Below are 288,358 nucleotides of genomic sequence, written 5' to 3'. Positions count from 1 at the left end.
TCTCGTGTTCGTGGAACTTCTCTTAATGCAGAGAGGAGAACAGCTCTGCTGCTACACTGTCTTGAAACAAAGGTGAAGATGTTTTTGATCATCTTCCTGATGTTCCAGATTATATTGCTGTAGATCTTAATGAATGAGATCTGCATGCATAAATTTGATGTACATTATCTACTCAAAGTCAGCACCATTCTTGAATACTACCACTTTGGTAAAAGGTTACAAAAGGATGGAGAATCTACTGAAAACGACGTCACAGATTTGAGACGTTTGGTCTCTTCCTGCAAATTTGATACTTTAATTGATGAAAGAATCAGAGGCCAGTTTATGCTAGGCTGTAAAATAGAAAAGGTACGTAAGGAACTGTGGCTTAAAGACAAACCCAGTCTGGATTCAAGTTTTATTAGTGGCAAAACGGATTGAACATTCCTTGAAAAAGGATCTTAACAAAGATGTTTCTACTGTAAATTTAAACTTGACCTAAAAAGAGAATGCTACTTACCGAGTAAAAGTTGGCGAGAACGAAAATGTTATAGGTATGAGACAGGGCCATCTAGCAAATGACAAGTCATGTCCAGTTCTTAAGTCTGTCAGTACTTTTTGTAAAAAGAAAAGTCATTTTGCAGTTGTGTGTAGGTTGAAGGGCTCAAAACAAAGGGTGAGTGAGATTGCATGCGATTTGGATGAAGCTTCTTCTGACTTTCAGTGTGGTAAAATTGTATTGCAGGTTGGAGGGGATGGCCATGTAAACTTTATCCTTGTACAAGGTGAAAAAAACAAAGTACTGTTTGATTCCGGTGCAAAAATCACTATTGTGGCCAACACTGTCTTTGAAAACAAATTACATGGAAAAGTCAAACTATCTAAACCAGACATCAAACCCTATACGTATGGGGGTGATCCTATTTAATTGAGGGGATATTTTGTGGGTTTGAATACGTGGGTCACTATACTGCTAGTAAAATCTACGTTTCAAAGAAAGGTGACAGCATTTTGAGTTGGTGGCATCAGAAAGATCTAGGAGTCATGTTAGATCCCAATAGTGACCCCCCCCCTATTATTCTTAAGAATATTCAACTTGTCAAACTAGTGGGTCATGATGTTTCTTTACAAGAAAAATTGCCATGTATTTTTGGTGGAAAGCTAGGTTGTTTAAAAGGTTACCATCACAAAATCAAACTTGCAACAGGTTCTGTTCTAGTCTCCGGTAAAGTATGCAGTGTTCCTTTTTCAGTTAGAGAGATGTGTAATGAATTGGAGAAGCTTAAGTCTCAAGGTATCATAGAGGAAGTTAAAGCGACCTTGTGGTTGGCTCCGGGTGTAACCGCTAGGAAGGGTGATGGCTCACTGAGATTGTGTGTGGATCTCAGACAACTTCACAAATGTGTATTGGTGGACAAATATACTTTACGTAATATTTCTGAGCTTTTGACGATGGTTGGTGGTGCTAAAATTTTTAGCACTATAGATTTGACTTCAGCCTATCAAATTTTACTAGATGAACTGTCTAAAGATATTGCAGCTTTGGTCACGCCTTTTGGCACTTTTAGGTTGGTAAGAATGCCTTTTGGTCTGGTGTCTGCAGCCTCGATCTTTCAGCAAGCCATGGAGAAAGTGTTGCATGGTCTAGCTGTAGAATGTGTATATCAAGAGGATATATCAGTCTATAGGTGTGATGGGCTTGAGCAGGATTCTAGAGTCAGGAATGTTCTGGACAGATTGAAATCTCACCATCAAGCTAGAGAAATGCAAGTTTGGTCTTAAAAAAACAGACTACTTAGGGCACTCTATAACTTGTGATGGTGTAGTACCCAAATCTGAACTTGTTGATACCATCAGGAACTTAATCTCTCCAGCTTCTAAAGAAGAACTTTTATGTTTTTTAGGGGTGGCGGAGTTCTACAACAACATTTTCAAAGACTTTGCTGAGACCACGTAAAACATGAGGAAATGGTTTGAAAAAGGGGCTAAGTTTGACTGGAATGAGGAGTGTGAGAGTGAGTTTCGCCAAATAAAAGATAAGCTTTCTCAGGCACCTAAAATACTTAATTTTGATCTGTCTCAAAGTATTGGGTGATGTTTTGTATCAAGGGGGTTTTGGTCCAGAGAACACCATAATGTTTATTTCCAGAAGTCTGAGGGGGGCGGAAACTAGATACTCAGTCATTGAGAGGGAAGCTCTTGCCGTTCATTTGGCGATTAAAAAGTTGAAGATGTTTTTGTGGGGCACCACCTTCTTGATCAAGACTGATCACAAACTTTTTTGTGAGGTTTTTTCCAGAAAGGGTACTGATTTTATTTCACCAAGGATTTCGAAGCCTATGACTTTTGTGTGAAGCACATTCCTGGTTCTGAAAATGTGGTCGCTGATTCACTTTTTAGGATTTAGGATAGGATAGGATTTAGATTTATAGTGCGCTCGAATGCCGAGGCGTCTTGGCGCTGAAGTGAGAAGGAGGTCTTGTAGCAGTAGTGCCGGTCGACTTGGGAACAGCCCCGTTTTTATTTGCTTCCTAAACAGTAACCTGTTTGTTTGGTGTCTCACTGTGATAAGCAGTTGGTTCCACAGCCTAACTGCACAGTGCGATAGACTCTTTCCACCCCATCTAGCTCTACAGACTTTAGTGGCACAGATGAGACCAGAGTTAGCTGATCTGAAACTTCCAGTGGGAATATACCAGTGAAAGATTTTTCGAAGATCAGCCGCCCCTCCGTCATTTAATATCTTATGTACCAGACATAAGGCCTTGAATTCCAGACGTTGCTGTATTGGAAGCCATGCAACGATTTAATGGCAGCAGATGTGGGTGACTTTTTGGGATGTTCAATAATATCCGTGCAGCAGCATTTTGTATGGACTGCAATTTGGTCTTCTGTACCTTGTCAATGCCTATGAGTAGAGCATTGCAGTAGTCTAGGCGGGATAAGACTAAGGCCACTACCACTGTTTTTTTTAGCTCCTGCGGAATAAAAGGGAACACCTTCCTAAGAAGCTTCAGTATGTAAAAACAGGTGGAGGTTACGCTGTTAATCTGGGCCAAAAAGGCCAGTTCGTCATCAAATATGATTCCCAAGTTCTTAACTTTAGAGGATGGTGTTGGGCATACACCAGCCTCTATCAGCCACCAGGTGTGGTTCCACCAGGACAGACCGCCACCAAACTCCATCACCTCTGTCTTATCCGTATTTAATTTCAGATAGTTGTTGCTCATCCAGCTCATGATGTGAGTCAGACACACATGGAAACCTGCAGCAGCAGGCTCCGACTGTTTTGATACAGAGATGATAATCTGTGTGTCGTCTGTGTAGGCCACAAACGAGAAACCATGCTGTCTAACGAGACTGGCGAGTGGGGTCACATAAATGTTGAACAGTCTGTGACAGTGCCGAACCTTGTGGGACTACGCATGGCAGAGGAAGGTTTCAGATTGTAGACTTTCCCAGTGTAAAGTCTGTTCCCTATCCTCTAGGAATGAGGATAGGAGGGACAGAGCCGCCTCCCCAATCCCCTCCGCCGCCGCACCAACCCTGTGTGATTCACGATGTTGAATGCTGCTGATAGGTTAAGGACGATGAGGATCGCTCTCACCCCTCACCCCCATTCACCTGTCTCCGAATCTCCTCTGTTGCAATGACTAACGCAGTCTCAGTTGAATGGCACGACCGAAAACCATGCTGACTTGAGTGCAGCAGGTTGGTAGCGTCTAAATAAGTTCAGCTACTGAGTTATTGGCCTCTCAAGGATTTTGGCTGCAATCGGCAGACACAAGATGGGTCGATAATTCTTGAACTCCAATGGATGAAGCACCCGCTTTTTCAGAATAGGTCTGATGGAGGTTTTCTTTCAGACCGACGGGTAACTCCCTAATTCTATCACTTGATTTAAGATAGGAGTTAGATGTTTACTAATAGACCCGGACACCACATGCATCACAGTCGGTGGACAAGGATCCCACGGGGATCCTGACTTGGTAGATAGCAAGAATTTTATTTACTTCAATAAGTGTGCTGTACATATTGAAATGACAGTGCGGCGTCTTATCCTCCATTGTGGTAGTTATACCGTTATTATTTCCCCGCCTATTATTCCGCAGTTCATCATAGACCGTTTGGATCTCAGTTTGGAAAAAATTTGCCATTTTGTTACAAAAAGCAGAGTCTGGACTGAAACGCGTGTTCGGACGTGGTTTTGTTAATACTTGAATATTTAAAAAAAGTTCCTTGGTGGAATTGCTGGTCTCCTCTATTTTTAATGAGAAATAAGTGTTTTTTGCTTGCATAATAGCTTCTTTATATTGTTGTAGCGCTATATTCTAAGCTGTCTTATGCTCCCTACTATACTAATTCTCCATGCACGTTCAGTTTTCCTGCATATAACTTTCAGTTTTTTCAACTCCGGGCCATACCATGGAGATGGCACCTCTGCTCTTCTTTGTTTGATGACTTTCTCAGGAGCCACCTTTTTTACGGCAGTGGCTATCCAGTTATCAAACTGGCTGGCCGCCTCATTGTTATCAGGAATCTGTATCGGGGGCAGCTGTTAACCCGTTTACAGCGGAGAACATTCCACCGCGGTGTGGGCGTTCTATTGGGAGGGCGGGGCTGCATCGGCCAACGGTCAAGCACCGCACCCGCGAGGTAGTGCTCGTGTCGGCCGTTGGCCGATGCAAGCACAGAATGGGTTAAGAGCCTGCTCAAATTCAGTACCTTGGATTCCCCCCACCTCTCTGATTTTTATGCCAGCTGGTTTATTTATAGCCAGCTGAGCCGGTGGTGAGAACTGAATGTTAAAATAAATCGCCGTATGGTCAGTCCATGGAAGGGGGACAGAGTTGATCAGTGTAACATCAGAATAAGTGGCAAAAATACCATCAAGTGTATGGCCTCCAGAATGTGTGGGACCCACCACCTTTTGATAAAAACCATAACCTGTCAAGAAGCCGGCTGGTATCGGGGTTGTTGTTAAGTTCCAGGTGGTAATTGAAATCACCCAAAATAATGAGTGAATTGGAATCTATACAAGATTCAAGCAAGGTCTGTAGAGCCTGAGAAAAAGGGGCTCTAGGGCTTGGCGGCCTATAGAGAAGTATTCCATGTAATGTGGAAATAATGTTAATTTTCAATACAAAGCGCATTGCCTCCGCAGGCAACTGTGTTATGGACTCTATATGCACATTCAGGTGGTCGCGGTGGATTATTGCTATCTCCCCTTCCTTCACTACCTATCCTTTTTAAAAATATATATATATTTTTTATTTTTTTAAAATTGATTTTACAGAACAGTGAGCCAAACATCGTAAAGCGATCTAAGGACATAATCACGCGGCATAGTATGACAGGTTTACAAATATCGTAGGATAATATACATTAACAGTATCAGGCATCCATAAGTGTCCTCTAATAGTAACATATAGTGGACCAGCATTCTTAAAATAAGTCTCCAATGCCATGTCAATACAGATCATTCTCGTCTACATCAGAAGTTTAGCGAAGTGATTGGCAATTTGTTAAAGCTAACAGGATTCAATGCAATTAAAACATTTTAACAAAAACAGTTACCCAACCTCCCCGCATGCTATATCCAACAGTAGCATTTGTTAAAATTGACTATATCCATAGGTGTGTGCTACTCGATTCCAAAGTTTATCTTAGTTGAACTGCACCGTTCAGTTAACTTATCTGGCATAGCACACAGATAATGTGAGGTGCCCAAGTGTCCTGTACCCTCGGATCAGACCCCCACGTGACAAACCCAACATACCCTAGTAGGACAAAATATCTATCACAGAGTATTCTTCAAGCACTACATACCAGCTCAGCGAGATCTGTGTTTTCCTTAGGCTTCTATATTCTTACCTCTTCAATTCCGCCCCTTCTGCCTTACCCAATCTCAGCATTTCTGTGTGCTGTTCCTGTAAGGACGGGGCTCTAGTGGCCTTCCATCACGTGGTTATGGCTCTCTTGGCTAGAAGGAGTGCAAGGTTAGCAAATCGTGAGGTAAAGCTACCCTTCTTTTCACGGGGTCCTTGACCTAGTATGCATAATTCCAAGGTGTCAATCTGGCGTATCGGGGTCACCGCCGTCAATATTTTGCATACAATCGCCCAGTAATGTCCCATTCTAGGGCAAGCCCATACCATGTGTACCAACCCTACGTTGGTGTGTGGCAGCGCGGGCATTCATCATTCGCTCCCTGAAACATAGTGCTTAGCCTGTGTGGGGTTAAGTATGCCCTGTGTAACAACTCGAAATGGATACATTTTAATTTGGGATTACGAGACCTTTTGGGGAACCCCAATATAGTGTCCCATTCCTTGACGGTAAATGCACGGCCCACGTCCCCTTCCCACTTGTTGTGTAGTGGCTGTAACGAGATCACTCTCTCAGCTCGAAACAAGTGAGTTAGCCATTTTGTCAGTCGAGACCCATTAGGTATTGGATGGTAAACAATGTGTTCGTGGGTGGATCAGTATCTTCGGGCGACCATGTGGTGCGTATATATATATAAGGTAATATGTGTGCGTAGTAGGAACAATGTGTCGGGGGCACCATGTACGCGTGCGAACGTTTCATGTGACATTAGTACACCCTCTGTGCAAAAAGTCTCCTAGTGTAGTGATGCCCGCCTCAGTCCACGCCTGTAGGGCCCAGTTAGAGGTTAGTCCTGAACGTGTGGGGATACCCAGCAGCAGAATGGTGGAGGCATATGGTGTCATCAATCCAGTGTACCTCAGCTCACTCCGCCAATAGGTAATGGCTAATTTCAATAAGTGCGTTTGTCGACGTCAGCATGGGGGCTTGTGGTAGTAAGAGTCTGTGGATGATCCCCTTATCCCTATCTCGTGATGTCATATCCTGCTCGTGCAAATTGCATCCTGCAAGCCAGTACGCCAGCCACTGCAACTGGCTAGCATAGCAATATGCACGCAGATCCGGCACCACCATCTCTCCTTATTTCTCGTGAAGTTGCAATTTCACCAGACTAATACGTCTACGCCCTGACCCCATATTAGGTCCGTCACCAGAGAGTTCAATACTTACACCTGCAATGTAGTAACGGGGAGCCCACCTCCCTCCAATGATTCATGATAAAGACATTACAAATGAGGAGTTAGCAAGTCGGCATACATTGCCTAAAATTCGTCAGGTAGGCCATCGTACCCTGGAATCTTATTACGTGGTAAGGCCTTAATCGCCTGCCGTATTTCCGCCCGTTATTGGTCTTAGCAGGTCATCACGTTGGTGTTGTGTAAGTTGGGGTACGCATAGACCATCAAAGAATGACTCTAAATCAGTGTCAATAAGTCCGGGCAGTGGACCGTAAAGATGTTCATAATTGTCCTTAAATGTGGTATTGATATCCAATTGCCTGTTCACCACCACATCTACGTTCTTCCGAATTTCTGATATGGGTGTGGGCAAGGGGGCGTTTCGGACCAACCGTGCCAGCAGTGGCCCTGACCGGTCAGCTTGTGTGTGTTGCTTTTGCGTGCATAACCAGTAATCCACAACACGTAGTTCCTCAAGGAGCTCCGCGTATTGAATGTTAGCCTCTCACAATTGTTCCTTCGTCCCTGCAGCATCCCCCTCCAGCGCGGCTAATCTACCCTCTATCTCCGCAAGTCGTTCTATAAGATTGAGTCGCACTCTTGTCTTAGTGCCGATTGCCACTCCCCTGATGACCGTTTTGTATTCTGTACCCTGTAACTTGTTTTGTCCCCGTGCTGCCCTCTGTACCTACATCCCCCCCTGGGCTGCTTTCCCCTGCACCCGCTCCCCGCTGCCGATTCCCGCCGCCGGGGAGTGTAGTCACGCCCCCTTCCTCCCCGCTCCCGCCTCCCAGCTGCCCCTCCCTCCCTGCACTTGGCCATAAATGGCGACCGTGCAGCACAGGTAAGTGTGATCTACTCGTAGGACACCCCCGCGCCGCACGGCCACCAGCTGCTGCGTGTGCCCCCGCCTGCCGATACTTCTGCCTCGCTGTAGCCTTCCCACCCTCGGGTCCGCCCTCAGACCACGCCCCCCGCCTGTCGGTTTACCGCGTTGTGTGCCACTGTCTAGCTGTACTCGTTTCTACTGTATTTTAATTTTGTATTCTGTACCCTGTAACTTGTTTTGTCCCCGTGCTGCCCTCTGTACCTACATCCCCCCCCCTGGGCTGCTTTACCCTGCACCCGCTCCCCGCTGCCGATTTCCGCCGCCGGGGAGTGTAGTCACGCCCCTTTCCTCCCCGCTCCCGCCTCCCTGCTGCCCCTCCCTCCCTGCACTTCGCCATAAATGGCGAGCCGAATGTGCGCCGAAGGCGCGCCAAAGGTAAGCCCGTCTGCGCCCGTCCGCGCCCAGTGCCAGGACCCCTGGCCCCCGCAGAAACCAGCCCACCCGCCGGACCTACGGCGCCGCCGAACTCTACGCACTCAACGCCGGCCGACTCCCGGGTTGCTACCGAGCCACCCCGAGACGCACCCACGGACCCTTCTGCTGCAACTCCTGCAAGTTCACCTGCATCCGGACCTGCACCACTCCAGCAGTGCCCAAGACCCCGACGAGCAACAACAGCAGCCACCTGAAGTGCATCCTGCTCAACACCCGCTCCGTCCACAGACACGCCGTCGAGCTCTGGAACCTACTCGACACCACAGCCCCAGACGTCGCCTTCCTCACGGAAACCTGGATGAACGCCTCTTCAGCGCCCGACATCGCCATCGCCATCCCGGACCGCTTCAAAATCATCCGGAGGGACCGCGTCAACCAGACAGGAGGAGGCATCGCCATCATCCACAGGAACTCCATCCGCATCACGACCAACACCGACGACACCCTCGCCGCCGCTGAGCACCTGCACTTCCAGATCCACATCGACCCCAAGACCACCCTCAGAGGCACCCTCATCTACAGACCCCCGGGACCACGCACATAATTCAGCGAGGACATCGCCGACTTCATCACCCCGCACGCCCTCCCCTCCGCTGACTACATCCTCCTCGGGGACCTCAACTTCCACCTGGAGAACAACAACGACCGCAACACCACCACCCTGCTGGACAACCTCGCCAACCTCGGTCTCAAGCAACTGGTGACCACCCCCACCCACTACGCCGGACACACACTTGACCCCGTCTTCTCATCCAGCAAGGACATCGCCTTCAGCCACGCCACCGGACTCCACTGGATGGACCACAGCTGCGTCCACTTCAGCTTCAGAAGGACCACGATCCACCACCACCAGCAACAGGTTGCACGCAAAAGCTGGAACAAGATCACAGCCGAACAGCTCGCAACTTCCCTGAACGAGAACCCACCCACCAGCGCAACGAACCCCAGCCAAGCAACCACCAACCTCACGAAGTGGATCAGCGACTGCGCAGACGACCTCGCCCCTCTGAGGACCCCGCCTAGCAGACCCGGCAGCAACAAAGCCCCTTGGTTCACCGACGAACTCAAGTGCTCCAAGAAGAACTGCAGAGCCCTTGAGAACGCCTGGCGCAGAGACCCCACCACGGACAACATGGCTGCCCTCAAGCTCGCCACCCGAAAACACCACCAACTGATTCGCACCACCAAGAAGACTGCATTCAAGGAACGACTGGACAACAACGCACACAACAGCAAGGAACTCTTCAACATCGTTAAAGAGCTCTCCAACCCCAACGCCGGAAACAACGACATCACCCCTTCGCAAGACCTCTGCAACTCCCTCGCCTCCTACTTCCACAACAAGATCGCGGACATACACAACAGCTTCAGCACTCAACCGACGCACGCCACGACCGAACCACCGCCGCCCACCACCACCCTCCGCGCCTGGACCACGATCAGCACCGAAGACACCATCCGCACGATGAACTCCATCCACTCCGGATCCCCGACCGACCCCTGCCCCCACCACATCTTCAACAAAGCTGACGCTATCATCGCACCCCACCTGCGGGACATCATCAACACCTCCTTCAACACCGCTACCTTCCCGGAGAGCTGGAAGCACGCCGAACTCAGAGCCCTACTGAAGAAGCCATCAGCCGACCCCACCGACCTCAAGAACTACCGACCCATCTCGCTGCTCCCGTTTCCCGCAAAAGTCATCGAGAAGACCGTCAACAAACAGCTGGCCGCCTTCCTCGAGACGAACGGATCCCTCGACCTCTCGCAGTCTGGCTTCCGGGCCAACCACAGCACTGAGACCGCCCTGATCGCAGCAACCGATGACATCCGAGCCCTGCTCGACAACGGAGAAACAGCGGCCCTCATTCTCCTAGACCTCTCCGCGGCCTTCGACACAGTTTGCCACCGCACCCTAGTACAGCGCCTCAGCAACGTCGGAATCCAGGAGAAGGCACTGGAGTGGATCATCTCGTTCCTCGCCGGAAGGACACAGAGAGTCCGCCTCCCCCCCGTTCAGATCAGAAGCCACCGAAGTCATCTGCGGCGTCCCTCAAGGCTCCTCGCTCAGCCCAACCCTCTTCAACGTCTACATGAGTCCCCTCGCAGCCATCGCACGCCAGCACAACCTCAACATCATCTCCTACGCCGACGACACCCAGCTGATCCTCTCCCTCACCAACGACCCCGCCACCGCCAGAGCCAACTTACACGAAGGGATGAAAGAGGTAGCCGAATGGATGAAGAACAACCGCCTGAAACTGAACTCTGACAAGACGGAAGTCCTCATCTTGGGATCCTCACCCTCCGCCTGGGACGACTCCTGGTGGCCCCCCGCCCTAGGCAGCGCACCCAAACCAACAGACCACGCACGCAACCTAGGCTTCATCCTGGACTCCTCCCTCTCCATGACCAGACAAGTCAACGCCGTCTCCTCATCGTGCTTCAATATCCTACGCATGCTACGCAAGATCTTCCGGTGGATCCCCACCGAGACCAGGAAGACGGTCACCCAGGCCCTCGTCACCAGCCGCCTGGACTACGGCAACGCCCTCTACGCCGGAACCACCGCCAAACTCCAGAAGAGACTCCAGCGGATCCAGAACGCCTCAGCACGACTCATCCTGGACATCCCCCGCCGCAGCCACATCTCCGGACACCTGAGAGACCTGCACTGGCTCCCGGTCAACAAGCGAATCACCTTCCGTCTCCTCACCCACGCACACAAAGCCCTGCACAACCAAGGCCCAGGATACCTCAACAGCCGCCTCAACTTCTACGCTCCCAAAAGCCAGCTTCGATCGACCAGCCACGCCGCCGTCCCCCGCATCCGAAGAGCCACCACAGGGGGAAGGTCCTTCTCCTACCTCGCCGCCAAGACCTGGAACTCCCTCCCGACCCACATCCGCCTGACCCGGGACCACCTCGCCTTCAGGAAGCAGCTCAAGACCTGGCTGTTCGAGCAGTAGCGGACCCCCTCTCCCCCAGCGCCTTGAGACCCTCCGGGTGAGTAGTGCGCTATACAAATGCTTGGATTGATTGATTGATTTTGAAAGCATCCCATTCTATTTGTCAGGAGCTAGCAGACCTTGTATTCTCAGGGAAATAATGGACGATCGCTTCTGAGAGAGCATTGCGAAAGACCTGATCCTCCCAACATCTCAGGTTGTAGTTTCCAAGTCGGTATCGGAGTTGGAACCCGGCCCCATTGCAAATTTAATTTCACTGTGTTATGATCTGACAGGGTTGTCCCCATATGGAGCACCGAAGCAATGGACCCTAACAGGGCGCCGCAACATAGGAATCGATCAATCCGAATGTGTAGTCTGTGTGGTGGCGAATAAAAGGAGTATTCTCTAAGCCCGGTATGTTTTGCCCGCCATGCGTCATGCAGTTCCCAGCCGTCTGCCCAGCCTTCTAAGCGCCTCCACTTGTTTCTTGCTTTCAGTAGCACGCAGCAGGGAATGAGACCTATCTAAGTCAACATCTAACACAGTGTTGAAGTCGCCCCCATCACTCAGGGATATGCTGCCCAGTCTGTCAAGGCTGCGCCTAGTGTAGACAGGTATTTATCCTGGTCAATGTTTGGTGCATACATACAGCCCATAACCACGTCTCCCATCCAATAAGCCATGAAGCAGCACATATCTACCGTTGACGTCTTTCTTCTGCTCTAGGTGCTTGAAAGGGACAGTATTCCGCATCCACACTGCCGCACCCCTGGAGAAAGCGGAATATGTTGTAGCGAATAGTTGCTCTCTCCATTTTCTCTGCAATTTGGCTGCCTCACCAACATTAAGATGAGTTTCTTGGAAATAGGCTATAGCAACCTTCCTTCTACTAAGTTGTGCCAGAACCCGGTGTCTTTTATGAATTGAGCCTAATCTCCTCACGTTCCATGTGCAGTAGGTGTATGTATTATGTAATGCCATCAAGGTGCAGAAAGCGTAATTGCAGTGTGACCTGTGGAGACCGAAAACCCTGTACATAAAAACTGCTGAAAAGCCGAGCACGCAACTACATAAAAACTCCCCAATACTAGGTTCCCTCATAAAACAGAGGACAAAACAAAAAAACAAAAGTCCAACATGGACTTCAAACAAGAGATGCGTCATCGCAGTCGCCTCGTGTGTAGAGGCCTGAACTGTGTCAGTTCGTGAAAACAATGTAATGTACATTCGAGTATATCTTGATTACATTAACACACTTCTCTATAAAGCATATGTACCCTGGACCCACAAAGCAGACATCAGCATCAATAGACACAGTGCATATCCCTTGTATACATTACCACTCCCAGGAATCCCGGATCACAATATCAGAAGTCTCTTGCAACCTGGGCTGTAATCGAGGGAAACAGCGTTATGCTAGTGTCAGATTCAGAGCGCACCGTGTCGGCATCAGATGAGTGTTCTGAAGACGCCACAGCCTGGGCATCACGAGCCGCGATTGTAAGGAGTGCATCCTTCTGGCTGGTCGTGATCTGTTCCGAGGTTGGGCCAGAGTCCATAGTAACCATGGTATTGCCATGACCCGATCGGGGTTGTTCAGTCATTCGTATTGGGGAGGCTCGACGCAGTTGTCTCGATGGCAGCGAACTCTGAGAAGTCTCCCGTGTAAACGTTATGTCAAACCAGTCCACCACTTCCTCAGGGTTTTCAAAAAAATACTTCTGACCATAGACAACTTTCAGTCTAGCTGGGAAGAGCAGTGCGTATTTCAAATTGCGGTCGCGCAGGCTTTTCTTCACCCCCAAAAACGTAGCTCTAGCTTTCTGGACTGCTGGGGTAAAATCCGGGTAAAGTGAAATTGTCCTGTTCTCGAAACGCACAGGAGCATTCTCTCTGGCAGCCCGCAGGATAGTGTTGCGGTCCTTGTAGCGCAAAATGCGCGCTATCAACGGGCGAGGTGGCGCACCCGGCTGGGGAGGTCTGGAAGGCACCCAGTGCGCTCTCTCCACACTGTACAGGGGTGTTAGGCCCTCTGTCGCTACATGGTCTCTCAGCCAGTCCTCCACAAACTGTAGGGTTGGATCCCTCGCTGCGTTCCGGTATTCCAAGTATGTGAACGTTATTGCGGCGGGACTTCCCTTCCGCCCTGTCCTGCAAGCCCTTCAATTATTGTTGCAATTGATCAAGCTGAGTGGAGTGCATAGTCTGCTGGAGTATAAGATCATCCAGTGCCAGTTTATTCGATTTGACCTTGTCGGCCAGCTTTTTGTGGTCCACCTGTAGTAAGCGTGCCCATGCGTGTCTCCAGCGCCGTTTGTGAGTCTCGGATTTCTTTCAAGATTAAGTCCAGCTTGGCATCGTGGGGGTCTGTACCAGTAGGAGGTATCACGTCATTGTCTGAAGCGTTAGAGGGATCACTGCCAATTGTGGGCTGCGTAGCGCCATCTTTAGTGGGTTCTGCTTTCTTGTTTCTGTTGCGACCCATCGCTCCTCGGCGTCCTCCTGTCCGTCGCTGCTCCAGGATGGCCTCTTGGGGGGGTCACGGGGGCACTACCCCACACTACTTACTCAGCCAGTGAAGCACAGGTCTTTGGCGAGCCCAAATTGCCCATAGGGGTACAAGTGCCGCAGGCCGCAAGTATTCGGCCTCTTCTGGTCTGTGGCTGCACACTCCCGGTGGACACTATCAGGGATGTCAGGCTCTGTAACACAAGTAACCATCAGGGCAGTCCCAGCGGTGAAGCTATACCGCACTTCCCACTTCTCGTGTGCCCCTCTCCACACCCAGGCCAGGTTGCAGACGGAGAGCGTCACCGCGCTCAGTTCGTGTGGTCACTGAACAGGGCAGATAGGGGCGCAGATGCTCGCAGGCCAACCATGCAGCAGCGCTTCATCTAGTGCAATAAGGACTAAGTATATACCTCCAAAGCGGGGGCAGCGTGTGTAGATCTCCACCATACAATGCTCCGCAGATGGCCAGCTTTCATATGTGGCAGGGAGCAGCAATGTACAGCAGTGTCTGGACCGCTCCCCCTTTGGTTCCAATGTCGGGCCGCACAGCGCGCATTCAGTCCAGTGTTCAGCCACGTCTCCAAGGGGGGTGGGGGGATTTTGGGCGAAGTGCCCGCAGTCCCCACTCACCACAGCGCCACTAGTTCCTGCCCACGCTCGTTCCCCTACCGGAGCGCCACCAGTCCTCCTCCTGTCTCGCGTTGATTCCGGGCACAGTCGGCCGCCATCTTGCCCTCAGTGTCTGTTGTTGTGGCAAAGTAAAGAAACCAGTGCTCGCCTCAGCCACCGCTCCCAGCACTTCCGAACAGGAGCCGCTACCTTGTCTTCACGTCGGCTTCATTTCCGCAGCGTCGGAAACATCGTACAAGCTGCTAGGACCACCGAGGCAGCCATGGAACATATGCGGCTCCGCCCACCACCTCCTCCTGTCACGGTCGTCCAGAATAAGCACCGAATCCGGCAGCTCTCGGCAGATATTGAGTACATAAATTATAGCTGTAGGATCCAGAGGTGTTCGGCAGCGCTAGGGCAGATGATCCAGCGTCGCAGGTCCGGTAAGGAACAGGATATTCAGCTATGTGTCAGGGTAGGAGAAGGATGTCTTTCAGCCCACGTCCTCCATGCCCGGCAGTTCGCCACGTCCCCCCCCCCCCTTACTACCTATCCTGTCTTGACTAACCACAGAGTATCCTGCCGGAAGAGCACTATTCCAATCTTGGTCAGAGGCCTGGCTGGTCCATGTCTCGGTCAGGAAAACTAAGTCTGGCGCAGAGACCTGGAGCAGTGTTGGAAATGGCCCTTTTAGCAGGGTTATCCCCAAACATTTTGCTTTTTCCTCCTATTTTTCCCTGACCTGTGTGTGTTAATTTTAGGAATCTGGGCACTTTACCACTGCTAATCAGTGCTAAAGTGCACATGCTCCCTGTGTAAATTGTGTTATGGATTGGTGTTGCCATGAATGGAGATTTGATTTACCTGTAGGCCCCTAGTAAAGTGCTCTGCGTGTGCCAGGTCCAGTAAATCAAGTGCTACCCGGGGGCCTGCAGCACTGGTTGTTCCACCCCTGTGAGTAGCCCTGAAAACAGCAACTCAGACCTGCCATTGTAGAGTCTGCGTGCAGTTTGTAACTGCCATGTCGACTAGGCCAGTGCACACACTAGCCGGTCTCTAACATTCCCTTTTCTTACATGTTTGACATCCCTCAGGTAGGCCCAAGGTACCCCTGTGGGCAGGGTGCAATGTATGTGAAAGGTAGGACATGCCCTGGTGTGTGTGGCATGTCCTAATAGTGAATTACAGCAAATTTTGTTTTTCACTATTGTAAGGCTACCAGTTCCCCCGTAGGATAGAATGGGAGGTTTGTTTATAACATCTTATAAACATGACTGGCCCAGGGAATTCAGTAAGAAAATACAATTTAGCATGCCTGAACTCAGAATCTAAAGACACATCTTTTAGTGACGGTGATAATTACATTCTGCGTTTGAAAACACCACTTTTAGAAAGTGGATATTTTCTTGCTCAGTAATCCTGTGTGCTTCTGCTGGAATGTGGATTGCCTGGCTGGGTTGTGGATGACAGAATGCTTGGGGCCTGAAGGGGCTCCAGAAGGACTAGGAAGGTCAGGAAAGAGCTGAATAGACCTGGGCTACGATGGAGATTTCCTTGCACCTCAACGGTCTGCCTCTGACAAATGCCGTCTCCACCTCCTGCCAGGAATTCACACCAGAGAAGGCCCAACTGGTTCTGACTGGGCACAGACACCCTCTGCCTGAAAGATGAAAGAATTTTTGGACATAAATACTGGGTCCCAGACCCCTGAACTCTAGAACTCATCTGGATAAAGAAGACTGCCAAGAAGGAGAGCAGGAGAAACTGCGAAAAGGAACGACTGCTTTGCTGGGCTGACCTGCAGTGGCTGCTTCTGTCTTGGGCAGTGAAAGGCCTGGACTGGACTTTCTGCAACCTAATTTGTGAGTCTCTCCAAGGGCTGGAGGTAGAGCTTGCCCCCTGTTCTAGAAAGTCTCAGGAACAGCAAAGACTTCAAGTTCTTCGACCAGCAGCACTGGGCACTGTGTGTTTTGTGCTGCAACTCGAAGAAAACCAACTCAGCGACGTCTACACCTCTGCCGACTCAGTGTCCTGAAGGCACTGCAGAGGGCAGCGCTGCAATGCCGCACTGCCACCCTGGTATCACCTACGACGCCTGTTGACGCCGCCACCGAGCTGCTGCTCGCAACGCGACCTGTGGGCACTGCACTCTGCACCGCCTTGCTCCACGAGGACGCCTTGGCTGGCCTGATGCCGCCACTTCCCGCCGTTATCAATGCCGCTGCTTGCACCATAGTTCGAGGACACTGCTCGTAAGTTACACGACGCACCGCCCTTATCCAGCACCGCAACCTTGGCCTACTGATGCCGGCACCATCGACTCCAGATCGTCTGCCAACTACAGCGCTTCAGCAACAACGCCGCTGCTTGCACCATGACCTGCTAGCACCGCGACGAGCACCGCCTCCCTCTTGCACCGCGACCCTGGTCTCAACGACGACGCCATCTAACGCAGCGACCGAGCCGCTGCTCGCAAGGCGACCTGGGGACACAGCACGCTGCACTTCACACTGCAGCACCCGACGCCTGTTGGCGCCAGCGCTCCAGATCCCATCAGGAAGGAGCTCTACCTGCAACACGACTGACTTCAAGGGCCCCATCTCCCTGCATCTCTGAAAGGTACTGTTTGCGGGTCTTCCCGACACCGTAGTTGGCCTGCGACCCCACGGTCAGCCAGAACTGTTTTTGGATTTTTTGCTCATGACGCCATGATAGCCCCGGACGGAGCTATCTAGATCAAGGAAAAAATTTTAAAAGCCTATTTTGATAAGTGAAGATTTTGAAGTATAGTATTGTGGATTTTTATCGTATGTGGTCTTGCCTTAAGTATATAAAAATTGGATATTTTTCTAAACTGGTGTGGTGTCCTTCTGTAGTGCGTACACTATTTTACTGTTGGTTATGTGCAAATGCTTTACACACTGCCTCTAAGATAAGCCTGGCTCCTCTTGTAGCGCTATATTGTAAGATGTCTTATGCTCCCTACTATACTCAGTTCTCCATGCACGTTCGGCTTTCCTGCATATAACTTTCCGTTTTTTCAACTCCGGGCCATACCATGGAGATGGCGCCTGTGCTCTTTGTTTGATAACTTTCTCAGGAGCCGCCTTATTTACGGCTGTGGCTATCCAGTTTTCAAACTGTCTGGCCGCCTCATTGTTATCAAGAACCTGTATCGGGGGCAGCTGTTAAGAGCCTGCTCTAATTCAGTTCCTTGGATTTTATTCCACCATCTGATTTTTATGCTAGCAGGTTTATTTATAGCCGGCTGAGCCGGTGGTGAGAACTGAATGCTGCGACTGCTCGAAGAGCCAGGTCTTGAGGAGTTTTCTGAAGGTCAGCAGGTCTTGGGTCTGCCGTAGGTGGTTGGGGAGGGTGTTCCTGGTCTTGGCAGCGAGGTGGGAGAACGATCTTCCGCCGGAGGATGATCCTCAGATGAAGGGGACTGTGGCGAGGGCGAGGTCGGCGGAGCGGAGCTGGCGGGTGGGGGTGTAGAAGCTGAGTCGTCTGTTGAGGTACACTTGTCTGGTGTTGTGGAGTGCCTTGTGGGTGAGGAGCTTGAAGGTTACCATTTGTTTACGGGGAGCCAGTGCAGGTGTGATGTGGCTCCGGCGAGGAATGTCGAGGATCAGGCGTGCAAAGGCGTTCTGGATGCGTTGAAGCCGTTTCAGGAGTTTGGCCGAGGCTCCTGCGTAGAAGGCGTTTCTGTAGTCCAACCTGCTGCTGATGAGGGCCTGGGTGACCATTCTTCTCGTCTCGGTGGGGATCCACTTTTAGATCTTGCGGAGTATGCGGAGGGTGTTGAAGCAGGAGGAAGAGAAGGCGTTGACCTGCTTAGTCATGGAAAGGGCGGAGTCGAGGATGACCCCTAGGTTGCGTGCGTGGTCTGTGGGTGTTGGAGCTGTTCCCAGTGCGGTCGGCCACCAGGAGTCTTCCCGGGCCGAGGGGGTGGATCCAAGGATGAGGACCTCCATCTTGTCTGAGTTCAGCTTCAGCCGTCTGCTCCTCATCCATTTGGTGACGGCCTTCTTTCCTTCATGGAGGTTGGTTTTTGGCGGTGAAGGGGTTCTTGGTGAGGGAGAGGATCAGCTGGGTGTCGTCGGCGTAAGAGATAAGGTTGAGGTCATGAAGTCGGGCGACGTGGGCAAGCAGTGCCAGTGTCGGGCGACGTGGGCAAGCAGTGCCAGTGCCATGTATTATGTTAAACAGTGTTGGGCTGAGGGATGAGCCCTGAGGTATGCCGCAGATCTCGGTGGTTTCGGAGCAGAAGGGGGGGGGGGGAGGCAGACGCTCTGTGCTCTGCCGGAGAGCAAGGAGGTGGTCCAGTCCAGGGCCTTCTCTTGGATCCCAGCGTCAATCAATCAATCATTTGTAAAGCGCGTACCCGCGGGGGTCTCAAGGCGTCGCGGAGGCGTGTGCGTAGTGTGTGGTGGCTGACAGGTCCAGGAGGATGAAGGCCGCGGTTTCTCCGTTGTCTAGCAGGGACCCGATGTCATCAGTGGCGGCGATGAGGCCCGTTTCTGTGCTGTGGTTGCTGCGGAAGCCGAACTGGGACGGGTCCAGGATGCTGTTTTCCTCGAGGTAGCGGGTCAGTTGTTTGTTGGCGGCCTTCTAGCTGACCTTCGCCGGGAACAGGAGCAGGGAGATGGGCCGGAAGTTCTTGAGATCTTTGGGGTCCACCTTGGGTTTCTTGTGTAGGGCGTTGATCTCGGCGTGCTTCCAGCTCTCCGGAAAGGTGGCTGTCTCGAAGTAAATGTTGATGGCCTTCCGCAGATGGGTTGTGATGGCGGTGCTGGCCTTGTTGAAGATGTGGTGCGGGCAGGGGTCTGACAGAGAACCGGAATGGACGGTATTCATGATCTTGATGGTATTGTCGTCGTTTATGTTGGTATGTTGGTCCAGGAGAGCAGGCGTTGGTGTGAATGGTAGTTGTGGGGGCGGAGGTCTCAATGGTTGTAGGGTGGTTGTGAAGTTAAAGCTGTTGTGGATGTCTGCGATCTTGCAATGGAAGAAGGAGGCAAGTGAGTCGCACAGGTCTTGCGAAGGTGGGATGTTGTTGGTGTTGGAGCAAGGGTTGGAGAGTTCTTTCACGATGTTGAACAGCTCTTTGCTGTTGTGTGCGTTGTTGTCTAGGCGGTTTTGAAGGAGGCGTTTTTTGGCAGATCTGATGAGTGACTGCGGTTGACATCCTTGTGGGCTGCTTAGCTGTCCGGTGTTCATTCACGTAGCCAGTTCTTCTCTAGCTTTCACCAGGTTTGCTTGGAGGTCTTCAGTGAACCAGCTGGCTTTCTTGCTGGTGTGACTGTTGGAGGGTTTTATGAGCGGGCGATGGTATTGGCGCAGTCGTCGATCCACTGTCTGAGGTTGCGGGCGGCGGAGTCGAGGTCGGTGGGTGGGCTCTGGGCGAGGATGGTGAATAGCTGGTCTTCGGTGACTTTGCTCCAGCAGCGGCGAGGCATCCGTTGGGTGAGGTGGTGTGTGGTTGGTTTCCGAAAGGTGAAGTGGATGCAGAGATGGTCGGTCCAGTGGAGTTCGGTGGTGTGGTTGAAGGCGACATGGGGGCTTGCGGAGAAGATGGGGTCAAGCGTGTGACCGGCAGAGTGGGTGGGAGTTGTGACGAGTAGTCTGAGTCAGAGGTTATCGATCAGGGTGGTGGTGGTGTTCTCGAGGTGGAAGTTCAGGTCCCAGAGGAGGATGTAGTCCGTGGAGGCAAGGGTGTGCGTGCTGACGATGTCTGCGATGGAGTCGCTGAACTGAAGTCAGGGTCTGGGGTCTCTAGACGAGAGTTCCTCTGAGGGTGGTGTTGGGGCCAGTGTGGACCTGGAAGTGTAGGTGTTCGGCGCTGCTGAGGGTGACGTCCGTGTTGGTCGAGACTCAGAGTTTTCCTGTGAATGATGGCAATTCCCCCACCTACTCCGTTGGTGCGGTCCCTGCAGGTGATCTTGTAGCCTTCCGGGATGGCTATGGCGATGTCAGGTGCCGGGGAGGGGTTCAGCCAGGTCTCCATCAGGACGGCGACGCCTGGGGAGGTTGCTTCGAGTAGGTCCCAGAGTTCAACGGCGTGTTTGCGGGCGGAGCGGGTTTTCAGAAGAATGCATCTGAGGTAGTTGGGTTCTATCCTGGTCAGTGGTTTGGCGGGCCGGATGCTGGTGAAGCTGCAGTTCTGGCAGGTGAAGGGTCCTTGTGTGCGTTTCGGGGCAGCCAGGAAGCAGGAGTGCCATTGGTCGGTGTTGAGATCATAGCGGAGACAGGCGTGGTGGTGGTTGTGGGTGGCAGGGGTTCTGGCGCTCGGCGCGGATGGGCCTGTCTTTGGTGCGGATGCCATATGTGGGGAGGTAGGAGGGAGGAGCAGCTGGGAGGCGGTAGCGGGGCCGCAAATGGGCGCACGGGGGGGGGGGGGGGGGGGGGGGGAGCGGGCCGCAATGGACGCAGCAGCGGGAACCTAAGCGGGATACTGAAGGCAAAGAAAGGAAAAAAACTGAATAATGGTGCAACAACAGAGGCGGGGGGAAAAACGATGCAGAGGTGCTAAAACAATACAGGACCAGGCACAAGAAAAGGCAATGAGGCTGACAGGCAGAAGGGGACCAAACAAACGAAGGACACTTACGCCTACCACTGGCCTCGAGCTACGAGCAGCAGCGGTCAAGTGGACACAGACGCAGAGGTGTTACTGCGCGGTGTGGGGGGCGGCCTCATCTGAGAACAAGGTCAGGGGTCAAAATAAGCATTTTAACTGTGGTTCCTGCCTCATTCCAACATTACAGCCTGGATGGTTATAGCCATCGGTTGCATTGCACCTATCTGAACAGGAAGAGTCTGCCCTAGCCTTCTCATTCTTCCTTTTCCCCTCTGTGTTACCGCCCTCCTAGATTCTAGATTAGTTCCCTTAACTAATGGTGATCCTCATTCTGTTACTGAAAAGAATTATTTGTTTCTCAACAGGTCGTCTGATTTAGTTTGTGAAATTGTGTATGAAACTATCTCACACGGGCGTTGGCTTGAAGCTTGTTGGGAGGTTCAAGTTCTTCAGAATGTTATGAATCTCATTTGCTCTGGTTGGTCCAATAGAGATCAAGGCGGAGCATCTTGTAACGAGTTTTGGTGTGTGAGGGATCAACTTTCCTCTAGTTAAGGGTTACTGTTGAGAGGTCATAGACTTGTACCTCCTGTCACCTTACGTGGAGAATTAATGGAACTGGCGCATAAATCTCATTTGGGCATTTCGAAAACCAAGGAGAGGTTACAATCTAATTATTGGTGGCCTGGTAAGGACTTACAGATTGAACGTCTTGTGAGAGAATGTGTACAATGTTCTCTCAGCGAGAAAAGCATGAAGACTAGAGCACAACCCATGTTAACTTGCACACACCCAAGACATTGCCTTGGACATTCTAGGCTCCATTCAGGGTGATGGCCTCGACACTTAAGTCATAGTTGTCATGGATCTTTACTCCAGGTGGCCAGAGCTTTGTTTCTCTAGAGTGGTAGACACCAAAACTGTAATTAATTTTCTTAAACATTTGTTCAAAAGGGAAGGGTTACCGGAGTCACTGCTTACTGATAATGGAGTACAGCTTGTCTCAAAAGAAATGGAGGAATTTCTTTTGGGGTGTGGTGTTACCCATAAGAAATGTGCTCCTTACCATCCGAGTCTAATGGAACTGTTGAAAGGTTTAATCGTGTCTTGAAGGAGGGGGGCGTGGCCAGCAGCATGGCCGAATGAGACGTGCTTTTGCCGAGCTCCAGCTGAAAGCCTGATCCGATGTTGATTCCGGTGACCCGCGGACCCGGAGAATATTGCACACACCTGTAGTCGTGCCTGGTTGACACCTGAAGTTGGTGGCTGTGAAATAAATCTCCTGGGTGAGCTGCATTGGCTGATATTCTCACCTGCTCCGCCGCCGAGAGTGAGTCCCAAGATGGCGCTGCGGAGGAGTTGAGGGGGCAGAGAGTGGACCCGAATGATCGAGACTGCACCTGTGGAGCTGTGGGGGACAAGAGCCGCCGAGGTGAGCTACCCCCCTCGTGCCCCATCAGAGTCTACCTACATGGAGTGAGGTCCCTGAGGGCGCTGCCGGTGTATGCGGGGCACCGCGAGAAGAAAAGGGCTCCCCTCCCCCTCCGGGACTGGAAGGAGCTGCTGCGGGGTTCCGACGCCCTAGGAGAGAGCTCGTCGCAGAGTTGATGTGCAGGGCGCCTTGGAGAGGGATTGCTCGCAAGCGGTGAGGTCGGATCCGTATTGCGGCGGAGCAGCATGAAGCAGCCTGGCTTTGGAGCTGGGGAGCGGCCAGTGAGGCACTAAGCGGGAGGAATGCTGCTCGGTGAGGAGGGAGAACCACAGGGAAGCGGTGAGGAGCAGCGCCTGGTGACCAAGTGTCTGGGGCGGTGTGGTGAGACCCGGTGGTGGACTGGTGCAGCGGGTCTACCCGCCCTGCTCCCAGCCTGTTCTCTATTACCCCCTGGAGGCAACGGGAGGAGACAGCTAGGGAGGCACAGGGCCCCCAGGCCTGTGTACAATGGAGGCCTGTCGAGGGGGACCACAGAGGAGCAGATGGTTCTGGCCGTTGTTGAGGGCTGAAGAGGGTCGCATCTAAACTGCTGGTGGGGCGTGGGTCAGCCGGGGTGTCAATTCAAGACGGGCCTTGAGGTCTCCCAGGGGGGAGTTGCCCGCCACACGCTATCCTGGGGAGGACGACCACCTGTGTACGGACCTCCATGGTGGGCCATCTGTGCATCAGACGCTGACCGGGCTGCAAGGGCTAGACTCCAACCACCGTTTTTGGGATTACACTGCTAGCCCAAGCCTAATGCCTATGGGTAAAGACAGAGAACCAAACCCGCGACTACAGGGCAAGATGGATCACTATGCGAAGGTCATCGCCCCCCCCGGAGGAACGCCCGACCCCCCCGCTCGGATACAGACACCCTCCTCCAGGCGATCCAGGACAGCATTGGAGGGTAAGATCGGTGCAGTGGGAACAGAGGTATCACTCCTAAGTCAAGCCCTCAGGAATCTGGCGGACAGGGTCACAGACGTAGACTCAGCTGGGCGAGGCGGAGGATTCAGTACGAGACCTACAGAAAGGTATGAAGGAACTCCAATCCTCTCACAAGGACCTGCTATGGTGGGAGGACGACGTGCAAAATAGAGCATGATGCAACAACTCCACTTTGTGGGCTTTAGAGAGGGAATTGAGAGGACGAACATGCCAGAGTTCCTGCACTCATGGGTACGGCACACCTTTCCGACGGACAAATTCTCTACCTGCTTCGTCATAGAGAAGGCCCACTGGGCGTTGATGGCCACGACCCGTGATAGCTCGCTTCCTGAATTTCCTGGACAGGGATATGATACTTAGGGAAGCCAGCAAGCTTCGGGAGATCCGTCATGAGAATACGTGCATAATGATTTTTCCGGACTAAAGTAGGGAAGTGCAGAAACGGAGACGTACTTTTGATTCCGTAAAAGCCAAACTGCGAGAGCATAAAATTCAGTATATGTTACCTTTTCCCGCAAAATTGAAAGTGCTATTTCTGGGCAAATCCCACTACTTTCAGACGCCGTAGGAGGCCTGACTCTGGTTGGAGGAACGCCCCACCCTGGGAAGATTGGAAACACAGGCGCGCAACGCAGTGCCCTCGGGAGGGGTGGGCGGACGGCCATGGGACTTGCAAAGATCACTGAGACCCCGGCAGCCTCATAAGGGTTGCATCCTGGAAGCCACTCCGTATGCCCCAAAAGATACAGGAAGATTTAGAAGACGAAGCGGTGGTTCACTCGACTCTCGGCGGGCACATGCACGCTCCATCACCCTGGAAGGCCCCAACCAGACACCCAAAAGGAAAATGAGGACAGAAACACTTCATCTGGGGAAGAGGCGGCGATGGGCCCCTCAATGCATCCCCTGGCTGCTGAAATACTGGCGATGGAACAAGAAACGTCGACAGAGGCCGGGGCTTCTCAGAACAAACCCCCGGATTCCCACTCGTGAACATGGGCCGGCGAGATTGGCCGTGAACTGGACTGATATTCCGGAGCACGCACGTTGGACACGTATTCCCCCTTTTTTCTTCTTCTTCTCTACTACTCTCTCTCTCTTCCTTTCTCTGGTTTGGCTGTCAACATCTACGGAGAAGGAGTAGTTTCTGTCCTGTAACTCCAGTTCTGTAGTAGGGGTATCTCTGTTATAGTCATAATCTAGTGAATAGTCCCGCCCATGTGCGTGGACCCCGGAGCAATCAAAAATAATCTCTTACAGTGTCAAAAAATGCAGAAAATGCATAGACACTTAAGAGAGAATTTAAAGACAGATAATGCAGCCAAAAAGGCTACACTGTCCAGTACTTCAACTAGAAATTCCACCATAAAATCCACAAAACAGCAAAGCCTGTACAGATTTCCCTTGCTTAACAGCAAAATCCCTCAGGAATGATAGAGAGAAGAACCTGGACAGACAAGCCCCATAGGCTGCCATTATGTGGCTTAATTAGGATACTGTGCCTTTAAGGAACCTTCCAGAACCTTCTCTCAGTATCCCAGAATGCATAGCAGGTCCAACTTAGCCTCAGTTCTTTTTGAAGGCGCAGAAAACGCCAGACCTGTAGCATTATGATCATGAACAACACTCCACCGGGGAGGCGGGAGGGCGCTTATGACTATAACAGAGATACCCCTACTACAGAACTGGAGTTACACGACAGAAACTACTCCTTCTGTAGTAGGGGATCTCTGTGTATAGTCATAATCTAGTGAATAGAATGGCAAGCCCATCCCCACACCAAGCAGCGGTGGAGAATAAAATAACGCCACTACTGTGCGAACAGATTCCGCAGCGAAGCCTGCCCAACCTGAGCGTCTGCCCTGGCATCAGTGTCCAGGCAGTAATGCTTAGCAAAGGTATGGACCGACTTCCAAGTGGCCGCCTTGCAGATCTCTGCAATGGGAACATTACGGAGCATAGCTGTCGTAGCAGCCTTGCCCCTGGTGGAATGAGCCTTAGGTTTGCCCCCTAAGGTCTTATTAGCTTTGCAGTAACACAACTGAATGCAGGACACAATCCACCTAGAGATGGACTGTTTAGAGGTAGCAAGACCCGTCCTGACTGAGCCATAATTGACGAACAATTGGTCTGACCTACGAATATCTTTAGTCTTATCAAGATAAAACTTCAGCACCCTCCGCACATCCAGGGAATGTAAAGACCTTTCCGCCGGAGATGAAGGGTTCTGAAAGAACGTAGGCAAAGTGATAGTCTGATTGATATGAAAATCAGAAACAACCTTGGGAAGAAACTTAGGGTGAGTACGCATAACAACTTTAGCATTATGAAATACAGTATAAGGTTCTTGGCAACACAATGCCTGAATCTCACTCACCCTGCGGGCCGATGTAATGGCCACGAGGAACGCCGCCTTCCAGGACAGGTGCTGCAACGAAGCCTTATGAATGGGTTCAAAAGGCTCCTTCATCAATCTGGACAGCACCACATTCAGGTCCCATGAAGGCGAAGGAAGCCTGACAGGAGGGAACACTTTCTTCAAGCCTTCCAAAAAATCTTTGATCACAGGGATCTGGAAAAAGGAAGTCTGTGAAGGGCCTTTCCTGTAGGCAGTCAAAGCAGCCAGATGAACCTTAATGGAATGGACATTAAGGCCCGACTGCGCCAGATGTAGCAGATATGGAAGGATGACATCTTCCTTGCATGTCGTAGGGTCATAGTTCTTAGACTTGCACCAGATGCAAAACCTCTTCCACTTGTAAGCATAAGAAGTCCTAGTGGAAGGTCGCTTAGCCTCCTTCAGTATGTCCATACAATCCTCTGGGAGATTCAGATGGCCATATTGCACTATTTCAGGAGCCATGCCGCCAAACTCAAAGACAAGAGGTTGGGGTGAACCATCCGCCCCCCGAACTTCGTGAGAAGGTCCGGCCTGCACGGCAGCTTCATGTGAGGAAGGAGAGATCGGTGAAGCAGGTCCGTGAACCACCACTGTCTGGGCCATTCCGGGGCAATCAGAATCATTCTCGCCCTGGATTGAGACAGCTTGATGAGAACCGCCGGAATCAGGGGAATTGGTGGAAAAGCGTACAGAAAGCTGTTCGACCAGTTGATCCATAACGCGTTCCCCAGCGTCCCCGGCTGGTAGTACCTGGAGGCGAAGCCTCGGCATTTGCTGTTTTCGGCGGTGGCGAACAGATCCACGTCTGGAGTTCCCCACCTTGCGAAGACTTCTCCTAGTACTTCGTCGTTTATGACCCATTCGTGGTTTTCCTGCACGATTCTGCTCAGTTCGTCTGCCTGAACATTCTGCACACCTGGCAGATGGGTGGCCGTTATCGACAGTCCTCGAGCCAGAAGCCAGTGCCAGATCGCCTGCGCCTCCTGCGACAGAGTGCGCGATCTCGAGCCCCCCTGCTTGTTGAGGTAATACATCGTTGTCGTGTTGTCCGTCTGAACAAGCAGAGAGTTGGTCTGAAAGGACGGATGAAAGGCCTTCAGTGCCAAGTGAACAGCTCTCAGTTCCAGGAAATTGATGTGGTACGTGGACTCCGTCGGGGACCACGTCCCTTGAATTTGCAGGTCTCCGGAGTGCGCCCCCCAACCTTGGAGAGACGCATCCGTCACGATGGTCTGTGTGGGAATGTCCTTGTGGAAGGGAACGCCTCTGAGGAGATTCTCCTTCGAGCACCACCACTTTAGAGACTGAAGAGCATGTAGAGACAGTCGTATCCTGTCGTCCCAAGAACCTCTCCTCTGGTCCCACTGATCCTCCAAGCACTCCTGCAGAGGTCTCATCTGTAGCCGTGCGTGAGGAGTGAGAAAGATGCAAGAGGCCATCGATCCCAGTAGAGAAGACACCGTCCTCACAGTCGTAGACGGAGTTTTCATGAGAGCCTGAGCCTTCCGAACGAGTGATAAACGTCGCTCTTCCGAAGGAGACACGCTTGCTGACAGCGTATTGATGGAGGCCCCCAAGTACTGGATGCACTGTACCGGGATCGGGACCGACTTGGACATGTTGATGTGCAACCCCAGCTTGTTCAAGAGAACGCACGTCTTCTGGAAGTGTGCTTGAGCTTCCGAGAAGGAGGAGGCTTTGATCAACCAATCGTCCAGGTACGGGTAGACAAACACCTTGTTCTTCCTCAGGTGTGCTGCTACCACTGCCATACATTTTGAGAATGTCCTGGGTGCAGACTTCAGTCCGAAGGGTAGCACCGTGTATTGATAGTGATTGGTGCCGACTTGAAAGCGCAGAAATTTCCTGTGTTTGCATGCAATGGGCACGTGGAAGTATGCGTCCTGTAGATCTATGGCACACATCCAGTCTCCTCGTTGCAGCTGAGGGTAGATCTGATGCAACGACAGCATGCGAAACTTTTCTCTGCGAATCCACTTGTTTGCCTGCCGCAAATCCAGAATGGGCCTGAACTCGTTTCTGTCCTTCTTGCGGACAAGAAAGAACCGAGAGTACAGACCTCTTCCTCTTTGAGACAGAGGTACGTCTTCTATCGCCCTTTTCCTTAGCAGAACGTCCGCCTCCGCCTGAAGCTCGCGCAGTTGATACTGCGAGCTGACGGGAGGAATCGATGGAGGAGGGCTGGTGAAACGTAGACTGTATCCATTGCAAACAATATTCAGCACCCACTTGTCCTGAGTAATTTTTCTCCACTCTGCCAGAAAAAATTGAACGCTTCCCCCCACCGGAGCGGGTAACGGACGAGGGGGAAGTAACAGCTCAGGGACGGGAGCCGGCCGGGCCCTTGGTCGCGGTAGAGGACTGTTGACGACCTCTACCACCTTGGCGCTTCTGGAAGGGCCGCCTGTACTGCTGCTGCTGCTGCTGCTGTTGATGTTGTCCAGCAGACTGACCCCTTCCACGACCCTGCGACCCAAACCGACGTTGATACTGTCGGAAGGGTTTCTTTTCCTTGGGCTTCTCCAAGCCCACTGCCGTCAGGGTCTCCGCCTCGGCCTTCATCCTGGCCATCTCGTCATCTGCGTGTTTCCCGAAGAGGGTATCTCCGGAAAACGGGAGATTCGCCACGCGTTGCTGTGCTTCCGGTTTCAATGACGTCAACCTGAGCCAAGCATGGCGTCTCTGGTGAATCCCGTGGCAATATCCGTGCGCGGACAGCAATGATATGTCCGCTGCGGCGCCGATGGCCTGGTTAGAGACCAGCATCCCCTCCTGGACGATCTCCATAAAGTCCTCCTTGCGGTCTCGAGGGACAAGGTCTGCGAACTGCTCCATCGAGTCCCACAGGGACCGGTCGTAACGTCCCAGCAAAGCCGAGTCACTGGCGGCCTTCATTGACGAGGCGGATGTCCCACACGCCTTACGACCAGCAGAATCGATCCAGCGGCTCTCCTTGTCCGGAGGCACCGTGGACGCAGGGGAGGTGGCATGAAGCTTTCGTGCAGCAGTCACGATGACCGAATCCGGTACCGGGTCCTTCCTCAAGAAGGCTGGGTCGGAGTCCGGAGCCCTGTACTTTTTTAGGATCCTGGAAGGTGCAGACTTCACCGTTGCCGGCGTCAGGAATAGCTGTTCGGCGGGCTCAAGGAGCCCCGGCACCAGAGGTAACAGGGGGCGAGACAAGTGCCTTTTGTGTAATGTCTCAAATATCACCGAGGTAGAAGTCGTAGGCGCTTCCACCTTGATGCCCAACTTCGCCGCTCCACGCAGGAGAACCTCCTGAAATGTGCTTATATCGTCTATCGGAGACACCCTAGTCTCCGGCGAATCGGACAGCGTGGGCGAGTAGGAACGGGTCCCAGAGGGAGAACGTGACCTGGACCGACGTCTCTTGTGGTGACGCCTGGATCGTGAGGAAGATCCATGCCCACTCCTCGATCTGTCCCGTCTCCCCGAGCGAGACCTCGACCGTTTGGGCCTCGGACGCTCCTTCGGCCTCCCAGGGTCAGGAGTCCCAGGCTTCTTAGGTGTCTTCTTCGGAGGCGTCGGAAACTTAGGTATCGACACCGCCCTCGGCGGAACCGGGGGTGGAGGAGTAACCGCACGCGGGGTCTGCGGACCCGGCTTCGGAGGTGGGGTCGGGGCCTTCGGAGGCGGACCCTTCGGCACAGCCGGCCGCGAAGGAGGTGTAGCGGGCTTCATCGGAGTATCCACCCCGGAATGCGCCGGTCCCGGCGAGCCACCATCTCCTGCGGAGTGTGGGGAGCCCCCCACAGTCCTGGGCCTGTCCTTAGGACCTCCAGACGCTGAAGATCGGTGCCCAGACGACGACTGATGGCCCCTCGACGTCGAACGGTCCTTCGGCATCGACCGATTCACACTTCTCGACGTCGAACCGTGTCTCCGTCTCGACGTCGACCCCGACCAGATCGACGAACCACGAAACCTCGACGACGGGCGATGGTGCCTCGACGGCGACCTCGACCTCTTCGCCGGCCTCGACGTCGACTTCTTGGATCGCTTCGACGTCGACCCTTTGGACCTTCTCGACGTCGACCTCTCTGACCTTCTCGACGTCGATCTCCTTGACCGTCTCGACGTCGGTCTTTTAGAATGCTTCGACGTCGACCTCTTCGGCGCCGGAGACGCCTTCCGTCTCGACGGCGACCTCGACGACGAGGATCCCCTCGACGGCGAACGGCGGTGTCGCCTCGACGGCGAGCGCCGACGCCGGGCCCTCCGATGTCGACCACTCGACGCCGACATCGACGACGAGGAGATCGACACCGGCTTCGACGGCAGCCGGAACACGTTCCTCGACGTCGACGGGCGACGTTTTCTCGACCCAGAGCCCTGGGGAGACCTGGAACTGGCCGTTGACCGCCCCCTCGACGTCGTGGTCAGCGCAACTGACCCAGACGGAGATCTTGGGCGAGGGCTGGTCTTCCTGCCCCTGGGGAGCCCCCCAGAGGCCTCAGCATGGGTAGAAGGAGCCCCTCCTGACCCACCTCGTGCCTTCAACCTTCTCTCTTCAAGTCCCTGAAGCCTGATCTTCTTCCTCTCCTTCAGGGTCCTTCCAGAGAAGCTTCTGCAGATCACACAATCCTCAGGAATGTGGGAAGAGGGAAGGCAGAGAATACAGACCTCATGGGAGTCTGACTTGGCCTTCTTCCTTGAGCACTCAGGGCATTTGTCAAATAATGCAGGCATTATGGACAAAAAAGAGTGCAGAAACACAGAAAGAAAGTCACCAAAGTACTTTAAAAGTACCAAAAATCGAAATTAGTGTAAAACACTAACAAAAACCCTTGAAAAGGGAGAGCTCAATGCTCCAGGGTCCTGCTTGCAGGAGCCGGAAAAAAGAACTGAGGCTAAGTTGGACCTGCTATGCATTCTGGGATACTGAGAGAAGGTTCTGGAAGGTTCCTTAAAGGCACAGTATCCTAATTAAGCCACATAATGGCAGCCTATGGGGCTTGTCTGTCCAGGTTCTTCTCTCTATCATTCCTGAGGGATTTTGCTGTTAAGCAAGGGAAATCTGTACAGGCTTTGCTGTTTTGTGGATTTTATGGTGGAATTTCTAGTTGAAGTACTGGACAGTGTAGCCTTTTTGGCTGCATTATCTGTCTTTAAATTCTCTCTTAAGTGTCTATGCATTTTCTGCATTTTTTGACACTGTAAGAGATTATTTTTGATTGCTCCGGGGTCCACGCACATGGGCGGGACTATTCACTAGATTATGACTATACACAGAGATCCCCTACTACAGAACTAGAGGTCGCCTGCAGAGCCATAGGAGATAGCCCCACAGGGGCAGGAGTCTTGGACGCTTGGCAGCTCTCCCAATCTGATAGCTGTGCTTTTTGTGGACTTTCTAGATTTTCTCCTTCAATCACCATCTTCATCTTTTACTATCTTTTTCCCAAAAACTTTGGGACTGCTGCAGGAGTTGGAACTTGTGGCGTGAGTTGGGTAAGGGAGGGCAACAGACCTCCACAACCCTGAGGTTTACTCCCCAGCGCCTTGCTGGGGATGAGTCAAAGGGGGAGGGAGGTGGGGTGGTTGCAATAGTTCTACGGTTGGGGGGGGGTTTCTTCATGTTTGGTTGGCATAATGGTCACATGGACGCACAGGTCTACACGTTCACCTGTTGCCCCCCTCCTGGGATACACTCTGAACACACCACCCGATGGCTCCATTAAATGAATATAGACCCCACACAGTGGGGCAGGAAACGGACTCCTATAGGATTCTCACATGAAATGTAAATGGCCTAGGGGATAAAATTGAGAGGGCTGGTGTTGGCATATATTAAACGGGTACACCCTGACGTCATCCTGTTGCAGGAGACCCACCTCATGGGAACGAAATGTGGGTTTTTGGCGAGAGCTGCATATACGGTACTGGCTCATGCGGGATACACGGCGGGTGGCTATCTTGATTAAAAAATCCCCCCCCCATTTACGGCGACACGGACCCTCAGGGGACATATGTGGGAGTATCGGGGACATGGGGAAGGCAGAGGGTCACAGTAGTATCAGTTTATGCCCCCCCCTCCCCCCCGAAGCTCCAGGCCAAGATCCTCTCTGGCCTGGCTGATATCCTGTTATAAACACATCAGACATATTACCCATTATAGGGGGAGACTTCAACGACGTCATGTCTGTCCACATGGACTGATCAGGGAACCGAACAGACGGTCCCCCGACTACAAATTTGGCCAGGGTGTTGACCACATTGGGCCTGATAGACGTGTGGCAGCATCTCCACCCGGACACCAGAAGCTTTTCATATTACTCTGGTGCACATAAGGTGCACTCACGACTGGACTACGTCTTTCTCTCGCGCAGTGTAATGGGGACTGACGGCGAGGCGGAATACCTGGCAAGGGGGATCTCGGACCACTCTCCCCTTCTAGTTAGGTCAGGTTGGAGGCCTAGGGCTACCGTTGGAAACTGGAGGCTGACTGCATGGGATCTACAGAATCCCAAAGATAGTGCAGGGTCTCAGGGCTGACAAGAAAGTGTATTTTGTAGAAAATGTTGGATCGGTGCAGTCGGGCGTGGTGGTGTGGGAGGCTTACAAGACAGTGCTCCGTGATAGGGCCAAAATCGAATATCGTGGGAGAAGCGGAAACCACAAGAGGAGCTTACTACCCTGGAAACCCAAATTTTAGAACTGGAACAACGCTATCTGACGTGACGTGACCCACAGGTCCTCCGATGTCTGACTGACACACAACAGCGATATGGAGCCCTAGCAACGGACGAGGCAAAGACACAGGAGCAGGCGACCCTACATAGATTATACAACGTTGGGGATAAATCTGGTAAACTTTTAGCATGGCTAAGCCGTAAGGAGATGGACGCCCGATGGATAGGAAGCATAGTGGACCGCCGGAGGCAGCCACAAAGGGGAGATGCCCAGATAGTCCAGACATTTGCCTCCTATTTCAAGGAATTCTACGGAGCCACAGATTTGGTTGAACCGGAAGAGATCATAGCTTACTTGGCCACTATACAAAGCCCGATTTTAACAGACGAGGACAAGGAGATCCTTGAAGCCGACATATCGGTCACTGAAATTAAAGAGGCAATAACTAGACTGCGCCCTGGGAAGTCCCCAGGACCGAATGGACTCCCAGACGAATTTTTTAATAAGGGGGCAGACCTACTGACGATCCACTTGCTGGCGCTGTTTAGGGACGCGGCCTAAGAGGGTATCCTCCCGCTCGATCTTCGGCTGGGCCACGATCATGTGATGTATTCCTATAGGTTCTGTATCGATCCCCCTATTCCTGACCCTATTCTGGTTAACAAGTTAACTAGCAGCCAGCCCATGATGCTGAAAACCCCCATGATGCAGGAACCGTTATCTGATAAAGCCACACTACGGCACAGGAACGTGTTATCTGATTAGGTCATAACGCTTGCCATCTAATTAGACAAGCGATATTCCTCCAGCCCCTGATAAGGCATACGGAGTTCTCAAAACAAATCAAACCTATGTCAACCTGGGAAAAACCCTGCGGCCATTGTTTTGATTTCATCGAGAACTTCAGCAAAAGAATGTGCTAACGACCAAGTCGTATGACATCCTTATTGACGTATCTATGTCCATCCTTACGTCAATCTCGGCACCTTAAAGGTATAAATATTACCGATATTGCCCTATGCAAACACACGCGGTGGTGACGAGATCGGAGCAGCCAGACTTGCCGAAGCCCAGAGCAGACCCCGCTGGCGCAGCCCCGCCTTCCTGACGCGCTGAGAACGACACGCTGCCTTTTCTCCTGCCGAGAAATCCAGCTCCGGCGCTTCCGGGTAGCCCTCGCAGGCAGCCTGGAATATCGAGACCAGAGACGAGAGATACCATCCCTCATCCATCCTAGATTCCAGGTACAGAACTGAATAACCCCTCGCAGAGAATTCTTTAGTCAGTCACTTGGCAAAACAAACTTAACTTAAACTGCTACTTTCTATTCCCGCCCACGTATTAGGCTTAGGTCAAGTACACGGGGTAGGCGTAGTTAGAAACACCAGTTGAGTACGATTAGTCAAATGTATATATGTATGTATCTATTTTATTAATTTTAAACCTTCATATGGCTTAGAAACCATATCAATGTTTTTACAGTATTATTTTATACTTCTGCTTTTAATGTATGCACTTTACTTAACCATAAGTATTGCAATAATATCGATCCATTTCTCTTGTATGAGAAAAGAGACTGATCAATAAATAACATCTTTTTATTGAACACGCCCGTCTCTTCCTTTTCTCTACAATCTGGTGAGACTAAGAATGCACGTACTGACTGAGTAAAATAAGTCGTCTTTTGTTTTCACACGACTCTAGAGATACACTCTTGATTAGGGGAGAGCAAAGTTGTCATGTTCTATGGTTGTCAGAAACTAAATCCCTTCTTGTCTATCCAGGGAGGTTCAACTCCTCCTTGCCTATTCGAGAAAGTTTCTAGTGAACTCTGAGCTAGCTGGCAAACCCAAAACTTTAAGTCTAATATCGACAGTAGTAGACCTAGTTAACGTCTGGTCTAGGCCTATACTATTGAAGGTATTATTCCAATGCGCAGAGCCTATTGGGATAATAGGAACTACACTACATGGCGCCCAACGTGTTTGGAAGGGCGATAAAAGTAACGTAAGACATTTAGAGTAACTCAGTCGTGCTTTTTCACTCAGACCCCTTTTCCCATAATACTCCAAAGACGTCTGGAGTGGGTGAAAGGTAATATCCGCCAGACCTCGCAGGAGGAAACTCCTATGTATGGTTCTTGGTTTAGTCAACGTTGAAGGATACACTGTTCCAAAATATTGTGCATCTAATCTTTGTTTCCATAAGAAACCTGATCTGCAAACAAAAGAAATAACCATCCTGTCGGTAAAATGGCAGACAGTGATGAGGAAAGAGAGACAGTTAGAATAGCAACTGAACTCGCAGCAGCTGATACTGCTATGCAAGACGCAGACCAGGATATAATACTCATCCCGGTCATTAAAAGGAAATCTATAACCTTAAAACTTATAGAAAACGGACTGACACCTAGAGGTGGCACAGTCATATTCGTAATTGAGGCACACGAATATCGGCAGACAGAGGTATACTATTCATGGATACATTTTCCAGCAGCAAATGCTGTAACAAAGTACTTTCACTATTACAAAACAGAGGAACCTCCTGATACGTACACTCCTTTCGAGGAGGTGGAAGTACCACTTAAATTTCAAGAGCATCTGCTCTTATTTAATGGCGCCCTAAAACATAACAATCACATCACCAGGCTCGGTCCCTTAGGTAGATCAGGAGCAACGTGGCCGGTCCTAGCCGGATACACACCACATCCAGACATCGAAAGAATGCCTGCACCAGAGCTTTTAACACAGCTAAAACAATTAATAAAAGTACATAGACAATTAGTCCAATATGTGATGCGGACTTCAACAATACAACCAGCAATTAAAATTCCACAGCTGACCCCTCACCAGGGGAACACAAATAAAATTACACCACAAAACATACAGTCCTGCCTAGGTAAAGTACCGGCTAAACGGGAACAAATACCATTCTGGCTAGCACAAAAAAATCACCCAAATAGAGGCGGTGTTTCCAGACACCACCCGTTAGAAAAACACAGGATTCTGACTATCTGTCTTCCAATGGGAATCGCACCACACGTGGAGGACTGTGACACTTGGGGTACAGTCTTTGCTTCCATTTACACAAAAACGCACGGTGTTCCATCCATTTCGGTAATACCAGATGTGCTAAAACAAACTCAAGACGAATACGGTCCAGAACCCGCTTTAACTCTTGGTATGAAATTACTAAAAGACTTCAAGCAGGTCTCGGCTATATTATTAGCCAACATCAAGGGAGAAGCAGCAAACGTGGCGATCCGCCAGAGGTTAAAAGACAGATATAGCAGACCAACCAGCTGAAATTGCCAGAATCATAGAAAAATCCTATGAGGAACTAGGTAGAGATAGTTTAGGTGAAATACCAGTAAAACCACAACTGATTGAAAGTCCGGAAAAAATATTTTTTAATAACAATTCAACATCACAAAAAAGAGCTGGGATGGAAACAAACAATCCAATCCTAAAGAAAAGAAATTCCAGTCCAGAGGAAGGTCTCCTAGGCGGAGAGAAAAATCTCCTAACCAAAGACACAGGTCACCCCAAAGTGACCCCTCTGGGAAAAGATATAACCTTAGAAATAGGGATAATATAAAAAAGCCTGATAGATATCAAGACATTGATACACGTCCCTCTCAATCTTTTCAGACTTCCTCGCAGAAATCGGAAAGAAGAGGACGATCAGAACAAAGAGAAGAGCACGCCAAGTCCAAAGACAAGGAACCTGCTCATCTGAAAAAGAAATTACAATTTCCAAAAAAGAAGGTAGCCAGCATTAAAATAGTTAACAATGCCGAGAATACTGAGGACACAACTGAAAAATGGAGAATGGGCTCAGACAGTGCTAGACAGCGCAGCAGAAGTGAGCATAGCTCGCAAAGTCCTTATGAATCATCTGGAGACAGTGGACACGAATGAATACCTTCAAGTGGAAACTGCAGACACCAGAGTTAGCAAACCTCACAAAATATATGAAATAACATTACGTATAGAGGGGGATAAGACTAGAAAAATAAGGGGACTATTTTGGGATAATCTCTCCAAGGGCTATGACATCCTTCTAGCTGAAAAAGACTGGCCACCAGAGTTTGTCAGGGATTGCCCTCATGGCGAAGAAATAATTATGCCGGCCTTCTCAAATCATATCCCAATTCATAAAAAATACACACTTGCCAGAAAGTGGGCAGTAGCTCAAGCTCCTGCTTTATATAAAAATCATGTAGCATGGGATGAGGACTCTCCTCACAAAATCCAGTTAAAATCACAACCTACTGCACAAAGGCAGTACCCAAATAAGCAAGAAGCTAAAAAACAGGTAAAAGAAATCCTAGATCAGCTAGAATACCAGGGGGTGATTGAAACTTGCACCTCACAAATGAACAACCCTTTGTTTCCGGTCTCCAAACCAGACAATTCATACCGTCTAGTTTTGGATTACCGACACCTTAACTCATGTTGCAAAACTTTTGCAGTGCAAAACACGCATAGTGCTGCACTAATGAATAACATAGTGCGCAAAAAATACAAAACAACATTAGACATCTCTAATGGATTCTTTTGTCAAAACATAGCACCAGAGAGCAGATATTTGTCTGCGTTCTCAATAAATGGCACTCAAAAACAATTCTGTCGGTTAGCCCAGGGGTACAAGAACAGCCCGGGAGTATTCTCAGCAGAGTAACAGAATTACTACAAACATATGATGACGAAGCATTATCTTATGTCGATGACATTTATTTAACAGATGATGACTTGGATACTCACTTGAAAAGAGTGAACACCATAATACTTGGGTTCGCAGCAGAGGGTTACAAATTCAACTTTAAAAAATCCAGAATTGCCCATCTGACAGTCCTGTTCTTAGGATATGAATTATCAAGTGAAGGCAAAAGCCTGGCTGACAATTTCCTAGAGAAATGTGCCGTACTCCAAGCACCTAGAACACTAAAAAACCTACAGTCAATTCTAGGCTTCCTAAATTTCGGAAGAACATACATTGCAAATTACGCAGAAAGGGTCAAACCCCTTTATGATCTAATAAAACCAGATTTTAAAAGAACCAATTGGACTCAAATACACACAGAAATTCTGAGATCCTTACAAACAGACATGTTAATTAAAACAAAATTAGAAACACGTGATAACACACGCAATCTTGTGATTCGAGTCATCCCAGGAAGATGCGGATTCACATACCTGACCTCTAACGAGGGAGAAAAGGTACCAATTGCATTCAAATCACACTTGTACACTAAGGCTGAAATGAAATTTAGCCCAACGGAAAAAATTCTAACTGCAACACAGACAGCTATAGCAAAAGAACGAGCCCTGGCACAAGGTAAACGAATAATAATCGTGACACCGATACCAGCCCTAGAGGCTGTAACAAAAGCAAGCATTCCGAATGCTAAAGCGCTCCATCCGAGATGGATACAATGGGCTAATTCTCTTGCTGCAACAGACGTGGCATACGAATTTGATCCTAACTTAAAAACACAAGAATTTCTCCAATATGAATTTGAATGTCCTCCGCCGACCGAAATTCTGCCTCTAGACCATTACGGCTGTATAATATATACAGACGGATCAGCACAACCCGCAGTAGGGGGTAAACAAGCTTACAGTGCTGCGTGCGCGATTGTTAAAGGTCGCTGGCTATAAAACCAGCTATCACTAAGACACAATCTCTAGGAGATTGTACAGCTCAGCGAGCTGAACTACTGGCGTTCAAGATGGCGCTTGAAAATACCGATCGAGAATTCCCCACACTCATAGTGTGCGATTCGTATTATTGCGTTCAATCTTACAATGAATACTTGCAGATCTGGCTTCAGAATGGTTTTAAGGATGCAAAAGGAAGCACAATCAAGCATAAGACGCTCTGGGAAATAGTTCTATTACAAAAAGAACTACCAAAGACTCACGTGATACATACGCTGAGTCATCAACGTGATGGCGTTCACGTTGCAGGGAATTCATTGGCTGACGAGGCCGCGAAGGCAGCTGTGCAAACGGCTTCCGTAGCTGCCATCACACGGTCAAAAACAAAAATAGACAGCGAAATATTACAGGCTGTCAGCGCTACAGAAAAGGATTCGATAGAAACACTCCCGAAAGGCTTTCCCGTGAAATACTCATACATAACTGATGCAAACAATGTTCCATTTGCTCGAATCCCTGGAGTGGGGGATAGAGTAATTCCAAACATGGACAGGAGAAACTTGTTAATAGCAGACGCACATATGGGCGAGGGTCTCAGACACCTCAAACTAAAAGATTCTCTGGAAGAACTACAATCAGTGTACTGGTGGCCAGGCATGAGCCTGCAGCATGACATTTTTGTAAAAAAATGCCCGGACTGCAACAGAGATCGCAGTGGCGAGAGAAACAGTATACTACCTTGGCGTTTCACTCCAGAAAGAATCGACAGTAAAAAGCAAAGCGTCCGATTAACATATACAGGCTAGTTTCCACTTATAATGTAGATCCCCAGCACTCGGCTGACGTCTGGACTGTTATACAAAGATTTGCGAGTCTAAATGGCATATACGCTAGGAGCATGCTACGTTTGACCAATGTTTTCACTTTAGCCCTCAAGCTTGTGGGAAAGCTCGGCCAAATGAGCATAGCATAGCGGGATTCTTCTCACTTCCTTCCTGAGGGATACGGGATGGTGTAAAGAAAAAACCAAGGCATAAAGCTATCTATAACGGAAAGGGTATTAGGTTCGGGAGCTGGGTGGGTCAAACATCTAATAAGTGTCCAACGTAGTCTAAATAACTTGCCAAGAAATTCTCTGAAGGGATTCAGTCCGTACGAATTATTATTTGGAACTAGGATGTTAATCTCTGACCTTGACAGTCAGACTTCAGTGGTGAAGGAAAAAAGCTTTGATATCAAAGATTGTTTGGCTATTCTACAGGACTTAAACGAAACAAGAAAAGACCTGAGCAACATAAAGTTGAAACAACAGCCAACAACCACTGAAGAACCACCACCTGTCCCAGCAAGACCTGTCTGGATTCCAAAAGTCGGGGATCTAGTCAGAGAAAAGATCGCGGTAAAGAAGGAATTTGGGCCTTCTTACAGAAAAGCAGTTCCTGTCTTGTCTATCAACGGGACAAGATCAGTTGTACTACCGCCGCTTGCTGGTAAAAAGGAGAACCGAGTTGTATCAATCGACCTGGTAAAACCACAATCATGTGGCCGATAACAAATAGTAGGCCAAGTGGACTCCCAATAAGTAGCAGAACACCAAGGTTTGCTACCAGTACAGAGGTCCTAACTAATAGGCTAATCACATTCGAAACGCCTACACAAGAACAACAAGGACTATGCAACAATGCAATGGAACTTAAACCTCTGAAAACCCAAATAAAAACATTTAGCAGAGACACACCAACCTACAATGAAGTAACAGACGAACATGCAAGAAACAATAATCCTGAAGCAATTGGAACAATTGACAGAACTGCATCCCGCTACTTCATAAACTTCGATGATTCCTCTGAAGACCTCAGTGAATCAAAGACACAGCCATCAACAAAAACCTTTAAAGATAAAGCTAAAGAACTTTTGAAACAACTGAAAGAAACATATCTAATTTCTCCATGGATTGAATTCTGGGTGGGTTTTGGTGCATTTATCCTCATACTTTGGCTCATCATGGTATTAACTTTGGGACGCTTCATTGAGGGAAAATATGCTAAAATGGACACAGCAAGTCAGAAAATCAACTTGATCCTCAAACCACACACATCTTCACACGTCGAGAAAAGAGAACTTTCTTCAGTCAACTTCACAGCCAATCCTATACCGGGTGGGGTAGCATGGGACAACACTGACTACGAAATCTATGGTCCGGTTGAAATCCTGAAATATCCACACCAAATTAAGATCTCATTGAGTGACTTTGTAAAACCAAGCTCATTTGCTGATGATTGGGACTTCGAAAGTATAAATAATATGATGTCTGACCTAGTAATGTCTGCTAAATTTACCAAACATGATTATTTGCAGGGTTCAACTAATTATGATAGTATGTACTGTTATAACCACTATGGTAACCATTTTCTACATAGATCTGCACAACCTAGAAATGTTTTAAATTATAATCAACGGGAACATTGTGCAACCCCTCCAAAAGGAAGCTCAAGAACCTTTTATGACAAATATGCATATTTTTCAGGTTTTAACACAAGTAATGCTGAAACATTTTATTTCAAATTGTCAAATAAGACAGGGACAAAGACCATGATAACAAACACGAAATTGATATATTCAGACTCATTCTTTGAAAAAATGAATACTTTTGGTTTTGATTATTGGGACAAAAATGTTGAAGTAAAAAGTGTTTGGGGTACAAAAGAATGGCAAGTACAAGGTATAGAATCTTTGTTTAGAGCCTGCATGATCCCAGAACAAATTATATTTTTAAATGACACTGTTCAACAAACCACCTGTCTTGGCCTAGCCAAAATCAAAGACTTAAATAAACCGTCTATTCCATAACCAACAATGTACAGCAATAACTCTACAGATGAGGAAATAGACGTAAACTATGTATTAAACCAAAACAGAACACATCCAGATTGGAAACAGTGGTTGATCTGGCCCACAGATACTAATAACTGTCAAGACAGATTCCTGAACAAAACACAGGGGTTCAAATTGACCAGGCCAGACCCTAGATATCCCCAAAGACAACACCCAGGGATAATAACCACCTACAGTGTGGGCAAATTATGCCTTCAATGGTTACAAACTTCCACACTGGCAGAAATTAAGCAACACCTAACTTTACTTACTGATGGTGCTGACTTGCGTGATTTCATTATGGGACCACGCAAACAGCGTCAAAAACGTTTCATAGCAGCCTCTGTATATGCAGCATACAACGAGGCCTGGAAGGTGACTCAAATTGAGACAGCAGAAAGGATACGGGAAATTGACCGTATTAATTTGGAAAAATCACTTTCTGTAGTGGACAATGGGTTAATGACTCTGTCCTCCAGAATTTTTTCTTTGGACAGCATTGTGTCTTCAGCAATCGACATAATATCGCAAGACTTACTGTTGTTACAACACGGTCAGTCTCAATTGCGTTCTATTGTACAGCTTGGCTGGACGTTACAAAATCTGTGTTCAGGCTATGTGCCTTGGCGTTTAATCAACACAACGTCACTATTCAATATCTTTAACCTTACTGATAAACAAATCAGTATGGCACAAAAGGGAGCTGATTATACAATCCTGAGCATTGAGAAACTCGAAAGATTACCAGTGACAATGTCAGAGCGACCTGTCAGTGAATGGATAATACATGGGATAATTAATATTCCAATATCTACCTTCAGGTTTCAATACTGCCAAAAATATATACAGGCTGGCATGTACGAAAAATTAGGAAAAGGGTACATTAAAACAACATGGAACTTGCCCTATTCACATGCATGTGTCAGTAATAAAGGCCAGAAAGTGTTTCTTAGTGGCAATAATTGTGCAATGTCACTAAGCGGTACACTTCTGTGTAATGGAATTAGTTTGCACGGAGCCTGTGAAGGGAACTCAAATAACCTTTCATGTCACCAGCAAGGCGCACCTGCAACAGAGATAGAACCATTCTTTCAAAGACTCTACAATGGGAGTTACATTCTAATTGTAGATCGCAGATGTTGTAGTCTTATGCCCGGGACTCCTTATCTCGTAACTACGACTGCGAAGGTCAAGTGCTGTGGACATTCATTGTTCCCCAGCTCCTTTCCAGACAGGGAGGCAAGGGCATGGCCCAACTTAAAAATTACTTCTATTCGAATAGATACTTTAAGCAGAATGAAAACAGTGCTTCTTCAGACGCCGACCAGGCTCACGTTATCAAAAGAAACGTAGGATCTCCTAGTCGCAAGGACGACTGCAGAGATTCACTCATTGTTATCAACTAATTCCCCCATACATTTCGCAGAAATCCTGAATGAAATCTTATATATTTCTGATACCAGTGGAGTCTCACAAGTATTTAAGACAGTATTTTCGATGGCATTAACACCATTCAAAGCCATACTGGGTATTTTTCCAGATTTCGTCCATTCGATTTTTGGCGGACTTCCCCTCATTTTGGGACTAATTGCAGGAATCCTATTCTTGGTCCTAATATTTTGTTATGGCAAACCATGTCACAGACAAAAACACCTGCGACAAGGGAAGAAACAATCCGAGCCATTGGATACCGGGACCGGATATCAAAAATCCTGGGACTATCCCGGCTTAGAGACCTGAACATGACTTGGTTTCTATCATTTCGACCAATGTGGCATCGATGTGTTTTACCTGTATTAAGGTGCCTGCTATGCGGAGAAGAATGCGTGTTAGACACCTGTCTGACGCTACAATCGGATGCGCCAATGGATGCAGAAACATTGTTGAGTCCAATAAAGGCTCATGCTTTGTGCTGCCCTCAACGGCTACCAATCCTGATGACGGCATTCGTGGAAGCTTCACCATCACGATTAAGGGCTAGTGAAGTTCAAGATGAAAGCAGCATCGATCAGGTACGACCTTCTGTCAGCAATCCAAATCGAAACGCCAGTGGAGACAATCATGCGAACGAATGCATGGTTACCCCTTTTTCCGAGTTAGTGGAACTCTCCCAGGAAGCTGTTGACAGCTTTTTCGACAGTCTAAATGATATGATGTTCTCTCCAGAGCAGAAATAGAGACTTTTGAGCAAGCTCGCACACAGCGTTCCCTGAATTTGGCCTTCAACTTTAATAACAGAATACCATGAACAATTTTCCCTCCAGTTCACGGACAGCAATTTTTTCAGCAGCCCCAAAAATATTTTTACGATTTTTTCGGGACAATTATCTTCTGCTTAAAGTAAGAACTATTCTTAGAGAACTAAAATTTCTATTTTTAGATACTTTATAGACACTAGCTGCCCGCTGGTATGTTCATTATTGTTTTATTCTGTGATGGAATGGTCTCGAACCTTTTTTCTGTATTAAGAGCCATTTCATGTGTAAATTCTCATATACCAATTAGCAATAACGTATACATATGCGTGATTACTTTAGCATTATTCTACTGCTTGAGTGCATATATTACATGTGGCTGTTTGTTCCGTATATTTGATAAATTCAAAATGCATTATGTATTTTGGGGTGGTAAGGTATACACTATACTCTACAGTATGTTTTATTTACTATGCCTAGATTAGTAAATATGTCCATAGTTAGCGTGGAGTGGGTGTGATGTATTCCTATAGGTTCTGTATCGATCCCCCTATTCCTGACCCTATTCTGGTTAACAAGTTAACTAGCAGCCAGCCCATGATGCTGAAAATCCCCATGATGCAGGAACCGTTATCTGAAAAAAGCCACACTACGGCACAGGAACGTGTTATCTGATTAGGTCATAACGCTTGCCATCTAATTAGACAAGAGATATTCCTCCAGCCCCTGATAAGGCATACGGAGTTCTCAAAACAAATCAAACCTATGACAACCTGGGAAAAACCCTGCGGCCATTGTTTTGATTTCATCGAGAACTTCAGCAAAAGAATGTGCTAACGACCAAGTCGTATGACATCCTTATTGACGTATCTATGTCCATCCTTACGTCAATCTCGGCACCTTAAAGGTATAAATATTACCGATATTGCCCTATGCAAACACACGCGGTGGTGACGAGATCGGAGCAGCCAGACTTGCCGAAGCCCAGAGCAGAGCAGACCCCGCTGGCGCAGCCCCGCCTTCCTGACGCGCTGAGAACGACACGCTGCCTTTTCTCCTGCCGAGAAATCCAGCTCCGGCGCTTCCGGGTAGCCCTCGCAGGCAGCCTGGAATATCGAGACCAGAGACGAGAGATACCATCCCTCATCCATCCTAGATTCCAGGTACAGAACTGAATAACCCCTCGCAGAGAATTCTTTAGTCAGTCACTTGGCAAAACAAACTTAACTTAAACTGCTACTTTCTATTCCCGCCCACGTATTAGGCTTAGGTCAGGTACACGGGGTAGGCGTAGTTAGAAACACCAGTTGAGTACGATTAGTCAAATGTATATATGTATGTATCTATTTTATTCATTTTAAACCTTCATATGGCTTAGAAACCATATCAATGTTTTTACAGTATTATTTTATACTTCTGCTTTTAATGTATGCACTTTACTTAACCATAAGTATTGCAATAATATCGATCCATTTCTCTTGTATGAGAAAAGAGACTGATCAATAAATCTTTTTATTGAACACGCCCGTCTCTTCCTTTTCTCTACAATCTGGTGAGACTAAGAATGCACGTACTGACTGAGTAAAATAAGTCGTCTTTTGTTTTCACACGACTCTAGAGATACACTCTTGATTAGGGGAGAGCAAAGTTGTCATGTTCTATGGTTGTCAGAAACTAAATCCCTTCTTGTCTATCCAGGGAGGTTCAACTCCTCCTTGCCTATTCGAGAAAGTTTCTAGTGAACTCTGAGCTAGCTGGCAAACCCAAAACTTTAAGTCTAATATCGACAGTAGTAGACCTAGTTAACGTCTGGTCTAGGCCTATACTATTGAAGGTATTATTCCAATGCGCAGAGCCTATTGGGATAATAGGAACTACACTACAATCATACCTATATATAAACAAGGAAAATCCCCCCAGGACTGCATGTCCTATCGTCCAATCTCTCTCCTCAACGTAAGCTATTAGCGACGATCTTGGCCCTCCGCTTGCGCCAAGTAATCTCAGGCCTGGTACATCAGGACCACACAGGATTCTTACCAGACAGGGCGACTAGACAGAATCTACGAAGTACAGGGACGGGAAGATCCACACATGTTTCTAACCCTCGATGCTGAAAAAGCGTTGAACGCTGTACACTGGCCCTTCCTGGAGGCGGTTCTGATCAAATTTGGCATTGGCCCCAAATTCAGCAAATGGGTGGGACTTCTAAATGTAGACCCCAAAGCCTGGGTTAAGGTAAACAGGATGTTATCTCACGACTTTCCTATCAGAAGGGGGACCCGACAGGGCTGCCCTCTATCCCCACTATTATTCGGCCTTACCATTCAAATAGTGGCCCGTGAGGTCAGACAGACAGGGTAGATACAGGGATTCCAAATATCGCAGACTGACACAAAGGAAGAAAAAATGTTGCTCTATGCAGATGATATTCTGCTGTACGTCGCTCAGCCGGCTATTACGGTCCCCGCACTGTTCAGGCTCCTCGGCAGATATGGCTCCTTCTTGGGGTACACGATAAATTGGCATAAATCGATCCTGTACAGCCCAAGACTGGAGGAGACGTAGCCCCCTCTCCCTGGGGCCCTCCAGGTAACACAGACGGGATTCACGTACTTGGGGATCTATCTGACTACAGATAGAAACCTCTCCTGTCAAAGAAACATCCAGCGAGTGGTTACGAACTTTGCGGACGATGCTCACTGATGGAAAGCCCTCCCCCTCACGATATTTGGACGGGCTGCAATGTTCAAAATGATCTCACTGTCCAGTTTCCTGTATGCCCTACAAAATAAATACTTCCCTCTCCCGAGACAGACGTTTAGAGTGATATATGCGGAAGTGCGCTCCCTGTTGTGGTTGGGAAAGCAACCGAGGATAGCCATGGGCTCGCTACAGAGAAACCAATATAATGGAGGGATCTCTTTGCCAGACATTGAGGCATATTATTGGGCTGAGCATCTGTCGGCGGCACACGACTGGCTCCATGTTTCAGCAGGTCACCCCACCTACAGGTTAGAAAGGGACACCATGGCACGCCGTACCTGTTTGTACTACTCATATGGGGGCACAGGAAGGAGGCGATTACTCCCGGACACGCAGATAACCATAGATGTCTGGGATAGGGCGAAAAAGATAATGGGGTGGACTCATAAACCGACAAAGCAGACGCCGATATGGAACTGTTCCTGGTTGAAGGAGCTCCACAAACTCAGGGGCTTTAGAGGGTGGGACGACATTGGTAGCTCTACGTTGGGGGATCTGGTGGCAAAGGGGGATCTTAAATCCTTTAGGACCCTGGCAACGGAGTATGGGTTGCACCCCACTCAGTTTTTTAAATACGCGCAGTTGCGACATGCATGGAAGGCCGAGAGCTCGCTCTCTTCTCCCCTACCAGAATGTGCCCCGCTGGAGGGTCGCCTATTGCAAGAACAGATATCCAATAAGATAGTATCTTTTACGTACAAGACCCTGAATAATAACATGCCAGATAGACTGGGGAAACTGAGGGAAACCAGGGAACAGAACCTGAGTATGATGGACACAATAGATTGGGAGGCTGCCCTGATGCATCATAGAGAAGTTGAGATTAAATCCCGCCTCCGCCTCATCCAATTCAAGATACTACACAGGGTAGACAATGACAGGGTTAGGCTACAACGTATGGGCTGAGCCAGACGCGTGGATGTCTACTTGTGACATGCCTATTTTTGTATTGGTTAAAATGCAAATAAAAATATATTTTTTTTTAAATTACGCCTTGAAGGAGACGATTTTGTTGGCAAAGAATAAATAATTGTCTCAATTGGAAAGAGGTGATGTTAAAAAGGGTTGGAACCTACAGATTTACTCCTCACACGACCACGGGTAAAACTCCTTTTCTTCTTTTTCGTGGGAGGCAGCCTTCTTAGAACCTCTATGGATGAATACATTTCTTTCCTGCAAGAGAGTTGACTCGCAATTGCAGAATTAGAAAATAAGTGAAGATAAGAAATGTTTGAAAAGCAAGGTACAATATGATTCAAGGCATGCTGTCAAAAACACTAAGGTTGCTGTGGGTGATTTTGTTGTAATAAAAAAAACCTGGTTGGAGTGCTACTGGTTTCAAGTTTACAAAACCCGTGAACGTTATTAAATTGGTTCGCAATGCTGTCAAAACTTTTGATCACAGAGTGTGGAATCTTAGCAGAGTTGTTGTGTGCAAGGGAAGGAGGATGGGTTGTGACAATGATTCTGAAGATGTTGGTGGTGAGGCTGGTAGCAAACCAGACGTTTTGAGGAGAAGGTCTGAGAGATCAACTCGTCCTCCTTCATACTTACAAGACTATGTGTAGTAGAAATTTTCATGTTTGCTTTGTGCTTAATCTGTACCTTGATGTTATGCTCCATAGTAACTTATTCTGTTTGTTTTTTTATTAGTAAGGGAGATGTGAGGTAATGTGCCTCCACCTCTCCTTCTATTGACATCATCGGTTTTGGTTCCAGAATCTTTATCAGCCTGTGCTGGTAAAGGAATGTATATTTTCAAACAGTCCCAGAGGCGCACTCTCTTGGGTGGCTGGGCTGTTCTTCCTGGCATTTACTTAATAAATTCTTTATTCTCAACTACGCCTGCTGCCCACGTTATTGAAGAGCGTACATTTTAACACCACCACATTGAACTGTTTGTTAAATTACATCCAATAAACATACCAGAACTGAAATATTAAAACAACATTCAACAAATGTTTTACACTATTGCACTGTACCTATACTGCAATATGTGTGAAAAGAAAATGATACTGGCAAAAACAAGTAACTGATGACAATGTGTGCTTAAAAACATCACTATAACAACACCAAATAATAGGAAGCTTGCCTTTACTAGTCCGAAAAATAGATTACCATAGTAGGAAGAAAGGGGCTGAGTAATGCCTACCAAACAAATTATGGGGATCTTAACAGAAAGTATAGTTTAACATCTGTAAATCACAAAAATTACCATTGACAATGTACACAAAGAAGCTGCACCTTAAAATGGTCTCAAAGCTGAATACTAGAATTTACAAATTACTTCAATAAAACACCAATTGTATTCTCCGGTCTAGACTCGCACATTAAAGTATTCAACCCAATGCACCTTATTTTCACCTCTTTATAGCCTAGAACCATGAATAGTTCTATTGTCAGTTAACTGTAACCAGCATCAACTAAAATATCTGGTGCAGCCTAGCAAACATTTCTTTCAAGCAACGGAAGCTGTGTGGCTGCATTCTTTCCCTTACTGACACATGCCACCATTTTCGGATATTATGTTAGGATTAAGGTTTTGTTTTATCTTTCCTTCTCCAGAGCAGCATTGAAAAAAGCATTATGATGAACTACAATACCCAGGAGGTTTGATAAGAACAAACTACAAGCCATATGTTTGGAAGAACCAGTAACATCCAAGTGGAATTAATGACACCTTAATAGCATCTTTTGTTGCTGTTCGACAGCCTGAGAGGAGTGTGTCCCCTTTTTTTTTCTTACCCTGTTAATGTCTTGAATACACGTTTAGTTGTACTGTATCATTACGGACTGGAGATTGTAATTTTTACTGTACTGTTCTCTGTTACAGGATTTAGCTGGGGAATTATTGCGTGTTGATGGCTGTATGGATCTCTAGGTCAAACATGGAGCTGCTGAATGTTGACAGTCCCTTTCTACAGGGGGCAAGTCTTGGATTGTTTCTCTTTTGAGTACAGTCTTCAACAGCACTTAGTCACCTTTGTAGGTCATTGATAGCCACCATTTTATACAGTGGCACACTCGGCAAGAGATAAGGCCACTCTTTGCACTTTCTCTTCTGCCTCCTGTCCGGACAGAGTGATAACGTCAGTAAGACCCTAGATGAAAGGTGAATACCAGGGCTGCAACAAGTTGCTACGCTGGGACAGACCACGGGAGTGCATATTCCCTGGCATGTCTAATGTGGAGAGTGCCTTCACCCGGGCTAAGCCCCCATTTCATTGTGACTCATTAAGTTCCATTGTTGGGCGGAGTTATACCTCAAATCTTGGAGGTGTTGAATTTCATACCATTCAACTCTACTTCTATCTTACAATAGTGTCCATTTTTAAAACGGTCAATAGAGATAATCCCCAGTGTTACCACCCAATCTCCCATATAGATGTTACTGCTAAAGTCTTGGGACGCGTAGTCCTAAACCGCCTGATGACTTGGGCTGAGGAAGAACATATTATCACTGACGTCCAGTATGGGTTCAGGGCTAACAGATCAACCACAGATCAATCCTTAAACCTCTATCTATTGGTGGCTAAATACACCATTGCTGGTACTGAAGCGGTCTATTTAGCCTTCATGGACCTTACCGCAGCATTTGACTGCGTTAATAGGGAGAAGCTGGGGGATCAAATGAGTAGTCTAGGGGCAGATCAGGACCTCAAAGATTTTAAAAGCTCTACATTGGAATACGACGGCCAATGTAAGATATAACTTGGAGGACGGATGCACAGATCCTTTTACTTGCACGAGTGGTGTGAGACAAGGATGCATCCTGGCACCATTTCTCTTTTCGTCGTATATAAACAGACTAGAGCAAGCCCTATTAAGCCTTAATGTGGATTCGCCGAGAGTAGGCAGAAGAGCAATCCCAGTCTTACTCTACGCGGACGACGCGGTATTGTTGGCACGTACACCGCGGGGACTTCAAACATGAATAGATGGCTTTGTGGGCTTTATGAATAAGGAGTAGTTTCTGTCCTGTAACTCCAGTTCTGTAGTAGGGGTATCTCTGTTATAGTCATAATCTAGTGAATAGTCCCGCCCATGTGCGTGGACCCCGGAGCAATCAAAAATAATCTCTTACAGTGTCAAAAAATGCAGAAAATGCATAGACACTTAAGAGAGAATTTAAAGACAGATAATGCAGCCAAAAAGGCTACACTGTCCAGTACTTCAACTAGAAATTCCACCATAAAATCCACAAAACAGCAAAGCCTGTACAGATTTCCCTTGCTTAACAGCAAAATCCCTCAGGAATGATAGAGAGAAGAACCTGGACAGACAAGCCCCATAGGCTGCCATTATGTGGCTTAATTAGGATACTGTGCCTTTAAGGAACCTTCCAGAACCTTCTCTCAGTATCCCAGAATGCATAGCAGGTCCAACTTAGCCTCAGTTCTTTTTGAAGGCGCAGAAAACGCCAGACCTGTAGCATTATGATCATGAACAACACTCCACCGGGGAGGCGGGAGGGCGCTTATGACTATAACAGAGATACCCCTACTACAGAACTGGAGTTACAGGACAGAAACTACTCCTTCTGTAGTAGGGGATCTCTGTGTATAGTCATAATCTAGTGAATAGAATGGCAAGCCCATCCCCACACCAAGCAGCGGTGGAGAATAAAATAACGCCACTACTGTGCGAACAGATTCCGCAGCGAAGCCTGCCCAACCTGAGCGTCTGCCCTGGCATCAGTGTCCAGGCAGTAATGCTTAGCAAAGGTATGGACCGACTTCCAAGTGGCCGCCTTGCAGATCTCTGCAATGGGAACATTACGGAGCATAGCTGTCGTAGCAGCCTTGCCCCTGGTGGAATGAGCCTTAGGTTTGCCCCCTAAGGTCTTATTAGCTTTGCAGTAACACAACTGAATGCAGGACACAATCCACCTAGAGATGGACTGTTTAGAGGTAGCAAGACCCGTCCTGACTGAGCCATAATTGACGAACAATTGGTCTGACCTACGAATATCTTTAGTCTTATCAAGATAAAACTTCAGCACCCTCCGCACATCCAGGGAATGTAAAGACCTTTCCGCCGGAGATGAAGGGTTCTGAAAGAACGTAGGCAAAGTGATAGTCTGATTGATATGAAAATCAGAAACAACCTTGGGAAGAAACTTAGGGTGAGTACGCATAACAACTTTAGCATTATGAAATACAGTATAAGGTTCTTGGCAACACAATGCCTGAATCTCACTCACCCTGCGGGCCGATGTAATGGCCACGAGGAACGCCGCCTTCCAGGACAGGTGCTGCAACGAAGCCTTATGAATGGGTTCAAAAGGCTCCTTCATCAATCTGGACAGCACCACATTCAGGTCCCATGAAGGCGAAGGAAGCCTGACAGGAGGGAACACTTTCTTCAAGCCTTCCAAAAAATCTTTGATCACAGGGATCTGGAAAAAGGAAGTCTGAAGGGCCTTTCCTGTAGGCAGTCAAAGCAGCCAGATGAACCTTAATGGAATGGACATTAAGGCCCGACTGCGCCAGATGTAGCAGATATGGAAGGATGACATCTTCCTTGCATGTCGTAGGGTCATAGTTCTTAGACTTGCACCAGATGCAAAACCTCTTCCACTTGTAAGCATAAGAAGTCCTAGTGGAAGGTCGCTTAGCCTCCTTCAGTATGTCCATACAATCCTCTGGGAGATTCAGATGGCCATATTGCACTATTTCAGGAGCCATGCCGCCAAACTCAAAGACGAGAGGTTGGGGTGAACCATCCGCCCCCCGAACTTCGTGAGAAGGTCCGGCCTGCACGGCAGCTTCATGTGAGGAAGGAGAGATCGGTGAAGCAGGTCCGTGAACCACCACTGTCTGGGCCATTCCGGGGCAATCAGAATCATTCTCGCCCTGGATTGAGACAGCTTGATGAGAACCGCCGGAATCAGGGGAATTGGTGGAAAAGCGTACAGAAAGCTGTTCGACCAGTTGATCCATAACGCGTTCCCCAGCGTCCCCGGCTGGTAGTACCTGGAGGCGAAGCCTCGGCATTTGCTGTTTTCGGCGGTGGCGAACAGATCCACGTCTGGAGTTCCCCACCTTGCGAAGACTTCTCCTAGTACTTCGTCGTTTATGACCCATTCGTGGTTTTCCTGCACGATTCTGCTCAGTTCGTCTGCCTGAACATTCTGCACACCTGGCAGATGGGTGGCCGTTATCGACAGTCCTCGAGCCAGAAGCCAGTGCCAGATCGCCTGCGCCTCCTGCGACAGAGTGCGCGATCTCGAGCCCCCCTGCTTGTTGAGGTAATACATCGTTGTCGTGTTGTCCGTCTGAACAAGCAGAGAGTTGGTCTGAAAGGACGGATGAAAGGCCTTCAGTGCCAAGTGAACAGCTCTCAGTTCCAGGAAATTGATGTGGTACGTGGACTCCGTCGGGGACCACGTCCCTTGAATTTGCAGGTCTCCGGAGTGCGCCCCCCAACCTTGGAGAGACGCATCCGTCACGATGGTCTGTGTGGGAATGTCCTTGTGGAAGGGAACGCCTCTGAGGAGATTCTCCTTCGAGCACCACCACTTTAGAGACTGAAGAGCATGTAGAGACAGTCGTATCCTGTCGTCCCAAGAACCTCTCCTCTGGTCCCACTGATCCTCCAAGCACTCCTGCAGAGGTCTCATCTGTAGCCGTGCGTGAGGAGTGAGAAAGATGCAAGAGGCCATCGATCCCAGTAGAGAAGACACCGTCCTCACAGTCGTAGACGGAGTTTTCATGAGAGCCTGAGCCTTCCGAACGAGTGATAAACGTCGCTCTTCCGAAGGAGACACGCTTGCTGACAGCGTATTGATGGAGGCCCCCAAGTACTGGATGCACTGTACCGGGATCGGGACCGACTTGGACATGTTGATGTGCAACCCCAGCTTGTTCAAGAGAACGCACGTCTTCTGGAAGTGTGCTTGAGCTTCCGAGAAGGAGGAGGCTTTGATCAACCAATCGTCCAGGTACGGGTAGACAAACACCTTGTTCTTCCTCAGGTGTGCTGCTACCACTGCCATACATTTTGAGAATGTCCTGGGTGCAGACTTCAGTCCGAAGGGTAGCACCGTGTATTGATAGTGATTGGTGCCGACTTGAAAGCGCAGAAATTTCCTGTGTTTGCATGCAATGGGCACGTGGAAGTATGCGTCCTGTAGATCTATGGCACACATCCAGTCTCCTCGTTGCAGCTGAGGGTAGATCTGATGCAACGACAGCATGCGAAACTTTTCTCTGCGAATCCACTTGTTTGCCTGCCGCAAATCCAGAATGGGCCTGAACTCGTTTCTGTCCTTCTTGCGGACAAGAAAGAACCGAGAGTACAGACCTCTTCCTCTTTGAGACAGAGGTACGTCTTCGATCGCCCTTTTCCTTAGCAGAACGTCCGCCTCCGCCTGAAGCTCGCGCAGTTGATACTGCGAGCTGACGGGAGGAATCGATGGAGGAGGGCTGGTGAAACGTAGACTGTATCCATTGCAAACAATATTCAGCACCCACTTGTCCTGAGTAATTTTTCTCCACTCTGCCAGAAAAAATTGAACGCTTCCCCCCACCGGAGCGGGTAACGGACGAGGGGGAAGTAACAGCTCAGGGACGGGACCCGGCCGGGCCCTTGGTCGCGGTAGAGGACTGTTGACGACCTCTACCACCTTGGCGCTTCTGGAAGGGCCGCCTGTACTGCTGCTGCTGCTGCTGTTGATGTTGTCCAGCAGACTGACCCCTTCCACGACCCTGCGACCCAAACCGACGTTGATACTGTCGGAAGGGTTTCTTTTCCTTGGGCTTCTCCAAGCCCACTGCCGTCAGGGTCTCCGCCTCGGCCTTCATCCTGGCCATCTCGTCATCTGCGTGTTTCCCGAAGAGGGTATCTCCGGAAAACGGGAGATTCGCCACGCGTTGCTGTGCTTCCGGTTTCAATGACGTCAACCTGAGCCAAGCATGGCGTCTCTGGTGAATCCCGTGGCAATATCCGTGCGCGGACAGCAATGATATGTCCGCTGCGGCGCCGATGGCCTGGTTAGAGACCAGCATTCCCTCCTGGACGATCTCCATAAAGTCCTCCTTGCGGTCTCGAGGGACAAGGTCTGCGAACTGCTCCATCGAGTCCCACAGGGACCGGTCGTAACGTCCCAGCAAAGCCGAGTCACTGGCGGCCTTCATTGACGAGGCGGATGTCCCACACGCCTTACGACCAGCAGAATCGATCCAGCGGCTCTCCTTGTCCGGAGGCACCGTGGACGCAGGGGAGGTGGCATGAAGCTTTCGTGCAGCAGTCACGATGACCGAATCCGGTACCGGGTCCTTCCTCAAGAAGGCTGGGTCTGAGTCCGGAGCCCTGTACTTTTTTAGGATCCTGGAAGGTGCAGACTTCACCGTTGCCGGCGTCAGGAATAGCTGTTCGGCGGGCTCAAGGAGCCCCGGCACCAGAGGTAACAGGGGGCGAGACAAGTGCCTTTTGTGTAATGTCTCAAATATCACCGAGGTAGAAGTCGTAGGCGCTTCCACCTTGATGCCCAACTTCGCCGCTCCACGCAGGAGAACCTCCTGAAATGTGCTTATATCGTCTATCGGAGACACCCTAGTCTCCGGCGAATCGGACAGCGTGGGCGAGTAGGAACGGGTCCCAGAGGGAGAACGTGACCTGGACCGACGTCTCTTGTGGTGACGCCTGGATCGTGAGGAAGATCCATGCCCACTCCTCGATCTGTCCCGTCTCCCCGAGCGAGACCTCGACCGTTTGGGCCTCGGACGCTCCTTCGGCCTCCCAGGGTCAGGAGTCCCAGGCTTCTTAGGTGTCTTCTTCGGAGGCGTCGGAAACTTAGGTATCAACACCGCCCTCGGCGGAACCGGGGGTGGAGGAGTAACCGCACACGGGGTCTGCGGACCCGGCTTCGGAGGTGGGGTCGGGGCCTTCGGAGGCGGACCCTTCGGCACAGCCGGCCGCGAAGGAGGTGTAGCGGGCTTCATCGGAGTATCCACCCCGGAATGCGCCGGTCCCGGCGAGCCACCATCTCCTGCGGAGTGTGGGGAGCCCCCCACAGTCCTGGGCCTGTCCTTAGGACCTCCAGACGCTGAAGATCGGTGCCCAGACGACGACCGATGGCCCCTCGACGTCGAACGGTCCTTCGGCGTCGACCGATTCACACTTCTCGACGTCGAACCGTGTCTCCGTCTCGACGTCGACCCCGACCAGATCGACGAACCACGAAACCTCGACGACGGGCGATGGTGCCTCGACGGCGACCTCGACCTCTTCGCCGGCCTCGACGTCGACTTCTTGGATCGCTTCGACGTCGACCCTTTGGACCTTCTCGACGTCGACCTCTCTGACCTTCTCGACGTCGATCTCCTTGACCGTCTCGACGTCGGTCTTTTAGAATGCTTCGACGTCGACCTCTTCGGCGCCGGAGACGCCTTCCGTCTCGACGGCGACCTCGACGACGAGGATCCCCTCGACGACGATGTCCTCGACGGCGAACGGCGGTGTCGCCTCGACGGCGAGCGCCGACGCCGGGCCCTCCGATGTCGACCACTCGACGCCGACAAGGAGATCGACACCGGCTTCGACGGCGGCCGAAACACGTTCCTCGACGTCGACGGGCGACGTTTTCTCGACCCAGAGCCCTGGGGAGACCTGGAACTGGCCGTTGACCGCCCCCTCGACGTCGTGGTCAGCGCAACTGACCCAGACGGAGATCTTGGGCGAGGGCTGGTCTTCCTGCCCCTGGGGAGCCCCCCAGAGGCCTCAGCATGGGTAGAAGGAGCCCCTCCTGACCCACCTCGTGCCTTCAACCTTCTCTCTTCAAGTCCCTGAAGCCTGATCTTCTTCCTCTCCTTCAGGGTCCTTCCAGAGAAGCTTCTGCAGATCACACAATCCTCAGGAATGTGGGAAGAGGGAAGGCAGAGAATACAGACCTCATGGGAGTCTGACTTGGCCTTCTTCCTTGAGCACTCAGGGCATTTGTCGAATAATGCAGGCATTATGGACAAAAAAGAGTGCAGAAACACAGAAAGAAAGTCACCAAAGTACTTTAAAAGTACCAAAAATCGAAATTAGTGTAAAACACTAACAAAAACCCTTGAAAAGGGAGAGCTCAATGCTCCAGGGTCCTGCTTGCAGGAGCCGGAAAAAAGAACTGAGGCTAAGTTGGACCTGCTATGCATTCTGGGATACTGAGAGAAGGTTCTGGAAGGTTCCTTAAAGGCACAGTATCCTAATTAAGCCACATAATGGCAGCCTATGGGGCTTGTCTGTCCAGGTTCTTCTCTCTATCATTCCTGAGGGATTTTGCTGTTAAGCAAGGGAAATCTGTACAGGCTTTGCTGTTTTGTGGATTTTATGGTGGAATTTCTAGTTGAAGTACTGGACAGTGTAGCCTTTTTGGCTGCATTATCTGTCTTTAAATTCTCTCTTAAGTGTCTATGCATTTTCTGCATTTTTTGACACTGTAAGAGAATATTTTTGATTGCTCCGGGGTCCACGCACATGGGCGGGACTATTCACTAGATTATGACTATACACAGAGATCCCCTACTACAGAACTTAGACTTATCCGCCAACTTAACCAAGTTATATGTCATGGAAGCAGGGTTAAAATCAAGAAAAAGTTTCGATTACAGAATAGGAGAACACAACTTGGAGAATGTGCAATCCTTCTCCTACCTAGGCATTTTAATGGATGGGCATTTGAATTTTAAAGCTTTACTTGAGGAGCGCTGTAACAGGATATTGTCTAGTACAGGGGCAATAATGAATTTCGGCCGCGGATTGGGAAGTTGGTCCCCGGAGCAAATAATGAATTTATAAAACTCTATCTGCTACTCCAAGGTGGCACATGGAGCGGAACTCTGGGGATTTGCCAATTTAGACAAAGTACAGGTAGAGGAGAACAAATATATGAGAAGGCTCCTCAGTGTCCCAAAGGGTGTCCCCGCTTATATTGTTCATGAAGAACTGGGGGGGGACTTTATAGAGGATAGGATCCAAGTCAGACCCTTGTTAGCATGGCTAAAGATTTGGGACAATTCGGAGGCTGAATTAACCAGGCAAATAATTATTGACTGCCTTGGCAGGGATAAGGGAATGGACATCCCATGGTTAAAGTCTATCAAGGCTGTTTGCGAAAAAATTGGCTGTAAGGACCTCTTCCCAAACCCGACTGGAGGAGTAGTCTGGGATAAGGCTAGTGTGAAGAAGAGGTTCACCATTTATAAAACAGCCTCCAGAGAGGAGAAGGAAAGTGGCAAACAGTCAATCAGAGCCTATAACTCAGTGAGGACTAGCGAAGGAATGGAACCATACCTTGCCCTTACATACAATGCTCAGGATAGATTTTTAATCACACGTTTTAGGCTCAACATTTTACATTATTTATTAGCTGAACCGGCAGGTTTTATCAATTATGCAAAGCCAAAGGGTACCTGCGGCTGCGATCACCGATCTCCGCAGGATACCCTTCATTTTGTACTACTTTGCCCTTTTTATTCGCCCTTACAAATGGCGCAAGATCCCCTTACCCTGCTTTCCATTAGAAGTTTTTTAAGGCTAGCATTGAAGCTGAGAGACAAGAGGTTCTGTGTAAAGAAGTGGGGGACAGATAGGGGACCAATGAATTGTAATGAATATTGCTATGCCCTTTTTTTTTTTAAAGAAACAAGTACTTGTACAGATAATAAGAATGTGTGTATTATTAGTATTTTTTATCTGAACTTTTATGGTGTTTTGTATAATGCCGAATAAAGGAATTTATCTATCTATCTATATCTTTAGTATTTCTGCCATTTCTTCTAAACCAATAAATGGCAATACATGTTTTCGATTATTGTTCTTACAAGTATGTATATTAAAATGAAATGTATTTATTTATTTATACAGGATTTATAATGTGCATGGCTGCCTCAGCGACGAGGCGTCCCAGCGCAACCAGAAACCAAATGAAAGACAGAGAAACTCACAAGCGTCAAATATCAGATAGTGGGGGAACAGCCATGTTTTAGGGACTTCCGAAACATAAAAAGATTAGGGATGACTCGGATGCTTGCTGGGAGGGAAATCCAAAGTTTGGCCGCCAAGAGGCCAAACGAACGACCCCCTGCCCTCGCTTTCCTTACTCGAGGGACACAGACCAGACCATAATTGGCAGAACGCATAGCGCGCCTGGGCAAATAGGGCTTCAGTAAACCCGATAGCTCCATAGGGGCTTGATGCCTCTGAATTTTGTGCGCTGTGCAGAGCACCTTAAACTGAATGCGGGCTTCAATTGGCAGCCAGTGCAACTTCAAGAGCACCCGGGCCACTGATTGAGATCTTGGAAGTACCACTAGCATACGTGATGCCGCATTCTGGACCCTCTGCAGGGGGAAATAACATTTAATTAAATTAATCTATAATTAGTCATAGCTTCTAAAGCTTTTTTATCATGTCATAAAATGCATTCTATCGAAAGACTTACACCGTCAGCACCCTGGTTCTCAGACTCTCTAAAGCTTCTTAAATCCAGCTGTAAGAGGGCGGAGAACTAAATATGACGCAGAAACCAAAGCTATTTATCAGAAGGGAAGGCTATTAGGACATATCACAAAGCCATTTATAGGGGCTGGAAAGCACCTATAAATGGCTATCAATAGCTGAAGCCGATAAACTCCCCCAAAGAGCTGTTTAAAGTTGCTAATGCCCTTCTTTCTCCGGGCGGTGGGAAAACATTGACTTACTCCATCTATGAAACTGTGCGGAAATCTGATTTTTTCCATAATAAAATCCAAGTAGTTTACAACGCTTGTCCCAATCCCTTCTTAACTACATCAGGTCCTATTGCTCCCCCATTGGCACCCCTCCTGTCCTGTTTCTCTACCATTTCCCTTGAAACATCAGCAACTGATCTTGCCAACTGTAGATCTGGATTCCCTCTAGATCCATGCCACCGTACCATTCTTAAACCGGTTACACCGTAATTAATCGCTGGGTGAATTACCTGCTCAATGAGTCTCTGGCTCAGGTATAGGTCCTCTCAGGATGGAAGCAGGCTATGCTTTATTTATTTATTTATTTAGCAATTTGTATAGCGCCTGGTGACCCGAGGGCATCCCCGCGCTGTTAATATTGAGTCCTGCTGAGGGGGTGAGAGGTGGAGGGTTTATTTAGGGAACAGAAGGGTTTTAAGTTTTTTCCTGAATGTCAGGTGGTTGAGTTCCAGTCTGAGGGAACGTGGGAGAGAGTTCCAACCGGTGGACGCATTGACAGAGAAGCGTCGGCCTCCAGTACGTGTTCTTTTGAATTTAGGGATGTTGGCCAGGTGCTCGTTCTCCGACCGTAGGGCCCTTGGTGCAGTGTAGGGGGTGACCAGACCCCTAAGGATCGCAGGTCCCGATCCGTTGATTAGTTTATGGGCCGTGCACATGGCCTTAAACTCCACCCTTTGGCGGACTGGCAGCCAGTGCAGCGCCTTGATGGCGGGTTTGGCGGATACTCTAGGAGGTACGCTCATAATTAGGCGGGCTGCAGCATTCTGGGTTCTTTGCAGTCTCGCTAAGGTGGCTTCCGGCGCACCTAGGTAGACCAAGTTGCTGTAGTCCAGCCGTGACAGTATGAGGCCCTGTACTATTAGTTTCCTAGACACGGGCGGTAGGAGGGGGAGAATTTTGCGAACAGTTCGAATGTTACTTCATTTACTTAAAAAGCCATCGGTTGCCCCTAAAATCCGTAGCAATTTCCAGCCTATTTCACTGCTACCTGCCACGCCAAACCGGTTGAAAAAAATTTCAACAGACAGCTCACTTTCCTTCCTGGAGGAAAACCTTTAACTACATGAATGGTAATCTGGTTTCTGACGCAGGTACAGTACTTAGACCACTCGCCTAGAGATCTCAGAGCATATTAAATTGAATCTGGACTAAAATTCCCCAGTTATGCTAATGCTGCTAGATCTTTCAGCTGCTTTAGATACAGCCTCCACATCGTTCAGCTGGAGGGCTTTGGCATTACTGGGTGTGCCTTATCTTGGTTCATTCAAATCCTTCATCAGTAATCGCACACAATCGATCTTCCTCCCTCCTTTTACTTCTGCAGCTAAGCTGCTATAATGGGTCTTCCTCCCTCCTATTAGTTCTGCAGTTAAGCTGCTATAATGCAGCATTCTTCAGGGCTCTGCACTAAGCCCTACCCTTTTTAATATAAATATATATGTCACACCTGGCAGATATTATGGAGTCCTTCGGGATTAGGGTGGTATCAAACGTAGATGATACACAGCTGTTCTGGTCTTTCCAAGAAATAATTCCTTTAACTTCCCCCAAATTATGCCTGAACTCTTTTCTACAGTGGATGAGTGCTAACTTTCTGAAGTTAAATTCAGAGAAGACCCAAGTCATTTTCTTTGGCTCTAAAATCATACCAGATTGCAGCCTCTTGTGGCTATCTAAGATGGGGAATGCGTCCTGTCCTGTCCTGCCCCGGTGGCCAGAAACCGTTGGGTGCCGTTTCAACAATTCTGAAAATTATACATTTACGTTTTTGTAATTTTAACATCTAATGTGCAACTATATTTACAACAGCAATTGCTCAAATGAAGATCAATGTAGCTTACTGCAACTGCGAAAGCCCCACTCCCTCTGAAGAAACTGGGATACAACACAAAAGTAATAGATGAAAGTAGTCCGACTTCAGGAGAAACTACTTAAACTGTGGATCACTAAAGCAAAGATCAAACAACATTTTAGTGTTCTAATGCCTTGTTCTTTAGTTGATGTGCTATGATGCACGACCAGCTGCCTTTAGAATGTGAACAGCATCATCCATGTACTAACAGGAACAGAGCAAAGAATGAAGTTGCAGTTGCTCCTGTGGTAGTCCCTGGCAATAAACTGCTTTATTCCTGAAAATCGCTTTGCTTGTTCTCACAGATATTCAGTATGAGTCTGATCTACTACAAGGGTTCATTTTAATTATTTGTGCATAACCAGTAAATGAATTCTGTTCTTGCCAAGATTGGTATTTTCATTATTCAACTTATGTTATTAAGCTGTTTTACTTGCAGGCCACTACTTGAGTTCGTAGTTTATATGTAATGTCTCTTTTGAAGCGTATGTGGTAATGTAAAGCTAAACAACCAATAAATGAATGAACTGCTTCTAAATTGATTTACTGGAGATGAACGATTGGAAGGCCAAATATATAGTAAAAAGCAAGGAATTTCTTCCCCATTAGAACTCTCGGAACAATGGTGATTTTCTTTCTCAGACAAGAAAAGGTCAGCAGATTCAGGAATTGCTGTGTGCCTATAAAAAAGCATCCCGACTTAGGTGGACACAATCTCTTGGTGCAATGGGCTGAGGGCGCCGATGTGATCTATGGTGGAGATATGTCAGAGATTCATTTAATGCACAGAAACCATTTGAGGCCAGGTAACTACAAATCAAACTAAAGCAAACGTGAAACCACAGAACTGTTGAAAATGCCTGAACACGAAACCCGATCTAAAGGGCTTGTATCTCTGCGAATCCATATAAATAATAATTTAAAAAAATATATATTGGGGAAGATATGCATGAATGGAAGGCAGAGTAAGTTACTGATGGAAAAAACAGAAAACCACACCAGCCTATAACCCTGTCTTGTCGTGGGCGGTCGTGCTGGGGATGGTTTGAGTACTCAAAGCAGTAACCTAAACGTTCACATTTTCAATGGAGGCCAGTAGTCCTGCAATGGGAGACATCAAAACGGTTAAAGACGTATTACAACCTGCTTTGGTTAACAATGCCTATGACGTTAGCATGCTTTATTTAGAACACAATGTTTCCCATAATATTTAAGAATCACAAACGCTCTTACATATTGCAGTAATAAAGTGCACATATGTTATGCACTTTTATTAGGCGCACAGATGCTCCAGCGAAGGAGCGTCCTGGCGCCGCTATCACATCTTATCTGCTCAATCTTCTTGTTGCCTGGCACAGGCCTCCTTTTCAGACAGCACAATATCTTTATGAGTTTATATCCTCCACTATACCCCCCTCCTTTATTCCCACCATTGCTCTCGCTAACTTATTTTAATACTTTCTGCAATTACATTCTGGGGTAAAAATTAAAATGCAATTTCCATGCTCCTGTGTGAAATACATTTGGTTCGTTTACTCTACCTTGAAAGTGTACAAGTAGTTTATACCACATGAAACTATACATAGACGTGTTACATCTCATTGTTGACATCCTAAGCGCATGCAAATAATTTGATGTTTTTCAGTTGCACTCCCTGCCCTTCCACTTGCATAAACCCTCCCAACCCATCGTTAAAGGCCTTTAAACTGAAAGAAAAAAATCAATTTGAATGAGAGATAAAACACCACACGTTAGCGAACATGTTTATTGTGTTTGGGATGATATATTGGGGGCTCTTTGAGCTACAAAGGGAAATTAAATCCTTTCAGTACAAACTGACAGATAAAACAGTTTTTGCAACAGCATGTATCACATAATTGAAACAAGATCTGGGTTTAATACAAATGACAATATCCTAATCATCTACATCTACATTGTATAACTTCATACAGATAATGAATTAGGCTAAAATGCACCATAATATTTGGTTGACTTCAGGAACAGTATCCTTTACATCACAAAATACATTTTGATATCCCAAAGAAGCAAGACTTGCAAGTAGGCATTTTAACGTAACTATTCTACATCTACAAAATTCTACTCTCGATAGCATTTACCTTTTATGGGCAGTATCCCAGTCTTCACAGGTTAAAAGCAGAGTAGAATCAGTATAACATGTACACAGAAGTCCGTTTTTATAGGCTATAAAGATCTGTTGCACACTGTAAAGGTGCCTCCTGCCCCTTCACACTGCACGAGGCGTCCAATTTATGTAGCATATCTTTTGGTCCACTGTCTTGCTATCCTGTCATGTTCTGCTCTGTTTGTCAAATACTGAGTCGCTATGCTTCCAACAAGAGGATCAGCTAGAAAAATGAAAACAGAAAATCAGGAAATATTTCATAAACAAATATGTTACAGCGCTTCGAGTAGCAAATATGCAGCATTACAGCAGGGCTGGCAATTAATGTCAATGACAGAACAAAGAATTTAAATACGAAAAGGTACCTTTATGGGGACTCAGATAATTACATTTCTATTTTTTACCAATTAAATGGACCATGGCACCATCGTGTAGTGGGTGGAAAACCTCCATAGACTTCATCGGAAAGAACGTTGTGTAAAGATACCATTCTGCCCACGTGAGTCCCTCCACTTCACTACCCTACCTGCTCACATTTTTATGACGCAAACTAGACACTACAATGTTCTGCAGGGGTACAATCCGCGTCCTTCACCGACCCGCTTTTTACGGATCCAAAAAAGTGCATCTCACTCATGCACACGTTTTATAGGGAGCTTCACCAGTCTGATAACTGAATAGGAGCTAATGTCAAGAGATGCAGAGAATTAGAACAAGCAATAGATAGGTTGAGTTTTAATGTACCAACAAATGTAAACATAGGCATTCACAAATGCTATTTGCAAGCACTGAAAGCACGGATGTTGTTTCCCACATTAAAGTCAGTCCTACAAGCTTTGCTAATGCAGGGAAAGGCAAAAATATTGCATTCCGTGTATAATGCATATAGGAGAAAAGGAATTGAATGTGACGAACAACTTAGTTGAGTTTATTTTTCAGATTTAGAATAATCCCGAGTGCATTCTAATGGAAGCACTACCTGGAAAGCAGAATGAGGTATCGCCAGCTGATGCAATGAGAACACTACTCTGGGAGGGCCAACAAAAGTCCACTCTATGCATATTTTAAAGAATTGCTAAATATGAACAATCCAGAGAGCTGTGCAGTCCAGCCAGGCCTTAAATTGGAAGTTCACCTTACTCTGATATGCAGTTATTTAGAACAATTTAGAAGTCCTACACTAATATTTGGTTATTTCATCACTCACATACTTACTATATTGGTGGTAATTTAGAATATGTGGGAAGCAGTAAAAATGATGTGAAATGCTTAGAAAGTGGTATTCTACCTCTGACAAGGCGTCAAGGTGCTTTTTTCTGCAAATAGCACGCTACTCCGGACCCATAGTGGATTAGTGTTGAATTAGAATAGTCTAACATGCGAGTACATTTTAAGTGGTGGACAGGTTAGTCAGGGTTTTGGATTCGGAAGGATAGAAGAGGAAAAAAGGTTTGTATTTATATAGCACTTGTTACCACTGATAGAGTGCTGAGGCACGCTACTCCGGGAACCCATAAAGGATTAGAGGTGAATTAGTATGGTGAAATATGAAAGTAATTAGAGTGGTGGATATTAGTCAGTTATTTGGAGTCAGAAGGATAGCGGAGGGATAAAAGGGAAAGAACGGTTTGCATTCATATAGCACCTGTTACCCCTGATGGGTGTTGAAGCGCTTTTCTGGCGAGTAGCACCCATAAAGAATTAGTGTTGAAAATTAGTATAGTGAAATATGAAGTAATTTGAGTGGTGGATATATCATTCAGTTATTTGGATAGAGAAGGGTAGGTGGCGGGATAGAAAAGGGAAAAAGGTTTGTATTTATTTAGCGCTTGCTATCCCTGATGGGGTTTTTAAGCGCTTTTGTGGCGAGTAGCACGCTACTCTGGAACCCATAAGGATTAGTGTGGAATTAGTATAGTGAAACATGAAATAAATTCGAGTGGTGGATATGTTAGTCAGTTATTTGGTTTGAGAAGGGTTGGGAAGGGGTAGAAAAGGGAAAAAAGGTTTGCATTTATATAGCGTTTGTAACCCTGCTGGGGTGTTGAAACGCTTAATTGGCGAGTAGCACGCTACTCTGAAACCCATAAAGGATTAGTGGTGAGTTAGTATAGTGGAATATGGAATTTGAGAAGTGAACATGCTAGTCTGTTATTTTGATTGAAAAGGATAGTGGAGGGATAGAGGAGTCAAGGATTTAAAAAAAGAAATTTTAGGTCATAGCAGTAGGAGGAGGCTTTTGGATGAGTAAAAAGGGTTTTTGGAGGGGAAGTGTCAGAGAGAAGAGTTTAGAGAGGTTTGTTTTGGGGGATCGGTATAGTAAAAGGTTTCAGATGATGCAAGGAGGGGTAGAGTAGGAGAGTCTGGAAAGGGTTATTTTGGAGGATCATAGTAGTGATATGGGGTTTGGGATAAATGACAGAGTGGATTGATAGATGTATAGGGTGAGAGATAGGGTAGTGAATTGGTAAGAGTAGTAGAAAGTAGTTTGAGATGAGTCAGAAAGTTGGGCTAGAAGATATAATGAGAGAAGTATAGGCTGAGAAATGAGGTAGTGCATTGGAAATGCCAAATTAAAAGAAAGTGATAAATATATAGATCCATAAGTACATTGAAAGTATATAGATGCATAAAGGAGGTAAGTATAGGTAGATTAAAAATATTGATAGAGGTACAGGATGAGAAATAGGCTAGTGCATTGGATATGCTTTTTCAAGAGAAACGTAACAGACACACAGATCCAAGTACGTGGAGGTACATAGATGCACAATGGAAGAAATTACAAGTAGACCAAAGATGATTTTTTTTTAGCAACATAATTATTCTGCAAGTTTATACAAAGCAATACAAAAAGATAGGTACATATCGATAGTAAAAATAAATTGTGGGTCGGTATTACTGAATGGGAAATAGACAGCATTTCTGGCCCTGGTCCCGACCAGTCTTGAACAGGCTTAAACAGGCAACTGCCCTTGTCCTCTACGCCCTTAACAGGCTTAAACAGGCAACTGCCATTATCCTCTCAGTTCTTAACAGGCTCAAACATACAATTGCCCTTGTCCTCTCTACCCTTAACAGGCTTAAAAAAGCAACTGCCCTTGTCCTCGACGCCCGGGCTGAGACGCCCTGAGCCTTTGCCTTTTATGGCCCTATTAATCAGGTGACCCCCTTCAGCCAATGGGAATCCTAGCACTAACACTATCCAATCACAACACTACCCCTAAAATCTGAAACCAGTAGGAGACCAGGGCCTTGCAGCCAATCTTAGCCCTAGTCCAAGCAAACACTCAGTTTAAAAAAAAACCTGATCTTTACGGCCAATAGAGGCCCTAGCCCTACCAGTAGTCCCAACCCAAGTCCAAGAGGGCTCAGATTTGCTGTGAGCTGGGGAAACCAATCAGTAGTCCTAGGTCTGCTGGCCTGGGGGTGGAACTGGGGTGCTGCTCTATTCAGAAATCTCTTAGGAGTCAGACAGGTTCAATCCACACTTTGCACTTCTGCAGGTAAGGGCCTAACAAATTTGTGCTCTAACAATACTGTTTGAATAAAACTTTACTATCTCTTCTGGTAAAAAACCGAAGGGCACAGTCCCTATTAAATACAATTTGAACAGCACATTACTGCTGTCTCAGAGCACCCTCTGAGAGGGGGGGGGGGCTGGTTTCACTGACTTGTTAACACAAAATGGTGGCTGGGGGTGCACTGCTTAAAATACAGGACTTAGCACAGGAGGCATTTGGAGGGAACAACTGGTAGTCATGGGGAATGAGAGGGAACAACTAGAGTATGGACTGCAAATCCCACAATTCAACAGGTTAAATGGAAGCAGTCACGGGCAGGAAAAACCTCAAGTTTAAACACAAAACAGGTGATAAATTATGCAATCACAGGCAGGTTAAAACTACAATTTCAAACTGTAACAGCCAAAGACAGTAACATTTAAAAAAAGAAAATAGATGATGCAATCACAGGTAGGGAAAATCGTTATTTTTTAGGGAAGAGACAGCACTAGTCTGCCTCCTTACCACTTCTTGGACGCTGCTCACTGCAATCTAGGGCACAGATAGGCTGTAGCTCGCAAGATGGAATTACTGGAGGAATCTGCGATTTGAGTCCCAATTCTTCACACTATTTAACCCTTACACCCCCTGCTTTAAGCAAGCTGAGCTCCTCAGTGAGCGGTAAGGGGAAGTAAGGAGTTTATATGGCTAGGGGATGGGAAACGTTAAGGTGTAGGAATGGACTTTAGGATTCAAGGAAGCGTAGCGCTAAGGGGAGTTAAGGCTTTCGGGGATAGTTGAAGCCTTAAGGTATAGTTGGAAGTTTGTAGGGGTCAGCGAGGGGTATCGTTAAGGAATTTGTTAGGATTAAAGGATGGGTAGCATTTAGTGGTACTAAGGGAGGGGGGAGGCAGTAGAGGTTTTTTATGGTTCAGGGATTGATAGTGTTAAGGGTTAGTAAGGGCCTTTAAGGTTGAAGGAACAGTAGCAAAGGGTACATCTTTCAGGGTTCAGAGATGAGAAGAATTACGGCTTAGTGATAAGTTTGTAGGGTTCAAGTAAGGGTAGTATTTAGGGATTTGTAGGGTTCAGGAAAGGGAATCAATAAGTAGTAGTAAAGTATTTTTTAGGATTCTTGAAAGGTTAGCATTAAGGTGTGGCAAACTATTTTTAGGGTTTGGGAATGGGAATCATTAAGGGGTTTTCAAGGTTCAGGGAAAGGTAGTTTTAAGGAGTGGCATGGGTGTGTATGCTGCTATGGAAAGCTATTGTTAAGGGGAAGTAAGATGTTTCTAGAGTACTGGAAAGAGTAGTTTAAAATGACAGTGTATTCAATAAGTAAAGTATTTTAATGTAATATATAAAAACATCAAGTTTTAAGTAAACTAGGTAACATTAGTAACGTAATATTTATCAATAACTTAATAAATGAAAAATCTATATTTAAATTACCTTTTTGGAGCCGATGAGCACTGAAAAAAAGTCTCTTGTCTATAAATCCTATAACTAGGAGTTAGAAAGAAAAAACCTCTCTCTGAAGGAATGCCACATTAAGTTATCCCTAAAGAAGATTATGGGAAACGGGAGGTGGCTGGGACTGCATTACAGTAGTCTATTCTTAATGACTGTTCTTCTCCGGTGTGTGCTGTCGCCAGAGAAGAACAAATATCAGTTATCTTATTATCTAGCATTAAAAGAGCATTGCAGTGGCGTGTTTTTTTTTTTTACCTCAAGTTAAAACTCTCTGGTAGCACAACAGCTAAGCTTGATAAAGAGCTCTGCCTCACGCTACTTGATACACAAATAATTACAGCTCTTGGAGGGTAAACACTTTTTCTGTGGAAGCACACAACATCTGTCCAATCAAAACATGTATTCCTGTCCACCGACATGTGGGAGGAGCTAAACCCTCTTTCTGTAGTAGTCCTGAAAGCTCTTTAGTTTGATACCACAAGGTCAAGTGACGCTGTTCTGTCAAATCAGAACTACTAAAAAATACAGACTTTAAATAAGGCTGAAGAACTATGACAGACTTTAAAAATAAATAAATAACCAACACATGCATTTTGATACCTTTAAGTCTACATCAATTGTTTTAACACTGCACTAATTGTTCCCATAGAATTTTATTTTATTTCAATTGAAACACAGTGACTTGTTTAAGTATATACCCTGTTGTTTGTAGTACTGAGTTTGCCAATATGAATATAGGTCTGTCCGCATTCATATTGGTGTGCATGTCAAGTGTGTCATGGACGATATTAAGCTGTTTTTAGTTTATTCAGTCCCAAATACCTCAAAATGTTCAAATAGGAAAACATTACTTACCTGCAGAAACAATCTTTCGGGTAGATACTCTATCTACCTGCAGATGCCTCATCTGCAGAACAATCCCAAGAGTCATACTGACACCAGAAACTGCAAACCTCTCATGTCGCTGGTAGGAGAACCTGGCTTCATTACGACGCCAAAGCGTTGTCAGGTGACATCACCAAAGCTATATAGCACCCATCCGGCCGTAACCACATTATACCGGCCCCCTGATATACCTCTGTGACCAGAGATTTTCATTTTTGATTTGTGTTTTTGGATCATTAGAGAAGTATTCTAGCTCTGGTAGACATTGCTGAACCAGGCCGAATTTTTCTGGACAACATTTTTTAAAATGGCGGATGCGTTGCTGTGAGGATGTAATATTTCAGGAACCATGAGACCTATATACTTCATTTTGATGCAAAAAGAACAAGTAACTTATCTTCGGTAACGCTTTTTCCGGTAGATACAATATCTGCCTGTGGATTCCTCACCTTGTGAATATCCCCCTGCGTCAGCAACGTTCGGAAAACTCTTTTGTAGCACGCCGGCGTGGACGACGTCACAGGAGCACGGCATCGCGCGCGACTCCGGCTGACGTCACCGACTCCTTATTAGGCCTACGTCGGCGTGATATCAGTTCCGCCCTTTTTTCCGTGCCTTCGAGGCACCCGGACGGACCAATGACAGTAGATATACATACATACATACATACATACAGTGTACATAGTACATACAACTCAAAACCTGCACACATAGTGCGTAGCAAAGGTATGAAAATCCCAAAATATATACAAATATAAATATATATATATATACATAAAAATACATAAACTCAGGTATAGCAGAGTGGACAACGGGGAGGCGGGTGGGTCAGTGAGGAATCCACAGGCAGATATTGTATCTACCAGAAAAAGCGTTACCGAAGGTAAGTAACTTGTTCTTCTGATAGATACATCTGCCAGTGGATTCCTCACCTTGTGAATAGAGTCCCACAGCAGTCCCCACTCCCGGAGGAGGGTGTCCACTCTCCTATACCAGAAAATCCTGGAGGACAGAGCGCGCAAAGTGGCCGTCCCTCCACCTCAGTATCCAAGCAGTAATGCTTTGCGAACATGTGGAGGGAGGCCCAAGTCGCGGCCCTGCAAATATCCTCTACAGGTACACTCCTAGACAAAGCAGAAGTAGCAGACTTTGCTCTAGTAGAGTGAGCTCTTATACCCTCAGGAGGGTCCTTACCCGCCAGGGAGTAGCAGATCTTGATTAATAATATTATCCATCTTGAAAGAGTGCGCTTGTGCACGGACCTTCCTTTCTTGCAACCAGCAAATCCAACGAACAGCTGGTCATCCAACCAGAACTCCTTTGTTTTGTCCAGGTAGAAGCTCACCGCCCTCTTAGGGTCCAAGCAGTGAAGTTTCTCCTCCTCCTTGGAAGGGTGAGGGGGAGGATAGAAGGTAGGGAGGGTAACGGACTGCCCCAGATGGAAAGGAGTTACCACCTTAGGCAGAAATGCAGCCCTGGTCCTGAGAACCATTCTATCAGCATGAATGGTCAAGAACGTGGGCTTGGAGCTAAGACCTTGAAGCTCGCTTACCCTCCTTTCTGAGGTAATTGCGACCAGGAAGACCGTTTTGAAAGACAAAAGTCTCAAGGGACATGAATGTAGAGGTTCAAAATGAGAACCCATCAAGAACGTAAGAACAAGGTTCAAGTCCCATTGAGGCACAATAAAAGGCGTAGGAGGAAATTTATTGGTAAGGCCCTTAATGAAAAGTAAAACAATCGGAGATTTAAACAAAGAGGGCTGGTCCGGCAAACAAAGGAAAGCCGATAAGGCCGACAAATAACCTTTGATAGTTGCCACTGCAAAACCCTGCTGGGCCAAGGAAAGTGCAAATTGAAGAATATTGGACAAACGAGCCCTTAAAGGGTCAATGGACTTCTCCCCACACCAAACAACAAATTTAGACCACCTATAGGAATAGATGGACTTGGTGGAATCCCGCCTGGCTGATAAGATGACATCCACCACATCGTGAGGGAGAGAAAAAGAACTCAGGTTGCCCCGTTCAATCTCCAGGCATGGAGGTGTAAGGTCTGGAGGTGGGGGTGTAGAACCTGCCCCTCCATCTGGGAGAGGAGGTCTTCCCTGTGAGGGAGACGGAGCGGCGAGCACAAGGAGAGGTGGAGAAGATCTGTGTACCACAACCTTCTTGGCCAATCCGGGGCGATCAATATAACTTGGGCCCGGTCTTGGCGAATCTTCCTCAGAACCCGAGGAATCAAGGGTATGGGAGGAAATGCGTAAAGGAGTTGTGAGTCCCAACTCAACTGAAACGCGTCTCCCAGAGCTCCTTGCATCGGAAACTGGAGACTGCAGAACGACGGGCAGTGAGCATTCTCGCGAGTGGCAAACAGGTCCACCTGAGGAGTTCCCCACGTCCGGAAGACGTGACGAACCACCTCCGGGTGAAGCATCCACTCGTGGTCGGCCGAGAACTGCCGACTGAGACTGTCTGCACATACGTTCAGAACCCCGGCCAGGTGATTTGCCATTAGACAAATCTGATGGTCCTGAACCCAGGACCAGAGACGCAGAGCCTCTCTGCAGAGACACCGCGACCCCACTCCTCCCTGCTTGTTGACATACCACATCGCGGTGGTGTTGTCTGTCAGGACCTGAACCGACCGACGGCGAAGGGAAGGGAGGAAGGCCTTGAGTGCCAAACGTATGGCCCGCAATTCCAGAAGGTTGATGTGAAGCAACCTTTCCTCTGGAGACCAAAGACCCTTGATCTCCTGGTCCCCCAGATGAGCACCCCACCCTAGAGTGGATGCATCCGTTATCACTGTGGCCACCGATGGAGGCAGTTGGAAAGGCTTTCCTTGTGACAGATTGCCTTTCACGCCCCACCAAGACAGATCCGCTGCAGTTTCTCTGGAGATCCTCACTGACTCCCTGAGATCTCCGTTGTGCTGATACCACTGCCTGCGGAGGTACCACTGAAGTGCCCTCATGTGCCAGCGTGCATGGTCGACCAACAGAATGCAAGAAGCCATCAGACCGAGCAGACGAAGGACCTTCAGGACTGGAACAACCGCTCCATTGTGAAATAATGGTATCATTTCCAGTATGTCGCGAATCCTTTGAGGAGGAGGGAATGCACGACACACAGTAGTGTCCACTACCGCACCTATGAACAGGTTGCGCTGGGAGGGCACCAGGTGAGATTTGGGTACATTTATTGAAAAACCCAACCTGTGCAACAACTGAGTTGTCTCTTGCAAATGATGGAGCACCTTCTCCGGCGACTCTGCTTTGATCAGCCAGTCGTCCAGGTAGGGGAACACTGGTATCCCTGATCTTCTGAGATGTGCTGCCACCACAGCCATCACCTTGGTGAAGACTCGAGGCGCAGTAGTAAGTCCAAACGGAAGGACCGCAAACTGGTAGTGTTGCGAACCCACCGTAAAACGGAGATACTTCCTGTGAGACTTCAGGATCGGAATGTGAAAATATGCATCCAGCAAGTCGATTGACACCATCCAGTCTTCTTCCAGCAGCGCTTGAAGAACCTGCGCAAGGGTGAGCATCTTGAACCTCTCCTGTTTGAGATAGAGGTTCAAAACCCTGAGGTCCAGGATTGGACGAAGTCTGCCATCCTTCTTGGGATTTAGGAAATACCGGGAGTAGCACCCCTGACCCCTCTCCTGCTCCGGAACCACCTCTATCGCACCCTTTCTGAAAAGAGCCAGGACTTCTTCCTGCAAGAGAAGCAGGTGGTCCTCCGAACAATAACCTTGGCAAGGAGGGTAATTGGGGGGAAATTCCCGAAAGGGAAGAGCATACCCATTCTCTACGAGATTGAGAACCCAAAGATCTGATGTAAAAGATTCCCAATCTCGTAGAAAATAGGTAAGCCGGCCCCCTACAGGACCCGCATGATCCAGAATGGTGGATCTAGGGCTGCTTTGCCGTTGTAGGTTGGGGGTGGGTATTAGAGGAGGAAGTTGAGGAGGAGGAAGCTTGACGACCTCGGCACGACCCCTTTGTTTACCTCTGTAGGACTTGTACAAAGGATTCTGCTGTTGTTGCTGCTGTTGGTTCTGCCTATAGGCACGAAAAGTAGACCTTCCAAAACCCCTGAATTTCCTGTCGGAAGAGCCTCTTGCCTGTAAGCCCAAAGACCTTGCAGTCGCCCCGCTATCTTTAAACCTTTCTAGGGCAGCATCCGCCTTCTTCCCAAAAAGGCCAGTGCCATCAAAAGGCAAATCCATCAGAGCATCCTGGACATCAGATGAAAATTCAGAGGATTTTAACCATGCGGCCCTGCTAGTGGCGACTGATGATCCCATTATTCTAGCCACAGAGTCCGTCGTGTCCATACCACTCTGAATCACCGAATGAGGGGTGGGGTGGGTGGGGGTCGTATGGGAATCTATGAACGTTTCCAATACTGGAGAACCAAAGTTACAGGTAAGTAACTTGTTTTCTTACTCCAGTATTGGAACTTTCATAGATTCCCATGCTTGTATCAGAGGAGCTAGCAGTTATGAGAACATTTTTAGAGCCATGATTATAAAACCAAGAACAAAGCAACAGCCAATTCACCATAATGACAACTTAAATGGTCAATAAACATTCTTAGACACATTAGTAATTATGAAAACATTAGGTTAAAAAATGTGCAAGAGCTGAAAAACAGTAAAATGGAAGGAGGGATGAAAGGGAAAGCTCACCACTACTGAAAGAGGTTCCCGAGGACTGCCTGTCCAACTGCTGTCACTCTGTACTGAAAAATCCAGGCTTGTAAATATAGGAGTACTGCTCCTCGTCGCTGCTCTGCAGATCTCCCGGAATGGAACTCCGGCAAAGAGGGGTGTCGAAGAAGAAATCACCCTAGTGGAGTGAGCACGGACCCAACCTTCCAGGGGCTTACCCGCTGCTCTGTGACAATACTGGATAGTGCTGGCAATCCAACAAGCAATCCCCTGCTTGGAATGGGGAAACCCCTTACGAGGGGCGCTAAAAGATATAAACAGTTGAGGAGACTTCCTGAAGTCTTTAGTACGTTGAAGTTAGAATTATAAGCACCTATGAATGTCCATTGAGTGGAGTACCTTTTCTGCCAGAGTCGTAGGTTGAGAGAAAAAAGTTTTGAGTATGGCCGGCTCATTCAAATGAAAGTCTGAAGGCACTTTCGGTGTGAACTTTGGGTTGGTATGGAGTATAACTGTACCCTTTTTTAAACTGGAGAAAAGGTTCCTGAATGGTGCGAGCCTGCAATTCACCCACTCTCCTAGCCGAAGTCAAGGCAAGCAGAAGAGCCACTTTCCAGGAAACAAATTTCAAATCCGCCCGGTGAATAAGTTCGAAGGGATGCTTCATGAGCTGGGTAAGAACCAAGTTAAGGTGCCAAAGAGGAAGCTGGGGCTAGACTGGAGGGAAGACTATGAAAAGGCCTTGATAAACTGTTTAATTATTCTTGCTGACCAGAGGGAAGGAACAGAAAATGTGCGTCTGAAGCGAGAGCAAGATATACTTTGATGGATGAGTGAGCCAGCCCCGATTTTGCTAATGAAAGAATGTAAGGAAGAACTTCATGCGGTTCAGAAGAAAGAGGATGGATACCCTCTTGTTGGCACCAAATGCAGAAACGCCTCCACTTCAACTTGTATGTCTCGTTGGTACTTGGGGCTCATGCCTGAGAAAAAACATCTACATTCTGTTGAAAGGGTCAAACGGAAAAATTCTCGAGGCTCAGGAGCCATGCCAACAACTGCAGCAATTGAGGATCCGAGTACCAGACTCGGCCCTGTGACATTGTCAGCAGTGAAGGAATCGGCAGCAACGGAAGCGGAAGGTCCAGGGAGAGGAGATGCAGCTCTGTGAATCAAAACTGTTGGGGCCACGCAGGAGCTATCGAAATCATCTTGCAAGGTTCTGCAGTGAGCTTCCTGAGAAGCCTGGGAATCAGCGGAATTGGGGGAAAAGCGTAAACAAATGCGCCTGACCAGGCCATCGAAAGCGCATTACCCAACGATCCCGGATGGTAAAGCCTGCTTGCGTAAAATCGGCATTTCTTGTTCTCTGGCGTGGCAAAGCGGTTTATGGCAGGCCTGCCTAATAGGCTAAAAACCTTTTCCAGAGGAAACTGGTCCAGTTCCCATTCGAGGCTGACCGATTTCAGTCTGCTCAGTGTTTCTGCTGTCTTGTTGAGAATGCCTGGAAGGTGCTCTGCTTTGAGCGATATCCCCTGCTGGATAGCCCATTCCCAAACTGCCTGGGCTACTTGTGACAAAAGACGAGATCTGGTGCAGCCTTCCTTGTTTATATATTGCATGGCCGTCCTATTGTCTGTACGTACTAGAACTACTGACTGCTGTATTAGCAGAAAAAAAGCCTGCAAGGCCAGGCGAATCGCTCTGAGCTCGGGCAGATTGAAATGTAGAAGACTATGTTGGGGTGAAATCAGCCGCTTACATGAAGGTCTTGCAAGACTGCTCCCCAGCCCTCCAGCGGGCGTCTGTAGTTATTATCTGTGGAGCTGGGGTAATCCTGAAGGAGAGGCGCAGAGAAATGTTTTCCTTGTATGTCCAACATGATGCGGCGTCCCACATGGACACGGTTACGAAGATCTTGTCTTCAAAGGATCCGTCGACTTGGCACCACTGGAAGTCCAACTCCTCCTGGAGAGGACGCATCCGCAACCTGTAGCACAAGTCAATAACCTTCGGTAACGATATATCTGTAAGAAACAGTCGTTAGTGTTAGATTCCTTACCGTAGAAATATCCCCAGGCGTCAGACTGGATCCGGAAAGTTTTGCATAGCAGTACCCCTGCGCGCCGGCAGGCATCGTCTGCGGCGACGCATCCGTCGTCGGCGAGGTGGTCGCCGGGATGACGTCGGAGTACTTAGACGCCGCCCTCGCGCACTGACGTCAGTTCTTGTACATAGCTTTCCGCGCCAGGAACGCAGAGCCATGCCAGAGACCGACACTGGTGCCATAAAACTAGGGCCCTCAAAGGGAAATACCTTAACCCTAGATATCGGTCCGCAGAACAGGGAGGATGGGTGGGCGGTAAGGAATCTAACACTAACTACTGTTTCTTACAGATATATCGTTACCGAAGGTAAGTAACTTGTGCATCTGAAAGAAACAGGTTAGTGTTAGATTCCTTACCTTAGAATAGATACCCCAGCAATACCAACCCCGGTGGTGGGTCTGCGGACCAAGATCACACCAGAAAGTCCTGGAGAACGGAACGGCCAAAAAAGCCATCTCTCCGGACTTGGCTGTCCAGGCAGTAGTGTCTAGCAAACGTGTGCAGCGAGGCCCGCGTAGCTGCCTGACAGATGTCCTGCAAGGGGACTCCCCGACCCAGGGCAGTAGTAGCCGCTGTGGCCAGAGTGGAATGGGCCCTGAGCCCAACCGGAGGCTCCTTCCTAGCCAAGGAGTAACAGACCTTGATTCACAACAGGACCCATCGAGAGATGATCCGTTTGTGCACCGCCCGCCCCTTCTTCGCGCCCACGTAACCAACAAAGAGCTGGTCGTCCGCCCGGAACTGGCATGTGCGATCTAGGTAGAAGGAGATCGCACGTTTTGGGTCCAGATGGTGGAGCCTCTCTTCCTCCTTAGAAGGATGGGGAGGCGGATAGAAGGTAGGCAAGGTGATGGACTACCCGATGTGAAAGGCCGTAACCACTTTGGGCAGGAAAGAGGACGAGTTTTTAAAACAACCTTGTCCGGATGGACAGAAAGGAAAGGAGACTTAGAAGAAAGAGCCTGGAAATCACTCACTCTCCTGGCAGAGGTGACGGCAACCAGGAATGCAGTCTTAAGAGTAAGGAAACAAAGAGGACAATTGTGAAGTGGCTCGAAAGGAGCGCACATCAGAAATGTAAGAACAAGGTTCAAGTCCCATTGAGGCATCACAAAAGGAACAGGAGGGAACAAGTGTGTGATGCCCTTCAAGAACCTATTAACAACAGGGGACTTGAAAAGAGAAGGCTGATCAGGAAGCCTCAAGAAGGAAGAAATGGCAGAGAGGTAGCCCTTAAGGGTGCCCAGAGCAGAGCCCTGCTGGGCAAGAGAAAGAAGGAAGAGGAGAACCTCTGAAAAGGGGGCATAGAGAATCCACAGCCTTTGCTGTGCACCATGCCACAAATCTGTTCCACCTGCAGGCGTATACCGATTTTATGGAGGGACGCCTGGCTGCCAGAATCACATCACATACTTCAGGAGGCAAGTCAAAAGGCCTCAACTTCCGCCGCTCAATCTCCACGCATGGAGGTGGAGGCTCGACAGGTTCGGGTGGAGGATCGTCCCCTGCTGCTGTGACAGAAGGTCCTCCTGAAGATGCAGACGAATCAGAGGATCGACTGACATGCTGAGTAGCTCAGGATACCAATATCTTCGTGCCCAGTCCTGAGCCACAAGGATGACTTGGGCCCGGTCGCGCCTGATCTTCAGCACTGTGGGCAGAAGTGGTATAGGCGGAAAGGCATACAACAGAACGCAGCTCCACTCGCGACGAAAAGCGTCTCTGAGCGAGTGCCGCCTTGGAAATCCCAACGCGCAGAACTGATGACATTGCGCGTTCTCTTCGGTGGCGATTAGATCTAACCAAGGCTCTCCCCACTGCCGAAAGAGGCCTTGTGCCACGTCCAAGTTCAGACGCCATTCGTGATCCATCATGCACCGGCGGCTGAGTTCTTCCGCCCTGGCGTTCAGGGAACCTGCCAGGTGTTGAACCACCAGGGTGACGCCCTGGTGTTCTAGTCATGTCCAGAGGCCCAGAGCCTCCTGACAAAGGGCCCACGACCCCACCCGCCCTGTTTGTTGCAGTACCACATGGCGGTGGTGTTGTCCGTGAACACCTCCACTACACTTCCTCGGACAGAGGGAAGGAATGCTTTCGGTGCAAGCCGGATCACCCGCAGCTCCAGAAGGTTGATGTGGAGCCGGGACTCCGCCGGAGACCAGAGGCCTCTGATCTCCCTCTCTCCCATGTGCCCCCCAACCCAGGAGGGACGCATCTGTCACCACTACGTGCTACGGGTGGGGATGGGAGAGAGATCTGCCTCAATCACGGTTTGTGAGCCACCACTGCAACTGCTCCGCAGTGCCCTCCGAGATCCGGACATAGTCGGATAGGTTGCCCTGATGCTGTGCCCACTGAAACTTCAGGTCCCACTGCTGAGCCCGCATCCGCCACCGGGCTTGATGCACCAGAAGGATGCAGGAGGCCATCAGCCCCAGGAGCCGCAGCGTCAACCTGACCGAGACTCGGGATAAAGGCTGAAAGACCAGAATCAGAGCCTGAATATCCCGAACCCGCTGTTCGGGAGGATAAACCCGGAACTGCGCAGAGTCCAGAACCGCTCCGATGAAGAGGAGCTTCTGAGAAGGACACAGGTGTGACTTTGGCACGTTGATGGAGAACCCCAGCGAGTGCAGGAGGTCGGCCATAGTCTGGAGGTGGGAGACGACTGTTTGGAGCGAGCCCGCCTTCAACAACCAATCGTCGAGATAGGGGAAGATTGAAACCCCTAATCTGCGCAGATGAGCTGCGACAACTGCCATCACTTTCGTGAACACCCGTGGGGCGCTGGTAAGACCGAAGGGGAGCACGGTAAACTGAAAGTGCTCGTGGCCTACCGTGAACCGCAGGTATCGCCAGTGGGACTGTAGGACGGGGAAGTGGAAATACGCGTCCTGCAAGTCCAACGCTACCATCCAGTCTTCTGGGTCCAGGGCAGCTAGGACCTGAGCCAAAGTCAGCATCTTGAACTTCTCCTTCCGGAGGGAGCCGTTAACGCTCCTTAGATCCAAGATAGGGCGTATGACCCCATTGCCCTTCTTGGGTACCAGAATGTAGTGGGAATAGCAACCACGTCCTACTTCTGGCCCAGGAACGCGCTCAACGGTCCCCTTGGCCAAGAGGGCTGTAACTTCGTCCTGCAGAAGTTGCAAGTGATCCCCCGACATGCGGTGTTACTGCGGTGGCATGGCTGGAGGGGTCGCCTCAAAGGGGAGGGAGTAGCCCCTTCGGACAATTTGCAGCACCCACCTGTCCAATGTGATGGAGCGCCAGTGGAGGAGGTGATGGCGAACCCTGCCCCTCACTGGCATCGAATGGGCCTGAAAACTCGGAGGATTTTGAGGCAGATGCTGCTGGGGCGGGTGTGGACTGGCCTTGCACGTCCGCGTTGAGGTTGATTCTGCAGCCTGTGGCTAGCTGGACATGAGGGGGCGCCCCTTTCTTGGCCACGAAAGGGACGAAAGGCGGAAGTCTGCCGGCGTTGGCCGAGGCCCAAGGACTTGGCAGTAGCCCTGGAGTCCTTAAAACGTTCCAGCTCGATGTTCGCCTTGTCGCCAAAAAGGCGACGGCCATCAAAGGGCATGTCCATAAGGGATGCTTGGACATCCCCCGAAAAGTTGGCCTACCTCAGCCAGGCGTGGCGGCGAACTGCCACCGTCGTTGCAATCACCCTGCCTAGCGAGTCCGTGGTATCCAGCCCACACCGAATGGAATATCGTGTTGCGTTCCTTCACTCCGCGAGGGCCTGGGTTAGCTTTGCCTGGACCTCCGCCGGGCGCTGCGGCAGCACTTCCGCAACCGTATCCCACAAAGAGTGGTAGTAACGGCTCAAATGGCAGGCAGTGTTGACCGACCGCAACCCCAAATTCAGTAAGGAGAACAGCTTCTTACCGAACTGGTCGTACCTTTTGGATTCCCGATCCGGAGGGGCGGTCGGGAATGCTGTCTGGGAAGTTGAGGCCTGGATCTCGGGTGGGGTGAATGGACAGAAAACTGGGGTCGCCCGGAGCCGGGCGGTGGAGTCGGGCGACCTTCCGATCCACAGGGAGGCCTGTTGAGCGCTTGGACCAGGTGCCCAACAGAATGTCAGTGAGGGCCTCGTTTAACTGCAGGAGAGGCTCAGAGGAGCTTGCCTGCGGTTTGAGTACCTCAGTGAGGAGGTTAGTCCTCACGGCCGCAACTGGGAGCTCAAGAGTCAAGGCCTTGGCTGCCCGAGTCAACACCACGCTGTATTCAGCCCCCTCCTCCGTAGCCACGGAAGGAGGGGAGACAAAACCAGTGTCGGGCGAGCTGTCCAGACCACTGGCCTCCCCAAATTCATCCGTCCCGTCCTGACTCAACTGGCACTGCAGTGCCAGAGGGTCCTCAGACCCTTCCCAATCCCCCTCGTCCTCCATCTCCTGAAAGTCAGGAAGAAATGATGGAGCCGGATCGTCGGTGAAGGGCTCACCTATCGGCGTCGAAGATGGCGCCAGGCGGCGCCAGTCCGACGCCGGATCCGGACTGGGGTGGGGATCAGGGCCGCCGCCGCCCGAGGACGGCGCCGGGGGCGACACCCTTGGTGACGACGCAGGTGGAGGGGTTGTAAGGTCTACCGGCGTCGACACGGATCCAGGCCTGGATCCTGAGGAGCCCTGCGGCGTCGGGACCGAAGTCGCCGGGGCCGAAGCACCTGACGGCACCGGGGCCGAAGTCGCCGGCCTGCTTGGGCTCCCAGACGGGTCAGCGGGGCCCGAAGGCACCTTGACAGGACCTGACGGAGGGAAGCGCGACCTAATGGCCATAGGGAAGGTGCTGATCTCCTTCGGCGTCGCGTTCAGCCCAGGGACTGGTGGGTGTGGAGCTGGACGCGGCGCATGCGGCTCCGGCGGAGCGACGTGGGCGATGTCACCCGAACTCCCGGCCGCGTCGGGGGGTAGTCAGAAGAGCGATGCCGCTTCTTCTACTTCTTGTGCCTCGACTTACCTGAGGACTTTGAACCCGACGAGTGGTGTTGACTCGCCGAGCTGTGATGACTGTGGCCTCGCGACCAGTCACTCGACCTCCTCCGGGACCTCGAGCGGCACAGGGCTGACTGCCGGATCGCGAGTCGCTTACGGGACCGCTCCCGCCTCGACGCCGACGACGGACGCGGAGCCGCAGACGCCTGCCGACGTGCAGGGGTACTGCTACGCAAAACTTTCCGGATCCAGTCTGACACCTGGGGATATTTCTAAGGTAAAGAATCTAACACTAACCCATATCTTTCAGATATGAGGAATTAGAGGAATGCAGGAGGAAATGGACCCTGGGAGGGACTTGTAGAGCTATACTGAAAGAGACTGTCAGTAGAAGGGCCATGGCCATCAGCTTTTCTTGCCTCACCAGGGTCGGAAAAGCTTTGCTGATGGACGTGTCCAGAATGGCTCCCAGGAAAAAGGCTGTTCTGGATGGACAGTCTCGACTATTCTGTGTTGAGAGTCAGCCCGAGATTGTCGAAAAGGCGTGTGCATGACGCAACTGATTCTTCTGCTGCGTGCTTGGCAGAAGCCTTAAGCAACCAGTCGTCCAGGTAAGGGAAGACCTGATGCTGTTTTTGTAGAAAAGCTGCCACAGGAGCTAATACTTTTGTAAAGATCCGCGGAGCAGATCGGAGGCCAAAAGGTAGGACCTTGAACTGAAAGTGGCTCTTGGCTACTGTGAAGCGAAGGAACCTCCTGTGGGCTGGATGGATGGGTACGTGAAAGTATGCGTCCTCTAGATCCAATGTGGCCATGTAATCCCCTGAGTTGAGAAGACGAAGGATGTCCTGCAGGGAAACCATTCGAAATGATTGTTTGATGAGATAGGTGTTGAGCTCCATCAGATCTAGAATAGGGCGCCACTTTTCTAAAGTCTTCCAGGCTAGGGAGAACCGGGAATAGAAACCCTTTTCCCGCTCTATCACCCCATTCAGGAGCATTTGCTGGACTTCCAAACGTAGGAGACAGATGTTTTGACACAGTAGAGCAAGAGGGCAAATTCCAGTGTATGGCCGCATTGAATGATGTTTAGAACCCAACGATCCGATGTTATTTGCTGCCAGTTGTGGAAGTAATTTGAAATTCTGCCTCCTACTGGTGTTACAGGAGGAGAAGGGACAGTAGTAAGAGCCAGCAAGCCGCTATTGACACTAAGAGGAGTCCCTCCACTGGTGTCCTGGTCTTCCCTCTATAGAAAGAGGATGATTGATTTTGCCGCTGGTTATAATTCGGCCTGTAAGATTCAGAGTTTGATCCATATGAAGAATACCGTTGTTGCTGGTATCCTCCTCTATACGTGGCATTACCTCTACCTCCATGTAAGGGGACCTTGCGGTACTGTAGAGTCCCTAAGGATTTTGCGGTTTCCGTGTCTTTCTGAATGTCCTGGAGCGCATCATCAATATGTTTTCCAAAGAGCGTCTCCCCATCAAAGGGAAGATCCCAGATATTGTTTTGGACCTCAGGACGAAACCATGTAGCCTGCAGCCAGCCTTGGCGACGAAGGACAGCAGCGCCCGCAGGGAGCGAAACGCCGTTGTTGCAATGTCCATTGGACAATCAATTACTTCAGAAGATGTTTTCTCTCCCTCTTGAAGAATCCTCCTCGCTTCCACCTTCGCATCCTCCGGCAATTGATCCAGACGGGAGGGGGAAAGGTCACACAACATCTGGCGATCGTAGCGACCAAGTATCGCTAAGGCGTTCGCCGCCCTGACTAGCAAGCTGGACATAGTGGAAAACGAATAGTTTACCTGTCTGTGTAGTTTTGCAGCTTGAAGATCTTTCTGGATTCACTATGCTGTGCATTATTCCGCGATCTAGTGGTTGGGTCCGGAATCGTAGTCTTTTCTTTCTTATTTTTTTTTCGTAGCCCAGGTGGGCCTCGACGTTCCACCTTTTGGTGTACTTCCTGTGACGTCAGCACGCTTCCTGCGGAAGCTCCCACATTTGGGTGCCATCTTCAGATTCTTTTTTTCTTGTTTTTGTGTTCTGTTTGTGAATCCTTTGGCAATGTTCTATTTCTTTTTCAAGTAAGTGATTTTTCCGCTTTGTCCTTTAAGGTGTCGGTGTAGGAGAGTACAGTCTGCTTCCTATGGTCACCCCCACTTTTTGCTGTGATTCTCTGGTTTTTCGACTTTAGTGTGGCTTTGGGCCTGCTAATCAGACCCACAGCCCAGCTGTTCTCTCTCTAAATTGATACCATGTACTTTAGGTACATACCAAATTGGGTCACCTTTGTGAGCCCATGAATAGTGTACCATCCCCTGTATAGTGTACCATAGGTACCCAGGGCTTAGGCCTACCAGGGGCTGCAAACACAACATTGTTGTGTTTGCAGTTACCGCTCTAAGTGTACTGGGGATGCTCAGACGTGAGTCCCAGGCACTCCACATCACTGGAATCAAGCTAGCCGGGCTGAAGAGAGGTGTTACCTCGAAACCGGGCCGGTCCTCGGATGCTTGTTTCCGTTCTGGGAAGGACATGGCTTTTGTAGTTCGGACTGGACTGTTCCCATGGGGCACAGGGTCAGCGCTGATTTGCATATCGCCATTGTCTAACCCAGGGTGGTGTGGAGTGGAAAAACGATGGATTTGGGCCCAGATCTTTGGACTGGGGTGAATGTGTGACATTGATCCACATTCTGTCCATCATTGTTGTGTTTGCAGTTACCAGGGGCTGCAGCATGTATTATGCCACCCCTGGCTGGCCCTCCAAACTGACACCACAGGTCTGTTCACACAGCCTGGGTAAGGTGGTGTAATCAACCCTTACTTAGATATAGTATACCTATATCTACCTTATATATATAGACACATATGCACCTATAAGTCACTCCTACGGTAAGCCTCGACAATCCTGAAGGCACAGTGCTTGGTTTTATGTGAGAGGGTGCTCTGGCATGAGCTGAGCCCCTCTGCAGCTTTCGGAACCATCTCCTTATAGCTGATCTATGATATAGCCATACCATATACTCTTAAGTGCATTATAATCCTTGCAGTTAATGCTAACTTTGGTTTGGCTTTATCAAAACATGTTGTGTAAGGTGTCAATACTACCCCCCCTGCCAATTCTGTTGGCGGGGGTAGCATTCCACCCTTCTAGAGGGAAAAGACATGTATGTTACTGCTTTACCCGGTTAAAGTTAAACAGAGCCTCAGCATCACAAAATGGATCCTGCTGCCACAGACATGAGTCTGACCTCCTGTTGCTGGGGGAAACTCCGGCAAGAGCAGCCTGGACAATAGGTTTCCTGTCCAGGGAGGTGCCAGCACCTCCCCAGACAGGGTTTTGTGTATTGGGGCAGGGAGGGCTGCATTCAGTGAATGCATCTAGACACTGCCTGGGGCACACAAGGTGCTCCATGCATAGCCCGGTTCAAACCAGTTGCTGGGGCACTCCAGCACCAGCTCTGGCGCGAAACTGGACAAAGGGAAAGGGGTGTAACCACCCCCTTCTAAGGTCCACCCATAGGAGGGACCTAGGCAGGTAATCCAGCCCCCATCCTTAGTATAAGTATAGGAGCTATGTATCCTGGAACAAAACTTTGATACAGAACTCTTAGACCTTCGTCATTCTATTCTGACTAGAAGACGGAAGACATCTCCCTTGTGGTCAAGGAGTGACCACCATGTGCAAACAGGCACCATCAGCAACTTTGCCGGTCTGCAGTTTCAAGGCTCCCGCCGCAACCCGAAGACTCTGCGACTCAAGAACTGGATTTCCAGACTTCTCTGACCCCGACCCACATCCACAGCAAAGCTGAGACCGGTGGCGGACACGAGAGACGTGGGACCGGACATCTTGGACATCCTGCATTTTGCTACCTGCACTCCTTTTCTGAAGCCTCAGTAAGTTGTGCATCGGGGTACGAGAAGCCCCAGGCCGAGCATCATTTGACCCGAAGCTCAGGCCCCCACACTCCGCGAGTGGCCCGTGGGCCCCGCCTTTACATTTGTGCTGGTCGCATCTTCCCGGTTCCTTGCACGTTGGCTAGTGAGCCCCCTGAAGACGCCATCTTGAATCTAACTTGCGATCCTGGTTGCTCCAGGCTTGCTCCAGCTTCCCTAAAAAGGAGAAGCGCCACAGACCTTGCTGGTCTGCAACAGAGCCAATCTCGACATCCTGCGTGGGTTGCAGTTGCAAAGGCTTGTTGGGTCCAATTTGGATACCGACACCTCAGTCAACTAGGTCCTTCGTGGGACAGCTCGAATCCAGCGCCTGGTCATCGTCGATGCCTCCTGGACCTCGTGGCTGAAGAGACAAACTCACCTTCTTCACCTTCAATCACGCGACATCGCCTGGTTCCTTCCTGGCCACTGGCTAGCGACCCAGACTCTGTCCCCTCTGCTTTTAGGTTCTTCACATCACCGATCCACCGGGACACTTTTCCTCTGGTCGCCTGCAGCACTTCTTGGCAGATCTGCATAGAAAACGACGACGAAACCCGACACGAAAAGACACCTATGCACCCGGCTTCCCTGGGTGAGGTAACACGAGTACTCCGGTGCTCCCGTGGTTCTTGACTATCTAAGAGTCCTAGTTTAAAAGGGTTCCATCCTAGTCCATCCGGAAGTGTCCTTAAACAGTAACTTTGTAACTTCTTTCTTTCCCATTATAAGTCTATAGTAACTCGCGACTGTGTTTAGACACTGCACGCGTCTCCCACGGGCCTCCTACTTCCTAACCCTTGGTTGTTCAGTGTAGCTCCAGCGATTCTACAAGCCCATGTTGCTGCCAGGCATATGTCTTGAATGGCTGTGTTAGCCAGGAAGGCTATTGTTGCTCCTTTTTTCCTGGTAGAGTGGGCTCATGCCCCTTCTGTTAGTTCTTGTCCTGCCTGTCTGTGGCAGAATTGTATAGTTTGTGCGATCCATCGTGCGATGGTTCCCTTTGTTACTGGTCTACCCAGGAAACTGCTTGCGAAGGACACAAAGAACCGCTTTGTTTCCCTGTGCTCTTTAGTTCTTTCTATGTAGTGCATTACTGCCCTTCTAGCGCCCAGAGTGTGCAGTGACCTCTCTGCGCTTGTGGACGGTTTCTATAAGAAGCTTGGCATTTGTACTGTCTGGTTGATGTGGAACCTTGACACCACCTTTGGCATAAAGTGTGGGTCAGTTCTCATCACCACCCTATCATTGTGTATTTGGATGTAGGGTTCTTGTAGCGTTAGCGCCTGTAGTTCGCTTACCCTGCGCAGCAAGGTGATTGCCACCAGGAAGGCTGTTTTCATTTCAGCATTTGTAGGGAGTCTTTATGAATAGGTTCAAAGGGCGCTTTCATGAGCTCTGTTAGGATTAAATTAAGGTTTCATGCCGGTGGCGGCATCCTCTTTGGTGGTGCGATCCTCTTTGCCCCTTCCAGGAATCTCTTTACTATCTGTGATGTAAAGAAGCTCTTCCCTGTTTCTCCTCTTGTGTAGGCTACTTTCGCTGCTAGGTGTACTCTTAGCGAGGATTAACTTAGTTTTGCTTTCAGCAGGTGCGTGAGATATCTTAGCACCGTTGATTCTCTTTTCTTCTTGTGTAGCTTCTTCTTGCTGCACCATTGTGTGAACCTCTTCCATTTTGCCACATAGCACCTTCGTGTGCTAGGTCTCCTTGCCTCTCGTAGCACCCGCAGGGTGCTCTCAGGTAACTTTAGGTGTGCAAACTATGTCTTCAGGAGCCATGCTGCTAGGCTGAGGCTCTCTGGCTCTGGGTGTAGTACTTCTCCGTTTTGCATGGAGAGTAAGTCTTTCTTTTTCCCGAACTTGTGGGGTGCACCCTGTGCCATTTCCATTATCTGTGAGTACCTGGTCTGCCTGGCCCATTGGGGTGCCACCAGGATCAGTGTCATGTTTCTGGTTCTGCACTTGTTGAATACTCTGTGTATCAGTGGTATTGGGGGAAAAGCGTAGACAAATGTTTTCGACCACCTTATCCATAGGGCATTCCCCTGGGATCGCTTCTCTGGTTGCCTGGATGCGAAGTGTCGGCATTTTGCATTCTAGTGTGTTGCAAATAAGTCTATTGTCAGTGTTCCCCACCTCCTGAATAGCCTTTGCGTTTCCTGTGCATTGAGCTCCCACTCATGGGATGCCGATGTCTGTCTGCTGAGCCAGTCTGCTTCCACATTGTCCTTCCCTGGTAGGTGTATGGCTAGCAGGTCTATTTTGAGTGGGATGGCCCATCTCCATATTTCCTACGCTAGGTTGGACAGTGCGAAAGATTGTGTTCCTCCCTGTTTGTTGATGTAGAACATCGTTGTCGTGCTGTCTGTTTGTATCAACACTCTCTGGTTGTGCAGTTTTTTCTGGAATGCCTACAGGGCAAAGAACACGGTCTTCAGTTCCAGGTAATTGATGTGTCTGACCGCGTCCACAGACCCCTCACTTGAGTTTGTTCATGTGTGCTCCCCATCCCATCTGGGATGAGTCTGTGGTGATGGTCACCGTTGGGCTTGGTGGTGTTACGGGCTACCCCCTTCTTATGTTCTCCATGTTCCACCATGTAATCTCCTCCTGCACTTCATGCGTTACAACCACTAGATCTTCCCATCTTCCTGTAGCCTGTGACCAATGCTGTTGCAGTCATTCCTGGAATGGTCTTATGTGGAGCCGTATATTGGGGACCAGGTGTATGCAGGACGCCATCATCCCCATGATGTTGCTCGCTGTCCACACTGTCAGAGCTCGCCCCTTCTGGTAGCGGTGTGTCTTCTTCAGCAGGGCCAGTTATCTTGTCGCTGGGGAACACCTTGCTTTTTATGGTGTTGATCTGTGCTCCTAGAAGACCTTCACTTGCTCTGGTTCCAATGAGGATTTTCCCCAGTGTATGGAGAATCCTAGGTCTGTCAGGGTATTTGTGACCCACAGTGCGTGTTCCTTGCATGTCCTGTGTGAACTTGCTTTTATTAGCCAGTCGTCGAGGTAAGGGTTCCTTTCTCTGAATGGAACTGGTTTCGATGGCCTCCTTCCGGAGGAGTTCTTGGGATTCCTCTAGGAGTACCGCTAGTTCTTTTCCTGAATGCGCCTTCCTTTTCGGTTTTCTGCTTGGTGGTTTCTTTTCCAGCTCAATGCAGTATCTGAACTGTATGATGTTGAGTATCCATTTGTCTGTAGTTATCTTCTTCCACTCCTGGAAGAAGTGTCTTAGTCTGCCTCCTACTGGTGTTACATGTTCGTCGATGTTTGATCCGTGACTCTCCCTTGTTGGTCTTGGGTCTTGTTGTGCTCCACCCTCGGAGGGGTCGTGTGGGTGGGCACGCTTTGCGTGACTAAGTCACTTAGAGGTGGGCTGCTGGCCCCCTCTTTTTGGTGAGCCCTCGTCCTTTCGCCCTCCCGCGAAAGGACTGGCCCCAAGGCTGGTACTGCCAGGTTTGCTTTTGCTGCCCCTGCTGGGATTGGTTGTCGCCCTGGTGCGCCTGCTGGAATGTCTGGTGTGACGTTCCCCGCTGGTTTCCTCCCCTTCCGTTTGGTCTCCGTGTCGGGGTATCCCTTCTTATCCCTCTAAATTGTAAGGCCCCCATGGACCTTGCCGTTTCATTTTCTTTCTTGAGCTGGGTGAGTTTCTCATCCACCGGTGCCCCGAACAGTGTCTCTCCATTGAAGGGAGTGCTTAGAATGTTGTTTTGCACTTCTGGCTTGAAGCCTGAGATCCTAAGCCAGGCCTCCTTCTTTCTGTGATTCCCATCATCATAAGTCTGCTGGATGTGTTAGCCCCATCCAAGGCTGTTTTAAGGCAAGCATTTGCTATATTTTTCCCCTCTTCCACCAGGTGTGATGCCCTTTGCTGGTATTCCTCTGGGAGGTGCTTGAGCAGTTGCCCCATCTCGTCCCAATGCTGGTACTGGTGTCTGTTCAGTAGAGCACTTGAGTTTGCCATGAGCCAGTGTACTGCTGCATTTCTCTGTTTTTCTCAAAGTCAGGTCCATTCTCCTACTTTCTTTGTCTGGTGGTGGGCCTGATGTCGTTGGGACGTTAGCCCTCTTTCTGGCTGTTGCCGCAATAATGGAGTCCGCTGTGACGGATCCCTGGATGGAGGAAGGATCCTGAGAAGAGAGTGTATTTTTTCTCAGTCCTCGGCGTCACAGACCTGCAGGTTGCCGGGTCCTTGAATGCCTCCCTCCCTTGGTCCAAGACACTCGGAAGCATGGGGAGGAACTGACTCTTTGTTTGAGTGGGGAGCAGTGTCTCCAAAAGGAAACATGCCTTTGGCTTTTCCTCCTCCAATTTGACTCCATAGGCCGCTGCCGTGTTCTTGATGACCATGTTATAGGCCCCAATGTCATCTGGTGGCGAAGGCCTCGAAGGATAAGTCTCCACGGGCTCTTCCGGATTTTCGGAGTCGATGTCCTGCCATTCCAGACCATAGACTGCCACGGCTGTGAGGCATTTGGTGAACACCTTGGTGCGGACTTTAGTCCAAAGGCTAGGGCTGTGAACTGGTAGTGTCATCAAGGATGCCGAGCCGAAAGTCGTTCGCAGGTCATCGTCGCCTTCTTCCTCATAGTATAGGCCCTCTTCATCGAGGTGTTCCTGGGGCTCGGGAGTTTTCGGCAGCCCATCGGCATCGAACTCCTCTTCCTCTTCTATTTCGACGATCGTTGTCGGCGCCTTCGACGGAATCGTGAACCTTTTCATTTTCTCGTCGAACTCTTTCTTCCTTTGCAGGATGTTCTCTATTTCGGCCGCGAGCCTTCTCTTTTTTCTCTCCATCTCGGCGTCGAGCATTTCGGCCGATCTCTTCGACTTGGTCGTCGAGGCGACCTTCGGGCCCTTCTCCTTCGAAGTCGAGCAGTCCTTTTCGGGGACGTGCTTCAACGACCTTGGCTTTTCGCCGGTCTTTGCCGCCAGGGAGTCCTTCTTGAAGGATCCGCTGGGCTGTTTGTCATTGGATGCAGCTGAGGCCGTACAGGTTTTCGGCGCCAATGCTCCCTTCGAGGACTTGGACTCTTTTTCGAGATTCCTGATCGGGCTTTCGAGAGTCTGTCGGGGGTTATGGGGTCAACGTCACTCCTACCTCTTTAGATGCCTTCTTATCGGTCACTACGACCGTGTAGTCATCTGGGTCCTCGGCGATGTTGTCCTCTTCGTTGCTGGAGGCCCAGGTCCCAAAGCGACAGAGGTTGGCCTTTGCCTTGCATGTTGTAGTTGGCTCTCCTCGGTCTCTAACCCCGAGTGTCTTCGGGGTGAAGGCAGAGCAGGCGTTGCAATCCTTGCTCTCGTTGTGGACCAGTAAGCAGAGGTTGCAGACCGGGTGCAGGTCCTACTGCGCGTATTTGTGGTGGCAGTTACAGCAGAATTTAAAGGGTGTTTTGTCCATTCCTGCGCTCAGGGGGCCCCCTGTGTGCGCATTCTCCGTTGGACGTCGAAGGTCTCGAAGTTCTCCTCCTTCTGGACAGAGGGGAGACATGGCAGGAGATAGTACATCTCGGTTCTTTAGTTTCCTCTGATTCCTCTTGCTGTAAGAGGAAAATTGGCTGTCCTGAACACTGGTGGAGTCAGGCCTCTTACCTATTCTTGTAATACAGCTTTTCACTCACTGAGTGTTCTGCTGCAGCAAATAATAGGCAGTGAGTAGTAATGGAGTCCCCAGCTCTATGGGCAGCTGGAATGAGGGCTGATGCATGGGGTGGGGTTGCTCACACTTGGGAGGGAAAAGATCTGCTCCTAAGACACCAGGAGTTGCACAAATCCCCTAGAGGTTGAAGGAGATAGGAGGAGAAGAGTCCCATTTCCTCAACTTTACATTTATGGACATCAAGGAGCACGAGTTGAGAATGGTACAGAATCCATGGCTTGATCAACATAAGGGTTGAGATAGACCGGCAACCAAGAATGTGATTGAGTCCTGGCTCCTGCAGAAATTGACAAAGGGCCTTGTGCATTGGGCAGCACCCAGTGGTCTGGAAGGCACCCTGCCCTTCCAAGATTTGGAGTAGGAAAACAGGTGCAGATTTAACAGAAATACTGCTCTCGCACAAAACATTGCAGCATAAACGAACCGAAGAAGGGGAGGATTAGGGAAAAATTATAAAAAAATCTGGGAGACAAGTGGTGCACTGAATTGGACGCATGTCCACATGCATGGCACCAGGTGTGCAAAGCTGTATTGACCAGCAGCAGAAGCAGTTTACCTTCTTGCCACTAATTGGCTGGTCCCACAAGTTGAGAAGGGTAACGAGTCAGTTGAAAGCACAACTAAAACGTTGTCTCTTTTCTTGCCCTAAGAAAGTAAACGTTTGTGATCCGAGAAATCAGACCGCCTTGGTTGTGCTGCAGAAATGCTCCCCATCTTCAAATGTAAATCTTATTCCTTAAAAATTATTAGCTCCATGTTTTGACATAAGCAAAGACGCATAATATTTCCACTTATCATCTTGCCTTTTATATGCTTCTGATCGAATAGTGGGGTTCACAGACTGAGACCTTTTATCTTCCTCGTTGTTTATTGGCAAGTGAGACATTTTTGCTTAGTAACTTAAGCTCCATGAATCATACAACTGTATAAATTGCAGCACAATCTCCTTCAGGGAGATTGGTCCTTTGCCAGTGAGCTGTGGAATACTCCTACTACACATTAAGGAGAGCTTAGCAGAAAAAAATCTGAAAACCTTACTGTTCCCTCAATAAAGCAGCCTACTTATAAAGGTACCAAATCTAGGCTTTAGTACTCAGCATCAAGAAGTCATTTACCGTAATATGGGCCATTACTAGCGAACATCACATATATTTAACAAGAAGTACGAGAAGGAAAAGATAGGAACCACATGGAGGGTGGCATCGAGCACGCCGTCAGACCATAAACTCCTAGCCCAATACTCGATGCAGACACTGGGAACAGCACGGATTCCAGAAGCCTTTTATGCCAGATGGATCTAAAGCACATTTTCTTAAAGAAATAACCATAAAGTCCACAGAAATAATCGACAAATGGAAAAAAAGTCCTTAAGGTGTGTCCATCCCTTTCCCACCACCACAGACTAAAATCCAACCAATGGCCCAACACCTATTTTATTAGGAACTTTGCAACATTCCCTCCTTCATTTTTCCAATCACTCATCTCCCATTAAACACAATTTATTCAGTTTCTTTGAACATTCAGATTTCGATATTCTTTTTCAATTGGGATTCGATATGCACGTTTCAACATTTCTTATACAACTATCAACATGTTCAAGACCATTTCCCACCTCCCTTTCTTTTACGAAACTAAGCATATAAAGGGTTTAGCATGTGAACCCAAAATGGCAAGATCCTTGTTCACTGCCACCCTCTTTGTCTAGACAAAGATGTATTCATGAAAGATGCATCGTGCTCCAATGCCAACAAGCATTGCGCTTTGATAAGTGAATCAATAAAATACAGACATATTAATGTCTAAATAAAGCTAAAAACACGGGCCCATGTACACAGTAATGTTTTTGTTACCATTAGCCAACCATTTGCACATACAATACAGGTTAGAACTTTACTACACATCAAGACTTTAAAAAAACACCTTTAACAAAGCTGTATTTATTGCATTTTAACTTTCTTACCAGGGTTGCAGTCTGTCAAAAGGGAACAAATCGACAGCAAAACCTTTGAAATAGTCAAGGCAGGACTCCAATTGTCTTTCAGAATGTCTAAACAGATGACTCCCTGGCTGTTAATATTACAGTGATATATCCTTGTTCGAAAGGTAACCTATTGAAAAGGGAAAATTAATAATGTAAACTATTGCCAGCAGCAAACAAAATTACAAGACTGTACTCTCAGCAAGGGCACATACACGGAGATTGCAGCCCACAAAATGAACATATTTGTAAATGAGCCACACATTTGTAATCTGTTTTTAAGTACAACATTTAAGTGGAACATTATTTAAATACCACTAAGGAAACTCATTCCAGTGAGTCCTTTATAAAACCAGTTTTTCAGAAACTTGAACATTGCTTTTGGATCAGAACCTTTTATATAGCACAAATAGAAAACAGACGTTCTTAAGCTCTGTGGCAGCAGCGAGGTGCAATCCAATAATGTATGGCAAGATGCTGTGAAAAATAGACTAACTATGCAATTGCTTGGAGCCTCCAGTTAGACGTAAGGAGCAATGGCAAAATTGCCCTTCCAAGCAAGACCTCAAGTAGGAGAGAATGTGCAATACCTGGCCTACAGAAGAATGGAAGAAGACGTCTCCTTTTGCAAAATCCCTAAGATGTACCTTAAGGCGCTAGAGGCACTGCTCATTTATACTACACTCCACCGAAACACTGTTAAGGAAATTAGACAGGGAGCTTCGGGAGGACTACGGGTGTGATCTTCACACGGCAGACGGGGAGAGCAGATCGAGGCATGAGAGCGAGCCTGCGTGGATAAAGGTAGGGGCACCATAACCCCTCCGAGTGTCCCCCCCCCCCCCCGCTCCCCCTCCTCTGGATCATCCGAGGACAGGTGGCGGGAGACAGGAAAGTCGGAGCCGATCCGTCCCGCCTGATCTAGCAATGGCGGCGAGAACGGACAAGGGAAGTGTATACTGACTGCAACCTAGGAATGGTAGTGGAGGACTGGACGCTCCCAGCCACTAGCATGCAGCACATGCCTAGATGACATAAATAGAAAAGACTCACCAGTTGCACAAACGGAGGAAATAAGGTCCGGCTTGCCTGACCTTAAAATGGCGGCCGTTTCTGACATCGTCAGGCATGAAACAAAAAATGCACCAAAATAAACACAGCAGGCAGAAGAGGAGAAAGTGAAAAGGGACTTTTATCGCAGCAACTACAAAGAAAGGCAATTGAGAGTGGACTACAAGTAAGGGAAAGAGAGAAAAGACTTCAGCTCTCACTGTGTAAGAGAGAAGAGAGAAGAGACTTCTCAGCACTCACTCAGATAAAGTAACAAACGGCCATCTTGGAATGGGGAGCAACCCCACCAATAACTAAACATCCTCACACAAGATCCACATGCAAACAAGGAAAGATAAAGAGGAAAAGTGTGGTAATAAAGAAAAAGGGCTAAGATAGTAGCAGCTTACAAAGAGACATGAAAGAGATCAAGTAAAACAGTGGAAAGATTAATGAGATCATAGCTATAATTCAAAAGATAACAAGGTGGTCTCTAGGAAACCTGGAAGGACAGAAACTAGAAATCACTTAAAGATCTTCACGAACTAAAGAACAATTATGTCGGTCAGGTACACAGAACGTGAAGACATGAACGCACAAGTAATAACATACCCACCCAAGATTTCTAAGAACGCGGCAAAAAAGGTCAAACACAACTTACTGAAGAAACACCCAGAACAACTGTTCTTGGACCCCTCGTTTAACACAGATAGGGGCATTATCATAAATGACCTGATATTCTTCACTAGAAGAACGGCGACCTGGCGTAATGTCGTGACAAAAAGTCTAAATATTGAAAATATAACCAACATCCCACACGGCACAAAAATTAGGAGCAAACCTTCAGCATGGTGCAGAGCTGTCCTAAACATAACTATATACAAAAATGGAATTGTACTCATCCAAGCAGCAGACAGAGAGCTAGTAAAATTTGACAAAATATTCTCAACGTTAAAAATAGAAGCAGAAAACTTAAGATCCCAGACACAACGAGTAGTCAATATAATCAAGAACACTTCTTCCAATACTGATGGAAGACCAAACATAAACCTTCAAGATCCACCACAACCAACACGCCATGGAGAAAGACCTAATCATCAACAAAACTTGACGCCACCAGATATCACAAATGACTTAAACAACTCGGTCTCCAGAGTAGCCTACAAAACGGGCTGCCGGAACGATCTAATCACCAACACTGGAGATTTACCTGGAACTACGATGGCCATACCGGAGAAAGAGATTAAAAGGATAGGGTTAGCTCCTAACCCTCGAAATAAAGAGAAGAGCCAGGCACAAATAGAAATGCCGGTGCCGATACCACATGACGCCACAACACTTGAAGAGGGTGGCTCAGCGCCAAGTGAGATCTCCTATGAAGATAACCACAAAAAGAACAGGGCAGAGGATACCAACATTCCCCAATCTCCCTCGAATGCGAATCCGGAGTCCATTACAGCTCTATCCACTAAAACACCCTCTACACCTAATATCATAGGAAGCAATGGAGACACCTCTAATAAAGTCAAGAATCATATCAAAAATAAGGGTACAGCGACTAGACCGGTAGCAATGAGAAAAGACCTGTCACGGAGGAGGGAAAATTGTAGAACGAACACAGCCAGGTCTATGTCACATAAGAAATTTGTCCGAACATTGAAAGAAGTCAATGAGCTCAAAAAACTAATAAGCAACCTAGCACAAGACTCGATGAATGTCGCAAAGACAATTGAGAAAATCTGGGAGATGACGATGAATACACACACGAAGGTCGCACAAATCCAGAATCTTGTACTCCGACCCAACAGACCAAACAGGACCAACCCCTTAACAAATAAAGAAACCCTGGCCCTACTGCAATCTTATGAACAACCGGCTCAGGGAAAGGAGGAGTATATCGAAATTGTACCGATTGACTCGAATAGAACGTCCAGAAAGAATGACAGGAAAGCAATCCACCACAACTTACAACATATACAGGCAACTACAATCGACACGGAAAATGAAAACCCCGTTAACTCACAGAAAGCCCTGAAATGCCTACTTCTTAATTGTCGCTCGGCAGCTAAACATGCATCGGACATAGCCGCCCTCATCATCAACAATGAAATCGACTTGGCCATCCTCACGGAAACATGGCTCAGTGAATCATCATCTCCTACCATTGATCTCCTAGTACCACCTCAATATAACATTGTCAGGCTAGACAGACCAAGGAAAGTGGGAGGAGGTATAGCGTGCATTCACCGGTCCGAGATTAAGGTCAACCAATTCCAATCTGACCCCACGGAATCATGTGAATACCTTGGTCTTAACATAAGATCACTAAACAATCAAAGCTATAACCTGCATGCGTTCTACCACCCACCGGGAGAGAACACTAAGTTCACAGAGCAACTAATAGAGATTATAACTGCCAACTCGAACTCGGATGCCAACAACATATTCCTAGGTGACTTTAACCTCCACTGGGACGACGGCAACGACAAAATGGTGAACTCGATTAAAGACTTCCTCAATGAGCTAAACCTTACGCAAGCATGCACCCAACCCACTCACTCACAAGGAGCGACCCTCGACTGGATTATTTCAAGAAACAAAGAGACTTCAATCCTTGCTATAGACCCGTGCGATTGGTCGGACCATCACGCCATAACATTCACGATACCCACAATGAAAAAAGGTAAGACCGTGCAACCTCGCAAGTGCAAAAAACTAATTCGAGACACAAAAGAAGCCAATATTGAATTACTAGTGGAAAGATGTGAGAAAGACCTGAAGCCTCGTAACAACAGGCAGAATGACAATGTCAACGAGCTGACAGATCATTACATAACCTCGATCGGTAATATAGTCAACGACACCCTGCCTCAAAAACTGAAAAATGTCTCAGAAAAACCAAAAACCCCCTGGTTCAATGAATCATTGAACGAAGACAGGCGAAAACTGAGAATGGCTGAAAGGAAATGGAGACAACATCCCTCCTCCCCTGAGCTGAAAGACCTCAGAAAAACGAGAAAACAATATAACAAAAAGATAATCAACACCAAAAAAGAATTTATAAGGGCTGAACTTGACAATGCCGCAAACAGACCAAGAAAACTCTTCGAGATCTTAAAACAACAATCTAATAAACTAGCTAAAACCTCTCAAGAGAGCTCAAAAACTCCCATAAGCTGCGAGGAGTTCTCTTCATTTATCATGGAAAAAAACAAACAACTAGAAGATGAGCTCACAAGTGCAGCAGCTAACCTCACGACACTTCCCTCACCTATAAATGAAGCCAAGGCGACAACTGAAGACCCGCATACAAAAAATCAGGCAAATTGGGACACATTTGAACTATACGACCAGGGAAAGATCGCCAAAACGCTAGCAGAACTCAGACCGAACAACCACTATCAGGACCCTCTACCGGCAAAGTGTGTAAGAGAAATCAGCCACACCCTAATTCCTATCTGGACTGAGATAATAAATGCTTCACTTGCACAAGGGTCCCTCCCTGACTGCCTAAAAACTGGGCAAGTAGTTCCCATCATCAAAAAACCGACAGCGGATGCATCAGACCCGAAGAACTATCGACCAGTGACCAACATCCCTCTACTTGCCAAACTTATTGAGAAATGCGTGCAGGGCCAACTGAGTCAGCACATCGCTAAGTTCTCATTACTAGATGACTGCCAATCAGGCTTCAGAACTGGGCATAGTACTGAAACGGCGATCCTGCATATTGTTGATGATGCCTTACAGGCCCTAGACCAAAATCATGCATGCCTACTGATCCTATTAGACCTATCATCAGCATTTGACACTGTAAATCACGAATTATTGATGACCAGGCTACGTGACAGGATGGGCTTATCTGGAAACGTACTGAATTGGTTTAACTCCTTCCTACAGAACAGGACACAACTATTCCTAGTCAACCAAGTTATCTCCTCCCCGTGCCCGAACACAATAGGGGTCCCACAAGGCTCAACGTTATCCCCAGATCTATTCAACTTGTATGTTGAACCTCTCACGGAGATTCTCCGTAAATCAAAGATCTCCTATCACATGTACGCAGACGACACGCAAATATATATGAAGATCGCCTGCCGAGATGACATTGACCTAATGAATGAAACATTAAAGCGAGCGTTACAATGGCTAACAGCTAATCATCTAAAACTTAATGCCGACAAAACAGAATTCCTACTAATATCACCTGGAAGAAGTCAACCAGAAGTAAAAGATTGGACTAAATTGGTAACTGCTCTGAACTGTACTCCGATCCTAATCAACTCAGCTAAATCTCTAGGAATCACATTAGACCAGAACCTTGACATGAAAGACCACATCAACACAATGGCCAAGAGCGCCCGTTTCCACCTGAATTATCTAAGAAAATTGAAACCCTTTATCTCAGAAGCAGATCTAAAATTGGCTATCCAATCTCTGGTGATCTCGAGAATTGAATATGGCTGCACCACGTTAGCTGGCCTACCAAAAACATCTACTGCACCACTGAAAGCCTGCCTCAACACCGCGGCAAGACTCATCACGGGAACGAGGAAATTCGATCACATATCTCCCCATCTAAAGGCACTAAACTGGCTACCCTACGAAGCGAGAATTAAAATGAAGATGGCCTGTATTACCCACAAAGCGGTTCACTACAGCACGCCTAGATATCTAGCCAAGAAAATTAAGCTATCGGGAGGCAACAGACCAACGAGAAGCGCCAAGGAGCTGCTACTACGACCGGCCTTCTTCCGGAAGAAAAAGACCTATGACCGAGCATTCTCCGGAGCCGCCCCCAGAATCTGGAATTCACTCCCTCCTAACATCAGGGTGATTCAAAACACTGTAAAATTCAAATGGGAACTCAAGAACCACTTGATGAGTAAATACCCTACATAGAGACACATACCAACCATTAGTATGAACACTCTAGACAAATAAGATCGGACTCATCATATTGCTGATTATTCATGTAACTGCACTGATAATACTATGTAACCCTACCTCAGCCAAACCTGACGATATGACTACGACACAAGCCAAGCCTATGCACCTCATAAGGCTAATGTCACAGGCATTTAGAATATATATATATTTAGTTAATCACCCTGATATCATATCGCCTACTACCTCATATATGTGTGTTATCATAATCTGCTACTATAATGTCAATCTGTAATTTGTAATCTTTTTATGTTTTTATGTTTCTATGTTTTTATGTTAAGCGCTCTGATACCCACGGGTCTTGTCCGCGCTATACAAAACTCTACAAATAAATAAATAAAATAAACTGGCAAAAGGGAAAGTATGGAGCGCATCACAAGACATCTCCCGGAATGAGTGGCTCCGTAATAACAAGACTGATCAATTGACAAGAGGAACTAATCGAGGTCCATCAACCTCATCCTTTTCACTTTTCTTAGAGTAAATGATTGAAGCTTACCCTGATGTAGAAGGAGCTCAGCTCAGCATCTAGTAAGACCATAAGTACATGGCACTACCATGATGAGTAACCAGGAATACTCCCTCCACAGTAGGCAATCGGAACTCCCATTAGAGCTCACGTGAGGGATTTCCAGTGTACAATACTGGCTCTGTGGTCCCTCAGTATGCATCGAAGAGAGAAAAAGGTGCCAATCTTGTTTCCAAGACTAGTGTGTCAGTTGAACAAATTGATATTGTCTGTCGTTCTGATCTGCGCACGATGTAAAGTTTACTGAGGGTGCCCATACTGCCCAAATGGCCAGAAATGTGTGGCACTCCTGGTGACAGAGATCGATTTCCATACCCATGACCAGACCGATCTGTGCCCTAGATGTTAAAGCGTTGTGACTTTGGGAGTAGATTATCACATGGGTTCTACCACCACAATGGCTCCAAAAATGCCTGGCACCTACAGCTTCTTAGTAGCCTTGTTTTGCAAAGGAAGGGTGTTAAGGGGGATAAAGGGACCTGGTTCCTCTAGAGATAGAAAACCCCAGGTGAAAGGACAGGCAGTGCAGTGAAGATGTAGGCTTAAGGGGAGGGGCATGGCTTATGGTCTCACCCTAGAGCTCCCCGCCGGCTGCCAAGACATTACCCACAGAGTGGGCATCAGAGGGGCGGGCGCATGGAGGGCTGCAGAGGCCCCAGGCCTTTTAGTCCTGGTAATGAGCCCCTATCGGAGGTGCAGAGGGCTCCTGATGATGACTATGGAGATTTTTACTACAGCGGCACAAGATGGCGGCCACGGCGCAGACTGCTTTTGGCCATGAGGTGGCAAAGGAGGTGGGACCATGGCAGGTCGCCAGCAGTACCTGGAGGAGTGGCCCCAAAGCATAAGGTACCGCTGCAAGTGGTGTGTCACATTAACAAGGGAAGCAGCAGATGAGCTTTCCCCTTCTTAAGTGTGACGCCACAATGGCACTCCCAGGGGGAGAGTGGATTTTGGCAGGATTGTTGGGCCCTGCCTAGGAAATTGTAAGTGGCAGCCTGACGGGCTGGAGGGCTCGGGATGCAGACACTGAGTGGGGAGAGCTTCTAGGTAATGTACTGGACCTGGGGGACATTCAAGTTGATTTCCCAAGTGGGGCAGCTGGTTCATTAACACATGGGAACTGCTGTGAGGAGCTGGCTGGGACTCCAGCAATTTTGGAGAGCATGCTCATTGCCTGTGAGAGTTCGACTGATGATGGAACAGTGAGCGACTGTTACTGTGGCAGGGGTGACCCTCCGTGCACTTGGGTTTGTGTTGCACTCCTGACTGGATTGCGGATGTGGGGAGCAACTGTGGTTCCCGCACCCTTCTTCTGAGACCGCCTGGATTAGACCCCACCTGTGCGCCCTTCATTTGTGGGACACTTTCTTGGAGTGATCCCTGCCCGAGTGCAACCTTACATTTGCACCCGGATGGATGATCCCCTCCCACCCCCTGAGAGTGATCTAATTCAAAATGTGGTGCACTGCAAGTGTCCACAGTGAGCTTTATATCGGGTTCTGATTCCACCAGGTGCAGATTAACCCACCAGAAGGGGAACAGCAGACATCACTCTGGTGCAAACTCTGAAGCCGATCAACAAATTCAGATACTTCCTGGAGGAAAAGATTTAACTGCTTGTGGTGGGCCCGGGAATCCTCTGCAACGATCACCGTAAGCTGAGCGCTAGTATGGCAGAGACTAATGCGGCCACAGTAGCGGTCTCGCTGCGCCTGGATGCCCTGGAGACAAAAGTGCGAGACCTCACTAGGAGGGTGGGCACTCTTGGGAGACGAGCGGAGGACGCTGAAGGCTGCAGTTAGCAAAATAATGGGAGGATTTTTGAACTTCTAGAAAGGGCAGAGGGCCAGGACATGATTTGCTATCTTGAGCACTGGTTTGTGTTGACCGTGGCTCGGCAGGGGTTGTCCAAATTCTTCACCCTGGAAAGGACTCACCGAGTCCCAGCTTGGCCTTCTCCCCCAAGGGCCAACCACACCTGATGGTAGTGCATATGTTGCACTTTCGATAGCGATCACATCTTGCAGCGCTTCCGGGAGGCGTGCTGGTTTCAAGTGGACAATGTACCAGTAGGTATTTTCCCAGATTGCACCATGGAAGTGCAGTGGCGTAAGGCCTCCTTCACTGAAGTAAAAAGGGCACTCTGGCATGCGAATGTACGCTATATGGTACTGTTTCTGGCCTGGCTCAAACTAAATATGGACGACAATATGCTATTCTTTGACACCCCTGCGGCTACTTGGGAGTCTCTTGAAATGCATAGGGCAGGCCCAGACAGCGCTCGCTGGCATAGATCCACGCAGCATGGAGGAAGAGGCGCAGATGTTGTAGTCTCCCGTGGGTGGTCTAACCCTCAGAAACTCAGGCCTCACAGGGCCACCAGGAGGTGCTTGAGACAGAAACTGCCTCTGCTGCATTGAGACAATGTGACACCAGTGGCAGCTCATTTGGGTCAAGCCCGATTGGTACAAACTCAGAGGGTGAGTGAGATGTTGGTCCAACCCCATCGGCGATCACTCCTCACATGGGGGATGATCTTTAGGTTGCTGTACTCTTGTGTGGGCGTATATGTTTGCTGTATTTACTTGCAGAGAGATGCCCTGGGCTTGCCCACAGGGACGACACGCCGATGGGCAGTGTTTGGCACTCCGGAGTACTTCTAGAATGCATGCAGCTGCACTCTGTTGAAGACTCCTCAAGTATTTGTGGTGATTTATATTGTGACCGGGGAGGGACGAGCCGCGGGAGTGGGACTGATGAGGAAGCTGCCTGTTACCCCTCACCAACTCTTCCAGAACGGTGGGATTCAATGTGCATGGTTACATAATTGGCAATTGCTTTTGGTTAGTGGTTTGGCTTTTGGACAGGGTGTCGTTACTGCACTGTCCTGGGGATTGGGAGCTGGGAATGTTTGACTCAGGTGGCAGAAGACAAAATCCTAATCTCTGGGCTTGTCATTTGAAGGGTGGCACTTCTGTGGCACGGGGGGGCTTGAGTGGGTACTGGGGTCACAAACTTAATATGCGGGGTATGGGTTCAGCTGTGAAGTGTTACAAAATCATCCCGTACTTGCGGCGCAGGAGGGATGTTGCTCTCCTACAGAAGATGCACTTGACTGGCGAGGTTGAAGCGCCGAAATGGAGATGGAGGGTACGGGTGTATGCCATGAACTTTTTGTCTTATGTTTGCACTGCACTGGTGTAAATTCGACCAGGGATGCCCCTGAATGTCATGTCGGACCAAATCTAGAGAGGGGAGCCATTTCACCCCACCCCTTCTGGACTGTCCGACCATTAGAGTTACCGCTGAATACTGGGGTTGGTGTTCCCACTGGGGATTTGTGGGCACATGGCGCTCGCAGCACCCACACTTGCGAGAATACAGATACTACTCCCCAGTTTATAACCTGAATGATCGACTAGATCGTTGATTGTGTAGCCTGGCCATAAATCGGGTTATCACCAGGGTAGAAACCTAGCACACAATCTTTTTGACCACAATCCGGTGCGGGGAGACGCATCTCAGCGATACCTACATGGAAACTGGTGGCCTCGTCCCCATTAGAGCCTACCTTCAGACAACCCCTCGAAACCATGATCAGTAACTACTTTGCAGACAATGTGGGGATAGCAAGGAGTGTAGCCACTGAATTAGAGGCATTCAAAATGGTGGTTAGAGGAATCTGCATTGGCCAGTCAGTAGGACTGCGTAGGTCACTGTCAAACAGGCTGACAACACTTGAAAATGAGCTGATGGACATTACGCGTTCCCTTCCTACCGACCAGGTGTAACGTCTCAGAACGCAACACCGGGAAGAGAACATTGTAGTTACTAAGATACTGCGCGCTCTTAATTGGAGAGATTACGTGGACAACTCGCATGCGGAGGGGAGGTCGGGCTGATCCAAGAGGACGAGCGCGGTCACGCCATCACCCACATAAGACCTAGTCAGGATCATCTTGTGTACTCCTAGAACTAGATCCTAGATGTTTTTGCTTCCTAATATTGGGACCTATATATTGCTTGACAGGAGCCTTCGGTCGCGGTTCTGGATCGGTTCCTGTGTAGAGAGCAGTTCCCGTGCTTGGAGGTGGATATTCAGGAGGCTCTAGGTGGGCCATATTGGGGGGGTGGGGGCAGCGTGTGGAGGGGCGGGGGGGGGGATTAACAACCCGGTCTCTCACGGCCTGTCTGCAGTGTTTTATCGAACTTATGTTGAGGACATGTCCCCCAGACTTGCTGCGCTATATGCCAATTCGTTGGAAGTGGGATGCCTACCGGCTACCTCTCGGGAGGACCCAATGCTTTCAGTGTCTAAGCCTTTGGGGAGGTGGGGGCATCTCGGCCATCATCGAAGTTAAACATCGATAATAAGATACGGAGCACTGGCGGGTCGTTACATGATCATCTGCTCATTTTCGTTCATGCGAACAGAACGGTTTCATCTTGCAGCACAACACCTCTTAAAACATTTGTAGATTGTTTGTGTTTTGCCGTCGGGGTGAGACGCCAGAGGAATATGCCCGGCGTGCCCTGGCCATTTCGGTAGATTTGCACAAGGCTATCAACACGTTGGGCTGGTCCTATTTACAGTGTTAATGAGGAGAGTAAACCTGGGTCCATGATGGTGCCCGGTGGGTTGTCTTGTATGCAGATGACAAGGAAGGTGAGGTGGCATCTCTGAGTCTTTTGAGGTGTTCCGGGGAATGAGACACGAATGCCCCCTTTCCACAATGCTTTTGCGCTGGCAGTGGAACATTCTGTTAGTACAATGAGGATAGAGGGCATCCCCTGGGGGATGCCACTGCATAATGAAGTAAGCATAGTATGCAGACATTCTGATTTATCTGCTACACCCTGACTTGGGTAAAGAGTGATGCATGTCCGTGTTGGAGGACTAGGTTTAAGCATCGGGTCCCTTGTTCCCGGGCTGGAATGATGCGCCCCATTCTGTAACAGACCGACACATCGAATGGGCACCAACCCAGTTGAAGTACTTTGGGGGCGCACGTGGTTCATAGAGAGAAGAAAACAAGGAAAGCTAATCTGGGGGCTGTGCTGTGGTCACTCAGAGGCAATATAAAATTCTAGCGGTCTCTTAAACTCAGTGATTCCATCATCTGGTGCTTTATGCCCTAGCGATCTAGCTGGTGGGACTTCCTATCTGTAGTCTGTGGGGAGCACAGACTGGTACAGTCGCTTGTGGTGGGCATAGAAACTGTAAGTGACTGTTTTGCGGATGGCCCATGCGTGCGCTGGACTCCTTAATGGAGCCTTAGTTGCCTCCCTCATGCTTAGTTCCCTAGGTGGGAGCGGCCATGCACAGTTTGTGGTCTGAAGGTCAAAAGGAACCCTGGACTCATGAATTCCTGCAGGTCCAACTGACATTTGGACATGGGTGCAAGCTGGTTTCGTGGCTCGACATATCAGCACTGGAAATGGCCATGGATGACCTCCCTCATAGTTGTGGTGGCTCTGGAGTGGGTCCACAAGGCTTCGTGCAGCAGCTGCTTTAAATACCCACTACTTAATTACATGCATACCACCTATCTGAAGACTGAATGCATGCCGGGCTCAAGATGTGCCCTGAGAGATGGTTTGAGAATGCTGTGGAGCGCAGTGATTACCGATGTGGAGAGCACGCTGGGTAGAAGGGGTGCTGGCGCCATGGCATTTTGCCCATTGGGCGTTTATCCGCTGAAAAGTCTGTGGAGAGTGGGGGACGGGTTCCTTGACTTAGCCATGGTCTTGGCAAAATGACAAAGTGCCCTACAATGGAGGTCACAGGAGGGCCTCCCACAAGCTCGCTTGTGCTCATCTCTGGAGCTGTGGGCTAGGCAGAGTCTTTACTGAGTGAAGAGAGACAGGGTGCAGAGACAACCTCTTGCAGTGTGCTGGGTGAAAGTGCTATGGCACTCCTAGCTAATGACTAGGAGGATGACCTAGCCCGTGATCATGATGGCATGTTATGGCCTAGGCAGAAGAGTTCTTGGAGTGGGGACCCACTAGCCTTACCTGCACTGATTAGATGGCCACTAGGTATGCGTCACCATTAGACGGCACAGAGTGGACAACCCCTCCCCCATACACACAACCCCTGGCTTCCCTGATAGGTCTTCTTTTCTTTGTCCACTCTCTCTGCCCCATCTATATATATATATTATCCTCCTGCGCGAATGGAGAAGGGATGATGGTTATGCATGTCAAGTGTTGAGTCAAAGTTTTGTGTTCTTTTTTCCATTTCTTTACTTTCCTTTGTTGTCCATATGTGAGTTTTCTACTCTGTGGGGTCGGGCCCGGGGTGAGGTTGAACTAGTGCAGATTGTTTGTGATGTAATTTGTAACTCTTGACGGGAAGCAAGCAACGCCACGACTACCTTGTAACTGTCAATTTAAGTCTACCTTCGATGGGGCGTGCCTGCCCCGACCTGCTTTTGAGTTTGAAGAAATGCCAGTAGAGAAATATTTAAATAAAGTTGTAGGCTGATTGGGAGTGGCAGGAGATTAGGAAATCCTTCACTGTTGGAAAGATTTATTTTTTAATGGCCTATACAGGTATCAAGCAAGGGTCATCACAGTCCTTATTTTTAATAAATAAACAACATAATAAAGAGTGTAAAGTAGAGTAATGTAACATCATCCATGTACTCAGCAAAACAACCACAACCTCAACACAGGCTTCTGAATCTTCAACTGCCAGACACGAGGAAGAAGTACTTTGTGATGAGGGACAAGGAGATTCTGCATGCCTTTTATAATCTGCCTGTGAATCCATTATTACTAGTGTTAATGCCTGGAAAAGACTGCAGTTTACCTTCATACTGGGTAAGTGGCAAGGTAGTCGCACCGGCATGCACTAAGTACATTAAATAGATCAGGGGAAAATGTTGGTCTTACTAATGTCCATTTACAAAGCCTCATAAATTAGAAAATACATTTGTTGAGTGCTTAGATTTTGCAGAAAATGAAGGATTGTTTTTTAGTACTGCGAGAGCTCATGTTTGATGTGAATGTGAAATCCGATTGGTTACTCAAACAGGGTTCAGCATGTCTAACACTACAAATGTTTAACCAACTTGTTAAGGAGCAATAGCACAATTTGAATGAAACAGCTTGTGAAAGAAAATATTTGGAGTCTACAAGCAACGGACCAAATATGAGACTACAAGGAACTGACCAATGCTGTATAATTGTTCTTCATACAATGGATGCATCTCACTTCTGCATACTTACTGTTACAAGTGACCATCACTGGCAACTTTAAGCACACCCATAGCCAGGTCTCGCCTATGCAAGAACAGCTTTGCCAAAGTGTCTTAGCCATGTTGCACCCCAGAGTGCGGTGACAGAGTGGTGCAGAGTGCAGTGGCGCAGAGTGGTGCAGAGTGCAGTGGCGCAGAGTGGTGCAGAGTGCAGTGGTGCAGAGTGCAGTGGTGCAGAGTGGTGCAGAGTGCAGCGGCGCAGAGTGGTGCAGAGTGCAGCGGCGCAGAGTGGTGCAGAGTGCAGCGGCGCAGAGTGGTGCAGAGTGCAGCGGCGCAGAGTGGTGCAGAGTGCAGCGGCGCAGAGTGCAGCGGCGCAGAGTGGTGCAGAGTGCAGCAGCGCAGAGTGGTGCAGAGGCGCAGAGTGGTGCAGAGTCCAGTGGCATAGAGTTCAGCTGTGGAGAGTGAAGTGTTGCAGAACAGTGTCGTAGAGTGCAGTAGGGTAGAGTAGAATGGCAGAGTAAATAGAGGGGTGTACAATGCAGTCACGTAGAGTGTCATAGTGTAGAGGGGCGTGGAGTGGCATAAAGCAGAGTGCTCTATAGTGGTACAGAGTGCAGTGGTGTAAGGTAGACTGGCAAAAGTGCAGTGGGATAGAGTAGAGAGGTGTAGAGTAGAGTGGCATAGAGTGCAATGCGTAAAATGGAGTGGCACAGCGTAGAGTGCAGAGGGGTGCAGGGTGGAGTGGTGTAGAGCAGATTAGTGGTGTAAAGGGGACTAGCATAGAGTGCAGTGGCCTAGAGTGGAGTTGTACAGAGCAGAGTGCAGTGGCATAGAGTGCAGTGTTGCAGAGTAGTGTGGTGTGCCTAGAGTGGTTTGTATGGTGCAGAGTAGAGTGCAGAGGCCTAAACTGGACTGGTGTAGAGGCAAAGAGTGCAGTGGTGCAGAATGGCATGAGTGGCGTGGAGTGGCAAAGAGTGGAGTGGTGCAGTGCATTGTGCAGTGACATGGAGTGATGAAGAGTGGAGTGATGAAGAGTGGAGTGATGTAAAGTGGAGCATGCATGGAGTAGTAGCACACTGCCATAGCAGACAAAACATTTTCAATTGAAATGACCATTACAGCTGCACATACATACACTTTTACTGATAAAAGTAAGAGCACACATTTGATGCGTGGAAATGTCATCACCTAGTGTATTGATTGGGTTTGATACTATCAAAGCATAGGTTTCCACTACACTTCAGAATTACAGAAAATGTGCTTTATTTGTGCTTTCCTAATTCTGATATATTCTAGAATGTCTCCACAGTTCATTAAAGACATTTAAACGTTGCTGTGTACTAGAAAAATACCTTTCACAGCAAGATTGTCATAAAAATCCTCACAATTTGAAGTCCGAGAAACAAAAGTAGATGCGTGGACCTTGCGTTTATTATATCAAAATCTAAGAAGGGATCCAGTTGACATCACCTAGAGCAGAACTTACAATGTATAAAGGTGTTTTGATTTCTCTGTTCCATGATGGATTAGTAATGACTCTTGCACAAAGAAAATCCCTTAAAATTGCTATTGACTATTTGAGAAACAAATTCCTTACTATAGGGATTATAGTTTTTCTTCTACTTCTTGCAAAAACTAACAAACACAGTGTATCCACCAGGGATAAAATTATTACAATGTTGAAAATAGAATCCGTCCAAGACAACCAAAAGGATTAATTGGAGATAAAATGTCCTGAATTTCAATAGTCAAACAGGACAAAGAAATAAACAAACAAGAGGGCACTATAAAGACTGATGTGAACACCCGACGGAGTGCTGGGGAGTGCCCAAAACGCTGCAACTCGTAATGTCACTTTTACCACTGATGTACTGCTTGCTTAATGCGGAGGCTCTAAATCAGCCTAGGTCCGGCACCACCTTTACTCGATACATTTCACACAGTTTACAGATCTGAGTGTAATGTTTCATTCCTATCAACTAGGTGTGAATTTGTACCATCTGTTACTTTGAGAGGAAAGAGCTTTGATGGACAGCCTGGAGCTACAGATCTGGTATAGAGACAATATTGGGTCAAATAAGCTACTTATACTTTGCTTTGCTCTGGGAGCTAAGACTCCCAAGCAAAGCTGGGCTGCCTGTAGAGTGTGCGCCTAAAATGCTATGGGGGTTGCATTTCTTATCATCATATGGACACTACTGTTTTATTTTTGGATGCCTCAGCAGGACGTTTCCTTGTCAGGAGAGCTATTTGATGTTTTTGCTGAGTTTTTTCCTCACATTTTGGTGATTGATTATTTCTCAGATTTACTTCCATTTGTTTTGGTTTCTGGTGAGTAGCTTGAGTTCATTCCCCCCCCACTTTCTTTTCGGTTTCAGCGCTCCATTATTTTGGCCCATGCCCCCCACCCAACTGCTCCATTGTGGCAAGCACCACTCAGAAGGTAAGCATGCCTCTGCCCGGATCATGCAGAGTCCACATGCTCTGCCCCTACTTTCACATCCATCATGGTCATTATTGGTCTTACACATCATTGAAAGCAAGAGGTAAGTCACAAACTTGCCATTCTCTAGGATTTCTCATTTTCCTATGGGCTTCTTTCCATGCTTTTTGATCAGCCTGTCCTCTCAATGATCCTACTCCACATGGTACTGATCAATATACTTTCACATCTGTTAAGTAGTCGAATGCTAACCTTACATCATCTGGCATGAACGATTACTCCATCATTGTTTGCTCTTTCTCAGGCACCAGTTAGATACCTATGATTCTATTACAATGCACTAACCCTGATGTAGCTTTCCTCATTCAGACATGGATAATTTAATCGCCTGTTCCCGATGTCGCATCAGCCACTACAACAGGGTATTCTATGGTTCTCTGTGACTGAACCAATATACCAGATGGAGGACTGGCGTTCATTTATCGAGCCAGATTTCTTTGTGTGGCTAGTAACAAACCTACTTTTCCCTGCGTGGAATGTCTAATTTTTTATCTTCAAGTTAATCCAACAGCATCTTTTTCAGGTGCTTTTATATGTGCAGATCTCCTTGCTCAGTGCTAGACTACCAGACCTTCTTGTGCATTAAATTATGAAGACTTTAAACTTTACAATTTCCGGGGGCTTACATTTTCTCTTGGAGGATGTGAAAGACCCTGACTCTTTAGTCCTCTCATGGAGGAACCTCTGTCCTTGGACCTTTGTTGAGGCTCAGTCTTTCTTTACATATAGTAATATGTCTGGATTGTGGAAGTCATGACAGTCATACATATAGTGAAGAGGTTTGGCACTGATATGTACCAGGATAATAAGTTTGCTGCATTTCGAGGAGGATCACAAGTGCCTCACTCATAGTACTTGCTATCTGAGTGGCCTCACTGAAATCTCTACCATGTGTCAGGATGATCACCTCTTGTAAACCAGTTTGGCCTGCCCACAGGACTACTGTGTCCTTTTAGTCCTGGAGGTGTCAGTTGGAAGTGCGGCATGGTCTAGGGCGTGAGGGAGCATCCAACTTTAGGCATAAGACATGAATCAGAGAGGGAAAAAAGGAACAGACAGTAAGAGGGGTTAAAATAAATGTACTGTAAATTTAAAAAATAAATAAATTCTAGATGAATTTGGGGATTCTCCCCTGCCAGCCACATAATGAATGGTGGCATACCAAGGTATTTTTCAAAGAAGACACCATCTAGTTTCTATTATAGTATACATCAATCCTACTTTGGTTAAATGTGTTTAATTGAAATAGAGAAACAAGTAATGTACTCCTCTTGATGATTACGGCTTATGCAATAAATAACTTGGCTGTTGGAAGGAAAGCAACCTGCAATGGAAATACCATAAACGCTAATGAAATGGAGCTAAACAAAGGCTCCACCTCGGCAATGGACAACCCTCAGGCAAAAACTACCCGTCCACCCTTAGCGGAATTCATTCGTAATTTTGTTAACAAGCACTTTTAAACACACCTTTAGTCATTTGTAGGAGAGAAAAATGTATACAGGGATTAGAAGGTCTGCAATGCTTGTTTTGGGGGTAGTGTACAAATTAATAATGCTAATGCAAACAACAATGTAATTAATGATCAAGAACTGGTAATAAATCGCTTTAATGGATTTCTATCATCTTTGAAACAAAAGGGACCCCGTCTGTCCCCTTCTCATTGTTTTGATGTGCCACACCACGTCTCAGAATCACAAGCAATCCATGTAGGGACAGACCAGTCCTCAAGCTATTTCCTAGCGTCAGTTTGGGGGTTTAAAACACAGAGCAGGAAGTAAACTGGTTAAAGGATCAACATCACTCCTTGTCTTCATCTAATATGGATTTAGGATCCTCCGCCTCAATCATCACTTCTCTAGCTCCTTTTAAAGCAGGGAATATTCCAGGGGATATTAGAAGACCTAGTTTTGGTTGATAAGAATCAACAAAATCAGTCAGGTCTCTTGAAAGACATATCAGAACTGCAAAACGTTAATCAATTCCTGCCAACTCTAATACTGCCAGTTGCCACCCCGTTTTGAGTGGAGTTGAAGGAGGATGAAAAAAGCGCAAATACATCAGAAGTGTTCCATTTAAGAGAAGCAACTTATTAGACTAGATCAAAAGCTCTACCAGATATAAGCAATGCAAATATTGTTACGTCTATGAATATTTTAAGGCAGCAAAGCTGATAAGGAGACTGGTTAATCCTAGATTAATAACGTTATCATCGAATCAATGTCTCTCTTTATAGAACTCAAAACCAGGAACAAATTGAGAATCTTGCAAAAGGAGCATGAAAGACAAATCACTTGTATATAGAAGGAAGTCTTCAGTTTTTAAACCAGCCCAGTGGCCAAGGCAATTAAATGATGAGTTACAACTCTCAATCTGGTAAGCAAATGTCCTTAAAAAGTATCTGAAAAACAAGAATTACAGAATTAATACTGGGAAAAATAATGACAACTAGGGAAGAAACTTAGACCAACATGTACAAAGCCTTTTTATGGTTGCAAACAGGATGATTTGCAGAATCGGACTGTTTGCGAAAGCAAAAAGGCATTTTTGTATGTATCAAGCCCAAACTGACATTCGGCAATATGGAATTGCGATTAGGTATTTGGAAGGGGTGGGTTTAAGGCGTCCCTTCCTAGCATTGGAACGAACAAATATTTTGCGACAGAAATGTGCTCACAAAACATTTGCATTTTACCACCAACTCAAAGTTGGTGGTAACTCATTCGCAAATAAGGATTTTTTTTTTTTAATGCATCCTATTGTCCTTTAAGGAAAATGGGCTGCTTTGCAACAAAATGACTGCTTCATCTAAAAGCAATCAGACATGGTGGTCTGCTGACCCCAGCAGGCCACCATCACTGTGATTTTTACAATTCCCAATGGGTACCAAACTGAGATCTACTTTATTAATATTCATGAGGTAGGTCTATTTGCGACCCACTGGGAATCGCAAATAGCGTTAAACACACTTTAGAAAATTAGTATTTGCTATTGCCAAATAACAAATCGCAAAAAAACGCATGTGATAATCGCAAACACTAATGTTCGTACCTGTGGCCCATAGTGGTTAGAGTGGATAACGAACACAAAAATTCAAAAAATACATCAATCAGGTCAAGTAAGACTCCTCACAAGGATGATCTTGGGGTCCTTGAAGCCAGCAGATTAATCTATACTCGCAGCACTACTGATGCCGGTTCTTACACGGTTTTCTAGTTCCTTGATGCAGGTTGGAGCAGGGGATGTGCAAAGTGCCTTTGCGTTATCTATTGTGCATGCCCCCTAGAATCCACAAATCCAGGATGACTGTATTGCTCTACATTAGGATCATGTTGACGGATTGAAATAAATCAGTTATGACATACCAAGTAGAATGTTATCTAATTCTTCTGGTCCCATAGAAGGGAGTATAAAGACTTTTTCAATAGTCTGAATGACAGAAAGTACTCTGGTAGGCTCAAGGACTGCCCTCTTTGTTAGGCTCTTTGTTCAACAATGTTACATAGAGCACAATGCTCAACTATTTCTCAACTGGGACCAAAAGACATTCACAGATTTACTCCACTCCTTCACTGGGAATGCCAAAAGGAATTAAAATAAGGCTAAAATCCCCTTGCAGCGGCCCCCATTACTTAAGACCGCATTACAATGTTGAAGAAAGGCGATGCTTTATACTTCAGGAACAACCCCCTATGAGACTAATATCCCATTACTGGGCATTCCCATCCCTGGGGGTGTGCTAACAAAGGCCAGACTAAATGCCTGGACGGAGACTGGCGTGGAGGAAATCTGGTTGTTCTTTTGTGACGGCAACATTCTTGATCACAACACATACAGACCACTAGGGCACCAGACCGCTTATATCTGACACACACAACAGTATCGCACTATGTCAAGAAGACATGGGCGCCACAACGCAGGGAACCTCCACAACACAAACTGGTCCATTTACTATACTACATGGGGAAGGAGGCCATCTAGACAAATGACTATACACAGGAATTAGAGCCAAGCATCCATCGCACTTACTGATCTTAGAACAAAATGGGAGGCAGATGCAAACACAGAACTCACCGACGAAGCTTGGGCAAGCATGTTAGAGCATCCCAAACGGTATCCCGTAACGCTAAACTTAAATTTATTCAAACAATGATACTACATAGAACTTACTTAACCCCAAAGAGAATACACGGTATGTTCCCAGAGGCCCAGCATTGCTACCCCCGATGCAAGGGAGACGAGGCAGATTTTGTCCATATGTTATGGGCATGCCCAAGTCTACATGAATATTGGGACGGAATACGGCAGTCACTGCGAGAGGTTACGCACCTAACTGTCCAGGGAAATATCCTGGAGTGCCTTATGGGTCTCCGCAAAGGCACTGCAGTGTAGAAGGTACAGTTAAGGTTCCTAGACCTTGCCCTCATACTGGCCGTAAGAACAATCACCATGAGATGGAAATCACCTAGAAGTCCATTATTGACTATATGGCAGGAAGATGTGATACAATGGGGCAGTGCCGAAAGTACGGCAATTAGAAGAGAAGAGTAAAGGGGTATGCGGAAACACCCTATTTCTATGGATTGGGATATCTTGATGGAAGACTTTCAACAGCTGGACTTTATACCCACACATAACCCCTCACAATAGCAGATCTAAATATTTTAGGACCGAACGCCAGAGATCTTCACAGGCCCTAGTCACAACACCATTGTACTCGAGCAGCAAAGAGCAAATAATGATATATAGATAATACTAATAGGCAACTGAACATACTAGTAATGGCAGACCAGAAGGGAGGATGGATGTTATATACCTTATAAATGTTACGTTTTTAATGTTGAAGCATACTATGTGAAACTACTCTAAGAAAAATATTGCATTTCCAGAGTACACAAAACCACCTTATAACCGCAGTGTCGGATATATAACCAGGTACACCTGCAATTGAATTACGTGTTCAACGTACCACTTTGTACTATGTACGATGGAGAGAACATCAAAAAGATAAAATGCCATTTGTATTACATGTATCACATTGCAATGCTATCTTGGCAATTAATAAAGTATGTTTTTTTAAAAAAAAGGAATTAAAAGAAGAAGGGACTAAAGACATCATGAAGGTGCAAAATCTTTCTTCTGAAGCAGGCACAGCATGAGTAATATGAACAATAGTTACTTACCTGTAATCTGTGGTTCTCCAGTATTTGTGTCTTTCATAGATTCACATGCCTGAATCATTCTCCGTCGTCGGAGTGGAAGTCCCACGGTATATAAAAAAGCAATAAATTTGCCTATGATAACCAAAAACCTTGGTAACATGAAACCAGGAAGTAAAATAGCCCAAAAGCTATCAAGAAAAAAGGTGCACATCTATGACTATCATAATCATTATACATAGCCCAAACTGCAGCCAATCAGGCAACAGCACCCACCAGAATGTTTTCCTCAGAAGCTCAGGCATTCAGATTTTCTCACACAAGAGGGTAACCAGGAGATAAGAGCATAAACAAGCCTCTGAGGGGAGCGGGGCGGGTTGCATGTGAATCTATGAAAGACACCAATACTGGAGAACCACAGATTACAGGTAAGTAACTATTGTTCTTCTCCAGTATTGGGGTGTCTTTCATAGATTCACATGCCTGAATCAGAGTAGATAGCAGTACCCAAATAATGCTTGGAACATAATCTGCTTATAGACAGCATTTTTAATCCCATAATAGAAATGCTAACATGCATAACTACATGACAATTTGCAATCAAATGAGCATGTACTCAATATAGGCAAGATAATAAGCGTCTGAGAAGCAGTACAGAGGAGGAGGGAAACAGAGGCTCACCTGATTGGAAAAGATTGCGAAGAACCACCTGTCCCACTGATGTATCAGCATTGCTGGTAGCTCCCAAACATTAATGTTTGGTGAAAGTATGTCTGCTGGACCAAGTTGTTGCTCTGAAGATTTGCTGAAGAGGAACACCAACGAAAAGAGCAGTCGAAGAAGAGACCGCCCTAATAGAGTGCGCACTTGGAGTTGTCTGCAGAGGCCTTCCAGCTTGTTGATTGTAAAAGTCAATAGCGGCCGAAATCCATCTAGCTATGGTCTGTTTAGACACCGCTTGCCCTTGCCGTATCTTTCCGTAGGCAACAAACAATTGATCGGATTTGCGAATGGTAGAGGTCCTTTGTAAATAGAACTTTAGGCATCTTCTGATGTCAAGGGTATGCAATGCCCTCTCCGCAAGAGATTGCGGGTTAGGAAAAAATGTTTTCAAGATGACTGGTTTGTTCAGATGAAAATTTGAAGGCACCTTAGGCATAAATTTAGGATTTGTGCGCAGCACCACAGAATTGGATGTGAATTGCAAGAAAGGTGAATTGATGGTGAAAGCTTGGATGTCACTGACTCTTCTTGTTGAAGTCAATGCTAGCAACAGAGAAACCTTCCAAAATAGAAATTTAAAATCCACTCTATGAATTGGTTCAAATGGGTGGCGCATGAGCTGCGCTAATACCACATTAAGATGCCAGGATGGAGGACGACGACGTACATGAAGAAACATCCGGAACAGTCCTTTAAAAAAACTGTTGCATTATTCTTGATGAATAGAGAGAATTGGACCCATCCTGTCTGAACATTGAAATGGCCGCCAGAAAAACTTTTAAAGTTGAATGAGAGAGGCCCGACCTTGCCAAGTGCAAGAAAAAAGGTAATATATGCTCAGGTGTTGCATGAACCGGGTGAACCTCAGCAGACTGACACCACATGCAGAATCTTTTCCATTTAAGTCTGTATGTCTTTATTGTGGTAGGCGCTCGTGCGTTAGCCAGAACTTCCTTGCAATCCGCAGGGATATTCAAATGAGCGAATTCAAGGTGCTCAGGCACCAGGCAGCTAATTTCAGAGATGGCGGATTCGGATGGCAAATCTCACCGTCCTGAATGGACAGTAGATTCGGTACTGGTCGAAACTGAATTGGTTCACACACCGATAGGAGGAGAAGTTTGGTGAACCAGAATTGGCAAGGCCACCTGGGAGCGATGAGAATTAGACGACAAGGTTCTCTCTTCATCTTCTGGAGAACTCTGGGAACCAACTGTATCGGAGGAAAGGCGTAAGCATATATTTGAGACCAGTTCATCAAAAAACGCATTCCCCAGAGAATCTTTGTGGGGAATGAACGATATGTACCAATCTAGGCAACAAAAACAAACATAGGAAGGGACTGAGCTACAACATTAGTTTTTGGTAAAAAATTTACAGTTTTATTCAGAGTTATCAACACACATATAATTTCATGTTACACAATCAATATCAATAGTGGCAAATATAACACAATAAAAGTAAGAATTCAGAGCATCATTAAGAAAAAATCACATTCAATTTAATATATGAATATACATAAAATAGCAACAGTGTAAAAAAGGAAATGTGGCAAATTATATCTCTGAGATATAATTTGCCACATTTCCTTTTTTACACTGTTATATGTGTGTTGATAACTCTGAATAAAACTGTACATTTTTTACCAAAAACTAATGTTGTAGCTCAGTCCCTTCCTATGTTTATTGTTTTTGTTGCCTAGATTGGTACATATCGTTCATTTGTTTTTCCCTGGTCTAGGAACTACATTTCTGTGTATTCAGGGGGTCCTTGTTAAATATATGCAATCTTTGTGGGGAAGCCAGCTTGCAAAGAGGCATTTGCTATTCTTCTTGGTCGCAAAGAGGTCCCGATCGGGATGACCCCACTGTTGGAAGACTCTTTTCACCGTCTGCTGTTGCAGTTCCCATTCGTGGGTGGACACTGTGGACCTGCTGAGGGAATCCGCCACAAAATTTGAAACTCCTGGCACGTGAACTGCTAAGAGATTGATCCTGTGCCTTATCGCCAGATTTCTTGGGCTTCTTGAGAAAGAAGAGCCGATTTCGTTCCTCCCTGTTGTTCAAGTAATGCATACTTGTAGTATTATCCGTGCGAATCAATACTGTGGCTCCTAGAATGATTGTACGAAATGACTTCATGGCTAAGAAAATGGCTCTTAGTTCTAGTAGATTGATATGCCACTTTCGTTGTTGAGGGTTCAATTTTCCGCTGACCTTTAGCCCTTGAAGATGTGCTCCCCATCCCTCGAGGGACACGTCTGTGGTGATAGTAAAATTCGGTGCTTCTTGAAGGAATGCACATCCCTTCTCTACATTTCTTTCTTGAGCCCACCAGAGAAAAGCCTCCCGCATTCGAGGAGTGATTTGAATGAGATCTTCGAATGATCCTGAGACTTGTAACCATTGCAGGTTGAGCTCTTCTTGAAGGACCCTCATTCTGAGGTGGCAATTGGGAATCAACGGGATGCAAGAAGAGACCATTCCCAGAAAGGACTTGATCTGTCTGACTGAAACGGACCTTTTTGAGCCAGCTTGAGGATCTTTTGTTGCCTCTCGTTTGATACGAAGGCTTTAACTAGTTGCGTGTCCAAAGTCGCTCCTAAGAACGTTTGCCTTTGCGAAGGAACAAGATGCGATTTGTCGAGGTTGATAGAGAGGCCCAGCGATTTAAACAGAGACAGACATCTTTGGACATGGGCGTTTGTGTCTAAGAAAGACTTCGCCTTGATAAGGCAGCCGTCCAAGTAAGGAAATATTTGAATCCCTTCCAGATGGAGGTGCGCTGCTACTGGAGCTAGGACCTTCGTAAATACTCTGTGTGCCAATCGTAGTCCAAAGGGAAGGACTTTGAACTGGAAGTCCCTGCCAGCCACCCTGAAACGCAGGAACTTTCTGTGCCTGGGTAGAATGGGAACGTGGAAGTACGCATCTTGAAGGACTAGGGTGGCCATGTGATTCCCTGCCGACAAAAGATGAAGTATTTCTTGAAGCGTTAACATCCGAAATAACAATTTCTTTAGGTACTTGTTGAGGGATCGGAGATCTAGAATGGGACTCCATTCTCCGGATTTTTCTTTATTAGGAAAAACTGTGAATAGAATCCTGTTCCTCTCTGCAATTGAGGGACTTTTTCGATCGCCCCTTTTTGTAACATCAAATTTATCTGGGAAAACAACTCTTTGAGATGAGCTGGAGGTGGGCCCTTTAGAGGGAAATTTGCAGGAAACTTTTCGAATTCTAGAGCATGGCCCTTGGCTACAATGTCTAGGACCCACTTGTCCGATGTTATTGAGGACCAGTTTGTATACATTTTTTTGATTCTCCCTCCAAGTTTTACATTGGGCTGCGGCAGCAGCGGTGGCAGGTGGCAATACTCATTGTTTTTTGTTGGAATCCTTTCCGCAGTAGGAAGGCTTCCTTTTCTTCTGAGAATAGGAAGTGTTGCGCTGGCCATATGAATGGTATCTTTGTGATTGGTAGCGCTGATTTCCTTGATATGACTTGTAGAAAGATTGTTGATTATAGTTTCCTCGATTAGAGAATGATCCACGTCCTTTCGCACCCCGAAAGGGAGGCTTACGAAACTGCAAGGTGCCAAGAGATCGGTCTGTTTGTGTCCTTTTAGATGGTTTGCAAGGCTTCCTCTACATGTGGGCCGAATAAGGCCTCTTCGACGAACCGCATGTCTAGTATCTTTGCCCGTACCTCCTGGCGAAACGAAGTAGCTTTCAACCAGCCTTGCCGACGTAAAACAGCAGCCCCCGCTAGCTGCCTGAAACCTGTGGAAGCAACATCCACTGCCGAATCAATAATCTCCGCCAAGATACGTTCCCCCTCTTGTAGTATCTTCAGAGCTTCAGACTTTGACGGCTCTGGTAGCATGTCTATATATGGTGAAATGTCTGACAACATTTGTCGGTCGTACCGACCCTGAATGGCTAATGAATTGGCTGCACGGACTGTTGTTGCTGTCATAGTGGAGACTCATTTTCCAATCGAGTCCAGCCGCCTGCCGTCCCTGTCAGGTGGGGTTGTGATTGGAGAAGATGGATTTCCAGCCCGTCTTTGAGCAGTCTGCACGATCACGGAGTCAGCCTTTGGGTGTCCTATGAGGCATGCTGGAGACTGGTCGCGTGCTTTATATTTCTTGTCCAGTTGTGGCAAGACTGGAGGAATAGAAGCAGGATTTGACATCACCTTCAATCCCTCCTTCCATAGAAAATCTATAATGGGAATCGCCTGCACTTGTTTCCTTGGCTGATCCTTAAAATCATAGAGGAAGTATTCTTACTTCCTTTTTTCCATAGGGATGAGGAATCGTTGGGTTGCTCTTTCCATGAGGAGGTGGAAGCCTCCAATATCTACTGGAGGTGAATCAGCAGGAGCCAGAGGTGAGGGAGAAGGTGTTTGGATCTGATATTCATCCCACTCCGATAATTGAGATCTCTCGTCTACTTCACCTTCCTCCCCATATTCATCATCCGATGAGTGCGCTTCCGGAGAATGATGCAAAGCCACTGGCGAAGGAGGTCTAGGAGACCGGAATTCTGATGTGGAAGCTTGAGCCACTGGTGTAGGTGGCACGGAATCTGCAGATTCAGATGGCGGGAAACGGCGGTAATAATCGTCTAGCATATGTTGAAGATTTTTCAATAAAGCTATAGGCATCTGAGCTGTAGGGATACTATCAGTAGGTGAAGCCACAGGTTCAGGAGAAGGTTGGTCATCCTGATCATCCTACTGGAACTTTATGTACAACTCCGAAGGGCTTGTAGCTGTCCGAAACCGGTCATCCACATCAGAATCCTCCTCACTTTCTTCTGAATCCAGTAATTTCTCAGGAACCTATAGAGGTACCTTATGTGGAGAAAGACGCACTGGAGATAAGGGTTCAAGAGCGGAACCACGTCTCTGTAACAAAGGAGGTTTTGTCGTAGACGGCGCAGATGTTAAAGCCGTAGACGGTGACCAGACTTGTAGTTCCGTACAAGATGACAATTTTTGCGCCAACGGGAGAGTCGTCGACAGGCCCATCGACTATGGAATCATCACTGAAGGTGATAACGTCAACGAGGAAGTGTCCGTCGACAAAGTTGCCTTCGACGACGAGGAGGGCTTCATCGACAATTTGATCTTCGTCGACGACTATGTAGTTCTTGACGACGATGTAGTTCTCGACGACGAGCCCGTCGTCTACGATGAAGTGGCCGTCGACGAGGCCGCCGTCGACGAGATCTTCTTAGTCTTGGTCGTCAACGGTGCGCCAACGATAGGTACAGTCTCTTTCGTCGACGAGATGGGTTTCACAGAGACGTAGACCAGCGTTGACGGGGATGACGCCGATGACATAATCATCAGGCTTAGGTGAGGAAAAAAGTCGCCGTCGATGTAGACGTTGCGTCAATGGGAATCTTCCCCTTCGTCGACGACAGGGTCTTCTTCTGAGGGAGAATCCTCTCAGAAGTTGGCTTAGGAGGTAACATTTTTACTGGTCTTCTCGGGGCGTGGAAGGCAAAGATTTGCCCTTGACAGGTGGAGTAGCCTTTTTAGAAATGGTAGGCCTTTCTGAACCCTTAGAGGGTTGTTGTTTCCTCACAACCTTGGCCCCAGGAGAAGATAAAACCTCCTCAGCAGCCCACTTCCTATAGGACAGATGACCCAGAGGCAATACTTCCTACCTCAAAAACTGGATTGTCCTGATCCTTAAGCTTCTGTAGCCACAGAAGTAGGCAGCCCTCTCTATCCAGGAGGGTTTTTTGAGGGAAGGTCCTGCATATCTTGCAGTCCTTCACTTGATGATCCGGATATAGGCAATAGATGCATTTCTTGTGGGGATCTTCGGAGAAAAGCCGGAGATTACCTCAAGAGTCACAAGGCCTGAATAATGATTTCTTAGAAGAAGACATCCTGAAAGTAAGAATTCCTGAAGAATTGAGAAGAATTTGAGAAGAACTGAGCAGAGTTCAGAGAGACTCCCTTCACACGACGTGCAGTAGAAAATCTGAGAGCCTGAGCCTCTGAGGAGAACATTCAACATTCTGGTGGGTGCTGTTGCCGGATTGGCTGCAGTTTGGGCAACGTATAATGGACTATGATAGTCATAGATGTGCAACTTTTTTCTTGGTAGCTTTTGGGCTACTTTACTTCCTGGCTTCATGTTACCAAGGTTTTTGGTTATCATAGGTATATTTATTGCTTTTTTATATACCGTGGGACTCCCACTTCGACGACGGGGAATGATTCAGGCATGTGAATCTATGAAAGACACCCCAATACTGGAAAACTCATATATACACAGCGTTCTAGTTACCTTCAGAAGGATTTGCCTGAGGTATCCCAAGTTATATGGCTGAGGAAAGCCAACTATTAAATCTGCACTCAATAACCGTAGCTTACACAATAACTCTTGAGGTGGTATCTGACACTTAAATGAGATAGAGAGTGATGTCTGGAAGTTCAGAGTTTTGCTGGAGATGGTGCAATGAGATAGGCTCTTATGTGATCTTAATTTCTTAAGCGCAACGGTTACCCGAGGGTGTCCTGGCGCTAGCTACTGCCTGCCGATATGCAAGGTATGTGATGACCTATGTAGCAAAAAGCCAGATTTTCAGTCCTTTCCTAAATATCACCTAGTGGGCATGCAAATGCATCAAAAACCTTTGAAACGAGGTCCTATCTCACATTTACAAAAGGAACACTTCAATTACGTATGGTAATTCTCTTTCTGGGGGCTACTCTTGCGGAAGATTCCTCACCTTTCATTCCCTCAATCATGAAGCACTATGAAAAAATATAAGTGACAGTGTGCCACAACTTGGAGCCTTATTACAATGTTCAGGAATCCACTCCATAGAATGGGCAGGTGGGATGGCAGTGAGGATTCTGTGGTAAGTGTATACATCAGAAACAGCGTTAGGTAAGTAACATGTTCTTCCGGTGAATACTTCTGTACACATATTCCTCACCTTAAGAATAGATACCAAAGCAATAAATCTGAAATGTGGAGAGTATAGGGAGGGAGAGCAGATCAGAGTGCCTAGCAGGATGGAGCTGTCAAAATGGCCACCCTGCTGGTCCGGCTGTCAAGGCAGTAGTATTTCATGAACATGTGCAGAGACACCTGCGTCGCAGCCTTGCAGATGTACAGTACTGGCACCCAGTTGTCAATGCCATCAGAGTGACTACAGTGGACTGAGCAATTGGCCTTGAGGGGGTTGAGTTTTTGCTAGCAGATAGCACATTTTAATAAGGTAATTTTCTGTACCGCCTTTCCTTTCTTTCGCTTTAGAAAATCCTACAAAGTGCTGGTCATCTGCACGGTTGTCTTTGGAGCACTCAATGTAAAAGAGCAAAAACATTTTACAGCTGAGGCAATGAAGCCTATCCTCTTCCTTCAGAGGATTCGGTTGAGAGAAAAAAACATTGGCAAAGTGACAGAATGGCCGATGTGGAAAGGCTCCACAAGTTTGGGCCGTCAGGTTTTCAACCAACAGCATTAACTTGTACAGAAAGAAGGTAATGTATGGCAGTTGCATCAAGAGTGCGAAAGAGAGGTGATGGCAAACAGGAAGAGTATTTGAGCCTCAATGTCAATACAAAGTTCAAGTTCCACTAAGGCACGACAAACGGATTCAGGGGAAATGTGTCTCAGAGCTTCAATACAATGAATCCCAACAGGATATTTAAATAGAGATGGCTGATCAGGTAAATGCGAAAGGCTGAAGGAGCCAACAGATCACCCTTAATTGTACCCACTGGAAAGCATTGATGGGCAAATGATAAAACATCACATCCAAAAGTTTGACCTTCAGAGGGTCGATATTATGAGCACCACACCAGATATCAAACCTCTACTCTGAACAATGCGAGATTGCCTCAGAAGAGCACTGGGCTCCAAATTTAACATCCACTACTGCCGCCAATACATCAAGCACGTTTAACTATTACCACTCAATACCCATACATGGAGGAGTAGGTTGCAGAAACTCTGGTGCAGGAGACTGCCCTGTTGCTGAGAGAAGAGATCCTCCTGAAGTGTTAGCCAGAAATGCTCATGCTCAGGAGATCTAGTTACTCAAATCTCCTGGCCTAGTCTGGGGCTAATAATATGATTTAGGCCAGAGTCTGGCTTTCTTCAGAGCATGAGGCTAGAGAGGCAATGGCAGCAAAGCATACAGGAGAACTGTTTTCATCGTAGTCCGAATGCATTTTTTTGTAACTTTCCTGGAGGAAACCACAGTGCGCAGTAGAGTGGACACTGCACATTCTTGCAACTGGCAAACAGATCTAAGCAAGGTCATACCCCACTCCTCGAAGATACCTCCTGCCACCTTACGGTGGAGGCGCCAATTGTGATCTACCAGTTAACATATGCTCAGCTTGTATGCTCTGGCATTCAGAGACCTTGCCAGATAGTTGGCTACCACTAAGATGTTCTTCTAGGAGAGCAACTTCATAGGCGTTGGGATCTCTTGGCACAGGACCAACAACTTCCCTTTGCCCTGCTTATTACAGGATGAGTACGGTGCAAGAAGTGGGGAATGGTGGTGAGGAGTTGCCAAAAGTTTCTCTACAAATAGGGAAATCTGAAGAGGTATATAAGGACGATGTGAATAAGACAGATTGTGAAATAGCTTTAGATGTGAAAAAAAAGTGTTGTATTGACTGACTCAGGACCCCCACGTACTCAAATAGTTCAGTTCAATGCAAGTTGTAAATGCAACACTTTTCCCACTAAATTTCTTAGATGCATCACGCAAAGCAAACAAAAGGGTCGCAGGGAAGGCAATGTGTCAGTTCCTTACTTTGGAGGAGGCAGCACACCTGTTCCTTACTGCAGCGCAGGGGAGGCGATGCATCTGTTCCTTACCGGAGAGGAGGGGATGCGTCTGTTTCTTACTGCGTTCCGGTTACGATGCGACAAGATGGTGCCTCGATGCGTGGCGACGATCCAGTCGATGCGTGAACATTTGCAGACGCACAGCAGGTGCTGCAACTGTTTTCTCAGCGTTGCGTCGGAACCCGGTGTGGATGCGGCACACTTCTTGTCCGTGGCTCTGCGATGCGTCGGGAATCGGTGCGGATGTGACACACTTCTTCGTTGTTGCGTAGATCTTCCAGCTCCCAACAACAAACAGTCCCTAGAGGTCCTAAACAGCAGCAGGCACCTCTTTGCAGGTTGGAAATCCCAGCAAGGAAATTCAGGGGAGCTGGTGGTGTAGTCTTTGTGTCCCTGAGACTTCAGACAGGAGGAAAGCTCAGTTTCAAGCCCTTGGAGATCTCTTCTTCAAGCAGAAGACAAAGCCAACAGCAACCACTGCAGGCCAATCTCAAACAGCAAACAGTACAGGGGCAGTAATCTTCCTTCAGCTTCTCCGGTTCTTCTCCTTGGCAAAGGTTTCTCTTGATTTCCCATAAGTGATCTAAGGTTTTGGGGCATGGGTCCCCCTTTATATACACACAAAGTCTTTGTTCTCTGAATGCAGAGAGTGTCTGTACCCAGCCATAACCAGTTCTGTCCTTCCTGGTGCAGCTTCCTGGCAGGAGGTGGAGACAGCATTGTTGAAAGCAGACCTGGTCCAGGCAGGTGAAAGGAAATCTCCTCCCCCTACTCTAAATTCAACCCAGGCCCCATGCAGCCTAGCCCCAACTCATCAGACTGCCGGAGCCACTGCCCTCTCCCAGCTCCTGCCAGACATGCAATACACAATCCTAGCAGAGGCACATCGGATGGTTAGGCAAGAAAATACCTACTTTCTAAAAGTGGTATTTTCAAACACAGAATGTAAAAATCACCCACATTAAAAGATACACTTTAACATTCTGAGTTCAGGCATACTAAAAGTTAATTTCCTATCTTGTTCCTTGGGTCAGTTATGTTTATAAGATGTTATAATCAAACTGTCCATTCTGACCTATGGGAACAGATAACCTTGCAATAGTGAAATACTGCCAATTTAGTTTTTCACTATCAGGACAGGCCACACACATCAGGGCATGTCGTGCCTTTCACATATAATGCACCCTGCCCACAGGGATACCTTGGGCCTACCTTAGGGGTGACTAGCATGTAGAAAAGGGAAGGTTTAGGTACTGGCAAGTGTGTGCACTTGCCAAGTCGACATGGCAGTCCAAGACAGCACACAGGCTCTGCAATGGCAGGCCTGAGCCCCATTTTACATGCTGCTTCTGTGGGTAGCACAATCAGTGCAGCAAGCCCACCAGCAACATTTGATTTACAGTCCATGGGCCCACATGGTGCGCTGTACTAGGGTCTGACAAGTAAATCAAATCAGCCAATCATGGAATCACTAATCCATCACCACAATTTACAAAAGGGAGCACTTGCACTTTGGCACTGAACAGCAGTGGCAAAATGGCCAAATCATCTAGACCAGCAAAAACAGATGAGGCAACAGAAAAAACTGGAAGGGAGACTCACACCAATGGTGCCAAGTTTAACAGGAAGCTATTGTACAAAGCGCCAATTTGTCGGAGTAGATGTTCAAATAAAGAGCGTTGGATGACCAGGTCTGAAGCACACTGACCCTCTGGGCAGGTGTTATTGCCACCAGGAAGGCCCTTTTGATAGCAAGGAGCCTCAGTGGACAATTGTGCAGAGGCTCAAAGCGAGCGCACATAAGTAAAGTGAGGATGAGATAGAGATCCCACTGGGGTATAATAAAGTGAGATGGTAGAAACAAATGAAACAAGCATTTACAATGCAATAGGTCTCGCAATTACATTATTGTGAGCTATTGACATTCTAAATGGCAATGCCTTCAAAAAAATTAAATGTCATTGTTATTTAAAATACCAAAAGCAACATCTAGTGCATTGCCTAGGAGGAAGGGCTCAAAATCTGGCAACACTTCACAACAGGTACACAGCTTCACCCTGCACCCCCCTGCTGCCCAGAATGACCCATCCGAGCCCTCCTTCGTCCACACCTCTTTCCGGGGTACTAACCGAGGCACATCAGATGCCCTGTTGCTCCAAAGGATGGTCGAGCAACGCAGCAAGGCAGTGCGGGCTCCACGGAGCAGCTCACTCGGCCAGGGTTTGGCCGCAAGTCTGAAGCCCTCACGAACTGGACCAGGGCTCAGTGGATGTGGGTTCAAACAGCCGTAAAAAACACACGAATAGCAGCTGAGGAGCCTCGTGCATGATTGACCAAACTCCACGAATCAGCGTCCGTGTCCTTGGATCAATTTTGTCCCAGCTGTACAGACAGCTGAAAAGGCTTATGCACATATTGTTGTGATCTGTGTGTAACACCGTTGAACCCCAAGAAGGACTTGCTTATTTGCTGTTCCTATATAGTACGACACAATGGTCACCATTCTCCTTGGCAGCAGTAGTCCAGTTCATGTTTGTTGGTCGAGGCAGTAGTTCGCAGTCACTGCTCGGACAGACCCTGCTGTAGTTTTGTGAAGGGTGGGGGGCACGGTGCTAACACCTCTTATCTCTTCCCTCGCCTCTCCCAACCCCCTGCCCACACTCATGCATCCTAAAGTCTGTTCTAAACTTTTATGAGGGAATGGCCGGCTACCTGTATTCTAAACTTTTGTAAAAACAAAACCGAAACTGTAAAAGCAGTCAAAGGCTCCTATCCCCAGACAGCCCCAATGTTTTCTTTATGAAGCGGCTTATAATGGGCAGGCCTGGGCAGACTTTACAGAACTCGCCAGCACTTCACAGCTGCGAACACGAGGGCACATCTCCAGGCTGCAAGCCATGCCCGCTGCATGCGTGCCCGTCAGTCGACACGTTACAGATCAAGTGGACACATTAGGGCACCTTTAAAAACAACAAGTAGTACTCGAACCTTGAAATAAACATATTATGACTGCTCATGGGCGGAGGGGGAGGGATTGCTGGAGGGACACATGAGTTTGTTACACTTTCATTCTCCGATGTAAATGACCGGATCCTTATTTCAACATGCAGGAAACCGCTTCCACGAAGTGAGGTGCTCTGCAGTTCACACTATGATACAGCTCGCCCTCAAGCTGCGCAGAGAACTCCCGAAACCGCTTAGTGGACTAGATGTGAGTGGCGGACGGGCGGGTGCAGAACTGCGCGACGGGGGCAGCGTACACCATCAACGCAGAGTCTGAGCAATTCACTGTGGCGGCAAAGTTAAACACAGGCACACACTTTCAAATCCACAACAAACAAAAAAACTAGAGCAGACTCTTGGGTCGCCCTGTGCATTTGTCGACTCGCCAACCTTGCGATATGTGCGCACTTAAACTGTACGAAAACAAAGTTATTGGCTGTTATTGGGCCTAAAGTCTCGTGGCCATTTACCAACTGTTGTAAATTAATGGAATCCTAATTAGTCGTTTTTTTAGTCAAAGGTATCCTCTCCATGCTCAGGGGATTAGTATACGCTTACATCGCCTACCCTCACAATTCACCGGACTCCCCTAACTGCGTAACCACCGGTGCTCAGCAACATACCCCACCGTTTAATACTTTCCCTCATTCCTCACCAGCACTTCCTGCTCATCCACGTAACTACTGTACGCGTGAGTCACGCACATGCTGGGACGTGCGTGTCACGTGATGACGCATTGCCGCCAGGGGTCATTCTCTATAGAGGACTACTCATAGCTAGCTGCAGGCTGAACCTAAGAAACTTCTGCCTGGAGACCATCAACTGCGAAAGATGGGCGGAACCCCTATGTCCGAGGTGGACTGACCTCGCGCAGGTAATAAGTACCGGCACAGAAAACAAGGGTGTGTGTGTGTGTGAGAGCGCGCGGCGGGTGTCTTTGTGTGTGTGTGTGCGCGTGTGCGCGCGTGTGTGTATGCGCGGCGCCAGTTCTCTGTGTGTGCGCGCGCGCGGCGGGGGGGGGGGTGTTCTCTGTGTGTGCGTGTGCACGGCGGGGGTGGGGGGTTCTCTGTGTGTGTGTGTGTGCGCGGCAGCGACGGGGGGGGTTCTGTATGTGTGTGTACGTGTGTGTCTGCTTACAAGGAGCCATGGGAGACAGGAAGCGGGCGCGACCTGATCGGTTTACGCGCGCGCGCACATCTCTTGTCTCCTGTCTCCCTTGGCTCGTTGTAAGCAGAAATGATTGCAATAGAGTCTCGCAGTGACGATCGCTTCGCGATCGGTTTGCATGTGCAAGACCTAAAAAGCTTTCAGGAACCTACTTACAATAGGGGATTTGAAGAGGGATGGCTGCTAAGATAATATTACATACTTCGGGAGGAAAGTCAAAAGCGGTCAACTGTCGAGTTCAATCTCCAAGCTAGAAGGTGGAGCATTGACATGTTCAGGTGGGAAACCCTTCCCTGGTGCAACAGAAGATCCTCCGGAAGGGGCAGCCTGATCGGAGGACCGATGGCCATGCTCAAGAGCTTGGGATACTAGACTCTCCGCACCCAATCCGGAGCCACAAGGAAGACTTGGGCCCAATCGTGCCTGTTCTTGAGAACTTTGCACAGAAGTGGTATGGGTGGAAAGGCGCACAGGATGCCTGAGCTCTGCTCAAAACAAGAAGTGTCTCCTAGAGACAGCTGCCTTGGAAACTCCAGCACTCCCAGCTGCAGACATCGCACATTCTCGTAGGTGGCGAACAGATCTAACCAAGGCTGTACCCACTGCTGAAAGAGGCCTTGCGCCACCTCCGGATGGAGATGACATTTGTTATCCGTAAGGCATTTGTGGCCGAGTTCAGAGTGCCCACCAGATGTTGAGCCGCCAGGGATACGCCCAGCTGTTTCAGCCATGTCTGTGTCAGAGTCGGGGATGTAAATGGGGGCGCACAGCTAGTGGACGCCAGGAGCGTGAGCCTCGCGTTTGGCGCTGTGGAAAGTCGATATGGCACAACCAGCACCAATTTGGATCCATATATAGATCCCTGGGGACTGACTGTCGCCGGAGCCGCCAGCGTGGTCCGAACCCAAGGGGACGAAGGCGTGCCGGAGGGAACGGGAACGGGCCACTCAAATATGAGGTGCATAGCATCATAAAACTCCAAGTGGGAGGGGGTTACTCCGGCTCCACAAAACTCAGGGAGGCGCAGAGCCGACCCAGGCGCTGGCTCAACTGCGGAGCCAGGCTCTCAGTGACACTCCCTCAACATCTAACGGACTGTAGTGTAGTTCCTATATTCCCAATAGGCTCTGCGCATTGGAATATTATATCCTATAGATATGACTTAGGACAGTAGGTCTCTATTGAATATACTAACCTTAATTGTGAGTGCCAGCTAGCTCAGGGGTCACAAGAAACTTTCTCAAATTCACAGGAAGGGATTAGTTTCTGACAACAGCATAAACATGACAACTTTGTTTCCCTAGGACTGGAATAACTATCTTCAGAGTCGTGGAAACAATAGATAAGTATTTCACTCAGTCAATGGTGCATGCTTTGTTTCTACAGAGTTTGCAGAGAAATAGTGAGACGGGCGTTTTCAATAAAAGGTTTATTGAACAGTCTTCTTTCTCATCTAAGAGAGGTGAACTGCTTCAATCGTTAGACAGAATGCAAAGTATAATGCGTACAGCGAGAATAGTATTATAAAATAATACTGTAATAGCATTGTATGGTTTCTAAGCCATATAAAAATACATACATAAATAACACAGACTAAAATACTCAGCTGGTGCTTCTAAAATATGCCTACCCCAATGTACCTAACCTAGGTCTAGTACGAGGGAAGAAGTATGGTCTTTAGCATAGGTTTAGTTTCTGCCAAGAATCTACCAAAGGTTTCTCTAGGTTCTAATCAGCTCCATACCTTAGAATGAAGGAGGTCTGGTATCTCTGACTTGGGACTCGATTTCCCAACACCCCGCAAGGGGAGTCAGAAACACTGGAGCTGAATTTCTCAGCAGAGGAAGGCCGCTTCCTGATCAGTACGTCAGCTGGAGAGTCGGCTTCCTTCGGCACTTGCTGTAGCGAGCTGCATAGGGCATGTAGGTCGTAGATGTGCTCCGAACCACCGTGCTTCGTAAAGCAAGTGAAGGTATATCTATACCTTGAATGTGTTTAGGAATGCCATGTTTGACGTAAAGTTGGGCATATGAAGGTCATGAATGAACCCCTAAGGAATAGATATTCTTTGTAAAATTGAGTTCGTGGAGAAATCAATATTCAAGCAAGAGGAAGTCCCTAAACTGGTTTTTCAAGAAATCGTTGTGACGTTTGGTGAACGGATGGAAGTAGCCATGCCTGTATTTGGGTTGCATGGGCTATGCCTAAATAAGGGCTTGATTGCTATGCCTATATAAGGGCAATGTGAATTGTACCTATATAAGGGCATGAATCGGGAAAATCCATTCGGAATCTAAAACGCCATACAACAGGACGAGAAGTCGAAGCACACTTCCACTTCTTTTTCTTGTGGTGGGACTTAACCGAATGATCCGTCGACTTAAGAGTTTGACGAAGTCTGCGACCGCCACCGGGAAAACTTCCTCTCGACCGGCTTCTTGAACGTCGCAGAGTTACACTGCCAGGAGCTTAAGGGATCACAACCTCACAGCCTTTGAGTGCATGGCAATCGGAGCAGAAATTCGGTCGTGGTCGAGGCACCAGAGGCATACAAGATGCAGGTCCGTCACTGAGCGGTAACTGGTGCCACAGGGCTTGAAGCCACGCTTCTTAGATGACCTCGTATTCCACATCAGGAGGAAAAACTTCAAGAGACTTTGACAAAATGTCAAAAAAGGCTAATCAAAAATTCACTAGAGGTAGCTCTTTTCAGATCTGTGAGGGAAGAAAAGAACTGACAACGCCCTGGGGTGGCACCTATACAGGCACCGCGCATGTCTCTTCCAGCGCAGATAATGCCAACAAAGCCACGCAGAGCAGAATGATGCCACTTATAAGCACTAGGTTACTGTTAACGATAACATTTCTGGGTCCAGTCAGACACCTGGGGATAACTTTAAAGCAAGGAATCTGTGGCTAGAACTCTCTATCAGAATTTTAAATTACTCCCTTATGGGCATTTACATGTGTGAGAATGCGGCTTGGGTCAGTGTCTGAGTTGTTCTTAAAGGGGAGTGTTTTTTTGATGAGTTCATATTCTTTCACGTTACATTTTACGCATTTTGACCTACAGCATGAAAAACTAAGATGTGTTGTTGGCGAAGGTTTTGGAGGTGGTAGAGAGCTGAGTCACAGCAAACAAGATAAAATTCACAGAAGCTGTAATTAGGATGCCTGCTTAGGGAAGTAAAAAAGACGTCTGTTAGCTTTAGAGTTTTGTGAGGAATGTAAGTCAGTTAAGTGACATAATGAGGAAGGGTGCTTTGCTACATTGGGCGTTTGCAGGCTTTTGAGACAGTTGAGGAACACCAGCACTATTTTGACCACTGATGCCATTCTGACTAGGCTAGAGGTCACGCAATCACAGGAAGAAAATGGATATGAAGTTGTGATTGCTTTTACTTCATGAGTTCTAGGAGGAGAACTATCTATTACTCTGTTATTGAGCACAAGGATTAAGGATACAGTTGGGCACTTCATCATTTCAAGTTTTTCTTGTAAAGTTTACCTTTTACCATCAGATCATAATACTTTAGTTAAAATATTTTCTTGCAAAGGTTCAGACAGAACTACTCTCAGTTTTTCACAATAGTTAGAGGGGGAGTGGGAGTATGATTTTCATGTTGCATATGCTCCTGGACCTAAGAATAGAGGTTATCGTGGTTACCCCTAACTTAGAAGGAAGGTGTGGACATGGATGTAAGCGAATGCAAATAGATCAATCAATCAAGGGGTTTTTAAAGAGCAGGGGAGCGTCTCTGTATGTAAAGTGGTTGAGATAAATGGCATCTACAACATTTTATTTTCATTATATCATGCCCTCTCTATCCCCACCATCCACCCCCCCAGCAAACGTTTTTTGCAGAAAAAATTAACCACATGAATACGGCTTACAGACACATGGCTTTGGTGGATGGAGCAGCTCTGAAGGTGGCATTACAGCTGTGTTGTGGGCCCGCTGCCCTGTACTGTTATAGGGAAACCAACTTGTCAGAGTTTGACTGGAAACTTACCAGGTTAAAAAACAGCACTGGTGTAGTTGAATGCTTACAAACGGGGAGCAGTTAGGGAAATCTAAAGATATATTGGAGAGTAACAGAGAACGTGAAATATCATGAAGAGAAATGCACTAAATCTAGAACACGGCAAGATCAGGAGATGGGTGTGTAAGGAGTCGCAGGGGCGGAACAAAAAGGTTGTCTTGTTACACTAAACCCATTGCAAATTGTCACGTGTTAACGGATACTAGAAAATGGTGAGCTGAAGGGTTGTGCAAGTTGTTTAAGGGTACTAATGTTGTAAAAGGTGATGTAGTTGAGTGCAGTGACGAGTTGGAAACAACAGAAAGAAGGAGTAGTTTCTGTCCTGTAACTCCAGTTCTGTAGTAGGGGTATCTCTGTTATAGTCATAATCTAGTGAATAGTCCCGCCCATGTGCGTGGACCCCGGAGCAATCAAAAATAATCTCTTACAGTGTCAAAAAATGCAGAAAATGCATAGACACTTAAGAGAGAATTTAAAGACAGATAATGCAGCCAAAAAGGCTACACTGTCCAGTACTTCAACTAGAAATTCCACCATAAAATCCACAAAACAGCAAAGCCTGTACAGATTTCTCTTGCTGAACAGCAAAATCCCTCAGGAATGATAGAGAGAAGAACCTGGACAGACAAGCCCCATAGGCTGCCATTATGTGGCTTAATTAGGATACTGTGCCTTTAAGGAACCTTCCAGAACCTTCTCTCAGTATCCCAGAATGCATAGCAGGTCCAACTTAGCCTCAGTTCTTTTCGAAGGCGTAGAAAACGCCAGACCTGTAGCATTATGATCATGAACAACACTCCACCGGGGAGGCGGGAGGGCGCTTATGACTATAACAGAGATACCCCTACTACAGAACTGGAGTTACAGGACAGAAACTACTCCTTCTGTAGTAGGGGATCTCTGTGTATAGTCATAATCTAGTGAATAGAATGGCAAGCCCATCCCCACACCAAGCGGCGGTGGAGAATAAATAACGCCACTACTGTGCGAACAGATTCCGCAGCGAAGCCTGCCCAACCTGAGCGTCTGCCCTGGCATCAGTGTCCAGGCAGTAATGCTTAGCAAAGGTATGGACCGACTTCCAAGTGGCCGCCTTGCAGATCTCTGCAATGGGAACATTACGGAGCATAGCTGTCGTAGCAGCCTTGCCCCTGGTGGAATGAGCCTTAGGTTTGCCCCCTAAGGTTTTATTAGCTTTGCAGTAACACAACTGAATGCAGGACACAATCCACCTAGAGATGGACTGTTTAGAGGTAGCAAGACCCGTCCTGACTGAGCCATAATTGATGAACAATTGGTCTGACCTACGAATATCTTTAGTCTTATCAAGATAAAACTTCAGCACCCTCCGCACATCCAGGGAATGTAAAGACCTTTCCGCCGGAGATGAAGGATTCTGAAAGAACGTAGGCAAAGTGATAGTCTGATTGATATGAAAATCAGAAACAACCTTGGGAAGAAACTTAGGGTGAGTACGCATAACAACTTTAGCATTATGAAATACAGTATAAGGTTCTTGGCAACACAATGCCTGAATCTCACTCACCCTGCGGGCCGATGTAATGGCCACGAGGAACGCCGCCTTCCAGGACAGGTGCTGCAACGAAGCCTTATGAATGGGTTCAAAAGGCTCCTTCATCAATCTGGACAGCACCACATTCAAGTCCCATGAAGGCGAAGGAAGCCTGACAGGAGGGAACACTTTCTTCAAGCCTTCCAAAAAATCTTTGATCACAGGGATCTGGAAAAAGGAAGTCTGTGAAGGTCCTTTCCTGTAGGCAGTCAAAGCAGCCAGATGAACCTTAATGGAATGGACATTAAGGCCCGACTGCGCCAGATGAAGCAGATATGGAAGGATGACATCTTCCTTGCATGACGTAGGGTCATAGTTCTTAGACTTGCACCAGATGCAAAACCTCTTCCACTTGTAAGCATAGGAAGTCCTAGTGGAAGGTCGCTTAGCCTCCTTCAGTATGCCCATACAATCCTCTGGGAGATTCAGATGGCCATATTGCACTATTTCAGGAGCCATGCCGCCAAACTCAAAGACGAGAAGTTGGGGTGCACCATCCGCCCCCCGAACTTCGTGAGAAGGTCCGGCCTGCACGGCAGCTTCATGTGAGGAAGGAGAGATCGGTGAAGTAGGTCCGTGAACCACCACTGTCTGGGCCATTCCGGGGCAATCAGAATCATCCTCGCCCTGGATTGAGACAGCTTGATGAGAACCGCCGGAATCAGGGGAATTGGTGGAAAAGCGTACAGAAAGCTGTTCGACCAGTTGATCCATAACGCGTTCCCCAGCGTCCCTGGCTGGTAGTACCTGGAGGCGAAGCCTCGGCATTTGCTGTTTTCGGCGGTGGCAAACAGATCTACGTCTGGAGTTCCCCACCTTGCGAAGACTTCTCCTAGTACTTCGTCGTTTATGACCCATTCGTGGTTTTCCTGCACGATTCTGCTCAGTTCGTCTGCCTGAACATTCTGCACACCTGGCAGATGGGTGGCCGTTATCGACAGTCCTCGAGCCAGAAGCCAGTGCCAGATCGCCTGCGCCTCCTGCGACAGAGTGCGCGATCTCGAGCCCCCCTGCTTGTTGAGGTAATACATCGTTGTCGTGTTGTCCGTCTGAACAAGCAGAGAGTTGGTCTGAAAGGACGGATGAAAGGCCTTCAGTGCCAAGTGAACAGCTCTCAGTTCCAGGAAATTGATGTGGTACGTGGACTCCGTCGGGGACCACGTCCCTTGAATTTGCAGGTCTCCGGAATGCGCCCCCCAACCTTGGAGAGACGCATCCGTCACGATGGTCTGTGTGGGAATGTCCTTGTGGAAGGGAACGCCTCTGAGGAGATTCTCCTTCGAGCACCACCACTTCAGAGACTGAAGAGCATGTAGAGACAGTCGTATCCTGTCGTCCCAAGAACCTCTCCTCTGGTCCCACTGATCCTCCAAGCACTCCTGCAGAGGTCTCATCTGTAGCCGTGCGTGAGGAGTGAGAAAGATGCAAGAGGCCATCGATCCCAGTAGAGAAGACACCGTCCTCACAGTCGTAGACGGAGTTTTCATGAGAGCCTGAGCCTTCCGAACGAGTGATAAACGTCGCTCTTCCGAAGGAGACACGCTTGCTGACAGCGTATTGATGGAGGCCCCCAAGTACTGGATGCACTGTACCGGAATCGGGACCGACTTGGACATGTTGATGTGCAACCCCAGCTTGTTCAAGAGAACGCACGTCTTCTGGAAGTGTGCTTGAGCTTCCGAGAAGGAGGAGGCTTTGATCAACCAATCGTCCAGGTACGGGTAGACAAACACCTTGTTCTTCCTCAGGTGTGCCGCTACCACTGCCATACATTTTGAGAATGTCCTGGGTGCAGACTTCAGTCCGAAGGGTAGCACCGTGTATTGATAATGATTGGTGCCGACTTGAAAGCGCAGAAATTTCCTGTGTTTGCATGCAATGGGCACGTGGAAGTATGCGTCCTGTAGATCTATGGCACACATCCAGTCTCCTCGTTGCAGCTGAGGGTAGATCTGATGCAACGACAGCATGCAAAACTTTTCTCTGCAAATCCACTTGTTTGCCTGCCGCAAATCCAGAATGGGCCTGAACTCGTTTCTGTCCTTCTTGCGGACAAGAAAGAACCGAGAGTACAGACCTCTTCCTCTTTGAGACAGAGGTACGTCTTCGATCGCCCTTTTCCTTAGCAGAATGTCCGCCTCCGTCTGAAGCTCGCGCAGTTGATACTGCGAGCTGACGGGAGGAATCGATGGAGGAGGGCTGGTGAAACGTAGACTGTATCCATTGCAAACAATATTCAGCACCCACTTGTCCTGAGTAATTTTTCTCCACTCTGCCAGAAAAAATTGAACGCTTCCCCCCACCGGAGCGGGTAACGGACGAGGGGGAAGTAACAGCTCAGGGACGGGACCCGGCCGGGCCCTTGGTCGCGGTAGAGGACTGTTGACGACCTCTACCACCCTGTCGCTTCTGGAAGGGCCGCCTGTACTGCTGCTGCTACTGCTGCTGTTGATGTTGTCCAGCAGACTGCCCCCTTCCACGACCCTGCGACCCAAACCGACGTTGGTACTGTCGGAAGGGTTTCTTTTCCTTGGGCTTCTCCAAGCCCACTGCCGTCAGGGTCTCCGCTTCGGCCTTCATCCTGGCCATCTCATCATCCGCGTGTTTCCCGAAGAGGGTATCTCCGGAAAACGGGAGATTCGCCACGCGTTGCTGTGCTTCCGGTTTCAATGACGTCAACCTGAGCCAAGCGTGGCGTCTCTGGTGAATCCCGTGGCAATATCCGTGCGCGGACAGCAATGATATGTCCGCTGCGGCGCCGATGGCCTGATTAGAGACCAGCATCCCCTCCTTGACGATCTCCACAAAGTCCTCCTTGCGGTCTCGAGGGACAAGGTCTGCGAACTGCTCCATCGAGTCCCACAGGGACCGGTCGTAGCGTCCCAGCAGAGCCGAGTCACTGGCAGCCTTCATGGACGAGGCGGATGTCCCACACGCCTTGCGACCAGCAGAATCGATCCAACGGCTCTCCTTGTCCGGAGGCACCGTGGACGCAGGGGAGGTGGCATGAAGCTTCCGTGCAGCAGTCACGATGACCGAATCCGGTACCGGGTCCTTCCTCAAGAAGGCTGGGTCTGAGTCCGGAGCCCTGTACTTTTTTAGGATCCTGGAAGGTACAGACTTCACCGTTGCCGGCGTCAGGAATAGCTGTTCGGCGGGCTAAAGGAGCCCCGGCACCAGAGGTAACAGGGGGCGAGACAAGTGCCTTTTGTGTAATGTCTCAAATATCACCGAGGTAGAAGCCGTAGGTGCTTCAACCTCAATGCCCAACTTCGCCGCTCCACGCAGGAGAACCTCCTGAAATGTGCTTATATCGTCTATCGGAGACACCCTAGTCTCCGGCGAATCGGACAGCGTGGGCGAGTAGGAACGGGTCCCAGATGGAGAACGTGACCTGGACCGACGTCTCTTGTGATGACGCCTGGATCGTGAGGAAGATCCACGGCCACTCCTTGATCTGTCCCGTCTCCCCGAGCGAGACCTCGACCTCTTGGGCCTCGGACGCTCCTTCGGCCTCCCAGGGTCAGGAGTCCTAGGCTTCTTAGGAGTCTTCTTCGGAGGCGTCGGAAACTTAGGCATCGACACCGCCCTCGGTGGGACCGGGGGTGGAGGAGCAACCGGCCGCGGGTTCTGCGGAGCCGGCTTCGGAGGTGGGGTAGGGGCCTTCGGAGGCGGACCCTTCGGCACAGCAGGCCGCGAAGGAGGTGTAGAAGGCTTCATCGGAGTATCCACCCCGGAATGCGCCGTTCCCGGCGAGCCACCATCTCTTCCGGAGCGTGGGGAGCCCCCCACAGTCCTGGGCCTGTCCTTAGGACCTCCAGACGTTGAAGACCGGTGTCCAGACGACGACCGATGTCCCCTCGACGTCGAACGGTCCTTCGGCGTCGACCGAATCACACTTCTCGACGTCGAACCGTGTCTCCGTCTCGACGTCGACCCCGACCAGATCGACGAGCCACGAAACCTCGACGACGGGCGATGGTGCCTCGACGGCGACCTCGACCTCTTCGCCGGCCTCGACGTCGACTTCTTGGATCGCTTCGACGTCGACCCTTTGGACCTTCTCGACGTCGACCTCTCTGACCTTCTCGACGTCGATCTCCTTGACCGTCTCGATGTCGGTCTTTTGGAATGCTTCGACGTCGACCTCTTCGGCGCCGGAGACGCCTTCCGTCTCGACGGCGACCTCGACGACGAGGATCCCCTCGACGACGATGTCCTTGACGGCGAACGGCGGTGTCGCCTCGACGGCGAGCGCCGACGCCGGGCTCTCCGATGTCGACCACTCGACGCCGACAGCGAGGATATCGACACCGGCTTCGACGGCGGCCGGAACACGTTCCTCGACGTCGACGGGCGACGTTTTCTCGACCCAGAGCCCTGGGGAGACCTGGAACTGGCCGTTGACCGTCCCCTCGACGTCGTGGTCAGCGCAACTGACCCAGACGGAGACCTTGGGCGAGGGCTGGTCTTCCTGCCCCTGGGGAGCCCCCCAGAGGCCTCAGCATGGGTAGAAGGAGCCCCTCCTGACCCACCTCGTGCCTTCAACTTTCTCTCCTCAAGTCCCTGAAGCCTGATCTTCTTCCTCTCCTTCAGGGTCCTTCCAGAGAAGCTTCTGCAGATCACACACTCCTCAGGAATGTGGGAAGAGGGAAGGCAGAGAATACAGACCTCATGGGAGTCTGACCTGGCCTTCTTTCTTGAGCACTCAGGGCATTTGTCGAATAATGCAGGCATTATGGACAAAAAAGAGTGCAGAAACACAGAAAGAAAGTCACCAAAGTACTTTAAAAGTACCAAAAATCGAAATCAGTGTAAAACACTAACAAAAACCCTTGAAAAGGGAGAGCTCAATGCTCCAGGGTCCTGCTTGCAGGAGCCGGAAAAAAGAACTGAGGCTAAGTTGGACCTGCTATGCATTCTGGGATACTGAGAGAAGGTTCTGGAAGGTTCCTTAAAGGCACAGTATCCTAATTAAGCCACATAATGGCAGCCTATGGGGCTTGTCTGTCCAGGTTCTTCTCTCTATCATTCCTGAGGGATTTTGCTGTTCAGCAAGGGAAATCTGTACAGGCTTTGCTGTTTTGTGGATTTTATGGTGGAATTTCTAGTTGAAGTACTGGACAGTGTAGCCTTTTTGGCTGCATTATCTGTCTTTAAATTCTCTCTTAAGTGTCTATGCATTTTCTGCATTTTTTGACACTGTAAGAGATTATTTTTGATTGCTCCGGGGTCCACGCACATGGGCGGGACTATTCACTAGATTATGACTATACACAGAGATCCCCTACTACAGAACTAATTATCAACAACTTTCAAACCAAGAATTAGACCAAAATGGTGAATAGATTGGTCTTAAATGAGTGCACTCTAAATTTTCTTTAAATAAATTTCATGTCTTTAACATTGTTTTAGTATCAAATGTTCACTGTTCTCCTCAAAACTGTATTCAATCCATTGTTTATGGTGCTAGTAATTTCATTCAGGTGGTTAGATGTGAGTTGTAAAAATGCTGGGATGCAGTGTATTCTATTTGAATTTGAGGTTTTTGCATTATTACTAATTCCAGTGCTTTCTCTAGGTCACCAAAAATACTAGTATGTCTCAACAGGTAATATTTGTTAGGCTATTAAATAAACATGCACATATTGTTGCAAAAAAAAAAGAGCAGGGAGACATCAGATGTGCCACGGGTACTGTATACTCATAACATGTAAAGGGAAACAACAGTATCAGCACTGTTTACACTGCATGTGGGAGTAAACCGAAAAATGTATGTGCAATAAGTGCTTGTGACACACAAGGTGGACGACGCAAGGGACACAGCTATGAGCAGAGCACAGTGAGCAAGGTGATAATATTTGCAAGGTACTTTATGTTCACAAATAATTATTTTCAACAGTTACAAAGGATTGACAATATGTGAACCAGAGCGCAGCGCCAAACGTTACCCTGGGAAGTCAAGACTTCCCAGCGCAACTTTTGGCGCTATGCTCGGGATCACAAATTATCAAACCTTTGTAACTCTTGTAAATAATTATTCATGAACCTAAAGTACCTTGTAAATATTATCACTTTGTTCACTCTGCGCCGCTCATTGCTGTCACTTGTGCCGTCCACTTGTGTGTCACGAGCACTTATGTGCACAAAGTTTTTCCAGGTTACTCCCACATTCAGTGTAAATAGTGCTGATACTAATGTTTACCTTTACATGTTCAAAATATACATTGCCCCTGGCACATCCCTTAACCTTAGAGTCTCCCTGCTTTTTCTTTTGCAACTATATGTGCATGTTTATTTAATAGCCTACAAAATATAATCTGTTGAGACATTATTTTTTGTTACATACATTCATCACCCAAGTCTCAAATGGGTATACCGGTGTACTCCAGTCGTTTGATCTCTCTACCAATAACATTAGAACAGGAGGGCTGAGATTGCTATTGGTCTACTATCATGGTGGCAGCACTTTGTGGTGTTGCTCCAGACATATTTTTTAACCAGTACTTTAACCTACACTATGTTTGGATGGTCTATAGCTTAACAGAAGACTTGTGGTAATACGTCTGAATGTTAAAGACATAGATCCAACACATGCAAGCGTCTACTATCTGCATAAAGACTCAACTACATTACCTAAGAAACTATGCCAACTAATGTGTTACTGTGGGCAGGTTACTAATCTGACCGGATGCTTCAATTCGGAATTGAACCCCTGCTGTCAATGTATATTTTTTTTTTAAGTTAAAGACTATGGATAACCTGCAAGTCATGATGGGTGACATGGGTTTGTTAAAAGTCTGGAGCATGGCAAATTCTATTGAACATTACAATTCTCAAAATGGAATTATGTACCGTTAGGTACAAAGAAGAATTAAAATATGACAAAAATTAGATATAAATGTTTCCTTATGTCTCATCCTATTGCTATATTCCATTTACATGGCTCCTCCTCCTCTAATGAGATTCCAGCTAAGGAGCTAAACCAAACTAAAGTCACAATGTTCAATTAATTACTCAAGCACCAAACTCGATCAGAAACCAAAGCCAAAGAAAATAAGAAATCAAACATTAATGAAGCGTCAGCTCAAGATTTAAATTTCTATCAATCCATTAAATTCTACTTGAGAGGGTATTCAACTGCTTATTCATTGCAAAGAAATATTATAGACGGTATACACAGAACTTTGGAAATTTGAACCTAAGAAGTTAAAGTACACATAAATAGGAGCATCTGCCCTACTTTGTACAAGACAAAAATATTGGGACTCAGGAAGTGTGGAAGACTTTTGGGTTTCAGGTTGAAATAGGAGCAATCTTTGAAGGCAAGACAAAGGAACAAATTAAGCATACAGAGGGATTACAAAAACTCCATATTGACGCTTACCTTTGGTGGCTTGAATGGATAATCTGATGAAAAAGTGATATCCAAAAAGAAGACCCCTCCCTCATATACAGAACCTGGTGGCCCAAGAATAGTAGATCGCCATTCATAAATGTTGTCTCCCTTTGGACCAGCGCTATTTAAATGACAAAACAGAGAAACATTAAAGTCCTTCAACTTTGATAGCAAGAGTGTCAGTGTGTTTTTTCATAAGATAATCAAAAAGTATTACAATAGATAAGGTTTATCAGTACTATTCAATATGGCCACTTCTTGGCTACTCCATACGCATTCACCAGTTGTATCAAAACAAAGTGTCTAGGGGAAGGTGGAATCATTTCCCCATACTAACAGTACAGTAACAAAAAAGTGCTAATCCTCGAAACCTTTGCATACATTGACATTTGTAGAATCCTCATTAATCAGTAGATTTACATGTATAATTTTACTAAAGGTACTCTTACCAAATCTGCCACTAAGATAATCACTGTGGTGAAGTCACACTAGTAGGATTTGGCCCACCTGCACTGAATGACCCACTAGTGCAGAATGAGGGCTGACCTGGCTGTGTTGGTCTTGCTGTCTGCCCAACGTTGTTGTTTATCTACCCTACGCTGTGTGCTGCAGAGAGGCAGGCTTGATACACACCTCTGGGGAATCCTCCACCTCTGCTTGTCTCGAATATGGTGGCTCTCAAGGTGCCAGAGTGTCAACTAAAAAACCACCACCCTCCAGGTCTGTAATATACCCATGGAAGATTGCCACATATTTGATAGGGTGGTACAAAAGTATCATCCAGAAATTTATGTTGGAAGAATGAAGATCAAGGAACATGCATGAGGCGACTAAGGGTTTAAAAGATAGTATATAAAAGGGATAAGTACAATGGGTGACAGCTGCAGTTTTGGAGGAATATTATTCTTCAAATCAAATGGCACTTGTTAGCGCACAGCTACTTTATAAAGCGCACCTGGGCTACAGGTATATCGACCACTGATCTCACGATAGGAACAAAATTAAAAGGCACAGTTAAATAACCAAGTTTTAGGCCATGTTTAAAAGAACCAGCATCCTTAGTAGCACGAAGGTGCAAGAGAAGAGCATGCAAGCCTACTGCTGACAACGCAGAGAAAGAGGTGCCTCTCCATCTTTTCCTCATCTTAGGTACCACAGCCAGTAATGCATCAGCAGAACGTACATTTTTAGAAGGATGATAAAGAGTTGGGACAAAGGTCATAGAAAGTTCTATGTGCTAACACAAGCCCCTTGAACTTCACTCTCTACTAAATGGGCAACCAGTGAAACAGCCTGAGATGAGCCCGGACAGAGATGTTCCTCGGGATGTTATGCAAGAGCCGGGCGGCACCATTCTGCACCAACTGAAGTCTCTTGAGTTGGTACAGAGGGAGACCCCAGTATAATGCATTAGCATAGTCCAGCCGAGATGTTAGAAGAGCATGGACTAGCATCTTCCGACAATAAGCCGGGAGCAGGAACAAAAACGTCCTTAGGAATCGAAGGAGGCCAAAGCAAGTCTTAACTACACTCTCCACTTGAGGTTTAAAGGACAGGTTATCACCAAACTTCCCTATTTGAGCAGCACATGACTGAATATGGACTACAGATGATTGTATTCTTTAAGCACCTTAACATACAGGCTTTATCGCAATTTCAGCCGTGAACTACTCTTGTAGTTCGTGACTACAGATTCAGTAAACATGTTGGCATACATGCACTTCAAGAAAGTGAACAATGTCTTTTTCCAGCCTTCCCAGATTTCCCCCCCCAAAGTTTTATATAGGGCGAACTTGACCCGAAGGTATCAGAGCACTTTAAATAAGCACCAGTTGCGTTACACAAGAACAATTCATTTTTGCTAGGCACGGAGAGATTAAGTGATTTGCCCAGAATCACAGTATGTTAAACGTCATTGCCAAGAATCGAACCAGGTTCCCCAGATTTGAGGTCAACCGTCCTAGCCGTTAGGCTATATATGAGTGGGATCTATGGATGCTGGTTTGCGACCATCAACAAGACATGCAACAGAATAATACCAAATCAGAAATGTTGTCAATTTTATATCACTGCACTTTTGCAAACACTTCTTTACAAACCAGTTTATTAACTCATGCGGGTTTGGAACAATAATTTAACTCTCTCCATGCACGTTGGCTATTAAGTTCTATGCATGACTTACATATATGCTGTAAGGGAAGAAAGGGCTTAAATAAGACTGTGCAATAATAATATATATATTCATTAGCAAAATATAAAACTGTCTTAAAAGAAAGTGCTACAGGTTTTCAATTGTAATTATCAACTGGTTTGAATATTTCATAAAACCATTGCATCTGCATTTATCTGCAAGGGAATACAAATCTTTCTCCGCCAAGCTCTGCAGCGTACAGATGCGGATAACTCAACAGGACTAAAGCAGGACTTGTCAATTCCACTTCACTAGTGACCTAGTAGAGAATAGCACTATTGATTGCTGAAGTCTTTACCCTAAAATGATACTTAGCAGGAAGAAAATCTTCTGTTGATGATGGCTTTCCTGTGTATGGCGCTTTCACACCAGTTTAAGAATGGGGTTGTTTCCTGTGACCATTTTCCCACTCTTGATGGAAGGAGGGGCGGGCAAGACTGAGAAATGTCAAACCCCTTGTTAGGTCTGGCAATATAGTGTAGCTATTGCCAGACGTTATGTGATCAACAGAAAAATAACTTTAAAAAACACTATTAAGAAACAGGCTTTGGCTCCACCAAAATGTGCGTTCTCTTGCGTACAGAAATTGATTGGGCAGAAGAAGGTGTGTTCTTCCACTAAAAAAAAACAGAACTCTTGTATTGCACTTTTTGCAATGTGGGAAAACCTAGGCTCAATATAACATTAGTGAGCATGGATCATGGCTATAAGCATGGACGTTTTATTATGAAAAGTAACAACAAAGGCAGGAGGCCTGATTTAGTTATTGTGAGAAGCATGTTAAAGTCCATAGGTGTTCAAGATTGGATTCCAGCCAGGTATTTTATTACAGGCAATCTCACGTGTTATTATTCTAGGCATGAGTTTTGGTATTGGTTATCCCCTTGCGACACACCGTCAGGGTAGAATACGTGCACTTTAAGAATCACCGTTATGCCATTTTAGGAAGGTTTGTAATTTGTTTGGCCAATCTGTTTAGTTTGAACATTTACAAACAGCAAAAGGCTTAATATACATATTGTGAAAAGCACATGTTAAAGCCATCAGGAGTTTGAGAGTGGATTATCTATGCACTCTACTCTGTTAACGTTTGTAGGCAGGTATTTTAGTACAGGGAATCTCACAGATTGCCATAGACGGAAAATGTTTTGATGTTGACTACCACCTTTGCCAAACACTCATTGTAGAAGATTTGAACTTTGAGAATTCTTGTTATGCCGCTTTAGGAAGCATTGCATATTGTTTTTGCCAAATGTCATTTAGTACATAGTTGTCATTTTAGGACAAATGAGAGAAGGTCTTTTATTGTACTCAAATTGTGACTCTCGAGGCTAGATTTCGATTGGGAAGAAGTTGTGTGTGTCAACTGAGAAAGAATACTTGTATAGCATGTGTTGCCTATTAAGAAAGTTTATGTTTAATATGGTAGGTCCACATTGGTTATGGTGACAAGCCACTGAACAAGGCTGCTGGGCTGATCTGTTTATTATGAAAAGTTGAGAGAAACCGCAGTAGGCCCAATGCATTTAACTGCAAAAATCATATGAAAAAAGGCATTCAAGGGTGATTTCTCATTACATTGGTTTTAAAGGCTGTAGACCGATATCTTATTACAAGAAATCTAACAGATTACCATGCCATGCAAGGATTGTTTGTTGCTTTCACCCTGTGACAAAGCATACAGGTTGTATATTTGCACTTTGATAACTTGTTAACCCCGTTACAAAGGGTTGAATATTGTTTTGCCAATTGCAATTTTGTCTATACTTAATTAATGCCTACGGACTCAATTCAGGTGCAAGACTCCCAATTTTTAAAGCCAAAAATGGCTTTCATTTAGCTTTCTCACGTCTGACATTCCCCATTTCAATACAAGTCAACTGGGAAAATAAATTCCCCTAATTATAGTCTACCTGTCTTTCATGTAAGAAATGTATAATTTTCTCACTGTATGCCTGAGGGTTGTTCTCGTGGGAAAGTTTATGCAGAATACTGTAGGTCTAACTTCGTTATGATGACAAGCCAGAGTTAAAGGCTAAAGACCAGACATGTGCTTTGGGAAAATGTATGTTGGGTGCCATAGGTTTGATAAGTTAATTATGAAAAGTTGTGACAAAGGCACTAAGCACATTGTGAAATAGATATATTAAAGTAAATAGGCCTTTTAAGTGTGTATTTAAATTGTTTTCCTTCTTCACTTTTTATTAGGTCGAGCCTATAGCGGCAGCGCGCGTGCGTTGCTCGCTTAGCAAGGCATGCAGTATTCAGTATGGCGTGGAAGCTCCGCCCACTCTCCGCCCATCTTTTTTATTGGCTAAGGTCCTAAATGCTGCCTTCCGATTGGTTTTAGGCTTGCTAGTCCCTACTCATGACGGCCATGTCGTCATTTGTTTCCTTCCATGGCTACTGGCCCCTTTACTTCAAAAACTATTTTCTTCCCGTGCCCCCCTCCCCTCCCGCAGTCCGTGACTTCTGGACCCATGCGGCCCACCACCGCACTCCCGTTCGTGCCTTCTTGCCAGCCCGCACACCTGTTTCCAATGAAATAGGTCTTGCGTAAATGCGAGTCCTATTGCATTGCAAATGCTTGTTTTTTTCAGTGTCTCCTCTAGCTCCTTAGACAGTCCTACTGGCGTGCTCGCTTGCCGCTCATTTCATATGCAGAGTGTGCGGCTGCTGTTTCTAAACTCATCTAGGAAATGTATTGTCCATAATGTTTCATTTTACAGTTCAGTGTATAGTAATTTGTGAAGGTAACAACAATGTTTAGAAGAAATATGCTGGCCATCTCGGATTAGTGAAACTGTGATACACTATACGTTTTAGCATTGAAAGATGGCTGCCCAGAGTGATGTTTAGTGCATGGTCATCTTGGAATGGTAATGTGCACTGTTTATCATTGCTTTAACTGCTCCAAGATGGCCAACACGGTTTTACTAAACCTGGCAGCTATGTTGGAACTTTAGTGCAGTGATGCACTAGGTACAATACTACTGCAAGATATCCACCAACTGCTATTTCATTTTATTTTTGTTTCACAAGCATATGTCCGCCAATTTTAGGTGGCGTCATATTTTCTCTTTCCTATTTTTATTCTTTTAATGTATTATCCATGTGCTTTTTGGGTTTATGTCTATTTTTATAGCAGATGGGTAAGAGAGTGAATGCAAGTATAAGTTTAAGGATGAATAAGAGTGCACATAAGATGACTTGCTGAGTGCCAAATTGCATCCATGACTGAAGAGGCCCTTTCATTTGTAAGAGAGACCCATTGATATTGCCAACGTGTGTTACTTTATGAAAAATGCAAGTACAACAAAGGTGCTTATGTATTTGTTTAATGAGTAAAGAAAATGAAACCATTCCAAAAACACTTTTTGGCTCAGTTTCCTAATCATCATGAATTATCTGTAACTTGATTCAATCTGAAATTACATAAAATCTCCTACAGATACATCTACACTGGCAAGAGGGACCCCAACGATAGAGAATGCATTATCACATTAATAAATGAAGGAAAGACGTCATAAACATGCACATATCATCCACATGAAGTTTTCTGAAGCTTTGGACTTGTGTATGAATATGAAGTACGGATTGAAATTAACACTAACCAAGACCTGGTAGGTAGTGAACAAAATATGACTCAAAATGGAAAAGTGTAGGTAAAAAAATGAAAAAATAAATAGTACCAAAATAGTGCACCCGCTAATGCTCATCTTTTTGTTTGTCCCAAACTGTGGCTGTAACTCAAACTGGCAGCAGGCAGACAATGAATTGTGCAACTGCTTAAAATCCATGCAGTGCAGTCCAGGTTCACAGCCCGATGAACGCTGCATGTGCTCCCTCAATATACTAACTCAGGTATTGAACTGTGCTACTCAAAAGGTCACACCCTGGATGCTATACTTTGCAACAGTACCACATTGTACTGTTGAATGCAACACATGGTAGTATAGTAATACTGTTGCACAAGTTACTTATTCAGAGTAACAAGTGCAATACAATTTCTAAGCATATGATGCTAATAATGACAATTGTTTGGCATCTTTAAAAAATAATAATAATAACAATGCTTTACAATTATTGTGAGGGATACATGTTCTCCCTTTAGCCATTATACCCCGACCCCACCAACACCTCCAATGTTTTGCCTTGAATATTCAACTTTGCTAGAACGTGAAATTCTAAGACTAAAGAGGTAGTGCTGAGAGCTTGCAGTAGGTTCTGGTTCCTTTGTTTCAAAGGACAGTGGCAATACTTGTGATAAGGACAGCCTAAGTGCCTTTCAGAGACTGGGATTCTGAGAACAGACCTCATGCCAAATTACTTCTTTTGTGCACCTGACTCTCCGGAGTTAGCACAGTCATGATTTACTACAGATGGGGATAGAAACTGAAACACACTATGGCACAATACATGAAATACACAATGCATGAAATTTAAAGGCAAGATCTGGCTAGGGCTTTTTAATTTTTTTTGTTTAAATTATTTTGCAGATAAAAATTTCAAAGTAATTAGCATGCTAGAGATAGTATCAAAGTGGGAGAAACGGGGGAGAGGTATTTAGAGTGGGATATTGCAGGGAGATATAAGACCATGCATCCAGCCTTTTAAATCTGAGTAGATATCCAGTCAGAACATTTAATTTCATGTAAGTAAAAGGAACAATTACAGAAAGAAAACCTAAAGGCACCATCCGGGGCCTATAATAAACAAACACTTTTCAGGCCTTTTCGCAATAAGTGCTTCATTTCCACTTACATTACTCTTTTGTCTAATGTTATCCAATTGGGCTTCATTCAAGTGTTCTCAAAGGACATCAGCACATCTTGGCACCCTCGACCTTTACTACAATGTTTACTAACATCTCAGTTAATTAGTCAAAGGCACCAGACAAAAATAATACGATGGGGGCAAATTTGCTGTGCTTCTTCTAGCCATCCATCTTTCATCTATGGCTTAACAATGTACAACTCAGTGGGCTGATGTCCCAATGGCTGTTTCTCACTAAACAAGCCCACCACACTAACAACAAAAGTTAACTTTTTAGGGTGTCAAAGGTATCGCTGTTCAGTTTGATAGCTACCAGGCATTCAGTACCCAGTTCCATTTTTAAGACCAGTTTAGGAACCGACTGATATTACAGTTTTTCATTTGGGGCAGATATTGTAGTGATTCAGCAACTGGTATGACAACCCTTAGTGTAAAGAAGTGGAGGCCCCCTGCTGGTAGGGTAAACGTTCCTTAAGGCAGGGATCAATAAATCAATGTAAAGACTTAAGGAAACAATAGAATGTAACCATTTTGCATGAAAAGTAATTAGAACAAAAAGGAAATAGAAAGAACCAATTGATATACTGTTTTTATCCAAAAGTACAAAACATGCTTTTATTAATAATATTTCATACAGTAACCTAGCGCTTTCATACTATCTCAATCGTATCATCATGCACACCATACCACAAAATAACTCAATTAAAAACATTGTCACAATAGTGATATGTTGATACAGAGGTTCTTCATACATACAATTGTAAATTAATTTTTCTCATATGTATTTAGGGCAAAACATTGTGGCACAAATTCAATTGATAGTAGTTGAATGACAACCCTTAGCCATCGTCAACTTGCATTAAAACATGTTTTTGTAATGGCATTCAAGGTACTCTTGCATCAATTGAATCCCAAGGCTTCTGTCTAAAATGGGAACTGAACTTGACGGTTGACAGAAGCTGGCAACTTAATGGGGGAAAAAATATGGATAGCTTGAAAGCTCTCCAGTTCAATGCAGACAAGCAGCTTCATGAACCAGGCAAGACTTGTCACTCCTAGATCTTGCTTTCAGCCCAGGAAAGGTGCAGGCATCTACTTGCTCCTGTGATGACTGGCTTAAGTCGCCCTCACAGGGATCATTAGACATCTGTAACATGTGCAGCATTTCCCAGAGAATTGTGGCTCCTCTCCCTAAGGGAACGTCTGGCGCTTCATCTCGTAATTCTTTGATAAAACCTATAATGTTTTATCAGAATCAGATGGCACAAAAAAGTAGTTGAAATCTAATTTCTCTTTCATATTATGTATTAACTTAACTATTTTGACTGGAACTCTATTTTTTTCATTGCATTATTTGTTGAATTTATTATCTATATTAATTAATTTCAATGCATAGTGTGGCGAATAATGGGATTTTAGATTTTGTATTTTGAGTCCTGCATCCATTAATAATTGTTGGTAGTTATGATTCGTGGTTCTATTCTTAACTGCATTAAGTTCTGACATTTCCTCTTCTCCCACAGGGGCAAGCCGTTCCAAGAATAGAGGGTTGGCTCAAACTACAGGAAAGCAGACACCAGTAAATGTTCGGTTCTGAGCAAAGCCCAACAGGGGTGTGCATAGTCTCCTCGATTGCAAGACAATCCACACCTTTTGGGACATGTATTTTTAGCACATTAGTTGGCACAGGCTTCCTGCCTGCCTCTAACAAGATTCAAGGCCTTCTCTTCTGATGCTCTGTTTTCTGTTTTTGCAGGCTTCTGGAACAAGAGGCCATTGTTAACCCAGTTACAACTGGTCAAGATACTAATGTGGATCTATATACAGACATGCAGCTCAAGAAAAAGCTACCAGTGCTAAGTAACAAGAAAAGTCAGTGGAATGAGTGTGACCAACACTATGCAACGGATGAGGAGGACCATCATCTCTCCACACCACCCAAGAATGGCGTTGGAGAGTCGTCATGAGTAAAATCTTAAGTAGCCAATGAAACCAAAAGGACACCACCATTCACTCAAATAAGTAAAACATGCATTACCAACACACACTACCCACATGAACAAAGTGTAAATTGAACACGACAGACACATTTCTTTACGTTTGCAATGATCAATAAAAAAAAAGAACTTTAAACATTTTATTAAACTATTTACAATGAATAATGGGAATCAATTCATGACATTGCCTTTTAACCACTTGAGATTCTTCCTCTACCAAATTACATTATTAGATACATTGATGTCTCTTCTTACTTCATTGGACGCTGATGAACAGAAAGGCTAGGAAGTGACATTACATGACCATTGAACTGAATCTTCCCAAGAAGTAATGTTACATGACTTTAACCCTGATGGCATCTAAATAATTGACAAAGGTTTCACCTTTATTTGGGTGCTGGCATGATATGCAAAGGAACATTACTTATTCTCTTTGCAGTACATACAAAAATTAAATATTCTTCTGAAGAGGATGTAGTCCCACTACACACAGGGCAGCGCTGGATACAGATATTTGTATCGCAAACTGGCATGATTTAGTAGTTCCCCTGGTATAAACTGCCATAGGAAATATATTGATATATCAAATTGCGATGTGGTGTTTGGAAAAATAAATAGCAGTTATGTCCACATCTAAATTTATATAGACCATATACGGAATATAAATTATTGGCTTAAATTATTCCTTACTACCATTATTTTTGGATATATGATCATTTGCAAGGCACTATCCCTCATGTGAAACAGAGGTAAAGTTTATATAACAAAATTTACATTTTTAGGTACTCGCATTAAAAAAACTAAATTTCAACATCTTGTTTAAAAATGTGCTTCTAATATTTAGTCATTTTTTGTTTGTATTTGATTAGAAGAGTGTGCCTTGCACTGCTGAGCGTAATATCCGTGCCCCAGGAGACGCTGAAGAAAGTAACGAATAGACATAAAAACATTTGTTCTTGCAGTGGTGGCAGGTGATCTCTGAGAGTGGTTGGGTGCAATACTTGCCCTGAATTACAGACAGTGAACTAAGTGAGGCCAATCTATTCTAGCCCAAGGAAATTTGGAAAAAAATGGGGTATATATATTAACATATATTTGCTTAAACGTCCTAGGCTCTTTTAGGGCACTCATTAAATATGAAGCCCTTTCATGGAGTGCCAAGCCTTGTACCCAAATCCCATTTGTTGGGCAAAACGAGCTATGGGTGCCCCTATATATCAAAAATGACCTATTTTGTCAGTCAGCATTTTGTCCTGTGCTCCAGTAGGTGTTCGGGAGTGCTGTGATGTCTATCTTGCGGTCTCTTATCAAGAGTTTGCAGACCAATTGCAAAGGTTGGTTTCCTGAGATGCACTAATAAGACACAAAAAGAAAAGACAATGTGGTAATACTCACTGGAACGGCCCTTTGATAGTGGAGTCTTGTCAGCCACTTTGGATGGGTGGTACAAATACCTTTCCTCCACTTGTTATTGAAGTTGTGGATAATGAGTGTTCTGGTTCTCAAGTACAACATACTGTGTTGTGAAGCTTTCAAGGACTATTTGGTGGGTTAGTAGTTAGCAGTCGACAAAGCGTATTTCAAAGCAGAGACTCTTCCAGATACCAGAAGTTTAAATTAGAATTTTGTATTAGGGGAGGGGACTCGGTTACATGGCTGTATCAGGAGAGGCCATGAGAGCTGGCAAAGCGTGATGAGTACAGTTACACTCAAGTATATTAACATGGAAGGAATTTCTGGGCGATTTATGCGGAAACAAAGGATTTTCATAGAGGGGAAGTCGTGTTTTAAAAAGAACTGAAAACGTAGAAATGACAGCTAAATTCAACATTATATTATTAATTCATCGAGGTTTAGAAGTCATGTACAAATGAGGAAAAGAACTGCTGACTCGTGGAGAGGGATAGAACCCATTTACAAGAAAGGAGGTGAGCCTGGCCCCAAAAGGTATTGATTGAAATAGCTGATTAATATTAAAGGAATACTATGCTAAAAAGCTTTTTTTTTAAATAAATTTTATTGTCATTGCAAGAGGAAGTCACAGAATCAACATTGTGAAAACATAGCAAATACTGGATGTAGTTTTCCAAAACAAACTTGGAACAGAGGAATGCAATACAGTTTCAAAACATTTGAAAATAAATACAAATTAATACAAATTAAGCTGGTCTCATCGGAAAGCATTGCCCAATATTCCCTATATCAAATAAACGTTCCCCACATTTTTTCCCTTCTTTTCAGTGCCCTGGGTCCTCTTACTTTAGCTAATGCTAGTTCCATTGTATAAATGTCATTAATCAAGCCCCACCACTCCATAATGTGTGGAGGATCCTTAGAGATCCAGGACCTGGCTATTACTAGCCTTGCACAAGCATATACTATAGATATCAAATCTTTATGAATACTGTTAGTGTCCTGGATGTCGAGTAGATTCAGATGAGCAGAGAGAGGCAGGGATAGTATTTGTTTCTTACTTAAGACATCACTTATTCCCTTCCAGAACAAAGCAAGCGCAGGACAAGAGAAAAGCATATGTTCAATGCCTGTCGCTTCAAGATTGTATTTAGGACACTTAGTGCGATCATTAGACTGGTTCCCTAATGACCAGCTAGTGATTCTTTGGGGGGTATAATATAGTTGACAAATAGTTCTGTACAATTGTAGCCTTAAATTAGAAAATTGGACTACCTGGTTGATTTGGCAAAGTGAAGCTGAGATCTGATTAGGCCTGATGTTAATTCCTAATCTATTCGACCATTTAGCTGCCATTTTTCCACAGTCCTCAATCTTTCCTAGAGTTAAATATCCATAACTCTCGCTTATGAGTGACTTAGTTCGGTCCGAATACAGACATCTTAGAGTATCTGAGTGATCAACTTCCTCAATTTTCATTTTTCGAACTAAGAAATCCTGCATCTGAATATATTTAAAGTACATGCCATCATTTAGTTTAAATAGAAGCTTTAAGGTAGTGAAACTTAGAAACCCGTCCAACCCATACAAATCCCCCAACGTGTTAATGCCATGCCCTGCCCATAGAGTCCCTGCCCCGTCAGAAAAAATATCAGGCAATCCTGGATTCCCCCATAATGGAAGTTCAGAGATAAAGAAATCTTATCTATAATCATGATCTGGTCCCATATTTTTTTAATATGTCTAGCGGTCTTAAATTTTACTTGTTTAAAGTAATTTGGATCATGGACACAAATCAAGAATTGATTGCAATCCGGTCCCAACATAAATTCATGAAAAAGTAACGAGCTTTCATTTTTCAGGAGACTACGTACACAACGAAAAAAAAGTTGCAAGTAAGTATAGTCTAAAATCCGGAAATGTTAAACCTCCTTTTTTTCGATTGGCAGTTTCAAGAACTTGATTGATCTACGCGCTTTTTTGTAGCCCCATACAAAGCTGCTGCAAATACCGTCTAGTTTAAAAAAAAAAGATTATTAGGTTGAAGTGGAATAGATCTGAATAAATAGAGGAATTTAGGCAGAATCTTCATTTTTATAAAATTTATGCGTCCCACCATACTAAGTGGTATCTTATGCCAGTTTCTTAAAGAAAGGGTTACTTCCTTCAACAGCACTTCGTAATTCAATGTTATTATTTCCGCGACATTAGCCGCTACCTTTATTCCTAAGTAAGTAGCATTTGGACACAAACTCAAAATCGGTTCGGTAGGTTTATAGTTGGCAATAACTTGAGTTTTATTCACATTCAATTTATATCCTGACACTTCCCCGAATTTTGTCGCACCCTCAATTATCTCGGGAATAGCCTTTACTAGATCTGTGGTAAATACTGCTATATCATCTGCAAAAGCAGTTATTTTTAAGTTAATCCCACCATGTTGTACAGGGATGATGTTATCTTGGGCAACCAATGAGTTTAAAAATGGCTCCAAAGAGTGCGAACAGCAGGGGTGACAAAGGGCAACCCTGCTTTGTTCCCCTCTCTATCGAAAAATTTGAGGAATCTGTACCTGCATAACTTATCTTAGCCGTTGGCTGATCGTATAACGAGCTAACCCATCCAAGATATTGCCCGGATATACCATAAGCCCTCAACACCGCCCACAAGTACTCCCACCCCACTCGATCAAATGCTTTTTCCGCGTCCAACATAACCATTCCGAGTAAGGTGAGAGTAGTCGACGCGACATCAAACGCTGTAATAGCCATGTTAACATGGGCAGTGGTGTCTCTCCCCATCACAAACCCATGCTGTTGGCTATTAACTAATTCAACATAATATGAGCTAAGCGATTCGCCAAAATTTTTGCAAAGGCTTTAGCGTCCGCATTGATCAGCGAAATCGGCCGGTATGACCCACATTCATCTGGTGGCTTGTTTTTCTTAAGAAAAAACACGATCTTAGCAGTTTTCCATGATAGAGGGGCTTTTCCTGTTTCTCCAATAGAATCTATTACTGATTCCAATAGAGGAAAAAGTTCCTGAATGCATATTTTGTAGAGTTCTATAGGTAAAGAATCATCACCAGCTGCCTTGCCCGAAGGTAAAGCCAGGATAGCAGTTTTTATTTCAATAGCTGTTATTTTTAAGCTCAGATTTCTAATAGCTTCATTATCTCGTTAAATAGGCATATGATTATTGAGATATTGAGAGATATCATCTTTAGTAGGACATTTTTCAGGAGTATATAAATTACGATAGTATTTGGCGAATTGATCTAATATCTGATCGGGCAGGTTGTAGCCGAGAAAGAGTCTGAACCCGTAATTGCTTTAATAGTTGTTCTAGTTTTCTTGTCTACCACTTTATAAGCTAACACTTTGCCAATTCTATCACCCCCTTCGTATTGTGAAAGCTGATATTTATGTATTTTAGCACTGTGTTTCTCCCTTAGCACCTTTTTAACTGCTGATTGTAGTTTCACTAGCTCAATTCTTAGCTCCTCGACATTGGATTTCCCTTGTGCAAGAGCCTCTACTAATTGTTGTTCCACTGATAGGATATTAGAAGTAGTTAGTTTTGTGTCCCTCCGACTCTCAGCATTCCTTTTTAGGTCGCGCCTGCGATTGCAGGGGCAAAAGCCCCTGCTGTCGCAAAGCGATCTATTGCAATCATTTCAGCCATTTTCCCGTTCAAGGACTAGGCAGAGACAACAGACTGTCACGAGCACGCAGCCGGCCGGGATCGGATCAGGTCACGCGCTCCGATCCCGGCCGGCTGTTCACAACACATGCACACATGCACACGCAGGCACAGGCAGGGACACACACACACAGGCAGGCACACACGCAGGCACAGGCAGGCACACACGCAGGCACACACAACACACACACACACACACAGACAGACGCACGCACACACATCCCCCTCCCCCCAACTCACCGGGCTCTTTTAGTGCATTCTCGATCCTCGATCTCCCTCTGCAGGCCAGCGCTGGTCTTCACCCGGGCCCCCTCCTGGGACCCGGGACTTCAGATGCCACACTCCGCCCTCTCACGCTCAGCCCGGGCTGCGTGCGGTGGCGCAGCAGCTGTTTGAGTTCCAGTCTTCGGGCTCGCCCTGCCCCGAGCGGCGGAGGCAGCTCCGCGAGAGGAAGGAGCACGCGCCGCCCCGCCCCCGGCTGCCAGCAGCAGCTGCACGCGCTGCGCCTCGCTCTGCACAGGCTCCCTCAGCCCCAGCCGCTGCGCGGCTTCCCCGGCCGCCCCCATGTACGGATCGGACAAGCCCGTCCTGAACATGATGGACTATGGATTCAGGGTTCCGGCGCCCAGCGGAGACTTTAGCCCCTTCAGCGCTAGCATTCCGGTGTTCCGTCGTTTTGATCTTCCCTTCGGTATGATCTCCCCCTTCGCATCTGCGCATGCGGATGCACATTTGAAACAGTAGCCAAACAGTAACACTTTTGCATGTATTTTTGATCTCCCCCAGCACAGCCGCAAAATACCAAATCTATTTCTCTTCCTCTGTGCTACCCTCCCACCCCGCTCTAAAGTTTTCAATCCAGCAGTCACACCCTCGTTGATATTAATCACTCACACTTTTATTTGTATTAATGTTAACATTTATTGCCTTTATGTTGCCAAAATTGCTAAAATACATCATACAGATATAATATACACCATTGTAATTACCTAAATGCATGTAAGAACCATGACATGAAGGAATAATTTTACATTTTTCTGAGCTACTATGGGGATTAAGCATCCTTTGAGATTTTATTAAGTGTGGACAGTAGCGTGACTTTATTTTGTTGGTTAAACATGTTCAACTGGCCAAGGTTTCTGTTGCATATCTTCTCACTTTATGAATTTATATTTTTTTCACTGTCAATTAATGTGCTTACACATCCTTTTAAGAAACTCTTCCAGGGAAACTAGTTGGTCTCTGCTGGAATCAATGGGCCTTATTTATTAAGGCCTTGCGCCGCCGGTGCGTCACTTTTTCCCATTTTAAAAGTGACGCACCGGCGGCGCAAGGCCTTCATAAATACGGCCCAATGTGTTTTGTGAACACAAGTGTATTTTTTTTAAATCATGCAAACAAACAGCGCAGAGAGTGTCTCACTGGTTAGCTCTTGTGTTCCACGCACAGATACCCAAGTGAGATGTCAAAAGAGTTACACATGTGGAGTGTTTACAGTGTCCAGCTTCACAACTGAAATACGTAATATCGACTCGTAAGGCACAAATGGGAGCTTCGCACAACGCTATCCCCAAAATTCCAATCAATCAGGTTGTAGATGAGAGAATCCCCCCACCCATCTCCTGTAACTATACAAACTCTGACCGGAACAATCAGGCGTCATAATTAAATCACATTTTTATTAGCCCTCTGCCAATTAGAGTTTATTAAATTTTGAACATACCATAAAAGCACAGCAGTTTATATTTGGAAAAAAAAATCATTGTTATTATAAACCTCTCTTTTATTCTACCCTTAATCCCGTCAGGTGGATTAGCAACGGGAGGCCTCCGGATCTCCCTCCCTCCCTCCCCACACACACACTATCTGACATACCTTACAGCACCTTTGCGCTTTTAAGGTGATAAAACTTCAGGTGTTCTCACACTAACACAGGATAAATACAATAATTCACTCATGCTCAAAAGGTCACCTTTCCCCCATAAGCAGTTCTTGGCAAAAGGCAAGTGAGACCCAAACTGGACACCAGATAGCGACAGCAATACAAAAGTTGTAGTTAAAAATCTGTCGAAAGCTGCTTCATATTTATAAAAACACAGCGAACCTTTCTGTCTGTTCCATGTTAAAAAAAGCATCGGCATAGCCAATAGGTCTCGCTTTTGGGACCTTATAAGTATTTCGTTATGCAGCACAATATCCTTGGTGCAACAGCATCAACTGTTGCATGGCTAAACACTTCTAAGGTCCCAAAGGCGAGACCTATTGGCTATGCCAATGCTTGTTAAAATATACTCTTGGACAAAGCCTCTTATACTACATTTACAGGCGTCCCAAACGGAGTTTATCATTGCAGAATTGATATTAAATTCTATAAATTCTTTGATATGTTCTTTTAATCGCGATATAAATTCAACATCTATAAACAAGTATCTAGGAAAAGTAAAATGCCGGACCATTCGCTTCCTATCCGAGATTATAATGTCTAACAATATAGGATTATGGTCAGATGTAACCCTCAGGCAAAGTTCTATATTAGAATTTCCCCAAAATTTGATCTGCTACCCACACCATATCTATCCGGGAACATAATTTGTGATGCCGAGTAATATGTATATCCAGCTATGTTAGGATGTTTGGTACGCCAGACATCCTTCAAGTTATGCAGGCTACTTAGTTCTATAATTGCAGCCCTAACTTTACGCATCCTTAGGGAGGTGCCTTGTCTCGTAGAATCAATCTCGTAGAATCAATCTTATAGTCCATCACACAGTTAAAATCGCCCATGATCAGCAGTTCCCCCTCCCAGTCCAAAAGTTCTATGTTTAGCTGATCATACAACTTAGATTTGCAAATATTTGGCCCGTATTAAAGTTACCCATCGTCTCCTCTTGCAATAAACTGTTCCCCCTTTTTAACCCACCCCGAACCAGAACTCCCCCCACCCTGAAGTCCCTGAAGGGAGAACACCCCTCTATACCCTGCTGCCGCTGGAGTGGCAGCATCACAAAGTAGCAAGCAGAGAGGCTTCTATTAACCCTCTCCGAGAAAAACCTGAAAATTCATTTATCTTTATGAGGAAAGAGTAGGCAAACAAAAAGCATTATCCTATCATAAATCATATAATTATTTTGCAAGTCATATTTTACTAAATAGTATTCACTGTGCCCTAGGCCCCAAAGTTAAAAAAAACAAAAAAAACTTTTGTATCTTAACGACAGATAATCAGATGATCAGCACTCACCTTTTTTCCCCCAGCCTTTTCAGGTGCTGAGTTTATCTAATGCTTGCTCAGCTTCTTTTATATCCATAAAGAAGTAAACTTGGCCATTTTTGATCACCTTGAGACGAGCTGGCTCCTGTAGATATACCGTACATCCAATAGATTTGAAAGAGTCAATCATCTGACTTAATTGCCAGCGCCTGTCCATAGATTCTTTGCTCAGGTCTGAGCGCACAAAAAAGGTAAGATTGTCAACAGTTACAGGATTATTAGGCCTAGCTTTTAGAGACACCGCTTGCCTCAACAAAAAATTCCCAAAGTTTATCAGAAGAGGCCGCGGGTATTTGCTGTCTTTGTTTCTTTGAAAAAGAGGCAATCGATGGACTCGTTGCAGTTGAGAGTCCCAGTCCCAATCTGACAACTCTGAAAAAGCTCTCTGAAATAATTTCACTACGTATGACCGGGGAACTGCCCCTTCTGTCCCCTCGGGAATCCCGAAGAGTCTGAGATTATGTCTTCTCGCCCGATTTTCCATATCCTCCACTTTTGCTTCTAGCTTGGCTATTCATGCAGTATGAGAATGTGTTAGAGATTCGGATCTAGTGGCCCCTTCTTCCACCTCGACTACTCTTTGTTTTAGTTCTTCTATTTCCTGCGATACCCCCCCTAGTTTTCTGGATACTTCCAGCATAAATGTCTGTAGTTTACTATTGTCCTCACGTAGCTGCAGGAAGTGTTGTTGCCCTTCTTGTAGTTGAGCCATGAGAGTCTGCATAATCAAGTCAATGGGAAAGGCATTCGAGTGATCTATCGCCTTTGTTTCTTCTACAACCGTTCGTTCATTAGTCAGCCTGGATGATGCATTAAGAGCTATATTAGGATCTGCAACTAAGTCAGAAGTAGACGAGGAATTAACACCAGAGGCAATGTTGGCAGTGTTGAGACTACCAATGGTGTTAGCTGCGGGGATATCAGACAATCTGGTATCTGTGGCCATGTGCAACACCGTCAAGCTTGGGGGCAAACTGGTAAGAATATTAGCAGCAGATTCAGTAGCTTTAAGATTAGAGCTGGTAGAATCTGGAGTATTGGTAGTAGTAGTCAATGTGGCTATATTTGTAGTCCCAGCAGCTGCAGTAGTCATTGATATATCAGGGTGAGCTGTAGGAGGTTCCAGCGTGGGAGAGCTTGAGTTCCAAGATCTCAAAGATGGATTCACTTTGCCCCTTGAGTTCGAGTCTTCCTCGGGGCCTGTGCCAGATAATCTTAGGGCCATATTTTTACTCCCCCCCCTTCGCTTGGATCCATTTCCTTAAAGGGCTCTCGTCCCTATTCATTTTTTTCCCCAACATTGCTTATAGATGGATCTTTAGCCGTGAAGTTGCTGGTGATTTTCTTTAGTTTAGCCTTGGCTTTCATTTTCCCCTTTTTTAGACCAGGCGGCTTGATAGTATTTTTCCTTATACGTGTAGTTCCCGTTTCCTCCTCATCCGAGATCTCTTCGTACTCCATGTTTAGACTCTCCTCTGCTACCTCTAGCTCTTTGGTGAGGACACCATCAGTGTCTGAAGCATCAATTGTTTCGCAGGCTGGTTTCTCTGTCCCAGACGTGGCTGAGTTTGGTAATATAATTTTTTTTTCTTTTAGCGCGTCTAGAGAGACATCTTTCTTGCCATCAGCGTATACAGAGCCATGACCTTCTAAATTTGGTGCCAAATCAGAGCCTTCGTCGCCTCTGGCGTTTCCTTTTTTTTTATTTTTTATTTATTACCAACGTTGGTTCATTTGACAAAAATAATACATTCACAACCTAAAAATGTAGACCTTCATCATCTTCTTTTACAATAATATTTGAACATAACGGGTAGGGCAGGTTAACAATTCCGAATACTAACTACACGAATCCATAAGATTATTCCTCTAAATACTCTTTCAGTGCTCCCCAAATCGATATGCCTAATTTTCTTTTCCTGACACCCTTTAATGCGTACAAGTTCCATTCTAATTCATATATATTAAACAGTTTCCTTCTCCAGAATTCAAACATCGGTGCTTCAGGTTGTAGCCATTCCGTAGCTATACATAATCGAGCTATAGTCATTGCCACAAATAAAAAGTTCTGAAATTTACGCAAATTCTCATTTTCATTAACACATTGCCCACCCCCTACTAACATGAGTGCAGGGGATATTTTAATCGGATAGTGAATGAACAAAGATATAAACCTTCCTATACTGGAGATGAAAGACGTTAATTTAATACAATCGTAAAAGACATGAACAATATCTGCATCTTCCCCTCCACACCGAAAGCATTTTCCGTCATACATAGGCCCCCATGTTGCCATACGTTTGGGAGTATAATATAATCTAAATATTGTCTTGTATACCAGAGCTTTCAAATTGGCTGACAAACAGATATCCTTAGCCATCAAAATAAAATCAGCAATATTTAGATTGGTTTCCTCCAACTGATTCTGCCAATATACATTATATTTGTTCAAGTCATCAGGCTTACATTCCATCAGCAACCGATATATCATACCTATCCTTTTTTTCGATTGAATTGCCTCTATTAATTTATTCGGGCTGGGTCTATTCAGTTTCTTTAAACAAAAATCTCTGATTTGAAGATATTTAAAAAAAGAAGACTGAGGTAGCTGGAATTTACTAACCATACTAGAAAAAGAATTAAATATTCCGTCCGTATCGTATAGATCTCCGATTCTACCCACCTCTTTCCTGCTCCATTCCTTCGCTACATTGTCCCAGAATATTGATGGAAGTATTTTTTCCGCAGAAAGGGGAGTATAATACAAAATTCTCTCTAACTTCAATATCCTCGCAACCTTTCTCCAAACTTTATATGCGGACTCGACCACCTTAAAACGGGTGTGTTTGTAGTAATTCCCCTCCAGCTCTTTTAACAAACATCCTTTCGCATGTTCCCCTAATAATAGATAGAATATCGACGGGGATTCTGCCGGGTCGTCAATTTGTTCTCCCGTCAACAAAATTCTCATTCTTTGTAAAAAACAAACATAATAGTAAAACACAAAATCCGGGATCCCACGCCCACCTCTCTCTATAGGCAGAGTTAACCATTTCATTGCACGTCTAGTTTTTCCAGGTGCCCCAAAAAATTTTGTACATAAAATTTGCAGTTGATAAATGTGGTTTAAGGGTATCTCTAAGGGAATACTGCGATATACATATAATATCTTAGCTAGTACATTCATCTTGATGATGTTACCTCTCCCTATTATAGACAGCTGAAGTCTCCCCCATCTGTCTAAGGATTGCTTGATTTGTTGCATTATCATACCCCAATTAGCGTCCACTATCTCTTGTGTGTGGGATTTAATTATAATTCCTAGATATATCACCTCGTGGGTAACCCTGTTATCATTAAATTGAACAGTATCTGTACAAAGCACCTGTGTTTTTGCGGCATTTAACTTATAGCCGGAGCTGCTTCCAAAATCTATAGCCAAGCGTTCAATCTCTGTCAATGCCTGTCCAGGATCCGTGGTAATAATAGCGATATCATCCACGTATGCAAATATTGAATGGGGTATGCTTGAAACAATAAATGGTTTAATATGTGGTGACTCTAATAATTTTAATAAAAAAGGATTTATAAATAGCGCAAAGAGAAGTGGGGAGCAGGGGCACCCTTGGCGTGTACCTCTAGTAATGGTTATCCTTTCCGAGTTTCTGCCCATAACTACAACTCTCGCATTAGGTGCGCGATAAAATACTTTAATAGCTCTCAGAAATTTTTTGCCAAATCCCATTCTATTCATTACTGCCCACAGATATGCCCACTCTACGCGATCGAACGCTTTCTCAGCGTCGAGTAAGATCAGCGCCAAATCTCTTCTCTCGGTTTCTGCTATGTCTATCAAGGTAATCACTTTATTAATATGTGCTATAGTCCCTCTATTTGGGATAAACCCATGCTGACTCAGTGATACTAATGGTGTTATAACCTTAGACATACGATTTGCAAGCATCTTTGAATATATCTTGCTATCACATTTTAGTAAAGATATGGGTCGATATGAGGCAGGTAACTCCGGTGGTTTCCCTTTTTTAGCAAATACTACAATTGAGGCGTCATCCCATGACTGTGGAGCTCTCCCTAATTGTGCCATTCTGAAGGTCTCAAGCATAAGGTTTTTTAAAGGTTCAAAAAAACATTTATAGACCTCACCTGGAATAAAGTCAGGGCCAGCTGCTTTCCCATTCGGGATATTTTTTATGGCTGTTTCCAGTTCTTCCATTGTAAAAGGCTGATCTAGCACCTCTTTCTCAAAATCTGTTAATTTACTAAATATAACCTCATGCAAAAAGGCGTCAGGAGACAGATTAGATTGACAAGTATATAATTCATTATAAAACTGATATAATATTTCCAATATTTTCTCTGGATCTTCAAACATAACCCCATTTTTATCTTGTAGTTTCACAATTTGACGGGCAGATTCCTTCATTTTTAATTTTAGGGCCAGTGCCCTTCCTATAGCCTCTCCATACTCATGGATATATCTTCTATATATTAAATATTTCCTAGCTATCTCCTCAGACCAAACTCCTGTGATATTAGCACGACATTTAGCAATTATCCCCTCATACTCCTGGATTTTAGTCATGTTATCCCTCTTCTCTATTTCTTTTGTTAGATATTCTTCCGCCTTACTTAGCTGGCCATACAGATCTCGCATTTTCCCCTGTTGCTGATTTTGGTTATAGAGTCCATAACTCACTGCTTCCCCTCTAAAACAGGCTTTCCAAGTGTCCCATATTATCTCAATATTGGCAGAGTTATTATTCTGTATAAATTCTGCGATCCATTTACCCATGTATTCTCTGTAATGTACATCCAAACACAATTTCCTATCGAACGAAAAGCTCCTGCTTTGTTTCGTTTCTCCAATATGGGTAATCTTAATTATCAGTGGGGAATGGTCCGATGTTACCCTAGGATATAAATAAATCTTGATATTGGATTGAATGCTAGTTGAAGTAAAAAAATAGTCCAGACGGACAAATTTCCTATGTGGTGAGGAATAATAAGTGTACCCGGGTAGTGTTGGGAAATTTTTGCTCCAAATATCCACCAGCGCATGGTCCTTAACTAGGTTGTTTAGAGCTTTAAATATCCGAGGTTTTCGCCCCTTATAATTCTCCGGACCAGCATCTAACTCCCCCACTGCCAAATTAATATTTAAATCACCACACACAACCAGGGGAGAGCTCCAGTTAGCTAGCTCAGAGTTTAAATATTCAAATACTTCCCCCTCATCCAAATTAGATCCATAGATAGAACATATCGTTATATAAGTAACTCCTATATTTAATGTCACTATCACCCATCTACCCCATTTGTCCGTTAGGCTGCGCACAAGCGTGCCTAAACGCGGTCTAATCAAGATCATTACTCCTCTTATCAAGCTTGTTTGTTGGGATGCTGCCAAAACTGTATACCCTAACTCAGCAGCTAGGCCCCTTTTCTCCCAAGGAAGATGGGTCTCTTGTAAACACAAAATGTCCGGCTTCAAAAAACGAACTTCAGATGTGATCCTTTTCCTTTTATTTATATTGTTGAGACCCGAAACATTGAAAGAACAAATTTTAATGTTATTAACCATTACAGTAATTTCCCGCCCTCTTTACCTTCTGCATTTGTGTGATTTATTATTACCTTGGTATACCTCATCCTACCCTCGGCTAATAGTCTCTTACTAAGTTTTTGGCTTTTTGTCAATTCTATAATGTCGTTTGACCCCAACGTGGATTTTTTCTCCTTTAACCCCAGTGCCCCCCTCCACCAACAGCCCCCTGACCCCCCAGTCCCCTTCCCCCTCTCCCCCCCCTCCATTACCAGGGCTTTCGGACTCCTGGTCCTGGTGATGGTAATGAGCAGCACCCCCCCCGTCACCCCCCCACAGGCTTCTTTTCATTCATATTTTAGCTATAAAGAAACTGTTGATGTCGTCATATCCAAATCTTCCTATTCTTGCTCCCAGTCTAACTCTCAAAGCACAAAAGATAGACTATACGTCTCTTAAATACATAGCCATTCTCTTTTAGAAAAGAAAAAAAAATTATATCAACCAATCTGTGTTGTACATCACTCAAAATGTTTGCCTGTTAACTAAATCATGAACTGATACCTAAAAGTCATTCATGAATAGAATCTAAAGATTCTTTATACCATGCAAATATTCCTTTGCGGCTGTTACATTAGTGTTCTCCTTATATATCACTTTAAGTTTAGCCGGATTCATAATGTAGGCTTGTGCACCCTTTGTTTGAAATTGATTCACCAACTGACGAAGCTGCCAGCGAGTATCCATAGTGTATTTACTATAGTCTGCTGTTGCGAAAAAAGTATACCCTTCACCCATGCCTTTACTGTTCGGTCGAGTGTGCATATATATATCTTCTCTGGCACGGAAGCTGTTGAAGGCCACAAGAAAAGGTCTAGGTTTAGTTACATTCTGCCCAGTTCGAAGTTGGATATTGAAAGGATATCTGTGAGCACTCTCAATCTCTCGCTCCCAATCCCATTTTTTCAAATCCGGAAATGCCTTCTGAAACAATTCCACAATAAACTTGTGTGGATCCTGCCCTTCGTTACCTGCAGGGATTTGCATCATTCTTAGATTATTGCGCCGTGCGCGATTTTCAAAGTCGGCCATTTTCCATAGTAAGTCCTCTTTATTAGCACTTAGCGTTTCAGTGGCCATTTTCTGTTTTTGCAGTTCATCCTCAATGTTAGATATTCTAGTTTCAACCTCAGTAAACCTTTCCCCAAAATCTGACTGTGATTTTGCTAGTCTCCGAATAGAACTTTGGAGTTTCCGGCAAGAGTTTTGAATTTTATGACTTTCTTGCTCAGTTTTGTCCATGTGGCTCAGTATTGTTTGATATATTGTAGCTAGAGTGATATTGCCTGTTGAGTCTTCTTGATATCCTCCGACAGCCCCTTGCATAGATGCATCCCCTCCACCCCTCACAGTGATAGGGCTTTCTTCTGTATATTCATCAGCTTCGTCATCATCAGCCTCCTCATCAACCTCGCTTTCTACTTCTTCCATACACATTTGCTTAGAGTACTGTGTGGCCAAATCTTCACATGAAGAGGCTGAATTTTCTGACACTGAATAAAAATCCACAGATTCTGCCTCATTAGATACAGCTGTATCCACCCTTACAGCCAAGCCTTTCTCTACCATAACTGAGTCTTCAGGAGGTTCTATAGCATTTCCTTCCTGTGATTCAGAGCTAGGCACTCCATCTGAAATAATACCATCAGTGCTTTCATTCACAGATGCAAAATCGATTGGTGTATTAACATTTTGCGACATCACTGTTAATACTAGTTCTGACGATTTATCGTTCTGCATCACTTTTTTTGAAGTAGTGAGTTCTCCTGTATTATTCTTTGATTGTGGTATTAACTGTGGGCTGCGCGCTGCTTCTTTTCGTTTTTTCTCCTCTGCTGCCAGAAACAGGGTAGAAATCGTTTGCCTAGCTACACCAGGAGTTTCAGAAACTACCCCTGCCCCGGTTTTCTTTACCGCAGCCGCAGCCCCACTTACAGCCTTCTCACCTCCACATGCAGTCACTGTGGTATTACTTTCAGGGTCTCGTTTTTTCCTTGTGCCTTTCGGGGCCATCACGATAGAAACTCTCGCAGCTCCTCTCTCCTTCCGACCTCCAACAAGGCGGTGTTCACCGTGTTCGCAGCGGAGCCAAGCAGCAGCACCTGTGAAAGTTGCCGCCCACCAGGCTCGGCGGAGTCTCGTCAGCGCTGTAACCGCCTTCCCTATCAGCATCGGCGTCAGCGTTTTCTTCACCGTCACGATTGCAATATTCTCCACGAGGTGAAAAATAAAAAGGGCTGCACACGTTATTTTTTCGTTTCTATTCCATTTCTTTCCCGTAGCCGGTCCGTTTTCATTGCACCAACGTTTCTTTCACGATCTATCTCTAATCACCTGTGGGTCAGGGAGAGAGATCGGCTCACACGTCCAGCACGTCCATCCGTGCGGGCGCCATCTTGCCCCCTAAATAGCTGCAGTAGTCATTGATATATCAGGGTGAGCTGTAGGAGGTTCCAGCGTGGGAGAGCTTGAGTTCCAAGATCTCAAAGATGGATTCACTTTGCCCCTTGAGTTCGAGTCTTCCTCTGGGCCTGTGCCAGATAATCTTAGGGCCATATTTTTACCCCACCCCCCCCCCCCCCTTCGCTTGGATCAATTTCCTTAAAGGGCTCTCGTCCCTATTCATTTTTTTCCCCAACATTGCTTATAGATGGATCTTTAGCCGTGAAGTTGCTGGTGATTTTCTTTAGTTTAGCCTTGGCTTTCATTTTCCCCTTTTTTAGACCAGGCGGCTTGATAGTATTTTTCCTTATACGTGTAGTTCCCGTTTCCTCCTCATTCGAGATCTCTTCGTACTCCATGTTTAGACTCTCCTCTGCTACCTCTAGCTCTTTGGTGAGGACACCATCAGTGTCTGAAGCATCAATTGTTTCGCAGGCTGGTTTCTCTGTCCCAGACGTGGCTGAGTTTGGTAATATCAAATTTTTTTCTTTTAGCGCGTCTAGAGAGACATCTTTCTTGCCATCAGCGTATACAGAGCCATGACCTTCTAAATTTGGTGCCAAATCAGAGCCTTCGTCGCCTCTGGCGTTTCCTTTGTTATTTAGAATACTATCACCATCGTCACTATCTGCACCTTTTCCACTTAAAATTTCCATAGTCACATCCGTTTGATTCATCAATAATGTGCATAGAGTTAAGTAACTCAGACCCTTCTTCGGTCAACACATGAGATACGAGTATGCTCTGATCTTTTTCCTTGCTATTAAGGCTCACGGGCAAAGTTGAAACAGACTTAGCTTGCGCACTAGTTTGTACATTAATTGGCACTATTGAGCAGAGCCAGTATTCGCCGTATTTTCCAAGTAAGACCCAACAGATACATTGTTGCTACCTTGTATGTTATTATTTTTCGGGTCTGCCATAAATGTAGGAGGTCGAATTAATTGCTTGTTTACTGCCTGAGCTGATGCCACAGTCGATGCTGGAGGCCCAGCCGCTTTATCCCCATCAGCGGTACCAGAGGTATCCCCAATCATTACCTTAGTTACTGTGATTGCCGTTGGGGAGTCTATTTTAACCATCTTGCCGGCGCGGGTCGACCGGGTATTCAGCTTTAGGGCCATGTTATCCTGCCGGACTGCCTATTTCTCACTCTGTGATGCCGTCTCCCGCAAACAAACGCCAGATTGCCCCGGTAGTAAAGCCAGGCATGCCCACCAGGCCCAACGACCTACGAGCGGCCGAGTCAGTAGGCGTCTCCACACCAGCTGCGTCTGCCACCCCCAGCGGCAATGGATCTGAAGCATCCGCGTCGGCGTTTCAACGTGTCTCGCCCTTTCACCGGCCCGGCAGTTTTCAAGCAAAAAAGAAGTGGCTCTCGCAATTAAGGTATTTCAGTTTTCTGTCTCGTTGGCTTAGTTTCACATCAGTTTATCGTTCAGAAAATCCCCCTTTCCTCGTTTACATCACCGGAGAGTCGGGAGCCTCTCAGCACTGCTTCCTCGCTTGGCGGCGTCAATCCGCCATCTTGGCTCTCCACAATAGCGACCTCTAAAAAGCTTCTCAAGCCTCTGAAAAAAATAATTGGAAGATATGCCAATTTGCTAAATTGGCAAACTGTTTTTTTTTAGAAAACATCACTTCACTGCTGAAATTAGCTGAGAAATAAGTACAAATCAAACGAAAACTTACTACAGTGTTCAACAGGTTATGGAAGAAGCTTGTGCACTGTGAAATTCCAACAGGTCTTTTGTAGTTAATAAGCGAACTACACAAAGGAATATGGACACAGAAACAAACTGGGGAAAACAGGGCATTAAAACAGAAAATAGAAACTGCTAATCAGTTAAGGCAATGGTGTTTTCTCATCGTAGGAATATTCAATATATATTGCTGATGTACCAGAAGCTCCCCATTACCTTTGCTATTTCCCCCAAAAACTACATCATGAACATGATCTTACCCTGTTCTACACAGATGATATAATTATTTTGGCTCTTACACCAAAAGGGCTAATAGCGCATGATGCTTTCGCAGAATACTGTAAAGACAATTGTCTAAAGGTTACAAGTGCATATCCTGCATCAGGCATATCTCACTCCTGAAAACCTCCAGAAGTATTTCCCCGATGGCTCCTTCGCCTGCCCTAGATATCAGGTGCCCGCTGCCTCATTTTCCCACATGCTATGGGACTGCCCATCCCTCCAGAGGTACTGGCATACAGTCCATGCTACACTTAGAACGATCACGGGGCTACGGGATCTTAACACATGGGAGGCTAGCGCCCTAGGTATCTGTAAGTGTCATAAGCACATGAAAGTAGAGATGCGCTTTGCTTCCCTAGTGCTACTCCTGGCAAAACGGTGTATAACTATGCACTGAAAGGCGCCTGAGGGCCCTCCTCTGGCGGCCTGGGTGGGTGCGGTCAAGAAATGGGGCACAGCAGAAGAGGGAATAATACGGGGTGAGGAAGTCCAGGGACTTCCGAAACATCCTATCTCCATGCCTTGGGCAATGCTACTTCACTCCTTCACACAAGAAATGGCGACAGAGATGGTGGCGGGGAGGTTCTCCATTGACTCTTACAGACCCGGAGGATGCTCAGGAGAGTGAGCAACGGGCCCACACACCTGACAGGCCAGACCCAATGGCTGCCAACGACCCATCACTTCACCCCCACGCAGACCGCTCTTAGCGCTGTCCCTCCCCCTTATCCTATCAGCTTCGATGCAAATACACCATGATATCCCACAATAATGCAGCTCTCAGGCACTTACGTACTTGTAAACATACAGGCGGAGTAAGGAGAAGGACTTACCCCGTCAATGCGTTTACTCCGCAAACATCGGTCGGAGATCACGGAACTGCAATGGTTCACCGGACAGGCAGTGGTGTCTAGTTCTCCTTACTCCGCCTGAGTGCGATCACGCTGACGAATATGAAATAAGGGCGTACTGCCGTATTGCTCTCATAATTATACAAATTAGTCCCATTTCAGACTTAGTGTCTGCATTCTTTTTCAGACACATCGAAAGGCTTCCTCCAGTCATAACAACTCCTGAACAGACACCATCAAGGTAATGATAGATAACCCTTTGCAAACCTTGTTGGGAATCTCCTGCCATTTGTACCACCGCGTGGCTGGTCAGCGGCTGCATCCGCTCTTCTCCCAAATTACCCATGTGTATTTACTTACGATGACTTTGGTGCTGATTAGTTCTATCCCCAAAACAACGATGTCATTAAACGTCTAATATACTGAATGCCATTTTTGATTACAATTGTATTCCCTTATTTCCGATCCATGTACGGGTCAGTGTGCTGGTTCTTTGTTAAAATAGTGAAAATAATGAAATATTTTCCCTAACTCTTAGCTCTAAAGTAACACTCCCATCTTTTATATACTAAATAGGTGGTTTGCCCCGTTCTCCTGTCCTGAAGAAGACCCCGTTGCAAGGATAGTAATAATACCTGCGCACCTCAGAGGGTCGAAACGTCGACAATTGCCTGTTTTTAAACATCAACTCCACGTCCCAACTTTTCATTTATTGTACTATGTGGAGTATGACATACTTTGATGTATAATTTGAACCTTTTGTCTTTGTCCTGTACATAGGTACATAGTATGTAACGATTATAACCAGTTGGTTTTGATTTATTGATTATTCTGTCACCTGAATTCCCTCCCTATCACATTATCCTCACAAGATCACGCACACCCTTCCCCCCCAGGGGCACTGCTCCACCACCTGTTGAATGTTTAAATATCTAATATATTGAATACACATCCCCATTGTGATTAAAACAATGTGGTTGGATTTATTGTCTATGTGATTTTATTTATTAATTTCTATTTTGTGTTCCTATTCACACTGGGACCCCTTCCTCTGAGTACTTAGCTAGCCCAGGTCCCAGTGACTATATTTGGGTAAACCCCCCCATCCGTACACTAACTAAGACATATGCAGACTGCCATAGATAATCAGGTCCAGTGTCTCAATGTGAAATTTTAGTATAGCTTTCAATTATAAATTATACTTTCAAAGATTAAAGTTTCATCCAAAGTTTAGAGAACCATTTAATATTGATCAAGCCATCAACTCAGCGAGATATCATCGCATTTTTTCCATGACCATGAGAAAACATCGAGGATTCCACATTACTTTACCTAAACCAGTGACAAAAAAGGCATGGCCAAGACCTTTACCTTTATTTATTGAAAGTTAATCAGAATATCCAGATCAGTGCAATAAAGATTCCAGATGGAGCTCATGCTGCGCATTAGAACAAAAATGGCACACTTTGCATCCTAATAGGTCAAGCACAAGCATAAAAGATAGGCAGAGAGGGGAGTTACGTCAGACAGTCCTCTTATACCCTTTTTGCATTTTAGGCAGTTGTATCAAGGGCTTGCACACCAGCAGCAGCTGTGCTGCAGAAATAAGTTACGCGCAAAAAGGGACAAAATGTCATAATGCTCACTAGACCTCGCAATGGTGACGGTGTCAGGTTCAGCATAGGAGAGCTTGAACATGCTCATGTTAAATTTCATTTACAGTTCGCAGATTTTAACCAAGTTCTTGCCATACTATGGGGGGCTTCTCGTCCTTCATTTTGGAGTGCCAGTATAAACAGAAGCCCGGCCTGCTCTGCCATTCCTTGGTTCATGATGAAAGACGTCATGTTATGCAAAATTTCTAGATAAGTAAATTTTAAAGTACATGATCTTCCAATTCTGGTAAGGTGAATATATAATTTCACAGTACTCTGATAATTTAGTTCCAGGGCAGTATCGGGCAGCAGGTAAGGTCCCACTAACAACAGGCAAAGTAAAGTAATGAATATGCTACTTACCAGTATGCATCTGTTCTTGGCATGTAGGGCTGCTAACATTCATATCTTAGCATTAGATCGCCGCCTAGTGTTGGGCTCGGATGATTGCACATTGTTGTCCTGGAAGAGTCTTCGAAGTATCCTGAGATAGGTGGCTCCTCCCCTGGACTACAGTGCGCATGGGCATCGGCTCCATCCCCAGATTGTTTTTCGCCATTGTGGCAGGAGATGGAGTGAAAGTGTAAAGGATGTCCATGCTAATGAATAAATACAATAGTATATCTGCAGCTGCGACAGGCACCGGGGAGGAGGGCGGGCGATATGAATGTTAGCAGCCCTACATGCCAAGAACAGATGCATACTGGTAAGTAGCATATTCAGTTCGAGGCATGTGGGCTGCTAAATTCATATCTTAGCATAGAATACATAGCAGTCCCTCCATCAGCGGCGGTTGCCCGTGCCAGCTGCAGAAACCTGAAAAAGTGTCTTGAGAACAGCCTGTCCTACAGCTGCTTGCTGCTTGGAATGCACATCAACACAGTAGTGTTTTGTGAAGGTATGTGGTGTGACCCACGTGGCTGCTCTGCAAATATCCTCTAAAGGAATGTTCCCTAGGAAAGCCATGGATGCTCCCAGTTTGCGTGTGGAGTGCGCTCTGGGGGGTATTGTTAAAGTGCGCTTGGCTTTCTGATAACATATCTGGATGCACTTAACAATCCACCTGGCTATCCCTGCTTTAGAAATTGGGTTGCCTTTGTGTTGTGGTGCGAAGGCAACAAAGAGTTGTTTTGTCTTTCTAAAGGGTTGTGTTCTGTCTATGTAGTACATCAACGCCCTCCGTACATCTAAGGTATGAAGCATTCTTTCCGCCACCGTTTGCGGGTTTTGAAAGAATGCTGGTAAGTCGATAGTCTGGTTAAGATGAAACTGTGACACCACCTTAGGAAGGAATTTAGGGTTAGTGCGTAGCACTACCCTATTTGGGTGAATTTGAATGAACGGCTCTTGTATGGTGAGCGCTTGCAGCTCACTGACACGCCTCAGAGACGTAATAGCTATCAGAAAGGCCACTTTCCACGTAAGGAACTGGAGCTCACACGAGTGCAGTGGCTCAAATGGTGGCCCCATCAGTCTGGTGAGAACGACGTTGAGGTTCCACACCGGAGCTGGTGGCGTTCTTGGGGGAATGACTCTCTTCAGACCTTCAAGGAAGGCTTTAATGGCGGGCACTCTGAAGACAGAGAGGTGCTGCCTGTTCTGAAGATAAGCCGCTATGGCTGAGAGATGTATCCTAATGGAAGTGTACGCCAGATTGCACTTGTAGAGATGTAACAGATAGCAGATGATGTTGGGAATAGATGCATCTAGTGGGTTGATGTCATTGGACGTACAGTAGATGACAAAACGCTTCCACTTAGCAGCATAGCATGCTCTAGTAGTTGGTTTCCTCGCCTCCTTGATGATACTCATGCATTCTGGAGGTAGGTTAAGGTATCCAAACTCTAGGACTTCAGGAGCCAGATCGCCAGGTTGAGCTGTCGTGGATCTGGATGCTGAATGTCTCCATGGTTCTGCGTCAAAAGGCTGGGCGTGAGGCGCAGTCTTTGATGCGGCACCACTGAGAGTTCGAGGAACGTGGTGTACCAAGCTTGTCGTGCCCACGTTGGAGCAACCAGGACGAGAGTCATGGAGTGCTGCCTTAGCTTTCTTGCGACCAGCGGTATTAGAGGGGCTGGCGGAAAAGCGTATGCAAATTTGCCTGACCAGTTCATCCATATCGCATTCCCCTGCGACTGTGGGTGAGGGAACCTGGCGGCAAAGAGTCGGCATTTTGCGTTCTCCTTTGTTGCGAACAGGTCTATCTCCGGATGACCCCACTGCTGGAAGAACGGGTGGAGAACCGAAGGGTGTATCTCCCACTCGTGCATCTGATGGCTGTATCTGCTGAGCAGATCCGCCATCTGATTGTCCTTGCCCGGGAGGTGTTCTGCCATGAGGAAAATGTTCCTCTGAATGGCCCACTTCCACATGCTCTGAGCCAGATGAGACAGCTGTGGCGAGTGGGTGCCCCCCTGTTTCTGAATGTAGTACATCGCGGTCATGTTGTCCGTCCGGACTAGCACGACCTTGTTGCTCAGATGTACAATGAAGGACTTGAGCGCCATGAAGATTGCCATCAGTTCCAGATAGTTGATGTGCATCTTCTGTTGCTGCGTCGTCCATAGTCCCTGCACTGTGTAAGTGAGCACATGTGCTCCCCAGCCCTGGAGAGATGCGTCCGTCGTCAGGACAATCTGCGGCACGGGCTCGTGGAACAGTCGGCCCTTGCAAAGGTTGTGTGGAGTCCACCAATGCAGAGAGTCGTATGCCCGACTGGTAACCAACACTAGGTCTGTCAATTGCCCACGAGCCTGTGTCCACTGAGTCGCTAAGCACTCCTGGAGCGGGCGCATATGTAACCGTGCGTGAGGGACTATGAAGATGCAGGAGGCCATCATGCCGATCAACTGCATGAACACTCTCGCTGGCAGGGAGTGTCTTGGTCGGAATCGTTGGATCAGTGACTGAATGCTGTCGATTCTGACTTGGTTTGGCTGAGCCATGGCTGTCAGGGTGTTGATCGTAGCACCCAGGAACTGCCGGACATGTGCCGGCTGAAGATGCGATTTTGGGTAATTTAGGGAGAAACCCAGATCGTGAAGAAGGTGAATTGTAGTCGACATGTCTGCGGCGCACTGTTGCTCTGACTTGGCTTGTACGAGCCAGTCGTCTAGGTAGGGGTAGACATGGATATTCTGCCTCCTGAGGTGCGCCGCCACTGTCGCTAGACACTTGGTGAACACCCTCGGGGCCGTAGTGACTCCGAAGGGTAGGACTTTGAACTGGTAGTGCCTGCCTTGAATAGTGAACCTGAGGTATTTCCTGTGTGACGGGTGTAGTGGAATGTGGAAATAAGCATCCTTGAGATCTAAGGTCGCTAAGAAGTCTCCCTGGTTTAGCAAGGGAAGAATCTGCTGTAGTGTAAGCATATGGAAATGCTCTGACAGTATGTACAGGTTGAGGGGACGTAGATCGAGAATGGGCCTGAGAGAACCGTCCTTCTTTGGAATAAGGAAGTACAGGGAATATACCCCTGTGCCTTCCTCCCCCACCGGCACGAGCTCGATTGCGCCTTTTTGCAGCATCGCCACCACTTCCTGCTGCAATAAGTGCAAGTGCTCTGCGGACATAGGCCTTTGCCTCGGTGGGATGTTGGGTGGAGTGGATGTCAGCTCTAGGCAATAACCATACTGGATTAGTTGTCGCACCCACCTGTCTGTGGTGATGTTTCTCCAGACGGGCAGGAACTGCTGCAGTCTCCCCCCGACCGGTGTTATGTGGTCGGGGGGCAGTGACAGAAAGTCACTGTTTGCTTGGAGTAGAGGTGCGGGAGCTGTTGTTTCCTCTGCCGCGACCTCTGTTGCTGTTATTCCTATAACCTCCCTTGTTCTGTTTAGTGAACGAGGATTGCGTTCCACCTTTGGAGAACTGGGATTGTTGCCCCATCTGTCCTCTGGTGACTCCACGTGCACCTGAGCGACGAAAATTGCTGCCACGAAACTGTTGGGACTGCAGGGCCCCCATAGACTTAGCAGTTTCCGTGTCCTTCTTTATTTTCTCTAGGGTGGTGTCAACATCCGGACCAAACAGACTATCAGGATTGACTGGCTGATTCAGAATTGTTGTTTGAATATCCTGCTTAAACCCTGAGATGCGTAGCCAGGCTTGTCTTCTCAGCATAACGCTAGTGTTGATAGCCCTAGCAGCTGTGTCCGCAGCGTCAAGTGCACACTTGATGGCTGCGTTTGATATTAGCTTTCCTTCCTCAATAAGCATTTTGGTGCCTTCTTGGAACTGTGGGGGCAGGTGTTGTATAACCTGTTCTAGGGTGTCGTAGTGCGCCCTATCATAACGCGCCAGGAGCGCCTGTGTATTTGCGATGCGCCAAAAGTTTGCCGCCTGTGCAGCCACTCTTTTGCCTCCTGCCTCAAGCACTTTGGACTCCTTATCCGGGGGAGGAGCTTCACCCGTTGTCTGGGAGTTGGCACGTTTCCTGGCATTGGCAACCACAAGAGAGTCCAGTGGCAATTGTCCCCGGATGTAGACGGGGTCCGCAGGCGCAGGCCTGTACTTCTTTTCAATGCGAGGGTTGACCACTCTCGCCCTTGTAGGCTCCTTAAAAATGTCCCCAGCATGTTTGAGAACACCTTTCAGCATAGGAAGTGTCTTTACTGTCCTTTCAGATATGGCAAAGGTGTCAAAAAGGAAGTCTTCCTCAACCGGGTCGGCATGCATGTCCACATCATGATTGGCTGCCGCCCGTTCAATTAGTGCATGAAATCCTGCTGAGTCCTCAGTCGGGGATGCACGTGCATTAAAGGTCTGCGGGTCTTGGCCCACACCTTGGGTGTTCTGGTCACCAGTGTCGTCGTAAGAATCTGGTTGTACATCAGGTTCATCGACAGGGAAATTGTACTGTTCATCCTCATCATATTCCTCACCCACAGAGTGTTCTGGGGAGGGAGTAGGGCTCCGTCTTGGAGGAGGCTGAATCGGTTCCGTGAGGCCTGAGGCGTCAAGGGGCACCCTCTTCTTCTTCAACGGGATGACGTAGGGGTCCACCGGCTCCGAAGTGATCTTCCGTTTATAGAGTGTCAGCTTGCCGGTGGCAGCATCGATGAAATGCTCTGAATCGTCTTCCGATTCGAGTACACGACGTGGAAGAGGGTCAGGCAGCGAGGAACCCTGTTTCGGAGCCGATTTCGTCGAAAACGCTTTCGGCGCCTCCTTAGGTGGCAAGAAAAAAAGGAGTTTCCCAGAAGGCTTAGCCGGAGCGTCCTTTTGCGGCTGCGGTGATGGCATCGGAGCCGATGGAGCAAAGGCTTTCTCCCTGATTCTCTGCAGTGACTCCGCAATGGGGGACGGTACACTGCCAGTGGGTTTCGTCGCCGACAAGGATGTTTTGAGCGGTCCCTCGGATCCGACGTCCTCGCGGGCCTTGTGCGGTTTGGGCGCGGAAACCGTCTTCGGCACCTCCGAATCTTGAGGCCGGGGCGCAGACTTCTTGGGCGTAGCCTCTTTGGAGCCGACCTTGGCGGGCTTGGACGGCGCCGGAGCCGCTGATCCGTGCCGACCATCTTTCTTGGGGGCCCCTTCCTCGGGCGTCGGCTTCGATTTCGGAGCATCGGAATCGACAGACTTCCTCGGCTTCTGCGGACCGGAGGTCGACGGAGCCGACGGGGTGACGGGCACCGACTTCTTCACAGGCACGGCAGCCATCTTAGGGACACTCGAGTCCTTTGGTTTCAGTTTCGATTTCGGGTCGGCCATTTTAGGTGTTGACGACCCCGACGGTTTCAGTTTCGGTTTCGAAACATCGTGCCCAGCAAGTGAGTCCGTAGCCGGGCCCGAAGGCGGGGCTGTGGCTTGCGGCAACGGGTCCTGGGTAAGGCCGACAGGCGATCCCGTGTCCCGGTCGGTATCCTCGAAACCTTCGGGGCAGAGCTCGTCCGCAGAGCTATCCGCCGCGGCCCCATAGATCTCATCGTCGTCTCCTACCTCTTCGACGTATTCGAGGACCTGACCCGCGACTCCGTCGTCGTCTCCCGGATCCGCCTCGACCTCCGTCTGTGATGGGGAGATTTGTAGAAGGTGACCCTGGACCTCTTCTTCCGGGTCGCCGAAGATGTTCTCCGGATCTGGGGCCGCTTGCCTAGCTTCCAAGCGCACCGCGCGCCGAAGCTTGAGAGTTTTCTTGGAGCGGAACTGTGCACAGGCCTTGCACTTGCCGTCGTCGTGGTCCGGTGAAAGGCACTTGTTACACACAGGGTGTAGATCGATGTGTGGGTACTTGGACCCACAGAGCGGGCAGTACTTGAACGGGCTCCGCTCCATGTCCGTAAAGGCTCGCTGTCGTGTCGCGATGAGAAGGCCTCAAAGTTTAGAAAGCGAAGAAAACTCCGCTTATTCCGGCTTCAAGAGACGGAAGACTCGAGACCGAGCGCAGACAATACCGACGCAAGAAAATCGAGGCCTTTTGGCCGGTAAAAGATAGTTTTACTTGGTTCCGACAGTAAGACGTCGAGACCACATCCGAACCCAATGGCGGAAAAAAACAATCTGGGGATGGAGCCGATGCCCATGCGCACTGTAGTCCAGGGGAGGAGCCACCTATCTCAGGATACTTCGAAGACTCTTCCAGGACAACAATGTGCAATCATCCGAGCCCAACACTAGGCGGCGATCTAATGCTAAGATATGAATTTAGCAGCCCACATGCCTCGAACTTACAGCTATGCTCATGTAAATAAACCCGAAAAAAATGAAGACATTTCTGGGAAACATCTATTAAGAAAAACTATTTCCATAGAGAGGAGGTCACATTTTAAAAGCACCAACTAAAAAAGTAGTAGTGACACCTAATTTCAATGTTAGTGTGTCGAGTAAGTATTCAGAGAAGGTCATCAGCACTTCGGAAAGAGAACTTGTGCACAAAACAAGGATATCTTTTTCTGATGATGTTTGAAAATAAAACTACTTTAATATTTTCCAAGACGATTGAGTGAGATGTAAAGGATGGTTGTTTTCTTTACATGTGAATATTGAGATGTGTTCGTTTTTATTTCGAAAAATATTGTATTTTTTTTTTTTCTTCCGGTGTGACTCGTGTTATCATCTTGGTCCAGGTCTCCTTCCCCACCTTCCCTTGGGAGGTCAAGGCCATCAGCAGACTCGGAAGCGGCATGCCCCCTCCCTATTACAAAGTTTAGCAGGGTCTACTGCGCCTTTAGATGCTCAATGAGGGGGGCCATGCGGCCCACCACCCCATAAACAAGCCTTTACAATGCAATGGTCCGGCATTATTAAAGGTAGAGCTATTGGCATTGCTCTTTTTTTTATCATAAATAAATAGCATTGTCATTTACATTGCCAATAGCTTAATCGGTAAATAAATGGCATTGTCATTTACAATGCCAATAGCTTAATCGCTCGCATATGCATGACCTATTGCATTTACACCCACACAGAGCCACCCACACACACACACACACACACACACACACATACAGAGCCACCCACGCAGTCATTCACATAGAGCCACCCACACACATAGAGCCACCTACACAGAGCCACCCTCACACAGACAGAGCCACCCACACATAGAGCCACCTACAAAAAAAGCTATCCACACAGAGCCCCACACACACAGACTGGCTTGTTAGTAGTAAAGTAGGGACGCCCTTTCATCAAACGAAAAAAGGGCGTGAGAGGAGTCTCATTTGCGATTAATCAATGTGAGGGGGCCCATGCGAACTTTTGTCCCAAATTGGGGCCGCTCACCACCAACCAGATGTCTCTCACACACCACTGAATTCCAACAGTGCTCTTTGTGATTTACAATGCACCTTATAAACTTGTTGGGTAAAATATTCCTGTAAGTACCACCCTCAAAATTAAACACAGGTCAGAAGTGCAGACCGGGCTACTGACGTATGCAGGAATAGGTGCTCGTATACTCAAAAAAAGAAATAGACGCCCACAAATAAAAATGCACTTAGTGCCAGACCGTCTGACGACATGTTTGAAAGTTCGATTTAAAAATAAATGAATAAAAAAATGGTTTGTGCAGGCAGGAGTGCATACAAAATGTTCCATCTCGCCAAGCACAAAGAAAACAGAGCAGACATTTGTCAGAAATCTGAAACACACTAGAGCATGGGTGAAGTGCTCAGAAACGGTAACGGAGCTCGGAGCGACATCGGGCACAGAAAAATGTAATGATAAAACAGGAAGGGAGCATACTGAAAATCATGGTGCAACCTCAGTGTCCAAGGGGAATACTACTTGTCGTAGCATGCACCTTTTAATTGACACAACGTACCACACACAGAAACACAAGCGCATGGGTTATGCGAGTTTGATTTGATTTGTTTGATTTTATCTTTAAATATAGAGGTAATGAGCTGCGATCTCAGAGCGGAAGGGGCGAGCAAAAAAGGCACAGGGAGACAATCCGAACATAATTGAAGAACAGCATCCTGACCGCAATTTTAGAGGGGTGTTGGGGGTAAGAAAACAAGGCACCGGAAAAACTACTAACAAATTAAAGAACAGCTTTCCACGAACTGCGAGTAGCAGCGCTGCGCTGAAGCAAGCAGCGCCAATCTCTCACTGCGACAGTTCACCTCCTCGTGCATCTCGGGCCTGCTTGCGCTCTTTTCCCTTTCAGTGTGGCTAAATTTGGAGAGCCAGAAACGTCATGTTGCCACCTGTGCTTCCCCTACCTCCTGCTTCGGAGCCTCGCTGCGGCCTGCGGGTGGAGAGAAAAAAGCAACGATCCTGGAAGCGGAGGGGGGCGGGCAAACAAGGCAGAGGAAAACAATCAAATAAATTAAAGAACAGTGTGGGGCTTGAGCACGTCCGCTGCTGTTCACCACAATGTGCCGGCTGCAGCAGGATAACGTGTGCAGCCAGGATAGGGGCTTTGTCAATGGCGGCATGGCGCAATGCAAAACAAGTTGACCGGCTCTACCGAAATAGGGTGATGGTGTGACAAGCGGGCACTATTTTAGTAGCAGAGTGCGAGGAGACCGGTCTCTCAATAGACTGGTGTATATGAATTCAAGCTGCAAGTGCCAATTGTTACCGGGAACAGGCCAAACATTAGTAAAGTCTGAGTTCCAAAAGGAGAGTGCGTGGGGACCGTCTCTGCTTAAATGTTAAAGTGCACTCTAGTGGGTGGTTAAAAAACGGAGCAGGCATTACGGTGTAAAAATCGACGTGCATGAATTATTGCGTGTGGCAAATGTCAGGAATATAGCAATGATGCACAACTGCCGATTGAAAGCAACAACGGTACTTGCTCATTAAACCGGTTGTGTTAACTTAAAGAAAACGGGTCCGTAGTGAGACTGGTGCATCGCAAGCATAAGTCGAAGTGGTGCTGGTGATGTCGAGGGAACATGGATCAGGCAAGCGCATAGCAGGGAAATAAAGGCGTGTGGTACAAGGTGGTGATGTTGAACTAAACACGGATCAAGCAAGTAATTGTGCCGGGTGTATGTAGTCACATCAAGAGACGGCGTGTACTAAATTGGCATTAAAGACACTCACCAATAGCCGTTCCATTGTTCTCCAGGTAGTGAGATCAACTGCAATGCCTGGGCAAAGTCACTTAACGAGCAGCAAAATGGCAGCCGCAAACGTCCGAAAATTTCGGAATCGGGGGCGTGTTTTTGGCGTTCTGAGTGACAGATGATGTCACAGGGCGAAAGAACGCCAAAAACACGCCCCCGAATCCGGAAGAGACGGGGCTTTAATGGAGTGATGCCCCTCTCCTCCAATGGCTGGCCTCCGTTTAGGAAGCCAGCCAATGGGGGAGAGAGGCGGGTTCAAGCCCCCATTCTACAAAACATTAGATCTCTCCCAAAGACTGCGCAACCGCAGCCTACGGTCCTCGACCTAAAAATAAGAAAGGCCCAATAAATGTGATCACCGGGCCCGGAAGCAGCAAGGGGAGGTTGGGCCACCAACCCCCTAAAAAGTCAGGCCCAAAGGATGAAGTCCCTGGGGCCGAAAACAACCAGGGGAGGGAGGGATGGCCATGTGTGACCCACCACCACAAAAAGATCGCCTCCAGGTCCTGGCCTACCCTGGGTGGGGGGTGTTAGTGTTTAGAAAAGAAGTTAGAAGAGGTTTGAAAATAAAACTACTTTAAGATTTTCCAAGACTACTGAGTGAGCTGTAAAGGATGCTTGTTTTCTTTACATGCGAATATTGAGAAGTGTTCGTTTTTATTCAGAAAAATATCGTAATCTTTTTTGTTCTTACGGTGTGACTCATTGCGTCATCATCTTGATCCAGGTCTCCTTCCCCACCTTCCCTTGGTAGGTCAAGGCCATCAGCAGAATCGAAAGCATAACACCACATTCTCATTCGATTTTACTCACAGTTACACTCACTCATTCATATTCACACTCATTACTCATTCCATTCCAGTCACACTTACGTTCACTCACTGATTCACTCAAAAGCATTTTCTTTTCACTCACCGCAGTTGCCCTTCCAGCTCCTGGTGCTCTAGTTTGAATTAGGCTAATGGAGCATAATAGAATTCTATGTCGGAACTTGAAGAGAGGATTATGCTTTTACTTTCTTCACCTAGTTTGCAGCTGCCAACTTGAACCATAAAACTCTCTTTCCCGTGAACATTATTAAAAAGAGACAGTCTCAAACAATCATATTGCAGGCTCCCCTCTAAAGCCTTCTGTCAGTTATCAGTCTCCCTCTTTCTCAACTCCCTCAGCAGCCTTCCGCAAAGTGGACCCTGCGCACCTCCTTGACTGCATTATAAAGAAAAGGATGCCTCCTCCATCCACAGTTTTCTCATCAATGAATTCACAGAAAATTTTGCACTGATATTATCAATGATGTCATAGAAGAGGTCATGAATGAAATAATATGTGGGGTAATTAGCACTGTGTGGTGATGGCGCTAGTTCTAGTTACTTGAGATAACTATAACTGGTGAATTTCAGTGGTTTTTAGAGTTTAAAATGTTAGTCTGTTACTCATCTAACTAGAATGTTACTTTAACCCGTTGCGTGCTCATGACGAGCTCAGCTCGTCATGAGGCACGGTTGAGCTGCACTCATGATGAGCTGAGCTGGTCATGACCGTTGGAACGTTCACACGCGGGGATAATTTCCCCGCTGTGCTGAACGTTCCAAAACGGGTGTGGTCGTGACGAGCTCAGCTCGTCATGAGTGCAGCCCCACTGTGCCTCATGACGAGCTGAGCTCGTCACAAGCATGGCGGCGCCGCGCGCGGCCCCCCTCCCCAGCACAGCAGGTGAAAGCGCCGCGCAGTCAAGGGGTTAAGCTTTGTTTTGTTCAGTAAATATCTATGATTTTCTTCTTTAAAGTAAAGTAACATTTAATTACCATATGCAAATCCCACCCCAGCCGGCCAGGCCCTGTGGCGAGCTCCCCGCTACATATGGTCGTGCGTGGTGAGGGTCTGGCCACAAGGCCAGCTAGGGGATGGCCACAGGGCCTGGTCCTGGGGACCCAATCCTGCAGGGAGCTGGGGAGGGGGGCCACATAGGGCCAAATGGCCCCCCTTCCCGAGCCTAATATGGCCTAGAGGACTCTACCCCCCGGGACCATATATTTTTTTAATGGATGGGGAGCCTATGTGGCCACCCCCTCCCCGAGCCTTATTAGGCCCTGGGTACCTCAACCACTAGGGCTATTTATCTTACTTAAAGGGAAGGGGGTCGATACAAGCCTTTTCCAACACCAAGGACCCCATCCCCTGGAACCTGCATCATTAAAGGTAGGTGTCTTTAATGATACAGCGGGCGGGAGCAATAGTTTGATCTGTTTCCCTGCCTGCATCAGTCCAGGCACGGAAACTGATGAAACGTCTGCTCCCAGCTGGCAGGAGCACTTTCGGAGCTTTCACCTGCTGGGAGCAGACTTTGTGTTTGCTCCCGCAAGGCGAAAGCAAACACACATTTCCCTGCCCACACCGGTGCAGGCAGGGAAACTACTGTATCCCAGCGTTGGACACCTAGGGATATAGCATTTGAGCCGGCCCCAGGAGATGGGGTCCCGATGCCTTTAATGACTCATGTAAGGAAGCTGCATTCCCCCCTCCCTATTCCAAAGTTTAGCAGGGTCTCCTGCGCCTTTAGGTGCTCAATGAGGGCGGGCCATACGGCCCACCACCCCATAAAAAATAAGAAGGGGCCAAGGAGTGTGATCCCCGGGCACGAAAGCAGCAAGGTGGCGGGGGAGGGCACCTGCCCCCTAAAAGGTCAGGCCCAAGGGATGGAGCTCCTGGGGCCGAAAATGGCCTGGGGAGGGATGGCCATTCGTAAACCCCCCCCCCCCCCCCAAAACAAAATTGCCTATCGGGCCCTGGCCTACCCTAGGTATTTGGGGGGTGGTAGCGTTTAGAAAAGAAACATAGGAGACCAAGCTTATTTGCAGCTCCTTTGCAAATTGGTGCCATTTTTTTTAAACCAAAAAAAATGTTGGGCCTTAGGTGAGGGTCCCTCACCAGATTTAGGGGTCAGGGTATTTCTACTCTGCTCCCTCAGGTCTGTTTTTTTGTGTTTTTTTCTTTGACTCATCCCGAGTCCTAAGGCAGTTGCCAGCTCTTCCTGCTTGAGCAGCCAATCAGATTTCACTGTGAGATTGGTCGGCCTGAGGATCCTCCGCAGCGTAAAACATTCAATTTTTTTAAATCTTAATTTCTCCAAATTACTGAACATATTTATACCAAAACGTAAAAAGCAATCATTCTGGACCAAAATCTAGCTTTCTGCCAAATTTGGAATAAATCCTTTCAGCAGTTTAAGTTGTAGCGGTGTCTAGATTTCCTATGAAAAAAAAGAATGGGGAATACGTGGTTTGGGACCCCCCATTTTTCCAGCCCCCGCTTAACAGATCAGCCCGAAACGTTCCATCTGCAAAATAGTAAAAAAGTTGCTTTTTTTGGACAGTTTTCTGGAGATTCATCAAACGTGGCCAAAGTTATTAACAACACAAAACAAGCATTGGCATAGCCAATAGGTCTCGCCTTTGGGATCTTATAAGTATTTAGTTATCCAGCACAATATCCTTGATGCAACAACATCAACTGTTGCACGGCTAAACACTTATAAGGTCCCAAAGGCGATGCATCTGGTTGGATTGTGCAGCGCCAAGTTACCTTACAAAACAGTTAAATATATGGTGTTCATTAACAATATTTCTTCTATCACAAGCTCAAATATATCTTAAAGGGCAATCTCTCAAACAAGGTCACACAGTTGCGGGAATTCAATTGAGATTTAAATGTGAACACTTATGTGGGAAAATGTTAGGTTTTAAACTCGATTGCATTAATTTGGGCACGTGACTATTTTGAAGAAAGACTAATGTCTGCTCAAGCTTGACACCGAAATTCAATGCAATCTTCTTGAACTTGGGCAACCCATATTGTCAATTATGCACCAAGATTATGCTGGGCATAAATCTGAAAGTCAGCATATTTGATAAGTGATTCCCAAAGCCAGTTTTACATGCTATAATGCCACCGACACCTCCAGGAACTGTTCCAAGGCTGGACTTTACTAATTCATAAGATGTATCTAGAAGAGCAGCATCTATGGACACTCCCAAGACAATTTTAGAAGCACGGAGTAATACAATGCAAATCAGGTAAACAGCAATACTCCCACTATTTTGTGGGCCTTTCCAAATATTTACAATACGTCTTGCCACACTTCTCTGCATTTCCAAATATGTATCTCCCCAAAATGCAGTGCAAAGTTGAGCATGTACACATATACACACACACAGCTGACACACAGAAGACACGCCACGCGAGCACACAAATACACTGCAGACAGCCACTGCACACAGACACACACCGCAGACAGGCACTGCATACACACACTGCATACACACACACACCGCAGATAGGCACCGCATAGAGACACACACACCGCAGACAAGACACCGCACACACACATACAAATGATAGGCGTTTTACCGTCGTCCTGCCGAGGGCGCTTGGGTTATGGCGGCATGTGGAGAGCGGGGAAGTATGGAAGCAGAGATCCTGTGACTGTGAGCGCCCAAAATGTCGAGCAGTGATAAAACATGAGGGCCATCAGCCCAAACAAGCATGCGAGTGGTGCGTGCACGCGCGCTACAGCAAGACATCTGTTTTGAATTATCGTGCACACATCTGGGTGCGATAATTCGAAACAGATGGTGCCTGTGCGGGTAAACGCGAGCAATAGGCCGTAGGCGGAGCAAAGGCGGGACATGCACCCGCCTTTGCCCAATTGCTTCTCGCCCTTCTTAGAAAGACGCACGCAAAGGCCAATAGGCTGTCAGCCAAAAAAAAAACACACACACGCAAGCGTGTGAAAAGTTGTGGCGAGCTCCAAGAGGTCGTTTTCCTTGCGCGATGCTATAGGCTCGACCTAAAAACGTATTCCTTATGGAAACACGATCCCAACTATAATTACCCAGTGGCGACCGCCAATGGGCAAAACACACACACACTAGCGGCGGACCATGTTTCCATAGGATATTGATTTTTTGGTTTGCTAATAACGCTGGCCCCTGTCTGAAGTATCTTCACAAAACCTTCAGAAAAAAAGTTTCAGTCAGCTAAGTTCCTTTCTGGAAAATTTCGAGGGGACTCCATCAAGTAGAGACTAAGAAGAAAGGGACAGGGTCCCAAACGAGTTTTCCCCATGCAATTTTCAATAGGAATCCATAGAAATCACAGCTACAGCCAAAACAGCCAAATTAGACAAAAAGTTAGACCTTGATCCAGAAAGCATTATTCTTGTGATTGGGTGTACATCTATTCAATAGTTTTAGAGGAATTAAGGTTCAAAGTGTATGTATACTGCATGCTACAGATGATCTGATCAGAAAAGATCTAATTGCAGGCCACCACATCAACAAAGATGTAGCAGCAGCCATTTTGGGACAGGAGGACTCAGTCCCTGTCCTGCAAAAGACATAAAGGCAGGCAGGGTAGGGAGCCAAAGATAAATAAATATATGTGTAATCTTATTTTTAAACACCTTGGCTGCGGCTGGAATTCCGCGCCGGTGCTGAACATTCCGATCTCAGGCGTGGTCATGACAGATCCCGGCCGTCATGAGCACACGCCCACCGTGACTCATGATGGCCGGGAGCCGTCATGAGCACCGAAGGAGTTAATGGGACCACCCTTCTCAAAAATATACATCCCCTCTGACCCCTGGGTTGGGTCAGGGCCCAACAAAATTATTGTGGGACAATATTCATAATTAGGGGATTAGGGCATACAGCCCTCTACGAACCCGAGGCCAACATTGACATTTTGGGGAGGGGTGGCCCCCCTCAATCTGTTCACCAGCCCCATGGACCCCATGTCCCAGGGCCCGATGAGAGCAGTGTCCCAGGGACACCACACCTGAACAACTATTTCCTGCCTGGGCGAGTGCAGGAAATTCAATGCTCGCACTCTCCAGGGCAAGGAACAAATCTTTGCTTCCGTTTAGCCAGAGCACTGAAGAAAAATCTGCTCCCGACAGGGCAGAAACAAAGCAGCAGGCAGCTCCCGCCAGCACAGAGGATGAGTGGTTGCTGGGGTGCTGGCAGAGAATGAAGGGACATTGGGGTTCTCCTCAGGGCCCCCAATTATTTGGGCAGCTGTGGGTGCCCTGGGTGGGCACCACCCCAGCACTAAATACATTAATAATATATGAGTGGGAGGAGCTGCTCATTTATTATTCACTGCTCTTTTCAGGGAATATCTCATACTGTCATGTGAGGGCTTTTCTAATAATATCTTTGGATCCTGGTGGTGCCCCTAAAAGGGACAGGGGCAACATAGCACATTTTTGTAAAGTAGTGGAAGGCTGCAGGGAGTGCCCTTCAAAAGGTTACATTTTCTTTTTTAAACACAGTAAGTCTGCTGGTCACTGAATTCATGACCAAATGTTTTAAAGTACTCTGAGCTGAAGCTGTATGCTCTCCAGCTGGATTGCAAGGAGCTGGGGCGGTCCTATGGCTGCACTTTGTGGCCTGAAAAATGTTTAAAAAGAAACTGCTCGGTGCGTGGCTATGCAGCGTAGCGCGATGGTCGATGCCTAGTGAAGCTCCGTGAATCCTGACTCTCCCCGGTATATCCGGCACACTTATCCGTCATCCCAAGCGGGGAAATAGTGACTGGAAGGCACCCGGTCCATAATCCCGCAAAAACGGACTTAGCCGACCACCTGTGAGCTCAGATAGAGCTCGCCTTGATCAGGGCCTGCAACGGACGTGCACGCCGGGACCTCAAGTGCGAGCTGATGCGGCGTGCATGCTTACGCAACCAGGCTGGTTGTGCAGCGGATCCTGGGTCTGCCGCACTGCTCCGCCCCCGGAGACAACCACGCGGTGGAAATCAACAGCCGCACAAGACCGGAGGGACCAAGGCTGCGAAATGACACAGCAGGGGTGGGAGAGCCCAATACAACGAACATCAGACGGCGCCGCGAAGGGGGAAATAGCAGATGACGCAGCAAGTTTGCATCCTGGGCCTGCCATAAACCCAAAGGTAGTGAGAGCGCTGGAGACCCGTAACAAGGGGTGCCCCCCTTTTCCCACCCCCAGAGGGGACAGCGGAGCCTGCTCGGAGAACTGTACCCGCACGTGTCACACCCACTGACTGTAAGGTGGGGGCAGACCGGACCTGTACGAGTCTACGGGGGTCTAGAAATCTCAGATACTGGAGGGAGAAAGAGCACATCCTCCCTTGGTGCGGCACGCTGTCACGACAGTCTACATCTCCTTGCTAAAGAACCGGAGCAATCCACGCTAAAGACCAAGAGAGTGAGCCAGTGGCAGAACAAAGGTGAAGCACTCCTTGATGCCTCAATCGGGAACTCATAGCGACAACAGTCCCTCGTCTACCCTGAAGGCCAGGCTGGCCCTTACAGAAGAAGTTGAAATCAGGACCAGTAGAGTGCTTCGTGGCCAGCGCCCGGGGTGGGTGCGGGGCCTGGCCCTGTCACATACTCCCACCTCCCGAAGAGACCGATGCGGTCTGCAAGAGGCATAATGTCATCCACAAGAGGCCCCAAAACTGTACAACTAAACAAACTAGACAGCTATAAACTCCCTGAGGAGTCCCTGCAAGACCCTCCGCCAAAGGCAAACGCTCTGGAACACAGGGAAGTGTAGACCCAGAACCCACCCTTAAGGACCTCATGGAGGCAATAGCGGGGATCAAGACCTCGCTGGAACAAAAGATGGACTATCACTGCAGAAGTCAACCTGATACGAGCAGACCTCAACAAAAATAATTAACAAGTCAAACAGGTGGAACTCACAACCGCGAGCCTAGTAAAAGATACCTCACAGCTGCAATCTGACGTGAAAGGCTTACAAACCTTTCGGAAGTTTGCAGAAGCCAAACTGGATGATTATGAAGGGAGTCTGTGGCGAAACAACGTGCGCATACTAGGTGTTCCGGAGAAATCAGAGGACCAGGCAACGGATCTTTTCATGGAGGACCTTCTCCTTAAGCACCTGCAACCCTAGGAAAAAATTTTTGTTACAGAGAGACCCCACAGAGTCCCCGGGGGTTGTCCGAAACCAGGGGCCCCACCTCGTTCAATACTGGCTAGAGTTCTCAACTTCCGTGATCAGGACGGTATACTTCAGCATACCAGAGAGAGGCCCTCGCTCCGCTATGAAAATGCGGACACAACCTTTTTCCCCCGATTTCACCCAAATGGTTCAGAAGCAACGACGGTCCTTTCTGGGAATCAAAAAGACACTGAGAGACAGGGGCTTCAAATATGCTATGTTGTTCCCGGTCCAGCTCCGAGTGGAGGCAGATGGCAGGGCCTGGTTTTTCAATCATCCAGTGTCGGCGGCAGAATGGTTGGAGAGCAGCTTAACAAAAGAACATGCAGTAAGTGAGGTGAACTATAATTGACTGGGTGGATAATGGCCAAATGACGCCTATGATATACCGGACCAAAGTATGAAGTGCGTCTGGCCGTGGTGGGGACTGGAAACAGATGCCGGGGAGCACCGCTGGACTTACATGCAGGGCATGGGCCTTACAAACACAAGAGACATGAATAGATTTTGGTTTTCTCATAGGGAAACTGTATGGTGGTAGCACATGGGGAGGGGAGGGAGGGACGGAGCACCACGCACCCCATTTTCTACATCTAGTTAACTAGTTGGGCGACAGGCACTCTGCAAGTTTAATCCTGGGCAGTTTGGAGCCAGAATGCAGGGACGCAGGGAGGAGGCGGTTGGGAAGGGGCCTTAGCATTGTTAAAATTTATGTTTAATGTAGTAAATGTTAGATCCACAATACAAGAATGCATCGTAACACAAGAGCAGTACACAAACGTAGATACAGTGGCACACAGGGATTAAGATCCTCAGTTGGAACGTCAATGGGCTTGGCGATGAAGTAAAACGTAGCGTGGTCCCATCAGTACATAGAGAGACAAGCCCGGACGTTATCCTTCCTCAAGAAATACACCTGGTGGGAAATACCTGCAAGACAATAAATAGGGGGGGATAGAAATTGTCGGCCCATGATGGCTTCATGACCGGCTCGTGAGAGGTAGCAATAATGGTGAAAAACACATTTCCTTTCACCGTTCAGTCCACATGGTCGGATGACCAGGGTAGATACATAGGAATCTCAGGGCTTTGAAAGGGAAAGTCGTGAGGTTTATTTCGGTCTACATGCCCCCGGGCGCGATCCTCTTATCACTTCCGGAGGGTCTACTTGTAGTAGGGGGTGATTTTAATGCAGTGGTCTCAGGGATGTTAGATCGGCACCCCCCGACACCCCACTCCCCCCATGGTGAAATAAACTTTCTCGAGGCGATGGGGTTTGGGGAGGGATGGAGAACACACAACCCAGATAGGATCCAACACACCTTCTTGTCAGAGGCCCATCACAGCCTTTCCCGAATCGACTATATTCTCGACCTAGCGTCCCAGGTACTCAATATCCGAGAGGTCTGTCATTTCGCCAGGGGAATCTCCGACCTCTCACCGCTATGGGCGCATGTGGTCGTAGGCCAAGCAAGAGTTGGGAGAATCGCTCCCATCAGTCTCTGGCACCTCCGGGACCCAGGAACCCGGAAAGAACTAAATCAGGCTACGGACCATTACTTTCAGGAGAATGTGGGTACGGTGGATTCTGCCCAAACGTTGTGGGAGGCTTATAAATCAGTAATCTGTGGGCAAGCCCTGTCCCTGATAGCTGGTAAGAAGACAGACAGACGGGCATAGGGCAGGCAGAGGACGAGCTCCATAGGTTGGAGGAAGAGCTAGACCTGGAAGTAACCCTGGAGAATATTGCATTTATTACATCTCAAACAAGATGAGTTCAAAGCATTAGCCACAGACAGAGCCAGGGCCCTGGGGAGAGAAACACAAAGCAGAATATATGAGCATGGGTATAAGGTGAGGAAATTGATCACATGACTAGACAAGAATGATTGGGCCACTCGTCTGGTACCCGAGTTGAGGGGGGAGAACAACACCCCTATCACTGACCCACAAGAAATAGTAAACCAGTTCGCCAAACATTATCAAACGGTATATCACACGAGAGGACAGTACACTGAAGAAGATATCATGCTTTAATCCATTACATTAATCTCCCCGCCCTGACTGAAGAAAATCGTAACTATTTAGAAGCTGAATTCGACGATGACGAAACTGCCCAAGCAATCAGGGGAAGGCCTTGGGCCCCAATGGAATACCCATCGAGCTCTACAAGCTCAGACCCGACAAGATAGCCCCGTACCTCCGCTCAACGTTTATAGATAGCAGTGAAAAGGGAATGCTCCTAGATGATCAGAGAGTAGCCACAATTGATTGTAGTTATTCACAAAGAAGGAAAACCAAAGACCAGCTGTGCCTCTTATAGGCCGATATCCCTCCTCAACGCGGAACCCAAGATCCTCGCAAAACTTCTCACAAATCGGTTAGTGAAAGTAATAGACAGTCTAGTACATCCTGATCAGTCAAGATTTATGCCACATCGGAACACTGCATTAAATCTGCGTAGGGTTCACGGGGTGTTGGGAAGAGCAGTCACTATCCAAGAGCCAGCGATACTGGTCTCCTTGGACGCCACCATGTCGTTCAACATGGTGGAATGTCCGTATCTATTTGCAGTGCTCGACAAAATGGGATTTGGGCCCAATTTTACAGGTTGGGTCTGGCTACTATATTCAAAACCAATGGCACAGGTGGTGGTAAACAATAAGAAGTCGGCAGTATTTCAACTGAGCCGAGGGACACACCAGGGGTGTCGATTGTCCCCGCTCCAGTTCACTCTGGCCCTGGAGCCTCTGGCTGGATGGTCTGCAAAGACCAGGTCATCCATGGTCTGCACTGGTCCCCTGACTGGGAGGATAGGATTTCCCTGTATGCGGACGACATTCAGTTATATCTGGCCTCCCCGAATGCTTCTTTGGTGTGCGCACTAGATATCCTGGCAGCATTTGGCAGGTACTCAGGGCTCACGATAAATTGGAACAAGTTCATTATTTATGTCCTTAAAGGGGAGCCACCTTTTCCGCCGCGGAATTGTACAATACAGACAGCAGCAGAAGGCTTTAAATACCTTGGTATTTTCATCTCGCTGAATCAGTCACTCCGTTTTAACCGGAATCTCCTGCCACCAATACAAAGATTGAAACGCGACATAGGGAGCTGGAAGTCTTTGCCACTCTCATTCCTGGGCAAAGCAGCCCTCTTTAAAATGATGGCGCTACCCGGCTTCCTGTACGCCCTTCAGAATTGGATCTAGTTCCTAAGTCATACTTTCAGGAAATTGAGAGCCTCCAGAGAGACCTATTGTGGGATCGGAGGCCCAGGATCGCCTTGACTAAACTCACCCTAAATTGGTACGACGGGGGCATTATCCGCCCAGATATCAAAAAATACTATTGGGCGACCCAGCTAGCAGCCATAAACCAGGGGACCTATGGTCGTCCCGATTACCCGGGACACGCCATGGATAGATGGCTTTTGCCGTGAGGGAACTACAGTAGAGCACTCTACTCCCGACCTCAAATACTCCTTAACAGGACCAACCAACCATTCAGTACAAATATGGCATGTGTAAACAAGCATCTGGGCTGGGACCGCAGGCTCACACTGGCAACCCCCTTGTGGAATTCCCAAAAACTTTGGAACTTGTGGAGAACGCAGGGATTTGATAAGTGGGATTTTGTTGGGATCTTACAGATCAAGGAGATCCCAGCCTTGAACTTACCCCACTTTGAGAAAATACCAAATTCAGAAACTTATTTTTTAACCTGTATAACACTTCAAACAGCTGCAATGTCCAATTTTAGTTTGACCACTGTCTATTAGGCACACTCATCTGTGATAAAGTAGCTTTGTTTGTCGCCATCCTGTTTTCAGTTGATGCTCAATGCCCACAATCGTTCACAAGGACATCCACCTGATAGTATATTCTCAGCCAATGATACCCTTCTCTAATTATAGCTTCAGTTAGCTTCCCAATCATGAGCTAAGTTTTATATCTTCTCTTACCTCGTCTGTGGAATTCCTCTAGCTCCTCCCTGTAATTTGTTACCAACAATAATTAATTCCTTGTGAATGCCAAACTCTACCATCCTCTGTTAATCACTTTCTTGTCTAGCCACTATACCACTATTAGGTTCATGACAACTCCTACAGCCTTACCATTCTTAGCTGCACACCCCACTCTTCTCTGCTTAAAGTCCCCCGCCATCATACTCTGCTCAAAACTGTACAGTTTATCTGCCTATTTTTATCGCTTTAAAACATACCTGTTTAGAAAGTTGACTTCCCGGTTTGCCCTTCTGTGCGGAGGAAGTCACAGTAAGTATCCTCACTTCTGCCCTTAACACAAAGAGGGCAGAAATGTGTGCCTTCAAAATAGAATTCTAAGCAATATCACACTGGAAAGGAGCCTTGCTCTACCGCTCCCCAGGGCCACAAATAAAGACTTCAGTCATCATCTCACCGAAAACATTGCCACCCATATTATTTCTACTCAAAATTTCATACCATTAGGTGACCTTAATCATCATATTGATGAACCTTTGGATAAAGACACATCCAAGCTGGTAGCAGACTTAGAGGCCTTTACCAAAAAAACTCAGTCCCCACTCACTCAGCCGGCCACTCCCTAGACTCGATTTTAGCAAACTCGAATGATATTATTGGTAAACCACCTATCCCACTCACGTGGACCGATCATGCCCTGATCGTTTCTAGATTGCCAACTCTGGAAAATTATTTGAGAGTCAACATGGTAAAGGTGCTACTAGACACTGGCATCAATTCTATCCTAACTCCTTCTTGCCTTCTTGGAGGCTTTCATATCAGGCAAGTTCCTGAAGTCAACCAAAAGTTGGCATACATTCAGTCTGCTATGTATCTAGCTTTGGACAAAATTGCGCCACTAAGAAATCGGCCTCACACCTCACTCTGACCATTAGCACCCTGGTACACTGCAGAGTTGAAAGCCGGGAAGTCAGTACATAAATGTTTGGAGAAATGCTGGCGACACAACTATGATTTAAATTACAAAAATGCCTTTAAGGATGCACTCTCTGAATATCACCGCAACATTAAATAGGCCCGCAAAAAATACATCTACAACCAAATCGATCAAGCGGATAACTCCTAAAAAAGTGTTTACAATCCTCAGAGAATTTACTCACCCTTCTTTCTGCACACACCCACTCCAGGCAACACAGGAATTATGTGACTCCACTGTGTACTAATTTGACAACAAAATAAAACTGATCTCTCAAAACTTTACCAAGTTGTCACTCCAATACACTGAAGAACTAATCAGCACACTCTCTTCGAGCACCAGGGGTGTTTCAGGTTGGACAATTACAAACCTTTACTCTGGAACAAGTTCAACAGTGCTCGAAAGGGAGAAATCCGGTTTGTCCATCCCTGCCCTACCAGGATTATCAATGAGTAAATATGCCTAGAAGGGATTTTGTTTAATAAAATTAACACACTTGAAATGATTATTTGACAGTAAAGCCCCACCTGGTAGCTTACATGAGATTAATCTGAATGTCAATTGAAAATTTATAATAAAATTAATCAAAACGTATTCAACACACGGGTATCAATTTTCTCAGAGTATAAACACATTTATTATGAACAAAGAGGGGGTACAGTAATTTATATCAAAACACCATGATAGAGGCAAAATGATATACACACGTGACTGTGCCTTCTAATCATAGATGTAATCATCTACTTTAAAATGATAACAAATGCAAAGAAAAAGTCAAGACAAAGCAATGTACAATTCTTTGGGGGCAAACAAAAGCTGTGGAAATAGATGGATTTGTCTATGATTATAGCATCATTGGCGAGACAAATTGCCACTGCAGTTAGGTCATTATTCAATTTTGTCATTAAGTCAGGAACAATGCCCTTAGCCTAGAAATGGGCACAGTTTACACTGATGCAAAAAAAAGAGCAACTTGCACACAAACTACAGACCCATATCACTTCCTACATGTTTGGACAAGCTGCTGGAAAGTCGAATCAACACACATCTGACTGATTATCTTGAAGTGAATAAAATCTTTAATCCTTCACAATCAGGTTTTGGAGCAGAGCATAGCACCAAATCGGAACTAGTGGTCTAATGGCGGACATCAGGTGCAGGCTAGATGCTGGTTTGACTAACTATCGTCCTGCTCTTAGACCTATCCGCTGTATTTGACATTGTGCCCCATGTTAAGTTACTCCAAAGACTCCAAGATGTTGGGATTGAAGGGCCTGCCCTGGCCTTGTTCCAGGATTTCCTGAAAGATAGAATGCAGTGTGTCTAGCTGGAAACCTTCTAAGCACGTTCATAAAGGGGCGCCTCAAGGGTCATGTCTGAGCCCCACGTTGTTCAGCATTTATGTGGCTTACCCCGCAAACAATATCAGAGCCTATGGGTTTGAGATCCTTGCAAAAGCAGATACTCAGCTGGTTTTGTCCTTTGACAAGTATTTTGACAAAGTAAGGGGTCACTTCTTGGAGGGCAAGAAGGCGCTTATTAAGTGGATGTCAGACAATTTCCTACAGCTGAATCCAGGGAAAACTGAGATTACTCCGTTTGGGAAAGCTCAAACCCTTTGCACCCCAGATTGGTGGCCACCAGAGTTAGGGAAGGCCCCTAGCAAGTTACTAAAAAAGGAGTAGTTTCTGTCCTGTAACTCCAGTTCTGTAGTAGGGGTATCTCTGTTATAGTCATAATCTAGTGAATAGTCCCGCCCATGTGCGCGGACCCCGGAGCAATCAAAAATAATCTCTTAAGTTGTCCAAACATGCAGAACTGCACAGACACTTAAGAGAGAATTTAAAGACAGATAATGCAGCCTATATCCACAGGCTACACTGTCCAGTACTTCGACCAGAAATTCCACCAAAAGTCCACAAACAGCACAGCCTGTCCAGGGTTTTCTTACAGAGAAAACCTTGCCTGTAACAGCAAAACCCTCTGGAATGATAGAGAGGAAGAAGTGGACAGACAAGCCCCATAGGCTGCCATTATGTGGCTCAAAACAGGATACTGTGCCTTTAAGAGAACTTCCCAGAAGCCTCACAGTATCCCAGAATGCACTGCAGGTCCCTTCCACCTTCAGTTCTTTTTGAAGGCGTAACACGCCAGACCTGTAGTATTTCTTACATGAATATCTCTCTCCACCGGGGAGGAGGGCGGGCGCTTATGACTATAACAGAGATACCCCTACTACAGAACTGGAGTTACAGGACAGAAACTACTCCTTCTGTAGTAGGGGATCTCTGTGTATAGTCATAATCTAGTGAATAGAATGGCAAGCCCATCCCCACACCAAAGCGGCGGTGGAGAAAAGAGAAATAACACCACTACTGTGCGAACAGATTTCGCAGCGAAGCCTGCCCAACCCGAGCATCTGCCCTGGCAACAGTGTCCAGACAGTAATGCTTAACAAAGGTATGGACCGACTTCCAAGTGCCTGCCCTGCAGATATCTGCAAGCGGAACACTACGGAGCAAAGCAGTCGTGGCAGCTTTGCCCCTGGTGGAATGAGCCTTAGGTTTACCCCCCAAGGTCTTATCAGCCTTTTGGTAACACAATTGTATACAGGACACAATCCACCTCGAGATGGACTGTTTAGAGATAACAAGACCGGTCCTGACTGATCCATAATTGATAAACAATTATTCTGACCTACGAATATCCTTGGTTTTATTCAGATAAAATTTCAACACCCTCCTAACATCCAGGGAACGCAGAGACCGTTCCGCTGGAGATGAAGGACCCTGAAAACTCGTAGGCAAAGTTATAGTCTGGTTAACATGGAAGTCAGATATAACCTTCGGAAGAACTTTTAGGGTGAGTACGCAGAACAACCTTAGCAGCATGAAATACAGTATAAGGTTCCTGGCCACACAACGCCTGAATTTCCCTCACCCTGCGGGCCGATGTAATGGCCACGAGGAACGCCGCCTTCCAGTACAGGTGCTGCAATGAAGCCTTATGAATAGGTTCAAAAAGCCCCTTCATCCATCAGGACAGCACCACCTTCAATTCCCATGAAGGCGAAGGAAGCCGGACAGCAGGGAACACCGTCTTCGAGCCTTCCCAAAAAACACTTTGATCACAGGGACCTGAAAGAAGGAAGTCTGTAAAGGCCATGTCCTGTAGGCAGTCAGCGCAGCAAGATGAACCTCAATGCAATGGACATTAAGGCCAGATTGCGCCAGGTGTAGAAGATATGGAAGGATGACATCTTCCTTCTACGTCCATAGGTCATAGTCCTTGAACTTGCACCAGATGCAAAAACCTCTTCCACTTGTAAGCATAAGAAGTCCTAGTGGAAGGTCGCCTAGCCTCCTTCAGTATGTCCATACAAACTTCTGGTAGATTCAAATGGACATAACGCACTACTCAGGAGCCATGCCGCCAAACTCAAAGACGAGAGGTTGGGGTGCAACATCTGCCCCCCCCGAACTTCGTGAGAAGATCCGGCCTGCACGGCAGCCGTATGTGAGGAAGGAGAGACCGGTGAAGCAGGTCTGTGAACCACCACTGCCTGGGCCATTCCAGGGCAATCAGGATCATCCGCGCCCTGGACTGGGACAGTTTGACGAGTACCGCCGGAATCAGGGGAATGGGCGGAAAAGCGTACAGAAAGCTGTTCGACCAGTTAATCCATAACGCATACCCCAGCTGGTGGTACCCGGAGGCGAAGTCTCAGCATTTGCTGCTTTCGGCGGTGGAGAACAGATCTACGTCTGGAGTCCCCCACCATGCGAAGACTTCTCCTAGTACTTCGTCGTTTATGACCCATTAGTGGTCTTCCTGAATCAGTCTGCACAGTGCGACTGTCCGAACCTTCTGCACACCTAGCAGATGGGTAACCATGATCGTCAGTCCTCCGGCTAGAAGCCAGCGCCAGATCGCCTGCGCCTCCTGCGACAGAGTGCGCAATCTCGAACCCCCCTACTTGGTGAGGCAATACATCGTGGGCGTATTGTCAGTCTGTACAAGCAGAGAGTTGGTCTGGAAGGACGTAAGAAACGCAGTCAGTGCCAAGTGAACAGTTCTGAGTTCCAGGAGATAGATATGATACGTGGACTCCAACGGGGACCACGTTCCCTGTATCCGTAAGTCTCCGGAATGTGCCCCCCCCAGCCGTGGCGAGACGCATCCGTCACGATAGTGTGTGCGGGAATGTCCCTGTGAAAGGGAACCCCTCTGAGGAGATTCTCCGCCGAACACCACCACTTCAGAGACTGAAGCTCATGCAGAGACAGCCGTATCCTGTCGTCCAAAGATCCATTCCTCTGATCCCACTGATCCTCCAAGCACTCCTGCAGCGGTCTCATGTGCAGCCGTGCGTGTGGCGTGAGGAAGATACCAGAGGCCATCGACCCCAGTAGAGAAGACACCGTCCCCACTGTTGTAGATGGAGCGGTCATAAGAGCCTAAGCCTTCCGAAGGAGCGATAATCGTCTCTCCTCCGAAGGAGACACGCTTGCTGACAGCGTATCGATGGAGGCTCCCAAGTACTATATGCACTGGACCGAAATCGGGACAGCCTTGGACATGTCGATGATCAACCCCAGCTTGTTCAAAAGAACGCACGTCTTCTGGAAGTGTGCTAGAGCTTCCGAGAAAGAGGAGGCCTTGATCAACCAATCGTCCAGGTCCGGGTAGACAAACACCTCGTTTATCCTCAGGTGTGCAGCTACCACCGTCATGCACTTCGAGAATGTTCTGGGCGCAGAGGGCAGCCCGACTGGCAGTACTGGGTACTGATAATGATTGGCGCCGACTCGGAATCGCCGGAAGTACGCATCCTGTAGACCTATGACAGAGCCAATCTCCCTGTTGCAGCTGAGGAGAAAACCTGATGCAACGATAGCATGCGAAATTCCTCTCTCTCTGAATCCACTTGTTTGCTTGTCGCAAATCCAGAATGGACCTGAACTCTCTCGTCCTTCTTGCGAACCAGAGAGAACCGGGAGTACAGATCTCTTCCCCTTGAGACAGAGGCACGTCTCCTATTGCCCTTTTCCTGAACATGATATCGGCCTCCGCCTGTAGCTCGCGCAGTTGAAACTGCGGGCTGACCGGAGGAATAGCTGGAGAAGGGTTGATGAACCGAAGACTGACTTAGACCCGGCCGGCCTTTGTTCGCCGAGGAGCAACAAGCTCTCCAACGTATGCGCACAATATACTTGTGAAGTATTAAAGGCGGCCCGGGATCACAGACAAACCCTGGGAGGAAAAACGCCGCTAGAAAGGGAAGGAGGCCTCAAGCCGGTCTCCACGCCCCAAACCTACAGCCTTCCAAAAGTCTCGAGTCAGACTTATGCGGGCCACTCACTACCCCCATGGCAGCCCAAGGGTTGCCCAAAGAACGGGAGAGTAGAAGCACCCTGCTGAGCCGCAGGCTGCAGAGACGTCCGACGAAAACAAGTATGGCAAAGTAGGACAAACCCACAATACTTGGGGGTCGGCCGGAGAGAAAACTCTGCTCCGACACCGATGCTTAGAACTGAAACCATCAGGTTTCTTGTAAGGCTTCCCTTCTGTCTCTTGGCAGGGGAACCATAAATCGGTAAAGAAAACACCCCCACACAGGGATCCTACCACAACCGCCCAGCAACAGCGGGCCACAGCATGACGTCTACGTGCCGCCACCCCTGCGACCAAGTCAGAAGTACATTCGAAGCCAGAACCTCCTGGCAGGTGGTAGCGGACCAAAGCGAAGTACCGCCAACCAGTCAAGAGTCGGAGAGGGACTCCCCGTACTCGAGGAAGACGCATCCCCGGCATCAAGGCACGGGGATTCGCGGACTGAGGGGCCAAAGGCCCCCGCCTAGCCGAAGAGTAGGCATGCGAATACTCAAAACTAAGCAAAAGGACCAACGTCCCTCGCTTACACGTGGTGAGTAGCCACAGACTCCCCATCAGAAGGGTTCCTCAATGCCGATCAACTGCTCGGTGTCGTGAGTGGACGGTGCCGGGAACACAAAGTCCCCTCCTACGAAGAGGAGCTCAACACGGAGCGAGGCCTGGAACAAGACCCAGGCCGCAAGCACCGGTAAGTGTTCCGCGGCTGCAACCCATGACGTCGACTTCACTACGACGTCACCATCACTAAGACAGTGACTGTCTCTACGATAACCAACACTCTGACGTCAAAATGTCACCACGGTGTCAAACACCGAGACGCCGAGACATCCATAACCGTGACGTCTGGACCCAACGGAAGATAGCGGAGCCCAAGCGACCAACGCCCCAAAAGGAGCATCGCTGTCCCATGACGTCGAGCATCACTGCTCCATGACGCCGAGCCTCACTGCTCCATGACGCCGAGCCTCACTGCTCCATGACGTCGAGCATCACTGCTCCATGACGTCGAGCATCACCGCTCCATGACGTCGAGCATCACCGCTCCATGACGTCGAGCATCACCGCTCCATGACGTCGAGCCGCACCGCTCCATGACGTCGAGCCGCACCGCTCCATGACGCCGAGCCTCACCGCTGCATGACGCCGAGCCTCACCGCTGCATGACGTCGAGCCTCACCGCTGCATGACGTCGAGCCTCACCGCTCCATCACGTCGAGCATATCTGCTCCATCACGTCGAGCATCCCTGCTCCGTGACGTCGAGCATCCCTGCTCCGTGACGTCGAGCATCCCTGCTCCGTGACGTCGAGCATCACTGCCCCGTGACGTCGAGCATCACTGCCCCGTGACGTCGAGCATCACTGCCCCGTGACGTCGAGCATCACTGCTCCGTGACGTCGAGCATCACTGCTCCGTGACGTCGAGCATCACTGCTCCGTGACGTCGAGCATCACTGCTCCGTGACGTCGAGCATCACTGCTCCGTGACGTGGAGCATCACTGCTCCGTGACGTGGAGCATCACTGCTCCGTGACGTCGAGCATCACTGCTCCGTGACGTCGAGCATCACTGCTCCGTGACGTGGAGCATCACTGCTCCGTGACGTCGAGCATCACTGCTCCGTGACGTCGAGCATCACTGCTCCGTGACGTCGAGCATCACTGCTCCGTGACGTCGAGCATCACTGCCCCATCGACGTCGAGGCACTCCATCGACGTCGAGGCACTCCATCGACGTCGAGGCACTCCATCGACGTCGAGGCACTCCATCGACGTCGAGGCACTCCATCGACGTCGAGGCACTCCATCGACGTCGAGGCACTCCATCGACGTCGAGGCACTCCATCGACGTCGAGGCACTCCATCGACGTCGAGGCACTCCATCGACGTCGAGGCACTCCATCGACGTCGAGGCACTCCATCGACGTCGAGGCACTCCATCGACGTCGAGGCACTCCATCGACGTCGAGGCACTCCATCGACGTCGAGGCACTCCATCGACTTCGAGGTACTCTATCGACGTCGAGGCATCGAGACATCTCCATGACGCCGAGGCATCTCCATGACGCTCCACGTCCCTCAGACGTGCCTTTACCGGGGAGAACCCCAGAGGTTACAGCATGGGACTCGGTAGAGGGCCCACCCTCTCCTTACCCAGAGGCTGAAGATGCCGTCAAACTCCTCTGTTCTAAACCTGGGAGCCAAAGCTTCCCAGGAAAGAAGTCACAGAGAAGACAGGTGTCAAAAGACACCGGCAAACACAGAATACAACCCTGTGAGCTTCAGCTTTGGCCTTCAGTACAGCAGCAGACAAAGCACTTGTCAGACTAGAAGTAGTATAAGACAAGAATACTGCAGAAATTCTGCCAAAAAAACACAGCAGAATGTAGATAAAGGCCAAAGACGTCGAGTGAAGCTGTAAAAATCCAAATTTTATCACAAAAAAATATAGAAAAAGCTCAAAAAAGAAGAGCCAATGCTCCAGGGTCCTGCTAGCAGGAGCCGGAAAAAAGAACTGAAGGTGGAAGGGACCTGCAGTGCATTCTGGGATACTGTGAGGCTTCTGGGAAGTTCTCTTAAAGGCACAGTATCCTGTTTTGAGCCACATAATGTCAGCCTATGGGGCTTGTCTGTCCACTTCTTCCTCTCTATCATTCCAGAGGGTTTTGCTGTTACAGGCAAGGTTTTCTCTGTAAGAAAACCCTGGACAGGCTGTGCTGTTTGTGGACTTTTGGTGGAATTTCTGGTTGAAGTACTGGACAGTGTAGCCTGTGGATATAGGCTGCATTATCTGTCTTTAAATTCTCTCTTAAGTGTCTGTGCAGTTCTGCATGTTTGGACAACTTAAGAGATTATTTTTGATTGCTCCGGGGTCCACGCACATGGGCGGGACTATTCACTAGATTATGACTATACACAGAGATCCCCTACTACAGAAAACTAGGATTCAAGACAAATCAGGAACATAACATGAAAGATCAAGTCCTATTTACAACGGGCACTTGTTTCTACATGCTCCGTCTACTGATGAAAGTCTTTCCATTTCTTCCATTATTTGCTAGGAAGACCTTGGTACAGGCTCTTGTCGTGAATCGGCTGGACTACGGCAATGCATTACTTTCCCCTACAAATGAATCTCTATTGTCGAAACTACAGGTTGTGCAAAATGCAGCAGCTTGGATTTATAATCAACCACATAGATCAGCTTCTGCTTCCCTCCTAAAACCCCTTCATTGGCTGCCAGTAAAGAACAGGGTAATATTCAAAATGTGCTGCCTAACCTATAAAGCCAGGCTGGGCAGGGGCCCAGAGTAGCTTTGTCAGAGGCTCCAACAATATCACCCTGCTAGGAACTTACGTTCCAGTGAGAAGGAACTACTTGTAGTCCCCCGCTGTCAATGATCCAGGTGGGGTGGTAGATCTTTTTCCTATCTGGCGCCTACCCTTTGGAACAAACTGCCGATCATGTCAGCTCCAGCACCGACTACAATACATTTGGGAAAGCACTGAAAACGGCTCCACTTTAACCCAGTTTCAACTTGTTGAACTTACCATGCGCCGAAATACCCCTGTGGGGGTGATTTGAGTGCGTTATCAAATAAATTCTTGTATTCATTCATTCATTCATTCATTCACTATCAGCAAGCAAGATAAACAGGCTGCTGCTTAATATCAGAGTCTAGGAAGGTACACTATTTGAAAGTTATATTCTCTTAACTCAGAAATTCATTCTGGAAGGGAAACCTGTTGAACATAAAGAGGAGAAAACAAATACAAGTTTTTTTCCTGCAAATGGCATGAGGCACAAAATGAATTTATTGCCTTGATTTGCTCAGAAACACATGCAAGCATCTCTATTGTGAAATATGTTTCATCTGCTCTTTTCAATGCTCTTAAGGATAAGACAATAACTACTTCATTACAGTCATCAACTTGTGAGACCCTATGGGTGAGTAGTGCGCTCTATAAATGTACTGATTGATTGATTGATTGATAAGATCACCTCAAGGCTCTCCAAGCTCACTTCATTTGTCAGATCGTTTTACGCTTAACATTAAAGTACCTCAGCAAATGTTTCTCCGATTTAATCAGTTTGATTGTCACCACAAAAGATTCTGGAGAGAAAAATTCTCTTTTTTCGTGAAAGTCAACACAAAAGATTCTGGAGAGTAAAATTATTTTTCTTGAACAGTCCCCATGAAAGATCAACTATTTTGGCTGAAAACCCAGAAACTACCTGACATCACCTTAATGTTACCACATCAGCATTTTCTCCACTACTTACATCAACTAAAGCTTCAGTTTCATACCTTTAACATGGAAGGATAAGGCCCAAGTAATTTACCAAGCTCACTCTAAATTGTCATTTTGATTTATTAGTCTTAAGAATCAACTCCTCCAACACCTCCCCTTAGATTCTGTAGGGTTCATCTGTATTCCTCCCATGTACCAGAAAGTCACCAAGACAAAAGCATCAAGTTAGAAAACCATGTGCAACAAAATTGTCTCAGGTCTCTGTAGAACAATTGCAGCCACAGTCAAAGAAAAATATTCGAAATGTATGTACAAATTCCTTAGGACAACGTCCATGCCCCTCCACTCTCTGAACCGATATTAACACTACCAGTACATGTTCCTCAGCACTGGGATTTTATTTTTTGCCCAGATCACACGAATGTCTATGCCCCAGTACATTATCACATCTCTTGGTACAATTCACTTGACCTACTGTGTATCTTTAAAAACAGTCTGCATCGGGGGGCGTGGCCAAGATGGCGGGCTGAGAGGTCGCACTTGCCGAGAGCTCCCGGACCCCTGAGTTCCTGCACCGCTGGTAACTGCTGATTCCCCCCCGGATTGCGCGGCGACTGAGCCTGGTGCCCACGGTGAAGGTGTGGAGCGACTGCTGAGCCCGGTTTGCGCCGGAGGTGAGATTCTGCCCGGGGAGGCCCGGGTTGATGCCCGCTGCATGGCCCGTGTGCGCACCGGACGCCGCGAGTCTCCCGACCCTCGGAGCATGACGGAGCACCCGACCTCCCGTGTGTGAAGCCCGCAGAGGTGCATGAGCTGTCGGAGTGGGAGTTAGCAGCGGCTTCGTGAACGGCTGGGAGTTGTCCGACGGCGGTTGTGCGGAGTGGAGCAGAGCGGGGGTGTAGAGCGGGGGCGGAGTCGGCATTGCCTCGCTACGCCAGCCCGTGGACTGAGGAGGCCCGCTGGGAGAGGCCGCTCCGGCCAGTTGTCTGTGTGGAGCGGGGGAGCGGGACTCACGGGGCGGATTTCCCCCTGAAGCTGCGGGTCCCGGTGACCACCGCACCGTGGCTCCGCCCACTGGCCGGATTTCTGGTCCTCGGATCAGACGCGGTGAGGGGATCTCCATCTTGGGCGTTGGCCCCTCGACATTACAGAGCGGCCATTTTGTGATCCCCGGCTGGGCAGCTCGGCTTCCCTGGTGCTCTTTGTGTGGCGCTTTGCTGGACAGTAGGCCTCACCGTCCTCTACTCAGCTGAAATGTCGAATGCTAGAGGACAGAGACGGGGCGAACGAACCTTGCCGGACATGCTGGGCCGTGGAACCCTGCGCAGCGGAGGAGCCCAGACCGCCACGACCTCCCCGGCCCCGACCAGGGGAGCAGATGGTGGAGAACCCCCGGTGACGAGATAATTTCTCGAGTCGCTCTTTAGCTCCCTTCGGGAGGACTTTCAAACGCTCAAGCGTGAGGTGGCCGGGGAGGTCCGTGAAGTAAGGAGGGAGATGGACTCCCTGGGGGACCGTGTGAACGCAGTGGAGGAAGCGGGTCACTCCAGGGATGAGGAGATCTCCCATCTGCAGCAGGAGGTCCTGCTACTGCGGGAGCAACAGATTGAGTTACGGGCCCACGCCGAGGACCTTGAAAATCGATCCAGGCGGAACAACATACGGGTCCGCGGCGTGCCGTCCGGAGAGGAGGGTGAGGACGTGACTGCATACCTGGTGGCCCTCTTTCGTGCGATCCTGGGAGAGTCAGAGGACTTTCGGATCCGCATAGACCGAGCACATCGGGTGGGTCGCCCCCGCAGGGCTACGGCGCCCGCCCCGGACATTCTGGCCTTCCTCCCGGACTTTCCCCTGAAGGAGCGGATCCTCCGAGAAGCGCGAGGGCAGCAATCTTTCCGATTTCGGGACCACCCTGTGACCCTGTTTCAGGACTTATCCACAGTCACGCTGCAGAAGAGAAAATCGTTCAGGATCGCCACTGACTTCCTTCGGGAGCACGGGACACAGTACTCTTGGGGGCACCCTTTCAGTCTGATATTTCGATGGAACGGTGTTTTGCATCGGCTCCGGTCCCTCCAGGATGTCTGCGCGGTGTTGGGCCTCACAGCATCGGATACGGATACCCCGGCTCCGCGGCGGAGGCGAAGCACTCGTGACGGATGGCAGCGAGCTGGAGGGGGGACCTCTCCTCCGTCGGAGCGTCCGGGCTCGCCCACGATCCGGGCGGACATGGCGGCCGCCGTTCAGGAGGCCTCCAGAGTGGCGGCGACCGACGAAGTGGCCCTGACGGCCTGAACTCACTCCGGGGGGAGTCTACTCTAGCTTCTTCCTTTTACAGGTGCGGGGATCCGGGGGGTGGGCTGGGAGGCATGGCGAGTGCTGGAGGTGGTGGCTGGACGTCCACTAAACTGATTTACCACGGCCTTGCCCGTTTCGGGCCGGACTGGGACAATGTTTTTTCTGGGAAGTTTGAGAAGTGGGGAATGGGGTTGGGGCGGGCGGGCAGAGGTTTTGATTCTGGGGCCTAGAGGGGGGACCAGTTGCGGGGGGTGGTGTGGATCTGGTTGGGGGGGGGGCAGGGGGGGGGTTTCTAGTTGTGGGGTGTTGGGGTTCGGGGACTGTACTGTGCCAGCGGATGGTTCAAAGTTGTTCTGTTTTGAGGCCTCGTATGTGCCTTCTGTGTTTGCCAGCGGGGCTTTGCTTCTTGATATGTGCTTCATTGCTCCCCTCCCTTGATGGCTCTTAAAGTGCTTACTCTCAATGTAAAGGGGCTGAATAATCCGGTTAAGAGGCGGGCAGTGTTATCCCTGTTGGAAAGCTCTCAGGCGGATATCTGCTTGTTGCAGGAGACCCATTTGCTGGCTAAGGACTGCACGAGGATGCGTACCCCTAAGTTCCCCACGCAGCTGTTCTCCTCTAGCGCCTCCAAGACGGCAGGGGTGGCGATCTTGTTTTCTAGGGGGTTCAGGGGAGAGGTCGTGTGCAAGGTAGCAGAACAGAAAGGGAGACTTCTGGTATACCAGATCAAGGTGGGGGGCTTAGCGCTGACTGTTGGCACCATCTACTGTCCCAATGATCATCAGGACCAATTCTTGCACAGGGCTTTGGAGGACGTGGCATCCACCTCTGATAGGCACATAGTGTTGGGGGGTGATTTGAACCTGGTTTTTGACGCGGCAGTGGACAGGTCTGTGCAGCGGCGCCACCAGTTGGGTGAGCTTTCGGGCTCGATTCGTACTCGACTCGAGGAGCTAGACCTGCGTGACATGTGGCGCCACCTCCACCCCAACACCCGCGCGTATTCTTACTTCTCACATGCCCATAGATCTTATGCGCGATTAGATCATCTCCTTGTGTCGGGCCCAATGCTCCTTTTGGCTTCGAGTGTGGACATGGGGGTCCTCTCTCTTTCTGACCACGCTCCGGTGGAGGGCGCTTTCACTCTGCCACCGGTGGTCCGGCCGAGAGGGGTCTGGCGGCTCCGGGACACGCTCTTGCACAGGCGGTCGGTGGTGGATCAGATCAGGGCGGCCATTTTGGATTTTCAAACCGTGAATGATAACGGGGATACTTCTCGTGCGACACAGTGGGCGGCACTGAAGGCGGTGCTCCGAGGCGAATTTATCGCGATTTCCTCGGCCGAGAATAGGGACCGGCAGCTCAAGAGAGATGAGCTCACCCGGCAGGTGAGGGAGCTGGAGCTGGTTCATCATAGGACGGGGGCCCCCAGGGTGTGGAGGCAGCTGAAGGCGGCACGGAAACTCCTGGCGGCCCTTGACACGGACCGGGCGGAGTATGCGATGCTTCGCCTGAAACACAAATATTACACTGGGGGCGATCGGTGTGGGCGGCTCCTGGCTAACAAACTTAGGGTGCAACACCAGCAGCACCGGGTGAAGGAACTGGTGGACCCAACCGGAGGTATCGTCACGGCTGATGAGCAAATAGCAGACGTTTTTCGCGGCTTTTATACTGACCTCTACACCGGGGAGGCCCCTTCGGCCCAGGCAGAGGTGGACTATCTGGACTCGGTCCCGCTCCCGTCGGTGACACCGGATCAGGCTCGGTATCTGGAGCGGGACATCCGTATCGAGGAGGTGATCACGGCGATATCCCGGCTCAAATTGGGCAAGGCCCCGGGCCCGGATGGCTTTATCCCGCTGTTTTATAAAACCTTCTGTCAGGAACTGGCGCCTCTACTGACCCGCCTCTTCAATTCCTTCGCAGAGCCGGGGGCCATCCCCTCCGAGTTTCTCCAGGCCACGGTTTCCGTGATTCCGAAGCCGGGTAAGGACAGGACCGCCTGTGGGTCCTACCGTCCCATTTCACTGCTGAACACAGATTTGAAAGTGTTCATTAGCATATTAGCTGCACGTCTGGCGCTGCACCTCCCGGGCATGGTTGACTCGGACCAAGCGGGCTTCGTGCCCGGTCGGCAGACAGTAGATAACACAAAGAGGGTGACACACATCATCGAGAAGGCTTCCAGAGTCCCTGGGGAGCGGATGCTCCTGTCCATAGACGCGGAGAAGGCTTTCGACAGGGTGCACTGGCCCTACCTAGAGAAGGTCCTGAGCAAATTCGGGATTGGAGAGAAGTTCCGTAGTCTGATCTTCAATTGTTACCGGTTCCCCTCTGCGGTTGTCCGGGTGAACGGCGGCAGCTCTCGACCCTTCCCCATTGAGCGGGGTACGAGACAGGGGTGCCCACTTTCCCCTTTGCTCTTTGCCCTGTACATGGAGCCATTTGCCCAGAGGGTCAGGCAGAACCCCGACATTGTCGGTGTCCGGATGGGTGGATTTCATCATGCGATTAGCCTGTACGCGGATGATGTCATTTTAACGCTGGATGACCCGCGGAGATCGCTGCCGGCCTGTGTGGAGGAACTGAACTTATTCGCCGTCGTGGCGGGCTTCAAGGTGAACCTAGGGAAGTCGGCTGCCCTTGACATCTCGCTTACTAACGCTACTAGAGCGGACCTACAGAGGTTTTACCCTCTGAGTTGGTCAAGGGACCGGATCCCGTACTTGGGGATCCTGTTGGCGCCCTCCCTCCCGGAGATGGTCACGGCCAATTACGCGGCTCTGGGCGCGAAGATCAGGGAGGAATTGTGTCGGTGGGATAAGGGCACGCTGTCGTTACTGGGTAGGGTGGCCGCGGTGAAGATGACCCTCTTGCCTCAGGTGCTTTACCTCTTCAGAGCGTTGCCGCTCCAGCCCCCCACGGGGTGGCTTGCGGAGATGCAGACTGCCATTGCGCGGTTTGTATGGCAGGGCCGCAGGCCGAGGATCAAGAGAAGCATCGCTATGCTGTCACCGGAATCCGGGGGGTTGGGGATACCGGACTTGCGGAAATATTTCCAGGCTGCTCAGCTCCGCTATCTAGTGGAATGGAGCCGGTGGGAGTCTGATAAACATTGGCTGTTCCAGGATCAGGCAGTGGCGGGTCGGACGCTGCAGGAAGTACCTTTCTTGAGGCGGGCCCATCGACCCCCCAATCTCTATGCGTCTCTGGTGACGCGGGTCCCGCTCCGGACGTGGGACTCGGTGGCTGCCAGATGCGAGCTTACCACCTTTCCCTCTCCCTTTACGCCGTTCATTGGCAACCCGGACTTCGGTCCCGGGATGGAGCAGGGTGCTTATGAGCGCTGGCGGGTGGCCCGCTGCTGCGCTTTGCATCACTTGTACTGCCCTGAGGGAGTTGTCCCCTTCCCGGACCTGAGGAGGGATTATGGCCTCCCGGAAACGGAGCGCATGCGATACATGCAGGTGCGCCACTGGGCATTACAGCCCCAAGTGCGCGACGCGGCACACCGGGAAATCACGGCGTATGAGCGCTGGTTAACTACTCGCACGTCGGACGCTAAACTGATCTCAGACCTGTATAAAATGCTGCAGCCCCCCTCCTTTCATGTTCACAGCCCTGGTCGGGAGCGTTGGGAGCGGGAGCTCGGGCGCGTGTTGAGCCATAGAGATTGGGATCACATCTCCTACCGCGCACGTCACTCGGCCTATCACACGGGTCTCACGGAGACCTTCACTAAAATCTCGACCTACTGGTACCGTACTCCGGAGAAACTGCACGAGATGGATAGGGCAATACCAGGGACGTGCTGGCGCAACTGTGGCAATACTGGTACACTAACACACATACTATGGGAATGTCCCCTGCTGGCTCCTTATTGGGAAGAGGTTTTGGGCGAGGTAGACACTTGCTTTGGGATAGAACTGCCTAGATTCCCTGCCTATGTTCTGCTAGGGTTGCCGAACGGGCTGATGTATCCCCTTAGATCTAGGAGAGGCAGACAGATCGCGATTGCACTGGGGTCAGCGGTGCAGAATATCCTCATACACTGGCGCACTACCACTCTTCCCTCTATGGTTGGCTGGCTGCACAGGTTATGGTATGTCCTTGGAATGGAGAAGATGTCCTTAGTAGCCCTGGGAGATACTGATACCTTTGAGGAACTGTGGGAGCCCTTTCATAGCCTGTTATGTTCTGAGTTTCGGGAGATCACTTGCCCTAGATATCTTAGGTTGTTAAGGCTGCCGCCGGACCCGCCTGCTTGATTGGGTGGGGCCGGTACTGTATAGCGGGGATTTTTGGAGAGCTGCAAACAGCAGGAGACTGTAGCTAATGGCACAGTACAGGGGGTGGGCTGGGGTTAAGTAGTTGGGGGTTCTGTTTGGTTGGGTGGATTTTTGGAGCGGGGTCGCTTCTCCTTCCTTCGCCCCTCCGTTTTTCTTTCCCCCTTTCCCCTCCCATCCTTTCTTTTCCTTTTCTCTTTCATTCTCTCTTTGTCCCCCCCCCCTGATTTTCTTTCCTCCCTCCCTTCCCGTCCCTCCCTCCCTTTCTCGCCCCCCCCCCCCCCCTGTTCTTTGTACGTGACCACAGGCGCAAGAGCTATGCTTCCGAGTAGGATGGAACCTCTTGCGAAATTGTGATTGCATTGTTGTACTTGCTGTATGATGCGCATTGCTGTGCGGTTCCTGTGGTTTACCTGTTCCTTGCCCCTTTGTGTCCTACCCCGCCCTGCTTCAATAAAAATACTTTAAACCTAAAAACAGTCTGCATCGACAACATGCGTATAATTAAATCGCTTTCTTGCTACAGCCTTCCTTTAGCGATATTCGATGTCTCCAGTTGCGCTTATCTCTTGTATAATTTGACATTCTGCCATATTATCCTCGTCATCCCCGACACTTTCAACCCTCAATGGAAAAACTATTTTTCTCACATTTTTCATTACTACTCTACGGTTTGAATTTTCTCATTTTTGCTGCACACATGGTATAGAGTCCAATATGGTAATCATATTTCAGAGACACTGCATTCTAAGCACAAAGTGCTGCTCTATTTCATGTGTGACCCATACTGCCATGCTTGCATCTTAAATTTCTATCATTACTTTACTTTTTGCCATCATCCTTTGCTATGACAGATGTTGCTACTACTTCTTTCTTTTTCCCTTCAACACACACAGAATTCTCATCATAATCGCCTTTCAATAAACATCCCATTGCTTCTATCAGCACATTTTCTTTCAAACTGGGATTCCTAGCAAGTAGTTTCTGCAGCACTTTGGTATAATTCATGAACTGCACAATCAGATCTTGTATAGGAGACTCTTTAATTCCACAAATTAACTTGTTCTAGACAACATTTTTATACAGGCAAATAGTTAACGTATTCTTTTATTCTTCCCCTCAACTATAACTAAAACTAGGTTTCTTGAGGAGCAAAATGGTGCTCAAGAATTTAACTGACAAGGCATAAACGTCAAGGGCATCTGCATCTACCTCCTCCTTGGACAGATCAGGTATGAATATGCATGCATGCATCAATAATTACATACTACATTTTGTTGGAGGGATACTTCTTACCATCAGCTTCATTCAAACAACTATCAATTAATTTCATTAAATCCCTCCAGGGAAGTAAAGGTTTGTCCACTTCAGATAGAATTAAAGGAGGACGTTCCATGCTCACTGTTATGGTCAATACAGTTAGTTAATATAAGAAACAAATATAGTCAAATGTATTAACCTCATACAACAAATTAAAATAGCATATCAACACAATGTCCAAACTATAAATAATTAAAATATAGTTCTTAAAAACGTATGTCTGTTTGGGATGTAACTGCCTTTGTTGTGGCTGTAAAGTCAAAGACTATCCAGAATGCTCTGTTTAACAAGCACTGGCTATGCCAATATGTCTGACTTATAAGTAAAAGTGGCTCTTCAGTCATAAGTTTAGGAACTGATAAGTGATCACTGATGCAATTTGTTGTTCACCTTAGCATTCCTAAATCCATTCTCTGAAAACTCTTGCACTTTTCGAATTTCAAACAATGAAAAGTAGAAAAAAGAAAATAAGTTGCTGCTGTAATTTGATGGGCACACGCTTGCAATACAAAAAAAAACATTAAACATAGCCTCAGATGGCCATCTTACAATGTTATTAAACATAGTGTATTACTGCAAACTCAGAATAGCTACCATATTTAGAAGCAGCGTGTTTACCACCTTGGAACTAAAACCAAAGACAAACTATGCACAATACCACTCCATGGTTTTCGGATCAACATCGTACGGGGAAGTTATCATTGAATGCTTAACAGTATTGTGAATCACTAATGTGCTGAAGCAACGTGGCCAAATCAATGCTTCAAAACAGGATGGCTATCTTTGAAAGGTAGAAAACAGAATCACCATGGCCAACCAGTTCAAAAATAATGCTTCACATGATGCAGCACACTGCAGGTGAAATGAGCAGCAGCAAGTGGCCAATCGCCAGGTTGTGGAATAAGAACAATGGGGACTGGACCCACTGTAGGAAGGTGGATATCTGACTATGGTTACCCCCAAACGTTTTGCCTGGTGTTTAGCTGGGTTTTGACTTAGTTGGCCTGGGATCCTGCTATTCAGGGCCCCAGGCTAATTGCTCTCGCCTTAAAATGGACTCCATGTACCTTAGGTACATACACAATTGGAACTGGTTCACCTTATTGGCCCCTGTAACAGTGTACCCCAGGTACCCAGGGCATAGGTGCTTCCAAGGCCTACCAGGGGCTGCAGCACGTATTGTGCCACCCCTGGCCTGGCCTCCATATTTGACACAACTGGCTGATCACTCAGCTGGGGTAAATCGGTGTAACCACCCCTTACTTAGGTGTAGTATGCCTATGCCTAACCTAAAATGGACACATGTTCCTATCAGCCACTCCTATGGAAGGCCTCATCAATCCTGGAGGCAGAGTGCTTAGAAATATGTGAGATGGTGCTCAGGCATGAGCTGAGCCTGTCTGCAGCTTTCGGAACCATGTCCTTTAGCTGTTTCATGATACTGCCATACCATATACTCTTAAGTGCATTATGAACCTCGCAGTTAAATGCTATCTTTAGTTTGGCTGTATCAAAACATGTCGAGTAAGGTGTCATACGAATTGGAATACTACCCCCTCGCCAGTTCTGGCGACGGGGGTAGCATTCCACCCTTCTAGAGGGGTACGACATGTACATAACCTGAACCCCGGTTAAAGTTAAACAGAGCCTCAGCATCACAAAATGGATGCTGCCACCACAGACACAAGTCTGACCTCCTGCTGCTGGGAGTCCTTCCAGCGAGGGCAGCTTGGACATAGGGTTTCCTGCCTTGGGAGGTGCTAGCACCACCCCAGACAGGATTTTGTGTATTGGGTAGGACAGGGCTGAATAGAATCAGACATGCCTGGGGCACACAAGGTGTCCCTGTGCATATGCTAGTTCAAACCGGTGCTGGGGCTCTCCAGCCCCAGTCTTGGCGCGAAGCTGGACAAAGGAAAGGGGGTGTAACCACCCCCCTTCCTGGTTCCACCCAGAGGAGGGACCTAGCAGGTAATCCGGCCCCTAGATTTGGAATAAGAGTAGGAGCTGTGTCCCAGGGCTTCAGATCATCCTGAACTCGACTTGAAACTAAGAAGAAGACTGGACTTCGACATTCTGCTGCACAGAAGACTGAAGAGAATCTCCCTTGTGGCCAAGGAGTGACCACCCTGTGAATACAGGCACCAACCAGCAACTCGACGTCTGCTTTGGCGCCGCCTCCCGCCGGAGCCCGAGCCCAGAGCCTGACGAGACCCAAACTCCCAGACATCTCAGAGCCCGATCCACAGTCCCTGCAAAGAAGGGACCCGTGGAGGCACCGAGAGACGTGGGACCGGACATCTCGGAAGACCCTCGAAAAGCTGACTTCGCAGCACCTGAGGCACCCTCGACGCTGTGCTTTGGGGTTTGAGAAGCCCCGACACCGAGCAGCATTTGCACCGAAGATCAGCCCCCCAGCATCTCCACGATCTGTGTGGGGCCCTTTTGCACTTTGCCACTCGACGCGCCATCCTGGTCACTTGCCACGCGGCTAGTGGCCATCTTGGCGACGAAAGCTACGACTTGCACCGCTGGTCTGGTTGCTCCAGACTGGCCCTTGCTCCCCTGAAAAGGAGCACTCGCTCTGACCTTGCTGGTCCGAGTGTTAAGCTTTTTACACTTCCTGTGTGGCTTGCATTAGCCAAGGCCTGTTTGCTCCAATCAAGTTGCCGACACCGCCATCAGCTAGAGCCTTCGTGGGACAGCTCGTGATCGACTCCTGGACGTCCTTGACCTCTTCGTGTCCATGTAGCTGCGGAGATAAGCTGCACCTCTTCACCTGTTTGCACCCGACATTGCCTGGTTCCATCCTGGTTCCACGGTAGTCACTGGCTAGTGACTTTGAACATTGTCCACTCTGCTTTCAGGTCTTCACCGCTTCAGATCCACCCTTGGATCCACCGGAACTCTCCTAGACGACCCGCCTGCAGCATCTTCAGCTCCAAGCACCATCGACCTGCGTGACGAAACCAGACACTACTTCGCACCTGTGCACCGTTTCCTGTAGGTGAGGTAACTCAGCAACGCCGGTGTTCCCACACTGGTATACACCTCTAGTGCCTGTGTCTAAAGTTTTATCCTTGTAGGTCCATCGGAAGGTTCCTTAAACACTAACTTTGTAACTTTTACGCACCATTGACTTAACATTGGTGTATGCGTGCACTTTGAGCACTGCACCCGAGTCCCGCAGGCCTTTCCAGACTTCATCACTGTTAGTCCCGAACAGCTCCAGCAATTCCCCAGGCCCTAGGCCTCTTTCCTTTCCCCATAGTGGTTCTTATACCACTATTTTAGTATATGGTTTAGGTGGCCCCTAGGGCTCATCCATATTGTGCAACTTTTGTATATTTAAACTGTGTTTTGTTTTAACGCATTTGCTTCTGTGCTCATAAAGAGTATAGGGGATATTTGTAGAAATAAATCTATATATATTTTCAATATATATCTGTGTGGTGTCCTTTCATTTGGTATTCAAGGGGATTGCGTATGGTAAAACAGCTTGCTTCACATGCCTTTACAGAGTTAAGCCTAAGACTGCTTTATCCACGCTACTAGGATAGCTGGTCTATTAAGGTTGACTTACAACCAATCATCATAAGGGTTGCTTGGCATGGTACAAGGTGATCTCTAGAACTAGTGCGCATCATATACCAGGCCAACTTCTCACATTGGTGAGCAGCGGATTGGGATTTGAGCTTGCTGGTGTTTTACCATTACAATCTTTGGAGAGTATCATTTGAAAGTTCATACAGGTACCTGATAGGTACATTAAAACAAGACTAGTATACTTAAGTTCTACTGAACTTAGTTGTTGTAGAGGATAGGGAGTAGCACACCCTGACTACAACTACTAGATAGGTTTGGTAGGTAAACACCAGTGTAGGTAGATTGCAACATATCCACCCACACTAGAGCAATGTCTGGAGCAGAGGGATCCACTGGACCTATCTCTGTTGAGAGTGACCCTCCAAGGGCACCATCCTAATTTGCTATCTTTAATTTTAAAGAACTGAGGCAACTGTGTACCTTAAGAGGAATCAAAACGGGTCCTACCCCTACAACAGATCACCTCAGAGAGCTTTTAGAAAAGTCTGAAGCTCTAAAGACCTCCAAACCAGGCCCCTCAGGGAATGGAGATGGGGGCTCTCCCACAGAAGATAACACTGACACCCCTGTCCCTGTCATCCAGATAGATGAGGAAAACCAGGTCACTGGAGATACTCAGCCTGAGGATGAGGAAGAGGAGCAAGAGGAGGAGGAAAGTGGGTCTGATGATGAGAGAAATAGTCAGGTGTTAGTCAGCAGGCTTAACCAGGCTAACTTAAGCTTATTTGGGACTGAAAGTGGGTCCAACCCATTCAGACCCCCAAGTGGACCTAACCAGGAGCAAAGGAGGAGGAATCACTCAGGTGAGTCCAATACCTCCCAAGCTTCTAGAGGTTCTCATGGTCACTCCAGAAGAGTGATGTCTAGCCCTCAGAGAAGGGAACATGAGGCCAAATGAGAGAGGCTGAACTTAGGATCCAGAAGCAAGAATTAGAAGTTGCCCTGGCCAAAGAGAAACTTGCTAGAGCAAGACAGCCTAGAGAGAGTGGATTAGGATCCACTGGTGGCAGCAATATCCAAAAGGATAAAGACAGGTCCTATGACAATAGAAACCTGAGTAAGATTGTGCCCCCCTACAAGACTGGGGATGACAACCACAAATGGATGACTGCACTTGAGAGCCTGCAGAGTACAGCAGATCCCTCAAGAGCAGTGGGCAGCAATCTTGTGGCTCTCCTTTGAAGGTAGAGGCCGAGACAGACTCCTCACAGTTAGTGATGGGGATTCTAGAAACTACCTGGTCCTGAAGAGTGCTCTGATTGATGGGTTAGGCTTAACCACTGAACAGTACAGGTTAATGTCCTGAGACACCCAGAAGACACAGATTCAGGACTGGTCTGAATTTGTTGAATGTGCCACTAAGGCTCTGGAGGGCTGGTTGTTGGGAAGTAAGGTTACAGACTATACAGGATTGTATAATTTAATTATGAGAGAGCAAATCTTAAGTAATTGTCAAAATCAGCTTCTACATCAGCACCTGGTGGACTCTGATCTGACCTCTCCACAAGAATTGGGTAAGAGGGCAGACAAATGGGTCAGAACCAGGATCAGACCTATGAACCAGGGTGGTGACCAAAAGAAAGAGACTACCAAGCCTCAAGAGAAGGGTGGGGATAAATCAAAAGAGAAGACTTCCCCAGAGCCCCAAAACTCCAAGGATGGGGGTGGGTCCCAAGACACTTCCTCTACAGAGAAAAAGCCTTATTGCCATAACTGTAAAAAGCCTGGCCATTGGAAAACTGACCCCAGTTGCCCTAGGGCCTGCAATAGGGAAAATATACCTCCAGGTAAAGCTCCAACACCTCCTGTTACTGTTAGCAGTGGTCCCCCAGGTGGTGGGAGCACCCCCAAGAATTGGGGTGGATTTACTTTTGGAACACAGGAGGATTCTGGCCTAACCAGGTCCCCTACCTCAGATACTCTTGTCTATGAAACTGGCATGGGGTTTGCCAACTTCACTGCTTGCCCAAACACTTTGAGCGAGTACAGACAGGAGCCCCTCGTCAATGGCTTGAAAGTTGAGGCCTTTAGAGACACAGGGGCTAGCATCACCATGGTGGCTGAATGTCTAGTCCCCTCAAGGCAACGTTTACCTGATGCCACATATCAGGTGACAAACATTGATGGAATAGAAACCAAACATTCCATGGCAGTAGTCAATCTTAGCTGGGGAGGTGTCACTGGCCCAAAGAGAGTGGCAGTGTCCGCAAACTTGCCTGTAGATCGCCTACTTGGTAATGATTTGGAAATCTCAGCCTGGGCTGAGGTTGAACAGGAAACCCATTCTAGAATGGTAAATCTCCATGGAAGGGTTAGTGGGGCTGTGCTGGCCACAGCCCCAACGCAAGATGTCCTTCCTGAAAAGGTTGGTAGGGCTGAGCAAATCTCATCCCCATCTTCAGTAGAAACTCTTCCTGAGAAAGTTAGCAAAGCTGTTATGGTAACAGCCCATACCCAAACTGAGTCCCTTCCTGAAAAGGTTGGTGGGGCTGTGATGGCCACAGCCCAAACTCAAACTGATTCATGTGTTGTGAAGCCTGAAACTATGGATCACTCCACACAAACAGAGAAAATTGAGGAGGAAGAGAAATCTCCCTCCCACCAGACATTAGGAAAGGATCAGCCTCCTCAGGGAACTGATCTTACCCCTTGTGAAGAAACTGCCCCAGAGGTAGTCAGGCCTAGCCTGGCAGAGCCCCTGATGTCAGTGGACCCTTCCAAGGTGGGACCCAGTCTGGAGCAGGTATCCTGCCCCTCTCTACCTTGCCTTAGCCAGCCCAGGGCTGCAGAGGACAAGAACGACAGTGAGCCACAAAGGGCCCCCTGTCAAATAAAGCACCCACATCAACAGATTAGGGGCACCGAAGCTAGCAGCCCTAGCCAGGTGAAAACTTTAAAAACTCCTGAGGGATCCCCCTTAAAATTAGTTAGGGACCTCCCACAGATGGATTCTGTTGGGCACAGCCAAACCTGGGACCCAAAGGGCCCAAACCTGAACTGTCCCTCCAGTAAGCCAACCAAGGGGACCCAGCCCATCTTTAGGTAGCCAGAGGTTGACCCTGAGAGCACAGTGCAACTCAGTCAAAGAAAGAAAGGCCTACATGGTGGAAAGTGATTGGAGGAAGCTGAGTCCTACAGAGGAATCTCACTTCAGTACTCCATCTCAACATCAGCCTTTAACTTTGCCAAGAAACACCACAGGTAGAGATTACCTATGGTGGAGACCCTCAGATACCCTTAGGGTGAGGGATTGCTTAGTGGACCATGAGACAAGGGGTAACCAAGCCAGAGCTGGTACTTCCTTATATGGCCACTTAGGCAATATAGGCTTACCTGGTCAAGGATAGCCTTATCTCCTTTCGTTTGGGGGGGGGGGGGGGCTTTGTGTAGGAAGGTGGATATCTGACTATGGTTACCCCCAAACTTTTTGCCTGGTGTTTAGCTGGTTTTTGACTTAGTTGGCCTGGGATCCTGCTATTCAGGGCCCCAGGCTAATTGCTCTCTCCTTAAAATGGACTCCATGTACCTTAGGTACATACACAATTGGAACTGGTTCACCTTATTGGCCCCTGTAACAGTGTACCCCAGGTACCCAGGGCATAGGTGCTTCCAAGGCCTACCAGGGGCTGCAGCACGTATTGTGCCACCCCTGGCCTGGCCTCCATATTTGACACAACTGGCTGATCACTCAGCTGGGGTAAGTCGGTGTAACCACCCCTTACTTAGGTGTAGTATGCCTATGCCTAACCTAAAATGGACACATATGTTCCTATCAGCCACTCCTATGGAAGGCCTCATCAATCCTGGAGGCAGAGTGCTTGGAAATATGTAAGATGGTGCTCTGGCATGAGCTGAGCCTGTCTGCAGCTTTCGGAACCATGTCCTTTAGCTGTTTCATGATACTGCCATACCATATACTCTTACGAGCATTATGAACCTCGCGGTTAAATGCTATCTTTGGTTTGGCTGTATCAAAACATGTCGAGTAAGGTGTCATACGAATTGGAATACTACCCCCTCGCCAGTTCGGTCGACGGGGGTAGCATTCCACCCTTCTAGAGGGGTACGACATGTACATAACCTGAACCCCGGTTAAAGTTAAACAGAGCCTCAGCATCACAAAATGGATGCTGCCACCACAGACACAAGTCTGACCTCCTGCTGCTGGGAGTCCTTCCAGCGAGGGCAGCTTGGACAAAGGGTTTCCTGCCTTGGGAGGTGCTAGCACCACCCCAGACAGGATTTTGTGTATTGGGTAGGACAGGGCTGAATAGAATCAGACATGCCTGGGGCACACAAGGTGTCCCTGTGCATATGCCAGTTCAAACCGGTGCTGGGGCTCTCCAGCCCCAGTCTTGGCACGAAGCTGGACAAAGGAAAGGGGGTGTAACCACCCCCTTCCTGGTCCCACCCAGAGGAGGGACCTAGCAGGTAATCCGGCCCCTAGATTTGGAATAAGAGTAGGAGCTGTGTCCCAGGACTTCAGATCATCCTGAACTCGACTTGAAACTAAGAAGAAGACTGGACTTCGACATTCTGCTGCACAGAAGACTGAAGAGAATCTCCCTTGTGGCCAAGGAGTGACCACCCTATGAATACAATTTACAACAAGGGGTGGTGATGGACAGAGGCTCTGAATTAAGCAGAGTACTCTAACCCAGTCAAGAGATCAGGGCTAGATCCAACACCGATTTTTAGCTCACTGCACCATCCCAGTTTCAGAACCTGGCTGTATGCTGTATTAACTGGGATGGTGCAGTGAGCTAAAAAACGGTGATGGATCAAGCCCTGATCTGTTGACTGGGTAGGAGTGTTCTGATTAACTCAGATACTCTGTCCATCACCACCCCCTTTTTGAAATTATTTTGGCCACCACAAGTGTGGAAGGGTATGCTCAGACATGAGTCCCTTGCTCACTGCACCATCAGGATTCAAGCAAGCCGGGCCGAAGACGGCTGTAATGCCAGAAACCGGTCCCCGGAAGCTTGTTTCCTTTCCAGTGAAGAATTGGCTTGGTAGTTTGGTCTGCCCTGTTCCCATGATGCACTGGGCCAGGGACAGACTAATTTGCATATAGCCAGGTTCTGAACTGGGATGGTGCAGTGAGCTAAAAAACGGTGATGGATCAAGCCCTGATCTGTTGACTGGGTAGGAGTGTTCTGATTAACTCAGATACTCTGTCCATCACCACCCCCTTTTTGAAATTATTTTGGCCACCACAAGTGTGGAAGGGTATGCTCAGACATGAGTCCCTTGCTCACTGCACCATCAGGATTCAAGCAAGCCGGGCCGAAGACGGCTGTAATGCCAGAAACCGGTCCCCGGAAGCTTGTTTCCTTTCCAGTGAAGAATTGGCTTGGTAGTTTGGTCTGCCCTGTTCCCATGATGCACTGGGCCAGGGACAGACTAATTTGCATATAGCCAGGTTCTGAACTGGGATGGTGCAGTGAGCTAAAAAACGGTGATGGATCAAGCCCTGATCTGTTGACTGGGTAGGAGTGTTCTGATTAACTCAGATACTCTGTCCATCACCACCCCCTTTTTGAAATTACCCTATGAATACAGGCACCAACCAGCAACTCGACGTCTGCTTTTCCGCCGCCTCCCGCCGGAGCCCGAGCCCAGAGCCTGACGAGACCCAGACTCCCAGACATCTCAGAGCCCGATCCACAGTCCCTGCAAAGAAGGGACCCGTGGAGGCACCGAGAGACGTGGGACCGGACATCTCGGAAGACCCTCGAAAAGCTGACTGCGCAGCACCTGAGGCACCCTCGACGCTGTGCTTTGGAGTTTGAGAAGCCCCGACACCGAGCAGCATTTGCACCGAAGATCAGCCCCCCAGCATCTCCACGATCTGCGTGGGGCCCTTTTGCACTTTGCCACTCGACACGCCATCCCGGTCACTTGCCACGCGGCTAGTGGCCATCTTGGCGACGAAAGCTACGACTTGCACCGCTGGTCTGGTTGCTCCAGACTGGCCCTTGCTCCCCTGAAAAGGAGCACTCGCTCTGACCTTGCTGGTCCGAGTGTTAAGCTTTTTACACTTCCTGCGTGGCTTGCATTAGCCAAGGCCTGTTTGCTCCAATCAAGTTGCCGACACCACCATCAGCTAGAGCCTTCGTGGGACAGCTCGTGATCGACTCCTGGACGTCCTTGACCTCTTCGTGTCCACGTGGCTGCGGAGACAAGCTGCACCTCTTCACCTGTTTGCACCTGACATTGCCTGGTTCCATCCTGGTTCCACGGTAGTCACTGGCTAGTGACTTTGAACATTGTCCCCTCTGCTTTCAGGTCTTCACCTCTTCAGATCCACCCTTGGATCCACCGGAACTCTCCTCGACGACCCGCCTGCAGCATCTTCAGCTCTAAGCACCATCGACCTGCGTGACGAAACCCGACACTACTTCGCATCTGTGCACTCGCTTCCTGTGGGTGAGGTAACTCAGCAAACGCCGGTGTTCCCACACTGGTATACACCTCTAGTGCCTGTGTCTAAAGTTTTATCCTTGTAGGTCCATCTGAAGGTTCCTTAAACACTAACTTTGTAACTTTTACGCACCATTGACTTAACATTGGTGTATGCGTGCACTTTGAGCACTGCACCCGAGTCCCGCGGGCCTTTCCCGACTTCATCACTGTTAGTCCCGAACAGCTCCAGCGATTCCCCAGGCCCTAGGCCTCTTTCCTTTCCCCATAGTGGTTCTTATACCACTATTTTAGTATATGGTTTAGGTGGCCCCTAGGGCTCATCCATATTGTGCAACTTTTGTATATTTAAACTGTGTTTTGTTTTAACGCATTTGCTTCTGTGCTCATAAAGAGTATAGGGGATATTTGTAGAAATACATCTATATATATTTTCAATATATATCTGTGTGGTGTCCTTTCATTTGGTATTCAAGGGGATTGTGTATGGAAAAACAGCTTGCTTCACATGCCTTTACAGAGTTTAGCCTAAGACTGCTTTGTCCACGCAACTAGGATAGCTGGTCTATTAAGGTTGACTTACAACCAATCATCATAAGGGTTGCTTGGCATGGTACAAGGTGATCACTAGAACTAGTGAGCATCATATACCAGGCCAACTTCTCACACCCACTATGACAAGGGGAGTTTTAAATGTTTTCCAGCGCTATATACTAAATATGCCCTCCCGGGCTCACAGATAGGAGCAACAATAGGCGTGACAGCCAATCACAACACTGCATAAGGGATATGATGGGGTTATGTCCGACTACAGCATTTCCCAAACAGTGGGTTGGGACCCACTGGTAGATCACTAAAGTCCTGGTCTATATGTAATATTTATTTAGATTAGCATTGTTTGTGTACCAGTGCAAAGGTGCTAAACAATGTCCCTATGCCGTGTATTAAAACTACCCCTTGGAAGTATTGCCTAGCAAGACTCCAGTAGAATCTTCCAGTACTTGTTGCAGCAACTGTTTTACTTTGCAAAGCCGTTTCAACAGAGAATGTAATCACTATACCTGATCATAAAGAACCGTACCACTTGTGTACGACTGTTACACATAAATTGAGAAATACTGATGTGACCTATTGGACTGAACTTTCGCCTATGGATCTCTGGAACCAGGTGTGAGTCCCAGAGTTGCCTCAACATCCTGATTCTGGGTAAATCACTTAATCTACTGTGCCTGTAATAAAATGAATTTGACTTTGTGTAATGTAATCTGGTGCTCATGTGAAATGCTCCAATGTCCTTGGACTGTGTCTGTGCTATAAAAAAAACTGCAAAAATAGACATATTTATTTATATATTTTATTGCTACTGAGCTAATTATAACTTACTCTCCCGCAATGACCTCACATATTATTACATCACTCATGACATGGAGTGTGGGCTTATCAGTAGCTGTGTGAGTGACTAGACCAGAATGGAACCTCACCTGTCCCTTTATCCAACCAGAGTCCACAGTTTTGTACAAAATGTCTAACAAACTAGAGTAAATTCTACTAGTTATTCAGTAAGTGCTACCTCGTTGGGTAATAGCTAGTACATATTCCACACTATAGCTACGTAATGGACCGTGAGGAAATGTCTCCAATGATCTTGTAATTTCAGCATTGTGACTGTTCCTTGAGCGTCTTGAAACTCAAATCTGTGATAACATGAAGGTATCCTCCTCTAGAGAAAAAGACAAGACTACAAAGAGGGGAATCTCCACAAAACCAGGGTACTTCCTCATAACTTTATGAAGTAAGTGCTTGCTTGTTTGGCCGAGTTGTCCTAAAAATTCCTCTGCTTCCAGAACATGTCCCCAAAATCATCGGGACGCACTTGGAGGCCTTTTGGTAAGCTGTCAAAGTGGGAAGGGGGGGGGGGAGACTTTTACATACATAGGGAAAACGGGGAGGGTCCAAGTGGAAGGATCTTGCAGAAGAATATGGCCATTTGCGTATTCAGGGTAATTCAAAGGGAAAACCATGGACCCTGTTCTCAAGGCAAGAAAGAACCCACTTATCACAGTCACTACAGATCAGATCGTGCTTCAATAGATCAACGATACATTCACCTCCATTAAGGATTTCCGATTGTTTTTTGAGGAATACGAGAGGAAACATACTTGGTTTGCCTTCCCGAAGCCCAAGAAGTTAGGATCATTTGTGCTTTACAGAAGTGGAGCTTCAACTGGGGCAGCTGTTGTGTTTATATTTGTACGTGCTTCCTGTTGTGGTTTAATTTCTGTGAATGAGCATCAGGGCCAGAATGGAACCTCATTTTTTCCAAGAAGAGTCCATAGTTTTGCCAAAATGTCTACCCAACTGGAATACTTTCTACTGGTTACTTAGTAAGTACTAAAAACAAAATATTCAAAAAGAGGGTCTAAGGGCATAATCTTTAAAGACCATGTGGTATCAAACCCCCATTAACAATGTAGCACAACAAAAGAAATACCACTGGTCTGTTGATACGTAAACATGTGAAAAGAGGAAGAATGTCTATGGTCAGTCTGGTGATGTTTGCAAGTGAGAATGAAATGAATCCCATCAGCCCACCCAATAGCAGAACTTTATCATCTGGGATTTGAGGAGGAAGATGGTCCAGATGTAAGTGACTCACTAGTTGTAATCATGTGTCACCTTAATCCAAATCCTCCAGTGATGGATCGTGCCATGGACAAGTGTGTATAGTAGTGAGTTCCTGGTTTTGCAGTGAAAATCAGTGTGCAAAAAAATCAGGAAAAAGTGATTCTAAAATTGGCTACCACAATGTCGAGAACATTTTTATTAAAGGAACATTGTCGAGTTCAACATCGAAACTGAATTCTTGGTTAGTTTCGAAGTTGAGTCACTCTATACATGCATCCCCCAGGATGAAACCCTGCAGGCGATCAGAAACCTTCTGGAGGAGACCGAGTGGGACAGCATCTCCCCAGTCCATTTCGTAATGGAATGTGCCCGCATCGCCATGACTGAGAACTTTTTGCATTTGAGGTCACCCTGTTTTTACAAATATCAGGTACCTCAATGGGGAGTGTCTTTGCCCCGAGCCTTGCCAATCTTTATGTCTACATCTTCGAGGGGACATGTGTCCTCAACCACAGCAACCCTTTTTTCGATCAGGTGTTGCTGTGGAAGAGGTACATTGACGATATTTCCGTTATCTGGCGAGGGTCGGAACAGACCATCTTGGATTTCCAAATTTGGCTGAACAGCAAGAATGCGTTCCTTAATTTCACAGTGGAGTACAGCAAATTGGAGCTTCCATTTCTAGACATTCTGATTTTTCCTTCCGATGGGTTTCTTGGCAGCAAACTGTATTGTAAACCAATGGCCAGGAACTCTTTGCTTACCTACACCAGCCACCACCAGAAATCTCTCCGGGAAAATTTGCCCTTTGGACAATTCCTAAGGATTCGCCGTAATTGTACGGATAAACGCGATTTTGAAGGTTTTTCCAAAGACTTATCAACCAAATTAAGTCAACGAGAATACCCTAAAACATTGGTGCGCAAGGCCTTCAAAAGAGCCGCCAACAATCACCGTGATGCTCTTCTGGGCCCCCTGGGATAAAACCTCCGCTGGACAAACTCACTTTTGTCACCACCTTCAGCACCCTTTCCAACAAAGTACAGAAGTCTGTCCGGAAGCACTGGAAAATCCTTAATGTATCTGGCATCTCTGTCCCAACTCCCCTATATGCTTTCAGAAGAGGGAGGAGTCTGCGAGACAGTTTGGTACACACTAGACCAAGGATGAGTACCACTGAACAAATACAAGACAACACCTTGTGGAACCTCCCAGCAGTCCAAGGTCATTAGCCATGTGGATCCTGCACAGCTTATCCACAAACACAGAAGACCCTGACTGTTGACATTGGCACTGACAGGCCATGGCTCCTAAGAAAACACACCAATTGTAACAGCGAACGAGTCATTTATTTGGTTACCTGTCCATGCTCCCTACGTTACGTAGGGATGACAACAAGGTAAGTTAAGATGAGGATAAATGAACATAAGAGCACGGTGAGGTGTAACAAACAATCGACCCGTCTCACCAGCCATTTTCTTCAAATGAAACATAAAGCAGAAGAAATGAGATGGGTGGTCTTGGAACAACCTTATATTCCCAGACATGTCAGTGATATCTCACGCTACCTTTTCCTAAAAGAACAAAAATGGATATTTAAACTGAAATGTGATGTAAATGGACTGAACGATGAGATCCCTTGGGTCATGATCTAACCCATTTGAACAATTCCACTAACGACCAACTTAGTTACCACAATTCTGTTTTTGGCACCAAGGTATCTAGTCCTGAAGGCAGCACCACCAGAGTCTACTTTAAATACTACGCCCTCTTTCACCACGTACATGGGTATAAGACACCGACTTCGCTCACCACTAATACAACTTATTGGTCTCTAGCACTTAGTTCCGTGGAGATGAGAGAGTGGGCACACACATCCTCCATGTTAAAGTCATACAGCGATCACCGTCCGATTAAGATATCAATGTATGCTCCCTCGAGGCCCTGGGGTATTCCTATTACCCCTGAGGAAATGGCTCTATCAGCACGTCGAGCAAACCTTTTTACACATTTGTTACTTTTATTAAATATGGGTGTCTTTACGGTGACGCTAGCATATAATCCATATAATCCATATTACACACACGCACTATTATGGCGTTCTCTTGATTGATAGTCTCTTCATGAGACCGCGCATGCGTAGTCGGTGCGAAAGCTCCTTTTCCTGGCCCAGACCGGGCCTTCCACTAGGGTCCGCAACTCCGGATGGAGTTTTAGTAGACATTCAACTATTTCCGGTTTTTAGTAAAGCCTCTCAAAGTTGTTTGATCGACGCATGCGCACCGGCAAGAATGTGGTTCTCTGCCTGGTCCGCTGCAACTCTTTTGGGCGGTGATACAAATTAGAACACCTGATTGTCATTTGTGCTTCCGTATGGGACAAGAGCCAATCTCAACCAGTATCTCCCCTTTGATATAGCATGAAAGGAACTGTTTCCGCTTCGTCGATCATTTCCTGTTTTTGCGCATACGTACCTGCAATAAAGCGGTTTCCTACATGGTCCACTATAATGCATTTAGGCGGTAACAACGTCTAAAGCATTTTTCATTGGCCCATATATCGTATTTAGACGCTGTTCTCGCATCCCATCGGTACCTCCCCTTTGGCTCAGGACTCGCCAGAGGTACCGACGGAGAGGTGAGACCCAGCGCGTCGCACAGCACTTCTTTTTCTGGATTTTGCCGCAATTTCCGAGTGCAGGCTAGTCCTGCTTTTTCCATTGCCTGACTAATGATAACATGGCAGTTTTGAGCAGCAACTTTTGCTACTCCATGATATCATAGACTTAATATAGGTCTCTGATCCAGCTTGGCAGGATATTTTCTGTATAACATCTTTTCCTTAGGTGCGCTATGTATTAGATCAATGTCAATTGCGCTATACTAATGCCTTAGTATCAAATACTCAAGCGGGCATCACAAGAGCATCTACACCTTTTTGAGAGACCATGTTCTTTCTGCCTACTTCTATATGCACATTATTTGTTCCATTGTTTAATTCACTATGGAAGTCGGTAGAGGTTGACTATAATAGTCCTCTATCTTCTGTATTCATATAAAGAGCGGGGCCCCCACACCTGAGCTGTTGCCAGGCGAGGTGAGGCGTTCTCCCACAACGAGTTGGGTGAGTTATAACTATTACCAAGTACTTTTTCTGATCTATTATGACAGTGAGGTTTAAATGATTGACCTACATGTGATTGAAGTATATATTATGTCTATGGTTCACGGTCTGTACTTTCTTTTGTATTTGTTTGCAGGAAAGAATCCCCCTATTTTGGTTGAGGACTTACTTCCTACACACCAGACAATTGCGGATGGTAGGATGTATGGTATCCCTCTTTTTTCACTAATATATATTGTTTTGCAGTAGTGTATTTGATGGTCCTGACGAAAGCCTTTGGCTTAAACCACTCCTATTTAGGCTGAAACATGTAGACCCCCCCATTTTTGTCCAACTATCAACAGTTATTTATTCAAACTGTTTGCACCTGCTTTTAATTATTGACACCACAATGTTCCTTTAATAAAAATGTTCTCGACATTGTGGTAGCCAATCACCTTTTCCTGATTTTTTGCACACTGATTTTCACTGCAAAACCAGGAACTCACCACTATACACACTTGTCCTTGGCACGATACATCACTGGAGGATTTGGATTAAGGTGACACACGATTACAACTAGTGAGTCACTTACATCTGGACCATCTTCCTCCTCAAATCCCAGATGATGAAGCTCTGCCATTGGGTGGGCTGATGGGATTCATTTCATTCTCACTTGCAAACATCACCAGACTGACCATAGACATTCTTCCTCTTTTCACATTTTTACGTATCAACAGACCAGTGGTATTTCTTTTGTTGTGCTACTTAGTAAGTACTACCTCGTTGGGTAAATGTCTAGTGCATATTCTGCACTACAGCTCTGCGAAGGACTTCGAGGTAATGTGTCCAGTGACCCTGTGTGCATGTAATTTCGGCAATGCAATTGTCCCTGCAGCAAACTGCTTAACAAACCACCCCAAAACTTTCCATGCACAATCAGACACAGAAGCGCATTTTGGGGGGGAAATTTTATGAAGATCCGTCAAACAGCGCCAAAGTTATAAGCAAGTAAAAAAACGCCTTTTCTATGGAAACTAGGTCCTAACTATAACTTCCTACTGGTGACACCCAGCAGGTAATATACATGTGTATGTATGTATGTGTGAGTATAATATATACTTTCCCCCCCCAATCAAGTGTGCCACTGGGCATCAATTTAACACAAAATGCATATGAGGCCCTACCCCATAGTCTGCTGCAGATGAGATTTGACAAATTTGCTTCAATTACTCATCACCATCAAGATTTCTCAGGAGCCTAGTGATTTTAGTGAACAGTTGCCACACACCACTACCCCACAAAATTACCATCTGTCACTTTTATGGGCAGATCAATATCATGGCCAATAAATCAATCAGCATTTGTAGAGTGCTGTACTGTCACCCCTCTGGGTATCTGGGCACTGAGGTGCGATGCTTCCGTTAAAAAGCAAGGTCTTGTAGAAATGGCGGGAAGAAGCAAGCAGAAAAGGGCAAAAAACGAGTGAGCAGAAAAGACAGAACAGAGGGAAGAAAAATGAGCAGGAAAAGCCAAATAGAGGGAAGAAAAACGAGTAGAAAAGGCAAAAAACAGAATGCAGAAAAAGAGCAGAAAAGGCAACAGAGAAAGAAACTAGCAGAGGAGGCAAAACAGAGGGCATTGGGTAAACAGGCAGCAGAGGGTAGCCGACTGTGGGGAAAGATGGACAGGGCAGTCTGATATAGAAGGACGTGGTCATGGTTGTTCCATTTACAATCGCTTGGATAACATTAAAAATGTGCCTCCACCTCATGTCCATAAAAGCTAGACGTTGTTGTTCTAAAAACTAGGTCTTGATTCTGAAAGGTTTGGGAAGCTCTGCCCTACACCGCTCCAGGATTCCCCAATTCAGAAATATCTTTTCGCCTGGTGAAAATACAGGAGCACAGTAACCAATCTTTATCAGATCTTTAAAAATACCGAGAACCCTAGCTGTACACAAAATAAGACTAAGGTGCACTGACAGGAGAGGTTAGGCATACAATACACGGATATAGATTGGGCAGACCGCATGTAAATTCGTGACTGTGCGGTGCGAGAGGTGAAAAAGAAACATATTTACTTTAAATTACTTCCTACCTCGTACTGATATCCGTACAAGTTGAAGAGGGCAGACTGGGGCAAGATGACTGCAGCTGGAGGTGCGCACAACTTGAATGTGATCTACACCATATACTGTGATCCTGTCTATGGCTCAATATGTGGGCATGGGGAATATAATACACGTATAACCCCCCCCCCAATCTTGCTCTCTTGACTTTCGATGTATTCATCAGGAAGCTAGCTCCTGACCCAAGGCATCTGTGGGGAAGAGTACTGGGAAACCAAGGATCGTAGCATGGTATGACCTCTCCTATGCAGGCAGAGGGCCTTGAATTTAACCCTGGCCTGAATTGGCAACCAGAGGAGCTTCCTCAAAGATGATCTGACTGACTGATGTCTGGGGATCTTGAAAAGCAGTCTAACTGCTGCATTTTGCTCCACCTGCAGCCTGTCTAACATATTTGGGGGAGCAGAGGTACAAAGAATTGCCGTAGTCTAATCGCGAGACTACTACCGTCCATCTAGATTTTTCTGGGATTAAGCTCAAGATATTTCGGATCATCAAAAGGATGCCAAAGCAGATCCCAGTGAGTTTTTTTGGCTTGCGTTTCCATGGTTAGGTTTTGGTCTTACATCTCCAGGTTCTATATGCAGGTTTTAAGAATGGGTGGAGGTCCCCAGTTTCCTGGCCAGCTAATCTCAGGGAGTGGGCCTGGACCATTGCCTCAAAGCATGAGCTCTGTTTTATCCGCATTAAGTTTGAGGCTGCAGTTGGCCATCCAAGCTTCTATTTTTTCCAGGCAGGGAACTAGTTGCCGGTGGTACGCCGTGGTTCACTGTACCAGAAAGACCAGATCGGGAGGCCTCTCCTTCTCCTTCCACGTGGCCAGAGCCTAGAGCGACCTTCCGCTCCACCTCGGACAGATAACATCGCTCCCCAACTTCGCAAGAAACCTCAAAACCTGGATCTTCAATAGACCCCCTCCTTGATGGACTGGAACCTGCAAACCGTCCACCCCCTCCTGCAACGCCTTGAGACCCTTACGGGTGAGTAGTCGCTCTTAAACACCCGATTGAATGGGGTTTCTGCCACGAGACCACCAGTTGGGTATCATCCGCGTATGATACAATGGACAATCCGAATTCCTGCACTAAGTGTGCTAACAGGCTCAAATAAATGTTAAAAAGAGTCACTCAAAGACGATCCCAGAGTTACTCCGCAGGGGCCGTAAAGGTACCCGACAGGATACCTGCTTCCATACATTGAAAGAATCTTTTGCTTAGGAATGAGGCCACCCATTGTTTGGCCGAGTCTCTTATCCTAATCTCTCTGACCCTGTAAATAAGAATTTCTTGGTCTACCGTGTCAAAAGCCGCACTTAGGTCTAAGAGCAAGATAGTGGCTGCTCTTACTTGATCAAGTATTTAATTTTTCGGTGACCACGAGTAGTGCTGACTTTATGCTGTGTTCCGGGTGGAACCCCATCTGGGACTGGTGCGGGATGCCATTATCCTCCAGGAATTGAGAGATGGAACTGTTCACGTTTCTCAGCAATCTTTCACAGGATGGGTAACAATGAGACGGGACAATAGTTTCCCATGGATGCAGGGTCCAGTTGGGGGTTTTTTAAGCACAGGCTTTACAATAGCATACTTCCATTCTTTGGGTATTAGGCCTTTCTCAAGAGATAGAGAGATGAGATTGGTTAGTTTGTCCCAATGGGCTCACCCCCTTGAGGAAGAATAGGAGGGGTGGGGATCGATTGGAGACCCTGATTTGATGTTGCTTAGGAGCAAATCAGTACAGCTTAGGGAAGGTGAGTAACAATGGGGAAGGGGTGGTCTTGGACAGTTCTGAGCCACAATGGATGTCCGGTTTGTCTGTAGTGTCCTTTGTCTCTTCAAAGGTCTCACCTGTTATTGAGTGGAGTGAGTTATAGATATTTTCCACTTTACTCTTACAAAAGGTGTCTAAATTGTTGCATCTCTCCTTTGAAGGTTGGGGGATATGTGTGCCTGATTCAATAATAGTAAGGGATTTTACTATCTTGACCAGTTATTTGGAGGAATTGGAGGACCTCTCAATTTATTCTTCTAAGAAAACTGCCTGTACTTTCCTAATATCCTTGCGATATTGCTGGATAGCTGCTTTATATGCTGATTTGAGGTCAGGGGCGTACGTTTTCCTCCAGTTCCTCTCTAGCTTTTTACAATGTTTCTTTTGGGCTGCTAGTTGGGGGTTGAACCAAGTAGATCTATTAAGGTTTCTTTGGTTTGTCTGGTCTTCTTACAGTTTCTATCCACAGACCCGATAATCCAGTCTGACCACCTTTTATATGCCTCATCGAGATCTACTGTGTCTGGTGGAGTAGTAGCCACCAAATCTTTAGTCCAGGATTCTGGGGACAGCCTTGGCCATTTACGTCATAGGACTGGAGCACCCCCCCCCGAGGGCTTGGGTGATGGGGACTTTTGGTACAGAATGGGAATGAAAAAATGGTCTGACCAGGGAATCTGGATTGGAGTTAGGGCCTGGAATCTGGGGTCATTAGAAAAGATGAGGTCCAGAATGTGCCCTTTTTCGTGTGTCGCCGAGCTCACCAGTTGCATGAGTTGCAAGGCTTCAAGATGGGCTAATAAGTCTCTTGGCCGATGGGTTGTTTATGTCATCACCATGGATGTTAAAATCACCTAGTGAGGTGAAAGCGATTTTTCCTATGATCAGGCTGACCAGGATACCAGGGATGGCCTCTACAAAAGATGTACAAGTCCCTAGTGGCCTGTAGATGAGGCTGTCCGAGAAGGAGGATGTGGGGTAAGGGACAATCTAAATGCAGTGGCCTCGCAGTTGGCTATATTAAGAGGGGGAGCAACCTAGATGTGATTTACAAATGATGGCAAGGCCGCCTCACACTTTACCCGCCCTCTCAAGTTGATGCATCTCATAGGCTTGGGGGAGGGTGCCTATGATGTCTGGTGAGGAGCCCTCTCGAAGCCACGTTTCAGTGAGAAACAATGCATCAAGGTCTTCCTCCTCTATAAACATCCCTATCTCGATAGTATGTCCTGTGAAGGATCTACAATTGATCAGACCCATCTTCCAGTGTTTTAAGTTATTGCTCATCGACTCTTTGTGACTGCCAATCAGTGGGGAGGTGTCCGATGAGAAGCCGCATTTTTGGCAGCTCAGAGGGTTGTTGGCATCGAGTAAGTGCAGGCAGGATGGGAACATAGCTGGACTGAGTGCTTCAAGTTCCTCTCTGGAGAACTTGATTTTATTTGCGGAGACCAAGCAAAATTGGGCAGGGTGTATGGCCCTTGGTCCTGGCCGGGCACAGATGGGCTCGCCTTTGGCGTGCCAGTGGCACGCCCACAGTGCGCGTCCGAACAGCTACCGCCATAAGTAGGCGAGCCACTTGAATCTAGCCCGCGAACCCACTTCGAGACCGAGGGTGGGAAGGAAAGCATCTCTTATTCATTCCAAGGACCCAATCCCAGTACAGGAGAGACCCTATTTGCATCCTGCCCCGTGGGAGAAGAGATCATCTAAACAGGGGACTGGCTAGGGAGTTGGAGAAAGTCTTTCTTGGTGGCCAAAGGTTTATGAAATATTGGTAAGGGTTCCTAGGGAAATTTACAGAAAAAAAAGAGGAAGTGTGGCAAAAGGAGGTGAGAGACTGCAAAAACAGAATTGTGAGCCAGAATTTCTCCAATCACTGGCTAGTGCACAGGATAAATAAAACACCTCAACCAAGACCTCCTCAGCACATTCTTAGGCCAGGGAAGACTCCATATGAAAAAGGCACTACTGAAAGAAGACTACAGGTTTCTGCAGGAAGAGCACTCACTCAAGGACACCTGCTCAAACCCAGTACCTGGTTCAGGGACACAAACAGCAGAAGGACTCCTGACTCATAGTGGGCCCAGCTCACTTTGAGGACTGTACATTATAGGAGACGGGGCTGGAAAGAAACCTAGTTCCTAGAAATTTTCCCCGAGGAGCCAAGCGATTAACTAAAAACAATTTTCCCAGCAAATGGAGAAAAAATGTGACAGTCATTTATTTCCACCTCCGGAGGACTGGGACAAGCGGATGAAGCTTGCCAAAGATGACTGCACCCTGGGCGGGTAAGAAAACAAAGTTAGTTGAGCTTTTTGCTGTGCTGAAAACTGGTTTAGTAGCAAAGATATCTAGCCCCACGAGCCTGCCAAGCTTTGCTCCACTGGAGGACTCAGCCTTGCAAAAAAAGTGACTAGATCGAAAGGTAAAATCGTTGACACATGAGCAACTAGATTAAACTGGCGAAGCACCCTCGTCACCTACAACATCCAGCTTTGTCCAACTCTGAGTTTTTGACAAGAAAACTAATGGCTTCTACGGGAACTCAACAACCACTTATCAGACATCAAGAGGCTCTCACCAGCCACAGTCTTGAGACTTACCCGTTGGAAGACTGACTTCCATTTCAGAAAATAAGTCCAAAGGTATAAATTTCGAAAACGCATTCCTAATGAGTATTTGACCTGAAATCACTTCCCAGTCATCGGCACACTGTTTTAATGGCACTTTACTTTTTCTAGCCACTTTTTGCCTCAAAACATTAAACATTCATAGCTTTGGATTCCTTTATCTTACTTTCAAGATTTAGTTATATTTTTCTTATTACTTTTTGCTCAATTTTCTAATTTCTATCACTATATTGCTTTCTTAAACATGAGTGGTCCTGCTGGCACTTAATACACACTTCTCTGGAGATAGCCAGCCTCCTGTGTCATTGCTACCAGGGATTGAGCAAAGATTCTCTCAACTCTGTGTGTTTATTAAACCCAGACTGTGTTTATTAAGTTGCTAGGTCAATCCTCACAAATTAATAACCCAATTTCTAACAATAGGCAAAAGAAAACTGACGGAATTACAAACATTAAATAAACTACAAGTCCATTAGAAACATGAATAAAAACAAGCACTTGCAAAGCCAATATGCCCCACCTTTGGGGACCTGTTGGCTTTGTCAATGGTTTTAGCAAAATGTTACTGTATATACATTGCATTTTATGTAAGTAAAGAATTTCGATGTGTTAACTCCTTCTGCTTTAGTGTGATTTAATACTGGAAAGAGGTCTGGTGTCTAAAAGGATGAGAAATTGGGGTTTTCCAATGCCTGTATGGTACATGTGATAGGAGTAGCATTTAGGTGTACTGGTGAGTTCCAGATTGTGGGAGGGTGTTTATAAATGCACCCTTGGCTTAGTCTGTATGCAGTGTAAGTGAGCCGGCCATAAAACTGGTCAGAATGCAATCCTTGACCTCTCTCCATTGCACACACATTGATGCTCACATATCTAATTACCAATTCTAATTATTTACAAACAAATTATTGCTGTTACTCATTTATAACAAATGGCTGACAAGCACTCAAAACGGCAATAGGCCTGGCTTGTTTTAGGCATACGTGTGACTGCAACAGCAGAAACCTCCCAAAGAGGTACCAAAATGCAGGTCAGACAGCATGCAGCATAAAGCACAGTACTGCAGGTCACACATTTTAAGACGCCCCTAATTACTTAGGCCATTCCTCTTTAACCGCATCAACGCTGAGCAGATTTACCGCTCTGCGCTGACTTTTGCCGATTTCGCATGTTACGTGACGAGCTGGGCTCGTCATGAGCGTGCGAGGAGGCTACCTCATGACGAGCCCAGCTCGTCATGAGCGTGGAAGGGGTTAAGAGACCTCCTATACACAGACACACCTTTTTCATCTCACTTGAAGCATTGTGGTCCACAAAAGACTTTTGCCTACAGACTGCTAAAAGCAATTTTGTTGGTGAGACCTAAAAATTGTGATGATGTAAAACTACAGAGTCCTTGATGACAAATCTAAAACTTGTGGACCAGAACAAAAAGAAGCTCTTTGTTTTGCACCTTTACAACGATCACTCTACAGCGTCTCTGGGAGGGCAGAAAAGCCGGAAGTGTTGCATGTCAGAGGGAAGAGATGTTGATTTCAGTGAAATTAAGCGGCGGGATTGACCTCCTCCACTGTAACACACAGGCCTTCACAGTAGGCCCCTGGCGCAACTGCTCCCCTTTATAAGTGGAGCTGCAATATTTGGTACCTCATGAAGTTGATCCAGACATTGTGCAGGTAATTTGCTCCTAGGCGAAGCAGACACAAATATCCTCAGCTTTTCCGACAGACGACTGCAGGACTGAGGCAGCAATGGTCGAGGAGACTGAAGCAATACAGAGGATGAGGGGTTAGTAATCACAGAGGTCCTCGGTTGGTGAAGCAACAAGAGGGTGGTGGGAAGCAACAGGACGGCAGGAAGAGGGAAGCAAACTAACAGAGTGGGCAACTTGGAGAGGGTAAGGAAGAGGCACACAGAGCATGGAACTGGGAAGAAAAGCACACTAGTAAGACAGCTGGAAAACACAAAGTCATGGCAATGCTTGAACAAACAAAAATAAAATAAGCATTGGCAAAGTCAATAGGTCTTGGAAATGGCCGAGCTCTGAGCTTTTGCCGTTGTCAATGTGACTGTTTTTTAGTCGTTACATTTCTACACACTGCTCCTAACCCATTATGGTTCTAAAGAGGTATGCATGCCCCTCACAAATGGGGAGAACAAAAAATGGAGCAACGGTGAGGCCAGTAAATGGGAAGCCTATGGGAGGAGTGAAAGCCCACGCTGTAGATACAGTATGTCTCAGTTCAAGACAGCGCATGCGTGCCGTTTAGAGCAGAAACCTAAAAGTGTACCATCAAGCACACTGGTATGACCATAAATCCTGCGCTGTCAACTTCATATGGATGTGTTCAGGGAGAGAAGTGAGAAGAGCTGGCTGGGCATTAATACACAGAAAGAACATGGTGTACTGTGTGCTATGATGGATACGAAATAAGAGGGCTACCGATGACGGGTGCAAAATGTTTTTGAATTACTGATTTCTTTGATTGCTGGGAATGTACGGTTACTCAGTAGTAATAATTGTTACAGTTTAGACTAACTTGTGAATGTAAGAGGTCGAGCACATGTGGCCTCAGGACTAACGTAAGCTGTTCATTGAGGAACTTGCGACACCAACTGGTGACAAAGCACAAAGGGCACTTATTTAGCGCAAGAAAGTGACAGTCAGTCAGCTAATTTCGCTGAAAAGAGGCTTGTAGGGAGTTCATGTTGAGTAACGGCTACTTGTAGCACAGCCACCAGCAGCTCCAGCTTCAGCAGCCAGCACAGCTTGCCATCATTATGGGGTGTGGCCGCAGCATGCTGCGGGCCCCGCGGGGCAGCCAGCTTCCGCCTCCGAGGCTTAGAGCAGCGGCCTCAGTGCTTCTCCTCTCTCAATGTCCAAGCACAAGAACCACTGCTGCCATTAAATCCAACTGCCACCTAGGAAGAACCGGAAAGCCTGGTACAAATAACCTGTCTTGTTATGGTTTATAAACTCTTCAGCTGCCAATGGGATAAAGGTGACTGGCTTGCTTTTCAGAACCATCGCTAGGTGACACTGGTAGGCATGTATACCATTTAAAATGGCCACAAGCAATGTGACGTGAAAATTTCCTTCTACGCTGTCTAGTGTTTGAAATGTCAAGGGGAGGGAGGGCCTTTCACAGAAAGTCAACCTACGCTTTTAACCGATGACCTTGGGGCCCCTATTCGTGGGCAGGGCCTGTGTAGCCTTCAGAGCTCATGGCTCAGGTAAACACAAACCACAACAATCCGATCACAAACCAAAGTGCGAGCCACCATACTGAGTTTACCGGAGGAGCCCTTTTGAGCAGTCTCTCAGATATAGTAATATACAGTGACAGTTGTCTCATTAAAAGTATGATACCTTGTCACAAAATGGAATTACTTGTGACTTTACAGGTGAAATACTGTTGAGGCATGGCTTGGTAATGGCTTCCCCTTTAAAGGACCAGGGCACTGGAAATAAACAGGAGCCTACTGCTGGTCGCTGACATAGTTCTCTAAAGGAACAGAGGCCCCACTGAAGTATCTCTTGTACTCTATTGATATGCCACCCGCAACCTATCAAAGACTGTCGGACAGGAGCAGTGAACACATTGGAGAAGGTGCACAATAAAAGCGTTCCCCAGAGATACGAAAACAACAATGTTTTAAGGACACCTTTCAGACGCATATGCTTATTCTATCCTTGTGTGGTATCCTTGCATATTGAGCTGTATGGGTGTGTTTTAAGTACTTCTAAAAGAATGTGATACTTCCATCTGCTCATACCCAAGTCCAGGGATTGATTTTGTTTCCAAAGGCATCTTATTTTCTATTTCTATTGAACTGCAGAAGAGGTATCCTTATACAAGTTGGACGCGCCTTGGCTTCAGTGAGGATCGAGGGGACTCCAACCACGAGAGGGAATCACAAAAATAGACGGAGAGATATTCAGAACAATTTGTTTATTATACATGGGCACAGGATTTTAAAAACTAATAAAATTGGTGCTAATTAAAACAGCGCTCCTAATGTGTGTTGGGACGATGCACCCATTAAAAAAATTAATGAAGTAGTCCTGAAAAAAAATGGCAGTTCCGTAGGTTTTAAGTAGATGGATGGTGAGCTTAGGGAGTACTAATCACCAGAAGAGGCATGACGAATGCATGCACTTCATAAATGGGGAGAATGAACAATGGAGTAAAGATGGTGCCAGCAAATGGAAAGCCAATGGGCGGGCAGAAAGCCTACAATGTAGCTACAGCATATAGCGGTTCAAGACATCGCATGCGCACCGCCTAGAGCCGAGACCTAAAAAAGTAGTGCCTGAAAAATGAGCAGTGACAGGTAAAAAAATTCTATGTTACATTCTAATATTATTTTAAGTGCCAAGATTGCCACAAAAACTGATTTGTTACCCACACCAATAAAAACAAGAGAGACCGATAACAAGCATTGGCATAGCCAATAGGTCTCGCTTTTGGGATCTTATAAGTGTTTAGCCATGCAACAGTTGATGTTGTTGCACCAAGGATATTGTGCTGCATAAGTAAATACTTATAAGATCCCAAAAGCCAGACCTACTGGCTATGCCAATGCTTGTTTTCATTTCTCTATTGTCTTGCCCCAATGTGAAATCCATATGTGAACTGCTGAGCTCTGAAAGAATTCCAAGTAATGATGTATAGGCATATGCACAATCTAACCCGTTTAATCTCTCTGTATCTATTTCTGAAAATAATAAAGTTTAAAAAAATAAATTAATAGGGGTCAAACAAAGAACATAGTTGCCTTTCTAGTGAGTGTTCGACAGGTCTAATGCTCTCTAATATTCCCACCGGCTTCTGCCCTGTTGCCCCTCCCCAAAAAATTAAAGAAGTTTCTCAACATAGTGAAAACATAATAAAAATGAATATGCAAAGTTGATGTTTTTACTACCAATTTAAATGTATAGAACCTTCTTCGCTCATGGAATCAGTTTCCAAAAACGATTTACACGCCACATTGTATGAGGAAATAAGACCCGAAAAGAGTTACATATCAGGCCGGTCTCATGTCTCAGCGAAAAACTTTGAGTACTAGTGTGGGTGATTTCATGTAGATAACAACAATTGAATGCACATGTGGGCAGTTGTAATCGAAAGGGAGCCCTTTATACTAGCCAGCGTGAACTTCTGAGCTGATTGTAGATGCAAGCACATGACAGATAAGAGGGAAGTCTGAAGATCCGTGGTGGTCCTTTTTCAGTAAAATGTGCAGCGATTTCAAACTGGCACAAATAACATTTTATGTTGTTGTAAAGTTTTCTTTATGCTGCTGCCATGGCAATTTCACAGTTAGTGCAAGCATTGTGAGGGTTTGTGGATGCATTCCTGAAGGTTAGAACTGCCGACTTGAGACCTGGGGGCCAGTGTTAGAGCCTCGGCTCAACATTTATTAATTATTTGCAAATTACGATTTTGTAATTACAAATAAACAGGGATCTTGCCGTCCCCGGGAGAAAAGAAAGACAAAACAAGTATCACGTGGCACCCCACTATCCTAGTGCTGATGGCGGCACGCCGGGACTGCTTCAAAAGTAAGGGAAAAGAAAATGTGAATTTTTTTCTTTCTTTACTTTTGAAGTAATCCCGGCACTCATTTTTAGCTTCAGATGTTTCAAGCTAAAGCATGGGGACAGCAATTGAAACCAAAGTAAACTAATAGGGGTAAAAATGGCGGGCAGACGTTGTTTCCCTTTTATTTATTTACTTACTTTTCTTGTAATGGCGGCACCCGCGCGGGTGCCCCATTGTAACAAAAGTAAGTAAACAGGGAAGAAAAATACAGCATGTGATCAGTTGTCCCATTTCCAATTTGCTATCCCTAGATGGAGAGGCGGTGATTTAGCGGTTAGAGCTGCCGACTTGAGACCTGGGGGCCAGTGTTCGAGCCTCAGCATGGTTCAACATTTGTTAAGTATATGCAAATTTCAATCTTGTAATAATACATAAACACAGGGATCTCGTCGCCCCTGGAGAAAAGAAAGTCACACACCTACCAACAATGTCCAATAAACATTGTTAACATGCGCCTCCCAAACATATCCACATATCCAATAAACAAATCTTAAAGTCATAACAAAAAGACATTTATATATATGTGGAAACACGCAGCCGGAAAGTTTCAAGTCTGTCAATATAATGTGAATGCCTCAAGCTAACGTGGCTGGAAACACAGAAACTGAAACGCTTCAAGTGTGACAATATCACGTGCTTTCCTTGAAGTAAAAAAAAAGCAAGGCCGGAGAAAAGACAGATGGCCGCTGCGCGCGTGCACGAACGCAAGCTTGAGGCCAGCAAAAGCCTCTGGTAGCACTTTGGAACCCCCCTTACTAAAAGTCGAGCAAGTCGCGCATGCGCTGCTCTAGGCTTGACCTAAAAAGGGCAGTGCACTAAAAATTCTGAGAAACATCAGATTTACCCGGCACAGACAAGACTACATTGATAGGCCAGACTAACTTAAATGCTATTGTACTTATTCATCTGTTACTGATGGAAGCTCCACAGTTGATTTTAAAGCTCCTCCTATTATAAACAATACTTGAAAATAGGATGAAGCAATCCACTTTCTTGTTTCTTCATCCAGTGCAACAACTGTTGCTTCCAGTGAGAGCACTGCAAAGCTGGAGAGCACTGGCTATCATACCATAGTAAGGAGGTAGCATTTCAAAAGTTCATCTTTAAACGTTAAACCGGTAGACATGCCTTGCATGAGAAAACTGAAACCATAGGAAAGGCAGCCTTGTCATATGGTAATATGTTCTCAAGTGTCAGGTGCCCAGCACAAACACAGATACAAACTTAAAAGGACAGCTTATGCTATAAAATACAAAAGCCAAGTAGACAGGTTTTAATAAATTCAGAAATAAATCTAAATGTGAACAAATTGTTTCATGGAACCCTGAGGACTGAATGGGGTTATTCTGATAAACGTGATGGGAAAGATTCTGAACTGCTCCAGTTGGACTATCGACCCCATACCTATCAGAAAGTAAACATGCCTTGCTAAACAGAGGAAATGTACTCTGTTTCACGGATTACATGGATAATACTTGCTTTGTAAAATCATAATATTTAACCTTTTTGGGAATTTCCTTTAGAATCAGGTTTATAGTAAGGAAACAAAAGTGCTTAGAGCTCCGCATCAGCATGACCTGGGAATCTCACCACAGCAAGTCTCATAACAAAAATACCCAACATTCTTCAGGACAATCCAGGTTGAATAAAGCCTATGGAGAAAGGGGTTTTTTGGGGTACAGGGAAATACCAGGCGCACAGCGCACGTTAGTGTAAAGTATAGGTAGGTCCGGGTGCAAGTAGGTGAGGGGACAAAGGCCCTAAACCCCTCCAAGTGTGTGCGTAGCACACGCAATACAAGGCAAGAACAAAAACCAATTGCACACCAAAATACAGTAAAGAGAGAGATGCCTCAATGGACATAAAAGTACAATTAACAGTGGTCGAAGCAGAGGAAAATAGTTGTTGGATGAATCCTCTTTTATTGCATGAATGGCCAGCCGACACGTGTTTCGTCGTCAAGCGGTAACAGTGCTTGCACGACTCATCAGGGCTGTAACGAGAAGAGGAAGGACCACAGGTCGCTTAGCCGGTGATACTTCCGACCCGGCCCTCGCTCTGGACCAGGCTAAAGGTGGTAAGTGGATGTTGTACCCGGAACTGCTGTGTGGGAGCACCCTCCCCGCTGACTATCACCCTGATATCGGATCCCGCTGAAACCAAGCGATCTCTTGCCTACCATTACCGGATTTAACACCCAGATACTCCTGTATCCTAATGTGAATGCTCGTTAACATTGGGTGGCATTACGCACTTCAGGACTTTTGGAGCACTGTCTTCCTTCGTTGAGCATTTTCTTCACCACATCCGTCTACTGGATCTGGAGCAACATCCACTTACCACCTTTAGCCTGGTCCTGAGCGAGGGCCGGGTCGGAAGTATCACCGGCTAAGCGACCTGTGGTCCTTCCTCTTCTCGTTACAGCCCTGATGAGTCGTGCAAGCACTGTTACCGCTTGACGACGAAACACGTGTCGGCTGGCCATTCATGCAATAAAAGAGGATTCATCCAACAACCATTTTCCTCTGCTTCGACCACTGTTAATTGTACTTTTATGTCCATTGAGGCATCTCTCTCTTTACTGTATTTTGGTGTGCAATTGGTTTTTGTTCTTACAATCCAGGTTGAAGACAGGATTGTACCATTGTAAACAATACCAAATGGGGTTGTTGGATTGTTTTGGGGCCCACGTTGTATGACACTGAATGATATTTATAATCCGATGGTCTACAACAATAGTAATATAAAATATATATATCAATTTTGACTTTTGAAACAGAAAATACAATAAATGGAAAGATCGTGGGAGGCGACTTGGTAGCCAAGTCTCTAACCCAGGACTTGTGTATGAATTTCTGATGTAGACTCACTAGCACAATTTGAGACAACTTTTGAGGGAAGTTATAGATTTCAGAAATATTATTAGTTGTTATGATTGACCTTGTGTACGAAAAACTTGAGAAATGGAACCAACATAATCTAATAACTATGAGACATATAAAACAGGCAGCTAGGGAAAATTAAATGGCAACTCGTTGAGGGACTTCTGATTAGCACTGAAATAGGCTAATAGGCTAACCCAGCAGTTGAAGCCTTTGTCTTATTTGGACCCCAGTGAATCACTACTGAAAACAGGGTCCCCACCTAAGCAATTTTTTATTTGAACCTTAACAACAAACAAAAATACACAAACAACTGTACAATAAACAAGTATGCAAATTAAGAAATATATTTAAATCACAAACAAAAACACATGCAAAAAAATAAATTGTAAATGTTGGAGTGTTGAAACAATATAGTTTCGTTTGTAAAAGCAGAGTGATTTGCTGTTTGCAAGCATATCATTTTGTCTTTTTGTTCAAATGCTGCTCTCTTTTTCTGGGCTTATACGGTGCTTCATTGAAGTCACCAGTGGTTTGTGCTAGATTCCTTTTGCCGTAATTCAGCTGCTCGCACAAATAAAGACAATTAAAAGCAACATAATTTGTTCATGTCCAATTTCAAATTCATGCAGATTTACAGAGCATTTTTTATTTTGCTTTTTATTTATGCATACTTTAATAATCTGCTCTTAATTTTCTAAATGGTCGTGGACCGATCACTCCCCCCTCCCCCCGAAAGTAAGCCTCGCAGACCCCCATGCATCCACAAACCACAGGTTAAGAATCACTGAATTGACCTGCTAAAACGGTTGCTATTTTGTTTAACCACAACTTGCAGTTATCATTCACAACTATAATGAAAGTAACTGTCATCTACCTGTTATAAATGTTTATTTAATGCCATATGTGACCAAGCACACCTCACTATTGCATAATCAGTGAGAACCAATAATCATACTACCTGAAGAGTTTGGAGGTTATTTTGAGATAACTGTGGATTGTCTTGTAAGCTGTAGGTATAGTTTATTTAAGGCAAGTAACTGTGCTTTATTACACATTGGAGTATATTACCAACTTTCATTAATGTATAAAATGTTCCCTCATCCTCTTCCATCTAATAACGTTCTATTGCAATCATGTATTAGTAGGGATATATGATTGCTGTGGGTTGTGCAATCATTCAGAATAGGTCCTCCCAAAGGAACAACAAAACTCAGGACAAAAGTACATAGCATATGGCCAAAACAGTGTTTTTTAGTAGCCCACAATGATGATCTTTAGCAGGCTTATGCTTCGAGTTTATCCTATGCAATACAATGGCAATTTTAAACTGTTGCAAATTTTTGTTTTAAACACCTTAAACTCTGCAGGGGCACAACGTTAAATGACGGGTAATCCTAATATCCAAGCAAATATCTTAGCAAGATTTAAAGGAAGCTAAAATAATTTTCTGTGATAGAATGTGTTGGCAGCTTAAACTGAGCTGTCTCGGTTGCCAAAAATCTGATCATTTAAAAAATAGTTTAAAGCTCAAATTATTACCATTAATAAAGATAAACAATGCCCCTGGGTGGCAGTGGCACTTTTTGAGACAATTAAGAAGTTACACTCATACATTTTGGAATTTAATTGGGCACAGCATGAAAACTTGCACGCCTAAGCCCGACTTTACAAACCCTCGTTAAACCTGGAATTAGTTATTTTGTCCTTGTGGTTTCATCTGCAATAGAGCTGTGTTCCTTGTGGATGAGAACAAAATAATCAAAGTGTTTAATGGAAGTGTTTTACGGCATTAAGTGGTGCCTTAAATCAGAGGTTCTCGACCTAAATGGTCTCTAGACTGTAATTTTTAAAACAGATCCTTAAAGTGGGATACAAATATTATGTCAAGCTATTGCTAACTTATATATCCATGCAAGTATTCCCCCATCACGGCAAAGATCGATTTTGCAACCAAACTTTAAACTGGTGTAACTTTTGAACAAAGTAATTATAGACGTATTGCCTGCTTGAAGCGAACGTTAAAGTCTTTGTAAATATTATTTCGACTAAGTTAATGAACTCAGGGACTTAAAATCTCACCATTGACAAAACTAAGAGAGCTGAGTATAATGCGCCATTGACAAAACCAACCGATCTGAGTATAATGCGCCAACCATGTAGGTCTAGCACAGAGTGAGACATGCAAGCAGGAGCAGACAGAACATGGTACAGTTGTAAAGTAGTCCCTCATGCAGTTTAATAAGAAGCACATGGGTCGAAGTGGATGCATTCATCCAAACAGCAAATACTATTGGGTGAGATGAATACTGCACTGTGCCGAAGCACAATATGATTTCAATGGCTGAAAGAGGCAGGTTGTAGAAAGGCAATCATTTAAAGGGGGGAGGACTCAAATCCCACTCTACGCATACAGAAAGTGCTAGGTTTGTTTGTTGTGCTGTCAAACCCCAGAATGTCCACGGTCATGCTCCTAAACTGGACAAAAGAAACTTTCACACCTCGCCTAAGCTACAAGCTTGTCCAATTTTCTTCTACTTCAACAGCCCTTCAATGGCTTCTGTGGCAGTTAGAAAAAATAAAGATACATTTTTTTAAGGTAACAAAATAAAACGAGATTGCGTCTTTTGGCAGCTTAAGATCTAACATCAACTGGAGGCAAAATGTCTTCACAGCTGACTATATACTATCTAACATTTACTTAGGCGTTAACAGACAATAAGATATCTTGGAGATATCATTTAACAATGCTTGCTTTCAGAACTTTAAGTATTGCTCAGGAGGTTAAGTGCTTATATTGATGTATGTAAGTAGAGCTTTAGGTGTAGATTTTACAGCAGTTACAGTTAAAAATATTACCCACAATTACATATCGATGTATAGCTTTTCAGTAAAAGTTCAATGTGAAACTCGATAAATTATATATTCATTATATTTATATATTATTGAATCTAAGGAAGTCATAAGCTAACCATCACATTAGACTACAATTTGGTTGAACTTTGCTTTAGGCTGCAGCTGAAATCTTATTTATGAAATATTTCTGACTGTGTGCTGGCGCAGGTAGCGAAACTCTTAAGTCACTTACTTAAAGTGATTCATTTGGATAGCACTGATTCCTCTACTCATAAATTTAGCATTCATGGTATAGCCAAGTACCAGGTTCTCAATCAAGATAATTTACGTTCAAAAACGCCACTCAAAAAGCAACTACTTCTTCAAAAGGAATAATAAGACAAGTGTTCTATTATGCTGATGTGGAGAGGAACTCAATGGATAAAAACAAATTACTTGCAGAACACCTCTTTTGGGGCAGACCGATTTATTTAGACTCTTCTTTAACACCACTGGTTAAGGTTTAATTTTTAAAGCGGTCTCTATTACACATAGCCAAACTGCAGTTCACAGGAGCACGTAGTCTGATTACACTGGGATGGAAATATCAGCTTTGTAAGAACTAGCATGAAACAATAGAACATATTATCTGTATATGTCCTGAATTAGTTCCACTACAGCAAACATTGATATGTCCTTGCTTTCTGATGTATGGGTGTAGAACCATAGAAAGTGGAATAGCAAACTAACGGCTAACCTAGCAGACGTATTAGTTGTATAAATATATGAAACTGGTGAAAATAATAGCCGAAAATGTTTTTTTTTAAAGTAATTAGATTGCTACATTGAGGGCTGCCTACTTAGCCGTACTTTAATAACTTGTTTAAACTCATCAAATTAATGATGCTATGAATTCTGTAATTTTGAAGTTGATGTATTGTAGCGTCACTGATTTTTTTAAACTAGACAATAAATCATAACCTACCTACCCTCTCTAGCATGGCAAGAAGGCCAGCACTGGTGGTAAATCTCGGAAAAAGAAGTCACCAATGCCAATTGAGAATAGAATGCCTCCAGTTAACTCCCATCTTCAATTGGAAGAAGCCTCTCTCGATGAAAGAATTATGCATTGAGGTCATCCGTCCCTCCCAAACAGTCTGGTCCAATGTGTGTAAGGGAGCCAAGTCTGCTATTTACATCAAAACTCAACTCCATAGCAGGCATGGTCTTCCTAAAAACTCCTCTAAACCAGGGGGGCCCTCTTTGATATAATGAACTGCCCCTGAATCTACCTTCCCAGTCCGTTACACCTCAGCTTCAAAGATGAAGCAAGAAGGTTACTAAAGGCATTGACCCTCCTTTATCACAATGGGCGGACAGGACACCCAGTCCACCAGAAGCAAAGCTGTAAGACGTTAGTTCTCTAAAGCAACCTGACATCCCACATATACCTTGGCTAAAACTCATAGTAGTATTTGCGCTTTACATTAAAGGCCAACGCACATGCAAAAATTCAGAAAAAAATCGTGACTGTACATGGACATTACCTCCTCGTCCGTCTTCCTCGCCACAGTAATTACCCATGAGCCTCCAGCTTCCACAGAAACTCCAAGCTAACTTCAACATTCTAGTCTCCCTCTGCCTCCTCCAAGATGGCCCCCAGTGGCTACAGCCAATCCCATAAAGCAGTGCTTCCCAAACTTTTTTGACCTGTGGCTCCCTTGACCTAAATGGCAGTTGGCTGTGGCTCCCCACCATTTTTTTACCGGGGGGCGGGTGGCGGGGATGTGTAAGCCCGACCTCGGGAGTACTTTCTGTTGTCTTCCGTAAATTAATTGGGATGCTAAGAAGAATGAAGGTATTATAATCATATTTGTAACAAAATAAAAATATAACAGTTGTTTAATAAAAACTTGTTAAGTGAGAAACATTACAAGATTAATAGCGCACACACGCTTTGAAACTACGGCTACGTACAAACCAAGTGCGAGTAGAGAGGCTGCTATTGCTGGAAAGAAAACATGGAGTCCCATTCATGAAAGGAAACCTAAAAATATGGGCAGAGATTTACTTCTCCGACTGAAGGTATTTTTAGGCAGATTTCATATTCACCAACATTCCAAAGTAGAGGACATGCAAAGCTGTGGAGGTGGAAAGTTTCCAGGCATACCACTGGCGATACGCAGTTAGGCACCAAGCAATCCCAATCAAATGCCATGCCGATCTTCTGCCCAACCTCTGTTTTTTACTTGAACTACATTTTACACCTGTGTTTTACACGATCTTGTCAGTATTTAAAATCTAGTTCAAGTAAAAAACGGAGGTTGGGCAGAAGATCGGCATGGCATTTGATTCATAGTAGTATAGTTGCATCCTTTTGGTAACACTGGTGCTGATGGACACTTTGCCCAATCTGCTCCTTTACCTTTAAAATGTATCAGTCAAAAAACTTGGGATCGCAGCACACTTTGTACATGCATTCCCAGAGCACTGTCTCATGTTACCTATTTCGACACCAGCCATCTAGGATTTCGAGTGTTTAAAAGGCAAAGCAACATCTAATTATTTTAGTTCCTAAAATTATCTTGCAGAGTAACCAAAATTGAGGACTGTCAGGAAAGGCAATAAAGAGTCTGCAGAAAGAAAACCATATCCAGCATTACCAAAGGTTTGCAACTTTTTCGCTGAGGGGGAATACTAAGGAAATACCAATGTTAGGCCTGAATGTGCTGTTTATGCCGTGTAGTAATATGTTACCAATACGTGCTGTTCAACCATAATATCGAAAACTACTTCTACCAGGTCATTTCCAATAAATGCTAGGTGAGCCAAATATGCATCTGTAAACTATGAGGATCTGGGGGGGAACATCATGCCCGCATTCTGATTCTTTAACGAGCTCCGTGGAGCCCAGCCTTTTTACACAAAAAATAATGCAGGTGATACAGGTGTGAAACGGAGGTTGGGCAGAAGATCAGCATGTCATTTGATTAATAATAATCAAATGCCATGCCAATCTTCTGCCAAACCTCCGTTTTACACCCTTATCACCTGCATTAGTTTTAGTGTAAAAAGGCGGGCTCCAAGGAGCTTGTTAAAAAAATCAGACATCAGAAGCCGAGCCGAGGCCTTCCCTCTGGCTGCTTTAACAAGCTCCGTGGAGCCCGCTTTTTTACTGTCGGGCTTCTTGGCTTGCGTATCACTGCCGTACTCCTGTTGTACTGAACAGGAATCCCTCCCATGCCAGTTCCTTACCTCACTTGCGAAGAGGATCCCACGGCGGGCAGCAATAACGTGCCTCAAACGGTCAGAGGCGAGCTGCGTATGCCAGTAATGGCTACTACTATGCCTGTGAAAGCATGTACGACGCTTACCTACGTGCGCTCTTGGGACAATATTTTTCTCGGATTATGCAGGCAGCAAGTATTTTGCGCTGCAGCTGCAATAAACTTAATTTTCCACAACGTGCGCGCGGCGCCCCTGGCTGCTCATGACGGCGCACCGGGGTGCCGCGGCGCACAGTTTGTGAACCACTGCCATAAAGGGATACAGAAACCATCCAACCGACCTGTTCTTTTTTTCTGCACTACCTCTTCTGTGCTTACTGCTGGTATTCCTTGAGGTTTTTCCTTTTGGTTGCTCTGCCTCTTGTGATTACTACATTTGTGTTGTGGTCTATTTTCCTTGTATGAAGCTGATTTGCTTTGGTATCGGCTCATGGGTAATTTACTGTGGCGAGGAAGACGGACGAGGAGGTAATACCCCGGTTACTTACCGGTAATCTTACTTACTCAGAGTCCTTGTCTTCCTCGCCACAGTATAGTTTCCCTTCCCTCCCAGCCCTGGTGGTGGCTTCATGTCTGGGGCTTGGTTTTCAGGTTGGTTGGATGGTTTCTGTATCCCTTTATGGGATTGGCTGTAGCCACTGGGGGGCATCTAGGAGGAGGGAGAGGGAGACTAGAATATTGAAGTTAGCTTGGAGTTTCTGTGGTAGCTGGAGGCTCATGGGTAATTACTGTGGCGAGGAAGACAAGGACTCGGAGTAATGAAGATTACCGGTAAGTAACCGGGGCATTTACTGTTGTCAAACTAGTGTGAATGATAGCTGGGATACGATGCATAGGGGAGACGAGTGGCAGCATATTGCAATTTGTATCTAAATGCATGCATTCCCACTTCCAAACACATAGTTACAGTCGGAGTAAAGGAATAAATATGCCCCAAAAATGGATCAAATGCTGTGTTCTAAGAAAATTACTGTGTGAACACTTCAATCACATTTTACTACAGTTGTTGTTTCTCCTTATCTAAACTCATTGATGCTCCAACCACACCTTAGCATGAAAGTCTGTCAAACTTAACTATTGTTTATCCCAAGGCTTCAAAATACATTTATATAAAGCTGTAACCATCCAGTTAATACACACATTTAAATACTGTTAGTAAAGGGACGTCTTGCATCAAAAGAAGAAAAAAGATAAATAAATCTGGTATACAGACAGAGGACTTGGCATTCCTGAATAACAACTCAATTTTTAACTTTTCCTCTCCAAACCACTATAGATCTAAACAATCAGTTAGGAACGATAGATGCTTACTGATCCACAACATCCTGCTAAAAGAAGGTGCTAGTGCTATGAAATAAACAACACAGGAACTTCAGGTCACCACAAGAACAGACATGAAATGTAAACAAGAGTTGCAAGCCCAGTGGAGTTTATGGATCACACAGTAACACGAGATGTTTCAGACCTTTTCACCCTTCAAACCTTCACTTCATCTAAAGTTAACTGGGTATCTCCTTTACTAACATGGAACGCAAGAAAAACAACGTTACAACAATGAGGCTTTAAAAAACTGACAAATCACGGTCGGTACAGGGTCCTTGATCCCCCAACAATCTTCACCGGCTTGCACTATGTATGAAAGTATTGTCACAGGAATACGGTTTACAGTAGCTAGTGTGCATACACATCGTAGTGATCTTTTCGTGTAAGACTGTTATAAAATGAAGGTTCTAAAGTGCATGCCGATTATAAACAATGGTTTTACTGAACTACAAAGCCAAGTCGGTAATGGATAAAAATGCGGTAGACGGCATGGAAAGTATACAAGAAAACGGGAAGCTGAAAGAAGCCAAGTTTCAGAGTTTGAAAGGTGCTGCTACTAGATTAAAGTGTTTAGCAGAGCGGTCTGAACATCAATCAACGGTTTGAAAGCACAGTTTATCTAAATAGCATCGGTAATTTTAGAACCACTTGCAAAACACAGTTTTATCTGTACCCAGCCATCATTTCCCAAATAAAAAGATAATAGTAAATATGTCCTTAACACGTGCAGCTATAAAAACAAACATTCCGTACTATCACAGAACACCAGTGAAAGATTTCGCGTTCGGACAGTGAAGCATGGAGTCAGATCATTGATTTCTTCTTACATAATTGAAGAAAGGTCTTAAATACCTGCAGTTGGGTGGGGGGTCGAGCGTTATTTCCGCCAGCTCCTTCTGAATTCTGTAGGAGAAATGAGAAGAAACACGAAGCGTTTGAAACACTGTGCGAAATAAATCAGAAGTACACTGCCCTCTACCACCATGCAGTTAAATGCAACGCTCGCTCGGCTGCCTTCAGTATTGCTAACATGGCTGCTTCCTCTTTGTTCTCGAAGGCATAACTCGAATCCTATGACGGGAAAACTTAGCATGTTTTCTCCTATTTACAGCTAGAAAATTAAGAGCCACTCGCAAATGGTATACAGATGGCCATCAGAAGAGCCCGGAAAAGTGACAATAATCTGTGGCAGGGTGTTTATTACATGAGAGATATTCTGTTTAAGCTAATATGCAAATGAGACAAAAGGAGGGGGCCGGACAATTGCAGTGAGACGGAGAGAGGCAGTATTAACCAACTCGAATACAAACTTTAGGACAGCAAGTGTCATTTACTTAACCATTTTTAATGGGGTAAAAGATGACTATTCATATTTTGTGAAGAGAATACGAGGAGTTTAATCCTGCAAGAGGGAAAAACGCCATCAGTACTTCAATAGACTTGTTAGGCTAGTTAAACTGGGTATCTCTCACACGTGCTACATATACATGCTGTGCAGTTCCTATTTAAAGGTATAAACAGTACAATACAAAAGCACAAACGTGCCTGCCTCCATTTAGAGAAACTGATTTTTTTTTAAATTGCAAAACAATGTTCAGAAAGAAAACGGACTACTTCATCAAAATGCCTTAACGACCAGAATCTGTTAACAGCAAAATTAGCGTTTCCTCAACTACAAGGTACGAATTCACAAACCTTATACACTCAGAAAGAAAAACATGCATGTCTCCAAATAAAACAGTAGATCATAAACGATAGTCTATTCACAGACTACATTTAAAAGTTTCAAATTCATATTAAGAAGGAATATGCTCCACTTTAATGAAAAGCACTCATGCACTCAATTAAACATTCTTCGCAATCTTTAATTATCAAACTTCAGCAGTATGCACAACAAAACACTACATATATTGCTTCGTTTCTTAAAGTAAATGTATATTTTTTCATGGTTCTCTTGTTTGCCACAGCACAAATTTAGATTTTCAATTACTTTCACTCTTATAAAGCATGCTGAAAGTACACTCACAAGGAGTTGTATCTGCACGTAAGTGGCAAGTCAAGCAAACTTGGGCGCAACAAATAAGTATTGATTGCAAAGAAAATTGGAAGACGAACTAAACATGAATATTCAAAATAATAAAGAAATGTTTCAGTAACTGATCTATATTTTGCTAAAAAGTAGGTCACTTTGCGGTGATATTTGTATATCCATGTTAGGCAGTATTTTCAAGAGTGCAAAGTGACATATGGGAATTTACTGCCAACCTTTTATTGGAAGGGACGAAGGCTTAGCTGTCCCAAACATTTTGGTTAACTATCAGCATAAACACACTTCCGGTACCAACAAAATTGAACAGTAATACATTCTCTGAATTCACAAAAATGTCAACATCTAACCACCAAAGAGTAATGAATTAATGCTTACAACCGCATAATATTCTCCATTTGTTCAATGAGTGCCAACTGAAAAGGGGGTGTTGAACTGAAATGAGTAAATTGCCCATCAACTTTATCAATTCATAACATACCAATATAACAAATGGAATTAAAAAGGGCTTACAAGACAAGCAACACTACTGATGGTGGGGCATGACTTTTAAGGGACAAACTAACCACTTAAATGTGTGATGTTAAGATGTGGGAGAGGTGTGGCGCCGCGGCCAGGGCGACTGATGCTGGAATCTGGGGACCACGGTTCGATCCCCGGCTCCGGCGGCAGTTTAGCCCAGCACCATGTGACTCTGGGCAATAGCTCGCTTAATCTTCCCGACGGCCCCCAGCGCCTAGAGACCCTTACGGGTGATTGTGCGCTTTACAAATGTGGACTTTACTTTACTAAGATGTTGTGAGTAGCTTGCAGAACAGTATAGTGAAAGCCCAACAACTGTAAGGCTGTGAAACAGACTATGACATTTTCTTTCTACTGATTCTTACAAGGGCTAATTAGTATGTGTCAATGTAAATCAGAGGGGAGAAATGTGTACTTTGAAACTGAAAAATTGGTTTTCTTTTCAGGAAGTACAATAGCGATGGTTTGGGAATACCTGAATTAATAATAAAAACCAGCAGTACATACTGTAGGCATTACATACTGGGATCAACCACATGCAAATCAGTCACAACTGTGTGCAAAAAGGGGGAACACCCATCTCCAATTGCTTGGCCCGGTCTCCCTTCATCTGCAGCACAAGCCATACCAGACGCAGTACTTCCTCAATGGGTAACATCAGTGATAAGTTTGCATCACTAGGGCACAACAGTCCCTGGACCAATGCTACCTGGGGCAACAGACTTAAAGGGGGCATCCAGTGAATGATGTAACAACAGGTCTCAAAACCCAAGCTGAGATCATAAAACAATTAGCATTGTAGAATGTTTAATGCTGGTCATTGTCAGAGATGCAGGACTGTGTAAAGAGAACTGTTTTTGGTTCACCTTCAGAACTGGCTGGTCGCTTAAGAACAGTAAAAACAATTATGAGACAGCCTGTATTAAAAAAATAAAAAGTTTGGAATGCTCAATGAGTAAGTAAGTGCCAGTGCCTCGTACTGAGTAGAGAAGTTTTTATCCATAGCTTTTTTGCTGGACAAGTCTCCCTTCTTTATTGGGATGGCTGGTGTGTGCCCAAAAACAGATACCGAGTTCATTGTTGCATAAGGACTTAAGTTGCGCCTCGAAGGTGAAGCCTAACTAGGCCAAAATATCTCCGGAGTTTGCTTAGGTTGTGAATATGTGGGGACATGGACTAGCATTCACGCTAGACTGTACATTTAGGATGTGGCACAAAAGCTTATTTGCATATGACGGACTTAAAAAAAATATAAAATTGAAAGTGCCAAGACTGTCCAGACTGATTCAAACATTCCATGTATAACTCTTTTGTTGCCTAGTTTTTAAGCATCATAAAGATTTACAAGTCAACTGGGAATAAGCAATGAGATAGGTGTCAAAGACTGTAGAAGCATCTGTGTCAATAAATAACTTTTAGGAATACATTTTTAGGATTATGACTCTCAGCATTAAAGCATTTCCTCAAAGACAGAATGGATAAAACCCTTTGATACCTCAGGCCCTATGTACTCATAAACTCCCATCAGTAACCAAATCAATTATCGATAAGTAGGACTAAAGATCCAACACGATTATTTGTCCATCAGAATCCTCAACAACCCCACAAAATACTTAAAGCAGCCTGCATACAAAATATACAACACTAAAAATGTATAAGATGTGCCCACATAATAACAATGGGGCCATCTGACAGATCTTCTTATATGTATTAACTTTAATAGTTCCATTTACAGTGGTGCTGTAACTGTTGTTACCATTACAGCAAAGATCGTTCGACTTTTGTTGACTCCAGCCAGATGGTACTCTAAATAGCACTATAGAAAAGCCAAATAAATATTTTCAGACGTAAACGTGTCTTCACCGTAACTATGGTTGATTAATCCGTGTATTCAATGGGTCATATTACAAAAAGATGGTGTGCTCTGGAGGTCCCGAATGCTAAAAAAAAACTAATAAAACCGACAGAAAACGTTGTCTCTGCCCATTTGACAACCGGACCTCGAATGTTTGCCACTTCGCGTTTTTACCTTTTAGCACTGGTGGAGAGCTTAGCAGTAGTTTTACTTGACAGTTTTGTGTTTTTCTTTTGCTGGGCAGCTGAAGGCTTCCTCTCTTCTTGCTCTTCGGGCTCAGGGGGCGGCGGGTCTCTCTGATCTGCATCTGAGCTGCCACTGCTGGTACTTGGACTTTCATCGTCAGACCTCTGCCTGTCACTGGACATCCTGGTAAACTTGATGCTTTTCTGTGTAAACTTAATGTCAGAAAACAACACCATACACAAGGTCACTCCATACTTATATTACGTGAAACGTGTTATGTTAAATATTATTTACGAGATCTATATAAATATACACACACAGCTCTGAATAAAGTTGAAATCAAAGTGTTACGGTTTGGTGTTACGGGAGAAGTAGGGCAAGTGAACAGCAGTGCAGTTATGCCAGGACTGCATACAAGCTGCATTTTATGGCTCTGCCAAACATTATTGCTTGGAGGAGCTTCACATAAACGATGCATTTCTGTCATTTAAAGGCACGCTGAGGGCGGGGATGTTTATCAGAGAATTTGAGCAGCGTGAAGCGAGGACAGACAGTGCACATGAGAGGCTATGAAAGTCACTGAGACACTGTAAATATTGACACTCAGCAGCAGCCACGGAGGGAGGTTCCAGTGGGCAGAGGTGCCCTGTGTTCACCCAACTCCCCCAAGGAAGCTAGGCTTCGGCCGAGGCTTGAGCCATGCTTTACTAGGCAGGAGGCACGACCGTCCCCTCCACCCCACGAAATGACAAGGGCATGAGGATTCACACTGGGCGCCGTCCTCCCCCTCAACCGACATCTTGACTTCAGCTTACGGGGAGAACTCATTGCTGGGGGAGGGGTCCATGAAGCAGTGAACGTCATGGACTGGGGGGTCTCGTTTAACAAGGGGCAGTTATGTTGGTCAGCGTGTGGCTACCTCGGTACCAAGCACCCTTCTCTCCCTGCTCCCCGAACACCAGCCCAGCGCCCTCCCAAGCTCCGGCTGCGGCTTTACCTTTCCAGCGGCGCCGAGCCGGATGCGCGCTCAGATGTGGAGAAGGAACAGATCCCACGGAAATGGAACCGGGAGAGCGAGCGAGCTCCGCCGGGAGGCTCACATCGAGAGGCGCGGGGAGTGGGGCAGCTGCAGTGCGCTTCCACCGACTGCAGGGGGCGCCACCGAGCAGACTGCTGAGGAAAGCGGTGGGAGGCAGGGGCCGAGCTTGCGGGAGGAGGTAAAGGGAGGAGGGAGGAGAAACGAGAGCGCGCTCGAGGGCCTGACTGACAGAAGCACGAGGAGGCAGGACTTCTCACGAAAAACAGAAGTGAGCTCTAGCTGACACCCCCGGGGTACCAGAGAGTTGTCGGCGTGAAGGAGTAGAAACGTCTCGCCCTGGGGGTATCAACAGTTTAAAACTTGGTGACGCTACTCTCGTAAATTAATAAAACGTTGGCCATCGTACATCGTACCCACGCGCCACGCGTACCTCTAGAAAACGGACCCTTCAACTTGTGATATACCAGACCCGACCGACCCTTTAGTGAAGATATGTTAGGAGCTCAGGCTCTTAAAGTTTTAAGGCTAGCCTGACTCAAAGAATGAAGACGGTGTTCTTACCCTTGTAGCACGGAACCACCGAATACTAAAGGGCACTAGAGATGGAACTAAAAAGTAGTACGCCGCGTGGTTAAGTCCGATATTTTATTTTTCCAAATGAATCGGGGCGCCCAGACATGCTCTAGGTACAGTTCAACTGTCGAATTTGAGCTTCCAGGTTCCAATCTGCAACATGGAATCTAAGCAGGTATTCTCAGAAGGAATTGCAACCGACAATTAAGCAAATTAATTGCGAGGCCAAAGGTCTGGCTTGACTGAGGTAGAGGGCTACTTGTTATCGAAGTATTTAGCATTTAAATCCTATACACGTCATGTAAAAATCGAATTCTAGCGGTTTACAATTATCTAATGGTTTCATTGGCTTTATTAGTTGAGTTCATCAGCATACATATGCATCAGCTGTTGCAGCCCACTGAGCTCACGGTTTAGCTTGATTCTCCCACCCTTACTCGCCTCCTCCGCACAAGGATGGCTTTCCCTACTCCAAGGAAGTGAGTCCTATAGGTCAGGCAGGAGTGAGCCCTCCCAAACTTAAATAGCAACTCATCATTTCATCACAGTGGTGTCATTCAGAACGTCTCACAGTTCGTCGATCTAGGGTAGGGATGAGACAAACGAGGAAGGTAAGGGGATAGGTGTCACGTCCACCACAGCCCTGGAACACCCAAATGACAACTCCACACATGGAGCTCTGTTACATGGGTCTTTATTTTTCGGCATGCAACTGTTAACTGAACTCACTTTGTCATAAACTTTATTAACCACACCCAAATACCTCCCAACTGATTACGTAACTTTGTAAGGAGTCTGCCGTGGACCACAAGGGTCCAACTGCACATGGTCACACAACACTTCATCTTCTCCTTTATTAAATAAAAAGTACGGACAACATATATACAGTAGAGTTCCTCATTCAGTCGTTGAGGTGCTCGCAACAATCTTACAGATAGTCGTATGAGGTGAAGGAGTTGCGCTGTCATCTGGCATTGTAGATGTAGACTCAGATGCTTGACTTGGGCACTCAGGTGAACTTGTCCCACCTTAATGTCTGGAGCCAACGAAAATGGAGGCAGATGCTTGAAATGTGACTAGTCTCTTTTAATGGACCTTCCCGGGATGTTCTGTGGTCACCATATTTCCTTTGCTTGTCACGACTCTCAATGTATCGGCATCAAACGGAGCGTTAGATTTGCATTTCAGTTTTTGTTTGACTAGGGCCCGATCTCCTTCGAAAATTATGCCTAGAGCGCATCTGCGCTGATCTGCATAGGCCTTCATCTTGGTTTTGCAAGAAGTATCTGTGACACAAATCTCATCAGTGTCTATTATTCTGCTCGTGTTCCTATGTGGTAGCTTAGTCCCAATGGCTCTCACAAACAGCAAGGTAGCAGGGCTTTCACCTGTTGTAGAATGGTGAGTTGACTGATAAGCACAAAGGACGACAGAAGGCTGACTTTAGATTGATTCCTTAGAGCCATGAACCACTTTCTTCAGGGTGCCCATAAAACGTCCAACAATAGTTACTAACAGAACAGGGACAGTTGTTGTATAAATCAATGCTCTCTGTATAGTTACCGTACTTACTTGGGTGCTCACTCCCTGTGCCAACTGTCCTAGAAAGACTCAAGAAAAGGGAGAACTACTGATGGGAGAAGCACTCCTCAAACATTTGGTCTGTAATAAGGTCCAATAAAGTACTGTATGGTATCTTCAATACCACATAGAGCAAACACAAATAGTCTCAACAGAACTAGTAATCATATTATTTAATAAAAACATCACACATGGCTTGCTCTTATAGAGGAAATTCATTATTTTCTGATTCCACAATTCGAGCAAGGCTGCAAACGCAGCCAACGTGATTCGTCCCAAAGCATTGGGACTTCTTCGGGGCTGTTAAAAAACAAGAAATTAAAATAGTACCATCTTCATGTCAGCTTATATGAAGTCCATGTGGGACGAGTATGGAGTATCCAATGCGCTTGTTGAGAGATCCACAAGAACTTTAAAGGCATGCTTATAGGCCTATCAGAGCCCTTGAGATGGAAGTGGTATGTTCTCTTACAATGCATGTTGTACACCTACAGGGAGCTTCCACACAAGGGAGTTGGGTTCACGCCCTTTGATCTCTACTTTGGCCACCCTGTCAAAACACCACTCAGCCTTGTGAAGGACGGGTGAAACCAAGCTCCCAGCAACCCCCCAGGATGTAGTCAGTTTCATGTTGGCTCCCTGGACTCAGATGAAGCACTTGTGGAAGAAGGCTACTAGAAACCTGGAAGCCAGCCAGGAGGATATGAATCTCTGGTATGACCAGAAGGCCACTCTGGTTGAGTTTTAGTCTGGTCAAAAAGTGTGGATGATAGAGAAAGTGGAGCCCCAGGCCTTGCAAGTCAGGTGGTCCAGGCCCTGTGAGGTGAAGGAGCGCAAAGGGGAGGTCACATACTTGATTGACCTCAAGACCCCTAGAAACCTCTTGAGGGTCAACATGGCAATTTCCTCAAGCCCCCAATGAGAGGTCCGAAGTCACCATGCTTCTGGTGATGGGTGATAGAGTAGAGGAGGGGAGTGAACTCTCCCCAACTTACTATCCTCCAAGGAACAGGATGGGTTGGTGGAAGGTGTCAACCTCTCCCCTACCCTGAGCCCTGTGTTTGCTGGGGCTGTTTGCTTTCCTGTTCTCACTGACCCCCTGGGCTCACCCATCTATGTACCCAAGGCATTGATATAGAGAACAGTATGCCTATGAAGATGAAATGATTCACGAAGAGATTTAAATGCATAGATTAAAGATGATGTTTTTTCCTTAAAACATGAAAATGGCTTATAAACGGGACTTTATTATCAAATAAAATGCCCAAGTATTTATATGTCTTCACAGCTTTGATTTGCCCACCTCTCGCTCTCCAGGATCTAGTCTTAAGCTTCACTGTGCCAATTTTCATAATTTTATTAGTGGCACTGAATCAAATGCAGCTTTTAAATCTATAAAACAAATAAATAGGTTTTGTTTGCTTTTTAAAACAGCCCGCCCTGCCAATAAAGTAAGGATCAGTACATTAGTAATTGTAGATTGCTTACACCTAACTAGCACATTTAATTTACTTGTAAGTCCCTAGAAAATAGTACTAGATGTATCCAGGACCTGTAAATCAAATGCTACTAGTAGGTCTGAGGCTCTCATTTAGCTATCTACTAAAGTAGCCTTTTAAACAAATATCTCAGGCCAGCCAGTGCAGCCTGGAGGGCAGTTTTAAACTCCCATTTCGTCCTGGCAAAATAAACCTTTGCCATGAGTAAATATTCCTTTTTAATACATATAACTCACCCGTAAGGTAGGACCTAAAGGCTCATAGAGCAGGGTGCCTTTATTTAAAAAGTAGGACATGTGGATTTAAGCTTTACATGTCTTGGTATTGACAAACTCCTTAAGTCGTTTTTCACTATTGTAAGGCCTATCTTGCCTATTGACTAACATGGGCTTATCTTACTACATTTAATATGCAACATTGCTTTGGAGCAGATAGTGATATGCTGTTTAGACTCAAATTAATTGTAATTTAAAATACTCTTTAATGGTAAAGTCAGATTTTAAGTTTCAATTCTGAAAATGGCTTCTGTAGAAAGTTGACAGTTTCTTGCCCTAGACCTACAAATCCAAAATCTCGGATAAGGAACATAGCAGAAAAAAGATTTTCGCTCAGTCTGAGTCGGAAAATCTGCTATGAAAGGAAATATGTCCTTTCTTGAGTCCCCTCACTCACCAGGGTTTCCCCACGGTGACATGCTTCATGATAGGGTCCATCTCAACCCGCTGTGGTTTGAGGCGTGCTACGACTTGCGAAGTTACGTAGGAGCACTGTATAGTGAGGAACTATGTGTAGTGTAGTGGAGTAGAGTGAGTTACAAATACCTAACTAGTGCGAGAAATAACTTTATTCTGGCTCCTAGTAGGTATATTAAAAACAGGGTAGGTCTCTAGGGTGCCTAGCTTTAATGAGTCAGGGATCCCTAGTGGACATCAACATGTTTCGAGCTTCCCCAATGCTCTTCTTCAGGACAAACACAGGGTCCAGCCATGTGTGTACCACTCCTAAAGTGAGGTAAAGTGAATTCAATCACGCTGCAACTAATAAGCATGCGTTATTAATACATACGATAAATGATAGTCATATAGTATTAGTTAAAAAGCAACACCGTGCTTCATGGTCTTGAGGGGCTGAGAGGGTTATACTCGAACGTGGTGAGAACCTCCTCTCGGGCCAGATCACTTGTTTGTGTCCCTCGAGACCGAGATTTCTGATTTTGTAGGTCTACTATTGGAACAGGAACGTGGACCTAACATATCCCTCTACTTCCCCCTGTCTTTTTGATTTTCTTGCCCTAACTATTTGTGCCTTCTGTCAGTATGCTGGTGAATGGCTCTGCAGTTGGGTTTTCTGTATTCCTTCCAGACTGTGACAAAAAAGGGGATTAGGTCCATCCTGCCAGGAGGACTGGGGGCAGAGCTGTTCCCAGAACCAGATGTGGGGGTAGTATAGGGAATGCCCCGTACTTCAAAGACTCACACCATGTATAAATATTGGACCTCTAGAGCCACTCTTCAATACACTCCTGGACCTGTGGACATTACAGGAGGACTGCCTTGCTCCCCAGAGGGCTACATTGCTGCTTGAGGCCTGCCCTGCTCTCTGCGAAGGAAGACTGGACCTACTTGAGTGACTCAAAGGGGCAGTTGGCTGACCTCCTGTCTGAGCTACAGGGATACAACAAGCTTCAGACGCTTGCCTGCAACTGCCCAGCTGATTTACTGCAACTGGACCAGTCTGAGCCCTCCTAGTCTCTTCTAGATTGAGCTCTTAATCACAAAGAGGTGTCCCCACAGGTCCTGGACCCTTGGCTGCATCAGAATGCACTCCTTTACAAGGAAAAAGGGAAATAGTGAAGTTTTGGGCTTCTGCCGAACGGGCCCGTTCACGCAGAGATTCTGCCACCCACGACGACTTTGAACGGAAGCGAAGCTCTGGCGAATTCTACTCTTCTGTCTACAGCGACTGCCAGTGACAAATCCCAGCAACGCAAGATCTGCACTTAGCGCTTCAGCAATGACAGTCTGCAGTGACCACCAATGCGAAACTCCGACAATGTCTGTAACGCCTGACTGTATTTTTGTGCTACAGCAGCGACCATTCGCAAAGCCTGGTCTGATTTTCACACTACAGCTATGACTATCCCCGATGCGTTTCCCTGCTCCTCACAGCTTTCTCCGACGCAAATAGAACTCTTTTTGCTGGACTTTGAGAAGGTTACATTTTTCAGCGGAACTAACCTGGCCCCTATATTCAGCTCACGCTCTATTGCGGTGGGCTTGAACCTGTGGACCAGGTTAGTCCCGTCCCATGGTCATCTGGGCAACCAGATGACCTTTAATGGCTCTTTGTGATTTTAGGTGCTATATCTACTTAACACTTTAGAATTAAATATCCTCGGTTCTACTGATTGGATTCTTGTCTTTCTAGTATCATTTTGTTTATTAAAATGTACTCTATGTCTCTAAAGTGGTTTGGATTTTTGTGTTGTGTTTTCACTTTATTACTCTTTGTGTGCTGCATAAATACTTTACACATTGCCTCTCAGTTAAGCCTGAGTGCATTGCTACCAGAGGCTCAAGCACAAGTTAATTTCGTGAGTTTTTTTGGTTCACCCATACAAAGATTGTGGTTTTGCCTCAGTGGGGTTTACATCCCCCTCAAACAGGAACCCAATTTCTTACAAGTAGCACTCGTGGCTCTGCAGGGATAGCTGTTGGTTGTCCACAGCGCTTCCTCCAGTGAGATAGCAAGTTCCTCTGATCCTTCCCAGAGGTTGGGGCATTGATTGCACTGGCTCCAATGCTCAGTCAGGGGCCTGACCTGCAAGTGTTGACACAGCTGGCTCCACTCTCAATGATGGCTTGAACCAGGCAGTAGTCCTTGTCCTTTTCGGTGCCCCCCTCTAGCATACTGGATCAAAAAATTGAATCTTCACATCAGCGATGGCCTAATCAGCACTGCATTAGTTTTATTTTTAACAGTGCCCCCCTCTGACATACTTAATGTGTCTGCCTTCACTCTGCACACTGGCTACGGCCCGATCGGCTCAGCACTGATCTTCACAACGGCCCCCTCTGGCATATGGGATTGCTGATTTGAAACTGCACAACGGTGGTGACTCAGTCAGTGCAGCAGCCATTTCCTCACACCTTGCTACAGGAATACACTAACCAGGATCCCTGCTGGACCACACTCACTCCAGTGATCTCCTCTTTCTTACAGGACAGACAAATGTTATAATCTTTGGCACAGTGTTGTGCAATGTACAAACAGAAGCCCAGATTTACCAACACTTTGTAGAGGTTCTGGATTACTTTTGTAACACAAACCAGGAGCAAAATATTGTAGTCATATTTGGTTTCCATCAAATTTACATTGGAAAGTAGGCTAAAGTAATGCAAAGAAGCAGTATGAGTTACTTTGCACTGCTTTGTGCGAAGAGGGCGGCCTACTGATGGTACAGGGGCATTTTCCTGAATCGCCCATGTTTTTGACACAAATACCTATCTACTAATTTTGGGATGATAGGGATTGTGCCACAAATGTACACGTCCTTGAAACAGGTGTAAATGTGGAGCAAGTTTTAAAGCTCTCCATGTTTTTCCAACTTAGCATTTGTGGTGCATTCTTCCTCACTCATACAAAATGGGAAATCATTAAAGCATATTTTTTGTACTGGAAGGCTCATCTCACAGTACACAACTTATGATTGCTAGAATGCACAGATCCTCTCATTATAGTCCAAGGTTGTGTGTGTTGGCCTACGGTACTCTAAAGTGTGCAACTACAGGAACAAAGTAAAAAAGTCCTCCAAGTGACCGACAATCCCAGCCTTGCACAGCTCAGGTGGTTGGGTGCGGGGTATGGCCACAAATATCCTCCACTCTGAGTGAGTTACATCTGTGTGACCGTGCGCAGCAGGGAGTCGAATTAGAGACCAACTGTAATGGCGACCTCAACATGTTCTTCATGTTTGCAGACAGCCAGTCAGACCAGTCGTCGGGATATACCTAACTTTTTAACCTCTTTTAACCTCTGCATGACCAACCCAATCCCCTCTTTAAACACTAATTTCTCAAAAATGCCTGAATGGATTTACAGTAGATAAAAAAAAGTACACTTTCTGGGTAAAGTTGTAACTTTCTGCCAAAATCAAGCCCCTCTTTAAACGCTAATTGTCAGAAATGTGTTTATCGATTTACACCAAATGACACAAAGAGTGCTTTTTGAGTAAAATTCTGGCAAATTTTGTGCAATTCCATTCAGCCACTTTTTCTGTATCAGAGAGCAAAGTTCTCTATGGAAATTAACATGGCAAATGTAGATTTTCCACAGCCTGGTGGGCAGAAAAACTGGATTTTATTAAAGACAAGGAGGCTAATATTATGCAATATCTTTTATTACCATTACTCCAGCAACTCCTTTAAAGACTATAGAATTCTGACTTAATAAAACCTCAGAACCCCAACTAACTAGGGTTCGGTATACGGGAGGAATAATATTAGCCTCCATGTCTTTAATGAAATCCAGATTTTCTGCCCACCAGGTTGTGGCATATCGACATTTTATGGCAAGACCCAAGGCTAACATTATGCAAGCTTAAAGCACTTACACAAACAAATTGCCCTATTCTCAACTGGTTTAAAATAAAATCTTCTCATATAATTTGACCAGTCTGTACAGTGTAGAACATCATGCAAAGATCCTCCCATCATTGATGCCTTAGACGCAGCCGCTACCCTCACTGAGTGAACTCCAAAGATACTCACATCCACACCTGCTCTGCACGTCACTTTTCACACCCATCGTGCAGGCGTGGGAGACAACACTGCCTTATACGGTTTCTTAAAGGAAATAAGCAGCTGATTCAACCCATATGGTCTTATCTCCGAAGATCCCTTCTCACACTCTTTCACACATGTTACTACACACAATTCCTCTTTGTCATCAAAGTATGGATTAAACATTTATAGTGAATTAGTCTTTGTTCTCTTTGTTAAATAAAAACACACACCCTCCGGTGAAATACTCTGCTGTTTACATCAAGAGATTTCACACCTGACAACCTCCTAAACGGAACCAAACACAATAAAATTGTCAATTGTAATGACAAATCTCTCATGGACAATAAGTCATTTTCTTCCCACCTTATCAAAAACTCCAACACCATCTAAACATTCCAAACCGAATTATATATAGACACAGGGGATTTCGTAATTCTAATGCTACACATAATTCCATGCACCACCACAGCCTGCCCTACAATTAACCACCTAATTATCTGCCGCAATTGTTGATCTATTAACATTTACTGTCCTATAAGCCAAAACTTCCTCAAATGTTTCTGACAGACAATTCACCACTTCGACCATGAACTCTGAAACGGGATCAAACTCCCTCTGCAAGCACCAGCAAACCCAATTTTGCCAAGCCAATCTATACAAATTCCCTGTTCCTGGAGCCCAGGATTCTCGGAGTTCTGAAGCCGCTTATGAAAGGCCTGGAAACTCCCAAACTCTCCTGAAATTTTCCAAGCCACTAACTTCATCTGCTCTGAAATCACTACATTGTGCACTTCTCCTGCTGGGCCACTCAAGAGTTTTGGAAACCACTGCAACAAAATGGGAAAATCCACACACATTTCCAACAGAACTGAAGTGGCGAAATCACCACAGTTGTCTCCTTCCATCTGCATACCATAATGGTTACCCGAGCAATCATTGAAACTGGTGGGAACGCACACGGACTGAGATCCATCCAAATCTGCCAAAAGGTATCTATGTCGGCTGACTCTGGAGCCGAACGCCAACTCAAAAACCTGGTCACATGAGCATTCATCCTGTTGGTAAACAGATCGACACCAAATGAGCCCCAAATCATTTCCAACTGCAAGAACACTGTCCTGTCTAACAACCAATCGCATGAGTCCCTAAAGTTCTGTGAGAATCAATCTACTACTATATGCTCTGCTTGCTCACATAGTCAGTATTCCCAAAACACCTTTGCTAAATCGGCCAAATCTTTGGATCTCAGTCCCCCTAGCCTGTTCACATATTGAACAGCCTACACATTGTCCATGCGTAATAGCACAGAACATTTCACTTCATTCTGCGTAAAACAGTTTATTGTAAATGAACCTGCCAGAAACTACAGGCAGTTTATGTGCAACTTATTCTCCTCGTCCGCTCAACAACTATCTGTTCAAACAGCACTACACCGTGCACCCCAGCCATCTAAGCTTGCATCCGACTCTATTACTGACTCCAGGTTGTTTCCAAAAATTGCTCACCCATTCCAAGCTTCCATGTTCTTCAACCACCATCTCAATTCCTCCTTTGCCTCTTCCGTAAGAAAACACATCTGTAGAACCCTCAAACCACTTCTTAGATGCATTCCTTTCAACCTCTGTAATGCCAGATATTTCAGAGGTATAGGAAAAATAGCCTGTATCCTTGAAGATGAAAGAACAACCACGCGAGCTAACATTCTCAAAGAAATCTGATCTTGAAATAAAGTCCTCCTCAATTCCTTCCCTATCTTTTTTAACTTTTCCTTTGGAAGTTTTAACATCCCTTCTACCGTGTTCACTAGAAAACCCAAACACTGAGTCTCCTACTTTGGTTCTAAACAAGATTTCTGTCTGTTGACCACAAAACCTAAAGATTCTAGCAAACTGATTGTCATCCCTGTATACTCCACTACACATAATTTGCTCTTATCCATGATCAAAATGTCATCCAGGTAGATTATTAATCTTACCCCTTTTTCTCTCAGAAATGACACTACTGGTCGCAACATCTTCATAAAACACAAAGGGGCTGATGAAAGACCAAATGGAAGGCACGGAAATTTCCGAGTGTTGCTGCCCTACCTGAACATGAGATACTTCTGATGTGGCCCCCAAACTGGAACCGTCAAAGATGCGTCCTTTAAATCTAATCGAGTCAACTAGTCTCCTGTTTGCAGGATGTCCCTTAACACGTGCATCCCTTCCATCTTTTTTTTTTATTAAACAATTTTTATTGAGAAAACAAAAGAAAGGGACAAGGCAGTAATAATGCAATAATTGGGTCCACAGCACAGAATTACAAATTGCGACACAGACAACGTACAATAAGCACAGTTCACTTCCCATAGTTAAGTAGAATGGTATTGACCAGCGTGTGTGGTCTGCATACAGTATATGGGTGAAGCAGTGGGCAGGCCGGGTGCGCACACCAATTGACATCCTGTAGTCAAGCGGTCACCTCATGCTGTCTAGGGCGGGGGCACAGCATCAATCCCAGGATCGTCTAACTGCAGGCGTCTGTCACATTGTAATTCAATGGTAGGGGAAAAACATATATCTCCTCTGTATTTATTCCACCTCCCCCACTTATGGTCCCACTTCTTAGGACACCCTCTGTTCTTGAACAATCATTGCCTTATCCATATCAATAGCCCAATCGTGCAAGCACGGGGCTGCCCCCACTCCCCATTTTTGCGCTATGTTGCGTTTTGCATGGTCCACCCCATTGAGACCCATGTTTGCTCGGTTTGCGTGAGGTCAGTGGCTTCCCACATATTAAGGAGGCACAGCTGGGGGTAGGCCTTCAAAGTGTTACCACTCGCTCGCTCCATCTGTTTTGTAACCCTATCCTAGTACTGTCTCACCGTGGGACAATCCCATAGAATATGGAAGAAAATGCCTGGCTGGTTACAATTCCGAAGGCACAAGAGGTCAGGTCTTCTACCCATTTTAGATAGGGTCCTTGCGTCAAAGTGTACGCAGTGGAGGATTTTCAATTGGACCAAGCGCAATCTTATTGGGATAGCCACTTCTCTAGGAGAAGCCAGTGCATTGCGCCAATCTTCTTCATCTATGCTCCCCAGATCCGCCTCCCAGCTCTGCCGCAGACGCTGCATGGGGTCAGGACGATTGTTCAACAACTTTTTGCAGGTGAGGGATATGGCTTCGTGTGCATAGGCTCAAGTATCCATCTGTCCACCAATGGAGAGGACTCAGACAGGGGAAGGCAGCTGTAATAGCATGACTGATATGTAAATATCTAAAAGCCTCTGTTTGCGCTAGCTGATACTTGGGTCTGCAGGTCTGCAAATGTGGCCAATTTACCCTTTAATATGCAACACAAAAGTTGTAGATGCTTGAATTTGTTAAGCAATGTATTCTTTATTGTTCAATCAAAGGATTGATTTCATCCAAGAATAATTCATTGTGATATTGCTTTTTCATTTGTCAATTTATCCAATTACGAAAGATACATCCCTATGCATTTCGGGACTCATGCCCTTCGTCAGGGGACTGGTATACAATCTGGAAATGAAATGTGAAACGCTCAGGAGTGGGTTCTCTGCCTCAAAAACATGTTACAAATGAAAAACACAGTTGTGCAATTGTGTAAAATCCGTAGTGCTCAAAGAAATCGGTGAAGTTCCTAAAATGGGGTCCCTCAAGTGGATGAAGGAAAAAGTAAACCTGAAATGTTTATCACATTACGAGTATTCCTAGGTGCCCTTTACAATCTGCGAGCGAAAAAGTGCAACGAAAGTGCATACAGCGTCACAGGAGTGTCGAAGCCTTTTCGGGTGCCTGAACGAACATGCAATCTATTCGTAAAACGTAACCTGTATTTACTCTCAATTCGTGGTCTCTCAAGTGAATGAAAAACTGATATTTGATTTTACAAATGAAAAATGAAAAATGTGACTGGGATACATGTCACATTTAAAAAATGCCTAGCGATGTGTATTACAATTTCCGAGAAAAAACTAGAAAACCATGCAGCTGGCAGTGTGCATTGCGATTTGCGGGTGAAAACTTAAGGACCATGCAGCTGAAGTGCATACCGCGTTTCGGGAGCCTGATTAACGTGCAATCTATTTATAAAACAAACGGGTGTTTGTTCTTACCGCAACGAGGAGCAAAAACATTTAGTGATTAATATCTCCAAAGAAGTAGTGTCCAGTGCCCAAATGGCGATCTCACAACGAGGGACATCATTTGTCCCCACATATCATGCAGATGAACTTGAGATTGAAGTCAGCTTGTGCAAATTCATGCGCAATTTAAGACTGCGACACTTCTTTACCAACATCGCTCCACCAATTTCCTCAAGGTCTGAGGACACGTGTAAGGATTTGAAAAGCAAAAGTACATTTACGGCTCCCATCAGCCATAAAATTCTGGATTCCTATGAAACAATAACCTCGAACGCTATCAAGGAGCTCTTCAAAAAACCAGAACCAAAAAGAAGCAATATCAACATCAAAGAACAAAGAGCAATCAATCAGATCATCAACAATAACACATCAAATGTTGCTAAGCGGATAAGGGAGGAGCACTAGTTATTATGGATCTTGAATTTTACCAAGAAAGTGTTACAGACCACGTCTGGAACACAGTTCTCTACATGAAATTGACACAGGACCCCACAGGGGCTTTTGCAAAAATATTGAAAACCATCTTGGACAAAGCCCACATGATGGGAACCATCACAGACAAGGACAAAAAGTATCTTACACAAGCAAACCCCAAGTGCCCAAGTTTGCATATGCTTCCAAAGATACACAAGAACCTTCATAAACCGCCTTTTTGTCCAATAGTGTCCACAAAAAAACTCGATTCATGAACCAACAGGCAAATACATAGACATGTGTCTCCAACCAATTGTGAAGAGCATGAGCACATATTTACGGGATACTACTGACTTCTTGAACAGACTTGAACAAATCACACTGAATTCTGACATCATTAACACCTTATGCACAATAGACGTTTGTGCCTTGTACACGTCCATACCCCACAACAGAGGGATAGAAGCCATTGAGTCATTTTTAATACACCATCCCATCAAAGAAGAGTTAAAAATACTATTACTAGAATTATTGCAGTACACACTATACCACAGCTATTTCACATGGAACGGAGAGTACTACATGCAACTCGTTGGCACATCAATGGGAAATTGTGCAGCCCCCAGCTATGCGAATCTTTTTATGCATCGCCTGGAACTCGACCACATTCTAAACAATCCAAGATGGCAGGAGAAGATACAAAACTTTTGGCGGTATATTGATGACATTTTTCTTATGTGGTCAGGCCCACCAGAAGAAATCATTGAATTTATCACTTACATTAATAACATTGATGACCATATCAAACTTACTCACTCCTTGAGCACACAGAGTCTACCATTCCTTGACGTCACGGTCACGGTGAAGGATCACAAGATTGAGACAGAATTACACATTAAACCCACGGACAGGAACAACGCATTGCACTTTGACAGCTGTCACCCTTTACCTCTAAAAAACACTTACCATACTCGCAACTGCTTAGAATAAAAAGAATCTGCTCAGAACCGGAAACATATCATAACACCGAATGCAACATGCTACAAAGGTACAGAGATAGAAAATATCCGGATTCAGTTCTACAAACAGCCAAAGAATGGATAGAATCTAAGAACCGTAAGGGTCTATTAACTACCAGCAGAGGTCAACAGAAAAATCAAAGACCAGTATTTGTGTCAAAATTTTCAACCAGAAGCCTAGAAACTAAAAAGATCATCCTGAAGAATTGGCAGATGATACAACAGGAACCGGATTTCAATGGTATATTCAACCACCTGCCACTTTTCGCATATCAACAATCCAGAAACATTAAAGACTTATTGGAGGCTACACCCAAAAAATTCGGGACAACATACACAGGCACGAAACCATGCTTGAACTGTAGCCATTGCAATAACGTTATTAAAGGAAATTCATTTAACCATCTGGCATCAGGAAAAATCATCAAATTATTCACGAATGCCACATGTGATTCAATGGACCTGGTGTACCTGCTGAAATGTCCATGCGGCCTCCCGTACGTAGGCAAAACTGAGAGAAAGATAAAAGTTTGCATAACAGAACATAAGAGCACGATCAGGAACAAAAGTTTGAAGTCACCAGTTAATGTACCCCATAACGTGCTACTCAAACAACGTGAATAATCTGTTGCATAATCAAACAACAATATTAACATGCCCACAGCTGACCTATAACCCATAGTAAATGGGTATATCTGAAATCTGACATGCCGGAACCGTGCAAAGGGTGGAGCATTATGAAATGGTCTACATTTATGAAATGCATGCTCAGGGAGACATCCAACTCCAGAGTCTCTTATACTTGCCGAAATCCGACCGTTAATCCTTTGGGCTCTGAGCTGCCAAATCTCTGGCGGGCGGAGAACCCTGCCGCTGGCACCATCTTCCGGCTTTACCAGCACCTCCCACAGGCTCGTGGGGTCGCTTGCCAACAGTTCGCCAGCTGTTGAGCCAGTCCCACGCGTCCTCTGGCCACCAGTTAATGTAACCTGAGACACGATCTCTCAAGGAGTGCCACCAAGGGCGCAGTGTCGTTTGTTCGACACTACACACCCGTTTTGTTCAAAACCATTCCCCCTAAGGTCAGGAGGGGTTTACCCAGGGGCACCCAGAAGAATATTTACAGTACAAATAGATTTAACCACATTTTACTAAACGCCATTACCCAGGGAGTGCCGCACACCGCACCTTATTCTCAATTTACCCTTTACCCACACGTCCTCCCATATTGGTGTGCCTTTTGTGAGTGTGTTATGCCAGCCCCATTTCTTATTGATTCCATGCCAGATCTCCACCATACGTGCTGTGGGTCCTGTAAGGTGGAGCTTGCGGGGATTCGTGTAGAGTGCTCTATTATAACCTCCCCGTCCCAAGAGTCAGCGATTGGTACGAAAGTTTGGATCGTCATGCTCCCCATGCACCCACCTGTCAGCAATCAGTTGAGATGCTTGATAATAAAGCTGCATGTCGGGCAGTGCAATGCCACCATCATACCACCCCATCGTCAGTTTTTTCATACCTATGCGTGATGCCTGTCCCTCCCACAGCAATTCTCGCACTACGCTGTCTATATTAGCAAAATAGGTGTCGGGGATAACGTTGGCGGTGTTCTACAGTGCATACAAGAAACGCGGCAGCGGCAACATCTTAAAAAGTGCGGTCCACCCCAGGAGAGTCAGGGGTAGAGATCGCCAATGCTTAGCATCAGAAGGGAGACGAGTCAAAGGCATTAGTAGATTGAATTAATAAATTCATAAAATAGAGTTGGGTCTGAGGTAATAAAGATACCGAGGTTCTTGAAGCCCCATAATGCCACCGGTATGGGGAACTCGACTCAAAGGCGATCCTCGTGGTCTTCTGTCCATTCCAGGCCCTAATCTCTGGGTTTCCCTTGATCCTAACAGCCAGGGGGTCCAACACCAGCGCAAAGAGCAGAGGGGACAGAGGGCACCCCTGTCTGGTGCCTCACTGCAGCTGGAACTTCCTAGAAACATGGTTATTGATGGCCACCTGTGCAGTCAGTTGGGAATAAAGCAGCTGGATCAATTTAATAAAATTGGGTCCAAACGCCATTCTAGTCAGCACTGCGAAAAGAAAGTCCCACTCGATAGTATTGAACGCCATAGAGAAGTCCAGAGACTTCTCTATGGCGTCCTCCCTAATCGTGCCTATTCTGCCCAGGACCCCATTCAATCGCCTTAAGTTCAAGGCTGTGTTCCTCTGTCGCATAAACCCGGATTGATCCGGATCCACCAGCTCGGTAATGTGGGGGATGAGTCTATTGGCCAATAGTTTTGCTAGAATTTTCACCTCAGCCATAAGGAGGGATATGGGCTGATATGATCTAGAGTCCTCTGCTGGTTTGCCTGGTTTCTGTACAAGCACAATTGAGGCTGTCCTAATTTCAGATGGTAGGACCCCAGCATCAAAACTTTCGGTATCCATTTGCAATAGGTGGGGAGAGAGCTTGGAGGCCATTGGCTTGAAGAATTCAATTGGGAGCCCTTTGGGACCCATAGCTTTACCGGATCACACATCCTGAATTGCTTTCTGAATTTCGTTCTCCGTGATGGCACTCTCCAGGGAGTCTCTATCTGGTGCGGACAAGCATGCAACTTTGATAGTCGACAGGAGTTCCGCAGCCATGGAGGATTGGGATGTCTCAGCAGACATATAGACCAATGAGAATTGAGAGGCAAAAGTTTTGTCAAAGTGCTGTGGATCAGTGATCAATTCTCCATCAGCCCCAGATATGGAGTGTACCCACCTAGATGGTTGGTCTCTTTTCTCCAGCCAGGCCAGAAGCCATGTTCATATATCTTATGCCGTGTGGTGTTGTATCTTGCTTTGGCCACTTCCGTCAGAAGCTGTTGTTAGTCAAGACGCACCATGTCTAGCGAGTGTTGTGCCTCCGTCGTGAGTACTGGGGAATGATCAGAGATACCTCGCGCAAGGCACCGGGAGTCAAAGAAAACCTGCAGATTTTGAGCGAGTGTGAACATATAGTCAATGCGTGATTGTCTATTGTGGGCCCCAGAGTAAAAAGTAAATTGTATTGCAGTAGGATTGAGCCGTCTCCAGATATCCACCAAGCCCATAGCGGACAAAAACTCAGTCAGTTAAAATCCCCCTGGGGGTCCCCACGGGGCGGGGGGTGATCCCAGGGCTGTCGGCTGCTAGATTAAAGTCTCCCATGTTGGACAGGCCACATGAAGGGCTCGCTCCCTCCCCGCAGGACAGGGCCCGGGCCACCGTCAGCACCATTGCCCGGCCCAGCCGCCATCTTGGACACGGCACCACACGGCCGTGCGGCCTCAGCCCGACCCCAACCCTGGGCCTGGCCAGGCCCCGACATCCCGGCACCACCCTCCACCCAGGAGGTGAACGGCCCACTTGGCAGGTCAATGGGAGTACGAAGTGTCGATGGCTCTCCCCCGCCAGGTGCCGAGCACCCCCAGCCTCCTCGGGCGCTGGCTCCACCCCCCTGCTGGGTGTCTGGACTCCCTCATCCCAGACCTCCCGACCTCCAAGAGCGAGGGTCCGGACATCAAAGGGCGCCAGACCTATAACTGAGGCAGCCCCAGGACAGGAAGGCAGTTGTATCCTGGAGTCGAGAGACACCGCGACGAACTCATCCTTGACGGACTGCTGGCGCTGCCACAGCCCTGCCTTGTGAACTATTGTCCTGCCTGCTGGCGCTGCCGCGGCCCTCTGCAACCTTCATCCTCGTTGGGACCTGCTGGCGCTGCCGCGGCCCGTTGTAACCTTCATCCTCGTGGGACCTGCTGGCGCTGCCGCGGCCCGTTGTAACCTTCATCCTCGTGGGACCTGCTGGCGCTGCCGCGGCCCGTTGCAACCTGCATTCTCGTGGGACCTGCTGGCGCTGCCGCGGCCCGTTGTAACCTTCATCCTCGTGGGACCTGCTGGCGCTGCCGCGGCCCGTTGCAACCTGCATTCTCGTGGGACCTGCTGGCGCTGCCGCGGCCCGTTGTAACCTTCATCCTCGTTGGGACCTGCTGGCGCTGCCGCGGCCCGTTGCCACCTACGACCTCTTCGGGACCTGCCGGCGCTGCCGCGGTCTGACCCCTCCGAACACCGAGCTCGAGGATTGTGAGCCATCACCGTTACACCCCCGTACCCGTGGGTACCCAGACTGTCCCGCTACCCCCTTCCCCTACTAGAGACTAGAATTGAGAGGATCATCGTGTCCTGATTGCCTTGTATCGTACCACTCTACTCCCAGAAGTGCCTATAAAAGGTGTTACCCTGAACTTTGTGTGGTGTCCATCTGTGGGGGGGAAGTTACCTGTCTGTGCGATCACTGTGCTCGGCCGACCCTCCAGGTCCCCGTCTAACATTGGTGGCTAGCGGCGCGATCCGAACCAACGCGTACCGTACAGACAGTAACTCACCCTACGACTAAAACCACAATGACGACCAAAGAGAGCGGATCGGCGGAGAAGTTCCAGATGGAAAAGCTGGAAGAATACAACCACCGAGAGCTCAAACAATTTTGCATGGACTTAGGCATTGCTACCACCGGGCTAAGCACAAAAGAAGACTTCAAAAACGCCCTAGAGGCCTGGACAGAGACAAATACCGCAACCCCCCGGGACCCCGCAGCCCCGGAAGTCAACACCACCCGGACGGAGGAACGGAGAACAGGCCCCTCCCATGAAGAGATCCAAGAGCGGGAAAAAAATAGATTACACGAGTTAGACTTGGCACGACTCAGATTAGACGGAGAATTGAAACTGGCGGAACAAAAAATAAACTTAGAACACTTACGGCTCAGAGAAGAGCGAGAGGAAAAACAGAGACAGAGAGACCTCGAAGAAAAAAGACTGGCATACGAGCACGAGTGCAAACTAGCGGAGATAGAAATGCGCAAACTGAACAAAAACCTAGGGGTGCCCGAGCAACCGCACTCCCCGGGTCCTACCGAGCAGAAGGTCCACATCCCCAAGGATGTGGTCCGAGAATATCACCGGAACGACGACATACAGCAGTGGTTCAAGGCCTATGAGATTGCCATGACCGCCCACCGGGTCGCTCGAAGTGACTGGGGAGCCGGTCTATGGGGGAGATTCGTCAACGAGGGTCGTGATGCCCTGCTGCAGCTTCCGGACCATCAAATGACGTCCTATGACCACATGAAGGCCGCCCTCCTCAGTCGATATGGACTTACACCCGAAATGTACCGCCAGAGGTTCCGCAACTGCACCAGGATCCCAGGTACGACGTGGTTGGAATACGTGAACTATTTCAGCCGAGCCTTCGAGGGGTGGATCAAGGGTAACAACGTAACCACTTACGAACAACTCTTCAATCTCATTGTGTGGGAGCATCTCTCCAACAACTGCTTTGTCGAGCTCAGGCAGCACCTCCTGGACAGTAAATTGACTGAACCCCGGCAGCTCGCCACCGAGGCTGACCGGTGGGAGAGCACCCGAGTGGCCCGGAGTGGGCCGAATGAGCAGAACAGAACCAACCAAGGTCACCATCGTCCCCGAGGAGGAGGAGGAGGCCCGGGCCGGGGCAGAGACGCCGCCCCGGCCGCACCCACTAACGCCACCCCGGCCCCAGCAGGCCGGGGAAACCCCCCGATGCGCCCGGGGTTCCGAGCTAACGTGACGTGTCATCGATGCCAGCGAGTCGGCCACTATGCCAGTGACCCGACCTGCCCGAAGAACCAGGCCCCCGGGCCCCGCCAGATGGCGGCCGCCGCCCTGGGAGAAGAACAAGTCTCCGAAGACACGGAGACCTATGAGTCGGAGCAGTTCGAGTGGGAACCCGCCGCCATGACCCTGGCATGCCTAGGAGGAAGAGACATGGTCCCGCGGACTCCCCTGCCCGCCAACACTCGGAAGTACAGCCAATGGGTGAGCATCAATGGGCGCAAGGCCGAGGCCCTGCGTGACACCGGGGCCAGTGTGACGGCCGTCCGCTGTCACCTGGTGACCCCAGAACAAATCCTACCAAACGTACTTTGCCCCGTCCGATCGGCAGATAACTCGGAGAGCCTGTGTCGGATGGCCTGCGTCCCCTTCGAATGGGGAGGAGTGTCCGGCATGCTGAAAGTAACTGTCCGTGACGATGCCCCCGTAGACTGCCTCCTGGGGAACGATCTCGAGAGCTCCCCGTGGGCCGCTGTGGAAAGAAGAGAGCATCTGGGGATGTTGGGTCTCCCGGACTGGGCGTGCGTAACCACCCGGTCCATGGCCACCCGCACCATCCCTAGACCAGAAGAACCAGAATGGGCAGCACCTCCGCCCTCGATCACTCCAGAAGAAGACTTCCTCCAGACCGACCACCCGGACCCCACCCCAGAGGGGTCCACACAGCCCCCCGAGCTTCCCGACCTGGCTCAGTGGCGTCAAGAAGGGGGGCCCACCCAGGAACAATTCCGGCAGGAGCAAAAGACCTGCCCCTCCCTCGAGGGATTGCGACAGCAAGCGCTCGCCCAGAGCCAAGGAGACACCACCGGGGCCCACTGGGTTTATTGGGACAATGATCTATTGTACAGCGAACAGAAAATCGCAGAACTGGGGGCCGGGCGAGTGCTGGTGGTGCCCCTCCACTTCAGAGACTTCCTGTTGAACCTAGCCCATGATGCCCCCCTGGCCGGGCACCTGGGCCAAGACAAGACCTACCACCGCCTGGTGACTCACTTTTTTTGGCCCAAAATGAGAAATGACGTATCCAACCATTGCCGGTCCTGCCCGACCTGCCAGGCCAGTGGGAAGAGCGGCCGCAAACTCAAGGCACCCCTACAACCATTCCCCGTGGTGACCACCCCGTTCGAAAGGGTGGGAATAGACATTGTGGGGCCCCTGGACCCCCGAACAGCACAGGGACATCGCTTCATCCTGGTCCTGGTGGATCACGCTACCCGCTATCCTGAGGCGGTCCCCCTTCGTACGATAACAGCCCCAGTAGTGGGTCGAGCCTTGATGGGGATCTTCTCTCGAGTGGGCTTCCCCCGGGAAGTCGTCAGCGACAGGGGTACGAACTTTATCTCAAAATACATGAAGTCCCTCTGGCAACAGTGTGGGGTCACCTACCGATTCACGACCCCCTATCACCCTCAAGGGAACGGACTGGTTGAGCGGTTCAACCGCACGCTCAAAGGGATGATTGGGGGGTTGGAAGAGCCCCTCCGTCGCCAGTGGGATGTGCTACTACCGTGCCTTCTCTTTGCCTACCGAGAAGTCCCCCAGAAGTCCCTCGGCTTCAGCCCTTTCGAACTCTTGTATGGACACCCGGTGCGAGGCCCGCTCAGCCTAGTCAAAGAAGGCTGGGAAATGCCCCCTCTAAAGAACCCTCCAGATGTTTTCAAGTACCTCCTAACCCTCCGCAACCAGACCAGAAGGTTCAGAGAGATGGCAAAAACAAACCTGGAGGCCAGTCAGGAGGACATGAAAAGGTGGTACGATCAAAATGCATCCTCCATCGAATTTGAACCCGGCCAACAAGTGTGGGTAATGTCTCCCACCGAACCATGCGCCCTGCAAGACAAATGGACGGGGCCCTTCAAAGTAATCGAGCGCAAGAGCCCTGTCACCTATCTCATCGATATGGAATCTTCCCGAAACCCTCTCCGGGTCCTCCACGCTAATAGACTGAAACCCCACTTTGTACGCTCCGAACTCAGTCTCCTGATGGCAACCGACAATGGAACCGAGGAGGACTCCGAACCCCTTCCTGACCTCCTACGGTCACGGGAGAAGGACGGCTCCGTGGACGGGGTCCGACTCTCGGAGGCCCTCACCCTGGAACAGCGCCAAGACTGCCGAGTCCTCCTGCTCCAGTTCTCCACCCTGTTCTCCCTCACCCCAGGGGTCACCCCCTGGTGCTTACACGACGTGGACACTGGAGACAGTCCCCCTATCCGCCATCGGGCCTACCGCGTACCAGATCGGGTACGGGCCTGCATCCAAGAGGAGGTGGCCAAGATGCTCACACTCGGGATCATCGAGCCCTCAGACAGCCCCTGGGCCAGCCCAGTGGTACTGGTCCCCAAAGCGGCCGCCCCCGGCGCCACGCCGGAGCTCCGGTTCTGCGTCGACTACCGGGGCTTGAATGCGGTCACCAGAACAGACGCACACCCCATCCCCCGAGCAGATGAACTAATCGACCGCATGGGAGCTGCCCGCTACCTCAGCATCTTCGACCTGACAGCGGGCTACTGGCAGATCGGTCTCACACCCCGGGCCCAAGAACGATCGGCATTCTCTACCCCTGATGGCCACTATCACTTCAAGGTCATGCCATTCGGCATGAAGAATGCGCCAGCAACATTTCAGCGGCTAGTAAACCAGGTCCTGGCAGGACTCGAAGGATTCAGCGCCGCCTACCTGGACGATATCGCTGTGTACAGCCACCACTGGTCCGACCACCGCCACCACCTCCGAGAGGTGCTACAGGCCCTCCAACGAGCTGGCCTCACGATCAAGGCCAGCAAATGCCAAATTGGCCAGGGGTCCGTGACCTATCTCGGGCACCAGGTGGGAAGCGGTCTGGTGGCCCCTCTGCAACTCAAGATCGCTGCCATCCAGTCGTGGCAGTCCCCCATCACCCAGACCGAGGTCCGCGCCTTCTTGGGACTCACAGGCTACTACCGACGGTTCGTGAGGGACTATGGCAGCATCGTAGGGCCCCTCACGGAACTTACCTCCAAAAACCAACCAAAGAAGGTCAACTGGACCCCAGACTGTCAAGCGGCCTTCGAGAAGCTGAAGGCCGCCATGTGCTCCGCCCCGGTGCTCCAGGCCCCCGACTACAGCCGGGAATTTATCGTCCAAACAGATGCCTCCGACCATGGCGTTGGGGCAGTCCTTTCCCAGCTGAACCCCGAAGGACTTGACCAGCCAGTGGCTTTCATCAGCAGACGGCTCCTGGCCCGAGAACGACGCTGGAGCACCATCGAGAGGGAGGCCTTCGCCGTGGTGTGGGCCCTCAAAAAGCTCCGGCCTTATCTCTTCGGCACCCACTTCCGGGTCCAGACCGATCATCGACCCCTGCAATGGCTCATGCAGATGCGGGGGGAAAACCCGAAACTACTACGTTGGTCCATCTCCCTGCAGGGGATGGACTTCACTGTGGAACATCGACCCGGCCAAGACCACGCCAACGCGGATGGCCTGTCCCGCTTTTTCCGCCTCGACGAGGAAAGTCCCCAAGAAGATGGGTGACTCTCCCCGCCTTCAGCTGGGGGGGACGCATGTTGGACAGGCCACATGAAGGGCTCGCTCCCTCCCCGCAGGACAGGGCCCGGGCCACCGTCAGCACCATTGCCCGGCCCAGCCGCCATCTTGGACACGGCACCACGCGGCCGTGCGGCCTCAGCCCGACCCCAACCCTGGGCCTGGCCAGGCCCCGACATCCCGGCACCACCCTCCACCCAGGAGGTGAACGGCCCACTTGGCAGGTCAATGGGAGTACGAAGTGTCGATGGCTCTCCCCCGCCAGGTGCCGAGCACCCCCAGCCTCCTCGGGCGCTGGCTCCACCCCCCTGCTGGGTGTCTGGACTCCCTCATCCCAGACCTCCCGACCTCCAAGAGCGAGGGTCCGGACATCAAAGGGCGCCAGACCTATAACTGAGGCAGCCCCAGGACAGGAAGGCAGTTGTATCCTGGAGTCGAGAGACACCGCGACGAACTCATCCTTGACGGACTGCTGGCGCTGCCACAGCCCTGCCTTGTGAACTATTGTCCTGCCTGCTGGCGCTGCCGCGGCCCTCTGCAACCTTCATCCTCGTTGGGACCTGCTGGCGCTGCCGCGGCCCGTTGTAACCTTCATCCTCGTGGGACCTGCTGGCGCTGCCGCGGCCCGTTGTAACCTTCATCCTCGTGGGACCTGCTGGCGCTGCCGCGGCCCGTTGCAACCTGCATTCTCGTGGGACCTGCTGGCGCTGCCGCGGCCCGTTGTAACCTTCACCCTCGTGGGACCTGCTGGCGCTGCCGCGGCCCGTTGCAACCTGCATTCTCGTGGGACCTGCTGGCGCTGCCGCGGCCCGTTGTAACCTTCATCCTCGTTGGGACCTGCTGGCGCTGCCGCGGCCCGTTGCCACCTACGACCTCTTCGGGACCTGCCGGCGCTGCCGCGGTCTGACCCCTCCGAACACCGAGCTCGAGGATTGTGAGCCATCACCGTTACACCCCCGTACCCGTGGGTACCCAGACTGTCCCGCTACCCCCTTCCCCTACTAGAGACTAGAATTGAGAGGATCATCGTGTCCTGATTGCCTTGTATCGTACCACTCTACTCCCAGAAGTGCCTATAAAAGGTGTTACCCTGAACTTTGTGTGGTGTCCATCTGTGGGGGGGAAGTTACCTGTCTGTGCGATCACTGTGCTCGGCCGACCCTCCAGGTCCCCGTCTAACATCCCCCAATGCCAATAACCCCACTGGTAGGTCAAGTAGGAGAGCTCCAATATCCCGCAACACTGGACACTGTAGTCCAGGGGGTGCAAAAACAGATATGATATTGCGAGTCTGCCCCTCCCAAGTGCCAGAGAGTGTTACATATCGACCCTGCTCATCCAACCAAGTCTTGTGTATCATATATGGATATCCCCTACGTATGAGCACACCAGCCCCACGTGAGCCCGTGGTAAACCCTGAATCAACAACTAACCGATACCCCCACCTATTCATTGTCCCACATGAGTTACCAATTAGGTGTGTCTCCTGAAGTAGGACAATGTCTGGCACCTGGCGCTTCAGGTATTGCAGCCCTATTCCCCATTTAATCTTGTCTCCAAGGCCATTAACGATCCATGTAAGAAATTTAAGAATTAAGTGGGATCCCATGTGTGTAAAAATACGCAAACAATATAGGGTCCTGGATCAGAAGGCAGGCTCATGATTGGGTTGTGTTGGCCGTGGAGGCAGGCAGGCATGCAGTATGGCAAGGGATCAGTACGAATAGTAATAGGGTCCCCTAGTGGACTAGTGAATACACCTACAAGTGCCACCCGTGCACCCCATGGCAATGTAATTAGATTCTGAGTGTGAACAGACAGTGCCACCAAGAAAGTGATTCTCTGAATAGAACGATTAGGCCCAAAAATGTAAAGGAAGACAAGCAGCATAATTGCACAAGTACCAAAAACAAAACACAAAAAAACAACCCCGCCTCCCTCCAGTACTCAACTCCCACCCAGCCTAACTGCATAACGGGCACAAAACCACCTGCCACCACCAACTTGCAGAGTGCCTGTCACCCAACCACAACAGTTTTGGGAACGTGATACAACCCCACTCCCTACGGCATCGATTCGGAAAGACAGTAGCAACCCCTGCCATTGACCCCATAACGTGCTACTCAAACAACTTGAATAATCTGTTGCAATAATCAAACAACAATATTAACATGCCCACAGCTGACCTATAACCAATAGTAAATACGGTACATGTGAAATCTGACATGCCGGAACAGTGCAAAGGGTGGAGCATTATGAAATGGTCTACATTTATGAAATGCATGCTCAGGGAGACATCCAACTCCAGAGTCTCTTATACTTGCCAAAATCCGACCGTTAATCCTTTGGGCACTAAGCCGCCGAATCGCTTGCGGGCGGAGAACCCTGCCGCTGGCGCCATCTTCCGGCTTTACCAGCACCTCCCACATGCTCGTGGGGACGCTTGCCAACAGATCGCCAGCCGTTGAGCAAGTCCCACGCGTCCCATGGTCTAGTGAAGAGCCACAGTTTACCCTAGGCTTGACCCGCAGTTTAGCCGGAAACAGCATAGTGTACTTAATTTCTTGGTCCCGCAGCGCCCAATTCACATACATGAAGCTACGCGGCTGCTTCTGAACCCGCAGGGTAAAATGAGGGAAGAAGGTGTCTTTGCTGTTGTTGATCGCCAGCGGTGGGGCCACCCTCGTTGTCTGGAGTATGGCATCTCTATCGGGAAAATTAAACACTCTGCCCAAAAGAGGTTGTGGAGGTGCTCCAGGCCTGGGCCTACCCCCAGGTATCACGATGCACATGTTCAATTGAGAAGAATTTGGAAAGGCCCCTTTGCTGAGGCTGTTGGAGAATCAATTCCTCGACAAAGAGGTCAGCCGCCTGGCCTATGGCCCGTTCCGGCACCCCCAAAAAGGGAATGTTGTTGCATCTCATGCGGCCTTTGTATTCATCAAGTTGCAGGGTCATTGCCTCCTGTGCAGTTTGAAGTTCAGTTACGTGACGCTTGAGCAGGTCTGTATCATTCGTCAGTTCTTTGGTAGTGCTTTCAACAGCACTAATACGGGCAGACATCTTCCTCATGTCCGCTCTAATTAAAGAAACCTCTTTGGCGACTGTATCAATACAGGCTTCAAGTGAGGTAAGCACCATCGTTATCGCAGTCAAAATGTCCTGCCGCGTGGGATCTGATGGCTCCCCTGTTGGTTTTGGGTTAGATTGCTCCCCATCTTGGCCCTTCTAATTTGTCCAATTTCCCTTGCACCGCATTGCGACAGATGCGGCTGCTCTTCATGGTGTCGCAGGTGGGTTGGATATGTCGGGAAGGGTGGTCAAACCCTACCAGCTACTCACCGCCGCCTGCAGTGGGTATAAGCTCACACCGGCCTGTTGATTTCCGCCGGTAGGGCCCAACCAACAAATAGGAGGATAGTCAAAAAGTGCCTTACCGGCAGTGCAGCGTGTTTGTGTGACCTCCAATTACTGAGGGGATGTGATGAAGGCCAGGCAGAATCAAACTGAACCTCTGTCCCCCTAGCCGGATATAAGGAGCGGTGTGGGCCTCCCAGACCGCACTCCTAGACCTGGGCAGAAAGGGGGTACTAGTTCCAGACATGCACCGTTGTTGCGGTACAGGCGCTCCAACAGTCTGTAGTAGGCCTTATGTTGCACACTCTTAGTCCGTTTTGGTGCTGCAGGGTGTCACCTCCCACAGGGCGGTGCTGCCGGGCCTACCGCAGTGATGGTACACAGGCGTCACTGCATGGGGGCCTAAGACGGAGGCAGGGCCAGGCGAGACGCGCCAGAAGAAGGCCTGCACGGCTCCACTGGCCCCCCCGGCACTCCCAGGGCGGGACACCTCACAAGATCAATGGGGGACCGGCCCGCACCAGCCCGGGGATCACAATGATGACGAGCGTAAATCCCCAAAGTCTCGCAGGGCACAGCCGCACTTGGGCCGAACAGGCAATCAGGCCGCAATCTGATGATGCAAATGCGGAGGTTGCCTCTCACCCAGCCGTAGTGCACGATGCCAGAGTCAGCTGGGCTCCTCCACATACAATTCCGGCTGGGCTCGATGTCTTTTAACGGATTGATCGGGAGTTACGCAACATAGCTCAGCTACCGTGCGGCCATTCCCCTCGGCAGTTGGCCACGCCCCCATCCCTTCCATCTTGAAGTGATCGTCAACCACCCAATTTTTGAAACTTCTCAAATGTAATACTGGTCTCACCCCTTTGTCCTTTTTCTACACAATTAAACTACTTCTTACAAAACCCACTTGTTCCTGGAATGCTTCCACAATTGTCCTTTCTCTCTCAGCTGCAATACTTTTTTGTCTACACGATTTGCTTGTTTCACACCGAATTTTACCTCAGCAGGCGCCCACCTCCGTACCAGTTCCTTTGAGAATTAGATGCGATAACCCGGCACGGTCTCCAAAACCCAAGGATCCCTTGTACGTGAAACCAATAGTGGTAAAGTTGGGCATGTGTGCCTCCTAACTTTACTGGGATAGAAGTAAGGCCTGATCTTACCTGTTCCTCTGAACCAACAATCACTCAGTCCTCCACGACTCCTAACTCGCTGTCTCTAAGGGTAGAAACTAAAGGCCTTTCATGTGCCTTGGCCTTGTGAGGGGCCATATCCCCAGGAAAAAGAAGATCTTGTAATTCCTTGTCCTCAGCCAGGAAATTAACCCCTTGGTCTCCTGGCCCAACCAAAAACACAGTCATTGAAGACCCTCTTAATATCTCCCTGGGACTTTTGTATTGAAGAACATACACCCACATACTTTGACATTGACTTAATTAAAGTTGTGTCCAAAGAGAAGACCTGTCGCAGCTGGTCCAGACTCGTTGTTAGCCAAATCAGCAAGCTTTTTGTAAATTCTTAGCAGAATGCTCTTTCCCCTCTCCACAGACAAAGCAGTATTTGCATTGCCCAGCAGGCAAATTGCCCGTTGGACCCCCTGGCACAACTCATCTGTATCTAAAATTTCCTTATTCATATGTGCCTCCTCTACCAAATCAAAAATCTTTATCAGCAGCCCGGAAACATCCAGAAGCTGATCTTGGCACATAAGTAGACCCGTATCCAAAACCAAACCCTTTCGGAGATCACGTCCCCCTTTCCCTGTAAATAGCAGTATTTTTGGATCCAGCTCTGGGGTCAACATAACCGTATCCTCCAAGGATGGTCAGGACACTTTGATCTCAACGTGACCCTTACTTCTTTTGGTATTTGTTCTCTTATCCATGAATGCATGTAATCTGCCACATGCTCATGAGGCGACCACTCTGGAGATAGAGGGTGTCCGACCAGAAAAGGATCAAACATTGAATCCCCTAAAGGATCACTAATTACCTCCATGACAGTGTCCTTATATCTCTCCTTTTCTCTTTCACCTGATGATCCTCCTCACTACCAGATTCATCAGTCCCAAATTCTGATGAATAACTAATCTCCACTTACGCACTACATGAAGATTCATCACATAAACCCACCTATGTAGCAGCCAATTGGTAAAAAACTGCATGCATCGTATATTTGCACCCTTTAATAGTGAAAATTAAACTCGTTAATCTTATACCAAGAGGGCGCTAATGGAGATTTTCTTTAGCTTGCCATTTAGCTAGTGCTTTCTCATGGAGCTTGGACGCCCCATATTTACGCAAGAGTGAGACCCAGTAGCTAATAGACCTGCTGGTGTTGGATTTTATCCGAACTTCAACAAGCTTTGCCGATACAACAATCTGAGTGGGGTTTAGATCCAGTAGGAAAGGCCTTATTCTAGTAAGGGACCATTGTAATGATGCTGCATAATGCTGGATGCTGGGTTCTATTTTATTAAATTTTTTTCTTGCTCGTATCCATTACTCAACCAACTTCACACACCATTCCTATCCATTAGGGGAACTTTCCCGGCATATATATCTGATAAACTGGCTGTCGCATTGAGTATCAGGATATCATACTAGCTGAAAAATTGCTGCCTACGATTTATATTCCACTGTAGAACCTTATACCTGACTTTTTTGGGTGTTTTGGTTAATCGTATGAAATAGGTAATATTATATTCTTGAAAAATTAGATCTAAAAAAAAAAGATCATATCTAATCTGTACGCAGTATGTGCAATAGTTAAGAAGTAATATTCCCTTAAATCAGGGAGGGCCAGTCCGCCTTTGTTCAGTGGTCTATATAATGTATCTATACCTAATCTAGGTACTCTATTTGCCCATAAAAAGGTTGTAAACATACCTTGCACATCCTTAAAAAATGTCATCTGTATTAAAGTTGGGATGGCTTAAAATAAAAAATTACATAATGGCAAAATTGACATACGAATTCGTGCAGTTTAGCCAATTATTGACATCGATAAGTTTTCCATTTTAGGAACAGACTTTTAATTTTATTCAGCAGAGGAACAAAGTTTAAAATGTTTAAATCATTAATGTTTTCTTAGATGTATATTCCCAAATACCTCTTAGGTCTGGTATTAACTACTGCGCAAAGTATTGGTATTAAAGTGTCTAGTGCAGTATTGCACATCAGGATCTCTGTTTTTGATTTATTTATCTTATTACCTCAGATTAGTTAGTACCTCTGAAAAATTTCAAATATGCTTCTTTCAATCCCCAGATCCGGTTTAGGAAATAAGGCTAGGTCGTTGGCATACAACTTTATATTCGTCATGCCCCGCATTGGAAAGGTTAAGTTGCTGCTCAAGCAAATGGTAATTGCTAATGGCTCTATAAAAAGCGCAAAAAGTATTGGTGACAAGGGACATCCTTGTCTTGTTCCTCTCTAAACATTGCACGTGCCAATACAGCTGGAAATAATAATTATTTTTGCTGAGGCCCCTCTATAAAAACCTAAGATATGGCTGATAAATCTGGCAGGGAATCAAATGCTGCCAAGATGCAAAAAAGATGTCCCCAGCAAACCCAAACCAAAAGCGTTCTCCGCATCTAGAATCATAATCTGGGCCGGAATTTTATTATGGCTAAAATAATCTAAGGCCTCAATTAAAAAAGTAGTGTTAAAATATAGTGGCTCCCTAACAGAAATCCACACTGATCGGGATGTATTACTGACCCTATCTACCTACTTATTCTATTAAGTAACTGTTTAGCTATAATATTGTAGTCAGTATTTAGAAGACTTACTGGTCTGTATGAGTTCACATCCTCCTTTTCTTTATTGTTCTTTAAAAAAAAATAACTGCTACAACCATTTTAAAGGAGGATGGTTACCCCCCACAAAATATATTTGGCAAATAATACAAATTCAGGGTTTAATACTGCAGAGAATATTTTATATAATTCAGCTAGAAATTAATCTTCTCCACTTGCTTTACCTTTAGCTAAGGATTGCACCTCTTCCTCTATTTCTTTGAGTGTGATATCTGTCAGCAGATCCCCTGCATGGTTTACCTGTCATTTGGGGACTGTAATCTTAAACAGAAACTCCTTAAGTTTTAAGACATTAACCTCCTATATCGTGGAGTAGATGGATTTGTAATGGTTAAAGAAATACCCATGAATTTTTGTTTCTTCTGTCATGCGGACTTTTGTATTTTTTTCCAGCAGAGATGTTATGCTTGTTGCTATCTTATTTGCCAAGCTAAGAATTTCCTGGATGATTAACTTTCTTCATATACTTTTTGAAGGTATGCTGAATTAGGCAAGCAACCTATGTTTTAATAGTATTCTTGCATCCTTTTACATGCGTGCACAAGAGCCAATTTGTCTTTAGTGCTCATATTTCTGATATATTGTTCATTTGCCTGGTGGACCACTAGTTCTAGTTGTGACCTACTATCTTTTGGGAGCCCTTTATTGCGATCTCTTTGGTGGTTATATAACCATGAATGGTTCCCTTAAAGGCTTCCCAGACACTTTCTACTTTAGCTGTAGCTCTATTCAGTTGAAACATTTTCATTATGGACCTCAGTGCACCAACCTTCATCCCCAAGATGAATTTTATTAAACACCTATCTCGAACATATTTTACATGTTTGTCAAGCCCTGTTACCTCCATTTTTATCAGGGCATGATCAGAGAAGCCATTCTGAATTTGCATGTAACTTTTTAATCTTAGGTTATGGGAAGTAAGAAAGTAGTCCAGTCGAACCACAGTTTTATATTTGGTCGAGTAACACGAGTACTCTGTCTTTTCTGGGTAACTAACCTGCCAGATGTCAATCAGATTTAGGTTTTGCATGCTCTGCCAAAGCCCTAGCTATTCGGGGTTTATTTTGTTTACAGGTCTCACAGGACTTATCCATTTCTGGGTTTTGCAAAAAATTAAAATCACCACCTATTATTAGTGCGTGACAAAGATCTAATAATGATGCTAATTATCTTCTATGGGTGCGTATATTGAAGCTATTGTTAATGTACACTGATTAATTAACCCACTAATCAGACGCCTTCTCCTTCTTTATATGTCTGAAATGAAGTAATTTGAAAATTAAATTATTTATCAATAAATATCATGATCCTCCTATGGACGGCATTAGCTGACGAATAATATTGACCACACGCTCAGTGTCTTAACATTCTGTGTGTGGATTCCGTTTTTCCCGTATAATGCGTCCACTGAATTAACACAATGTCAGGGGTTTGGCCTCGTATCCATTCATCTATGGCTCGGGCGTTAATCTTATTATTGAGGCAGTTCACATTTAGGGAGACAATGCAAATGGAATCTTTATACATTTAAATAATAAATGTGGCTACTAATCATCGCACCTCCCAACGCATCTTTTAAAGTGCACTGTGCATTCATAATAGGGCTCCCACTATGAATTGGTCTTAAAAGCAGTACTATTTTGTTACCTTTTTCCATTAACCATTGCCTAAAGCACCACCCCAACCCATACCCACTAAAGTGCACGGAATAATGAAGTACATATCCTCACCAAGTTTTTTTTAATAACCAATATTATTGATTTTAGTGAAAAAGCGAACATAATGAAAACAGAAGACCAGCATCAAGTAATGACATCAATGCACAGCAGAGACATAATGACGTTATGAAAGCAAATACGTCCTCCACAGTCATGGAACATGAAAGGGACAGAGCAGCGCCCACCACGGCCCAGGCCGCCCCAGGGAGTTTCAGTCCTCCATCACCCCCACCCATTTGCCCCACACTTTGCGATATTTCTGTGGGCATCCCCTGGCTTTGTACAAGGGCTTTTCCTGCGCCGCGCACCAGTCCACCCACCTGCGACTTTGTGCCATTGTGGGCACCATCAGGTTCAGCCAGTTCACCGCAATGTCCCTCTTGGCCACCATCATGGCTGTGTTTAGAAAGAGTTTGTCTGCTCTAGAGCCATCCCGCCCCTCGGTGACCCCCAGGAGAGCATTCAGTGGGTTAAGAGGAACCTCACAGCCCAGGACCTCAGTGAGTTCTCCCACCACTGATTCCCAAAAGCTCACAACTACAGAGTAAGGCCATACCATGTGGTAGAAGTCAGCTTGTTGTTGGCTACAGCGGGGGCAGGACACATCAGGTCTGAACCCTGCGTGGTGAAGGGAATAGCTGTGTAAGGTAGGCGGCGTGGAGGTAGTATATTTGGACTAAACAGAGGCTCGCCGAGGCTGTGAATGTTTTGGGTGTCATTAGCGCGTCTCTCCAATCATCGTCCTCCAGGGTCCTGAGCCATCCCTCCCACTGATCTCTGAGCCGGTGTAGTGTGTTTGGAGTGTAGTTTGTGAGGGAGCAATAGATGCGGGAGATCTCCCCTTTCCCCAGGTTGCCGGTCATGATTTGGACTTTGGGTGGGATGTATTCAGGTAAGGAGGTGCCCTCTGAGATGTGGGAGTGGCGGGCGTAACGCAACTGCAAGAAACAGTAAAACTGTGAAGGATGCAGGGAATACCAGGTTTGCAGGTCTTGGAAAGTGCGTAGACGGTCTCCTCCCCATACATCCCCCACCTGCAAGACCCCGATGAGATCCCACGCTCTGAAGCCAGATAAATTGGTGACCTCCTAGAGCCATATGCCCTGCCAAAGTGTGGTGTATTGACTCAGTTTGCCCGACCAGTGGGTGTGGCGCAGAGAGGCCCACCAGGCCAGGAGCACCCCACGCGTGACTGCGGGCAGGGTTCTATGGATGGTGCTCCCGTACAGCATCCTTTGGATGCTGGACAAGCCCAAGGCATGTAGTTCCACTCTGTATGCTGGATCGGACCAGCCACTGTTGAACCAGTGGTGTATAGTGAGGAGCCAGGTTGATAAGTAATAAAGGTACAAGTTTGTCATCCCCAGACCACGGGATCGGCACTGGGTGAGAGCCAACTGGGGCCTCCGACCTTCCCAGAGTAACTTGGTGGCTAGACTGTCCATCTCCCTGAACCATGTCCGTAAGAAAAGCAAGGGTACATTCTGAAGTACGTATAAGAACCTGGGTAAAATCATCATTTTAAATAAGGCTATTCTGCCCACAGGGATCAGCTGCAACACTTGCCATCTGAGGAGGCCAGCCTGAACCTTTTTCACTAGCTGGGTGATGTTAAGTGACCAGGTACGGTCTGGGAGGAGGGCAGCCCAGATCCCAAGGTATCTGAAGGACTGTCTCTGGAGAGGTATCATGGTCTGCCCGTCAAAACACCCTCTCGAAAGATGGAGGGGGACCAGGGCGGACTTAGCTGAGTTCAGTCGGAGGCCGGAGGCCTGCTCAAAGAGACTCAATGCTCTAAGACACCGGGGTCTTGACTGTGCCGGCTCAACCAGGAAGAGCAGAACGGCGTCTGTGTAGAGGGCAATCTTGTCCTCCTCCAGCCCGCGCCATTTCCACCCCATAATTTTCTCGTCCAACCTTTTGAGGCAGGCAAAGGGCTCCATTGCCAAAGCAAAGAGGAGGGGCAAGAGGGGGCATCCCTGCCTCGTGCCTCTCCTGATGGGGAAGGGCGGTGACAGTGCTCCATTGACCAGCACTCGGGCCCGCGGTTTACCGTATAGAATCTTTATCAGATTGCGGAAGTATTTCGTAAATCCTAGCTTCGTCAACACCTCCTCGAGGTACCGCCAGTCCACTGAATCGAAAGCTTTCTCGAAGTCAATGAGAAGGAGCGACAAGTATGGAGTCAATTGCTGGCGATTCTCTGAAGCAAGGTGGAGGTGCCTGAGACAGTGTCTGATGCTCCAAGAGGGCATGAAGCTGCATTGGTTGGAGTGGACCAGCTTGGTCAAATGTGGTTGCATGCGGTTGGCTAAGACGGAGGCAAATACTTTGAGCTCCGAGTTAATGAGAGAGATGGGGCGG

At 47.0% G+C, this 288,358-nt stretch overlaps 1 protein-coding gene across 1 annotated transcript; it reads right to left on the bottom strand.

The window, feature by feature from the left end:
- Positions 1 to 62,345: 62,345 nt before the first annotated feature.
- On the bottom strand, positions 62,346 to 254,123 carry UBE2E3 (ubiquitin conjugating enzyme E2 E3). Its single transcript, XM_078681476.1, has 6 exons — positions 253,817 to 254,123; positions 252,808 to 253,031; positions 249,062 to 249,112; positions 140,055 to 140,187; positions 91,907 to 92,054; positions 62,346 to 62,960 (listed from the first exon to the last, which is right to left on the bottom strand). The coding sequence occupies exons 2-6, from the start codon at positions 252,999 to 253,001 to the stop codon at positions 62,863 to 62,865; spliced, it is 624 nt and encodes a 207-aa protein (XP_078537602.1). The 5' UTR covers positions 253,002 to 253,031; positions 253,817 to 254,123; the 3' UTR covers positions 62,346 to 62,862.
- Between the last annotated feature and the right edge of the window lie 34,235 nt (positions 254,124 to 288,358).

Source organism: Lissotriton helveticus, chromosome 3_1 (assembly GCF_964261635.1).
Source record: "Lissotriton helveticus chromosome 3_1, aLisHel1.1, whole genome shotgun sequence".
NCBI classification, from domain to species: domain Eukaryota; kingdom Metazoa; phylum Chordata; class Amphibia; order Caudata; family Salamandridae; genus Lissotriton; species Lissotriton helveticus.
This window is presented reverse-complemented; position numbering and strand designations above follow the sequence as displayed.

Bases quoted from the DNA above. Each gene is read 5' to 3' on its own strand.
- UBE2E3 (XM_078681476.1), bottom strand. From the start codon at position 253,001: ATGTCCAGTGACAGGCAGAGGTCTGACGATGAAAGTCCAAGTACCAGC. The intron at 92,055-140,054 runs GTAAGCGTCAAT...CCTTTTCAATAG, and splicing joins ATCCATTCAAGCCACCAAAG to GTTACCTTTCGAACAAGGAT. The intron at 62,961-91,906 runs GTAAGAAAGTTA...TCATTTTTCTAG, and splicing joins TTTGACAGACTGCAACCCTG to CTGATCCTCTTGTTGGAAGC.